The 288,358-nt window shown below is 45.5% G+C and overlaps 2 protein-coding genes across 2 annotated transcripts; both read right to left on the reverse strand.

Moving 5' to 3' along the window:
* Window positions 1-5,623: 5,623 nt before the first annotated feature.
* On the reverse strand, window positions 5,624-8,912 carry FEZF2 (FEZ family zinc finger 2). Its single transcript, XM_030956759.1, has 5 exons — window positions 8,272-8,912; window positions 7,076-7,917; window positions 6,849-6,983; window positions 6,625-6,757; window positions 5,624-6,198 (listed from the first exon to the last, which is right to left on the reverse strand). The coding sequence occupies exons 2-5, from the start codon at window positions 7,859-7,861 to the stop codon at window positions 5,942-5,944; spliced, it is 1,311 nt and encodes a 436-aa protein (XP_030812619.1). The 5' UTR covers window positions 7,862-7,917; window positions 8,272-8,912; the 3' UTR covers window positions 5,624-5,941.
* A 10,923-nt stretch (window positions 8,913-19,835) lies between these two features.
* Window positions 19,836-222,857, reverse strand: CADPS (calcium dependent secretion activator). The gene is given in 31 exon segments (XM_030956450.1): window positions 19,836-20,563; window positions 22,268-22,372; window positions 40,767-40,874; window positions 43,477-43,509; window positions 48,558-48,641; window positions 49,711-49,785; window positions 55,414-55,561; window positions 58,343-58,498; window positions 61,587-61,733; window positions 68,347-68,488; window positions 69,453-69,609; window positions 75,096-75,202; window positions 84,352-84,369; window positions 85,228-85,296; window positions 87,695-87,818; window positions 88,568-88,631; window positions 89,463-89,564; window positions 99,561-99,748; window positions 104,858-104,994; window positions 116,089-116,301; window positions 117,330-117,438; window positions 125,417-125,483; window positions 127,495-127,634; window positions 131,542-131,653; window positions 147,637-147,758; window positions 150,040-150,276; window positions 154,482-154,562; window positions 178,483-178,815; window positions 182,512-182,625; window positions 222,414-222,618; window positions 222,620-222,857. Coding segments are annotated over 31 exon segments (4,050 nt in total). The 5' UTR covers window positions 222,793-222,857; the 3' UTR covers window positions 19,836-20,383.
* Window positions 222,858-288,358: the final 65,501 nt, after the last annotated feature.

A 288,358-nucleotide genomic window follows, 5' to 3' on the forward strand; every position in this document is an offset into this window, starting at 1 on the left:
AGAAAACTGGAATTTGTGTTTAGAGGATGCTTAAACTACTGCAGCCGCTTTGCTCTGTTTCTCGGACATTTCTTTGTATTAAGTTTCCGGGTACACTTGTCTTTTTCCTCTATAATTAGCTTTCTTTTGCTGGATTCATTGATAGATACGATAATCCAGTGTTGGTAATATCTCAATTCATTAACATAATGAATCAGAAGGGAGAGGCTGATAATAAATCAGAAAGCTTCTATTTATGTGAAATATCTTGGCAACTGGCAGCAGTGAGAAGGCAGTAGAAGGAGTATCAGACGCTTAACGGGACCTCGGGAGCGATTGCAGGAGGTCTCAGGTGCTCTCTGCGGTTTAAGCGCCTGAGCCCTTCACAGGACAATCGTGTCCATTGCAGCGGCGCTGATGTGGAAAAATACCTGGCTCCCGTGGCCTGGGTCTCCCAGGTGGTTCAAAGCGCCATCCCCGTTGTGTTTGGGCTCCCGGCCGCCCCGCGGGCTGGGACAGGGATCCCATTGTCCCCCACCGCTGCCGTGGCCCCGTTTGTGGCATTGCCCGCGGGCTGGGGCGGCCCGCAAGGGGCCGGGGATGCTCCGAGAGCCTCGGCGAGGAGCTGGGAGAGAGAAGTGGGTCCAGCGAGGTCCCCACTCCTTGTCCCATCGGCTGAGACTACTTCTGTGCCCGGATCAGATATCTTTTAAAGTTTGTCATCAGCCTGCTTCTTCTGCCAACGCAGAAGACGGCAAAGATGCAAATATTTGTACAAGTCAAGTTTTGTGTTGTTTCGGGTTTATACACCCAGAATTCTGGGAGCGGACCTTTTCTGTGATCTGTGTCTGACAGCATTTTGTCCCCATTTGGGATAAAAGGGTGTTTCGGTGACTAAACAGGCTCTTACCAGAGTCACTTTAAAGCTGAGTTTAAGATCACTGGTGACTCGAAGCACCCGCACTGAACGGCTGCTTGTGCTCCTGGGGAGCACGCCCGAGGCTCCCTGAGGGCTGAGCCACATGGCCCAGCTGCAGCTTCAGCACCTTATGAGGAGAAGCAGCCAGTGAAACAGAGAGCACAGAAGTCTAAATGTACCCTTTTCCTTTTTCTTTTTTTTTTTTTTTAATTTTTAATTGAGGGCACGTGTTGCCCGTAATTCAATCAATTAAGCAATTGCAGTAAATCAATGAGATAAATACAAATAACACGAGGCTACGGCTTTGAGCTAGGTAGGGTTAGCAATAAGAGTAGGCTGAGGGTGGGGTTAAAAGCTGGGGCAGCGTCACTTGGAGAATCAGGGTGTGTGGTGGAAACCAGCTAGTAAGGGAATTTCCCCCTCTCCCTTACGTGTCTTCTCTGAGGTGCTCTGGTGACGATGTTGGTCAGCATAGCACCGTACCTGTGACAGGGCTGCTGAGAAGGTGGGGAGGTGGGAGGGTGACTGCCCCTTTAGGGCAAAGCTGGCCGTGATGTGGGGTCTAAGTGCAGGAATCTTCAGGAGAGGACGGCCGTGGGGTGGCTGGCCGGCCATGGGGTGACAGCGGTAGTCGCTCCAGGATGGCAGTCCAAGGGATGGGTGCCCTTCCCTGCTGGTGGCCCCCTGTGCCTGCACAGCCCCAGAAGGGACACCTGCCCCATCTGCATGAGGTTCTCAACGGGTCTAAGGTAGCCGGGCAGGGAGCCTGTCGCCCTCGCTGTGGCCGCTGTCGGTCCTGGCTGGAGGGAACGCCTCCGCTGGGACCGCCGTGCCGGCTTTTCCCTCGGGTGCCCCTGGAGCCTCAGTCTCTCCACAGAACTCAGCTGTGCATGGTGATGCAGCCGCGGCTGTCTGAGGGCACCCAGGGTATAAATTTGAAGGGGTTAGAGGGGACCTGAGGAGAGAGGTGTGAGGAGGTGTTGGGGGAGTGGGCAGGAGCCCCGCCGTGAGGGCTGGGGAAGGAGCACAAGGGCTGGCAGCAACATCCTAAAGAACAGAAGTGCCCTGATCGCGACCCTAGGAGGGTGAGGCCCATGAAACCCGTCCCTGGAGGGGACCCTCGTGAATGGCACGCAGGGGTGGGCTGGCACCGTCTAGGCCCAGCAGGCTTACTTAAAAATCATGCAAATACTTCCGTAAAACGGCTTAAAGCGGCAGAAGGACAAGTCCTACGGGCACCTGGGCTTCCTGGGGGACGCGGCGGTTTGGGAAAGGCATGTGTCAATTTAGCCCTGGTGTTGACTTAAGCGAAAGTGCTAAGCCATTCCTAAACCTAAGTCAATACAGACTTAAGCCAAAATTGTTATTAACGAGCTCTAATCTGATTTAAGAGCCTCCGAGCGAGCCGTGTCTACACGACGCGCGTTGCCTTGCGCTGCGCTCCGCGGTGCCCGGTCCGGGGGGGCCGCAGCGGGAGGGGTCGGGCTAATGCAGCCCCGGGGAGGAAGGAGGAAGGCGGGTTTTGGGGAGAGCCGGGCCGCCGTGATTTGGGCTGGCCGGTGATCTCCCTCCGCGGGATAACTTCTTAAAACTGTACCCAGCTCGGCTGCTCTGGGGCGGTTCGGGTCTGTGCGAGCGCCTCCGGGCCGGGGCTGCCGGGCCCCCTCTGCCGTGCCCGCCCGGGGTAGTGCCGAGCGCCAGCAGCTCCGCTCGCTCCGAGAGGGACATACCAGTGCATTTCTTCCCCCGTCCCAATGGGGCAGTTGAGCCCTCCACTCCACCCCTCACTGGGGGCCTTTCTTTTCTTCCTCACCAGCTTTGAGCAGCGCTGTTTCAGATTGGCCTTTTTATGTTTGATATAAAGAATAGTTGTTGGCCAATTCCATCTTTTCATCGCTGCTCTCCAGGCCCGGGTCCAAGCGGCTTGTCAGATGCTCATTAACTCCCCCTTTGGCTCTTTCCAGTGTGTCTCCTAAGCTCATTGTGCCAAGAACTAGCGCTTCTTTCTCTTTACATGGCTCCCTTTCTCTGCTCCATCAGGGAGACAAATTACTTTCCAAAAGGGATCGCCAGGGATGGTTTAATGAGAATTTCTCCAGCGCTGGCCGTGGAAATCAATGTAGTTAACATTCGGTGCACTTAATTGGACTTTTCTCTTCTGCCTCCTTCAAAAAAACTCTGAAGCTATCCTGTTAATCTCTCATTTGTAATCAATTGTGTTGACTAAACAAAAGTCTAGGTCGTCCTTTCTTCCTGTCCCAGACAATCCTTTGTTGCCTCTAAATGCCTCATTCTTGAGTGCTCCTGGTCGTGTAGATGGGTCCGATTTTTGACAGTTCATTATTGCGCTTTTGTCCATTTAATCTCCCTCGCTGTGTTTTGCATGTGCATGCCTTAATGAGCTCCGTTGGCAATTAACATGTTTCTAGCAGCAAACTGGTTGCTCAGACGTTTGGAGAGCGGAGTGCAGGGAAAAGGGCAACGCAGCTGCCTGTAGGTTGGTCGCTTCCCGGTGCCCGGCGCGGTGCCGGGACGCACCTGGGAGCCGCCCGGTGCCGGGGAAGCGCTGGGCCGGGCCGGGCGGGCCGAGGGGGAAGCACGGAGGCGCTGGCACGTCGCCCTCTGCTCAGAGGCACCTCTAACCCTCCCCCCGAGGCACCGGCACCGCTCAATCTGTTGTGTGCGCGGCTGCGGCGCCGGGAAAAGGGTTTTTGTGCGGGTTTTGTGTTATTGAGGCTTGCTGGCAAGAGTGCCGAAGTGTGAGCAGTCGTGGACAGCAGAAACATCTTGTGAGGGAGAAGATAATTGGAGTCTCTGGCGTGTGTGTGTCTGACAGAGCCGCCCCTCCCCCGCGATCTGCGGCTTGTGTGTGCCGGGATCCGGGCGAGAGCCGGGGGGGTCCGGGGCCGGCCGGTGGCGGGAGCGGTGCCGCTGCCCCTTCCCGGAGCGTCCGAGATCGGGGGAAGCCGGAGCGACAGCGGGTCCGGGGAGGGCTGCCCGCCGCCCCCCAGGATGGGCCAGGTGACCGAGCCCACCGGCGGCGGCCGACACGGCGCTTCGGGCTGCCCCCGAGATGCCCTCAGCCGTGACGGGGATGCCGCCCTCCCCCCAGACGGCTCTGTCAACAACGCCGCTTTTTATAAAAATGCGATAAGAACGCGCTTCCTTAATTCCCTCCCTGAGAGTGGGTTTCGCGCAGCTCTCGCCCATCAGGAGAGCTGAGGAAGCAGCCTGCGCGCTGTCTGTGGGGCCCGCAGCCGCGCCTGGCTCCCGCTTTCGGCTCCCGGCTGGCAGCCCAGACCTCTTCCCGGCGCCCGAGGTGCCGAGAGAGCGGCGCTTCCCCCGGACCTGGCAGCGGGACCGGCTCCACAGGCGCCCTCGGGATGCACACGCCCCGCTGCCGTCCTCCGGGCCCTCGTCCTGCCGTGGCCGCCCTCGGCACAGTGTCCTCAGGGACAGAGAGGTCCCTCCCGCTGTCCCCGGCCCGTGGGTTGTCCCGCCCCGTCTGTCGCGGCGGCGGGAGAGCCAGGCTCGGCTCCCGCCTGCCGGGGCTTGAGCCGCAGCCCCTTCACTTGCGGGACCGCTTCCCCCTGACAGGGCTTCCGGAGAGGAGACTTAGCGGTGACGGGGTTTGCATTTTTTTTCCTTTTTAAATTTTTCCTTTTAACCTAAAACTCTCCCATTTTTTTTAACAAATTCAGTTATGATCTTTCCCAGGATCATTGGACATCCTTTTTCGCTCCTCAAACCGTCAAAACGCTATTTCAGACACCAGAAAATGCAAACCCCGAGAAACTCTAAAATTGTCCCGTCTCTACAGCGGGAGCGCGGGGCCCGGAGCCCTGGCCCCAACCCCCAGCCCTCTCCTTGGAGAACATCGCAGCCTAATAATGAATCCAGAAACCCGGAGCGAGGGGTTGACTCCCGTTCCTGCGCTCGGCGGCGAGCTGTGCTCGTCCTCGCCTCCCTCTATTTAACCACTCAATTAAGCGGAGAAAGGTGAGCTCCCCATTACGCCGTCCCCAGGCATTTCGGTGCCTCTCTCGTTCCCCTCTTCATTGGCAAGCCCGGCCCGAGCAGCACGCACACGCCCGGCCTCCTCAATCTCCTTTCTCCGCTAGAATAATATTGTTCCTAACGACGTGGCCGGAATAGACACTTGCGTATTAAAAGTGAGGGAGGGGGGGAGATGAGAAGGGAATATTTAGTGTAATCCAAGTGCTTGATTATCCATATTCTGATCACAAAGAGTTTCTGAGGCCTGCTGGGAGTGATTAGATTAATGTAATGCGGTTTGAAGGGTCTGTGTTTTCTCTCTTAATTTGGGTCATTACTCGGAAAGCAAGCGTGAGATCATTTTATCTGCATGCAAGGAAAGATAGTCATTCAGGAGCGGTTTAAACACGCCGTAATGAACCGACCCCGAAAAGCGGCGCTGGGAAACTCCGAGCCGCCCTTCGCGCTGCCGGTCGGGGCCGCGCAGCCCCGCCGGGGGTCCTGCAAGGGCTCTGACCCCGTTCCGGGGGGCGGCAGCAGCCCTCTGAAGCCGCCCGGCTCCCTCCCGCCCTCCTTTTGCTCCTCTGGTGCCCGCGGCGCTCAGCGGGCCCTGGAGCGGCAGGGCCCGGCTCCCGCAAGCCGCGCTCGCACGGGGGCACAGCGCCGTGCAGCCCGCTCCCCGCTCGGGCCGGGGCCCAGGTGGGAAATGAGACACCTGCGAAGGGCCGGTTTATTGTCCCGTGATAGATATAGATATAGATATATTCCTCACTTATTCGAGCGTACATTTAAAATGGAGATTTACAGACACGTATAAAGAGCGCTGTCCTGGCGCCGGGCGGGGGGCAGCCAGCCCGGCCCGTCCTGGCCCGCTCCGGCGGCGCAACGCGCCGTTAAATAAGATTCCTCTTATATACAACTGCGGCTCGGGGTCGCTTGCTACCGGCGGCTGAGCTCGCTGGGAAAAGGACAGAGAAGCGAAGGCTGGTTTGGATAAATAGTGCTGGCCTGGTTGAGCAGGTCCGAGTGTGGCGGCGCGCCGGGCTCTTAGCTCTGCCCGCTGCGCCCAGGGTCCCGCGGCGGAGGAGCGCTGGAGACGCTGTCGTGCAACTTCCGGACGTGCTTCTTTAAATCAAAGTTTCTGCAAAATCCTTTCCCGCAAGTGACACACGTAAAGGGCTTCTTGTCATTGTGGGTGTGCATGTGGAAAGTCAAGTTATAGATCTGGTGGAAGGCTTTGTTGCAAATGGTGCACTTGTACTGCTTCTCTCCGCTGTGGGTCAGCTTGTGGTTCTTGTAGTTGCCTGCGAAAGAGGAAAAAGATGGAAAAGGGAGTTACCCGAGGGTGCCCAGGCCGCACGGTGCACAGGTAAGGGGGGCTTTAGGAACTGTCTCCACCCGCACCCCCGTCCCACTTGTCAAACTCGGTCCTCGTCAGCGCGGAGCAGCGCGCAACTGGCACGGCACAAATGAGAGGCAGGGTCAGCCCGGTGACCCGCGGCAAACGGAGGGCTCTGGATTAGGACCAAGGCCCGGCACCTTTCATTTAAAAAGCATTTAGGGGGAACCGTCAGCACTGCCTGGCGATGCGGCCCAGCTTAGAGGGAAAGTAATTGGGAGCGGCGGCGGATCTGCCCGCGCCCCTCGCTTTCCCCGGCCGGGCAGGGCTCGCCGCGTTTAATCCCCGCTAATGATGGGCGAGGGCCCCGTCGCGTCCCGGCTCAGCTCACCTTTCTGGTGGAAGCCCTTGCCGCAGAACTCGCAGACGAAGGGCTTGTAGCCGGCGTGGATGCGGATGTGGGTGTTGAGCGTGGAGCTCCTGTTGAACGCCTTTCCGCACTGGTTGCACTTGTGGGGTTTCTCCTGCACCGGGGTGCGAGAGGCCCGTCAGCGGGGGCTGCGCGGAGAGCAGGGGCGGCCGCCGCCTCCCGCAACCCGGCCGCCCCCCACCTACCTGGGTGTGGATGATTTTGTGCCGGCACAGGGTGCTGGCCTGGCGGAAGCCCTTTCCGCAGACCTTGCAGACGAAAGGCCGGGCCCCCGTGTGCACCGGCATGTGGCGGGTGAGGTTGTAGTGCGCGTTGAACACCTGCGGGGAAGCGCCGGGAAGGCGAGGTCAGGCACGGCCCCGCCGCCGCCGCCGCCCCCGGCTCCCCCACCCGATGCCGGCGCCCCCCTTACCTTGCCGCAGACCTCGCAGGTAAAGTTTTTGGGCTTGCCTTCCGCCGCCCCGCCGCCGCCGCCCCCCATCTTGGCGTGGCCCTTGGGGGGGCCGCCGCGCTCCGCCGCCGCCGCCTCCTTCATCACCTGGTCCAGGTGTCCCGGCAGCCGCTCCTTGTGGGCGAAGGGAGGCGGCGGCGGCAGCTTCTCGGCCGCCAGCCCCGCCAGCTTGGCGTTCTCCAGCAGGAAAAGCTTCTGGTGGGCCGAGAGCCCCCCCGGCGACGGGGCGCCCAGCAGGCCGGCCGGGAAGAGCTGTCCGTGCAGGAGGTCGGCCGGGTGGTACGCGGCGTCCAGGTAGTTGAAGTAGTAGAGGGAGCGGGGGGCAGCCGGAACGGCCCCTGCCTGGTGGATGACCTGCGGCTTGATGAGCCGGCCGCTGGGCTGGCCCAGGGCGAGCTCTGCCTTGCAGCACACGCCGCAGTTGGCTTTGCAGAGCCCCGCACCGCCCCGCAGGCTGCTCTTCCACAGCTCCGAGTAGTTGAGAGTCTTGGAGGGCAGCTCGTAGCCCAGAGGCGGGATGGGGATCACGCAGGGCAGGGGCGAGCACAGGCTCAGCGGCTTCTTGCCTGGCTCCGGCCCCGGCCCGCCGTGCCGCTCCTCGAAGGCCGGCTTGGGCTCCGACGTCTTTGCCATGATCCGCTCGATGGAGAAGGCCAGGGTCTTGGAGGGGTTAGCGGTGGCGGCTCTGCCGTCGTGCCGGGGGCAGGAGGAAGGCATGACCGTCTCCAGCGACCCCGGGCTCGCCATGTCTCTCCGCCGTGCGGGAACTTGGTGTGAGCAGCGACTCGCTCCCGCGCTCGGCTCTGCATTCCAGAAAAGCCAGGAGACAAATCAATTTAATAAGCACCTTGTTCTCCCCCCACCCCACCCCCCACCGGCACCCCCTCCCTATTTACATTCAAATGAACATATTCAAGAACAATGGCACGTAGGGTACCAGATTACTGCTCATTAAGCGGAACACGCTAAAGTAACATGCAAGCTAGACCTTGTTAGTATTAAAAGAAAAAAAAAAAAAAAAGGGAAAGAAAAAGAAAAACCTTCCCCAGCCCAATGCCACCCAGCCGAGCCCCAGCGATGGCCACGGTCCGGGAAATGCGGGAGCAGGGGCGGGGGGCGCGGCGAGGGGCGGCGGGGCTCGCCTTGGGACCACTTACCTTTGCCCAGCTCCGGCGAGACTCATCCAAGCAGCGCAGCGTGGCCACAGTCACATTTTGATAGCAAACATCTTCCTGAGCGTCAGATCACGGTCTCGAACATTTAAAGCTGACATCATATGAAGTCACTTTGAGCAGAATGACATGGGGATGCCACCATGGATCTTCCCCAAGCCGAGGCGCCGGGCTGGAGCGCGGTGGGTTGGGGCAGAGAGAGGAAGACGAGCCCCCCCTCTCCACGCACAATTTCCTTCCAGTTTAAGACGCACAAATCGCTCGTGTGCGAGCTGGGTTTTTCCTCTCTCTCTCCCTTCTTAAAAAGCAACTTGCAAAGCAGAGGAATCGTTTTGCATGTGGCAAATTAGAAGGCAAGTGCGATTCACAAGTTGGGTGGAAAAGAGTGCTCCAGTTCTTGCTGGGGTTAGAAGAGCCACTCCGAATGAGCGTGAGGGTTTTTTTTTCTTCTTCTTCCTTTTTTTTTTTTTTTTTAAGAAGGGGGAGAATGATTTTTTTTTCTAAAGCAACTACCACGCAACCATGCTCGAGTTATTTTGGCAACCCATCTGCAATCAGCTCCGTTGCAACCGAGCTGGAAGATAATTAATAAATTGTCACTTATCTGCGAGCCTCTCCAGCATGTATAAATTAATAGCCAACCCATTAATTAGGACAGTGTATTAATGTTAATTAAACTAAGTTTAATTCCAGCCCTCTCCCCTCTCAGGGTAACTGGTGATTAGCCTTAAATAAATGCGGAGGGAGTCGTGTCCTGGACTCGAATTCGCTGCTGAGAAAAAAATTTAAAAAAAATAATAATGAAAAAGACCCGTGCTCAGCAAAGGGAAGTTCTGCAAGTTGTCACCCCCTAAAGGTGTCCGCTGCCCCGGCGGGCACCCGGCGACTCTCCCTTGCCCTTGTAGCCCTTATCCGCCCCCCAACTCCCCCCAGCACTTTCTTCTTCCCCCTTTCCCCCCCGCCCCCCCAAATAAGCGACGCTACATTATAGCGCCTGGATGCCAGGGTTTCTTTCCTTCCTCTCTCTAATTAAAACACCGTGATGCGGGAGGGGAGGATTTGCAGAACCCTCGGATGCGAGGACGCGGTAATTGAGAGAGTCCCGCGTACACCTGTTTGGGGGGGCCCGGCTGCAGGGCAGCACCCCCCGGGCTCTGATTAGCCGCCCCGTCCCTCGCCGGGGCTATTCAGCCGAACCAATTTTACCCCGGCGATTCAGGGCGCTCAGTTCTCTTTCACTTGTAGCCACTATAGCGCTGCGTGGAACCTGGTTTTGTGTGTTTCTAAAATAAAGGGGAGGATTATCCGGGGGAGAGGGGGGAGCGAAGGGTTTAGATTGAGCCTGGCCAGAGGTAAAGCAAGCAATGAAAAGGCCCCTATATATATATTTTTCCCCCTCCCTCGCGCGTCTAAGAAAGTTTAGAGGAATTCGGGGGTTTTGTGCGGCGCTGACAAAGCCGCGCCTCCTCTCCCCGCCGGGACAGCTCGCCGGCGGCTGTTTGCAGACAGGCTTTTTCACCTGCGAACCACAACACGCTCCAGAAACAAACTTTAAAAGCGGCGGCCGTCCCGGGCTGCCTGCGGGCGGAGGGGAGCGCCCAGCCCCGGGGGTTCACCCCGCCTGGAGCATCCATCAGCTGCTGGCGCCCGCCCAGCGCTGCCCGCCCGGATCTGCCGGGTCAGCGTGCAAGGGAGCGACGGAACCGTCCCTCTCCCGGGGGAGAGGCTGGGACGGGACGGCGGGGAACCGTGCCCGGTGTCTGGGGTGCGGGAGAGCCCGGCTGAGCCCCGGGGAGGCACGCTGCACCCGAGCCGCAGTGCCCGCCCAGCCCGCGCCTCCTCCGGGCAGCGGGAGCGGGCAGGCGGCGGCTGCGCTGGGCTGGGCTCCGCTCACTGCCGGGGCTCGCCGGCTTTAGCGAAGTATTTAATTAGCCTCCACAAACTTCTTTTCCTCGCCTGCAGATTATACTGAGTGGAGGGTTGGGAACTATTTTACACCTTGCCACTCACATGTTAATTAATCTCTATCTAACCCTAATTGCAGTTTATTCAAGCACCGCTCAAACAGCTCACCCACACAATAAACACTGGGGCTGCTTTTATCCATATTACTCCCCGCTCACACGTTGAGTAATTAACTCCAGTACCAACTAATAGTGCAAACAAATATTTTCTGTAAACGAGATGATTTCGGGCAGGATAAAAGAAGGGCTGCGGAGCCGGGACCGGGAGCTCGCTGCCAGTTTCCCCGAGCCGCCCTCGTCCTTGCTGGGGTGTTTGCTGAACCGGGTCTCTCCCTCTTTCCCTCCTTCCCTGGCCAAGGGGACAGCTGGCTGCTCGATGCTGCGCACCCACCGCCCTGCTCGGGGCAGCGGGTCCCGCAGGCCTCGGGGCTCCTGGGGGCGAGGAGAGCCAGGGGGGCCCTCGCCGAGCCCCGGGGCCGCCTCCTTCCCGCATCCCGAGGCCGGGCACCGGCTCGGGCCGCGCCGCTGCCTCCCGGCCAGCTCCAAACCGGGTGCCGCACGCCTCACGCATCAGGGCGTTGAGATCCCAGCTAAGACCCGGGCATCAGAGCTCAGTATTTTAATTGAAATCGCAGGTTTAGGCACAGCTGGAGGCCGTCTCTATCGATTCGACTTCTGCTGTTCCGGCGAGCATATTACAACTGACTGACTTTGAGACAGCTGCCCTGGCCCCGCCGCCTGCCCAGCCCCGAGCCCGAGCCCCGGTGCTCCCGGAGAGCCGGGCGGGAGGGCTGGGGGTGGCTCTGGGGGGCCCAGCGGCCCAGCCCGGCTTCGGGGGGCAGCAGCCTCTGCACGTCGGGCGCGCAGCGGGCTCCGGGCTCGGCCCCGCGTTCCGCCTATCCCGTGGAGGCAGCTCTCCCGTGGGGTTTTAATCCTTCACCCCCGACATTTGGAGGGAGAAATGGTTTGCGGATTTTTCCCAAGAAGGCGCACGCCGCAAAGACGTTCCCATTGCGGACGCGATCGCTCCTGCCGTTATTTTTACGCCGCTGCCTCCCCAGAAAAACGAGTGCGGTGCCCGGGCGGGCCGGGCCGGGCCCGTGCGGGACACGCCGGGTCACCCGGGGCTCCTCCAGCGCCCGCTGCCCTCGGGGGTCCCGTCCGCGCCCGGCAGCCCCAGCCCCAAACCCTCCCCGGCCGCTGACATCGAAAACCGGCGGGGGTTCCCCTTTCGCTCCTCCACAGCCAGCCCCGCTCGGTGAGGGGCTCCCGGGGACTGTCCCGGGTGGGTCCCGGGCGGGCGGGAGTGCAGGGCCCCGCAGGCTCGGCCCGGCTCTCGCGTCCGTCGGGCCGCCTCCGCCCAGACAGTCGGCGCTGGGCATTTCTGGTCCACTGGAAAATAACTTAGGATCCTCCTAGTTATTTAACTTGGCAGCTGCTTAAACTCCGCAGTGGAAGCTGCCGAAAGTTATTAGCATTATGCTTCAATCTCCCCGAAATGGTGGCTTTGATTTCCATGCTGCTTTGCTTTTTATAGGTATTTTTCTAAATACTTTTTTGCCCAGTTCTTTTCCCTATTATTTTTTACTAGCAGGTGATGGACTGCCGGGTGAGCCACCGGCCCAGGCAATTGGGATGGGGCCGTCTTTGTGAGCCAGGGTGGGGGAGAAGCTTTTTCTGTGGCTTTGCAGCTTTGTGCAAGGGTGCGCCGGAGGGGCCCACGGTTGGGCTGGGAGAAGGGCTGGGCTGCGGTGCTGCCCGGCCCTGGCCCCACCGCGCTGGATTTGGGTCTGTCTCCGTGCAAGGCAGCGATTGCGACCTCGAAGGGTCAGCCCAGGGATGCTCCCAAAGTGTTTGGCCGCAAGTCAGTTTGCAGTGGTCAGAGACTGGACAAAATAATGAGCAACGAACAGACAAGTCAGGATAGCAAGATTTGGGGCAGAGGTGAAGTGAGGGTTGTTACCCATGTGAATCTTTCAGGTTATTCCTTTGAAACTGCGATATTTGGTCCAAGGGAGCAGCACCCCTGTGGCTCTGTGTGCCTCAGTCCCCATGGCAGTCCATCCTATTCTGCAGAACCCACAGCAGTGGGGGGTGACCCTGCTTCCCAACAGACACTGCCACACCGGGGCAGGAATGGTGCCTGGCAAGGCCACCTTGGATGGAGCAATGGCTTTGAGACCCTCCCAAGGTATTTTTTCATTCCTTTTATTGAGTTATGTATGTTACTGCCTAACTATAGGCAGATAATTTTATTTTATAATTTTAGATTTTTTTTTTTATTGGGGAGCTAAGTTTTTGGAGCACTGTAGAGGTTCCAGAGGAAATGTGGTTAGTGGGATGTTGGAAGCAAACTGGCTCAGAGTCCTTGCATGGCTGTACTGGTCTATATTGTCAGTGATGGCAGGAGTAACATCGACATTTTCAACCTGAATCCAATTTTAAAAGCTGGTATCTGACCTGCTTCTAAAACCGTTTGCAATCGAGTCCCACTGCAAAGCAACCGGCAGGGCACCGTGGCAGGAGCTGCACAGAGTGCCTCGATGGCAATCAAATGGGCTTATGTAATTCTAAAAATGGCAACTCCTTACTTGCCACATCTCTTTCTGTCTGTGCGGAGAGTCCTGCAGAGCTGCCAAACAGAAGCAATTGAATGAACTCTTTTCCCGGCTCATTCCTCCTTCCGCAGCTCGGAGAAAGTGAGCCAGAGCCTATTCTAGTTTGCCTGTCAACAGGAATGGTAACTAACGGCTCGATCCCAGCCAGGCTTTATGCCCCAAAAACGCTGCCTGCCTGCCTGTGAGGAGCAGAGAGAGACATCCTGAGGGAAATCGAGTTCCTGGTGTGAGACTGGTCTAGCCCGGGAGGCAGGTGAGGAGTCCTTGGAATCCACACCATGTCCAAAGCCAACCTGTCCAGTAATGCAAGGAGGAAATTGTTGAAAGGGTGAGCTGCTCTTCTCCATCTTCATTGTCAGAAATAGTCATCCTTCGCATTGCAGTAATGGAGCAATGCTGCCTTTCATTTCTGAACACTGAAACTGAAACATGTTCCTTCCTAATGTTTTGAAATGTTGTACTTTTTTTTTTTTTTGACGGAGTGGGAGCTTTTAAGTTTTTCTGGGTTTGTAGGGGTTTTTTCCCCTTATTTTCTATTTAGGAGAAAAGGTGGGAGGAAGTAGAGAAGGAGAATATAATGGGGGGATGGCCTTGTTCTCACTTTCCTACTGAAAACGTTTCAGGAAAAGGAACAAAAAACAGTGAAAATGGGTAGAAGCCCACTTCAGTTTCATGTTCCTATTCCTTCCCTTTTTTTTTGCTTGAAAGAAGGAAGGCCAAAAAAGTAAGTGGGACAAACTCCACGTGTTTTGAATTATTCTCCCCTTAATGAGATAGAAAAACATCTCATTTTCAAAATTACTTCCTTTTTCAATGAAGAAAATCAAACAGAGAAAGAATCCCTCCAAAACCAATCTTTCCACTGTCATTTTGCCACTCACTTCTCACTCAGTGCTGTCCAGTCTTTCTGGTTATGCCATGCTAGGTCGTTTGAGATTCGTATTTGCCATTTTTGGAAGTGTTGTCACACATGTTCTTACCTGCTGTGCAGCTGGACTCCATGGGCTGCGTGGTGTGGAGCTGGCAGGGGGTGGCAGCACCTTGTCCCCTTCCCCTGGGGTGTGTGGGACAGGCTGGACTGCAGCATCCCTGTCCCTCATGGTGGCTAAGGCAGAGAGAGCCTGGCAAGGCTCCCAGATTGACAAGTGAAAGTGTTGCTGTTCTGCTTGGGCACAAGAAATGGGTTGATTCATGAAGACATGATCTAGAAAAGTCACTAAAAATCCCCCCAACAATGAGAGTCCAGACTAAAAACCCAGACCTCGTTACTGGAGGAAAAAACTTCAGTGCACAACCTAAGTATTTCCTGGATGTTCAAGAACACCCACAAATTATGTAAAAATAGATGAGAATTTATTTATTTGATTTAATTATGAGCCTAGATTGTGATTTTTGGGGTGGGGCTGGAGATAGTGATATTGAAAAATGGTTGTGCAAAAAGCCAGGGCAAGTCATCAGCCCTGGGCACAGAGGAGCTGCTTCAGCTCTTTCTCACAAAACACAGAACACTGCAGAACCCACCAGGAGCTCTCAGACTTCTTGCGTGTGGAGGGCCTCACCAGGGTAGCTGTTTCTCCATGGGGAGCTCTAGGTCTTTGGTCCCACAGTCTGTGGATGAGGCTGGTGTTCCATGGCCAGTTTGTGCTGGAGGGACTGGCTCATCAATTCCTGCTTATACACCAAGCACATGATTGAGGGTAGATCTGTCACGGTGAGCATTAGCTGCCCCTCGTGGTGCATCCTTCCCATCCCCATTGGTTGACTCCCAGAGCTGCTGAACCTGGCTATGGGAGATGTTCCTGTCCCTGCTGTGAGGATCTGGATGGGCTTGGAGGCTGCCACATCTCTGCCTCTGATGCAAAACCAAACCCTCAATCTTCACCTGTTTAGCTGGATAGAAAAACACCTTTCCTGTCACCAGAGTTCATCACCACCACGTTCACCACCAGTCTTTGAGCTATTTATCTCCTCCTACCTCCCTTCCAGTGCGTGCTTCTTCTCTCCAGCTGACAGCCTGGGACAGCCCCGACATCAGCTGCTCGTGGAGCTCTCTGTGCAGAAAGCCAGTCCTAAACAGTGTGGCCTTTGCTCCCCCCAGCTGTCATATCCTCCAGGATCTGCAACAAGTCCTGATTTTACAGACCCCATCTTGACAGTCCCCAATCTGATCTGACCACCTGGTTTGTTTTTGAATCGAGCACTTGAGTCATAACATTTCTGTTTATTTCAACAACTGTATTCCTTGCATAGGAAATGAGCCAAGATGGTCTAAGGCGGGGATAGTGAAGCATGTCATGGCTGTAATTACTTTTGGTCTCCCAATATAAAATTTTACAGTATAATCAAAACCTTATTTTCGTAGCACTGGACTCTGTTATTGACTTAATCTTCTTAAGTGCTCCTATTATTCCAGTGATTTCATCGTTGTATGTTGATTTTAATCTTTTGATCTCCATATTAGCTACTGCCTGCAACTAATTTGTTGCTCAGTGTTTTTCTTTGTTTTGACCTGTGAGGCATTTTCCTCATGGCACACAACTCTGCTGGCAGATTGCATATAATCTCTGCACTTTTTTTCTCCCATATTTTGCATAGTTACAACAAATGTGGATTTATGACTTGAAATGGAATATGTATCTTTCAGAAAGGCTGAGGAAAATCTCACTTCAGGTTTAGCCTGAAAGCCTAAACTTGTTTGATTAAAGGAAATATCATGGGATACAGCTCACCAGGGAGAGGTGTCACACAGGCTTTTTTTAGTCCAGCAAGTTCATGATGGGTGAAAACTGCAGTAATTTTATTACATGCAGTCAGGATCAAAGAGTTCTGAAAGCAGTGCTAGACCTAAGATGAAGAGGGCTGGGTTTTGTGAATGGCTCAAAGGACTCTCCCGGCCAAGCTTGGTTTGATACAACAGTGGCTTTGTTGAATCCTGGCAACATGGAACAGGTTCTTGAACAAATACTGGTGATGGAAGTGCAGAGTTCTCAACTCCACAGCCAAAGTGCAGAGGTGGACATAGAACTCCGCTGCATTTGGCCATTAAACAGCAGCTTTTCCCTTTGGTATTGATGGTTTAACCTGTGCTGATTTATTGTGTGCTTTGTTTGCATTAGCTTTTTCTTCTAAAGCTTAGAGAAATAATTTTTGCCTTAGGTTTGCTGTGACTTTTTAAAAAAGAACACAGCCTGAATGTTGGCAAAATCATCTTTGCTTTGTTGCGTGCCTGTTTATGCTTCTGAACACAAATTGTCTTCTAATATTTTTGACGTTTTGGTCACTAGAAAGGCAGAAAAGCAATTTCTAAGATGCCTATGGGCCAGAAGACATGCATTACAGCAGAGGGGAAAGAATCTGTTAGTTGGTGAAATATAAAACAAATTGGATGAACAGCTGCTGACACTTGTCAGTCAAATAGTTGATAGCATTTTCAGTCTCCATGCCACATGCTTTAAGTAAGTCTGTCAAAAAAGGATATTTTCGCTGGACTTCCCTGTAAATATGAGAGAAGTTTTGGCCTGATCTATCATTTAAAATTTTGCTGGCAGAAGAATGAAATTTTCCTCTTTCCCCAAAACTGATTGACATAACTGCACAGGCAGATTCTTCACCTAGGTGCAGTTGCACCGGCACCAAGTCCTTTGACTGCTGGAGCTTGTTCCATCACAGCAACGGGTTGAAGTGAACCAGCAGCAGATCTTTGCCACTTTTGCCAGTCCTCTCATCTATCCATATCTTATAGGTGCTGCTCTAGGTGTAGCTTTGCTCTGCAGGAGCTGAGCCCTGTCCAGACTGTAGTCTGCGGCCAGGTGGGATTCAAACCCAGGCAGGATTTGAACCTAGATTGATATTTTTCAGGCAAAACCAACCATCCAACCATTTTGAATTTGACATTTCTTCAGGGCTGACCCAAGGTGGCTCTTCCCACCCCTGGTACCACAGTGCAGCACAAATTTAGGGGAGGGTTGGGCTGCCAGCACAGCCTGGCCACGTGCAGGGTTAAAGGCAGTGGGGATCAGGGGGCAGTGCACTCCTTGCTCAGCCACAGGCTGCAGGCTGTGGAGTGGGAGGTTCAATTCTGCTTTGCAGCAATGCTGTAAGATCTTCTGCCTGCTTACACTAAAGTACATAACCTTGAAGCTCATCTTTTGGGTCCAAATGCCTTAAAAATAGTGAGTTGGCTAATGCTTCCCTGTTCTGTGGTCAAGCCTCAGGGCTGTGGAATTTCTGGGGTGCTTTTTTGGGGTTTGAGGTCACAAAAAGCTGTCACAGGCCATAGGGTCACTGCTCATGACAGAGGCACTCAGTCGAGGGTGTCCAATCACTGCTGTTTTGGGGAGGTACCGATGTGTGTTAGCAATGCACAGCCAGGGAGCATCTCCTCAAGGCTGCACCCACACTCTCTCATTCAAAAAACTGAGCAGGGCTCACTATTTTGAAAGGTGGCAGGTGGAAGTGGGCTGTGTTTTTACCCAATAAATATTTTGTGTTTAAAAAAAAAAAAGGGAGACATTTCCAGAGCAGAATCAAGCTGTTTCTCCAGCTCTGCTCTGCCTGACTGCCAGCAGAGCTATAAATTTCCATGTCCTGCAGTGCTCTTTGCTACCAGCCTGGTGACCACCCCAGCAAGGCTTTCGTAGGGCTTCCTCTTGGAGCTGTTGTCCTTCACACAGAGCAGCTGAGGGAGAGGATAAAGAGGGCATGAACACACGTGTGCAGCAGTGTGTGCGTGGGTCTCAAGTGGGTCTCAACCCCCCAGAAAGAGAGGACCAGGTGGTGCTTGCAGTTTGTTCCTTGCTTTATATCTTGTGAGACTTGCTTTATCAGGGAAGGCCTGGGAGGGCTTCAGGGTGGGATTGAAGGCTCCAAGCATAATGAGGTCAAGGAATTGATATTTTTTGTGTGCATGCCAGTGACAGACCTGCAGAGCCATCTGAACAGGTTTTGATAGACTGAGTATGACTTAAACACTCAGTTACTACCCCAGCTCCTCTGAGGACTCAGGGCCAAGTAGCTGCACCTATAAAGGTGGGTAAGAAGAGGGAAAAACTTCCTGTGTCTGTGGTCAGAAAGCCATATTTCTGCCTAAGTCCTCAGAAGTAGCTTTTTCTGGCAATGCTTCCCTCTACCAGCAGCACAGAGCAAGACAAGTATCAAGTCTGCTGGGCTAAACTCAGGGCTCAAAATTAGTCTATTCTGGTGCATCAGATGGCTTCTCAACATGTAAATGCTGCTAAATGTGCACATCCACCACCCACTCCTGAAGTGAAGCCCCTGCTAATGCCCCTGTTCCAAGGGGGTGGGGTTCCCAGGACACCTGGGAAAGGTGGATGCTGAATGTGTGGGGTGTGGCCATCCAGGTGGGGCTGCACAGCACCTCCACAGCAGATGCTGAACTGACACAGAGGGAAGGGATCCAAAAATCCAGCACTGCAGGTGAACATGCTCCAGGTTCCATAACTATCCCAGCCCAGTCCAGGACTCAACACCCCTTCACAGGCAGTTCCAGAGGTCCCAATCTCCTCCCATATGTCCAGGGTGGGTCTCATGTCTTCTGGACTCTGGAAGATGGTTTAGTTTAATTGTTCATTATGTCAGGAAGGCTCATCCAGGAAGGACATCTTTCCATTTGGCCATCTTTTATTTGTGAGGGATTTGTCCTGGTTCCCCAGGATGGCCACAGGTTGTGTTTGGGGGTAAAGCTCACCAGTTCTTCTGCTGCTCTCTCAAATGACTGAGACCTGGGCTAGCGGGAACCAGTTCTGGTGTGAATCAGCTGATGGGAGGGAGGGACTGCAAAACCTCTCAGAAAACTGAGTCTAACAGAGAATCACAAAATGGATTGGGTTGGAAAGGACCTTACAGTTGATCTACTTCCAAACCCCTGTTATGGGCAGGGACACCTTCCACTAGACCAGGCTGCTCAGAGCTCCTGACCTTGCACATCTTCAGAGATGGGGTATCCATGACCTCCCTGGGCAGCCAGTTCAAGTGTGCTCCCATTAAACAGGTTTTCCATCAAACCACACTTTTATTTAATTTCAACTCAAGGTTTGTCACTGCCCTGGTGCACTAAGACTACTTTGGGAGAAGTTAAAATACAAACTGAGGCCTTTTGAAGGGGGGCAAGTGTTGGGTAAGGCTGATGACCACATAATAACAGGGGCTGAACCAGAGCAGACATCAATTAGATGTCGAGGGACAAATCACAGGACACAGAGTGCAGATAATGGTGGAGACAGCTGTGGTGGTCATAGCAGAAATGCCCTTGTACCTGGGGAACAGACAGCGTGCTCCCAATCCTGACCTTGGGGAGCAAATCAGGAAACCATCTTCTTAATTAATAAACTAAAGAACACCCATGAGAAAAGAAAATGCCTTTATTCTGTGAGGTTGGGGCTCTTACATCTCAGCTTAGTTTGGTTTTTTTTTTTCTAAGGCAGACATAAAAAGACTCCATAATTTATTATTAGGACATCTGAATAGTTATTTATTGAGAAGCCACAGTTCTCACACTTTTACAACTGTCGGCTTGTATAAGGCAAAAAAAGCAAGATGGATCACTATTTTACACAGAAAGTAAAAGCTCTGGAGAAGGAACTGATGGACATGCAGTTACTGGTCAAAATGCAATGTACATGACATATATAAAAACCATTGTGAAACAGAGGAATTGTAAATTATGGTTACAATCTACCGAAATAAATATTCAATATATTATTATAAACACATTTGTAGAGTCTAAGATTGTAATTAAAGTTGTCTTTGTACATACACGGTTATTTGAAATTTAAACAAAAATGTAACATTTAGAGGAGCAAACGTCAACATAAAACAACTGCTTTGGACTTGTAATGTGGCATGATATATCCATAATGATAGGATTAATCTGGTGTGGCAATTAGAATGACTAATCCTCTGGGATGTAGTCTCTATGGAGTTAACTGCATATTGAAGGGAAGAGCCTGGTACTTTAACAAGGATGCAGAATGATTCAAACGGCTGTCTGGGTTTGTTTGTTTTCTGGTTTTTAAATGAACAGAGAGAGAACAAAAAAATCATTTGTAATTGCCTGGTTTTTCTTTTAAAAACAAAGCTGTTTTTTTTTTTTAATTTTAAGCAGTTGGCATCCACAGAAGAGAAAGAAATGAAAGGACTCGAGTCACTCATCTTCACAACAATTTACCATCAATGTATATACAGTACATTAATGAAGCATTGTTTAAACTTTAATAACAGGGACACACCTAGGATGTTTTCTATGTAGTTTTTCCATTAACAGTATTAAACAATGGTGCTCCATATTGCTTATGAACATATAGATATGAAATTAGGAAACTGATGAATCAAAGAGAGGTGCTAATCTTATTACCACACAGCTAACATGGCATTTGTATTGGTAAACTTCTCATGGGCATTTAGAGCTGACATAAAAATTCCTAATGTGGCTAACTGAGTTACAGACGAGGTACATGCACGGATACCAGGCGACCCCCAGCTGCTGCTCCAGCTCCCCTAGTCATCCTCCTCATCCTCCTCATCGCTGTCCTTCATGGTGATGCCCTGGAGCCCCCCGCCCTCGCTGACCGACGCCGTGGCCTCCTCCACTGTCAGCCGGTTCCGGATGGTCTCGTAGGTTTTGCTGTTCAAGGTGGAGTCCAGCACGCCTTGCAATCGGAAATCTCGGTATGTTTTCTAAAGCACAGACACAGGGAGAGGTCAGGGCCAACACCAGCTCCCCTGCAGGAGTCATCCTGTGCCCCAGTGCTGGGGGTTTGGGGCCTCTAATGGGAGAGGCTGGGATACCAGGGAAACCCCAGCCCTGGGGACATTTTGCATCGCCTGGGAAGCGCAGAGGCCACAGGAGCATCTCTGCTGGCCACTGCACCCTCCCTTTAGGGTGCCTTGGGCAACAAATTACAGCTCTGTGACTCCAGCCCTGCCTTTGTGGGCTGGGCAGCTTCAAACCAGCACCGTTTTGCGTAGGGGGGGCTGGTGTCTAAAAAGACATCGAAGCAATGTAAGGGTTCTGCTCCAACGGACTTCCCTGGCTCCTGGATGTGTTCATCCTGCCTCTAATGTCAGTTATTTCTCTTCAGGCAGCAGGATGCTTATCCCCTGTACCCACAGACATGATTACACGTTCCTGGAATGCTCCATATTAAACAATCCTACCTACAGTACAGGGATTAAATAAACTAAGTCCAGGATACTGGACGAAATTATTGAGGTATAAATATAAGCATGGGGCACATGTTTCTTAAATCTCCCTTTCTTCACCTCAACCTAGTATTGTATTTCCATGGTTCCCATACCTCCCTTGTTATTACAATTAATATCTCTTATTTGAATTTATGCTTGAAACCTTCTCAACTCTGTGAGATAAAACTCTGGTCTTGTTGTTAATTTAATTCTGCTCTGTGCTCTGCATAGAAACTATTTACTGTTCTGCTATTTCAGAAAGTCCTTGGGTTTGTTATAGCTGCTTCTGAATGTAATATTGGTATAAATAAAGCATAAGGAAAAAAAGCTTTCCTCAGCTAGCTGACAAGTAGGAATAATCTGTCTGTGCCTGTTGTTTTCAGTTATGAAAAGCACATTTAATACATTTCAGTTTTAATTTATTCATGCCTTCAATGTGTTCACTGCACACAAGACCATAAACATTATAAAATACTAGACCAAAAAGCATTAGATAGAACCTAAAATGATCAAAAATATATTTACCCCCTTCTGTGATCTTATTATTTCATGTAAACCACTGTGATTTCACACTGAAATAATTATCATTAGTCCAAGGCACACACACACACAGATATACACATACACGTGCACTTAAAGAAAAAAAAATGCTACTTTCAGGGTATGTTATCTCACCTTTGTGATCTCTTAGAGTTGATTATATACATCCATTGTAAAAGAAACAACTTCAATTAACTATGAGAACAATCTCATTTGCATTCTGACAATAATCACGAGCCATAGCTGGGCTTAAATGTTTCTAGCAAAACAGCGTTAAAAACTTTTGGGTTGATTTAACCCATTTTAACACCAGAGCTCACAGGTGTGATCAGTGAATTTGTGATCAGTGAATTTGTCCACAAAAAGGCCAATTTTGGTGCACTTACTGTACAGATAAGGTCAAATAACAAGAGAGTTTGGTTTTTAATGCAAGAAATTTGTTCTTATTTGCACACTTGTATTTTACATCTCTCTGCATTTAAAGTTCCTGTTTATCCAGTGCTACCTGCCATAGACACAGCTATCTTAATTCTTTAAAAGAACTTTAATGAATCCTTAATTTTTCTGCCAGTGACAGAGCACGTGCCACACATATGCAGGAGCACACAAAGGCTCCTCCTGACAGGGAGGGGCACTGGGAACACCCTGTGTGCTTACCTTGACTATCCTGATGAGGGTTTTCAGCTGGTAGATGTGGAGCTGCAGGTCCATGCGGTCTGTCAGCCAAGTGCACACAACACTCATGGAGCTGGTGTACCATTGCTGCAAGAGAGACACGGCTTCTCCAGCACCCACACGGGGCTCTGTGCGATGCCCTGAGTGACACCTGTGCCCCCAGCATCCCCTCACTGCCACCTCTGACCCTCACACCCACCTGCCAGCCTGCTCATGGGGGGCCACAGACTGAGAGGGGAGACTGGCATTTGCTCTTACACAGAATTTCCCTGCATGGGCTTTTAAATTTTAATAACAATAATAACAAAATAAACTTATTAGGAGGGTAAAGGCCACCAGTAGTGCCTTGCAATCTGATTTTGCCATTGATGGCACCTGCCAGCAGTGACGTGTGTTTGGCTCGAGCCATATTTTTAACCTGTTTCCCCCACAGTGAGAACACAGTCCTGCCTTTTAGGATGTTGGTCCCACACTCAGGTTACTTACCATCTTCAAATTCAATCATAAATAGCCACAGGATGAGTCTGGGACCCTGAGGGTGAGCAGAGGGGAGGCTCATGCAGGGTAAGGTTTGGCTGGGGGGAAGGATGCTGGTGTGAGCACCTACAGGTGGGTGCCTGCCCAGGCTGTGTGGGAAGTGCTTTGGTTTCACCCTCACAGTTATGAAAGATGGAAAAGCAGCAAAGGAATCAGCTTGTTTCAAGCTGCTGAACTCACAGGGCCCCTCCAGGGGCTGAAATTGTGCTGTTGTCTGTGCAAAAGGCTCGCAGCAGTGTGGCAGCAGCCTGCAGTGCAGGACGGCTCTGGTGAGCTGTGGATCAGAGCCCTGCTCATGCAGGGCTGATGTGGCACGCCTGATGCCCACAGATGAGCAGCGAGCCCTTGAGAGGAGGAAAAGCAGGGCCTGGGGGGTGGGTGGGGAGCCACAAAACCTCCCCAAGGTGCTCAGCACAAAGGGTGGTTACAAAGCAGGCAAAAACCCATCACACCTCTGTATGCACAGCTGTACCCTTCTCATCACATCTCTTACATGCAGAGATCAAACCCCATATTGCAGACCAGCTGCAATTAATCTAGAACCAGTTAAAATACTAAAGAAACTCCACCAGACCAGTTTATGAAGATCCTGACAGAGCACCATCCATAGTCTGGGATGCCGTTGCCTCCCAACAAGCCTGAAACTTTGCACCAGTCCAAGTCAGGTCTTGGTGCCCCCCTCAGTGCCCCCTTGGGCTGGGGGGTCTCTGACACAGAACATGCCCTGTCCTGCTGCTGGTGCAGCAGCGGAATGGAGACAACTAAAAATTCTGTAATTGCAAAACTTGCCAGTGATTTGCTTCCCTCCTTCCTTTGACACTGGCACCCACAAGGTGGCATGAGGCTCACCGAAGCAAACAAATGAGTCTAAGCTAAACCAGCCCTGCATCTCAAAAATGTGATCAATACACATCTCTGAGCTGAGTGGCTCAGAGTATACCCAGGAGCTGCACGGGGAAGAGTTCTCCCCCCAGCTCCAATGATCTCCTCTACTTTAATTTCTACACCAACTCTTTAAAACATGTAGGAAATAAGGAGATGAAAGAGTCATCCAAGAAATGGCATGTGGTGACCTCATGCTCAATGCTTACGCCTTGTGTAACTTGTGGCAGAGATTCTGCTGACCCTTCCTCTCCAGGACAGAAAGCTGGCAAGAGCTTGGTTGAGACTAATTGAGACTGGCAAGCAGGAGCTCTCAGCTGTCACCTGAGGTGCTGGCATCAGACTGGGGTTGAACAGTGAGTGAAGTGACCTGGGCAGCTGGTGTGGACCTGATGAGCGTAGGAGACATGAAGGTCTGGTGGGGTTTCATACCTTCCAATGCCTCAGACTAGTTTGAGAAGTCAGAGTGTCCCTGGATACCCCCTGAGGATCCCAGGTATATGGAGCCAGGGCAGCCAACAGCCAGCTGGTGGTTGGGTGGCACAGAGCAACTGCTGCCACTGGGGGATCTGCCTGGGCTCCCATGAAATGCTGCAGACCCACGCGGGCAAAACAGAGAAATTGTTAATGTTCATAAAGCTGCTTTTCTGCAATCAGTGCTTAACTGAGTCATGCTCTTGGGTGACATTAGCTGTGACCCAGGGCTGTGCTGGCACATGGATGCCCAGGTCAGCCAAACACCTCCTTCCCCTTCTGCCACCTCTTCAAATGGGAGCCCCCAGAGGTAAGGGCACAACCATGTGTTACACACACGCCCCCTCCCTTCCCCTGCCGCCTCCCAGCTTCCACAGAACGATCTGCTGGGTGTTTGTGTCAACTCCACATGAGATGAGAAGTCCCTGGCAGGGGCAGGTCCTGCCATTTCTGTCTGTCCCACGCCACACACGCCCACAGGGCTATGTGATCCCAAATAGAAATTATAACCTCTGCCCGGAGGGTATTGGCAAGGTGACTTTGCTGCTGTGAGACCTTACGAGTAAGCCAAATGAAATGCTTTTCTGTGTTTCTGGAGGGCACTTCAAACACTCTGGGTTCTGGGGAGATGCAAACTCCTTGGAAGCAAATGTGAATTGCAGCCCTCTCCTCTCGAGCAGTGGCTGACAAGGGCTCAGCCAGGCGCAGCGCTCGGCTGCATGAAAGGAGCTCTCTTTCTCAAAGCCAACTCACTCCCAAGACTTTCTGCTTTATGAGAAAAAGACAAAGTCTAATTCATTGATCTTGATACACAAAACCGTCACGTCACTTCATAGAGCACACACCAACTGCTGAATTTCAGCCCTGCATATTCATAAAAATAAGTTAGCCCATAAATTAAATGTTCCCTTTAGCTCTCGCTGGTGTTGATGTGCTATAAGACGCATAAGCCCTCTGATTCATGACTAACCTACCAAAGAAGATAGCATTTGCATATGACTATATTATTAAAAAAAACAACAAAAAAGCCAAATGCTCCTAAACAGAAACGTATTCACCTCAGACAAAAGAGCACAGAGTGGTCCTGTGGGGACACTGGCCACCTTGCTTTCCCCAAGGGGGTCTGCCATGCCCTCATGGGCAGTGGGCTTCATGCTGGGCACACAGGGTCCCCTCTGGGATCCAGCTCCAGCCTTGTGGCTTGTCCCCAAAGACAAGGTGCAGAGGCCACAGCCCAAATACTGAACTTTGGGCTCTGACAAGGGGTTTGCAACACATTTCAGGCACATTTCATGGGCACACCAAAGTAAATATCATAAATATATTTTCTGCAAAAAACTCCTCATGCCTGGTTGTAAAGAATGAATAGACCCCCCTGATGGCCTAGGCCTGTGGAGAAAAGCCCACATGTAACTCACTGTAATACACACACATTACTGCTGCTGCTGGCATCCCTGTCCCTCACTCAGGGGACAAGTTACACTCAGTCTGGGGGCACAGGGTGAGGACAGGCTGTGGAGCCTGCATCCTCATGGATGCATGGTGGGTACCACTCCTCCAGCAGGATGTCAGCAGGAAGGGACACAGGGCTCTGGCAGAGGCAAACCACAGCCCCATGGCTGCACACCATGAGCCAGCCCCATCAGAGGAGATGCAGACACTATCAGAGCCCAGTCACTGCAAGCAGGTACTGTATTTGTACGGACAGGAATTCAATCCCTCTTTCAGGTTTGTTTTCCTTTTCTCCTGTCTTTCACAGCAACCCTCATTGCTGGGTGGATGAGGTGGGCCATGAGCCAGCTGGGATGCACCAGGATGGGCATTACAGGAGCTGGAGCATTACAAAAGCTGTATTTCTATGGCTGCCCATCCAGCACCCCAACCAGCCTGAGCAATAAGCTTACTTGTTCCCCAGCCCTCTGCCTTCTTTTTTTTTTTTTGAATGCAAAAACATGATCAATAAGTTCCTGAAATAGCAAGTTTGTCTCTGAATACATAAATTGTAGAAATTGGTATGAATAAATCTGCAAGTAGCACACTGAATGTGGCACATTTTATCAAAACCCAGCCCTGTGCTGGGCTCCTGTGCTTTCTGGGAGGTGGTGTCATTACACACACCCAGGAACATCTGCAAAGCCCCGTTCTCTTTGGTGTGAGCTGAATGGAAGCATGACCTCCTGTTCCTTGCCATGAACCTTGAGTTCACACTCATATTTTACATGTTACAGGAAGCCACAGCTCTCCCCAGGAGTGCTGCAAACAGAATCTCGTAAGCCAGATGCAACACTGCTTCTTAAGGCACCTGAAGGAGCTGTATTCTTCATTCAAAAGCTTACATACTAGTAGCTTAAGGTCACTTCAGCTTTTGTAAAGAGTGGGACAAAACCAGGAATGCTTATAGGGCTGGGTTGTCAGCAGGGTAGCAGAGGGATTACAAGGAACCTGTGACTCTGCCTCTTTCTGCCTTTACTGGTAGTTTTTTTGTGTGTGAACAAGTGCCATACAACAGATTGAGGCTGGTATAAAGGCCTGGGACTGTGCAAGAGCACCCTGCTGAGCCTCAGCTGTGCTTGCAATTAGCAATAGGCATAAAATGATTATTGTTGTGGTGGCTGATGGCAATCTGAAGTGACAAGTTTTATGGGGGAAGTTGTAGTAGGGATGTTCAGCAAGTTTCTGCAAACCATTAATCGAAGGCTGCAGCACAGTTTAGTCAAAGCTATTTTATGTCATTCCAAAGGTCTCACAAGGATGCTGAAAGAATATTTTTCTGCTCTCAGTGCCTTGGAACGGAGTTTTTCTAGGTCAGGGATTCTTTACTGCCCTATTTAGTGTCAAAAATACCCATTTGCCTCAAATTAGCAGAAAGCTTGTAGTTAAGGGCTAGAGATTAGGCATACAAAATTACTCAGCAGGTGACTGCTGGGTGGATTTGGGGTTGAGAAGTCTTTAAAACTGACTACAAGACATTATATACTTCTGACAAAAGAACATAGTAATCCTACCTGCTTGCTTTAACCACTGTTGTTTGTCTATTATTATGTGCTTTAATGCTCATAAGAGCAAAACTACTGGTGATACTACTCAATTACCATAGTAACTCTCCCCTATGACCTCTCATTTCAGTACTCGCTTTCCAACCAGAACCAATCCAAGCAGGGCAAATCTATTTAAAACTGTGACACACACTGCACAAAGAGGCTCTGAATGCTGGCTGGCTCCCTCTCTTTGTCCAGGACATGGGCTTGTTTTGAAATGCTGAAAGGCAGCTTTGAAATGAACCCTTGAATTCAAGGTGTTTCAAAGATGAGGAACTGGATGCTGGGCGGACGCCACCACACATCCCCGAGCTGGCCAGCACAAAGTGAAGGGACCACAGAAGTGGGAAGGGAAAGAGGAAAAGGCTGGTTGTGAGTTTTACTTCCTAAAGGAAAACTGAACCTGCTCTCAGGCAACAGCTCAAAGTGGTTTGATCAGCCAGGAAAAAAAAAAAAAAGATAAAATTACCAACTCTTTGTTTCTGGCATTTGCATCCCTGTCCAATGGGCCAGAAGCTCAGCTGGGGGAGGGCAGAGTGGGGCTGTGATGATTTGTGCTGACAGTAGGGGACAGCTGACAGAGCCGTGTCCATCCCAGCCCTGGGTGGCCCTGAGATCAAACTGGGTATTTGGTGTTGTCACATGCATTCATGGCAGCCACCTCCCCTGAGCAGGTGCCATCTCCACAGGGAAGGGAGGGATGCAGCCCCAGCAGTGCAGGGACACACTGCCTGGGGACCAGCCCTGTGCACACAGCTGCCAGTGCTGGAGGAGGACTTGTGTGTTCCTGCTCTCAGGAACCTGTTCTCCAAGTTCCTGGGAGCAGGAACTCTTCAGGAGCAGCCTGCCAGCCCCAGGCACCGTGTCCCTTCCTGCACTCTCAGTGTGCCCAGCAGCACAGCCAGGTCTGTACACCAGAACTGCCTGCAGCCCTGCAACCCAAAGCCCTGATCTCCCTATGGCAGTCATGAAAGGATCATTCTTGTCCATTCAGTCTTCTGTGGCCACCAAAGTGCTCCTCTCCACCTTCCCTCAATGTTTCTTTTGCTGTTGGTTCCAGGCAGTCATTGCTGCTCCAAAAACTTGGTAAAGATGGCAAACCCAAAGCACAGGGCCTCACAGCCAACACAGTTCCTACTCTTGTCTATCAGAAATAAAGAGAAATTCCCAGCATGAACACACAGAGCAGTTTATGCAATCCCTTTCCCAATGGCCAGCTCTGCTGGGATGCTGGGTGTGGATGAGGACAGTGACTCTTGCCCTGCTCCCAAGCACTGCTAGCAAGGTCTTGGCCAGACTGGCAGAGCTGAGTCCAGCTGTTTTTCAGGCTGTTCTGGAAATCTGAGTTTTGTGTTGCTACAGATGTGCTGTGCCCCAGGCTGGGAGAGTGGGGATAGAGCAGGGACAGGGCCTTGGTGACACAAATGTGTCTGAAAAGCTTGAGTTAAGATATGAGGAGTAGGATGAAAAGCCACAGGCACTCAAGCACAAACACCATTCGGGTCCCCAGTGTCAGTGAGGAGACTGAGATGGACCTTCTGCCACACAATGAAGAAGGAAGAGGCACACCTCTCCCCTACAAGCATACATTTTCTGGAGGGTAAACAGAGACCTGTCCATGCAGCAAAACCCATCCCATCCTCTCATCAGCTTTCCTTGCCTCTACTCAACAAAATCCATACTGTGCTCTGTGTATTATTCCACAGAGCCCTGCAGAAGGGCTCCCCTGCCCTGCCCTTCGCTGGGGACCAGAGAACCACCCAAAGGCAGCTCAGCATTTGGAGCTGTAAAATCTCCTCCAGCACAGAGGGCCAAAGCTGCAGTGGGCTCAGGGCTGAGCCCCCAGGCACAGAGCATCTGGCTCGGCCATGTCCTGGCCGCAGCCATGGGTGGCACCAATAATGACCCAGAGGCTCTTTCGATTTACACCTGCCAAGGATTTGGACCATTCCCCCAAGTTGGGCAGGGCACAGGGCTCAGGGCACTGAGAACAACGTTGCCCAGGTTTTCCACAAGCACAGAAATTGGTGTGACACTGCCCACGTTACAGAAATAAGTTTAGCGGCTGTGGCTCTCGGAGCACACAGCTAACCATAAAATAAGCAATGAGTTAATATTGCAGGCATTGATCAGCTAGTCTTACAATTAATGCTTCCAATAAAAAAAAAGCTCCCCTTTTATTCAACAGAATAAGAAATTAAACACTTGAGGGCTCATTCTAAAGAATGAATGAAATTGAATAAGCTACCTAGCACTTGAGATTCCCAGCGAGTGCTTGAATAGAGCAAACCTCCTGAGTTGAATGGATTGCCTTTTGGGACCAATTTGTCTCTTTTCACTCTTTATTCCTCCTTTTTTGCTGACAGATGTACAAAGGCGGAACTGCGCTGTGCAGCTTAGCTACATGCACCCACAGCAGCTGTCACTTTTGTCGAGCAAGTTAATCAAGCAAATGCCACCATATCCCACTTTCTATAAGGAACAACATGTTATAGACAGTAGTCTTGGGAGACGAGGAGGGAGGGAGAGAGACTTTATTTTAACTTTGAGTAGCTGGTATTTTTTTTTCCCCTCTGTGTGTAAAAAAAAAAAAAAAAAAAAAGAAAAGAAACAGCCAAACCTGGTAGCACAAGCTGACACTTTTGTTTTCCCGTGGAACAAATATTTAATATGATTTTAACTCTAATTTGTACTAGAAGGAGAGCTGTCTGGTTTTAATTAAATTTAAGGGACTTAGGGGAACACAGTTAAAAAAAGAAATAGAAGCTTTTTGTTTGCATTAACGCTTGTTGATAATAATATATTGATTGTCAATTGCTAAGCCCGAAAGATTAGTGTAGTAAATAGAATTATCTGAATGCCACAAGTGAAGTGCTAGCTTCCCGTCCCTGCTTTTCCCTTTGTGAGGCACTCTGAATCACTGGTTGTTATTTATACATTTTCTTTGATAAAACCAACTTGTGTGGCTGATTTTTTTTTTAAACCCTGCCTCATTAAGTGTATAATAGCATTTACGTGTGGGGCTTTCTGCTTTTTAGCCTTTCAAGCTTAAGCTTATATTCCTCTCTCACAACCATGTTTCAAAACTTGGGATGTTCACAAACAATTGGATACACACCAATATTGTATATATCAGATGCTCTCTTGCTATTGCCAAAGACTAGAAAATAACAGAACATAATCCACAAAGAGTAAATAAATAGTTATCGTCCTGCTACGCTGCTGCATGCCAGATAATAACGCTGTCCGGTCATTAGGCAGCTTTTCTGTGGCACATAATTCTTTAAGTTAGGTATGAAAAGCCAACATCTAAAGTGGGTCTGTTGGTGCAGCTCCACAGAGCAGAGCGCTGGGAGGGCTTCAGGCAGCCCTCAGGTTGCTGGTAGAAAGGTGATTCACCCTAAATTCAGACCCTTTGGAAAGTATCTTTTGGAAAATAAATCTAAGCTCTGGTGACAGTTTGCAGCATGCTAATTTAACTTCTCTGCAGGGTCTTTGCCTTGGTATGTTCAGGAACTGTCAGTGTTCGGGATTCGTGACCTCTTTGCCAAACTGGGCACCCCACGTCAGCACCTCACCCCTGTGCTGTGCTCAGCAGGGCTCTGGGTGAGTGGTCCTCACAGCAGGCAACATGACCCTCATCTTCAGAACCGAGCCTCTCTATACAACTCCACATTAAATTCTAGAGATCTGGCAAAGTGCTAGCAATTTGATAAAAATCCCCTGAAACCTTGGGGTCTTTTTTTTTTTAAATAAAATTTTGACCTTGTTCTACCAAAGCCTTGTGAATAAGTCTCAGTCTCCCAGGTGACACTCACAGCTACTACTGAAGTAGAAGTACTTTTTTTCCCTGGTATTTTATGTACCACTATAATGCTATCACTGCGAGTACACACAGCGTGTTCTTCAACATCCACCCCAGAGCTGTGAATTCTGGATGCCTTTTACTCTATTTTATATTCCTTAACTACGAAATTTCATTCTTGTTGACAACGTACCAATACGAGGAAGTTACAAAGTCAAAGGGTCTTGATATGAAAATAATTTGTATTATTATTTAATAAAGTCACAGTCCCTAACGTTGCCTAATAGGGTTAAGCTGCTAGCCAGAGCAACTCATCATCTGTCTAGGATGCAAATGGCATCACCGAATTACATTATTTCTTTTCCCCCCCTTTCCCAAAAATAAACCACAAAACAACTTTGAATCGCGTAAGAGCTCTGCCTTCCAGCAGGGAAGAGCGTTGGGAGCGAGCGCGGCGCGGAGCCGGGCGCGGGGAAGTGCCGCACGCTCTTTGCAGTACATATGGCACCTGAGAGCACCCACTGCTCGGGGAGCTCGGCTCCAGGGCGTGCTCAGGCTGCCGCCTCACCCTTAACTGGCTGGAGCTTGGACCCGGTGGGGCTCGGCAGGTCGGTGCCACAGGTGTTAATGGGAGGGAGGCTGGGGCTGAGTTAGTGGCCGTGCTGGTGGGATCGCACAAATTCCCTGCTCTCCAGAGGGGCACAGCCTGACCTGCAAGGTCCTTGCTGCAGATTTCTCCCTGCTCTTAGCCCAAAATTTTATTTCTTTTCAAAGGGGACAGGGAGGGTCAATATCTTTTGTGTTGGTGAGGCCAAGATCCCCAACAAACACATGTGCCCAAGAAGCTCACCCCTAACAGCCCCTGCTCTCGGTGCTGCACGAACCAGTAACACCTACACGTCCTGTCAGCTGTGACTCCACACGCCACAGAGGGTGCAGGTTTGTCTGTGCTGACCCTCAGTGGCTCTGCAGGCAATCCGTGCACTCTCAGCACACAGGCAAAGGCTTCCCCTGGTAGGCAGTGACACAGCCAGAAAGGGATCTGCAACACTGCTGCTCCTGCGGGGGGGAGGAACAACTCTGATGCCTTGTACTCAACCAGGTGGCCCACCGCTGTATGTCAGGGTGGTCAGCTCTGCTAGCCAGACACCAAAGTCTCTGCTTAGCAAAGAGCCATACACTCACATCCCCAGCAGGAGTGATGGGTGAATGTGTCAATGATTCCTCTTCTGCCCTGGGGACAATCTCATGGAAAAAGCAACTGCACTGCTGGCTCCCCTCTTCCTACAGCCAGGGATGTCCCGGTCCCAATCTGCTGGGGTTTGCTGAGCAAACACCAATGCCAGCCCATGCATAGATCACCTCTGAACCCATCCCAGCCATGTGCTGCTGCTGCTCTGAGGAGGGCAGAGCTGCCAGGCCGTGTGCTGGTCAGGGATGGATGGAGGGCAGCAGGCAGAGAAAGCTGCAGGGGAGACCCCTGTGCAAAAAACTACTGCTCCATGGCAGGGGGTGCAGGAGTTGGTGCTCATGGTGATCTGGGAAGGAAGCAGGCTGCCACCCCAAACTTCTCTCCCACCCACAATGTCCTCAAACCAGGGACATCCCAAACCTGCCAGGTTTGCAGGCTGAGTGCCTCGTTTCCCCTCTGAGACTGGACAGTCCTAATCCTGTTTATACACTGAATTACACCTCCGGAAAACGCCCCTTTTAGGTAACAGGTGAAGCCTGCCCTGGCTACATGAAGCCCTGAACTGGAAGACCATGCCTTTCCAGGCTGTGCTGGCACGGAGCATCCCATATCCCTGCACACAGAGCGGGGGCCTGGGCACACCACCAGGTGGGCTCTGGGTGCTGAGCTCTCTCTCCTTCACTGCAGATACAGCTCTGCAAAGTGCACAGCATTCACTAGGAACTGCCAAATTAAATCCCCAAAAACCTGCTGCTTTGCAGGAATTTGCAGACTTCTCTTTTCTTAAATGAAAGAGCTTCTGCATAAAAACCTATAAAGGCACACAAACAAAAAACCACTCCTGTATGGATGCTTGTTCTCAAATACATTTTTAACTTATAAAATATTCTCTGCTTATTTCCATTTTTCAAAAAAGAAATGAAGTTGACATGTTAAAATCTGAGTTTCTATATAAAGCAGCCTAGTAAAACACAATATCCACACAACTGCTATTTTTCTGTCCTGATTCCAGAGCCCTGTTAGTGTGAGGCAGTGATGACAAAACTGGCTGCACAGTTGCTCAGTAAGATGCACAGCAATGCATGCTATAGAATACTTTCATTACACTTGTTACCAGTTTAAATTGGAAGCTGTCATGAAGTAGGGCTTGATAAACTTTATCTGCTTCTTTTATAGCCTGAAAATTCCAAAAAAGTAGCTAGAGGCTGCCTGTACATCTGGGCCCTGATTGCTGCAGCTCCCCTGGTCTCTCCCCTTCCCGGGGTTAAACACCGGCTGCAGCGCACTCCCTGCCCGAGTCCCACCAGGCATTTTTGAATGCTGATATCATACATCCAGGGCCAGGCTTAAGGGAGCACCGGGGAAGGAAAGAGCCGCAGATCAAGAGAAACAAAATGACCTGGGACGGCTAATCTGGCACGCACCGCTGGCTGGCGCGGGCTGAGCAGCAATTGTGTGCGGCTGGGATGCAGGGGGAGAAAAGGAAAAGACGGATTGAAGGCGCTGCTGGAAATCAGACAATTCGTCATTGTCCGCGCAGGGGCTGTGCCCTGCACCGAGAGCTCCTTCGGGCAAAGGCTCTTTGCAGAGCCCGCAGGGAGCGAGCAAAGCGCGGCCCCGCGGGATGGGGTCAGCCCCGCGCACCTGCGGGCACCGGCACGTCCCGGCCCTTCCCACGCCCCTCGCACCCCTGCGGGGACCCAGCCACCTCCAGCTATCCTCCCCGATGGCCCACAGGACTGCAGCTCCAGTACAGCCTCTTAAACTTAGCTGGAAGGCAGAGAGCACCGTGTAACTCGTCCGCAGTTATAAACGCGCAGAGAGCTCCCGGCCAGAGGCTGCTCAGGAAAAGGCTCTCTCTGGATGGAGAATTCCATGCTCCTGCTCCCCCAAAGCCTTGGCTACTCGCATCTACCAGGATATAAATGATCTTTCACTCAGTGCCAGCCCCAAAACACAAATCTCTGACGCTCAAAAGCACGGTGCAGATGATGTTAGCAAGCCTATGCTGACCTTAACGTAACGGAGCAATCAGTCTGCCTTCTTAGAATGATTAATGGAAAATCTCCTCTGGAAAAGAAATCAAATTAACTGTCTTCAACCAAATGTCTACTGGAACACGAAAAGCTGTTCTGATAAAGACATTTAGGAGGGGAAAAAACCCCTTTCAAGCATGTAAAATCCAGTGACAGATCTAGGATTTATTTTATTAAGACTCACCCTAAAATAAATTAAATGGAGCCTACTTAAATGAGCACTTCAGGAAAGAAGCCTTGCTGAGGGGGAGCCCGGAGGCCATGTGCCCAGTGCATGCCTGGGCTGTGTGAAGCTAACAGAGGGGAATACCAGAGGACAAGGGCTGCCTCTCAGGAGTGGCGTCAGTGCTAAGCTCCTCTCCCCACTCCCCTGCGACTCCAAGAGGGCACATGGGGAGGAAAAGAGGCTGCAGAAGGACAGTACACTCTATGCCCCCTCTGGACAAAGAGAATTTGTCCCCTAGAAGATATACAGACAACTGCCACCACAATTTTATGCTTTTTCCCAGCAGAAGTCCTGCAGTGAGATCAACTCCAGGTCCAGGTCTGAGCTTAGCCAAGCCAGAAAAGGGCAGCAAAAGCTGCATGGCTTTGGCTCCTCCAAAGATGCACAGAGAGGGAGAAGGAAGCTGTGCTCCCTTGAGATCGGTGTGCCTAATTGTCTTTGTTTCACAACTCCCTCTGGAAGGGGAGAGAGGGAGAAAAAAAAAGCAAAAAACAACGCAGAAGAAATAGCTCCATGGAGGCCATATCAGGATGGGAGTGGGAGAGAGTTAGTGCCCTAATGAGCAGTCTAGCTGCGTGGGAGGGAAACAGGTTGTTGTCTGTCTAAGAGAAAGTGGTGAGTGTGGCTACAAGCAGCTCCGAGATGGGAGCCCAGCGCGCAGCCTGATATCCGCTCTTCCCCTGATCCTGCAACCCGGCTCCTGTGAGTAATTCTAACTCACAGTGAGTAGCTCCACTGACTCACAACCAGGCTTTTGAGATTGGACAGGGGAAGAAGAGGGGAGGATGGGAAGGGCTCTGTTTTGGCATTTGATTGTGCCATGCAAGGCTTACGGTCTAGCAAGAAATGCCATGATCCTGCAAGCATGCCTTGAAGGAGCTGCCAAAATTCAAGTGAGTAACCCTGCTAAGGGCAAAAGCTTTGATTTTAAGGATAAGCTAATTCCTCAGTGTCTGCAGAGGACTTGCTGAATTAACTGATCTAGCTGTGTTTTGAATTTTTTCAATATATTTCAGGTGTGCTATCAGGCTCTAATGTGTAGATACTGAAACATATGCTGAGCTGCCTGTGGATCCTCCAGTGACAAATGCTTACTCAGGCTCCTGGAAGTGTGAATAAGGATTTTGCTGAAGTCTTGAGACTCACACAGTGTCCTGCATCCTTTTTATCTCTGATATTTAGAAGTCAGATACTAGCAAGGGCAGCCTGCTTTGGAAACATGAGGACTGTCCTGCACCATGTCCTCAGCACTCCTGCTGGATTCCTGGCATGAGGCAAGAAACCCAAAATCCATCAAAATCCACCAGATGCAACATCTGCCTTGGGATATCACTGGGGCATCCTAAAAGGCAAACTCAGCTGAGCCTGAGGGACAGGACAGGATGCTGGAGCCTCAGCCAGGGGCTTTTGCCTCCCCAAAGATGGTGGGAAGGACATACTGACTCCTCTAGCTGATGAGAGGACCTGGAGTGAATGTTCCCCTGCACTGAGGACAGCCAAGGGCAGAGCAAACCTTGGTCTCACCACTGCCCTCCCTGCTACACCTGCCAGACCCTGCTAATCCCACCCTGCCACCAAGACTAGGAGCCGTTTCTGCCTTGCAGAGAAGAACAGGCTCATCTCGTTTCCGGAGCGCGTTCTCCGTCTGCTGTCCCCACTGTGACACAGAGCGAGGGAGCTGAAGGCTCACAGTGCCAGGGAAGTGGTAACACTGCCTCCTGCAAACAGCACCCCGGCTGCTGCCACCTCAGTGGGCAGTATCACTGCGTGATTAAGTTCTTACCAGACTTTTTGGTAAAGGCAACCTTCCTGATCTGATAACTGCCAAGGACAAGCCAAATACGCAGGGTCAATCCGTGCACGTTTAATCTCCAGAAGGCAGATTAAGTGTATAATTGACCCATATAATCCATGTATCATCTCCAGTGAAATGTTTTTTATGTCCGGTTTAGGCAGACATGAGGCCCATAAGACAGCGATCAGAGACACAGAATTACCATTGCAGTGGATTTCATCAAAGTTAGAGATGGCTTTTTAATCACTGATCTCAGAGACTGCTAGATTTAAGCAGATGAACTAGCACTAAGCACATCTGTTTTAATCCTTATCTTCTACTCAGGCTGGTGTCTTCAAGAAGTACAAGGAGGAAAAAAATAGATTAATTTTTTTTTTAGGTCCTCTCAATCTTAGGAGCTTCTCTTGGTGTTTTGATCCCTCATATCAAAAGCATGTTTTTGTTTTTTTGGGTAAGATATTGAATTAATCATCAGAGAGAAAAATGCCATCTGCGCTATTCAGGGACTGCATCGGGATGCTGGAATTCACAGGATCTCGGGGAGCTCACCCAATGCTCAGTAGCCTTTTGTGTATGTGCTACTCACTGTGGCTGGGGAGGAAATAGTCACCCTATGTTTTACATTAATGTTTACCAATTTATGTGGAAGAAAGGTTGGCATTCACACTATCTACTAGTCAATCATAGACTTTCTGGATCACATATGTTGTGACGGGTTGAAACCTATACTGTGAGTATCCAAGGGTGTTTGTAAAGATATACACACATGCATGGATCTAGAAATAACTTCTGTCAAAGGGCACAACCCTCACAAGTAAAACTCCCACTGCCTTCAGACAAAATGACAGATGTATAAACTCTGATCCTATGAAATTCTGAGTGACCTAAGACAAAGAGGACCTGAGTTTTGCAGGATTGGTCTGAAGACTCAAGATCACTCTGAAGATATTTTCCCATGTTTAAGATACACCCACCTGCTTCTGCCTCATTGTTCCTATAAAAAGTTCCATTCTGTATGTCAACTCTGTTCCCCTCTCTGGGCAAAAAGTGATAAAATTTCACTTCCTGTCAGGCACCACACAGAGTTTGTGATCCTTCTGCATAGTGTGCAAAGTACCATAGGCTTCAAATCCCAAAGCACCCAGCCAGGTACAGGAGTGCAGGGAGAGGATGCTATGATGCTATTCTGAAACTCCTCTGTTACCAGTGCTCTCTACCAATGGGCCTTATTACAGTGTTTTAGCTTTAAATGTTATCAAATTAGTGAACCAGGCCAAGTAAATAAGTCATGTTACTCTGCAGTAAACAGCACTGCCAAAAAGCTAGTTAGGTTTTGATTACCAGCAGAACTCCACGATCAATCTGTTCATTCAATGATCCCAAGAATACAGATTTTTAAAATTAAGATGACTCTATTTCAGGGAGGGGGGAAAACCCATCCTGACTAATTTGCAGAATTAAGAGGATTAACTCAGAGACCACACAGAAATATAACAATAATCTGCCACAAACACCAGTATCTCCCAAAGAGCAGAGCCCTGTTCTGCAGGCATGAGCAAGCCAGGCAATGCAGGGGAACAGAGATGGTTTCTGAGCTAAGAAATCATGGCAAATACCAAGAAAAGACATATTAACCCAGCATCCCTGGGGACATGGCCTAACACACCCTGCAGTCTCTGTTCCAGGGAGGAAACAAATGGGGAATGAATTGGAACACAGGGCAAGATTGCAGAGAAGTGTGGGAATTCGGGGTATCCCAGGACTTCAAACCCCACAAAACGTGCAATAGACAACTTTGCACTGTGCACCTCTGCTCCTGCAGTGTGGGCTACATCCCCCTGTGCAGAAAGGGGATGTAGCCCACACTGTGAGTGTCTTTACTGGGATCCCATTGGGTGCACAGGACTTGCCTGCAGGCAAGTTCAAGCTGTTTGCTGCCACTGCTGCCCCTATTGTCATACAACAGCCTAAACCAGACTGAGATTTGGCCTGGGCAAGCCAGCACCACTGCACTAAACCAACTGAGGACCTGGCTATGAAAGTGTTAATCATTTCATTGCCTGGACAAACTGCAGCTAAGAGGATTGTTCCTCTGTCATACTGGGGGAAGAAGGAACAAAATAAGGTCCAACTCTAACTCAGTATCATAGATACCATTTTTGATTATTCCTCTTCTCTTTCTTATTAAAGAGGTAGTTAGTACATAAAATGTCCTTGGAAAATAAGACCAAAGGAGCTTAAAGACCCCATGACCATGCTGCTTTTCTGGGTTAGGTGAGAGGGGCAAAAGGCTGCAGGGCTCTTTCTGAGCTCAATAATAGAGTTACTCATTTGCTCCTGCCTTTACACAAACATGGGTGAACACAGCACCAACTTCAATGGGGTCTGGTGAGTCCCTTGTAAACCCTGTGCTGGTACTGATCCACCAGGAGCACCTGAGCCATGATGGGAGCTGAACACAGGAGCCAGCTCCTTCAGCTGCAACCTGACAAAGAAAATACATGACTGCTCAAAACATAATTCCAAGTTTTGGGTGACAAGGGCTTGGCACAATCCATTCCCTCCTGGCAAAGCAACCGCCCCACAGCTCGCCCTGCTCACGGGCACACACTCACACACATGAGACACATGCAAACATGCCAGTAGCATCAGATCCCAACTCTGTCCCACTGGGATGGGAACAGGAATGGGAACAGCTCCCACATGCTGCCATTCCCACCTGCAGCCAGTGTAAGTCAAAACAGGCAGAGCAATGTAAAAACCCCATCTTTGATTATTTAATTCCACATGGATCAGGGAGACTTGAGGAAGGCAGGGAGGGAAAGAAGGGTTTTGCATTTTTTGCTTTCCACCAAGGTAGCTGCTCTTTTGCTTTTTAGTTCATGTCAACTGTTAATTTGTTTAAAATATGGCTTGGTAAAACCAAGTATGAGTGGATCAAACTGAAATCAATATTTGTGTTAATTACAGCCTTTTGAAAATTGGAAATAATGGCCCAAATCGGTACAAACACACCAACTGTGAATCATAGGGAAAGGATGAGGGAAAAGGCAGTGTGGGCATTGAAAAGAACAGTCCAGATGAGCTCTGGAAATTTAACTGCTCGTGGAATAAATTTCAACACAAACGAGCAATGCACTTGCAGGCCCGCTGCAGATGGAAGCGACAGTCTTTTGTTTCATGTTTTGTTTTTTCTCCCCATGCCTGCTTGATGGGTGATTTGCTGTCTGGTGCTCACGCTGCAAACTCTCCCCAGAGCCGAGCCCGGAGGAGGCACTGCTGTGCTCTGTGCATGAATGAGGCATTCTCAGTGGATATGGGTCATGCTAGTAGATGTACACAGTAAGATTATTTGACTCTTAATTCATGCCACTTGATATAATGTGATAAAACATTTGACATGAGAGATAAGTTCCATTTTAATCTGGTAAGTTATGGGGAAAAGAGAGAGTGGGAATTGTAAAGGAAGAAGAGGTTTCTGAGGGACAGGTAATGTGCAGAAAGAGAAGTATCGGGTGAAGGAAGAGGTTGGCTGGGGAAAAAGCAGATTTCCCTGAACACTGAGGAAGCAAAAGAGTGAGTAAAGAAAGCACAGAAGGCTGTTAGAGTTCCAGAGCCAGGAGACTGAGACAAGGCACTGCTGAGGGATGGAAGGAAGGAAAGTAGGGAAAGAAGCTGCTTCAAACAGAAATTGAGATACGGACAAATATCCTAGAGAGACTGAAACATAATGCTGCAGTCTGGCCACCAACAGAAAACCTTTTCTATAGAACAGCTACAAGGACAGAAAGGTTGTAACAAAACAAGAGCAATGGAAACAGAGATACTTTTGACATGCATCCAAATCTAAAAACTCAGGCATCACAGGTCACTGTTCTCTCACAGTCCAACAAACTGATTTTGTCCAACTGAAAATTAGCTTTGAACATCTGGGTTAGTTCCTACCAGCCATCTTCATCAAGGAGACCATGTCTCAAATTTACCTTTGGTGGCAAACACCACAACATGGTCCTCCTTTATACCAAAGCCCATTCATAATCAGCTCTGTTTTGATTAGCTTTTAAAATTAAAGTTTAGTATGTTAAATTTGCTGTCAGATTTGGAGTGCTTGTCAATGAAACAATGCAAAACATACAGAAGAACTGGCCCTTAGCAAACACCTCTGCCAAAATACTGGCTCAAATTTGAACAGGAGAACAATGACTGAGATGTTCTGATACAGAGAAATTTACACAAGCTTAAACATATTAAAGAGCTCTCTTAGAAGATACTGGGTTTTTAAAATCCACACACAGACTAAGACACAATAGACTAGAGTAGAGATTTAAAGCAGGCAGAGAGCAGATACGAGCCTTAGTCAGAAAGAAGGGGAAGATTTATTTTTTAAAGCTATAACCAATAAATTTTCTCAAAATGTGACTTATCCTCCTGTCTTATTTTGTCACATTTTGGGTCTCTCCTGCTTGGTGTCCAAGGAGGAGAGGGCATTTACTTACATCAAATAACCTTTCTATATACATCTCCTCATTGACCTTATCACGCAGGACATCCTGAGAGTGGCGGACAAATGTCACATAGGCATCAGCAACATCCATTCCTGGCTTCTGCATGGAGGAGAGAAGAAGAGAGAGAGAGAAAAACATGAATAGTGACACAGGGGGCAGCTTCTCTGTGCAGCCTCATCACTGCTTTTCCTTCTCTTCCACCTCCTGCTGTCCTCCTGCAGTTTGCCCTTTCCTTACCTGATGAACACTTACCTGATGTCACATTTCTACAGCTCTCTGCAGAATTTAACTGATTTTTAAAGAGTAACCTACAAGCATGCAAGATTTTGGGGATAACAGCATTCCTTTAAATCAAACAGGAACTGAAGCAGCTGGATGTAAAATACTTAAAAAAAACCAAACTTGTTTGAGTTCACATTGCTTGTTATATTGGATTCAAACTTACCTCAAATGAAACCCATTAAAACATGGTAACATGAATCATTACAAGAGCTGCCACAAAACCTTAAATTTGTGTGGCACATTGTAAGTTTGTTAATAACTAGTGTCATTAGTTTCCATTACTGTGATTTACCTCAGATCACAGAGTATCATTTCTCTGCAAGATGCGATTGTCAGCCGCTGTAAATTGAAGTTAGTTAACACATCCATGTAATTTCCAGGGTGAAAATGAGGACAGTTTGGAAAGCAGTAGGAAGGGAGTTTTTTAATACAAAGCAAACAATTATCAAGCAAAGGGCCAGTGCTTGGCCCTTGGGAAGGCAGTGACATTTCTTAACACCTACTGCAACAATGACAAGGTATTAATTTGAAAAACAATGAGGACAACACAAACGTGGCAGTAGTCAAGTGTTACACTTTCAAGCAATTTTCAGTCTGCTGATCGTGCCCCTTCCAAGGCAGGATTAGATGGATTGGTTTGTACCAAGACAATTGCAACAGAATTACAGAATTGGATTTAACTAACATCTGTGGAATTAAATTTAAGTGGTGGGTTTCTGTTCAACACCAGGATTTCTCCTCTGTCCTCCAGCTGAACAGGTTTTTCTTTCTCCTTCCCCTGGAAAGGCAGTGGCTCACAGACCATGGGGTGGCCTCTGCACAGGTTTGGGAGCTGCGTGGGGCTGGTGGTTCAGTTCATTAAAGATGTTGAGGCTGTCAAGGAAGCCAGTGTAATGTGGTTTCATTTCCAGGGGCAGGTGGGGAAACAACTGAAAACTAACCCAGGTGAATGATTTCTGCTCTGATTCACACAAAGAACTGGAGCATCTGTCTGGCTTTGAGGAGAGGAGCTGACCCTCCTGCAGACCTCCCAAGGGTGTCCAAGGTACAAATCTTTTGGAAAAGCTTGAAAGGGTTACACAGCATTTTACTAAGACCACTTCCCTGGAGATGCTTTACTTTTGGAACATAGAGGCCTCAGAGAAGGCCATGCTTCGCCCTAGAAGTTACTTAAAATAACTGTTCAGTGTCCAAATTTCTGATGACTAAATATTTAAGATGCACTGAAACAACTAGGACATTTCATCTGAAGGATCTCCACATTTTCAGGGCAAGAAATAAATTCTGAGTTTTTCTTCCCAAGGCTCTCAAAATCTTGCTTTTATTACTCCAAGGGAACAGGATGCCAAGATCTGCACTGGGGTATTTTAAACCAAGCAACACCTCTTAGTATTCAAGAGTTTGTCTTTTCCATGCTCGGCTCAAGATGTGATAATTTTGTAGGCAACATTTAGGTTGGGCCAAAGGGCTGAAAAAAACCAAATGCAGATGATGTGGTCCAAGATGTCTGATAAATTTATCAGATTGTCACATGAGAACATGCAGAACAATACAGCTGCATCAAATATACACACATTATACATACACATCATCAGACTGAACTGAGTTACTCTTGATTTCCACTGCCCTCTAACTGGGTGCAGGAACTGGTGTGGTACATTAAGATCTATTTTTCTGCATTTACAGTTGCTCAGGATCTTTCTGCCTGTAAATGTTACAGTAACCCCTTATTCCAGCCAACATTCATATATTACACTTCAACTTAATTTAAATGTAAATTTCTGGCAAGTTAAGTGCTCTGTCTAAGAACATTAAGGGCTCTTTTCCTTATGAATCAAGGTCTAATTAGAGGAGACGATGTACAGTTTCCTTACACCAATTACAGAAAAATGGAAAAAATTATTTTCATTAACAATTTCCCAAACACATGTTGGTAGCTCATCACCATTTCCCCAAAGTAATAAAAAAGTCATTTTCCAAAAGAGTAAAATAAACCAACAATTAGAAGAACAAAAATAAAATAGATTAGCTAATGTGTTAGATGTGTGTTGGCTCAGTTCTAACATGTCTGGACTTTTTGTTTGGAAATTATACTGTATTTGTACAAGTCCAAATGAAGAATCAACAGAATGCACTGCTCCCATTTTTTTTTTCAAATGTGATTCAAGCCAATTGCATAAATATGGTACCTTTTTGACACCATCTGCAAATTGTTGCCTAAACAGCCTCTTAGGTCTCCATAAGAGGGTAACTGCTCATTATTAACATAATGGAGATATCCTTTCCAGTTCAAATGTTAGAAGTATGAAGGCCCATGGCTCAATCTTGGCTGTTAATGCATAATGTGGATTGCTACACATGCCATAAACCAAAGCACGATGCAAATTACTATGACAGAAGTTGTTTAAATTGTGCTTACGGGTACATCCACGTATTTGGAAGCAGCCTTCACCTGTAAAAGGAACAAGAAGAGAGTTAACACCACCAGTACCTTTTCAGGTCTGTTTTTTTTCTTTAAACTCTCTAAGACCATCTCCAGACAAGACTTGGGACAACATGATGCTGAGTAGGTTGAAAAGGGTGATGAAACTCACTTTCCTGTCTCAAACGGTGGTATTTTTGTTGTTGTTTTTTTTTTTTTTTGGAGAGGTAACTTTACTGTTGCTAAAGCTCTAATAGCAGCAGATGATAGTGTGGGAGTTGTGCTTCTACTTCAGCGAGCGGGGGAAGACGGGGTTTGTAAGAAGACATCGTTATTTTCTTCGGAGGCCTCGCTCTCCACCTGATGCCACGTGTCTCCCAAGGCACTGCATGTCTCTCCTGCTGGGAGCTGCATCCCAGGAGCAATGCCAGCTTCCCTGGAGTGGGGCCATGATGGCATGGTGAGGCTGGCAGGGGCCTGCACCAACCTAGGCAGAAGAAAGGACCCTAATTTTGCTCCTTTCCCATCGTCCTGCCCACGGTGTGCTTCCCTCCTGGGACATTGTCAAGACCAGGCTGGATGAGGCTTTGAGTAACTTGGATGGTGTCCTTGCCTGTGGCAGAAGGGTTGGAACAACACGATTTTTAAGGTCCCTTCCAACCCATCCTGTGATACTATGCTGGCCTGAAGGTTTTCTGAGAAGTTTTGCACATGAATGCCTGTGGCTGGGCTGGTTGGAAAGTTGTGTTCACGTTTTCAAACTCATCCCTGTTGCCTTCACCTGCAGCCTCTCCTGCACTCACTTCTTCCTCCCCCACATCAGTGAATTCAAACCAAAAATTATTATTTTCCCTCTTGTTGCTGGCCCTGATGCTGGCAAGAACTTGCAGACCTTGTTGGGGCAGTGTGATCACACCATCCCATGCAGAAGTGTCTTGAAGCTTTTCTGCTTCCCAGACTGAACAGCTACCTCATTTCTCCCTGATTTTCCTCCCTTTTTAGAAGATACTGTTGGAGGGAAGGTATCAGAGATGGACACTGCACCCTGTGGTGTCATGACAAGCTGGTGTGATCTGCAAGACCCCACACTGACTTTGTCTGTGATTTTCCATGCAGCAGGGCGCACGTTGCCCGGCACGGGAGGCGGGGTGGCCCCTGACGTCAGGGCCAACTCTTCCAACTGAGCAGTGCCCAGCTGGCCACAGAGACCTTTTTCCCACTGTAGCATAAGGCACAGTGTCTAGAAAGAGGATGGCTGGGATTTTCCACAACGCTTCTGCTTTTAATTAGGGTAAGCGTTGCCGGCCATCTTTGTTTGGGTGTAAAAGCTCACCTGCTTTTAAATATTTCTAAAGCTACCATTAAAACAGCCTAAATATAACACGCACACAGTTGCATCTTGGGATGAATAAATTATGTGTCCCGAATGAGAGAATGAATGTATGTGTGAGACAGAATGTGAGAGTGGGTGGAAGCACTCATATGGTGTGTGTGGGGGGTGCATAATTAAGCACAATGAGGCGATACAAAAGACCAGACTGGTGGTAATTGCCGAGGTGAACGCGGCGAGCATTGGCAGCGCCCAGGCTGCCGAGCCGGGGGGCAAGAACAGAGGGAAGGGCAGGAGGAGGGCACCGAGCGCCTGCTGCTGCAGTGTGACCCCAGGTCTGCCTGCCAGAGAGGCTGCAGGGGGACGGGGCACGTCCCAGCACATGACTTTATGAAGGAGACAGCAAAATCAGCACCAGAGCAAACACCTGTGTTGTCTCCAGGTATTCCTGTTTCCAGCTGGCTAGCTGGACACCTTGCCTTGTCTCTGCATTTATCCTCACAACTTTCTGGGGAGGTGGTGAAGTGCTATCCCTTGCTCTGTGGAATGGGAGCGGAGGAGCCTCAGCCTCCGTGTGTGAAGGCAGCTGGAGCCCATCCAGTGGATGCAGCTCCAGGAAAGCAGGCAGTCATGGCACACCCATGCAGGCAGGGTGCCCATGTGAGCACCAAACCAGCAATTTTTCTGAGCAGAAAAGCCCAACAACCAGGAGGAAAGGCTGGAAAATGATGTGGCTCAACAGCCTGCAGATCTCAAGCTGGGGTCCTTCCTCAGGGCTACACCTGTACCTTCAAATATCACATAGAGCATAAAGGCAGGCAGCAGCAAACCTGCCAGCTGAGTGTGGATTTAGCACTCTTGGGTCCAGCTTAGCGCCACTTTCAAACTACCTTCTCCAAAGCCAAGAGGCGACAAGAATAACTCAGCTTCCTGCGATCTCCTCCCTCCACCCACAAAAAAACTGAGCTGCTTCTCCTGCCCACTCTCCTTTAATCAGAATAATTACTTGTTTTTCTTTAAAGTCAGATTTGGCTACATTTAGTGAAATTTCCAAACTGCCGGATGTTGTGTGATTTTTGCTAGGCTGCCGTTTTTCACAAAGTATGTGACTTTGCCATGAAACATCTCAGTTTACCATACAAATTTTGCGCAGAACAAAAATAAGATCTTTTACTTCTGTCTCCCTTGGGTTGCATGGAATCTTTGGTTATAATTACCACAGGTGTAATGTTCTGCCTACAGAGGCCATCCAGATTACAGGGAATTTTAGCAGCTGGCATTCCTGTGAGTCAGTGGATCTGCACATGCAGACACCCAGCCAGGGCCTGGGCTGCTGCCGCCAAGATGCACTCAAATGTAGCAACAAACAGAAAAAAAAATAAGTCTGGCCAAATTTAGAAGGGTGTTTTCCTCTCAAAGTGCTCTGCAAGGAGAAGTGGCTAGTGAGAATTTATTAGGACAACAGATGCATTAATTTTATCTTGAATTTCGAGGCAAGAATTGGAAATGAGGATATCCTACTAGGTGATAAAACTGTCTGTCACAAGACCCCCGAGTACATGTCACTTGCAGAGCGCCTGGAAAACACGCGATGAAAGAAGTTGGTGGAAGGGGGTGGGAGACTAATGCTTTCTGGAGCTCAGTGGCTTGGACCATCACACTTTGTTGTATTTGTTCAGACAGGGAAAACGTGGGAGGTGGTGCAAGCATGCTGTAACAAGAGAGAGATTCTGTATTTATCACTGCAAAGACTAAACACAGCAAGTCACATTACTACTGCAGGGAGAGGAGACTTGCTAAGCCCAGTGCCAAAGGGGTCAGGGCTGCTCCTCAGCCTCCTCTCCCAGTGGCTCCCAGCAAATATGGGGGCCAAAGCGAGAGACATCCCTTTGTCAGGAAGGAGCAATCCTGCTCTTCTGTCGTGTACCCAGCCCACTTGCTGTGGGCGAGGGACCAACACTTTCCTGGAGATATGCACACACCACGCACAGCAGCTATTTGGATACACATCCCTTCCTGACTGAAAACTCATGAAATCCAGGCTTTGGGACCATGTTCAAGGGCTGTGGGGCTGTTGGAGCGGGACAGCCTGTTTTGCTGCTGCTGGGGCAGTTAACTGTCAGTAAGTGTCCGAGGAGCAGCAGAGAGGATGCCCGAACCCTCTGCACCCACGTGCTGGTCCTGACAGGTGCCCAGAGCCCAGGTGCAGCCAGGGCTTTGCTCAGCAATCAAAGGGAGCAGCACTCGGCAGTGTAAACAGTGGGATGTGGTGGGAGCAGTGCAGCACCAACGAGGAACAGCTTGGATTCACGGGGAAGGAAGGGCTGCACACTACACCGTCTACACGGGCTGATGCTGGTACTTCCGATGCCTGGAAAGCTGCCGCCTCCACATCCTCTGCTGCTGGCACACAAGCATTTCCTAACCCTCCACAGCACTGGAATGAGGGAAGGTATCCAGGTATCCATACCCTGCATCCCCTCGAGCACGGGTGAGCACAGCCCTGGGGCTGTAACCTCGCAGGGTTTATCCAGGGAGAAGAGCTGCACTGCAGGGCAGTGAATGGAACACCCTCCCTTCCTCTCTTCTCTGAAGAACAAAGTGCCTCCAGCACACCTGAAAAGGCAGAATGCTTAGTTTGAACCCCACGGAGGTTCAGATAAGCTGCCAGACTGTGTATACAAAGCTGCCAAGAGCAGTTTCTTGCCTCTGCTGTTAAGCCTTCCTAAATCCATCTCCATTTCCAGATGGATCCTACAAACTGCCTCAAACTCAGCAAAAGGGCCCAAGAGTAGCAAACAGCAGACATTTGCAAGGAACTAAGACAACTCCAAAATGAGATTTTGGAAAGCCTTCCCAGTTTGCAGAGCAGTGCCTTCTGCCTCTTGCCCGGTCTCTGTGAACAAGTCAGTGCAGGAGAGGCTGCACAGGAAGGCAACAGGACCAGGGTGTGAAATGTGAACACAACTTTCCAAGCAGCCCAGCCACAGGCATTCATGTGCACAAGTGCCTGTGAGCTGAGAGAAGTGAAGTCGTCCTTGCACAGAGACACTCCTGTAAACTTTCTGGCACATGCATTTTCAGAAGACCTTTGGAAATCAGCTGCCATGTGTTCATCCTAAGAAGCTGTCACAACACTTTTCTGGAATACAGCTCTGATTGTTAAACCATTGCTGGATACTGAGGCCAGTTTTGCACAGATATTGGTCTAGTCCTATACCTTGCTAGGAAATATGTGGTGAGCTGTGAATTGGTTCCTCAGTGTTATGGAGAAATGTGGCATTAGAGGCACCTTGTGCTTCATGACCTCATGGCATTTCCCCTACCTTGTTCTCTTTTAGAAACATGTAGTCACTCCCTAGATCTCCCTTATTTTGCTGTTTACTATTTAATGGTCACTGTTATGGCCAGAAGACTGAGAGGAACACACCTGCCATGTGAAGAGACAATGAAGCTAATTGCATGTACAGTGCAATGCTTTTTTTCATCTTCATATGTATCCTCAACAGAATAAACTTCACCAAGCTGAAGGATGGATGGAGATGGCTTTTCTCAGTGCATCCTGGATGTTTATGTACTATATATCTGCATACAGGTTTTTTGTCTATTCATGTGGGAGTTACAGTGATCAAACATCACAGAATGGAAGAATTATTAGGTAGCTGATCTAGTCCTGGGAGAGCAGGAGGCTACAACGCAGAAAAAAAAGAAAAAAAGGAAAGATAAAGGAAATATAGTCTGTACTTACAGTAAATGACAGGAATGAAGAAAACAAAGTCCCTTCATCATATCTAGACAGTTTGGCCAAGACTCCTTCCAAAATGGTGACAAACTACAAAGACAAAAAATACTGCAATTATTTCTAATAGTTGGACAAGTGTGTAAAAATCTGCATCACCTTCAAAGAAACCAGTGCACCTCTCAGCATTGCCAAAGGAATGGACCACCTCCCCCTGAGCACAGTGGGCAGGGAGTGGGGACAAAGGAGTGCTTCCTTTTGGGTGCTGTGGTGGACCTCTTGCTGACTGGGAATCACCCCTCAGTGTCCTGGGTGGTGCAGGGACAGGAGGTGGGGGCAGTGTGTGGGGAATCCAGCAGAGCCTCTCTGGCTGGGGAAGGCTGTGGTTCCTGCTCCCAGTATGCAGTGGCAAGCACGCAGCTAGCTGGGTATTCTTGCAGAAGAATTGAACTGGCATATGTTGGCGGATTATGTTTAAAGGTCTCCACTGTATAATAGGGATGACTTGTTCTCAGAAAGTTTGAAACTAGAGGAAAACACACCCCACCATCTTTCTCCTTACATACCAATTCCCCTCCGTGTTAGCACAGCACACCAGACCTACACAACCACCCAAGGGGAATGCTGGCAGCTAAGCTACAGAAGCTGACTCCGATGAAAAACAATTTCCAAACAATTAAACCTGACATTTTGGAATGTATTTCCCACTACTGTCATCTCTAAATTAATTTCTTAGAAGAGCATATGGTGATCTTGCACAAGATGAGCTATTTTGTCCACACAACCTCATGCGTAGGAGTGGTGACCACCTCTGCATGCCACCCCAATGGCTCTGCAGCAGCATTTTGCAGTGCCACCCCCTGACTGCAGCTACCCCAGTGCTGTGGGGTGATGCTGACCATGGGCTGTTACCCCATTAACCTAACACCCATTCCTTAAAGCCACTTCTGGCCCAGTATGGCAATGCTGCTAGCAGAGTACTACGTCTCATGCAGCTCCTTATCAACAAAGAGTCACCATGAAAGGACTGGGAGATGTATGATCCTGCCTGTGAGAAACAAGAAGCCAATTCAACAACCTAATGTGTCACATTTTAATGGAAATGCACATATTAAAGGTGCAACGTTAACAGTGAATCACTTCACCTGAAGCCGAGGGTTACCTTTGCCACTAGGAGTGTTATCATTTCTTTGACGGTTTCCTCAATTAGTTCATCTATTTTTGAATGGTACTGGTGCTAAAGAAAAATAAAAGGAGAGGGGGAGGAAAATATCAGCATTGATCACAGCCAACAGCTCTACACTTGTCAGTCTCTTCCCTTGGTAACCACAATAAATAGTATTAAACCAAAGAATTATGCAGCTTATTATTACCCTGGGCCCCACTGCAGTGGCCAGTGACTACTTACACTTGTAGGAGAGACCTTGAGTTCTGAAGAATCCTGCATCAGTTTTGAAGCATGGGCAAACTCTGCCCTGTTCTGTGTGCCCACAGCTCTGGGAGCCATGTGTGGATGTCAGAGGGGAGGCTCTACCATCCCTGTGAGAACCAGCACCCTGTGCTCCTAGAGATTCTGAAGTCCCTTGCTCCACTTCTGGAGCATTGTGGGCATTATCCTGTCCTGGCACATGGATTGAAGCAGACAGTGGGATGCACCTGCTGCTGGAGGGGAACAGACAGCCCCTTCCAAGGGCACCACAAACCACCCAGCCCTTGGCATGGGAATGGGGAGGATGTGCTGCTCCAGGAGAACTTGCAGTGTCTCAACCACTGGGAATGGGGCAGCACCTCTCCCACCTACTGCAGCACAGCAGCTGAACCTGTGTTACCCTGGCTTCAGCAGGCATATGGCTCAAGTTAAGTACTCGTTCCAATACTTTGCTGTTTTGTACAGTGAGATAGATTTAAAAACCTCCCAACAAACCACGACGTGCCTTTTTGTCCCATGCAAAAGGCAGCAGGCAGTGCAGCCCTGAGCCCCAGGCAGTGGCAGATCCCACGGCAGTGGCTCAGCACTGGCTGACCAAGGCCTGTGCCTGCAGCACCAGCGTTTCTGAGTCTTCAACCCAATTTCTGCACACGCCAAACCTTGCTTAGCTTGGGAGCTCTGATGCAATCAGCTGCAATATGGCTAGAATAGGTACTAAAATACAGTCTTCTACTAATTTAGAAAAGACCTGTTTCCAATACAAGATTTAATTAGTGAAAACATACAGTATATTCTTATTTTCAATGGACTGAGAAAATACTGATTATGACTGCTTTCCAACACAAAACATTTGATTTTTCAGTCAAACATTTCAAGCACTGGTGCTAGTCACTATATTCATTACCACTTGGCATTAATATTGTTTTAAAATGTTAACATCAAATCACATTGAAAGAGACAAATCTGCTTTAAATACTAATCAGACTTTGGGAAGGAAGACTGTGAGGGCTTTAAAAATGCTAGCTGCTGGTCTCAGTGTCTGATCAGCACTCTGAACTGCTCTACAATTCGGGAATTTTTTTCTATGGCAGTAACATTAATATAGGAACTTGGGAAAAAGAAAATAAAAGTAGGACACACTTACCCACTCTTTTGCAAACTTTTCAGATGATTGGGGACAGAAATAAAGAGGAAAGTGCAAAAGACAGGAAAAAGAACATATGAAGATAAACAATAAATAAACCAAAATCTTTTAAAAAAAGAGACGTATGAGAACAGCAGCATCATGCACAGAAACAATAAGCAATGGAAAATGAAATGGGGTCAAAACCTCCTTTCGCTGAAATGCCAGAGATCGCTACCTGTAGGATTTGGTGGCAGTAAAACAGTGGGAAGGGACCGGATTGTAGCTGACACCTGGCACTCTCTTATGGTTTTATTTGGCTCCGGAGAAGAAGGGAACCGGCTGTCCACAGGCAGGGTTCAGCCTCGGGGCAGCCACACAGCCCTCACTGGGGCAGCAGGGCCAGGGCAGGGGACATGGCACAGCACCAGCCCAAGGCCTGGCTGGGGGCACTCAGAGCCTCACCTGGGCACGAGGACAAACCGGCACCGCCACGCCACAGGCTGCGATCTGCTGGGCCCACGCGGGGGAAACATACACGAACAAGCAGGTGATACTTGCATTGGCAGCTCCCATTCCATGTCCTGCTTTGCAGGTCAAGACATACACAAGTCCCTTATGGGATCATAGTTATGATTAATCTTTAATGCAGAGCTAGGTCTTATCAGCTCCCAGGATTGCCCTGGCCTTTCCCAGCACAGCTGGAATGAAGCTGTGGGGCGACAGGGACCTGTAACAGCTTGGTACAGGTAGAAGCTGCTGATGTGCTTGGCAGACACAGCCAGAACTTCCTAAGGGAAATGGAGAAGAGGTTGTGCATATATTGGGGTGTCTCTCCCATTATGTTTTCCTTCTGCAACTGCAGTTTCTGTGTGTGTAAAACTTTGCAAACAAGTATTCATCTAACTGCTTTCATCATGTAAGTCATGAGTTTGAATTCAATCATGACTAGCTATGTGCAAAGCAATTCACTGTGAAATGCACTGACTGATGCATGTTCAATAACAAGCTTGTTTCAAAAGCAAATAAGAGCCCCAATGGAATAAAACCACAGCTCTGAGAGCAGGACAGGAGCCTGTGCATGCACCGAGGTGGTGTAGCAGTACCCTGAGCGCTCATTCCCATCGCAGCCGCAATCCCCAGGGCAGTGAGCCCCAGTGCCCTGGCAGTGACCATGCAGGACAGGGCCTGCCCCAGGCAGCCACAGCCATGTGCACCCTGTGCCACCAGTGCCACAGCCCCAGCTCCACCCTGGGAAGGGGAGCCTTGGCCAGGACAGGTCAGAGACGGCGGCGGTTTGGAAAGCGAGCGCCTGGTGCTGCTACAGATGCCTGGCTCGCAAAACCAGCAATTCCAACAGCTCCTTCTACATTCCTCATGGAAACACTCAAGGTTAAAGATCACAGAGCTGGTTTGCTTTACCCAGCATAGCCCCCACTCTCGATCAAGTTCATCATAGCTTTCTATTAGCTCAATTATTACAATCCATAATCAGTGCACTACAATGATTCAACTTGACTTTATGTGATGAGTATCTTGCCTTGTCATGTAACAGATTGTGTGTATGTTGTATTTCTCTAAGGACCATCTGACCTTAGATATTAAATAGAAACATACTAGACCAACTGAGAAACATTTAATACATACATTTATCCCCTTAGATGTATTAAAAATTCAGAGGAAAAATAAATATTTAAGATGGTAAAGTATGTTTACCAAATGTTTTAACAGCTGCCTTTAGAGACAAGGAAATGGAATGAAATGATGGGTGTTTGTTTCACAGGGTAATGCTCGCAAAACGCATTCAATATCTGCTAAAGTGAGTGTGGCTGAAGGTAGTGTGGAAAGGAAGGCCTTTGGGGTGGGAGGGAACCCACAGAGCAAGGTCAGGTCTAGGCAAGGAAGGTGCTGAGAGAGTCTCTGCCCAAATAGAGATTGAACTGTCAGAAAAATGAGTGGTTTGTTTCTAACAAAAACGTCATCTCTGGTTAGGTCTGGGCCAAAGGCCTTGCCTGAGCTCTGTGGTGGGAAGTGTGAGCCCTTTTTGCTGCTGTTGAACTCTCTGCACAGGGACACAGGCTGGAGGAGCCATGTGCCAGCTGGGGCACTGTTGGATGGTCCCATCAGCGAGTTTCTGTCCCTTCCTGCCTGTCCATTCCTCCCCTTGCTGACCTGTGCAGCTGCTGCACACCAGAGATGGGGGGACAGAGGGACTCAGTGAGGCACAGACCCAGCTCCCCCTATTACTGAGAAGGACACAGGCTGGAAACCCAGGCTCCCATGGCTCTGCTGCGTATCCAACTGCCTCATCGCTTCCAGTGGGACTGGAAGAGGCATGGTGGCATTTTGTCCTCCTCTCCCAGGCTGTAATGACAGATCTACATGGGAACCTTTACCCCCCTCAGCCTGACCACCTTGGCACACAGGTTCAGACAGCTTCAAGAAGAGAAGATGGAGATAGTCAAAACACAGAGTGGCACAAGTGAATGGAGGGGGAGGTAGTAACACTACTTAAAAGAAAAAAATAAAAGAAAAAGGGAGGGTGTATAAAATACAGTCCTAAATGGTAACCTATGCATCAATAATTTATGTCTGCTTTACAGGTTCCATTAGTTTAGCTATCTGTTAAAAAACCTCATGTCCCAGCAACTGCTGCTTGCCACAGGGATTCAGCTGTCTCAGAGCTGCTGCACCAAACACCTGCTGGAAGTGGCCCAGGCAGATTTGCAGTTGATCCTGTCTGCAGCCCAGGAGCAGCCACAGAGCCACCTCCTCCCCTGCCTCCTGCAGTCTGAGTCAGGCTGAACCTGCAGTGGGACTGATGCTCAGAATTTGGAGGAAACTGTGGCAATCAGGGAGCATCACAAGTCAGCATGGAAAGATGCAGTGAGTGCCTGGTCACACAATGCCTGGGCACAGTGCTGATGTGATCAGTCTTGGGCCATCTGAATACTTCACCTGGCAGTTTAATGAATGCAATGAGCCTCCTCTGTCTTCATGATCTCCAAAATCTCCCTGTCTCCAGGGACTGTGCCAGTATAAGGGTTTGATCCTGGTTTGCAGTGAGGAACATCACAAACATGAACCTTTGCAGCTGACGGGGTAGATGCTGCAGCAGCTGCAGGCTGAGGGACTTGGGGAGACACACGGGTATGAATATGGAACAGAAAATGGTAGAGAAGTTCATGTCCAGACCTGGACAACAAAAGCCCACTCAAGATCTGCTCCAGCTGATCTGGAGGACAAGGGAACACCTGATGATGGGCAGTATGAAATCTCTTACAAGGTACATGTCACAAATAAAATGTCAGAACTGAAATATGTATAAAATATGTAGAAAAATAAAAAGAATAGCTGAATCTGATCCAAACACCACTGACATCAGGGCAGAGAGCCCTGTTACATCTAGTGGCCTTTGGAGCAAGTTCTTTCAGAGGAACAAATTGAAGTGAACAACTGATAAAAACACAGGAACAACTAGCAATGATTCACTGCAAAATCTGACCATGGAAAGCTGTAGTGAAAAGGCTTATCTAGGAAATGCTGACAAGCAGTGGACTAGGTGAGCCAAACAGTATTTGTGAATTTATTCTAAACTGCTATATGAATATTCAATTTGGCTTGAAGTCACTGGAGCAAAATGAGCATTCTGATGCATTTAATTCATTCCAATTTGCTATGTCTTTCTAATTCATAGGTCAATTCACAGAAACTTCAACCTGCAACTATGGCTTCAGAAGAAAATAAAAGTCAGCAATTAATTAAAACAGGTTTGTTATTTGGGAACTTGAGTCATTATGAACCTGGAAATCCAGAATGATCAAATGTGCTGATTACAGCCAGTACTCGAGGATTGCAAAGCAGCCGGAATTTCAATCTACTTTTGGAAGTTCTTTATTTTTGTAGTTTTGGGGTTTTTTTTCCCCTTACATGCATCACAGCAACAACTTGGCAGTTCTGTTTTCCTTATGTTTGTCTACAGAAAATAGCCATACACAGAAAGTGTGTTGCTGACACCTGGCTCCAAGGTGCAGTTAATGACTCAATTTGTATGGTCATCATGCAACAACCAAGCTTGAGAGATACCGTATGCATACCACAGTCCTTGCAAAAAGCCACTCCTAAGTGACAGGGATTCCGAATGTTTCTATTCATTAGATTTGAGAGCAACCCCCTGTACATTCATCTGCACACTCTCTATGGAAGGCTAAATCCACAAACGATACAACGTCTCTGAAACGAGCACAACAGGAGACAGGAAATTTCATGACATTGCCTTTAAAAGCTGTGAAAGGAAGAACCTGCATTTTTACCTCTTGGCCCATTTCCATACTGCAAAGCTTTGTAGACTGAGCTTTGGCATCCACCATGACATTAAACATGGTGCATATTGATTGAGGGACTCGGAAATCTGTTGATCGGCTGGTTTTCTGCAGTTTTACTTCAAATGCAATCCTTGTTCTGTGAAGGAAAGCAGAAGAAGATGTTTTAGTTGCTTTAAACATACTAAGACAATAATAATAATAATTTGAAACAATACTGGGAGGAGTTTGAGAGCCAGAAGGCTGAATGCTGCTGGGAGTACCACAGTGCAATTGTTACAAATGTGTTTTTTCTAAAAATGATTTTCCTGTTTAAAAAGAAACCCCCTTTCCAGAATACACATTATTTATAAAGTGTTCAACAGTTTCAGGGAAACTGTGACTCTCTTATGCTTGATAAACAGTGTGATGATGTTACAAACAGCAGTGTCAATGCACACTTTTAATTTGGTTGCATTAGCTGATTGATAACCACACCCTGCTGCACTAAAGGAAGCTTCTATTGCTCCCTGACAGCAACTACAAATAACAGAAACTCCTTCATTGCTTGACTGAAAGGACACTGCCAGATCATTGCATTTATAGTGATATGATAGTATTTGCTCACTGGAAGTTAATTGTCTTGTAAGTTCACAGAAGTGGTTTCCCTGCACCACACACACTCACCAGATTATATCTGCAAAGCATGCAGAGGCACAGGCATGTGCGTATGAACATACCTGCATCACACACCTCCCTGTTCTCCTGAGGTTTCACTGAGATCAAATCTGACATCCCTGGCAGTAACAAACCATGATACACCAAAACTTTTGTTAGGCCAAAACCTACAAAATCTGATCCTGTGTCCTATTTTAAATACCAAGGCATTTGTGAGTCTAACATGGGAATGCTTTCCAGTGTGGCGGGCATTGCCTTGCCTTTTTTCAGAGCCACTCTTCATATTCCAGAGGTACTTCACTAATCTAACCTAACACAGAACAATTATCACATTACACAGAATCTGCCAATAAATTATCATAGGAGCTTCAATTTAGAAATAACAAATAATATCAGCTGCAGCTCAGGAATAATTCTGAACTTAAATGATCCCCCAAGGGTTATGCAAATGAAAACTCATTTACGAATGTGAAGCTCCCATTCTGGGGATCAGATCTGAGCTGGTATGTAGGTTCTTCTGCCTGGATTTATTAGTGAACAGGCCTTCCTTGCAAGGAAAGGCTGCTTTCCTGACAGCCCTGAAATACAACCCAGTGTGGAAGGCAGGGTGGCTCCTCCATGGATTCAACAGTTCAGAGACAGACGCGAAGAAAAATGTTGTGTCAAACTGAAATTGCTAAAGAAACCTTAGCCAGGCCCTGTTTGCAGGTGATATAAATAGGGAAGGCAGCATATTGGTTTACATCAGCAATGGCATTTGAACTGATTTAATTACCAGTGCCAGATTTAGCCTGGACTCGGGGACTAGAATGTTGATAATTACTGAAAGGACCCAAGGAGACTGGGATTTTCCATCTCCTCATGGAAAGGAGCATGTTCCTACTTACTTATGCTCACAACCATTATATATAGTTGTACCAATACAAGCTGGGCCAGGTTTTTACAGAGGGGCAACACATTTGCAGAAAGGTTGAGGCAAATCAGAGAAAAAAACCACCTGGCTTCCAGGCACACAAGCTCTTCTTTAGATGTACCTGGAAATTTGCTTATTTTTCCCAGTTATCTCAGCTGAGCTAACTTGTTCTGATTTTTACAGATCATTGCAGTTATAACTGTGCTGTAGGGACAGCAAAGGGGCCTTAATTCCAAGTAAAAAAAAGAAAAAAGAGAAAATAAGTTTTGCTAGTGGTGCTAGAGCAGAGCAGAGAGCAGAGCTCCATCACTGGGTTTTCTCCTGAAACACAGTCTGACAACTGAAAGACAACTAAAGCTCAGTGTTTGTGCCAGACACAGGACCAAAGATGGGCTGTTGCAATAAATTGCTCTATGTCAAAGATATTAAATGCAATACATCTCATTGCACTTAAAATGCACTAGGGTTTATTCCAGAATGGTGAGAGAACAAGCCTCGAGCTATCTGCCTCCCTGCCTGCATCTCAGGGATTGAATGTGCCTTCCCCTGTGCTGATACTGCACATCCAGGCTAGTGAGGATTGTACTGAAAATAAATGCCACGCTCACACTTGCAGAGTGGCCAGGGAAGTGTGGTACAGGACAGCCACATCACACACTGCAGTTAATATCAGCATGTACTGGCTATATTTGGCATCCATTTTTTCTCTGATTAATCTCTTTGTCTACGAATTTTTGCACAAAGAAATACCAAGTTCATTTTTTCTTCTTGCCTCGTTATCTCTGATGCAAATGGACATAAATTGCAGTGAAAAAGTTGGAAATTTAACTTCAATATTTTGCTTTCAAAATGACAGCTGCCAGCATGTCTAAAAGTTGCTTAAAGATATCTCTGTTTTGGAAGATCTGCAGGTAACTATGCTATAATGTGGCTGATGATACAACAGCTTTTCCCAATCAACGGCAGACGTGAAACCTGTGTGCCAAGCAACACACTATCCCACTTTTTAAGTAATTTTTTCTTGGTTTTGTTCATGTATCTGTGCTTTTTAGGCGAGTGCTGGGATCTTTCTTATGGCTATGCCTTCAGCAGTCAGCATCATCACACCAACCTGCATTTACAAAGATCTGACCTCATGTGCGGCACTGAAAATAAGTAATTACCTACAAAGCACAGAAAAATGGGTGATTTATTGCCTTACTGTGAATAAGCACTCGGTCTCAACAGACAAGTGCCTGCTTGGGAGAGTCCACAATTCACAGCAATGGGGTGAATTCCAGTTTAAGGTGGAATAACTTTGCATCCTGTGAGCTCTTGAGAACCATGCCAGGCTCCTTCATGGGCACCCACCTTTTGACACAGGACTCGATCATGTCACTCGCCATCAGCTTCAAGCGCTGCTCCAGGTGCTTCCCAAACTCCTCCTCAGGCCAGTGCAAATCCCGAATGAAGGTCTGTAGGGCATCAAGTTTCCAGAACATATCTTCTGAGGTGCCTGATCCATTGCTGGCAGGGCAAAATGAGAACAAAAGTCAGAAGTGGCATCAGGGTCTTGGCAACCTGATGTGGAGACCATTCCTGCAACAAGTGTAAGGCAGACAGCAGTTTCATACACAGGACAACGCTGGCCATCTCCACCATCAGGATTTTGAGTTTTACCATACAGTTGCCTAATCTATCTTGCTGTCATCACCCACAAAACTTTCCAGACCAGATGAGTAAGACAACATCATGAGTTACACACATTAACGGGAAGAACGTGTGTATGGTAAAAATCAGCCTTAGTTAATAACCACATTAACGTATGTGATTATTAATAATTAAGGCCAGAAATTGCGGGAGAAAATCCTTGATCAATAATAACTGCCATACTAGGCTGTATGCAGTTATTAAGATTTAGGGTTTCATGCAATTCTCCCCCCTCCAAATTATATCTTGAGTTTGCCTTGTCCCCCCAGTGTGGCCCCGTTTCCAGGTAAGGGACAGTGCTAACAAGTGGTGAGCGAGGACACACTTTATCTCTTGAACAGCTGAAAAGAAATTGGGGTAAGTCAATTGAGCTAAGGGTACATCTCATATCTCATATCCAGGAGTTTCGGCAGGATTTACTGCTGCACCTTTTTCTTTGCAAAGGCAATTACAGGACAACAAATTTACATTTTTAAAAATTTATTTTGCAACAACTTTGGTCTGCCACAAAATTCTCAATTTCTTTCCCAAGCATATATTCTTGTACCCACACCCCTGCCCAGATGGAAGTCTTTAGTCCTGCAGTGTGTAGCTACACCAGCTCTTTTCACAGTATAATTATATCTCAAACCTCCACTTACAGAATAAAAATACAGGACTGGATTGCACTCTGTTTGTGCACAGAAATTTATGCATCTATAACCCTTTTCTCTCCTTCTCTTCTTCTCCCTCACTTTTTTTTTTCCAGAACAATTACCAAGGGAGCTTCAAGAGTTTCAACCCCCTCCTCGCATACCACTAATGCTAACACAGTAATTTATAAGATATTTAACACACCATGCATTACCACTTGTGCTGACATCATCTATAGAAACAGATGAGGGAGGGTGTTTCTATTGTGACAGATGCCAGCTGCATTGAGTTAATGCTAGAGGAGCTGGGAACTAATGCAAACAGGGCTACTCCCAGGTGAGAACTGTAGTCCCAACATGCCAGAGGAGTCCTGAGGGAGCCTGGGCTAGCAGAGTCAACAAGATAAAGAATGAATAGTCTTGGTTGTAGGAGAAACGTATCTGACACTAAGCAACAGGTAACATGTCCTTGATGGAGGGGAAGGGTGAGTAAAAGGGAACCAGGGAGATGAAAAGATAAAGAATCAGGCATTTGCTTTTGCCAGGGGACCAATCTGGACAACAGTCTCACATATTAATCTACTAAGAGTTTTTAGTTCAAACCTGTGCTTGGGTGTAAGCAAGCTTTAACAGTCTAAACCCAGTTTTGGAACTGCATGGATTTACATTTCAAGTGATTTAATGTGTACAAATACAATAATTGGTATTTACTACAGCAATATTATGACATCCATTTGGTTTCAAAATTTTTGAAGAATTATTCTCAGTCTTTTTCTCACTTTTGATTAGGGCTCCATCCAAGTAAACAATATAGTATATTCATTTCCAAAATGCACTGTTGGGATTTTGCTTGTGAGCACCACAATTACTCTAATCATGCCGGCAGTTTGCAATATACCATTGATGCTCAAGCATTTTCAGAGGGGTGATCCAATTTTCTGTCATTACATGATTCTTATCTTTTCAAGGGCAATACCACAAAGCATGCACAGAGCAAGATTAAAACTTTGAAGTACTCTTTACAGACAACTGCCTAAGCTAGCCTTTAAAATAACTATCTTAGCATGAATATGAGTTGTATGGCTTTGAAACATAAACAACCATGCTAATATTTTAAAAGGTTTTAAATCTATTTAAAAAAGATCTCACATCAGTGTTTTCTTTACTTTCATTCATTACCAGTGCTCTGCAATCCTGCCTGTGCCAGACTAATGGCAGAGGCGTTCTGGTGGACTCCAGGTGTAGATGTAATTGAGGGTGTTTCAGCAAAAGTGAACAGGATATTCTTGGGTGAGTTCTTCAGTTTTATCTATTAAGTGAGAGGATAGAGGAAAAGCACCACAGTGCTGTCTGAGACCAGCCTATGCCAACCCTAAATAACTCTCTAGGATTTTAGAAGGTGAATGGACAAATAGCAGTTCCCATGATAGGATATCCTGGGAGATGAGTACCTCAAATGATGAGATTTGGGTTGAGCCCACTGGGAACCACCCTCCACACTGCTCAGTGAGAAATCTCCTGTAAGAGAACTTGCCTAATCCTGAGGAGTGCTGAGGATTTGTGTTATGTTCCCCCTGAGCTTCACACATGCACCCTGGGACACTCAGGCAGGAAGCACAGAGCTCAAGGCTCCTACAGAGAAACTGCTTTGACACCATTTTCCAAGCCATAATCTAAAACTCACATTGAAAATCTCTTTCTTTAGTTGGTCATGGCATTATTTGGGCAGTAATGAAGGCTATGGAGCTTTAATTGCTCTCTGGGGCATCCCCCAACATGAATAAAAACTGTTACAGGGTGCTCCTCTTAGACTGCTTCACCAAAGTCAAGACAAAAATTATCTGGGAATTGCAGAACTTGCATTAAATAAAATTCATTTTTAGATCTACATCTGGTCCACAGAAATTGGTTGACTGGCATTGAAATTGATTAATCTTCTCTTTTGGACAAAACTCTTTGCTGAGACACATAATGTCACATTGTGAGTTCTGTGGTTTGTATGTTATTCAGACCATACCCCATTGTTGACAGCTATTTTGTAAAGCAAGATACTTGCTCAAACTCTCAGTGGGAGTTGAGACAAATTTTCAAGGTTTATACAAAAAAACCCTCAAAATACACATGCCAGAAATTCACTAGTGTCTCATTCAGAAAACATCTAATTAACTATATCACTCTTTAAAGTTTTATGTAATGCACAGAAACAAACAATACATATCCATGCCAAGATTACTTTAAATTTAAATGAGATCTAATTTGAACTGAATACACACTCAGAATCATAAATAGCAGCCATCCATGACGGTGCAGAAAAGCTAGGCATTTGTGGGATGCCTAGTGGGATGTTAACTGGTAGATTTGGTACTTTAGGGAGATTCACATTTGGTAGATTCACATTGGGCAGATTACTTGTTAAACTCCTGTGGAAGAAACAGACAGAAAGAAAAAATACCATAACAGTGACAATGCCGATGTAGCAGAAGCACATGACACTCAGAAACAAATCTGCAAAGTTCACAGCATGAGGACAGTTAAAAAACTAAAGCAAAACATTTCAGAAAGAAGCATGAGTATGAAAGCTTAAATGTACTGTGTTTTCAGTCTGCTATAAAATTCAAATTCCTTAAAAAAAAAGCAAACCAGAATGAAAAGAAGAATTGCAAAGGGAAAAATTGACAGAGAATTTAAACATCTGTGAAAATAACTGCACCTTCAAGTCCTGATACCATTTCAAAGTGCAGAGAGCAGCTTTTCTTCCAAAAAAATCTCTCTTTTAAGGAAGAGTCTCAGTTCTTACACACACAGGCTCAATGGAAGTGCTAAACTACAAGAACTGCTAAGGGACTGGAATTTGAAATAATAAAGAGAGAGCCTGGAATTCCAGCCATAAGTTCTTCTTGCCACCAAGCTCAATGGAATTGCAATTTTGCTGCAAAACCTCTCTGTCTTAGACCCTCCACAAATAAAGATGGGCTAATCTGGAGTGATGAAACAGAGAACTACAAGGTTCTTCCTCTGTGAAGACTGCCATGATCCTCCCTTGCATTCCTGGGTGCAAAGCAAAGGATTGTCCAGCCCCACTATTTGTGCACTGTGCATAAACTGCACATTGTAAATGAATCCAGGACTGCTATGTGACTGTTTCATGGCTGGAAGTGGGCTATGAGGTGATTAAGACATTCAAAGGTTAATATGAAGCATGTGTACTTGGGCATCATGACTTCAATCAGAATTTTCAGACGTGCAACTGTTATGCAAATAGAGATCTTTAAAAAGTGGACAGCTGTGTTGATTTAATGCAAGATTCTCTCCTGGAACAAGGTGCATGCAACAGCATTGCATGCCCAAAGTTTGGAATGCACCCTGACATATTTCATTGTACTAGGTCTCTAGATGTTGTAATTGGTCTAATTCTGTTTTAATGAGTATCTCATCACAGTTATATTCTACATGCAAAATGAAAACATCAGGAGATCTGTGAATCAGCAAAACACAGAGCTCAATTACCCAACTCACATATTACCTGACTCTCAGAAGAGAGGCCAGTTTCAGAAAAATGCCTCATTTCTGCCCTCTCCCAGGAACACTGTGTGACCCCCTGATACACAAACCACAGGTGGTTTTACAGTCCCATGTGAGGAACAAAAGCAGATGCGTTTTCACCAGATTGTTACTTGGACTCAGTGAAAATGGAATTAGAAATTCAGGATTTCAGCTTCACTCTACCCTGCACTGCTGAAGCTGCTGAAAGCTTTTCTGTTGATGCACACAGGCACTGCTTCAGCATCCAAACCTGCCTGCTCTGAGACTGCATCAGGATATGGCACCTTTGGAAGTCTCTCCCATTTCCCTGGATATGAGTTACTTTACAGATACCATTATCTGGCTTCCTGTGAAACTATCAAATTATACACTATGTCTTTCAAGGCATATTAAAATCCTAGTAAGTTCGCTGAGACATATTTAGCACTTCATTTCTTACTGCAAGTTTTATATATCAACCCCCAAAGCAGTGGAATTGAGCTGCCTGAATAAATGTTTCCTAACGCATCAGACGATGTGAACCACATCCCTGCAAGAGCTCAGCTTGTCATTGCTGGTGAATGTTAGGGAACAGACTTCATTCTTTGTGAATAAAATCCCTTGTTGGGGAGGAAAAGCCCAAATCAAAGTTCTTTCTAGTGAAAAAACCTCACAACTATGCTTTGATTTCTAATTACTTCTATGATTCTTAGTAGATTTAACTTCCTGCTATCTGTGTGTTCTCTTTTTCAGGCAAAGAGGAGAATTCACTACTGTCACAAAGCTGTCCATTGTTTCCATTCATACTGTATCTGCTGCTAAGATGATATGACTATTGAATGAGACATAGACTACATAGTGATTGAGAGAGTGTTAAATCTTCAGAAATGGCAGTGCATGTGGTTAGATACTGATATGGAATAAATAAAGAAATAGCAAGAGGTGGACAACATATAAATGTATAAGGAAAAGCAACTTAAATAACTTAGCCAGATGGTAAATACATAAATCAGAGGACCTTTGGTTTTAATATTAAAATTCAAGAAGTGACAGTGTTATATTAATAAAAACACTGTATTAATAAAATATGACTTCTAGAGTAAACAGTATACTATATTCACACGGAAACATATTTCTTTTATACAACACATTATTTTGCTGATGCAAGAATATGTTGCAAGAATAAGTTAGTACTTTTAAAACAAAACAAAACAGCAAAATAATGGAGTATATTATGTTAACATACAGTAACTAATGTAAAAAAATATTCTCCTGAATTGACATGCACAGTTTTTCAGGTTCAACTGATCTAATTATCTGACTAACAGTTGCAGTGAGACCTCTAAAAAATTATTAATATTACCAACAAATGTTCCATGAAGCCTGCAATTGTTCAGACCATAAAACTACAGGTCCAAGATGAGAAACGGATTCTAGAAGCCAGCCATGCCTATTTAATATAGATGGCTAAATATAACCTCAGCCATCAGGCAGGGAATGTGGGCATTTGCATCAACAAGATGAGGGCTGTCTGATTTAAGACGACTCAGCTTCAGGACTGGATCCTGATATGTTTGATGAGAGGCACAAGCTCTGGAGCTGCACCGCTTGTTTTCCTGGTGTCTTCTGCTTCAGCCCTGTTTATGTGTGTGAGCTGTGGAAATGCCCTCACCTGGACTGTCTGCTGGGAAATTCTGAGTGCAAACAGACTGGCAATGTACCCCTGCACACCCTCCCAGTGCTCACACTGTACTGGATGGAACACGTCCAGTTGCACCGCTGCTGCTCCTGTAGAGCTGCCCTAGCAATGAAAGGAGGGCAGAAAAATCACAGTATTTTTACTGAGCTGTCTCCTGGGTTCAGAATAGAGCTGAATGTCGAGACCCTTGGCCACACCTAAATGCTCAGTTCCTACAGGATGCCTGAAATGATTTAGTGATGGAAGACACAAATGCTCGTCTCTTCCATCACTATAAACACTTGAAACCTCACTGTCGAGGCTGAGCAAATGCTCAAGAGCAAATCTTTTCACAAAAGCCTTGATGTGAAGCAAAGAGCTTGATAGTGAAGTAGGCAGTCAAATCTGTGCTCTTCCTGTGACTGACACCCAGAATAGTAACAAAAATACTCACTTTCACTACAGCGGTGCTTCTTTTAAAGGGAAACATTTTTCACTATCATTCTGTAGTTGTACAACCTTATAAAATGATTAGTATAATCATATTGTTCAAGTTCTGACATTTATATTAATGATACATTTATAAATAGTCTGCAAAGGGTTAGTGAGCAATTAATAGATGCTGAAGCCAGGACTACAGAGTGGTAGAGAGAGCCCTGGGTCAATGAGTAATGTCCTAGTCAAGCCATTGAAATTGGTTGTCATTGCATGAGCTTTAGCATTTGCTCAAAAAGATCTTTCAACACAGACACACACACACAGAGACACACACACATACGTGTCAGCTGGCTGCGAGATAAATCAGCACTCTCCGAGAAGCTAGCAGGAAAAAAACCCATTGCAAACCCTACTTTTCCAAGACCTCTCAACTCACCAGAGAACAGACCTACTCTGCATCCTGCATACTTGGATGACTGTGCGAAGGACAAGTGTTCCACATTTCTCTGCGTGGATTCACACAAGCGCACCAGCTGCTCTAGCTATAGGGCACGGACCCCCTGCAAATTCAGCAGCTCTGCAGAGGCAGATTACAGAGCCCTCATGAGCACATAACATCCATGCTTTCCCCCCACCATTTATTTCAATACTTAACAGTATCTCTCTCTCACTGTGATTTCTATACCTAACTCCTCAGAGCATAAGGTGCAGAGTATTCAGCAATGAAAATAGAAGAAATACATGCTTGCAAACTGCCATCTGGTCAGGTTATGGAGGGCTACATATTTCAGCCTTGACTGCAAACACAAGTACAGAGAAACCGTTTCAAAAGATTCTGTGTTGTGGAATAATTTCTTGGTTAAGAGGAGATAATGAGATTTCCTTCTCATAATGCACTGTAGAGATCCAGGACAACAACAAGCCTGGTGGAACGGCCAGCTTTGATGATCTATCTTTACTGGCCAACTTGAAGGTCTATCTCCAAAGTAGAGGGAAGCTGTGGAAGAATATTCTGCAGTGTTTCCAAAAAAGCTCTGCTGGAGAGGTGTCAATAGAAGGTCACAATTTGGTTTGGAATTGGCTGCTCCAAACTATTTGAGAATCCATGGCCACAAATGCAACTGTGCTACAGTATGGATATGTGGGGTGAGGAAAGAGTAGATACAGGAGGGCAAGTCAAACAGAATAAGTCTCTAACCTGAATTTTTCTGCAAGTTCCCTGTCGATCAGACAAAGAGGAGCAGGTGGTCTGCCCAGGAGGCAAAGATGAAGATGCCTTAACATTTAGTTCTGAACAGCACATGAAAAATGTCATAAGATCCTAGGAATGACACTCCTCTTTTCCTTTGCACTGTATGTGCCACCCTCTGGCACTCACTGGTGCCTCCCTTCACCGGGCCACATCATGTTGAGCCAGCTTTGCAACTCACACTTTTGTGTGCGAGACATAAGAACAAAATATCAACACGTGAAAAAAAACCCATGGTGCATCTTTTCAACCAGATGGACAGAAGCTTCTCGTGGAAAGCACCCACTTTCCTGCTGGAAGAAGTCTTTTATATACCCAAGTCTGTAAGAGAAAGAGTCCATCCTGGGCTTTTGCTGGGAGATGCAATGCTCAAAGCACACTGTAACTGGAACTCCAGAAGGGAATAACCATCACAAGAGAACTAAGAAAAGATCTTTTATAACTATCAGAGATAACTTGGAAATGATAGATGCTGGCATACCCAGGGACAAAGCATTTTGACAGGCAAGTAGCACATCCAAGTACTTATGGACATCTATAGTTAACTCCTTGAAGTCATTAAAAAGCAAAAAGATGACAGCTTCTGATAAAAGAAAAAAAAAAAGCAGAATTATTTGTTTATTGAGAGCTTGACCCAGGTGGACAGGTACACAGAGTTAACTGCCTCTGTTTCATAACAGACAAGGAAATACATATTTTTTACTAAAGCAGAGCTCTGAAACTGAAGTTAATGCTAACTTCGAAGTGCAATTCTGCTTGAAGGAGTGGCTGTAAAAATGGCATTCTCCTACTCGAAAGATCTATTTCTTGTATGTTTTCTGGGTCACATCTGCTTATTTGAAACAAGATTTTTTAGGATCTTTAATCCTGTTAGCCTGCAGACCAAAGACAGCAAATGGAAAGTGAGAGAGGCTCCTGAATGCCAGCCACTTAACCCCACTCAAAACAGAGGGGATGATCAGGTGTCAAGAAAAAGCCCAAGATTTGGCAGGCAGAATCCTTACGGATGCTGAGGATGCACAAGAAAGAAAGGAAAAAACCTGGGTACTCAGACTCCAGGTTGCATATGGGAGGCTGGCTGCTGAACAAAATCTCTTTTCCTTGTAAACGGAACATATTTGGTGTGAAAAGCCCTGAAAGACCACACGTTCTTTTATACAGCAACCTCTGAGAGTGCGGTGCTATTTCACTTTCCTTAGAGAATGACAAAAAAAGCAAGGAAAAGAGTCACTCCAGAGGTCACCTGGTCCCAGTTCCTGGTCTGAGACACTGCCAGACTCATGTCACTTGCAAAGGGTCCATCTTTCTCTTTTAGTATCTTTATTAGAAGGAAAAGTTAGCTATTTCTCTTTGTAGGATCTGACTTGGCTTTACAGAGCAAGCATGACAGGGTTCAGCAATGCTTCAAAACCTGTGAAATAACAACAGTAATCCAAAGCACATGTCACATTTTTATCATTCACCAGCTCTTGAGTTCAATTTGGGTTTTTCTCAGGCTCCCAATTTCTTGCTGGTAAACTCCTAGCTTTCCAAATGTAAGAAATCATTATGCTTTAGTCATCTTGCCCATGTTTCACTTTGGTTTCTGCACATCTAATCCTACAGGCAGAGGAGCTGGGACTGGCAGAGCTGCCCTGGACATGGGGACATGTGCAGCCACCAGCCATGGGGCTGATGCCAGAGGCACACACTGCAGTATCCCCCCCACAGGGTGGGTGGAAAAAATGAGTGTTGAGAATAAATACAGCAATGACTCACAGGGGTTATAGGGCTGGAACTGAACACAGTGAAGCGAGATTTTTTTGTTCTGAAAAGGAGCTATGTGAGTTCAAAAGCAGCATTGGAAAAGGCCTTTTAGAATGGGTTCCAAAAAGCCATGGCAGTTAAGAAGGTTTTCCCATTTTCATGCTTCCCTGTTCAAAGGCACACGGCTCAAACTGAGGCAGCGATGCATTTCAAAAAGCCAATACCATTTCCCTCATTAACCTGAAAATCCTGAAGAGATCAGGCCTCCTATTTATAGCATTAAACTAGAACATTTAAAGCATTTTCTGCATGTCCAGTCTAACGTTTGCTAATTCACCTCTATATGAATCTCCATCCATTTGCACCCAAATTCCAATTGTATAAAAGGAGGTTTCCTTACTTTACTGGCTCCCATGACTCCCGCTCAAAGCCCCTGTGAATTGACTGTGCAATTGAGGACTCCATCAGATCGACATATCTAACAACAAGTGGAGCAAACAGGTCTTGGAGGTGTTTGTGGAATTTTCCATTGCACAAATTATCTAGAATAGATAAATAAAAGTATAGTAAGACACTACTGTTACTGCAACCTCTGTAACAAACCACAGCGTGGCACTTTATCAAACAATGAATTTGTCAGTGAACAGGAAAACTTCAAGAACATAACAGGAACCAGAGTTCATGACACAGACAGCAGGAATGACTTCTTACTCCAAACAAATAAACAGACAATGAACCTTCTTTTCCATTAATGTAAAACTTACAAATACATTATCACTTCCTGTGAATAAAACCAGTGTAAGAAACACAGCATGGCAAACATTATGGCTTTAGCAGGTGGGAAAATAATTTCTTCTTTGGTTGCTCAGTACCATGATGCTGGAACTTGCTTTCTGAGGATGAGTCCCTGGCTTTTTTCACATAGTCTTAGAAAGCTAGCTGGGGTCCTGGTCTAGGACGTAGTTAAGGCAATGCCAATTTTGCCACCAGCTCCCCAGGGAGGGTTGGACTATCCAGGAAAGTGCCAAATTCAAAACATGGGTTTTGAAAGCATGGGCCCAAGTGCTTCGGAGAATTGTCTTATTTCACAAAGCACTATTCTTCTGAACTACTTTTGCTTCCGTTTACTTCAATATTTTCCTCCCTTCAATAAAATCTTAAAGCAAGGACTGGCTTACTCCATGCCAAATAAATGCAGTACACATATATAAAACAATACACACATTTAATGACAAATACAGAGTACCTAATTCCCTGCTTATCAGGCAGCCATTACCAAGAGACTTGAGAAGATGAAGCAAAATAAAATTCAGCTTCCCACCTTTGACTTCAGTGATTTAAGGGGCGTGCTTTTTTCTAGTGGCAATGCAATAAAAGCTGGTGCTAAAGGAGTTTGTAAATCTGTGAATCTCCACCCATCTCAGTTCTCTGTGCAGTAAGAAGAGGCTGAAAGCATTATCAGTAACCTGAGCTGGAAAGGGAATGATCAGAATGCAGAATACATACAGTCACTACGGAGGGAATCGTTAATGAGCTGGAAGAGCGGGAAGCTGTCCCAGGTGTCTGGGGGCTGCACCTCTAACGCTGCGTCCATATCCACCGCAAACAGCGACAGGAAGGTCTCCGCGTGCTCTACCATCAGGTCTGACCACCAAGCAAAGGCCTTCAGAGTTGGCGGAAAAAGATAATAAAGATGTGTATTAGTTCTAATAAAGTGCAGGGAAAAATGTTAGGCCACATATCTTAAACAAAAAAAAAAAGTGCATCTCATGGAAACTACCTTTATTGTAAAGAGAACAGTGCTTTGAGTGCTAGCCTGCCCGGGCAGTGCTAATCACAGAATTAGGCACTGCTGTTCTAACACAAAGCTTTCTTGTAGAGGGTCTCTTCAGAGCTCCACTGTAAAGGCATTCAGCTGTAACGTAGCAGAGAAGGTTTCATCTGTTCAATTTACAATAAATGACTTCATTAATGATGCTAATTATCAGGAAAAAAAATCAACTAATTCTTATTTCTAAAGTACAGAAATTTGGGAGTTTCTTCACTGTGCTTGTGGGTTTTCTGATGTGTTTTTCAACAGCTTAAATTCTACTTGGATTCAGTACTTGCATTTGTCTTGAAAAACTAGAAGCCTGAAACATTAAAATCTGACTTAAATCATTCACACCATGTTTTCAAGATATTTCAAACATCACCAGTAAAAGTTATTACAGCACTGTTCATTTTACATGGTTATCTAACACACTACCACCTTCATGATGCTACTGATTAGGAACCCATTACAAAGCTCTACTATCAACATGCCAAGGTAAAAAAAAAAAAAAAATCTATGGCAAGCCTATATTTTCAGAGAGGCAGGAAAAACATATGTCTAAACTTGAAAACCAAAAAATATCAGTGAGGTAACTCATTCTCATGCACATGGGTCCTTAAAAATTCGCTGTGCGGGCTCTCTGAGGTGACATTCACATCATACATGGCTCAGATGTGAATGCTGCAAATGCATGCATGCGTGTTCAGTAGTCGCTTCTGGCTGGGAACATGCAATATGAGAAGAGCTGTCCACAGGACCATGTGCTGTCATTTGGAAGTGATAGGAAATTACTCAGTGACTTAAAGGAGCTAAGGAACAGCTTTGCGGCACTTGGCAAGAAAAAGAAACCTCTAGCTTAGGCACAAGAGTGGAGATGAAACGGAAGACATTGGGAATGGAGGAATCAGTTTGAAGAGGAATTGCCAGTCAGGGAGGGGCATTTTTTGCATGTTTTTGCAGACATGAATAAGCAGAATGGGCTTTCACTCAGGGTTCAGTTCTGATTCACTGATGTGCACAGCACAACTCCAGCTACTGGTTCACCTGGTCATGGAGAGGGAACAGCACCTCCAAAACAGGTTAGTGCCATAGTTTTTCCTGTTTTGGCTCGACTTCTCAGCTGCCAGTGATAGTGGCAGGGGGTCTTTGGAACTATTTCCACTCCATCAATCCTTTAAAATATAAAGCAGACTGACACTGTCCTGCTATTATTCCATGAGTTGATACAAAATGGATGCAAAGGCATGGATAGATTGGACACTGCACTTGGCATTTTCTTCCCAGAGCACATCCAAGATGTAAACCAAAGAACCAAAATAATCACATGACCCTTAAACTAATCTTAGGATTGCGTCTGCCCTGTAATGGGAGTGAAGATGAAGGCACAGCTTCAGTGTCTGCCCATGCCTGAAGCAACAACACCAGCAAGTGAGTGTCCCAGTGGTCATGGCATGGGGACAAGGTGGCTACAGCAGGGTCCTTTGTCTGCAGACTGTCCTCAGCTTCAGGCCCATGGAGGAAGCTGCCCAGCTCTGCTGCAGCATCTCCTGCTTGGGGATGCTCAGGGCTGCAGTGGTAGTGGTGACAGTGGCCCTGGGTGTCTGCAGAGTCATCACTCTGGGAAAGCCAAACCAAGGTGAGGGAGCCTGTGTGGGGCTGAGGTGTGGGACAGTGCTCTTCAGCACTTCTCCACCTTTGGTGCTGGTGTCCAGCCAGGCACACGGCTGGATGGCAGTGAGTGCCATGCTGGGAAGCATCAAACCTCTGAGAGACCATGGAAGAACCAAAACCATCAAGAGGCAGGTGTGCTCCTGATGCCTGCTCCAACCTGCTCACAGAGGTAGGTGGAAAAGGAGCTTTGCTGAGCAGTGGGGCTGTGCAGGGTCCTCTCATCCCAGCAAGGCCTGGCTGTGGTTTTCAGGGAGGCTGTGGGGGCTGTCCTTGCTCTGATGTGGTTTCTCTGGCTGTGCCTCTGCCTGCCCAGAGCCTGCCATGCTGGCACCCACCCAACACTGCCCCGGGTCAGTGGGCATGGAACGACCACTATGATGGCAACTGGCATTTGGGGGGAAGGGAAAAGAGGGGAGGCCAAAGAATGTCTTCTGTAACAAATCCCAATATATAAACACTTCAGAGTCCTGCAATAAGAACCTGCTTTCATGAAAAAGGAAAAAAAGAGCTATTTTAAAAAAAGAAAAGCATATGATCAGTGGTGGAAAAAAAATTATGTCCAAATCAGTAACAGTTTTCCTTTTGCTTGAAAAGTCAAATTTTAACTCTGTAATTCTCAAACTTCTGTCAGGATTCTCAACCTCCTCCCTAATTTCTGTAAGTAGGATTGGTAACACCATACTTAGAAAACCTTTTTCAAGATGGTAACATTTCATTTATTTACCATCTACTTACCTGCTTAGCTTAAATAATAATGTAAAAGGGGAAAAGTGTGCTTTCTAGCCAAACACACCTATTATTGTATATTTTACACATGGATACACATGTATATATGTATGACCTCAAGGAGTTAAGATACATATATACATATACACATATGTATACATAGAGAGAGAAAACACAAATTTAAAAACGGGTGAATGGCATTGCCTCTGGCATTAGTCATCAGTCATCCAGAGGAAGGGAAAGGGAGCTAGGAGACATCTGATGGGAGAGATGATACAATGCCAGAGACCTCCTGCTCCCAGGTTACAGACATAGGCACACAGACTCTGCTATTTCTGCCTGTGCTGCATTGCTTCCTTCTCATGGGTAAGACAAACCCAACTGACTAGACATCATACTCTTCTTATAATGATTTTTGAACATGCTCTGAGTATTATTTTCTACATTCTCATTAGAGAGCCTGCCTGGATGTCCACATGGGGAAAAAAGGGGCATGTGTTAATTGCAAAAATTATTGTTTTTCAGTAAAGTAAGGCATTACTTCAGTAAGCAGTGCAACTTAATTTTCTACTGAATAACCAAAGTAGACCAAAGAGTCACACCTCACAGGTCAAGCCTTCTCCAGGTGAATGACAACATGTAAAAAAAGTCACCTGGAATCATACAGGGGGGAAAATAAAGTGTAATACCTCAGCAATGCTCATTGCACAGTGACAGTATAATGTGGCTACAACACACAATAAAAATCACTGATAAACCACTCAGCCTCTTCTCTCTCTTCCCTGGGTGCAATTCAAAGTGTGCAGAGAGCTGGCCAACTGCCTGTGCACTGCTGAAATGCCACAGCCACCCTCAGGACAGGGATTCAAAATGCACTGAGAGTGTGCTGGGCTTCTGGAGAGAGATGGATTTCATCCTTCCAAGTCCCCGTTCAGAACAAGGGACAGGGATGCCTCCTATCTGTCTTGGCATTAACCTTCTGTCTCTAATCAAAACCTTGTGGCACAAAAGATGCTGGAGAACAGTTCTGAGCCTTCCTCATCATGTGAGGATCTTGGCAGCATGGCTGGCTGAGTGTGACTGGTCCTGCAACTGCTTCCTCTTTTCAAAATAAGCTGTGTTTTAAAAAACAGCTCCTTCCCAGCTGGTTGTACATCCAGCCTGTGCTGGTGAGGAGTGGAATAACACAGTTTTTGCACAAGCATAGTGCCCTCAAGCAGCCCTTGCTTTAGTAAAAAGGAGGTTTATTTCACTCCTCACCTCATATATTCTCTCTCTACATATAAATACTGTATATCCAGTACAAGGCACATACAGACAAAACCAGAGGAAGACCACTACCATTCTAGGCACTCGTGTAGTACTTAGTCCATCTCCACCACAGTGTACTAGAGGTTGGGTGAATGCAAACGACAGGTAACAACAGGCTGAGGAGCGAGTCCAGGCAGGTAGGGTTGTGTTGGGATGTAACTGCAGCGCTTGTAAAATATACCCATTGCTGCATGCATGGACTGGACTGCTATGCCACATTTACCCTCCTGTGTCAGGCTACCAGCTCTGCAAGCAGCCGACCCAAAGTTGCTGTTACATTCCTCGGTCAAAGTTACGGAAGCGAGGGCAACCAGGGTAAAATCCCAGTAGGAAACATGGCACTGAGAGGGCATGCACGGAATATGACAGGAGTGACTCGTTTCATTCGGTTTAGTCACATACCTCTTTCCCCTGCCAGGATCATCCAAGATTGAATGAACAGTAGAAAAACAGGGAGGAAATTTAAATATGTAATCAGGCGTTAGTTGGGTTTTGTGGATTGCTGTGTATTATCAATAAGTAAAACTATACTGCATATTTAATACACACTGGAATGATTTTTAGGTGGTTGTGAAATTATCAAATGCTCTTAATGCAAAATATTGAGTATATCTATATATATATCAATGGGAAGGAAAAGAGAAAATAGTGAAAGAGTGCAACAATACCTACAGTCATAAACAATAACTGTTCACTCCGAATTTCAAAATTATTAACTTTTCAACACGCATTCAAGAACACCAGATTTACAGAGAACTCAGAGCTCAATCCTGCAAATACTTACATGGGTATGCAACATCACCTGCTCAGGGAGAAATGTCCTGACGTGCTGAGAGGAGGACTACAGCCAGCCATGCCAGCTGTCTGTGGGACCAAGTGTTTCCAGGATCAAGCCCCATGATTTTCTGGTGTATATCTGACTATGACATGGTTTCAGTGGTTTTAATACACAAATCTTTCTGTTAAGGTGCTTCAAAGAGTTAAGAGTGGTTCTATTAGGCCTTAGATAACCCAGACAATGAGTAACAGAGCATAGTTGAACCTAACCTCTGTGACTAGTAATTGAGGTATTACCAATAAACCAAGGCAGAAGAGGCCAACAGGAAACCAGGTGAGTTAATCTTGTACTGGAGAGGCCCAGGGGGACCCCTGGAAACAACCTGAATACTCAGAAAGGGGCAGAAAGGAGAATGGTTCTGTTTTGTTGCAGTTTTCCTTGTTCTCTCCGGACAGCAGGAGCAGCAGCTGCGGCAGGGACCCCGCTCATGCTGGCTGGAGGCACACAACACAGCTCATGACTTGGAAATACAACCTTTCTGGAAAGTGGACAGGCTTGCTCTTGCAGGTAGTTGGTGGTGAATATTTTGGCCAGATTGGCCCTGTCAGAAAGGCTGCAGATTGACATTGAGGAGAGCACAACTCAGTTAATTCATCCTTCAGCCCTCCCTCCCCTCTGAAAACACATTCCTACTGAAGTGTACCATGCCTTCATCGTACTCCAGTGTACTTTCAGCTTTTAAAAAGATAACCCAGCACCAGCTGGGAAGACATCACAGAAATATACAAAGCTCCCACCAGATCCTGTGGAAGACCTGGGGGGACACGACCTCGCCGGGGACGCTGCTCACCTCTGCATGGTGCTCTTCGTTTTGCTGTAGGACTTCAATTACCAACTCTGCCAGGCGTATTGTATCTTCTAACTTTTTAGCTGGTGTGACTAACCGGCCTACATTCTCTGTAGTACAAGAACTCAAGTTAAAAGGAAGGCAGGGTGAAAAGCTAGACGAACAGTGAGTTATTTTAGAGGTTAAAAAAAAAACCCCATAATATTCTGCAGCTTTAAAGATCTTTTCATGCATATGTTAAATGCTTATATAATTAGTACTGAGCAAACCAGAAAGCCACATTCGTTATTATACTATGAAAATACAGTGCTCCAGCTCCAAATTTCACAATACTGTCAGAGTTGGTTTGCTTTATGGTGGCACTTTATTAGCTCAAATAAGAACATCGCATTCCCTAAAGACAGCATCTGGCCACTAATGTATGAACAATATGTATCCTTCAATGTAGATGATGCTATTATAGGAATCATATCTATATAATTTAAAAATTCTTTAAAGAAGATCAATTCAAACAAATCTGTCTGCACTTGTAATAAATTGTCAGACTTGAGCAATTTAAATGTCACCTGCTTCTAAAAGCAAAACTCGCAGGTCTGTCTTGCTCCAGGATTTAACTCCACAAGGGTCAGGAGTTATGCATGCTGGAGGGAGTGAAAACTGGTAAATCCCACAGTCATGGGTAAGATTTATATGGGAAAATAGACACAACTTTAAAACAAAAATCCCGCAAAGCAAACCAAAGAGTTTAAATCCTGGAGCTTGGTGTTTACCTATTTTGAGTTCTTTTGCAGTGTTTTCTGAAAACTCTAAAACATAATTAAATTATATTCTTCCAGGTAATTTATATTATTAATAACTCATTAAAAATATGAGGTGCTAACAATATGGAACATTTAGAGCATTTCATTAGAAATAATGTAGAGGAAAAGAAAATAGCCACAATTTCCCTGAAGGACAGCTTCCACAGAGCTGACCACAGACATGTCTCTCTGGTTCACACCCAGGTCCCTGTCCCAGCTCTCCTGAGCTGCAAGGGCAAAGAGAGGCATTTCACTACACAGCCAGTCCATACCTCTGCATCCATAGGTATTTTGGCCTCTCCATGGTATCAAAGGGCAGTGCACTGCCCTGGGGTATGCAAACTCTCCCTGTGATGGTTGTTTGGAGCAGGAGTGGAGTGGGAGACCTGCCCCCTTGGGATCCATATGCCAACAGGCCAAGTACTCACAGATCATCTCGCTCTAGCCTTCCACACACCCTGTTTTTTCCTAGTGTTTTGGTCTGTTTACTGGTGGGGCAGAAGCCTGAGGTTGCACAAGGTGACCTGTTCTGCTTGACTGGGTCACCCAGGGAGAAATCCCTGCCTTGCTGAAGGCTCAGGGAGCTTACAGGACTTCATTCTCCCCCCCAAAGTCTTGCCAGCCCCTAGTTTTCCCTGAATACCTGTTTACACGTTACACAGTTCCCATGAAAAGGAAAGCCATATGTTTCAGGACAGTCCCAAATGTGGCTGGTTTTTGGAGGAGCTCAGCAAGCTGGAGTCTGGCCCTGTAGGGGGCTCAGCTTGGCTGAGGGATGGTAAAGCACCATGCAAATGAACTCTACAGTTTTGCTGATTCATAGCACAGATAAGGGCCTTGGGTGTTTCTTTTCCAGTTTTGCTGCTGTTTCTTGTATCACTGGAAACAAAAAATCAAAAAAAACCCCAAGGTTCCCTTTAATATAATTTACTGACAAATACTGAAATTGGAAAGCTCCTGGTTAACTTCTCAGTCTTTGTTCTACACTATCCAGCACCTCAATGGCTTCAAGAAGTAGAAACCACTTCCTTTTGCAAAAGGAGCCCAAAGACAGGTCCCTCAGTAAGATCTGGTTGTTTCTGCACCTCCAAAGCCAAGGGGAAGCTTTTCCATTGATCAGTGCAGCATCAGGCCCATTCTCATTTGCAACATTGATCTGCTCTCAAATATAACTAAAAGACAAAAGTGTTAATAAGAACAACTGCTCAAAGATGCTGTCTTTAAAGAAAATATTGATGCTTATATAACTTTGGCAGCCAGCAGATGTCAATCTTAATTTTTTTCCTTCTTATTTTAAATATTTCCCTGGTTAAGTTACTATACATCAGAATATTCTGCTAAGATAGCTGGAGCACTGACAGTTACATGAAACGTATACGATATACTTATCAAACATTTCATCCAACATCATGTAAAGCTCATACATATTTATAATTTCCATGCAAAATGTTATGCAACAACAATGTTATTTTGTGCTGACGTTGATATTTGAAAATGTTGCATATGTCAGACATTGCTAGACAAAAAAATGTGGACATTTTGAAGTAAATGCTACCTCTAAATCTCTAAAGCCTACCACGTCGCGCTAGGTGTTTTGTATGTATCAAGCTGCATATGAGGACTAGCCTTCTACTGCTACACGAGCGGCTGCTAGACTAGGAAACCACTGAATAAAAGAAAGGAAGACTATTACAGTACTTGGCGGCTGTTTGGCCATGCCTTTGAGCATATGATCTATCATGTTAGTCTGCGTTTGAGGAGATGATGGTGGCCCAGCCGGTGGCTTCGGCTTGGGCGGACGGGCTGGTGGTGCGTGACGGAGAGAGAGACGCCAAAAGTAAAGAGACAAATGATTTCATAAACAGTGACAAAAAAGATGGAAATTTCAAAAGGAACATAAGCAGAAATGATCAAATACAAATGGAGTAAGCTGCTGGGTTTTTGCTTATTGGTATTTGGGGTATTACACAGTAATGACACCATTTGACAACACATATTCTAGAAGTCAGCAGATTCGAACGTCCTACAGCACCGTGCAATCAGAAAGCTAAAAATTCAATGCAAGTATGAAACCACACTTAGTGCAGTCACACGAGGAGACTGAGATGGGTTAATTCAGTTAAAACTCTGGAATTCAGAAAAGGTGAACTAAAAAACACAACTTGAAGTCAGCTCCCCAATGCTTAGGCACGTTTAGCAATAGAATAATGAGCCATAGGAATTAATTGCTTTGCAAATATCAATTACACATTTTAGAATTAAACGTCACTGTTGGTTAAAGGGAGCTATAAAATATTCTTGTGCAATTTAAACATGTAAAAAAATCTGTCACTTAAAAATGTGTGGTTCCTGATCGTTTCCAGCTCATTTAATTATTTTCAACTTGGAATTCTAGTGGCTTTTATATTCTGGGTTGAATCATATATAAAAACTTGCCAGCTCTATCAAATATGTTACTTGCTATTCCAAATGTTAGAATACTGCAATCAGGACTTGACCCATCTGTCATATAGTTTACAATATCAGCATAGGAAAAATTCAAAGAAAATAGCCTTTCCTTTTACATACACCCAGAGAATAAATTATATGCTGTGAATATATTAACACAATAGTTTCTATTCCTTTTAATAACAGTTTTTAGCAGCATTGTGACTATTTTTAATCATGCCATTTGCAAGGAATCTGGCATATTTATCTGGACATTCTATTGCCAAAAGTCCTTGCCATTTTGCTTGCATTTTCCAGTGGGGGAAAAAAAATCAGTTGGCTTGTGCAAAGGAGATTTCTGATTGCTTTTATTTCTCACAGAACTACAACACTTATCAAAGTATAATAAAGAATATTCGAGTAAACCATTAAGGAGTGTGAGTTAGGTTGGTGCCCCTCTCCATACACAGGGATAGATACACATACATACATACATACACACATACATACATACACACATACATAAAACCACACACAATGCACACACGTGCACACACACACACACACACACACACACACACATACACACACATTTTTAGTCTTTTAAGCTGTGTAATGATTAATTCAGACTCAGATTCAAGCTACTGGCTTTCTTTCTTTTCCTTGTTTTCTTACAACAGGAAAAGCAAATCTATTCATTCATCTCTGGAGTAATCCTGATCTTTGTTCAACATTTACCAAGGGGTGACTTCGTCCCCAGAAACAAACCTCTCAGCCTCAACTGACAAAAATAACTGCTTTTTTGGGCATTGGCCTAATGACTTTCACTCTGCTTTAAAACATAAGCAAGTATTCAATTTGGCTACTCACTGATTGCTCCTGAGCTTGACATGCAAATGTAGGAAGAGTATTTTACTGCCCATTGCTATGGAGAGCAGTTTGTGCCAAGGTCTCTGGATGGGAGGGGATGGCGGGGAGAGGGAATTGCACATCTTCTCCCACCCATGTCTGACAACCACAGGGTGGGAACCCCTCGCCACCCAGGGGAGTCTGTTGGGTGGCAAAGTTGGGGGTGTCAAAGAGAGAGAGCTCTTCCTAAGAGTGCCAAAGCCAAGGTGAAAGGAATCTGAGTTTCACCCCATTGCACACGTCAGCACTGCAGCCCTCAAGCATCCTTAAATGTGGAGTCCAGCCCCTGCATCCCTAACAGCTACCCATCCAAAAATAGCTCCTAGGCTTCACAGACATCCAGACTCCAGAGTGTTGAACGGGCCTGATTAGCACAAGTGTTTTCTGTCCTAGGGAAAAGTCATTAATAGAGAAAGAGGAGGAGGAAAAGGCAAGAGATGCAGCAGCATCTTCACGAGTCGCTGGTGCAGCGCGTACAGAACAGCTTGGAGGAGGCTCCCGCTGTGCAGTTGTCAGCACAGTGCCCCAGGGTGGCTCTCACTTCTCTGGGGGGCCTGTGAGAGACCCCTCCAGCACCTTAGCCTGCTCCTGGCATCCCCCCACCACCCCCCACTCTTGGAAATAAGCTCCCACAAGGCACTGGAGCAGGCTAAGCAACAAACTCTTGATATAATTCTGATCTGGCCCAATCTGCACAAATATTCAGCTCTTTTCACACATTTTAGTTTTTCAGACCCAAATTCAAGGCTCTTGCATGACGGCTGCAGAACCACCTGGAGGTGAAGGAGGGGAAGAGTTCTCTCTGTTCCTGTGGGCACTGAACACCCATGAGCCCCAACTCATGCTTTTCTTTGTTGTCTCTTTATTGCAAGAAAATTTAAAATATTAAGATCTGGCTAAGGAAAGGTATTAGTTTCCTCTGTAAATTTAAATAGATATGGGGTTGTGAGAGCCATGCACTATGAGGCACTATAGCTCACACACTTCTCTAGGTCCAGGTCTCACAGGTGACATGTGAGGTCCCTTTCAGGGGTGGCTCAGCTCCCACTCAGAGCAAGGGAGATGTGTGAGGCTGGACAGGTTTGGTTTTAATGCACTTGCTCATGATCGGCTGCAGCGTGTGGCAGGTTTTGTTTCACTTCGGCTTTTCTTTTTTCCCTGTCCTTTTCCTCTCTGATTCCTCACTACAGCCAGTTTAGTATCAGAAATGCTCTTGTACTTGCTGCTCATGTGTGTCATTGCCAGATGAGTAAGATTTAAACACCTTCATCACTGAAATCAGAGCCAGGAGCAAATTCTTACTGCCTGACAAAGTGCTTTCCTGGACAAACTCTTCTAAAGGTTTTTATGCTTCTGCATGATACTGGCACGTAAAATACTTGCAGCAGCTCAATTACTTGAAAATTTGGGGTTTGTGCTAACAATGAGCTTCAGTCTGCAGTAACAGGTATCTTGATAAACCTGTGCAACATTTGGTATAGATATTGCACACAATTCATTGTGTGTGGCTCTTTACAGACTGGAAAATTTTCAAACTACATATTTCTACCTCAGTACTGTGATTTCTGCTACATGGGTTACTAAATCATCAGCAATATTAAGAATTACACTTGAAATAGGAGAAGAATATTATTGACTTTTCATATTTTTTAGAAGCATAGTGACTGATTCAATGATTTCCTCATAATAATTAAAAATATATGATCCTTGCCGAGGGCTTTAGCATCCAAGTGTTATGTGTGCATTCATTTGTGAGCCAATAATCAAAATGATACAAAAAGCTGCTGTTTTCAAGACAGCTATAAAGCATAAAGGACTTAGCCCAAGGACAAGGCAGGGCAGCCTTTTATTATACTCATGAAATTAATTTGCGTGTATCTGAAAGGGATTTCAGTGATGGTATTTTTTCTCTCAAAATAAGATGTTTTATTTTAAAGGAAAGAAAAAAAACATAGATTTTTTTTTTAATTTAGAAAGAGATGCCAATTCACCTCAAAACCTCAATATAATGAAGAGAGAATTGCTCTCCTGATTTTCTAATGATTATTGAGCCTAGGGAAGAATTTGTGCCTCTCTGAATTGTGTCTCATGCCCCAGGCAGCAAGTTGCTCCTGCAGTTGGTAGGAGACTCATAGAAAGAAAATGTCAGAAGGCAGATCTCTGAAATTTTGAAGCTCTTGCAATAACTTTGTACCGCTTTAGACACTGCCTTTGAAAAGTCAAGAGGAAATCTTGAAAGCTGCATAACGATTCTTTGTTAAACACAGCCCAATGCCACTTCAAGGAATGAAACAAAGCAGCATTTCAGCACAAATGGATACAGGTTATAGTCTTGTCTGAGTGAAAGTATAGGATTTATTAATCACTTCAGCCTCCACTCCTGCACACAAAGATTGATATTTTCATATATTTTACATCTTTATTTACTCAAACAATGCAATTTTATTTTCTTTTTAAGCTTTGTGATTTATCACAAATTCTGGAGTGATTGGCCAGCAGGGGTTGGGCTGACAGATCACACAGGACCTCTCCTTGCCTTGGACCTGGTCAATTGACAGGCAGCTCAGCTCCTCAGCTGAGTTCCAGCTACGTGCACAGAGCTTCCCAGGCTGAGATCCAGCAACAGGGAAGGCGAGTGACGTAAAGCGAGCATGGGGCTGTGACAAGGGCCAGTACGACTGCCTTGGAAAATGCCACTGCTCCTTAACAACCTGCTGTGCTGCTCCAGTCTGAAACCAAGCTCTCCTGCACCTGCTGCCTCAGTGCAGGATGCCTGCCACGCCTGCTGGGGCCAGTGTACCACCAAGATGCTCCATGGCTGCTGCCAGCTCTGGCTGGTGCAGCCCAAGCTGCCGTGCTCAGTCCCTCTCCTACAGGTGCACCCCAGCCTGACTCAGGCACCTGGGGGGTGTCTGCCTCTGTACAGGCACTGCAGCTGCCCCTCAGTGCCCCGTGGGCAGCACTGACCCCTGAACTGACCGGGCTCCAGCTTCACAGCCACCTGGCATCACCACTGGCTGTGTTTTCAAGTGAGGCTGAGCTTGCCCAGGAGCCCGCGCAGGGAGGACAGAGTGCCAACCATGCAGCACAGTGAGGTGTGGTGCCTTGGGCGACTCCTTCCCTGCGCAGGGCATGGAGCTGCTGCTGGACAAGCAAAAACCTGGTATTTTTGGACAGCTCAATTTGCCTTGGGGACAGAGCAATAGGACTTCAGTAGGTCCCTCTGTTCTGCAGCTACTTTCCATGAGATGTTCCACTGCTCTGCCACCCACACTCTGGCACTAAGCAGCGAGGTGAGATCTGTCTCCTTCACTGCTCATCTCTGTGCACCAACTCAGCACTACCATGAGAAACCTCTCCTTACAGACACCAAACCTAAACTGCAATATGAGAATTCTTCAGCCTGAACACTGAACTTCCCCCCTGCCAGTCTTAAACCAAACACAATCAATTGTCAAACTGACAACTCTACTTTGACTGGCAGCACCTCTGAAGCTGCCTGTAGCCAACTCCAGTGGTGCAAAGTGGCACTTGTGCTCATGGGATGCCTGTGCATAAGGGATGGAGAAGCTATTCTTTTCTAAAATAATTATGTATTTCTGACCTACATGAACAAACAGTTATTAAAAGGTTACAATTATTAATCTGAGTGTTTGTAGCTTTGTCTGATTAATAATTAAAGTAATTTATTTTAAATTCTTTTAGCACAGTTTCCTGTTTAATGTTCTGTTCCAATATTTTAATGCAAGGCAACAGACTACACATTTCTCAGGAGAAGGGAGAACTAAAGGGTAACACTTGTGTGTTTAAGAAGTTGTTTTCAGGGTATTATTTTTATTCTTGCTTCTGGAAAAATAAAAAAGTCAGGCCAAACCCCAGTCACTTTTGACTCCACTTAAGCTGAGGAACCAGTTTCAAGTGAGTCCTGCTGACCTTGCCTGAAATTTTTTTATTTAAAACCAAGGGAGATTTGTGGGCACAGAGCAGTGGAGTCACAACTCCCTGTGCCCTTTTATTTGCTCCAAGCATTGGGAAGAAACAGGTTATTTTTAAGCAAGCTGGGCCATAGGAATGTCATTCTGAACTTCTAAACTGCAGGCACATGACAGGTTCTTGCAGCAAGCACGATGCTCCATGCAGTTTTTGTGCTTAATGCACAACAGCCTGTGCTCATTCTAATTTTTACAGTTAATGGTAATAATTGCGACTGTTCTATTTACTTTTATTTATTTGCACCTTTCATAAATGTAAGAAAAAATTAGTCTCCATTTTCTGCTTGTGTTATTTACAATTCATTTTACTATGAGGCAATAGATTATTTGAGCTGAGGAGTCTGGGGAAGCCAGAAGCTGGCCCAACCTCTTGTACTGCTCTTCTAAAGCAATTTCCCTGTGCAAACAGAGCTGAAATCAACCAGATCCTTTCTTTTTTCCCCACAAAACAGAACAATCTACTCACAAAAAGAAATGAACAGTTCAAGTTTCAAGGACTTTGGAACTAGGACTCTGGGATACAACAGAAACGAGAAGAGGGGCTGCAGAGCTCCACCATCCCTTTTGCAGAGATGCGCACTTGAGCTGAGCCTTTGCCTTTTTACATGTCACCACAGGTTATAAACGAGAGACAAACATGACTTCTGTCCCACCAGATTGTTTGTTACACATTAACAAATAAATAGAAATAAAGAAATAAAGAAAAACCCAGTCCTCCCATCAGGGCAGAAAACAGAAGGTATGAAAATCAAAAATGAACATTAGTTTACTTATAAATGTGCTTGTTAGGTGTGGAAAATTAATGGCCAAATCAACAACATTTTTTCACCCAAAATGAGCTGCAGTTCTTTTGAAAAACAAGAAACATTCTCTTTACAAAGACTAGATTCTCCTCTACAACTGTCGCCTAAGAAGGCACTACATCTCTACAGGGTATTTTTAATCTACACTCTATTCTATGAAAGGAGGAAAAGGAGATTATGTAGACAGCACAAATTAACTCCTTAAGTATCAATGCATCTCCATTTTCAGCCTGAAGGAGTACATATCTTAAGGAGCTATGAAAATAGAAAACAAAATAAATATAACTCAACAGTCCTAACAATTTATAATGCATATACAATTGTTCACCTGCGTCCTTTTGATTCTCTATATGAAAGAGAGAAAGCGACAAGGAGAGAAAAGAGAGAAACAAGAACAGATATGCAGGATTAATGAGCAAGTGGACCGCACAGCCCCCCAGTTATGCGTGATATATGACATTTGAAAAAAGAAAAGTCGCCCCGTCTCGCCCCCCGCCCCCCCGAGCGTGGGGTTACCCAAGGAAGCTCCTTTCATGGAGAGAAAACGCTGCACAAATAGAAAACCAGAGAGGGAGAGCTCTGAGGACACAGAGGGGGTCTCCAAGTGACAGCAGGGTCGGGGTGTCCCCTCCAGAGCTCGGTGCAAAGGAGTGAGTAAAAAAATCGAGGAGGAGAGCAAGTAGAGTGCATCCTTTCGCTGAGAGCTAACAGACAGGAGACATTAAGATCTGATGTACAGAGAAAGGACAGCCTTACACCATCTTATACACAGGATTGGGTAAAGATTTTATACGCAGGCAAAGGGATGGCTTTTTCCAAGTGTCCTTTATCTGACCTCTAGCTCACTTCTCCACAATGTAGCTGCTACCTTTTGATTGTGTACCAGTGACAAGCACTTTACAAACTGGGGTTACACAGAAGCAAAGTAAAAATGCATTCAGGTCACGGACATAAAGAAGAACTGAAAAAACTTACAGACAGTCTGAGTTTGTCACAAACAGATGGGTTAATTGTCTAACCTGGTTTAGGCTGATAGAAAGTGACTGGACTTCTCACACTGGGTTTCACAGACAGAAGCAACAGACAAGCCAATGCTAAAAGACTTGAAGCAAGGAGAGTGAGTTGGTTTGGATCTGGACTTTCTTGAGGTAATGAGAACAGAGAAAGTGAGGACAGCATGGAGAGGAGGGTGGTAGGTACTCACGAATGGTTAAATCCATCACTTGAGAGGCCAAGCAGAAGACAGGATGCTCATACATTTCTCTCTTTTTCCCTATAAAAGAGGATTTGGGCATGCAAGAGGCTTAGGTCAGAGGTAAAGAGGTTACAGGCTATAGGTCAGAGGAAAACTTCATATCAGGTTAAAAGGAAAGCCACAGAGTATTTTGGGATACACACAGGATAAAAAGAAGAAAAAAAAGAAAGAAAAATAAAAAGGAGGGTTAAAATTTGAGATCTACTGGATTAACCATTCAGCATGCCCATGAGTCACAATAGAGGCTGTGACCATGACTCTAGAGGTTTGCTCTGAACTGTTTGCAAGAATATAATGATCAAAACATCATGAATAGAGGGAAATAGATTTTCATTGGTTTAAGGCTCCAAGATACTAAGGATTTCAGCCTTCAGTATCTAAGGCTTTCACAGGTATTTCTTCATAAGCATAGCCTTAAGCACTGCTGCCACTGATTTGGTTCTGCATTTCTGACAAAAGTGCCTTACACGTGGCTATTCAAATGTCATTCAAAAACAAGATTTCAAAGCCATGTCCAGTGGACAGGAATGTGTCTCACCAAGGTAAATTTGTCATTTGCTCTTCTAAGGAAGTATTTGAATATGCAGTGGACTATGCTCATGAGAGAAAACCTGATGCATGCAGCTGGCGGATGTTGGGTTGTTCAAATTAACAATCCCAGCATGCTTGGAAATTGGTGTTACAACCACTTTTGTAGAAATAGCATCAAAAAGTGGCTGTGGCCAATCACAGATAAAGGAGGAGAAAAGCAGAAGAGAGCAGATAGTGTGGAATGAACTATTTCTCTGAAAAGGCAGCTGGAAAAAAAAATAGGTTTGTTGCTTCAAAGTATTCCCAGACCTAAAAGTCACAGTGCAAAAAGAGAGGGCAGATAATTAACACAACCAAGAAGAATTGAGGCACAAAAGGAAAAATACACACTAACTGTTCTACTTTGGAAATGAATGCATTTTTACTTACAGATCATAAAGTTTGTTTTTGCATAGATTTATCTGAAAGAAGAGAGCAAATCTTACCAACGAGTTAGTGATATTTATACAGAGAACCTAAGGGAGCCAGCCCTGGGTAGAAGCATCCATCAACAGAAAAGCTGTTTTTGATTCTCAGTCCTTCTCCATCCTTGTCAAATATATTTAAACATTGCATTTTACAGAACACACCAATTAAAGTATCCTCTGAAGTTGAGTACTTCGATAAATTGCCTGATAATACAGTGCTTATGAAACCTTCGTTCCTTCTCTATTTTTGTCACTCATTACCAAGTCAAGAGTTGATAAACATCCTTTTAGTGCCCAATTCTTAAGTGTTTCTCACTGGATGCATAACAATGAATTCATTACCACTGGTACACAATTTGCATCATTAGACAGAAAAAAAATGGAAAAAGAGAGGACATGTCATGTACAGAACCTGGACAATTTGCCATATAATAACAACCCAATTTTTCATGTAAACAAGAACGAAGAACAAATCAGAGGGAGTTTTAGTTTGGGTTTTTTTTTTTCTCCTCTCAATATTGTCCTATAGGCATACAACAATAATCTTGGCTGTGGGAAAGCTTCACACCACACATGACAGAAACCCAGAGTCTAGAGCAGAGCAGAACATACCATTCATCTGGAACACACAGGTTTAAGTAACTGGGAACTTGGAAAAAGTTGGGTGGGAGTTTGAAGTCGGGAACAGCAGCCAACAAGGTACCAACATAAACTGATAACATATAAAGAATGACTGAATCATAGAGCTTCAGTAACACATATCCTCCAGCAAACTTTAAAATGTCTTTTTGATGGCTACATGTGTCTCTGGTCACTGGTTATTATTCTCCCATAACTTAAAAGGTCAAAAATATCAGCTTTGCCAGATTCAAAGTGAAAAGAAAGAAATCTGAGGCAAGTATGGGATCACTGATCAATGACTGCAATGCAAACTGCAAAGACAATGAAACACACCCAGAAAAAAAGACATTTTAAATTGGCTACAAACGATTAAACATAGATTAAACAGTTTTTCAGCTTTTTATTTTTCATTTGTCTCCCGAAGTGTCACAAGCAATTAGCTGCAGTATACCTTCAGCTGTAAAGATGACATCCCAAGTATTTTTCAATTTGTTTTTTAAAACCGTGACCCGAGTCTGAATACTACACCACTGGCCAAATGTACTAACGATCAAAGGAAAAAAGCTACAGTTCTTTTTAACTGTTTCCTCTCTCCTTTCCAGAAAAAGAAATGATTTGCATAGCTTCCATTCTTAACTGCTTCTGAAGCCAACACCACAGAAATTATTCTGAATCACAACAGCTTTACCGACAAGAGAGTAAATAGCAAATGAGCTTTTTTTAAAGAGCTCCCAGCCACCTAAGTTGCCACCTAGAAACATAAGAAAAATTGTAATTTCAGAAAGAAAGAGCCTTACCTTCAATTTTGGCATACTCTGATAGTCGAGTATAATTGACTAGAGCTGCTTGCTCCAAGCATTTACGGATGACTGTTTTTACCTCCTCTTGAGGGACCGGAGTAACTATGTCTTTCATCAGAACCTTGACACAAGAAAATCTGATTTGTTGTGGCACACAGAACTGCTTTTCTCCAAGCCCAGCACAAACACCCATTCCTATGCTAGTGCTGTGTGGTTCTCAGGGCATGTGTACAATCACAGGACTCACTACAAGGTCACCTTGGCCAGCCTAAGATGTGGGACTGTATTATTCCCCTTCTGTATTTACACCCTGAAGTCTGTGATGATTTTTTAGGGTATGACATTAAGATCTATCACAACTTGCCCAGTGCCAAGCAATGTTTTGCCCTTCCCAGGCTGTACTGACTGACTTGGGTTGGGGTCTGGACTTGGCCACACTGTAGGTTAGCGGAGGTGGGAAGGATGTTGGAGTGGGGATGGGGAGGAGGATCATGGTGAGCAGGTTTTATACATCCAGAGGGAACAAGTCTGCCTCAAGATGGGAATTTCACCAGGCAGCAGCCAGGCATTGCTGCCAAGGGTCTGTGATGTGGAAGGGTCTGTGATGTGGATCTTTGCCAGACAGACCCCTCACCCTTACCTGACAACACAGACACAGACACAGAACATTGCGCCTTTAGTGGTCAGGCTACACACCTGCCTCCCAGCTGAGGCAGGAGACACCAACCCCACCTAAACCCCACATTTCAGTGTAAGATATCATTATAATTACACGTCCTATGCAAAGCCAACAGCTCCTCAAGCTTTTTGAGACGGAAGGATACATGAGAACAGGTCATTTTAATTACTCTCTGCTGTTTCTGTGCTTACCCTTTCCAGCAGTGACAGAGTGGCTTTTAGCGCACCCTCTGGACGGCCAAATGGGAAGCAGTACCTAGAAAAAGCACATCATCTTAGCATTAGACCAAGTGCACATGAAAGCCTTTCCTGAGCCATAAAGATGCTTTCCTAAGTCTGTCCAAGCAATTCTCTAGTCTCTGCCTGGAATGAGCAGTCTTTCTATAGGGTAACTTTCTGAAAGGCTTTGTGGGTGTAGACTAAGGTAGCAAAAGAGAATATGGGTTAGTAATAAGCTGAGAGTTTTAGCAGTTTCTTAAATCTGGGTGTTACCTGGAGAGTTTTTAGATCTCCTTGGAGAGATAATACCATCTTCTTCTAAAAATGTGGGGAAAAAAAAAGACCCAGTGGAAAGGACATTTATTTCCAGCTGGAGACCTGGCAATGCACCAGGGTGTAGGTAATGCACATCACCCATCTGTGTGAATGTGCACAGCCTGCCTGACCTGCCCAGTGTGCTGGGGGCCATTCATCCTTTTTTTGGGAGGGGGATCTTTCCATACTGTGACATCCCTGCAGAAAGCCCTGCCTGTCAACACTAGGGAGAAGGTAAATGGGTTATAACTGAGCAGAGAGGAACAGAGAAATAAGAGGATAAGGATAAGGGATTTTTTGTTGTTATATTTTAGACAAAATCCACAGCTTTACCATGCCTATGGGAGCAAGATGGTTTGAAATATCCTTTAAAGGATATATATTTAAAATCACACGCCAGCTATAAACATGCTTCACTGCCCTGTGTAGGTCTGTGTCACTTATGCAAAATTCCTGTGTGCATTCAAAACCTGCCTTTTGGCTTTGCTGCTTATAGGAGGGAGCTGTGAGGAAATCATTCTTCTCGCATTCAGCCTGGGCTCTGTGCCTTTACCTGAAATGTGTGATCTGATTCTCCAGCAGCACCCGGAGCCGCTCCTTGATCTCTTCGAAACGCTCTTTCTCGTCCACAGTCACAGTTCCTATCCCGTCAGGCCTGCAGGAGAAATGCCACAATGACTCAGACTCCACCTCAGCACCGTGGGACCTCATCCCACAGCATACTGTCCTTTCCAAAAGGATGCTCAGCAACTGTGAGACCCAGGACAGAGGATGTGCCATGCCAAGAGAGGGGTTGCTGCAGCAGCACCACTGCCAAAGTATCAAAAATAAACAAATAAACAAGTATCTTCTCTCACAGTGATAATCTAGATGTGGACACCCCCCACCCCCTTATTTTCATTATTAAAGAAGTTGGGAAAAGCAGATTTCCCTCAAAATACAGGTATATGCGGGGAGTGCAATGCCAGCTCTCATGTCAGGATTGAGCCGGTTGCTGGCAAAATAAGGACTGAATTTCTCCAGAAAAATTCAGCTGCTAATTTAACACAATTCACAGTATAAAAGAATATCAATGACATAGATATAATCAGAATATAAAATTCTGCACTCTTTCCTAGCTGCTGAATCACCCCATTATAGAGGTTTCTTGAAGTGAACCATCATCAATATATTCTGCTGAAAAGTGTCTGAAGAGTGACATGCATTTTGCATTGGAAATGCAATGCCTCTTCATTAGTTTAATTTTAATTTATAAAAATGAACACATTATGCAATTTATCTCAATTTTTCTCAGACTACTTGATGCCCCTCTATTTGAGGAGTGCACAGGAGTGTGTTGTGAGACACCCAGGTCCTGCTGCCTTGGGGTATTTCTCACCTTTCACAGAGCACAGCGTGCAGACAATCCCGGCTGAGGCTCTTCCTGGGGGCTGGATAATGCCCTGATCCCTGTGCTCTTCTGTCCTGTTCCTCTGCTGGTGCCAACCCACCCAATCCCCTCCTTCTCCCCCACACCCACATGGCAAAACCTGCTGTGCAGAGCATCCCAGGCAGGAGGAGGGAGCGAGTCTGATCCACCCATCCACCAAAGGGATCGGCCAGGCACACGATCATTGGCTCTGCTTCCATCACTGCAGAGCAAAGTCTCAGGATTTGTGTGCTCCTGGGCAACTCTGCTGGCACAGGCAATCTTGAGGTAGTGTAAGACATCTTAAAATTGAACAAATGTTCTTACTTAAAGGCCTCCCCCAGTGTTCAGCTTAAGCTGCATAAATCCGCAGTACTAGACTGGTTTGGCTTTACAAAAGACTTGGCAAGGGATTACAAAGCTTCTAATGAACCTCCTGTCAGGGGTTAATTGGTTGGCTTTATTTTCCTCTTAAAAAATCAAAGGCCCTAAACTTAAAAAGAAAAAAAAATCTATAAAAAAATTAAAATCTATAAAATCTGTGCAATCACTTCTCCTCGACCCTCCATTTACTAAGCTCTTAATATCATAAATATGAACTCTGATATTCCAACACAGGTGAATAAACCATTAAAACATTTGGGAAGAGGAACTTGCAAACCGTAGATGATATTTACTGCAAAATTTTAAAGCTAAATATACATTAAATAAAACTTGCAGCATGGACACAGAAAAATACTTGAATACCAGGGCATGTATTTAAAGTTAAACAGCATTTAATCAGAATCTTTCTTTGATTATTTGCCAAATTCAGTTGTGTATTAAGGAAAAAAACAGGAAAAAAAGATTTAGGCTGAAACTTGGATAAAATGTCTCAGTTGGGGAACACATTTCATAAACAATTTTGGAAGTATGGATCTGGTCTCATTAGTAACTAATTAGTACCAGTTATTTTGAAAAAATGAGCAAGCCACAAAAAAACCCAAATTAGATATTGAACAAAAATTAATGTCTTAACATGCTTAATATAATTTATTCCAAAGTTCCATAAAATATTTAATATTCAGATAGAGATGTCCATGCCTTTTGTGATGCTGTGCACCTCACAGTGCCTGGTTTGCTCCCAGGCACAGAGAGATAATTCAAGGCAGACCACAATAAATGCCATATATTAAGGTGCAGGGTTGAAGCCCTCATTTGACTTTTGGCATTTGGTCCTTGCCCTGTACCCACAACAGCTCAGAGTGTCACTGGGTTAATTGCATCAGCACTGACAAACGAGGCAGTAAAAGCTGCCTGCCCTGGCAGTGATTTGCTGTGGGACTGGAAATGGTCTGAAAATTGTGTCACCCTTTGCTAGGTCAATAACCTCAACTGGTGAGATTTAATGGCAGGATCTGACAGCTCGGGCTGGGTCACAGCCCTCTCACATGAATCTCAGCTTCTCACTGTACTCAGAGCACTCACCACATCTCATGGTGGACACCCAGCACAGGCTGACCTGACAGCATCAGGTGTGTCCTGGCTGGGCAGTGGCAGCTCTGGAAGCATCACTGACCCACACAAAGACAAAGGGTGGGCTCTGGAGAGAAAACCACTGGCCAATGTGGCTTTCACCCAAGTCACAACATCTGAATGGATACCAACCAAACCCCTAAGTCACACACACACACACACAAACACACACACAAGGAAAGCTTAATCCTTTGGTCTTCCCCTTTCCTGTGAGCCAGGAGGACACAAACCCAGTGGCTCTGGCCAGCAGTGCCTCCATGCTGGGTGTAAGCACAAGCCACTCTCACGTCTCATGCAAACTTGAGACAATCTACAGGTCAGCTGTAGCCATTTTTGGAGCAGTGTGGATGTCTGGAAGGGCCTGCCAAGCGAGAGCCATCACCATGGCAAGGACTCCCTTTCTCACCCAGCTGTGGACTATATTGCATCTGACATGATGAGCATCTCTTGAATCTACCTTTCAGATTTTCGGCAAACCATTTTCTCACTGTCCTTCACAAAGTTGACATTTTCGGCAGCATGATAGGAAAGATGTCATGTCGGCTGCTTTTCAAGTTGTTGTCACAGTGGTTAGCACCAGTTCTGTCATCTTTGCTTTCCTCACAATCCCCCATCTTGAGCCATGTCACAAATAATAATACTTCCGATGTTTTTGTCAAATTTCAAATACTATAACCCAGTTGCACATCTTTGGATTTACTAGTTATGTTAATCTTTGTTGCTCATCTTCCCAGAAGCTGAAGCATTAGAAACTCATTAATTAGTGACAAATGCAGGATATAGATAGAACTGGAAAAACACTACCCAAAGCCTTCCACTTAATTTATTAGCTCGATAATTTTGAAACCTAATTAAATATTCAAGTCAAATATACTTTGAAAATATAATCTTTCTGAGGGAACATATTTATTTTCCCTTTTGCAAGAACACAAAGGGTATATAGCTTAGCATCACTGTAATTTAAGATTCACTTCTGTGCTCTAGACAATTTCGGTACATGGCTGATGGGGCTGAAAAAATCCCCAGGAGAAGCTCAAGCTGCACAGCTCATTCTGATGCTTATTAGCAATTTTGTTTTCAGCAAAGGTCTCCAGCTCAACTTTGATACTAGCTATTTGATCTAAATCTAATGTACAGAAGCAGCATCTCTCGAAGCTGCAGGAACTAATGTTCTCACACACAATCCACAACCACATCACTATTGCACTGAAGCAGTGATGAGAAGCGAGAGGAGGGCAAAAGGGTGGAACAGAAGTTTTGGATGTACATGGTATATACAAACGCATGAGGGACGAAATGGGTTTGGGTCTATGAATTCAGTTGGACAAACAACACTAATGTCTCCATCTGTGTGGAGACACAATTCCATCCAATTCTCTATAGCTCCTGCTCACGGGTACTTGAGGTGTATGGCAGAAGCTGTGGGCAGAGAGGGAAGCAGAAGGGCAAAAAAGGCAAGAAAAATAACTAACGAGATTTTTAATTATAAGTAAACAAGTTTCAGATCACTCCTTCTGCTGCAGATTCACTGTGTTGGCTCTAAACTAGTAAATTCCCACAGTAAATATTTCATATGAAAAGTTTTAAATGCCACTTTCCTAATCCCCCCATGTTTTTAAGTTTTAAACCACAAAAACAACAACATCAACAAAGCAGGTGGTGAAATTTAAAAAAAAGGGTTGCAATTTAAACAGCAAAAATGATAGTCCTTGTTTAGCTTAGATGGTTTGTGCAAATTCCGGGGTTAATTATAAATTATAATTAGGACCTGTGATCCTAAGGCCACTGCTTTATTCTACAAGTCCCGCCTCCCCCCATGCCCTTTTCTAATTATACCCGGTGCCCCCAGGGCTAGTTATGCTGCTAAAACAAATATATCAAAATGATTTTTTAACAAAGACTAATATATGAAGCAATAGCATGCATTTGTATGCAATTATAAATATACAGTATAGCTCCAGCGCGTTAATCTCTTTGACATAAGCCTCCATGAAATACCACGTCGGCTTCTAAATGAAAAGACATATCATCTTTTACACCTTTTATGTTTAACTTGTCTACACTTTTTTTTTTTTTTAAACTGGGGAAAATATTGCTTACACGTAGCAAACAGATCTTTGCACGCACTGTGAGCCCTGGCATGCAGAGCCAAGGGAAAAAAAACAATGTCAAAAACTGATGCAAATAATTTGATTTTTTAAGTAACAACTCAAATATAAAACACGTGCTGCCTTCAGCTCCCTTGCTGGTTGCCAGGTGCAGCACATATGAGCTATACAGTAAACATCGATGATTAGTGCCTTGGACGGCATGTGTCAGGAGAGGCTTTCGCAGCATCCTCGCGGGAGGAGTTGCCTGCACGGTCCCACCGGTTGCACGAGGATGGGCTCTGGGGATGTGGGCAGGATCACGGCTGCCTCTCACATCTCCCCCAGCAGACCAGACCTGAAAGAGCCCACCTGCCTACACCCCTAGGAAAAAAGTGTATTCAGCAAACACCGATTTTCCCCATCTCCCCTCTCTTCTGGGGACTCACACCGTGCGGGAAAGGTCGGTGAGAAGCCCTTTGTTCACCCCAGTGCTCCTGGGCAGTGCCCCAGCTGCCTGTGAGGTGCTGCTGAGCATGGGAACCCTTTAATCTCCCAACTCCTGCCTTCCCTTCACTCGGGCTCTCCTCCACGCCGCAGCGCTGAGCCAAGTCACAGCTCATCGATTCTCATGTGCCATCCGCACCCCTGACGCACTGCACCAGCACCGGATGGTTTCTGAGCCCTGCCATCCCACACCCATTGTGATGAATCGTGTCAGCCTCCTGCACTGAGCTAGTGACCTGCTGGTGGCTGCCAAGCCAGCCCTTCAGCACAGGCAGAGCATCCCATCCGACAGACAGCACAGGGAGCACCTGCTGTGTCACCACAGGCTGAGCACGGCGCTGGACGGGACACGGAGCTGGCGCCTCACGACAGGGCAGGGCATCACACCCTGCCAGCCTGAACCTCCTTACTGCAGCCAGGGCAGGGCATCTAATGAGAAACCCAACACAGCTCTAGGGGACCACACAAAGATACCATGATAAAGTGTAGTTACTGCTTAAGGGACAGAAATAATCCTGTGTTTCTTTTGTTTCAACTAGCTGTGTGGAAATCTTTATGTGAAACAGACCATATATTTAATACAATGGAGAAAATTGCAGGTATGTCATGCAGAGTTTTCAATTCCTGAAGGTTTATGACAATAGCCTATTCCTGCTGGGTTTACAGTTGTAAAAACAGTAATGAAAGCTAATGGTAACATTAGTTAACAAAATTGGGTTTTTTTGAAAACAAATTTGAGGCCGTAAAATACAGTTTACACAAGAAAAGGAAATAACTAATACAACAAATTAATTAACAGGGAGACTCGTAGCTGCTTGAACTCCAGGTAAATAGTCACTGAACAACTTGCAGAAGATTATGGTACTTGGTTGTCATTAGACTGGAGGGAATTCAGAGCAGCATCCTGATTTTGATAAACTCAGTCTGCTAATATTTAACATGCAAATGATCAATATTTAAGTCTGATTTTTAAAAGTTTAGGATTAACAAGCACAAAAAAAGTTTTTCATGTTGCCAACTTCAAAATTTAAAAATAATGTTATCCTATGCCTAAATAAAAAAAAAGCACAAGTGAAACCAAGGCCATTCCTGAAAGCCATTTCTTTGCAAGGGACAGAAGCCACTGCTCAAGATTTAAGCACTAACTTTAGACCTAGAATAGCTGAGCTTAACTTTCTGTTCCACAATACTTCTCCCATGCGCAGACAGGGAAGAAGTGAGGCTCCTCTAACACATCACTTCTCTGTGTGTCAAACAACACTGGCAGTACTGCCACAGCCCTCTGACATGAGGACAGTGAAAACAGGGAGAGAGAAGGCAGGGAAAGATCTTGGTGGCCATGTAAACCCTTTCACAATTTTATTCCAAATAAATGTTCTTTTCAAAACCATTCCTGCTCTTGCCTTTGCTAGTTCTCTGGAGGACTATTGGTAAAGAAAAGCAACAAAGTGGTGGTACCAAAAGCAAAGAGACATCAATAAACATACAACATGTGTTGTTGGATGTCTGGATAATTCTGTGCCTTTACTACCTGTCACCTGTGTAAATACATCAGAAATAATGTTTTTCCATAATGATATGTCTTTACAAAAGGCATCCTGTGATAACAAGTGGACAAAACTCCATTATCAACTAATGAGTGACCACAACAATTAAAAACCATTGAGTTCCTCAGCCTCAGTGAAGAGCAAATACCTGAGGACAGTAAATCATGTGGATATTGCTCTTGCTGGTCCCTGTTCTCCTCACACCCTGCACTTGCATAGTCAGGTATCTCAGGAGGTGAAACTTAAGGCAAGTAATTTACATTTAACTCCATTTCTACTTGCGAAAAAGCCAAAATTAAAAGAAAAATTATGTGGGCTGTCATGCAAAATGCAGTGATTTGGTACGGAGAGATCATGTCAGGGATCTCAATAAGATACATGAGCCCAAAGGAGAGGGGAGACCAAACTCTGACACATAAGGCAACAGGGCTCCAAACTGTCCACAGAATCCCATTTTGACCACTTCACCTGCTGCAGCCGCAGGGCCAGCCCCAAGCTGGAGCTGCATTTCCAGCAGCAGCCTTCCTGCTCCCGTGCTGGCTGCGCGCGGCAGCGCTGCCGAGGCGGGGGCCGGACGGGCGAGGAGGCATCATCCCCACACTGACACCTGTCATCCTGTCAGCCTTGACCTTCAGGCTGTCCTCAGCATCCACAGCCTGCCTGCACTTCCCGCTGACTGCGAGCGACTGTTGTCTCGCTGCCTGACCTTATGCAAACACGATACAAACAGACAGCCCACCTCAGCTCCATCACTGTCTGCTGCTAATACAGGAGATTGATAGCCACATGAAATTATCTCCCTGCTCGACCTTCATTACTGGGTGGCATATTCTGTCTGACAGCCAACTTCATCCTGGGGAAAGCTAAACTACCCATTCAGGGGTGTTTACTGTCTAAAAGTGAAGGAACTCTGCTTTATGAAGAAAATCAACACTTTTTCAGATTTGATGGAAAAAGAAGCCTTTGTTAAACATAAAAATGTCTTGTAACTCAGTCTTTCCCAGACCACTGTGCATCCCAACAACAATGCAATACGTGGCCACTCCAAGATGTTCTGTGGGGTGCTGTGCTGGGTCCTGGGGCAGGTCTGCCACCTTGACAACTTTTACATGGAAAGTTTCAGCTCTGCCATGAGCTGTAAGTTTCCTGGGGAGAGCAGGGCCAGTCATAAGGCAATGAGCAATGTATGGACACAGCAGGTGGGAGGGAGGGACAGAGCTAAAGCGAGCACGGCTTTACACACATCGCAACTGCCAGTAAGGACTGCATGGGTAAATACTGGCTTTCCATCTCTCTTTGCCAGCCAGCTCACAAATGCACGATGCATGTGGCCTCAACAGCTCTCTGAAAAGAAATCGTGACTCTTCCACTCAGATATTCAGATTGCTTAGAGGAGACACGGAGATAAGCAGTCGCGTTTTCCTTCGAGACCTCCTGTGGTCCCTTTCTGTGACCTTCTGGTAGCAAAAGCCAGACGCTGCACCCCGCAGACTCCATAGCAAACTGTTGGGTGTTAAGCAGAGCCTGCCCTTGGTGGGAACGCGCAATGCTGCAGCCTTGCAGCTCCCACACAGAGCCTCCCGCAATCCCCAGGCAACAGAGAGACAGCACAGACCAAGAAGGAACATGAACCTTCAGCTTTCGGATGTGAAGTCAACTGTCAGCTAAAGACAACTAAGTCACAGCAAGACACCTCATTCCTTTCTTGGAATCTTTTAAATGAGTGACTGGAATAGCCCATCCATGGCCAAATTGTCCCTCTGACAGCGCCCAACAGGTCCTCAAACAGTGCAGCAGCCGCACACAGCCCTGGACAGCTGAACAGCATGGGACTGGCTTGAAAGCACGACATTTTCCTGAGCCCAAAACTCTCCAGCCCCATGGAGAGGGAATGGGAGGTTGTCACCTTGGCTCATACCATCAGATACCTCCTGCCACCAACCCTGATGAAGAGAAAGCTTCAGCCCTGGCTGTGCTGGACCCTGTGCAGAGGTACACGGGGTAGCTGCGATGAGCATCCCACCTCCTCTCTGTTATGGGCCAGATGGGCTTTGAGCCAAGTCCTGTTCCCAAACCAACTGTCTGCTGAGTCCTGCCTAGGACAAAGAGCAGTGGGGCAGCCACTTTCACTGGCAGGTCCCATCCCCTAAACACCATGTGAGCCATCTTTTAAACACACATCTAAAAACCTAAGTCTCTGATCCCCTGTGGGACTTGGGTGCCCAAATGCTATCCAGCTCCCAGGAGAGAGTGTGACCTGAATGCTGGAGTCAGGTCTCCCTGAGCCATGGGGGTGCATCTGCCCAGTGTGCTCAGTGACTGAGGAGCCCTCTGCAACACACTCCTGTGCACTGCACACTTTCGCTTACCTTTTCGGCTCTGGATTCGGCTGGGTTTTGGGCTCCTTCTTTTTTTTGGACTCCTTTTTGGAATCCTTTTTTGTCTCCGTTTCAGCGGCAGAGGCTTTGCCCCCCTCACCGTCTGCACTTGGCTGTGACCCACCAAGTAATTCTGCCATGAGTTGGCTTGGGGGAATGATTGAAATGTGGGGGGCAAGGCCGGCAGCAAAAGTGAAAGAAATAAGAAGAAAGCATGAAAAACCTCAAAATAAAACAAAAGGAAATTAAGCTGAAAGGAAACAACTGAAATCATATAACAATTGGCAAAGAAAGAACGAATGAGCAACGGAAAGTCAGAACTAAAAAAGAAACTAAGGAAGTAAAACTTGGTTTCCATGACAAGATGTATGAAAGTAACTGCAAAAGCAAGCGACAGCCTTGCAATGTGAAACCTGGGCAATGCGTGTCATAATTCAGGGTGGTATTTACCAGAGGTATATGAAAACACCTAATTATTTTATAACATTCCTTTCTTCAGAAACATATGTAAGCTAAAATGTGGTATCTCAAAGTATACAATATAAATTAACAGAAAAAAGCAGAAAAAGAAGCTACAATAGATGCTACAGCTGTCAACAAAATAAACGGAGAGGGGGGAAAAACACAGCTCCAGTTCCTCCCATCAAAGGTTTGTCACATTTGAGAGAAAGAAACTGTCTTCTTCTGAAACTGAAATTGCTTTGTAACAGAGCAAGATGAAATTTCCAGTTATGTCTAAGCAATTTCTGAACTGATGTCACGTGGTCTTTAAATGAGCCATGGGTGCCCAAGGGCTTAAAGCCCTTCTGAGCACTGAAGTTTGATAATGCTTAAAATTTCACTGCTCCAACTTGTCAGATCCTCTCGCACAGCAATTAAATCAGCACAGTGTATCATTTACTTCCATTTATTCAACCCGTGACAGTCACAGGGATTGCAACTGTATCTTGTTCAGAACTGCATCTTAGCAAGTGCCTGGGCAAGTAAGTTAAAAACCTTCATTTCTGGATCCTTTATGTGCATTTTTACTGCTTACATTAAACAAGCAATGAAACAAACAAACAAACCGACTATGCCACTAGAAGTGCTGCTGCCAAACATCCACTGTGAAAACAAATTGGGGACTGTTGTGCATTATCCAAGGAAACCTGTATTTGACAAAGTCATCTCTTGTTGGCAGGGCACTGCTAGCCAAGAAGAATTCCTTACCTGTTGCCATGAACATGTGATGCACAAAAGGCAAAGCTGTAGTGAAGTAAGGTGGGGTCAATCATAGCTCCGTTTTCTGCGCGCTCTAGCAAATCTCTGAGGTAGCAGAGATGTCTGTGACAGCCTCTCACTCCATTACGTGCACAATACTCATCTAGCACAAAGACCTGGCCAGGACTAAACCAGCCCTGTTTAGAAATAAAGAGACTTGATTTTAAATATAAGTTATTAAATACAAAGGCTATCACACTTGGAGGTGTAGTGGTCAACTGTTCTAATAAAAAGAAATACAAACCTAAGGCTACATTAAGGAAAAAGGAGAGAGGTCACTCAAACAATACAGTCTGCACATCATCACTCAAACACAGCATATACTCAGTGCAATCATTAACAAAAACATATTATGCTACCATTAAAGGGAAGTGTCATTTAAAATGCTGAAAAGTTAGGCCAGTTCATGTCAGTGCCTAGCAAAAAAATACAAATGACGAAAAAGACACCTTTAAGAGATGACAAGGTTTGGTTATTTAAACCGTGTGAAACGGTAGTCTCATTCTGGGGATGGGATTGTACATTTGGCCGGGAGCAGGAAGATTGATCTGGGGGAAGAGGACAGAGGATTACACTGAAAAATGACTTCTCTTGCATCTGGCAGGTAGGAATGTCCTGCAGATGGAGAAAGGCAATTCTGCAGTATCAGGAAGGGACGTTTCCCATTGTCCTCATTGCGTGCTGCTGGCGACACGCTCTGACATCGCCCAGCTCCTTGGCACCGAAACAAGGGGAGCTCTGCTCAAGAGCCGGGCTCCTTTACACATCCAGGAAGCACAGACCATTTCTTTGTATCACCCTGAGGGGCTGATGACACAAGGCTTGTGGTGCAACGTCCAGACTCCCAAGGAGGATGCCCTCCCCTGCAAGGGGATGGCTCTGGTGAAGGTCCTGGGACAGCCGAAGTGGAGCGTGCCTCTGCCTTCAGGAGAGGGGCTAACGAGAACAAGAATAATCTCGTAGATTGCTTTTCAAACGCTGCAAAATCGTCAATATTTACATGGAAATTTGGGTGCTAAACAATTGCTAAGACGCAGCTCTGGAATGCATCAAGCTGCAAAATCTTTCATCGTTTAATTGAAAAGTTCCTGCAGCGGGCGGGAGAGTAGTTGAGGCAGAGCACTGCCCCTATAGGCAACTTCTTTGCCACCCCATCTGTTACCCCAAATGCTACATCTTAGAAACAACACTGCTGTGAAAGATTAAAATATATTTTCTACCACTCAGATGACACCAAATCTTTTCTAGATGCCAAAATAGCTGCTTTGAAAAGAGTTGAAGAAATATCAATTAAGAGCTCAAAGACATAGAGAAGGATTTGCTCATCCTTATTGGGCCAACTCCAAAACAGATTGAGAAAAGAATTAAAATAATGAGGGGAAAATGATAGATATAGGGAGTAGCTACAGCGCTGGGATCACTAGAAGTGCACATTTCAAAATGAAGACACAGAACAATGCAGATGGGACAGCCCTCTGGAAGGCTATTTTTTGGGAGGGGTGTATTTGCCTTCACCACTTTTGATGGTATTTTTGTCTGCTTTTTGGTTGGTGGTATTATGTTTGATTCTGGAGTTCTTTATGTTGCCTGTTTGTTTCATCCTTAGACTATCTCTTGTCTCTTGTCGGATCTTTGGTGATCAGGCACAGCAAAAATATGGAAATGCCACGATTGGTCTGTTTTTGGATATAGGGGTAAAAGTGCAGTTGAAATTGTTACATTCACCTAGTACAAAGAAAGAACTCATTTCTCCCTATGGGGTGAAATCTTGGCTCTACTGACAGTGATGGGAAGGCTGGCACTGATTTCACTGGAGTCAAGTATCAGAGTCTGAGGCAAAGGAAGCAGAGGCTGAACCCAGCGATCTGGAGCATGCCACATTGCTCCCCTCAACCGGGGTCTGTGATGTTCTCAGGAGAACAGAAGGGATGATGGTAAACACCCATAATCGCTGCCATGGTGCCATGAGGGGAAGCATGAGCAGAGATCAGAGGTTCAGTGATCAGCTCCAGACCTCATGAGAACACAGGCAGCAGATCCAGAGCCCCAGGAGGACCAGGACGTCTTCCCTTGCATGGCAGAGGTAGGAAATAAAACACTTGCTACTGAATGGGGATACAATGGAGCAAGTAAATGCTGCTCCCCACAGCCCTAGAAAACCCCCAAGGTTTGATGAAAAGCAGTATTCAAAACAGATCCCCAACATCTTCAGGCACATTCTGGCTCTTCATGAAGATTTGCCTGGCCCAACAAGCTGACACCCAGCCAGCCTGGCAAACGCAGCTGCCAGTGATGACACATGGGGTGTCTGTCCCCAGTGCAGATAGGTGCAGCTCAGTGTGGCCTTACAGATTAGCTCCAATGAGGAAACCTGGAGGGGACAATGGAGAAAGGGCACAGAGCACAAGGAGCTTCACTGACTGTGTTAAACAGGCTGAGCTGCTCTGATAAGGAGACATGTCCCAGGCACCAGCAGGGAATGCCAGGGGGGCTCTGGAGCTGGGAAAAACAACGGTTGGTCAGGTCTGGTGACACATAGGCCAGTTGTCTAAAGGCAAATGCAACTTTGGAGAAAACCAGAGTTTGGGAGGGAAATTACACATTTCAGTCGGTGAATTTTCCCATTTATCATAGGAAACTGAAGAGAATTTAATCTTGGTGGTCTGCTTCATGGATCTCTTAACCTGACTCCCTCACATCATCTCAGTTAGGCTGGGTACTCTGAAGACCTTCCTGTGGTACATGTTGTGCTGTATAATACAAGTTATACGAATGCTGACACATCATGGGCAATACAGCTCCAGCAGAGAGATGGCTGTGTGAGCTGGATGCTGGCAACGGGTAGGGAAGTCTTGGGAAGAGTTGGAGGGCAGTTTCAGAAACAACACACACGTCCAAGTGAAAAGAATGAAGACCCACGCATGTGTAGGGTCCATACTAAGCTGGAACAGATAAATACTCTTCTCAAAAGTCCAGGAAATCCTCTGAGTGTGACTGTATTATCAATTTGTGGATGATGGGTAAGACCCCTGTGCAAGCTCTGCAGAAAGTGTTCTTCCCCCTCCCCAGCACACAGCTCTCTGCCAGTAAACATCACTTCTGCCATGGCTGGGATGAGTCAGCCAGGCTGTTTGTTTTCCTAGGGATGCCTGGCTCAGCCCGCGACTGGGCTCACAATAGTGCTGTTTAACCTGGTTCCACAAAAAGGAAGCAATGCTGAGTTATCCTCTGTGCCAGGGTAAGTCTTCCCTGGCACCTCCACGTCCACATTTGAAAATGACAAGAGGTGTGATGAGGCAAAACTCTGTGGGACCTTGCACGGAATGTCCTGTAGGGAGTAAGAATTGCCCAGTGGCACACAGTGGACAGAGCAGGCTTACCACGGGCTCACAGCTCCTCCAGCCAACTCAGCACAGTGCCATCACCAACATTCCAAAGACACAGCAAGAATAGTGGGAGCTCTTTGCAGTTTTTGAGGGTACTCTGTTTTTACACCATAATCAGGACAAAAACATGGCAAAGTAAGTCAAGAAGCACGTGAAACCAAGCATAGGTGAACACAGGCCATTATTCTGTTCCTTACAACACTGCAATGGGTGATTTGAAAGAAGATGGTTAATTGGTGATGCTCCACTCTGAAGAGGATGAGTCTTGGTGCTGAGGGGAGCTCCACTGCTCTGGTAGCTTCTAGCAAGGGCCTAAACATCTCCATAACAAGCAGAAGTGCGGCTGGTGGGTTTCTTGAAGAAAAACATTGTTAATCATTTTCAGTGATGGCCTCTCACCTCTCCATGAGTTTAGTTCAACGGCCACAGCTTTCTCACCAGGCCCAAGACTGCACAGAGACAAACCAGCAGCAAGCCAACCTCTCAGACATGCATGGATGGGGATGGTCTTCCTAGGGTCAGCCATGCGTGGGGAGCAGAAGCTGCATGCCAAAGTCACTGCCTGCCAGAGCAAGGACCTTGATGGAACCAGTGAGGAACCTGCTGCAGGTCTGACAATGCTCCCACCAAGCCTACTTGTACCACTTGGGTATCTGCAGGTAAAGTGCAGCCTTCCCCCACCCCGTCCTTACCTCAGGGGATGTCCACAACTGTTCCTCCTAGCCCTGCCTCTCCTTAGAAAGGTGACAATTCATTACTGCTAGTGGCATTTACTGGACCTCAGTCCTTCAGAGGAGATTGGCTCTTGTGTGTGGTACAAGGAGCAGGGCAGGGAGAGGAGCACCATGGTGGTAGGGGACATGAAGGACAGGATTTGAGACTGACATCCTCTTTGCCAACTGCTCAGCTGTGTTCCCAGGCTGCTGCTTTTAACAGCAAGGCACTCAGGAGCTCCAGGGACTGCACAACTGACAAAGGCTCTTGGCACAGCATGATCTTTCTGCTGAAGGAACCCATCATGACACCCCAGTGTGCCACCCTGTGCAACAGTGGGAGGGCAGCAGGTCAGAATCTGTCCTATGCCATATTCAGGACATGTTCTCTGTTTCAGGACACTCTAGAAAGGATTAATCCTGTTGTTTTCTCAAAAACTAAGAGCCTCTTCATCCTCCTCACTGAAACTGCTAAAAAGTAACTGCTCATTGGTTATCTGTTATTTAAGCCCTTATAGTACATAAGAGCCCCCAAGCACTGCACCCCAACCAAAGGCTACAAGCTGTCCTGGAACATCTCAGTGCCACTGTCCTACAGTGGGCAAAGAGCTGCAACTGCTGCTCATGGGAGTACTCGGGATGGGCATGCAACTATGTGAGCATGGACAGACTGCAGCAGCACTGCAGTTATCCACACAGTCCCATCTGTTACCTGCTTGGGACCCCTGCTCATAAAGAGACACAAAGCTGGGCCACAGTTATTCCTGGTGGGACTCCATTGACATGGGAGGTGGTACCAGACAGTCATCTTTTCCCTGTTCTTTCATCCAGAAGGACTCTGGAAGGCAGTGCAGGAGGCTGCAAAACACTGCTCTCTGTACTTCACATTCCCACACTGGAGTTTCTCTTTGCAGGAAGAAACATTTTAAACATTGCAAACAGAAATGATAAAGACAGTGCGACTGGAGAAGAACAGCAGTCAGTTCACTGCAGGCAGCCTCTCAAAAGAAAACACCTCTGGGCCAAATTCAAACCTGGTGTAAACAGAAGTCAATCTTCCAGCAACAGGGGGATTAGCCCCCAGTCGCACTAGCTTTGACTTTGCTGCTTGATGTTTATATCACTAGAGACCAAAGAATATACTTGCCAGACAAGAATAGGAATCATTAAGTCTGTGGTCCAAAGTGAGGCGCTGAACCATCTCAAAGAGTGAAGCGTGGTCAAAGTTACAGGGATTGGAAGAGATAAATTCATCCATGCCATGCTTTTGAGCTCTATCTGCATCTGTTCATTTATACATATAGAGAAAGACACCATTTAGAGAGATATAAGACATTTTAGTTGACAAATATAACAGAAAAAAATATACAGTATGAAGCATGAAAGCCAAGTATCTCCTCTTCCCTCCATTGCCATTAAGTTTTCTCTTTGCAGGCTATACAGTACACTTCACCTCCCATTGTCAACTTGCATCAGTTATGGACTATATTATTGTATATAGGCAAAAGATTTTAGAATTAACATCTTGTCAACTGCTCATTATAGTGCATTTATTCTGTACTTAAAACCAGAACACAAACGTATGAATTCACTCTGCATCTTACAATGGGCTATGAGTTAACAGAATTTTGGCTCACATAAGTAAATTAGCTCCTATTTAGATAGTTGTGGTTAATTGTAATAGATTCTGCCATTCTAATGAAGTTACAGCTTTTCCCCTCTACATTTACTAGGTTTTCTAGGTATCACACCAGTTACGTTGTTCTTTCTCCAAATGCCAATGTTTGTCTTCCCCACGGCAATTTTTTTTTCCTAACAGCAACTTTAAATGCTACCTCACTGAAATAAAAAGATGCTCTTTTAAGCATTGCTAAGAAGTTAAATTGATATGTAGTTTGTTGTCACAGAGGCAGTAACCCGACAGTGCGTCGGAGCTGCCAGTCATCCCGATGGAGAGACTGAATTTCCTCTGCCTAGATTACAAGCTGCCATTTTTGGGTGAATTAACAGCCTCAACGTATTCACACTTCTCTGCTTTGGGTGACGTTTATGGGCACTAACTCCTAGGGGCTAATTAATTAATCTCAACATGGTTAACTAAACTACACCGAATTCAGCAGTTGAAATGAAGCCTCCAAGCCAGCCTGGGCGCGGCCAGCCAGGACCCCGCTGGGAGCAGGTTTTGTTCTAGCAGCCGCTGGGGAATTAAAGGACACCTTTCACTTGGTTTTGTCTGTGCTCAGCTTCCTACTGTATGGGTTCTTGCCAAATCCTTGACAAAGAAAATAGGATTTAAATCCTTCCCCTGTTTATAGCCTCCTAGGGGAACTGGGTGGCCTTGAAACAATGTGGCTGAAAGGACACAAAAATGCAGTTTTCCGCAGCAGGAGTATATGGTAACTGTATTTGTTTTAAAACAAAATCCCTCTTTACCAGAAAAAAAAACCCCAAAAATCCTTAATTAAAAAGAAAAAGTTTTAAATGAGAGTGAGAATGTTCTTTGATATATGTTTTTCTATTCAATATTTAGCCGTGAAGGATGGCATGTCTTTCCAAATACCTCATTTGTGTCAGTGCTCTCACATAGTAATGATCATTGGTAGCAATCTTTACATTTTCTGTATAGTCTGTCGTTATCTATATACAAACTGTATAAATAACATCACTCACTGGAAAGAAATCAGACAAATTGAAACATGTAACATTTCAATTAGCTGCTAGCAATACTTAATTCAGCTGTAGCTGGCAATTTTCCTCACTATAACCCCACTGAATAAACACTGATGTTTTTCCTACAGAGGATTAATTTTTGAGGCTCTGCTCCTCTGTATGTGCTGGGGTCCTGCTGACCCCTAACCCTGCCTCTCTTCCAGGACCCAAACCCCTCCCTCTCCCTGCTGTGCATTCAGCACCAGGACAGAAGCAGCTGCCGATGGTGCTGAGTGAGGCGGCAGCACAAGGGCGGGCTCAGGGGATGGGAACAACCTCCCTGGGGAGCACATCACCTCCATGGCACCTCTGCAGCCTCCCTGGGCATGGGATGTGAAGCCCACCCAGCCCTGTGGCCTGCAGCACAGACTGGCTCCTGTCTGTTTTGACAGCTTTCTGCCCCACTGTCTCTGTCCCTTTGGGCCAGCATGGATTTGATTGCATTCACTCCCAAAGAGTTCGGCTGTGCTGTTTTCATTCCATCCCCGGTGCCCGGAAAATGTTTGAGCAGCTATTATCAGACTATTTTTAATGGCTTGCTGCTCTGCCCGGCTCCTCGGAGTTGACTGCAAGCTGACAAATTGGCTGGAGGCCTTCATTTGCCAGTTTTGCTCAGAGATTTTATTACTTTTCAATTAGGAGCCCTGATACACTGTCAATCCTCCTGCTCAGCCAACGAGGCTCTGAGAGCCGAGTAAATCAGCTGGAAATTGGAAGAGTCCTCTAGCCCTTTAGCTGGTGAACCTTTTTGAGCATATGTGCTGGAAAGCATGTTTGAAATGAGTACTTTTTATTCCAGACTAATAAGCTTTTTCCCATATTACATTCTCTGAGCAAGGTGGGCACAGAGCAGACCTTCTGCTGGTGGGAACTGACTGAAGTGCCGCTGGCTTCCACAGAGCTGAGGGTCTGGCTGGGCTTTTTACAATCTCCCTGCCCAAGGCAGGGGCACAGACAGTTCCCTGACAAGCGTGAGAACAGACACAGTGATTAAATGTCCTTCACAACTGGCCATAATCAGGGGCAATTTTACTTTCATTAAACACTTTGAAGCCACATCTTCCGTTGGGTGCCTGCTCGAAAGCTCATTTGCCCCAAATCTCTCCTCATCAGAACCCCCACATGAAGAGAGAGACATCAGACATGGCACTGTGTGAGCTCAAGTGACCAGAAAAGCATTATGCACATGACTTCTGCTCAGTCAGTGATTTAAAATGTGGATTTCTGCCATGGGAAGGAGGATGAGCAGCTGCAGCTCTCCCTGCACAGCCCAGCACTGCAGCTCTTGCATGGCCAAACCATTTTGCACCAGCAGAGATGCAGGGCTGGGTGGGTGCACATCACCCACCCAGGGGACACAGCTGTCACAATGGGAACTGGAGATGTCTGTGGAGAATGGTAACACAAATGTGTATTTCTTTTAAATGGAATATCACCTCTGGGCCGGATGCGTCATTGGTCCAAAATTCTTAAAAATAAGGAGCAGGTTAAAGAAGTCAATCCTATACTAAACTCACCTTCCCTTAATTATTCTAAGCAAACATCCCACACACTTTGCAATTATTTTTGCATTTTGATTTTTCCAATGGGCTCACTTTTAAAAAAGAAATTCATTAATCAAATTACACCAAAACCATTAAACTTTGTAGGCAACACAAAAAGAAAAGAACAGATCTAAATATATTATTACTCTGCTTCAAACAAATATCTGCAATTTACAATAATGCCAACATCTGCATATGAAATAAGTTTTACATTTAATCCACCTTCTTTCAAAATGCCCTATACAATTTGAATGTGATTTTAAAGTACAAAACGAGAGTTGTGAATATTCACACCCAAACTGTACAGCCAGTTTTAAAGTACTTTAAATTAATTGTTTCAGTCAAATACAGCTGCTTTTTTGACCCTGCTCTGTTATTCTAGCTAAAAAGGAAGAAGAAACCAAAGAAAGAAAGTTATATGATGCTCCAGTAATTTGCAATCCCTTCCCAAGGTGCTGTGCCAAGCTCGCTGGTGTTTCTTTGTTCAGGGCCCCAGCTGAAATGCTGCTGCAGGCCCACAAAAGTTATCTTACATATTTAGAGAAGCTGCACACAACTGCAGCTGAAAGGTGTTCGATGGTGGTCTCAGGAGGGAGGCTGCCAGTGGAGGGACATGGCCAGCACAGGCTCCACAAACCTTTCTTCTGCAAAACTGCAGATTCTGGCCTTTTATATAACATTTGGTCCCCTGCATTACTGCCTTTTTTAATACTGCTGGGTTTATTTTGGCCATTTTTATCCAGTTTGCATTTTGTGCCGACTCCATTAACTGGACCCCTGTCATACACACCCTCCCTACATGTGTTTGAAATCAGAATCTTAAAAATCTGCCAGCTTCAGGAACATAAAGATTTCACAGTAACAAGAATCAAGGAAACCAAAGGACTGTCCCACTGTTTGGTTCTCTGAGGGCTGTTTTTCTCTTTATCTGTTATTTAAAAAGGAAGAGACAAACCAGTCAAATCTCTCTCTTTTTTTTTTTTTCTTAAATGTATTTCCCTGCTCTCTGCATTTCTTTTGCTCCAGCAATAATTTTGGCAGATTTTGCTTTGAGACCAGTGAAGTTAATAGCGGGGGACAAGCTCCATAAAAGAATTCTTGTTATAAAAGGCTTTAAGTAGCCATTTTATTGTAAGAATTTCTTACTCCAGATTTGTTTCTTTTAATTAACGAGTGACTTTGTTTTAGTACCAAAGGCAACTGAAAATCTAGTAGATTTTACAACACATTTCCCTGTTGCAAGAAAATAAAAATCCACCAAACAAACAAAAACCCAAACAACTGTAAATTAAAAGGTGACTTTGTATCTTACTCATCTGGAAAATGTGTGCTTGTCATATCTGCTTGACATTACAAGAATGAAGATGTGGTTTGGACAGTAACAAACAATGACACTAGTCAACCTCATCAGGAGACATGAAATAAAGGAATGACAATGATTGATGGCAGCTATTCATTTACAGATATTTCTAGAAAATTCTTTGCTGGCCTGGCTGAGCAAAGTGGGAGAACTTTTCCAGCCTGGCCAGCAATGCACCACGGCAGGTGGCTCATGGAGTGCCCACTGCAACCCACTGCCTACCCTGAGGGGCAACTCTTGCTCACAAACACATTTGGGCTGTGACTTGTTAAAGAAATACCCAAGGAAGTGCCTGAAAAACCCATTTTGTTTGCCTGTGTGGAGCAAGAGACTTCCCTAGCAAATACTGATGTTCTGGAGGGGGAAACCATGAATCCCTGTACCTGGATTAAAATGCCAGGTGGACTGTGAGTGAGCTGCTGGCAGTGCTGGATGGTGACTTCCCACATCCCCTCCTCGCTGTGCACTGTGGCATTGCTACCTCTGAGAAATGATGTGTGTGTTCTTAGGGCTCTGCAAACTTCCTCCCCAAACCTCCTCCCCAAACCTCCTCCCCAAACCTGCTCCCCAAACCTGCTCCCTGTGCGGAGCAGCAGCGGCTGCAGGAGCCTCAATTTGCCTCTCAGCTGCAGAGCCAAGAGTTCTTTCTTCTCCCCTTCATATTATTGCATGTTAGAAGACAGGTTTAAATATAATGGGCTGTTTATTCCTGTGGCTTATGGCTTTTTCCCTGCTGCAAACAAATTCTTTTCTGCTTCAGTTAGAATTTTAGTAAATTGTTATGAATGCTCCTGTAAATCACCAGACACACCAGGCACTGAATTGCAATCTAAGTTGTCTAAGGATTGGCAGTTAGATGAATAAGAATTTGTAGTATGCACTTACATAATTCCTTGTGTGGCAAGTTAAAAACACAGTTTTAGAACAGCTATTTATAATATAAAACATTGTTTCACAGCATCTTTATAACTACTTAAAAATATTTTGAATTGATGGCTGCAGAAACCTGTGAATTTGTATTTCATAAGTTAGAGTTCCAGGCTTCTTAAAGAATGTAGAAGAGATTTACAGACTAGTTTTAAATTCATGCAGGTTATGTGAGACTGATTTAACATTTTAATTCTGCATTCCTGCAATGAAGCATCTGCAAGTTGACAATACAGAAGACACAGCAGCGTTCTCATGATAACTTTAACTATCTAAAAAAGTAAAGCAATTAAAGCACAAAACTAATAATCTAATAAAATAGCGATGCATTGTAGGTGCAAATACATGTAATGTTGCCAAACCCAGGTTCATTCATTCGTTCATTCATTCACTCTTTCTTTCTTTCTTTCAAAGTGGCAAAAATCTGTATTGCATTGAAATTAAACTTTTGTGGGTTGGTTTTTTTTTTCCAGTAAAGTCTGATAAGAATTCTCTTTGAAAATCCAAACATTTAGAAAACAAAATAAAGAAAGAAAAAAGAAAGTGTCTGCTGAGAAGGAATTCTGCCTGCTACCCAGAGGGATATTTGTACACACACGCACATACTCACACGTAGGAAAAAAGAAGAAAAAAGAAATAAAAGGAGAAGGAAGGAAAAAAGGAGTCTTTTTGATGGCCAAGAGGGATGACACCGCCTGTTCCTTCTCATAATTGCATTCAGATACTCCGGATACATATTTGCCAGCTCTCATGACCCACTGATGCTATTCCCTCCTAAGGAAAGCAGGCACTCACCAGATATTACAGAAGATTTTAACATCAATAAAGGATTTGTACTGGGTGTGTTTAGGACTGAACAAACTAAGGAGAAGCTCTCTTACAGCACAGGTCTGGGCTTTTGTCATTTGCAAAGTAGGTATACCAGTGGGAAAAAGTAAAATAGCAATTCCCCTGGCTTATTTTTTTACTAGCACGGCTTTGATTGGTGACTGAGACCCATGCTAAAACAATAATTTATAGCAATTTGGGGAAACAGCAGCACCCCTCCATGAGAAATGCATTTAAGTCGGAGCAGGCCAGCATCTCCAAATGCAGGGTGACCCAGAGAGCTGCCACTGGCTGCTGAAATCATTCCCTGCCGAGTTAATGGGAGAGGAGCTAATCTAACCTTGATGATTCAGGGCTCTTTTCACAGGGCATGTGTGGAGGGGTTTCTGAGGGCCTCCTCTGGAGTCCTGCACCTTCTCTGGGTCTCTTGGGGTCTCCTCCCCTACCCTTTTATGCTTTGAGGTGTCCATGGTTAGCCCTGCGCTCTGGTGCGCTGCACCAAGCTAATCATCGGCACGGAGAGAAAGGATATTGTCAGAGTGCAAAATGATCTGTTTTCAGGCAGGAAGCAGTCAACTAGATGTAATTTCCATGAAACAAAAGAAGGTATTATTTACAGTTTTATTGTGATGTTAATTACTATTTACATCTTGGAATGAAAAATAGAAATGTTAATGATTGGCTTTACTAAGAGGATCACTTGATGCCAATGTGAAAGCCAGGGAGAGAAGGCAATTATGCAAACATCACATGCATCCCAATTTCAGTATGGAAACTTACATTTCAAATCTCAATTCAGGAAAATAACATGGAAAGTTTGTACTACAAAATCTAAACATGAGAAAGATTTAAGAGAAAAAAAAAAGCACATTGCATATGTCAGATAATCTAGTCTGATTATCTGAGCTGTGCTAGCTACAGGGAAGCACTTACCCTTGAGTCCAGCTAGAAGTTAGCAGGGTAAGAAGGAACAAACCAGAATAACATAAAGACTAGCAACAAGGCTCAGGAAAGCAGACAGGAGCCCTAACCTAGCAGCTAAATATTTGGGTTCAAGCAAAGAATGAAAAAGAAACTTAAAGAAAATCAAACCAACCAAAAAGAAAACCACTTATAGCTGAAAATTTCTCAAGCAGCTCAATAAACCTCGCTACTTATTATGGGGGAACAAATCATCACAAATTCTCAAAACATCCAACTCATTGTATATGGTGTGATTAACAGTTATTAAATATAAACAGACATTACAAACTAAATATAACCACAAATGATACGTAAAACAAGTACAGACCAATCTTTCATGTTAAAAAAAAGGGTTTCAAGAAAAAAAAAAGAATGTTGAGCACGTTTGGGAATTTTCTTTGATACATCACTAACACAGAACAAAGATTGGTGCTTTCAGACAAGTGACCACTTTTATGAAGCTTAAATATTGCCAAAAGGTGTAATATGTATTGGCAGCATTATTGACTATAATACTGTGAATGATTTCAACAGTAAACAAGAACAGTTTGGGGTTTTTTCTTTTATAATGCGAACACTGGAGAAAAGCACAGCTTTGTGTAAATGGAGTTTTTCTTTGAAATTGTAGCAAAACAAAAAAAGCAAAACTTTTCATTCTAACAGGTATTGTTCACCCACGTAAAAGGAACTGTAAGTCATACAAAAATTAATGAATAGCAGGATCTATTTTTTCAGTACTTAAATTGCAAATAAAATAAACTCCACCCTGGTTCGGAGCTGTCTGTTTACTTCTAAGCCAAGTGCTGCCATCGAACTGCGGATGAGAATTTGAGTGCTGCTCAAACTTTATATTTACTGAGTTAAAAGAGGCGGGAGCCAAATGGAATTTACTATTTCTCCCAAGTTTCCCAAACAGCAAGATATGTGCTTCCCAAGTTTCTGTGCAACAGACAGCTCCATGCCAGGCACGGAGGGCTGGATTTTCTGTGCGTGTGCATGCATGCGCATGAGCCGTCTCGGACTGCTACGACATGGAAGCTGTAACAACAGTTACTCGTCAAATGGCTTAACATTTACTTCTTTGCACATCCTCATTCACCATAGCCTCTAATAAGCACAAAGAAAATAAAAATATGACAGGTATAGAGATAAACGAACAAGAATAAAATGTCTCACAGAAGTCCTTACCTTTCCGCAGGCAAAGAAAAAAAAAAAAGCAAAACCCAAACCCCAAACCAAAACACCCAAGCCAAATACAAAACCAGTAACAAACTTAGACCCTTTTAAAAATGCAATACTTGGTATGTTCGGATTTCAAGACTGAAGGAGCTGAGATATGCATTTGTGCATTTAGGACTTCTCATATGTAGCATGCATGACTCATTGTTGCTTGGGATCATTTAACTGTTGTGCCCTATGACTTTTGCAACAAGCATTGCCATGTATACATGCTGAAATATGAAAAATGAGCAGCCTTTTCTGTTGAGACGAAGGTGTATTATGGCATGTTGCCTTCTTCCTCTTGTAGGATGTGCACAAAGACCTGTCAGAGGGATCTAGATCAAAAGGGGGAGGAGGAAGGAAAACCAAGGACAAAACACAGTAGTCCAGAAGATGCTCAAGTATTATGCCATCACACTGATGGACTGATGAGCCAACTAGTCTCTCTCTCCCAGGCTTTGGCACAACACATCCAAGAGAGTTTCCGAGTTCTTGCAGCAAAATGGGGAGACTAACGCTGTGCAACTTACAGAAAAATACATTGTGGATGGAAAGAGGGTGGTGGTGTTATAAAAAGCAAAATGATCCAGATTTGGAGCTGGCATTGGCATCAGAACAAGTGAGAGAAACTGAGGTCAGATGCTGACTCCCTCGAATGCCCTGGAGGGCCCAGGGGGTGAAATCTTGGCTGTTTTCACCAGAAGCAAGGATGAGGGAGCCCTGCCTCCTGGCAAGTGAGCGAGATGCAAAAACAAGGTCAAGCCTGTGGCATGTCTATAGCTCTGAGCACAGTCACACTGAGTCTGGAGGACCACAAGCAGCACAAGGCTCTGATGGACATGCTGGGCTGTGTAGGTGCAGAGCTGACTCCTGGGCCCAGTCAGTGACATCCCTGATCTGTGGCAAGGTTTAGGACAAGCCAGCTGCCCCTTCTCCACCCCAGGTACCCTAAGCAGAGAGGTTCAGCTCTCCTACAAACACAGGGCTTGGCTGTGCAAGCAAATCATACACCTAAGTGTCCACAGCCCTGGGCAATCCTTTTTCCTCCTCAAAATCCTGGCAGATTTTGCTACAGCTGCTATGATGTGTCTTAGAAAGCAATACCTCACCTGACCCTTCATATTGGTCTGGTGAACTGAAAACTCTGTAAATATCAGGAATTTACCCAGTGGAAAAATTCTCCAAGCTTGATGTCTGCAGGGATGGGAGAAGAGTGGAAGGAAAGGTGTTTCCTCAGTTTGATGTTCTCTGCTCTCATCCCACTCTGCAGGGATCATGCTGGGATGGACAGGAGTGCACCCCAGTGCACCAACCCCACAACTAAGAGCAGCCTTCAGCATCACTTGTTAGGAGAGGGAGACACAGGCAGAATCCCTCTGTTGCTATCCTTTGAAGGCTTTTAGCATGTGAAAAAGCAGCCATAGAAGGACCTGTGCCTGCTATTTCCAAGAACTCTCCAATTAAACATTCTGGGCAGAGGGACATAAATCCCTGGGAATGCTCTCAGGTCAGCACAACTCAGCCAGGCCTAGAGGCTTATCTCAGCCAGAAAATGTCCCACTTGCAAGAGGCCAATTCCCACCTCCCATTTTGGCTTTCTGAGAAGTGTCCTTCCTTGCCAACCCGAGTTGTTTACACCTTGCACTCCCAAAGTCAGTGACTGCAATGAAGAGGATGAGGATCATTGAAATGAAAACACTGACCATAGGTTACCACACTGCATCACACTGTTTCACTTGCAGCAGCAGCAATGCAAAGCAGAAGGGAGGCCAAAACACAGAGGCATGTGGAAGACACACAAAAAAAAAAAAAAAGCAAGCAGAGGTTTTCTGCTGTAGTACTGGTCATACAGCTGTATGTCTTGTATTGTTACTTTCTATAAATACTGACATGAAGAAGTTAAACAAATATAAAAGATGGTTAAATGCTATTGATAAGGAAAGCTCAGATTTTCTGAGCTCCTTACAATATACTCCATAACTGCTTTACAGAGACTATTTTAAAAAGTTGAAATCTATTTTAATCAGAAGGATTATTTAATATTTACGACTTTTCCTTATTTTGCTTATATTTAATGATAATAATTCTTAAATTTTGCTGAAACTAGCAAGAAATGCTGTATATTACATAATAAAGGGGCTGCAGATGATTGAGACCTTCAAGAAAAATGAGCGAAGAGGCATTTATGTGGTTTATAATCAAATTAGATTTGTAAGAGAAAAGAAATTGCTCTAAATTTCAGATGAAGCAAAGTGTGTGTAACTGCATAGGACATGCAGCATAGCTACAGCTTAAAAGATGATTGCTTTAAATTCACATCTAACTGGCCTGCAAAGCAACCTGTTAAAAATACCATATGTTTTCCTACAGTTGAATATTCAACAGGAGACCTCTTTTTGTGTGTGCATTTCATACTTGCAAGATTTGCACCTGTAGTTTTGAGCACATGATGCATTTGACAGACAGCTAATGGTGCTAATGAATTGCTCTGATCTGGGTGTGCAATTTATTGTGTGGGGGTAAAACACATGTCTGTGGAAGGCAAGGTGGGTCTCAGGCTCTCAGATCCCAGTCTCTCTCCTCCATCAAGTATTGCACTTTAAAATACCCATTGACAAGTTCCCCAAGGAATTTTGTTTCTTGAGTTTGGTTCTGTCAAACACACAGGTTAACTGCTTCTGGATCTACTGATGTAAAAAGAAGTTTTATAATAATGAAAAAACATTTTGTTTTGAAATCAGAAACGTGTGTGAATATTGATTTACATCAGTGCAGAAAATCTTTCCATCAAAGACTTTAGCTGTCTAGGAGAACTTCTTTACTTACAAAATTGAGAGATTGGAGCATCTATCTGGGGTACACTTCCTCCTTTAGCATTTAGCTTTTGCACTTGGGTAGGTGGCACAGGTTTGTGAGACTGGCCAGTGGCTCGGTACATGGCTTGGACCCACAGGATTCGGTCCTGCTCATCGTCACTTGCAAAAATCACCGTGTCTCCTTCCTTCACAGCGTTGAAAAATGTTCTGCCACCATCCAAACCTGGCAGGAAAGGAAGTGACAATGCAGTTTCACAGACTTTGAGGCCAGTCAGGAGATCTCTCCCTGTTTCCCACCCCACCACTGCTCGGGTGTCTCTTCACCCAGTCCCATGCTGCTCCCAGCTCAGTCCCCTCCCCTGCACCAAACTCACCTGCAACACAGGTCCCCAGGTAACCCAATTACTAAAACGTGCCCCAACACACTTGGATTAATTGCTTCTCTCACCTACAGCTCCATCTGTGCAAGTTCCATGTGGGCACCACTGGAGCCCAATTAAAAATGGGGTTTGAGTGGGAGGTTCCCCATTAGTCTGAAAGCATCAGTGCTCACACTGCAGAAAAAGGTCCTTGGGTGATATCCTTGTTTCTATCTTTGCCCTGATTTGGCACCCATCCTCCCATCTCCCTGATATGAGAATAAAGGGAATAAAGGCAATAAAGGGCTTGACAACAACCTACTGTATTTTTCTCATCTCTTCTGGGGACACCATTACCCAGGGCATGGTGAGGATCACCATGCTTAGCAAGTTGTCCCACTGAAATAAAAGAAAAATGATGCTTGTCCACTTGAATAAGGGTCTCAACCACCAACAAGTAGCTCCAGGTACCAGAGGTTTTCTGTCCCTGCCCCTTCCATGCACTGACATTCTTCCTAGTGAGAATGGGGCAGGCAAAAATGCTCCCACAACAAAGACAAGCATAGCTGCTAGCCTTTTATTTAGGGAATATAATCTGAAGGCACAGGTTAGAATTGTTACTCAATTTGAGCATTCAGCTCACAATAAAATTTCAATGGGACTTAAGTGTCTAATTCACTTAGGCTCCCCAGAAGAGATGAGTGTTTCCCTCCTCTGGTGCAACTCCTAGCTCAGTCCCTTAGATCTATTTATAGTAAAGTCATGCACAGCTAATGATCAATATAAACACAAACATATTTAGAATAGTGCTGATCAGAGTTCAGCTGCAGGCAGGGAGGGGAAGAGAGAGGAGTCCCGTTGGAGCGGTGAGCGCGGGAGCCGCCGCCCGTACCTGGCTGCGGGTCGGTGTAGTCCACAGTGTATCCGTCGAGCTGCAGCAGCTCTTGAGGTTCTGCTTTTTTCTCCCGGTAGCTGCACATAGCAAATGTATATTGACTAACCTGAAGAAAACCACAAACCTAAGATGGCACCGGGTGACCACCACAAGGCAATCCAAAGCGCTTACAGGGTGTTTGAAGGGATGGGGGATTGTGGGGTAATTTGGATGTTCATTACACATTAGAGACAGACTCAACTTCTTACCAGGCTTTTGCAAAGTCCTCTCTTAGCACACCCTCCTGCAGCACGCACCTAATTCTCTGCATCAGTACATACAGCGGTTTAATTTCCTCCAAAAGAGGAAGCTCCACGGCTTAAAACCCTCTATCATTCATCCCCAGACAAGTGCAAGAGTGACACCCTGTCACAAACAATGTGAGCTAAATTGCTAGGTGCCAGTCATATTAAAGCAATCTTAAGATGCCACTGATCTCGGCAGTTGTTGTCATCAGTGCTGTAAATGGCAGCTCTCACTCCTCTGAGGTACCATCTGCATGACACGATACATTCAATGTCAAGCTCTTGACGGAAGCCGGCTCAGCTGCGGGGCTCTGCCGGGCTCCGGGATCGCCTTTAGGAGCCCATCAGGCCGCATCAGGCCCCGCGCGTTCTCGGCGCGCTGCGATCTGCACGGTCGGCAAGGAGCTCATCCAGCCAGGGGAGGAGAGGATTCTCCGTGCCCCAGGCGAGGAACTCACAGGGAAATTTACTGTCAAATGATTTCAAATGACTTTGTTAAGGTTGTGTCACATCCTGGACGCCTGACGTAATTTTATTCGTCTGGACATTTTCTTGACCTCTGGAAGAAACTTTAAAACTCTGGTGGGTGGCAATGAATCGTGCTTGTCATTTTTTGGAAGTTGGGAGAGATCCTGAAAGATGGGAGCATGGATGGGCTGAGGGGTTTTGCCTTCAAACTCCAGCCAAATTTCTCAGCTACAAAGATACATGCAGCACTTATTTTAGTGGCATCTCTCACTAATAAAATGTAATTGATTGAAGTCGAGGGACCCGTCTATTGGCACAGCATCTCCCAGACACCACTCGGTTTACTGCTGCCCTCTATGGGCTTCTGCTCGCTGCCAGCCTGCTCCAGCAGCCCTGCCTGCGCCGAGCCTTTCTCCAGGAACAGCTCCAAAAGCCACCTAAGAATAAACTCTATCATTAACACATTTGTGGGAGTAAGACTAAAAGCGATGCTTTAAGCATCTTGCATCCTCCTTAAAACTACCAGCACTGACGGAAGATTGACAAGTAGCAGACCAATAGCAGGAGCACACCAGTGCATATTCCCTGTTCTGAACTTTGCATGCCTACCATCGTATGGGCAACACAGAAATTAAAAAGATTAACACGAAGGAATCTAAAAATAACCCAGTGCCCCTCAGCACAACATTCAGACTCCGGTGGCGTTCATTCAGTCGTAGTTGCAGTATGCTGCTGCCATCTCCTGGAGAAACTCCGGAATGCGCTTTATTTATGGGAAAATCCTAGAGATCTCGTCTGAGCAGTGAGAATTCGATTTCTCTGCATTAGACAGCCTGAACTTCAGGGACTGCATGATAAATGCAATTCCTGAAATGAGTCAGTGCTAACCTATGCTGACATTTATTAAGAACCTTAATACCACTAATGTTTTTTTTGCTTTTCCTGTATGGTCTATAGCAACAGGCAATTCATTCAATAGTTCAGCTCTGACCCTGAACATGAGGTCTGAATTTTGGGCTCTACTTCATATACAAGTAATTCCACTCCTCTTTGGACCCAGCAAATATTCTTCTGCCCTATCAATAAGACAACCATAGCAACACAGTGGCAACGTAGGGACAAAGGCATTTCAGAGCTCGTATTTTTCATGTTAAAGGTTATAAATGACAGGTGTAGACAGTAGGCTCTGGTGGAGCCATCCTGGGACAGAGGCAAAGCAAACTGATCTCTCCTGTTAGAATGCACAGGATTTCCTTGAAGGAACATTGTTGTTAGAAGAGACCTTCAAGAGAAAGCTGCAGATGGGTCTATAACAGGCAGTGAGCCAGGGCTCATCCAGGTTCATGTCCTACTTCCTCTCTACTCACACAGCTCAGAAGCCCAAGCTCAGGAATTGAGCTTGCTGGCAGGAGCAAGCCAAGGATCAGGCTGGAGAGAGGACAAAGCTAATGATGGCCTCTGGAAGAAATGCCAACTGTGCCATGCAGAATGCCTGCACCTAAACAACTCAAGCTACTGACTTGAAGGACTGGCAGACCAGCCTGTGTGCCCTATCCTGCTGCCTGGAGCATTTACTGCTTGGGGTCAGAGAGAATTTGGTGCCATGGCTACCAGTGCAATGTGGCTCCTTCCATTTACAAGCAGTGGTAAAGCCAAGCCCAAGAAAATGAGATTCTAGAAAGCTCAGTATGTCACAGTTGTGCTTTGCTGCAGAACAGTACTGTAGGGTCAAGAGAAGATTGCACTTGCCTTTCATCAGTCCTCCAAAATATTGTGCTTTACAGAGCCTGCTTTCTGTAAAGCTCAGAAGTGGCCAGACAAGTGAAACAGTTAATAGCAGAAATTAATCTTACAGCCTGCTGAGTTCACTCTGAACCATAGCTGAGTATGAGAGCGAGCGAGCAGATGGGATGGGCAAGATGAATGGTTTGAGTAATTGGAAAAAACACAGATACAGAGAGGAAACTGAAGGAAGACAGAGGAGAAATCTCTGCCCAGTGAGGGACAAATTCACAAAGCAGCTGGGATTTCATCCAGGGACTCGATGACAGCCAGGAAAGGAGCATCTAAGGAAGCTGAACTGAGAGAAAGTAAAAGAAGGGAACTAATCCAAGGCACCCCTGGTTGGTTCATTACAAAAAGGGGAAAACACTTTGAGAAATAATTTGAGACAAAAGAACATAAGAGGAAAAAAAGGTGAGGGAACAGACAAAGAAATTCAGGAAAGGGGAAGCAGACAGCAGGAGACAAATGCCAAAGTTCACTATTCCCAGGCTGCTAAATTAAATCTGACTTTCTTGGCACTTGACCATATTCTGTCACCAGCTATATAATCCAACTGATTAATAAATACAGCAGATATGCATTAACCAGTTCTGACTTTGTCCTGGTTTCTCCACCAGAGACTCCTGCTCTAGCGAGCACTGCTTTCCCCAGGATCCTGCTCAAACCTGTTAATTGTCATGCCTCACACTCTGAGCTCAGTCATTTGCTCCCCCTTTTTTACTGTTGACACAACACCACCCTACTTGGGTTAAATTCTTTAATGGACCTTTTCTAAATTAACAGCATGCATTTTGTCCCAAGGGAGAGAAACCGTGCGAAGATACTGCCAGCTGTAATACAGCTTTCCACTTTGATGGGAGACTCTTGTCCTCTGGTTGCAGCTGTATGTTGCCTCCCAAGCCCTTTCCTGACACAAATGAGCAGAGGAAATGATCTAGCTTTAAGAAAAAAAAGTGAAAACAGCAGTTTTCCCATCTCAGCATATCCATTCAGCTCTAAAAAACTGCACAAAACAGTTGTCCCAGCTTCTGTCTTCAGGCAGGAGATGTGTGTACTCTCCTGGGCAGGGCTGTGTGGTGGGAATTCATCCTGTGTGAGTATGGACAGGATGTGCAGGACCTACTGCAGCCCGGCATAACTAGCTGTGGCATCAGTTTACCCAGCAGCTTCCAGACATTTTGTATGTATCATTACACTCCAGATTTTACAAGAATCACCATCTATGCCTAATTCTCAGCAAGGGTCTAAGAGAAAACATTATTTAATATGATTATGGGGACCAGCTATGGGTCATTCATCTCAGCTTGAAGACCACGGTCTAGGACTGCTGGTGTACCACACTGCAATTCTGCTGAATTATTTTCAATTTTGGGGTGATATTCAGAGTTACTGAACTCTTACTTCATTTCATCTTATCCCAAGTCAGCTGAGTTTTGCTAAAAGCAAGGACTGTCACTATTAGTCTAAATTATACTGAGTTTAGGGAGTCTGTCACTAGAACAATAGATCCAGGCGTAGACACTGCAACTGGTTTTAATCTGCAGAGAGTTGATCTGGTTCCAACAACATTCTGCAAACACCATCAGACACAATCAGCTGAAAACTGCTTCAAGCTACTCAGCAGACATGTCATCCAGGTACCATGGAGTGTTACTTCCCATATGCTGCCAGAGCACTGAAATGGGGTTATGATAAGAGATGAACAGATTCAGTCTGAAATCTCAGTGTAATTAATTCACTTGCCCTTAAAAATCATTGTAAGAAATTTCCTATTGCAAAGCCAGCAAACCCACCATAACCAACCATGGTGTTATTGCCAGTACAGCACATCAGACCTTGCAAAGAATTAATACAAGCTCTGCCAGCTATCAAAAATCCCAGCTTTTGCATGAGGGTCTAATTGGCAAACTGGCTGAAATTTGTGTGCTGCGCTCAAGCAGCTGATACAGGAACTTAAGAAACACTTAACAACATCTGAAATGGATGTACATTTTCTTTCCTAACCAGTCACAGAGAACTTTGCCCTAAATAGCTTAATTGCTTTTGCTTACCACTGCCACTGGCATTACTGCTGCCTTTACGAAGCATTTTCCTCGCTTGTGATGCTGCGGACCATTTCCATCCAAGCTCAGGGCCATATTCTGCCATCATTTTCACACTGCATATCTCAGGATTTAAAATTAGGCAAGTAACGAGTCTCTGCCATGTAATTTACATCTAATCAGTATTCTGCTCTTCTGCTGCTCATCTCAAAGGGTGTCTATGAGAAGGGTGGGCAGTGTACAGAGAGGACTGCGATTCATTCGGAAGGGAAAACTAACCCCTCTTAATGCATGGATCGGTGCTGGAGGAGCACACACTCTTGCTCTGCCAGCCATGCCATGCCATAACCCTTCCCCAAGAGGCTCAGCCAAGTCCACCCAGCAAGGCAGGTGCTGGAGAGTTGAGGCTCAGGTCTAGAAATGACACAAAGGAACTGCTCGCAGCCACTACACCCAAACAAATCACTTCACTCCTGTATAACCCTTGCAGTTACACAGACACAGAAGGTGCGAGGGATTATTCCACCCAAATTACAAGGAAGTTATTGCTCCTTTCCCCTTCTCTCTAGGGCTTAACACAAGCCAAGTAGCAGTGGAAGCGCTCCCAGCAGAGCTGCTTTTTCTCCATACGCGCGCAAAGCCTCCGTTTTTGGCGGCAAGGCTTCACTGACACAAAAGAGACAAACTGCCATCAACACCTTCCTCCTTGGTGCCACCCATGCAGTTTGGCACTTTTGTGCCTTGTTTAAATAGTTATGAAGACTTTGAGTATTTATTACCACGAATTTCTTAACCACAGGTACCAGAAGACAGAGAGGTACCACTCAATGGCACTGAAAGAATCAAGGCTGTGTCCATCTGAAATGGGGAAAGAGGGACAGAGCACAAGACCATGAGGGGCAGGTTATTCTGCAAGCAACAGGAGATGCTCTGGCAATAGAAGATGCTAAAGGTAAGGGACAGAGACAAGGGATCAGAAAGGAAATGTTTAGTTACTCCTCCAAACAGCCTTGCCCTCCTGGCAGGGTCAGGGACTGACCAGACCACTATATGTCAAATGGGCTTTATGCTTTGGGCTCTATCTCTCAACTCTGGTGCAGGCAGGAGGCTGGTGTGGATGAAGCTCCTGAAAGAGGGGCTGCTCCTTGTCCACTCTCTGTAACAAGAGCCAGCTCACCTTCCTGAAGGGGTTATTTTCTGCCTGTGGTTTAGCAGAGTTCAGAGCATCCTGGACATCAACACCTTTACTGCCAATCCCTGTTCGTATCAGCACCCATCCTTTGCATTGCATGAAAAGCAAATGACAAACATACGGACAGCAAAGTATTTTTATTCCATCTTTATTGCCTGCTGACATGTTCAATATGCTCAAACTACATCTGAGGGACTGCATAGAGAGTGTTTCTTGTTTATATTTGATGTACGGCAGAACACTTTACATTGCACCAAATGTTGAGCAAACGGTAACATAACAGAGAAGCTGCAGTGGCAGCTGGAATTTCTGAGGTGGGCTACAGAGACTCTCTGGGGGCAAAAGTCTGCTCATCTTATTCAAATGAATTGCTTTTCTGGCCAAATCCTGCTCTGATATGCCAACTGACGAATACAGACCTAGTAACATGAGAAAACATGGAATAACTCTGAGAGCTTCAATTCCACAGCAAGCTGAAGAATATATAGCAGCTAAAAACCAGAGAAGCAACTGCAACCACACTGAATGGCCAGAAGGCTCTGAGAGACAAGTCCAAACCCTTGCACAGAAGAGTATCAATAGAATTATTTATGGGAGAAATGAGGTTGGGAAAAATGACTCTCTGCTTTGGAGCATCCCTCTTCGCAGAGAAAAAAACAACCGAGAACTTGGTCTAATAGGACTGAATTGTCTCTCAGGGAAAAGCAATACCAGTTGCACTACAGGTGACATGGACTGCCATAGCACTTCTAACTTTATTTCAGAACATAATAAAGGAAACATACAGAAAAAAGCAATCCTTCAATCTCTGCCAAAGAACAGGGTCAGTATAAAATGTTCCCAAAAAGGAAAAGCAGATAGAGGCATGCCCTGTGGCTGCTCCACACTACCTCCTCCCTCTCTGTGGCCATTTTGACCCCATGTGGAGTACCAAATGAACACTTAAACTCTTTCTGCTGATCATACTTGGTTATGGGACTAGGTACTCAATGAGTCTCTCCAAATAGCCTGCTACTTACATGGGTCCCACACATCCTAAATCTCCTCTACTCCCCAAGGATGGATTTCCCTATGTGCCCCATAGTTTCATGCTATGGAAGCCAGCCATGATGGCTAAAAGGGGATTGAATACAATTAAGCTTCCTACTGAGACAGCTGAACTTGGAGCAATAATTAACACAAAACAAAGGAACCAGCTTACACCAGGTGATTTAGGACCAGGGAAATCAGGTGTCTAAGATGGAAGAGGGACTGCTTGGACTCCTTACCAGCACAGAACAGCACACAAACAAGCATGCTCCAAATGTAGAGTCTGGTGCACCTGGTTTACACCAAGTCTGTTCTTATACTTTGCCCCTCTACAGCAGACCTGCCATCTGCTTCATCAGCAGCAGGGTTTTACCTTCTGACCTGATCAGTTTGGATCTCTGGTGTCACAAGATCTCAGTTGGATCCCATGTTATTCCATCAGAGCATCTCTGTGTTGCTTTCATAGAAAACCCTGAACAAAGGTTTTATTCCTCCCACTTGGAGACAACACACCAAGGGAATCCAGAGAGAAGGGAGAGAGAGATGGACCCAAGAGGACTCTGTGATTGCCTCAGGTTGGTGTGAAGATGGATCACTCACACGGGGGACACACACCTCTGTGGCCAATGCAGTGGTTTCACCTGCCCTTGGAAGGTGAGGGAAGATCTAACAAAGCACTGAGCAGAACCTTTCTAGGTTACAGAGGACATCTGCCTGTTTCCTTGAAATTCTTAACAGTGGTCAAATGTACAGGTCTAACGAAAGTGGGAGGACAAAAAGTGAAAACAAGAAAAAAGGGAAAAAGGAAGACACTGCAAAATGATGACTGCAAAATGATCAGTGAGAGCTGTAGACAATGAGAAGCAGTAATAAATGTGAAGGCAAGATAGATGTCAAGAATGATTTGATGCTGATTCTGACATAGCCAGTGATAAAACTTCTGTACATTCAAAATGGACTCCAAATTTAACCTGGAGGTTCAAAAGAGAGCCCAAGAACCTCCAACCAAGACAGACTGAGCTTCCTCCCCGCCCCATTAATTCCTCATTAAAATTGATTCTCCATTTTATCAAGCATTCAAGCGCATCTGAAAACTCAAGGCTAGAAGTCTGCAACAGGGATATCCTTGAGAACACCCATACATTTAGAAAAGAATCCATGATTAACAGACACCCTGCACAGAACCACAGCTCAGCATCAATCACATGGCACTGAAAATGGCCAGAGGACAGACTCAAGTACTTCATGTTGTGATTTAAGATCACTTCTAGTTACATCTGTTACCTGGACCAGGACAAAGAATCGTTTCTTCCATCTCTTCCAAACATTTTTACCAATGGCCCATAAATACCTAGGAGAAAAGAACAGGTGAATTCAGTACACGAGTGTTAATCTGTTCTCTTGCTTTTCAGTATATTTTGTTTACACTTAGAATGTTTACACTTAGAAACTGAAGTTAATGCACAAGAAGGAGCAATTACAAGACTCTCAAGCTCAGCAGCGTTCCTGAATGGGTTTATTTCTAGCCTGAACAGATTACCTGCAAAGAAAGTGACAAAAAATCTTACAGAGCCTTAATGTTACACAGTATTAATTCTCTTTTTCCTTTTGTCTTTCACAACTTGCTCAGGATTTGAACCTCTTTAGTGCCAGTGAATAGCTACAACATGGTTGGATGGGTGAAGAATGCATTGGCAACAGAAGAATTAAGGGAGAGAAACCCCAAATCTGCTTTAGCCTTCATAAAACCATTTTGCTGAGGGGAGCTGTCAAACAGAGGGACACTTCCTACATCAAACCCAGCACACAGAATCTCAATATCCACTGGACTGACTAAACCAGGACACTTCACTGAGCAGCTCTAAGATGAAATCCAAGAAATGGCTTGGCTACAGATAATTCAGGCAAACTGAATAATCTCTGAGGAGGAGTGAATTTACTGTTTTCTACAAAGGAAGAATTAACTTTAAAAATTAATGTCAAAATAAGCATTTAATCTCTGTGATGAATTGGCCACTGTGACACTATAACACAAACACTGGCAAAACTAGTGGCAGCACCAGGCTAATAATAAACATAAGGATATTATTCAGCATTAAGTTGTTTTATGTATCATTATAATTACTTTAGTTCTGGCTCAATAAATACAAAAAAGACTTCATTTTTGGTTATGCAAGGAGTTCCTTATGCCAGAAGGGATCTAGCATACGCTTGGTGAATGTTTAAATCACACAACTCCAAGTCATGCTGATGTGGGTTTTGAGTCTTTGGCTAGCCCAAGAAGAAGGTAATAAATGTCCTTTTGGCTATTGCTGCTAACATCAACAGAAAGATAATCTCAGTTCTGGTAGCAAGAGGTACAAACCTCAGAGTTCTACATGTAGATCAAATGTTAGTAGAAGAAACCCAGAAAACAGCCCTACTATCAGCTGAGATCAGGAAAACAAACAAGACAGGGGATCTGTCCTCTCTGGCTTTGGTGCCTGTGATCATGGTGAAAAAAATAAACTTCACACAAGACAACTGGCTCTGATCTCATAAGCACAGAAAACAGGAGGAGGAGGAATTAGAAAAGATAAGTGATGTAAATCACCTAATAATGGATGAAATTTAACAAAATGCCATGAAAATAAAAGTGAAACAAAGTCACTTCTATAGCACCAAAACCAGACTGGAGAGTTATTTCCAACATCAAGCTTCCTGGACAGTTTCAATTTTTTGTCACATCCTCAGCTCTGAAAAGCAATCAGAGCCTTGGCAATGGCCTTAGCTAGATCTTCCCAAGGATGATCTAATTTGTAATTATATGAAGGTAGAAGTGGTCAGGGATCCCTCTGGCCCCAGATCTTCTGACACTCCCTCCTGGAGGGGAAAGGTGTCCCTTTTAACCTTCCCAATTATTAGTCCTACTCAAGGCAACTGTGGAATTTATTTAATTGTGGTGTGCATCTCAGTATAAATAATGCTGGTCACACTGGGGTTCATTCCAAGTGGAAAGTGCACTGTGATTTTGGTTTTGAGAAATCAATACAGAGAGACACAGAATAACTTAAAAAATTATATTATTCTCAGTAAGAGAGCTGGACAGTTCATCTATCATTTCTCATAGGAAAAAACATAATTTCCAATGAGGAAAACTGTTTAAAATTTAAACTGTTTGGCTCATATGCATTAAAAAAGACTATGCTCAGAATATGGAAAGTGCACTACAAAGGACTGAAATAATGCCATTTTTATATGTATCTTTCTGCTTCACCTCCTGTGAACTTGAGAAAAAGAGTTTCTCTTTGAGAACCTTAAAAAGCAAAATTTCCTAATGCACATTCAAAACAAAATGACTTTGGATTGAGACAAATGTTTACCCAGAGTGCTTCATGTTTTGAGGCTTATCCATTCGCACAGCAAGCTTGATCTTCAGGTCTTGATCAGGGCAGTTCTTGGAAACAGTCATTTTGTGCCACTCTGACTGCTTTGGGCTATTAGGAGTAGGGTGGAGAACAACCTGTAAGAATTAAAACAAACAATGTTAAAGGGAAAAATTATTCATAAAATGGGGTTTAATGCAGAACATTAATAATGTGAAACAAAAATACATCAGATGACCTAGTTTTGTCCTAGAAGTCAATCTGGATATGCCTATTCACATCAATGAGGATGGCTTTTTATTGCTTTTTTAAAGTACAGCTTGTTATTTTGAGATTAGGTCATATATTCTTTGGGTCCTCAGTCAGCTCACGGGGCTGTGCAGACAGAGCTGCATGATCAGTTCCTGTCATTTCAGGATGGTACATCTGACTGAGCTATGATAGCAGATAAAATCTGCATCCCATGTCATGACATGAGTGGCTGCAGGACCCTGCTTCTATTTCATGCAGCAGGTAATGCTGGGAGGGTCTCTAGCTGCAGCACATCTGTGCAACACCAGTGACTGCAGATGAACACCGATGGCTCAAAGAAACTGAAAGCTCCAAGAGGTGAATAGTCTTTCCTGATCATAGCTGTGCTTTCCCATTCATTCATTACCTCTACAAAGCAGAGCAGCTCCCTGGAGAATAAGATACAGAGTATTCCCCTAGGACAACATCACATCCACCATCTTCTCCTGGTATTTCCATGTTTCCTCTGAGGCGGCCTAATCCCCCTCCTCCTACACCTGCTCCCCTTCTGATGCTTTCACTCTCAGAGGTGACTTTGCCTGGTACAAATTAATTCAAGTTTCCACTGTGCTGTAGTGAGATGAATCTTCTTTAAATTCATTAATCTTTATGCAAGCAAATTGTTTCACAATTCTTACAAACAGCAGCATTCATCCTCCTTAACTGGTGTGCTGCCATCACTCATTTCTTGCTCATGCTTAGTCTATGCTCCTGCCGAACTCCAGCCCAGACTATAATCTTGAATTCCTCTGCTCTTCAACTTTGCTGCTGATTCAGCAATCTAGGGGCTGTTTTCCACCAAAATATCATTGATGCTATTATCCTCTGATGAATTACTGCAAAATTTATTTTATTGCCTCCTCTAAAGCCTGAGGTAAACATCAGTAGATTCTCAACTTTACCCTTATCCATTAATGTTATTTATCTCTTCTTTTATTGAATTGCTTTCTCTGTCAGGAATCTGAAGCTGTTATTAGTCACACAGATAACTGAGCAACACCAGTCTGTACTGCATCACTCTTGGAAGAAAACACATTTAAGCAAATCCTGAAAATGAGAAATGAGTTCTCCACATGAGGCAGGGAATGTTAGAACCATGACAGACCCAAACTCTGAGCAGCATCCAAGGAACCCCAGTGCCAGGCAGGTCATGCAAGAACATCCACCTGTGCTAAGCTGCGTCTCTTAGTGAGGCAGCAGCCATTCTGTGTGCTTGGGATGCTCTCTGCTTTGATTGCTAACTCTTTTTTTCAACAAAAGACACAAACTTTTCTCAGTGGTGTTGCAATTCACAGCTCTTCCCCTCCTTGCCCTCGGTAGATGAAGCACTGGCATGGCTGAAATCCATGGGAGCCCTGCCACTGGCTTCAATAGGGTCAGGATGTATTCCCATGCCTTCAGCTGCCCATTCAGCAGTGCAGGGCTTGGGAGCATTTTCCAGTTCTCCCCTGGATAAAAGTGGTGAGCTGAGGAGTGGCGGTCGCTTGCCAGCTCAACACTCGCAATAGAAAGTGGGCTTTGTACCCGCCTGGCAGAGCACAAAGCCAGTGCTCAAAGGGCGGCTGAGCAGGGGTGTTTTGTGTATAAAACCTGCTTTCCTCCTCTCTCCATGCAGGCAGGTTCCTGCCCACTCCAACAGCTAAACCAGGGGCTTAACACACTCCCAGTTTCATTATAATTTAAACAAGAAATCTTGATGCAGCCTGAGCAGACACGCGTCATCCTTCGGCCGCTCCGGGTACACCGAGTGTCCCTTTGAAGTCTGGCCGACTGAAAGCACTGGTGGCCATGGGCCAGGGGGAATCACTGCCAGCTCCCCACACTTGCCACTGCTGGCCTGTGTACTTCAGCCTGCAAAAACTCAGGGCTGAGGGATGGTTTCCTGCTGGACTGGGAATTAAAGCACATTGGTAGGGCTGGCTCATCAGCCTTTCAGGGCAAGAGGGGTTGCTTTGGGTGCTGACATCTTTCTCAGAACAACATGCACAGCTAATTGCTTCCCAAGACCAGCAAAGTCAGCACTGCTCATGGCTGCCAGTGGAAACAAGACTCACAAAGCAAGAGGGGCTGCACTGAGTGTAACCACTCAGGGGAAAATCCCTGAATGGCAGCGCGGCTGGCTGGGTGAAAAGCTCTGCTCAGCATGCCACAGTGGATAAAGGCAGGGTGCCAGGCTGTTTGAAGTAGGAGGTTTTGAAAATAATCCTGAAAATATTATGATGCTGTGCAGCAAAACAATTGTAGGTTTTCAGCTGTAGTACTGCAGCCTAGAGGGGTCATCCTCTTTGTCAAAAAAAGAGGACAGGGAGAAAGGAAGGATCAAGGTGTGGATGAGAAAGTCTGAAGGGGCTGTGACTCCCTTTGAAGAGAAGACTGAGAGGGGAAAAGAGGGGGTAGCTTTGCTTTTCTCTCTCTCAAGTGCAAGAACAAAGGATACTTCATGAACAAGAAAACACAAATAATTAAAATGAACATGAATTACATGAGACAAAATTGCACACAGCATTCTCCACGATAAAGCTATAAATTTAAATCAACAGCTCACCAGGTCCTGGGAGAATGTTCTGCACTTTTATGAACAGGATTAACACAAAACCATGTTAATTAGGAAAAATGGTGAATGGACAGAGACTCTTCCTTGTCAAGGCACAAACAGCCGTGGAGTTAGCAAGAAACACCCCAACAGGTTAGACCATAAGTGGATATATAATTCCTTGGCTTGCAAGAGGATCAGTGGCTTCCCTGACCATGGATTTCTTGGCCATAGCCATACAGACAGGATGGAGAGCAAGGAGCACTGCAGGGCTGGGCAGACAGAGCCCAGGCTGCCCCTGGAGATCACCTGGGTCATGCTGAGCCATGACAAGAGGTGCCAAAGTCCTCTTACTCCAAACTGATTTTCATGGAGTCATCATCACACTGATCTCAGCCTGAGAAGCTGAGGAAGGCATGGCAAGGAGTTTGCTGCCACTTCTGCCTGGGGCCAACACAAATTAAACAGCTGCACAAGATCCATGGAGACAAGTGACGTGTCCCAAAACCATAGGAAAGTGCCATCCACAGATATTCTGGAGCTGTGGGCTGCAGTGATCAAGGGCCACAAGTGCCAGGGCACTGGTTTAGGGACCACAGATGAGGGGCAGAGATGGGAAAATTTTCTCTGTGGCAAATACCCCAGGAATCTGAGCTCTTTGCTGTTAACACCATTGATGGGAGCAATGAATCCTCATGTTTCACTCCCAGTCCAGCCCCACTGAAGCCACCAGCTCAGCCACCATCCACCCCCAGGGAAGCCAGGGCTCCAAGCCTTTTGCAGGGAGTACTGCAGTCAGTGCTTTCAAAAGCTCAAACTGTGCACCGGCTGCTCAGCAGATATGAGAGAAACTTAACAGTCCCTTGCCAAACTTAAATCCCCTCTTTTTGCTTCAGCATAATCCCCTTTTCTGCCTCAGGAATGTCCATTTCCGCAAGCAACCTTTAAGGCTTTCCGGACTGCCAATATTGCACACAAGATCCTCTGCCTTTGCTCAGAGCAGGCACAGCCAGCTGAAATGCTGCCATTAAAAACTCACAACAAAGACAGCATGCGAGATGCACTCCTTTCCAGCAGTGCAGAGCTTGCTTTCTTTCTCCCTCCTGAAGCTTGGCAAAAAAGCAGAGCATGTTGTGCTCCAAAGATATTTCTGTACAGGAGAGATTTCTCTAGAAAAGCAGGGCCAGAAGGAAACATTATTAAACTCAAAATCTCCTTACCCTCCCAAGCTCTTTGTCCTCCAGAGCCAGCACTCCTGTACTCTCTGTGAACAGCTTCACCTTCACTGCAGGAAGTGCATGGGTTGTTGTGAAGTCTCCTTGGGTGCCCCAGCTGTGAAAAGAAGGACAGAGAGGTGTTCAGCTCAGCTGGCAGGTCAGCAGCAACACTGCTCAGTCATGAAAGAGTTAACCTAAAAAGTGTCTGACACAAGCTGAAGTGGTTGGGTTGTGTGAGTGACAAGGGCATTAATTATCTTCTTTGGGAAATGTGGGACAGATGTTTGGAAAACCCATGATGATCCTTTGGGGAAATAGAGAGAGCATCTGGGAGCAGCACGAAACCAAGTTCGAGAGAATTTTCTTAGTTAGAAAGAACAATGTCTTCTGCAGTGCCAGTCTGCTTAGTCACAAGAGAAGTAGAGGATTGAAGACATCTGCACCCAGGATGTCTGTAATCACTCATGCCTGTGCTCCTTTCTTGGCTAATTAACCTCTCTTTTCCAGGCTGAGAGTGAGGTCTGCTTTTTCTGAAGAAACTGCAACTGAACCTGGGTCACTTTCCAAGTCTCAGCCCAACCCAAGTTTAAGTCCAAGCCATTATGTCTGCAGTAATCCTAGTTTGATAGGACTACAGAGCAGGACACCAGCTCCTTGTGGGTGGGATTGCAGTGGCCAGGAAGATGCCACCTCTGCAACTACACCATGAACCACTGTCTACTATTTGTACTCTCTGAGTCATTCCCTGGCTTGGAAAGGAGTGCTATGGAGGCTGAATTATCCACAGCCTCTAGAAATACATGTCTCTAGAGGACATCTACAAGTTTCTGCAATCACAAGTCACCCAAATGCAGAGAAAATATGAACTCATTCCACGTGGGACCCTGCCAAGAGCGTGCCATGAGCAACACCTCTGAGTGATGTGGTGGAACCCACACTGCAACCCAGAATGCTGCAAGTTAGACAAGAGATTACACCATAACTCACTAACCACTTCTACTTCCCCTCACTCTGTTAATGACACTTTCTCACTTTAGGCTGTCCTCAGACTAGATCCTCAGTTAAAGAAAGGCAGTTCCCTTGAAAACGCTCAGAAGACATGGTCCAGTGACTCGATGTTCCTCAAAGATGAACACCAAGCAGCAGGTTTAGCATTTGGAAAATAATCAGTAAAAATAATTCACTTCTCCTTGTGCTCTAGGAGTATGGGTTTATGCCTTGCTCCCCACTGAGCAAATCTTGTCCAACTGAGCTCAGCAGATGAGCATGTTCAGCGCAGAGCTGATTAACAAACTTGGGTTCTTCATCACCTTTGCTCTTAAGCTTCCTCTCCTCATGTCACTGTCTCACATGTTTCATCTTTTATGATGATGCATCAAACCTCCACCAGTGCCAGACAGCAGAGGTTTGGCTTAAATTATCTACAGCACTATAGGTTCAGTCAGGTCCTTTACATAATATCTTTTTCATGTGTGAGCCATCAGCTACCTAAAAAATATTTCAAGGGTAAGAAGCAAGAAACAACTTAATTTTCTAATCACAGATTCAGGTCACAGGTTATGTTTTCTCTCAAGAAACTGCGTTGTCACCAGGAGGGAAAGTAGGAAGATTATCTTGCTTTGGGTAAGAGGCAAAAGTAAGGAAATATCCAACCTTACACTGTGTATTTTGACAGCATCTGCTTTATAGAACTCGTATCTCTGTTTACTATTAAAAAGCTCTTATTTGCTGAAGCATTCCCAGACCATATGTTATCAACAAATGTTACTAACCAAATACAAACAGTAATTTTCATTAGGTTTCCTTCATGGGAACAACATTAACCACAAAGAGAATAAATGTTTCAAATGACAGCAAACATACATAGCAAACCCTTGAGAACACTGGTGCTTACATATTCATACCCCCAAAAGCCCTGAAAAGATCTGCGCCAACAAATGGAGACCATCAAAAGTTGAGTTTTGTGCTGGTTGGAGCCTGTGGTGATGTCATTAGTTGCCATAGTGATGCTCAGCATAAGGCCATAATTCAAGCCACTGAAACATCATTTGTATTCAATCTGAGTACCCAGTTTATCCGGGCTGTGTATTAAATTATTGTTCAGAAAATTATCTCTGGACAGTAGCTAGGTATTAGCATCTTCGGAGGGACTAACAGTGGAATGGTTTCATTTCCATATTTAATCATTAAGCAGGTTATCACTGCAGGAGTTCATTTGTTGGGAAAGCGCGTTGGGATCCATTGTGGACAAATGCCATGAAGTACCATGCTATTTTGTCCCCCTATCACAGAACCCATGCTGACACCTCAAAGCAATAAAACATCTGCAAATGCAGACAGACAAATGTCATTCTGGCCAAAAGGACACACACATATGGATGGATACATATGGATGTACAAACACCAAAAAAAGGTACTCAAGCAGAACAATCCTGGCAGTACTTCCTCAGTCAGGACAGTATTAACTATCTGAATCCTGCCTGTATACCTCAGCTCAGCAATTCTTATTGGCCAGTGCATCCCAAAGTCTGGAACTGATGAAGAAATTCTCTGTTGTGCACAGAGAATTTACTAGAATCATGACCCTATTTATGGCATCTGTGCTGTTCCAGTGGTCTCACCAGGATCTACTTTTGTCTCCAGGGTTTCTTATTTAGGATTCAAACTTAGGATAAGCAGCTAAACTCTTCTGGCTGCAAAGTGCCAAAGGTTGAGATGTGCCCCAGGTGCTAACTTGACAGATGCTGGCCCTTGTTTTACCTTTTACAAGCATAATAAGGAGATCATTGTAGACTTTGTGTCAACAGATTCACCTAGAGGTGCCATCACAGTTACTGACCAAACAGCCTGAAGTGCTAGGATTTTATCCTGAATGGAACAAAAAATGACACATATCCAGAGGGTGTGAGTGGTCAACAAGTAACAAAGGTCAGCTCTTGTCTCCCATTACCTCCACAGCCTCATGGAGCACTTGAAGGATGGGCTCACCTGTGTGATTTCAGGAGCATTTGGGAGCTGCCACAGACACTGCCCTCACTTGCACATGAGGGGCAGTGATGCCATTGCCAATGCAGGTGCCAGGCTGCTCAGACCTAGCTGCTCTCAGCTGTCTTGGATTGCTGATCTGAAAAACCTTCAGGGTGATGCTATTCAGCCCTTCCCAATTTATGGTCATAATCTGTAAGACCACTCTCCTCCCAGTGATGCTGTACCAAGCTCTTACACTTTCCTACCATAAGGTCACTGCAGAAACAACTGTCATCACCCCATGGAAGTGCAGTGCTTTACTGATCTTTGGCTGTAGGGCTGAGGGCTTCTAAAATGCAGATATAGCAATTATAAAGTTAATTACCACACAGCTAAAAAGACAAAAACTTTAAAACACTGTGGCATTGCTAAGTTAAAATTCATGATTGAAATAATATTTGGGACATGAAAAAGGCTTGAGCAAAATCCTGTAAAGATCCCTGTCCTGACTGCACTCATGTGTCACATGAAAGCAGGCAGGAGGGTCTCTGACTTCAGCTGCTTTTCTTCACAATATCCTGCATATGTGACCTACAATTTTCTCAGCTATCCTTGAGAGACACTGATTTAGTAATTTCTGTTCAACTCAAGTATGCAAGTTTGTCTAAAGGAAATTTTAGCACCTGTGACCTTCCTGTAAGTGAACATACACATTTAACACCCAGGATAATTTATTAAATTCTTTCATTGATATACTGTGCTCTCCAGCAAGTCTGCTTAGCCCCTGCCTAATTTAAAACAGTTACCCTTCTTCCATTAATGCTCTTGTAACTTGATGTAGCCAGAACCCTGATGCCTGTGATTTACATAAATAATGAACAAGTGCAACTGGGCTGATTGCTGGGCCATGAATCAGCCCTGCTAACCAGGCTAACAGGGGAGCAGCTGCAGAGCCATGTGCTTTCCACAGGGGGGACATTTAAACATCATCTATGACCACTTCTCATGGGCCTCAAAATTACCAGAGGGTATCTTTTATCCCTGCACAGAATAAACATAAAAAAATCAGAAAATGCACAGAATAAACATTAAAAAATCAGAAAATGAAAGTAAAAATGTGTACTAAAGGAGAGCTATGCTGTCCCCTCAGTGGGCTCACTCCAGGTGTGCATGATGTTCACTGACCACAGCAGTTTCCTGGGACAGATCCTCTCTGCCAGAGCTGCTACCCTTCTTCCTTGCTCCCATAAATTCACCACTTCAGTAAAAAAGTCATGCAGAATAATATTCCTATATGTTGGCCAGATTTGCAGGAGTTTACTGAGCCACCTGCTCAGTATAGTTTTCCCAAATTAACCAACTCAGCAGCAGTGCCTGCCCTCCCAAGACAGGAACAGGTCCTTGGGAAGGTAGGACATGGCAGGCAGCTGCTTCCATCCCTGCAGGGTCACCAAAACCAGCAGCAGCATCACCTACCCTCCTGCACAGCCAGCTGGCTGTGTGCAAGGGCACAGAGTCCAGCTGAAAGGTATTTAATATAAGTGACCATGTTTGGGACAACAGTTGGAAGGGCAGCTTAGCCTCCCTTGCTGTTCTCTACTGTCAGAATGGGATCTGGTGAGGATGCCACGACTGGCCAGTCTGGCTGCCTCCCTCCCTTGTGCAGTGCTGGTGGAGAGAGTTGTGCTTCGTGCATTTCTCTTCATTTACAACCTTCATCTCTCCTCTTCTGACATGTCTGTGTCCCTCCTGGTGTACTTGGTCTCCAAAGTGAGCTGGCTGGTGAAGGGGAGTTCATCAAGAGGGCAGCACAGACAGTCTGACAGACACTGCCTGGGCTTGGTGACTGCTTCACCTTGTGTGGTGTGATGCTTTTAATCCAGCCTTGGTTTCTCAGCTTACTGCAGTGCCCAGTCATGGTCCCTGCTGGATCTGGATCCTGCTTTGAGGATGGAGAGTTCAGATCTCTGGAGTGCATTGCTGGAGACTGAAATGCTACGTACAGTCTCAATTTATTTGTCCCAGAAATCCTGTCTAAAAAACGATGGTTTTATTACTTTAGCACGCTCCTCCCCTCCCAGAAGAGACCTTTAAATCTTGGGCCATAAATCATGTATGCCCATGCTTGAGCACTGGGAAAAACAGAGTTAAAGCAGAAGCACACCAGGCACTGAGCTAACCTACCTTCATGCAGCTGATGGAGTAGTGCACCTTTTCCTCTAATGTAATGCTAAGCTGTGTTTCTTTTCTACATATTCCTAGAGACACAAGCAAGGAGGAAAATAAACAGGTTTAAAGTATCTTTAACAGTTAACTACATATGAAGAAGCACACAGGATAGCTTTTTACTATATTCTCTAATGCTTTATCTATACCAGCCATTTAAAAACATGAACTAGAGGTTGATGACCACAATTGTCAGTGATCTACCTGAACTTCCCTTGCCCATACACAGAGGCAGTAGTTCATTAAAACTGAGCACATGACGGACTCACTCAGGTCAATAGCAAAACCTCATGCAGGGATGGCATTAATCCTACTGGGATGAAAATACCCATTTTTTAAAATTAAAAGAGTGCTTGAGAACTTCTATGAACACCATAAACTAGACAATGGCTGGAAGAGGCTGGAAGAGCTGACAGCTCCTTGTAGGGAGCAGTGCAGGTGAGGCACTGAACTGGCAGGGATGTGGCAGAACAGATGTGTCTGTGACATGTGGCAGAGGCAGGCGCTCACACCCGCACCAGCTGGGTCACAAATCCATAATAAACAGAAGCAGAGCATCCCAGAGCCTTTGAGAAAAATATGTATTCTCTGCAGCTCTTGTGGGTAATGGCAATGGATAATAGGTTTTTCATTGTGTTGTTGGGATTTGAAAAAGCCCAAAGGCACAGAAGAATTCTGGCTTTTTTTAGGCACTCCAAGAAAGCTCACAGGCTGGGTCACACACCTGGAGACCTGTGGGATGCACACACAACTCCACACACACAACTCTGTTTCAGCAGGAGAATGCCATGAACAACTGCCAGTCTGGGACAGCTACAAACCAGTTTGTGATTTCCTACAGTAGGACTGCAAGCCTCAGTTGAAAACCCACAAATTTAGGGGACTGTACTACTGTGTAAATGTGCTTCAGTCACCTGCTTTGGGCTCCTGCTAATGCAGTAAGGAGAGATCTAATTAAATCAGTAGAGTTAGGCCTTAATTTGCCTCATCCCAGTTTAGAGGCAGCAAGCAGATGAAGTGATGCTTGACATAGAGGGCCCCTGTCTTTCCACTGCTATAAAGGTGTGCTGGAGATGACTGCTGCAGATTCACAAAAAAGATTTGAAATTAAAAGCTCAAAGAACACATATAGATGCATATACATTGCTCATGCAAAAACATCCTGGGCTAGGAAATACCACTCAGGTGCTAAGAAAGGCACCTTTCCATTCTGCCTGCAGAAATGCATTGAGAAAGGTTTGCATCCATAATACATCTTGATATTCGGGGCTGCTGAGCCTCCTCTGGGATTCCTCCCACAGTAAAACTTTGATGTGTTTACTCACCTTCAAAACAGGATAACCAAAGACATCAAACACAGATTGACAACACAGCCTATTTTTGTTTACATTTGTTTCCTCCCCTCCCTTTCAGCTGCCAGAACAGCCTTTCAGTCCCATCCCCTCGGAACAAGCTGAGCTGAAGTGGGAGTGACAGCACAAACAGATTTGATTCCTCCCAGACTTTCCTGCACAGACTTTGCAGTGATTTAAAACACGCTTCCACTGATGCAGCTCCCGTGCAGGTGCTGACAAATCAGCATTCCTGCAGGCACTGGTGGCAGAGGTGGCTGTACCTGCCTTCCCTGCAGCCAGGGAACACTGAGAGAGGCCATGGTTCTGCATGCAGCACTGATGTTTGCTCTGATGTGATAACCCAAGGATGCTCTGAGTGAATCCATCGTTTCCCATGGCACCCTAATTCCTGCCAAGCATGGAACACTACCTCTGCTACAATAGAACACCACTGGTAAATACTTTGCTTAAAATAAGGGCATTTATTTTCCCCAAAACACCACTGCAGAAAGCACTATGCTGTTATTCAAAAGGTGAGCAGAGTCAGTGTGCCACTAAGGACTGGGCTCCTTCTACAGCAGCTAAGGAGGTGTTCCAGCCTCCAGCACTTCATGGCCTGTCCTTTTCTGTTTCCACAGCTCTGAGACACAATGTATGTGTCACACACGCAGGCAGCATCTTGCTTAACATCATGCAGACAGCAGTACCAGACCATCTCTCCCTCCAGGAGCTGCAACTCCCACATCCTCAAACTGGCTACGGCAGCCCTGCACCGCCGGCTGAGAGGGAAATATGTCTGGGAGAGATCACATCTGTGCCTGAGTGTGCAAGGCACAGAAGGATGAGGGTAAAGCTGACAGAGACTGCAGCAAAGCAAAGCCTGCAAAGGTCTGCTCTTGATCTGCCTGTGGCTCACACACAGTCCCCGTGGATCCCGTTCCAGTGCCAGCACGGGGCACTGCAGCCAAGAGGAGCTGCTGAGGCCGACAGCACAGCTTTAGGAACCCAAAAAGGGATGATCTTTGCTATGCAGAACATACAGCTTGATTTGTGTTTCCTGAGAATGACTGATACACTGGGGAAGTGTCATGAGGAAGGAAGAAGGGATGGGAGGTGGATGTAAAATCACATAATAGCTATTTATGGCCACGAGATGGCATTCCTGCCCCAGAGATGTCCCTCCACCATGCCTGCACCCAGCCCAGGACCACACACCCCTCCCAGACTGCTGCACCCCAGGCTGGACTCTGATGCAGAAATCCCTCAGTTGGTTTGGATGCGAAATTGTGACAGTGCTATTCACCACAATCTTTTGGGTATTAACAGGGAAAATTTCAGAAAAGAAAAAAAAAAAAGTTGCATGATTACTTTCCACTATTTAAATGAAGCCTGCTTTTCAAATGCCCTGTGCTCTTGTTCAATACTATCACAATTAGAGGAGAAAAACTCAGCAGGGGGAACTGGCAGTGAAACCCCAACACTATTTTGCTGGGAGGTCTGAACTGAAAGAAAATTTGCTTTTACAAGGGCCGGCTACTGTATGTACTCCATCAGTGCATCTGTTTTGGATACAGCATGAGCTTACAGCTTCATTCATCAAATGCCTGTGTGCATTTACTGTCTGTGGCTGTGACCACTTCTTGGATAGGGTGACTTCAATGCCACACACATGCTAATCAAAGTTTCCTTTGGCCAAAGACACTCCACTGACCCAGCCACAGAGCTGCTCACTTCACAGAATGACCAAATGTGATTCATCTCTTCCATCAGATCCTGTCATCCTGGAAGAAAATACAACTGCAGATGACTGCCATTGTTTAAGGCCTGGTCATGATTTTGGACTTAATAAAGCCTGCCAGATTTACAGAAACGTAGTACCTCACAAACACAGATAGTGGAGAAGGAGACAGAAATCCTCTGCCTGAAAATACAGGTTACTGGTTTGTGCCAACATAGTCTAGACCCTCCTTTATAAAACAGTAGAGAGCAGTGAAATGTTTTCTAAATGCAAACAGCAGAAAACAACTCAAGGTACTGAGAGAGACCAATCTGATTTTTATTTATGCCTCAACATATGTTATATTCTTATAGGGGCTTCCTGACTCCCCCTTTTACAGCGGAATGGGACAGGCACCCTTCCAAAATCAGCTAAAAGGAAGAACAAGAAGTGTGAGACCATATCTTGTTGTGCCATCACTCACATTTTTGCTGTCCTATACATTTCTAAGCCAGGATCCAGGACAGGAAACTCAAATCTAGCCAGACACCTGGGTTTGCCTTGCCCAACTTCTGACCACAAGTATCAAAGTTCGCACTAGCATCTCCTCGGTCAGTGGGGATGAGTGGACAATTCCAGCAGGTGATGCCCACCCAGCCATCTGCAAGCTCCTCTCTCCATGAGCAGCCTTCTCCACATAGTGACAGCAGTAGGTTGCTCCCTTTAAGGGGTTTTACACTTAGTTCTGTGGTTTGCTGGGAGATGCAGCACATTCACAAAGCCAGTACACTCTACCTTCAAGATTGGTCTTCTCATTTCACCATTCCAGAGCTTTGTCAGACAGGAGCAGGCACAGTACCAATTCTTTAAAGCATGTCCTCTATCTGCCTCTTTGCAGCAATAGCAGCACCCCTCATTAAATAATAATGTGCACTACTTGTACACAGCATTTAATAAATAAACCAACCACTGGGCCCTTTCACATGCCTCATCCCCTGCCAAATGATGTGCTGAACTTACACTAAGGCATGGCTTTTTTTTTTTTAAATTATGTGCTGAACTTACACTAAAGCATGGCACATTTATTTTTTTTAAGAACACCAACTATGAGCAATAAACACCATGACTGAACGTATCCCAGACCTTGCATTCTGCAGTCCTCCTCTTAATGAAGCACTGTTTCAGATCACGGAGTCTCAGTCTCATTTCAATGTCCTTTTGGTTTTTCCTATCCCCATTTAAGGCTGCAAGCACAGGAGTGATGAAGCAGACGGGTGTCGATGAAAATCGCCTTGGGCAGCATCACACCTTCTGGAATACTTAAATTTGAATGTATGTGCTATCACAGGAATACATAATTCCCAAGTGCATAGGAACACTCAAGAAATTAGACAGCTGGCGAGAAAAGCAAGACATTCATCTGTGAAAGAGAAGGTGCATGAGCTCAACCCTTACTAGACACCAGAGAATCCATGTGAAAGCAATGCTATGTGTGCTCTGAAAGCCAGGGAAAACACAGTCAGAGCTTGCACTTACTTGATACTGGAAGAAACCAAGTACAAGGGGTAAGTGTAAAGCAACATTATTCTTCAACACAGCTTCTAGTGTGGTACAGGAGAGCAGAGACTGAACATGACACCTTTGGGAACAGAGCCCCACCTGGGATCACCATCCACAGCCCCAGCAGAGTTTTCCAAGGGAGTCCAGGAGGCTCCTCCACAGCAGTGTGGCTGTCTGGGTGACACTCAGGAATCCCTACAGGATTTTGCCTTTATTCTGGAGAAAAACTCAGCTGCTTAACCTAAAGCAGAATTTTTGTCACACAGTGGCTGAGCTGGGTAAGAACCAATCCTGCAGAACAGCTATGAGGGAGCATCTGGAAAGGTTCTGAATTCCTAATTAAAAAGGGCAGTAAATCACTTGCACAAAGACCTCCCATAATAGATCACATACTTGCACTTGGGTAATAACTTTTTATTGCAGTTTTTGCTGTGCTTAATGACTTGTCCACAGCCTCCACTTTCAGAAATGGGAACATCACAGCATAAATCTCAGGAGCATTATGGAAATATTGTCACACAAAAGGGGATTTGAAGAGCAGGTGAAACCGAGCTAACAGTAGAACCCTTCAGGTGCAAAGTCATGCACAGTCTCATCAGAAAACTGTCTCCTAGGCATGCTAAATAGCTGCAAGTGAAGAAAACTTGTGTCAGGGATTTGGACTCCACTTTGTACCCTCCAGCTTTAGACACAGGGGCTAAGAACAGCTGCCCTGAAGCTCCTGTCCCTGTCATTTTCACCTCCTAGCCCAGCAGCATCATGGGCTCAGGGCATCTGCACCATGCTCATAGAGACCAAAGCTGGAGGCCTCTCCTGGAAGACATTTCCCCAACAGATGCCTTGGGGCAGACTGACCCTCTGCTCAGAGCCTCGCCCCAGGAACAAGGACTGCACCCCACAAACAATGGTGGCTGATGTTTGCTGTACCCAGTCACCTGCTTTAACACATTCCTAAGGCTCCCAGAGGTTTCCTAAGGAGAAAGAGCTGCAAACATCTGCACAGCTGTGAAATGAAGCAATGTGACTGGAAAAGCAATCCAATCAGCGTGGGTAATTAAGACAGCTTATATTTAATGCTGAAGCCAATTAGAAGAGTGAGGAGGAGAAAAAAAAAGCAAGAAAAAGCAGCTATTTCCTAAAATTTCCTTTTGCTTTGTTTTTTACCCAGCATCATGAATTTTGCTTACACAGGGCTTAGCTAAGCATGAAAACCTAAATATGAATGTCTACTAAAAAACTGTGTAGCCACACAGGACCTGTTCCTGAGCTTTGCCATGTCTGGAAGAGACCTACCAGGCCTGGCAACAACAGCTGTACTGAGGGATGCACACCAAGAATTAAACTCTACTCTCATTCACATCAACATAAACCCCTTCAGTATAGCAGAGTCAAATTAGTTATATGGAATATGGAATATTTGAAATTTATGCATCTCAGAAGGACTTCTCTCATTTTACCACAGGGAAGTGTTCACAGCATCTCCCAAGAAACTGCAGCAGCAAAACACTGACTGCAGCAGAACACTCCCATCACAGCCCTCTCTGTGCAAAGCCACTGGGCACCATTTCAAACTCCCTGGCCTGAGGCAGGGGATTCCTGAATGAAAAGACCAGATTTTCCCCTTCTGCAGACAGAGAAAGCATGCCTGCTTGCCAGCCTCCTTTCCCAGAGGGCTTCTCCCTTTGCTGCTCAGTGCCCATCTCCCAGAAGGAGAAGGTGACTAAACAGCACTGGAGAAGGATGATGTGCAGGTCCTGTCCCTCTTCATGGGCAGACAGAGAGCTCTCATGGATGTGGCACACTAATTTGAAACAAAAACTCTGGCTGAGTGCTAAGCTTGGAGGCTTGGTGCAGGGATCTGAACAAGGGCAGCCTGTCAGAGCAGAGAGAAGCAGCAGAGCTGTCAGAGCACCTTGAAACACATCAGGGAGCAGCATCAGAGCCAGCACAAAGATAAAACCAGACACCCCTGTCTCCTAGGGAGGTGGCTAAGGGAAAGGAGACGGGAGAGGTTTAGAAGTTTACCAAAGACATTACTTTATCAAGAGTGCATCTCTGGAGAAAGGGCACAAGGCTCAAGCCCTTGGTCATGACAAATGTAAGACGTGGCATGAAATCAGATGAGAGCCATTGAGTGTCCTTTCTCCAGCACTGCCCTACAGCACACACTGAAGAAAACTACATGGAAAAAAATCCCAAGCAATGCAAAGTGGACTTTCCTCCTTCAGAAAACAATAAGCTCCATCCTCACCTCTCATTCTCTGAGCTACTGCACCCTTGACCTAGGACTGAAGAGCCTGCTCTGCAAGGGGGATAGATAACCTCAAAATGAAAACACTTCCAGAGGAGCAGCCCACACCCCTGTCCCTTCCTGGCATGCCACATGCACAGACAGGTTGGCCAGATTCTTCCCCCACCAGTATTTACTGGTTTTACCCCAAATGGTTCAGCTCAGTTCAATGCAGGGACACACAATTTTCACTATTGTGATAGAGGAGAAAATGAGACTTATCTGGGTGCCAAAATAACTCCAGAATCTGTAGCATTTATCCACAAGGCACACAGATCCTTGCTGTTGTTTGGGTCTCTTTTCTTTTGTTCTGTTCACATCAGAGAAAGGTGATGTGAGTTGCTGACCATGAGCACTGGTCACTGTTTAAATGTATCCAGCAATTTTTCTGGAGACTTTGGGACAGGGGGGTTGTGGCTGGGTGTTTTGTGCTACTCCCAAACCCCTTGACAACCCTGTTCCCAGGCTGCACAAACAGCAGCACTACTGACACAGCGCCTGAAGAGCATTTTGGAGACATGCAGAGGACAGACCACAGGCCAGAACACAGGGAAGGGGGGAGAGGTATAAACCCCACAAACAAGAATACAAGAATACAGCTCCAGCACAAAAAGCTGTAAAATCCTTCTCACACTGGGATTTGAGATATCTTTTAGAGGCATCTGCATGTTAGGGCATAATACACAAAAGCTTTTTCTTACACAACTTATTAAAATCACCACTAATAAAACACTGCAAGCCTGATCTGGAATGAACCTTGCTATTTCAGGTCTGGCTTTCTCTAGAACTGCGCCATCCCCTGCATCTGTGCTGAGGCAGATAATCCTCACATGAAGGGATTGGGCTTAAAATGTCAGGAATCCATCATGAAGCCAGAGAAGAAATAGAAGGCCAACTCCTTGCACACAACTCATCTGATGGCTGGGTACTGAGGGCTGCTAACCCTGCTGCTGCGCCCTGCCTCTCTCAAGATCTACAAATGGGATTCAAGCTCCAAAGTCACCAAGATGCTTTCTTCTCAAAAACTTGCCTGTTTTGCACCAGAAAGGTGAAAGAAGAATCTCACACAGACCTAGACCAGAGCATTTGGAAATCCTTCCCTGGCTGGTGAACTGTCTTTTGTCGTTAGAGATGTGGAAACTAGGCTGGAACCCCTGGCATGGCCCTGAGCTGAAGAGCAGCCACCATCACCAGTGTGCTGTGATTGGGTGCTCTAGCTGAGGGCTGGCATTTCAAGGACACATGAGATCAAAGTGAACAACCCCATGAGTTAGGTGAAAAGATGTCCTACAAGGCTGAGTGGCCCCTAACACTCTCCACCCCAGGACAAGGGGCTGTCATAGAAAAGTGAAGTCTTCCAGTGAATCTTATTGTTCAAATGTAATTTTTCTCCCCTGATGCTCATGAAAAATTTAGCCTTCTGTAGCCTGTAGAGCCTCCAGACAATGGCAAAGCTGAATTTCATTCAGTTTCAAGGCTGGCAGTTTAAAAATGCTGCCTGATTCCAGACCTGCATCCACTGCATATTCTGAGCACAGGTGCTTAACCCACACTTTCTGAGCCTCTGAGACATAAAACTTCTGGGATGTACAGAGGTAACTTGCTTCAGTGTTTACAGTTTCATAGTGCTGAGGCTCACAATCCCCAAGTGTTCTTCACCCCCAGGCCACACAGCATCCCTGCCAAAGCACACAAATCCTGGGATGCTGGGCAGGGAGCAGTCCCTCATGCCTCCACTGAGCTGCTTCCTTTGTCTAGGGGTAGTTTGCTTATACAAAAAGCACAGAAGCAAGCACAGTGTGAATGACCTCAGTGAAACTGATGTCAGCATCTAAACTAACACCTCCAAAGGCTGTTTTGCACTGCCATAAATCCTTTGCTTCTAAGGCAGCACTGCTCAAAAATGCACCAAAACACTCTCTGAGCTGTTTCTATCACTGTCCTCATCACCAGAGCACCTGGGGGCCTTCAAGTCTTGTATTAAGCAAGATGACAAACATGTCACATCTGATTCATTCTCTCTTTCCTTCTCAAGAGAACTTAGGTGCAGTCAATTGCTTTCACAGAGCTTTGGTTTCCTGTATCTCTGCTGCTGTGCCTGGGGAGGGAGGCAAGGTGAAAGAAACACCTTTAATGCAGAGAGGAAAGGAGGACAAGCTTTTTGTGATGGCCTCTGGTTTCTGTGAAGAATATTCTAGAGCCTCAGCTGGGCTGGTCTTTGGTTCTGGAAAGAAAAGGTCTTAGGACCCTCTTGGAATTCAACTATCAAACCTACTCCCCTCCTAAGCCACTTCCATAAGTATTAGTCCAAGTGCAGGAGCAATCCAGAAGTCTTGAAGCCTGGCTCACACCTCTACAGGAAGCCAGTGCAGAGAGAGGATGAGTGTGATGGACTTGCATGACTTTCATCACACCACAGCACTCAGTGTTGGCTGCATCTTCTTGAGGGCTGATGGCTTCATGCCCAGACACTGTACTTTAATGATAATAAAAAGACCCACTCAATTAAAGAGTTCACTCCTCCAGGTGTGAACTCTTATTTTCAAATCAATTCTCATAGAAATAGTCCTGCATCTTGCAGTGAGAAGACCTGTGCATGGAAGGGCAGATCCTGTGTGCAAAGGTGGGATGAACAGACCAATCTAAACAAGGACATGCAACCCAGGAGAAGTGTGCTTTTTCAGTATGAATAGTAGCAATTTCCCCTAAATAGAGCCCAACTTTCTCCACTGAAGCAATAAGAATACCTAAAATAGTGACAATTGTAAGTTCTCATGGAAATTTTGCTCCAAGCTCAGCTCTCTTCCTTCCTTCTCTAAACCAGATTTCAAAGCATTTTGAAAAGTCAGCCAGGCTGCAGCACTTTCCCTGATTGGGAATATTGTTTTTGAACAGCTTACTGCAGATTCCTGCTGCTCTGGTGCAGCACAGGCCATGAGGCACCAGCAATTTCTGTGCCTCTGCGAGAGGACAGTGACAGAGGGAAGGCAGCCTGTCCTGGTCTCTGCCTGCACCCACTGCTCCTGAGCTGCTTGCAGTGCTTGTGCACTCCATGTCCTGCAGCCAGGTGGTTCTGGATTTCCTTCCACAAGCTTGGGAAGCTCCTGGCAAAACACCTCTGAGGACCGGCAAAGGGGAATGGGATAGGAGCACAATAGCACTGCTCCCTAGTACTGGAGGAGGCTTCACACCACCTCAGCAATTCTCCACTGTCAGGAACCACACTGAGAATTTAATTTAAGTGTGAAATCTCTGCAGTCATCCAGAGAAATACTGCCTCAAATCCAGAATGTTTCAAGTTAACTAATCCCGCAAATTGGAGAGGAAATAAGCCATTCATCATTTTCTCCTTCCAAACAACAAAGCCCAATCACTACTGCTAGGTGCTCAACAACATCCAGGTAAGACAAAAGAAAATATGGGGTCAAAAGTGAGGATTTGGGGACGAGGTCAAAGAGGACAGAACAAGACTCTGCCCTTGAATGGGACTGGGATAGAGAGGTCTCAGATAAAGCTTTAACTGAGTAATTTGAAACTTTTCCCAGATCCTCTCTTCCACCTCTGGCTGCCAGACTGTGTCCCTGCCAGCTGTTCTCTCTGTCGTAGGACTGCCAAAACCCTGACAGTGAGGACAGGATAATGTACCTATACCTGATGGCACCAGTTCAGATGGACACTCGGGCAAGTACTTATCTAAGCACATGCTTAACTCCATCCCTATTTAGTAAAGCACTTATGTGGAGGCACAAATTTATCTCTCTATGGCTACACGAGACATAAGCCTCTCATTAACACTTTATTCCCCTCAGGCAGGGCTTATGTGCCATTTTTAGCTGCAGGACAACACTCTGCACGTGTGGAAGGAAGGCCATGCTTCTCCTCTGCCTCTGAGTCCTCTCTGCCCTCAGCAGGCAGGAGGCAGAACTATCTGCAGTGACTCAGCAGTGCAGAGACGGGGCACAGCAGTGTGGTGGGGAGAGACCAAAGAGCAAAGCAAGGCTTACGTTGGCTTTGAGGCTTCAGCCTGGTCTGTCTGCAGCTTCTCCCCCCCTTCCACCTCCATGGTGCAGTACACGATGCGGTTGGGGGCCAGCGACTTCAGCCCCTGCACCTCCATGATGACAACCTGCAGGTAGAGGAGGAGAAATGTTAGAGGAGCAGCCTCCTTCAGACCCTGCTGGGGCTGCTGAGCCAGCCCATGGGGTCAGCCAGGTCCTCCATGTCCTGCTGGATGTTCTCAGGGGCAGCAGGCAGGGATGGTGGCACTGCCCAGGCTGAAGGGGGAACAGCTGTGGCAGCCAGCCAGGTCTGTATGGAGACCAGGATTCCCTCTGACTGCACACGGCCTCTCTGAAACCCTTGGGTGCCCAGGGCTGCACCAAACCTCAGGAGATGAGCTTCACAGATCTAGTCCTGCTCCATCTAGAAATGCCTTAATATGTGAAATCCAGGGGAAAAAACCACCAAACACACAACTACTCAGCTTCTGCCAAAAGCATATTTTCCATATTATTTCCATTATAATAAAATTAATATAAAATGCTTTGGGGTTGACATTTGAAGATCATCTGGTCCAATCCCCACACTGAGGCATGGATATCTTTCAGTAGATCAGGTTGCTCAGATGGTCACTTCATCCATCCAACCTGACCTCCAAAAATTCCAAGGATGAAACACCTATGTCCCAGTTGTTCCCTGTTCCTGCTACCCTCATCAAAAATATTTTCTTTCTTATACTCAATTTAGATCTACCCTCTTCCAGTTTAAAACTGCTGCCCCCTGTCCACTCTAAAGCTCTGGTTAAAAAAAAAAAAACAAACCAAAAAAACCCAAAAAAACTTGCTAATAGAAAATCTTCCTAATTAAGAAATCACCACCTAAGTTTCGTGCAGGTAATTAATTTTTTTCCCTTTTTTTAAAAGGTGATTAATCCCATTAACCACACACCTTAAACATTTCTACAAGAATCACTGTGGGAGTTTCTGTTCATGTTCTATTACAGTTATTTATGTAGTACATACACAGGGGTTTAAAATTCCTCTCCTCTGATCTGTCTGGAGCTGAGGATCCTGTCCCTGGCACACAGAGCTCCACAAAGCCTCTGATGAGTGCACATTTTTGGTAAAAGCTTTCTTGCAGCAGGAGCTTTGTGCACTGAGCAGTGCCCAGACCTGCCAGCTCCTGAAGTCAGTGCTTCACTGGGCTTTGGCTCCCCACCAGATGGGGTTCAGCTGGAGCAGAGCATTTGTGACACCCTGCTGTAAGGGTGGCCCTTCACACACAGCTGTACACACTGCACAGCTTCTGCAACAGGGGGCCACTGCTTTGTGACAGCTCCCTGCTCCTCCACACGGGAATGCTTGGAACTCTGCCTTATTTGATGCTGCTCTTGAAGGCACCACCTCTGGGTTCACAGCCCTGGTTTTAAATAAGACTGAACTGAATACTATAAAAATGGTTTCAGACACTTAATGAGCTAAATTCTGAGACTGGACAACCAAGGTTGTTAAGTTTTGCATTAGCATGATATGTATAACAAGAGACGCCCTAGGAAGAGAAATAAACAGGAAACTACACAAAAACAAAATTTTCTGATTTTTCTGCATCCTACATTTTTGACTCCATCCTGCTAGTTGTTTTGACAATGTAACATAAACCCACTCATTGACAGACAACAACAATTCTGTAGGGGTGAGCTGATGACTCCTTGAAGTAAATATGCCCACAAATAGACCACAAATGTGTTTGCACAAAACAACTGAGTTGGCTGAAAACAGCTACTGAGCAACACTGATCCAGGAGTGAGGCAGCAGCAGCACCCTGCCTTCCCCTGGGCTGCACAGACAAACTGCTCAACAGAGCACGGAGCAGAAAGTCAGCATGCAACAGAGAGCAAAGAGCAACCCAGCACAGCACAGGATATCCACACAAACTGCAAACCAATCTGTTAGGTGAACTCAAACCCCAGGGATTTTTCACAATTTTTCAAAGAGGAAGCAATTCTCACAGGGAAATGCAGCAACCCATCTAGCTGGCAATAGTTAAAGATGCTGACATTTGCAGTGTTACATTATTGTAATGGTTTTGGGGACAATACAGGCTCAGGGTTACTGGGCTACATTCAGTAACAAACTGCATGAAGAGATCAGTTAATGATGCAGATTTCTGAGCCATTTGATAGACATAATCAGAAAATGCCAGACAGTGCACCTCACACAGATTGCTCCAACACGGTGGTGAGACACCAGAAAGGACACAGTGTTTAATCACAGGCAAAGCTTCCAACAAACAGAGAGTGATTTCTACTCACCTCTCTCCACCTAACCTAAATTTGAACTGAGCAGAAGTTGGTTGCTGTGCTTTTTACTCCCATGAACTGTGCACACTGTTGTGTGCACATAGCTTACCTCCAGGGAGAACGACAGCACGACGTCTGACTTGGAAAGCTGGTTCTCATTTTCCTCTCCCATGTCAATTATTGAAGTGTTGTGGCTACGTTTCAGCTTCTGCAGCTTGAACTCAGAGCCTCCTTTAGACACAGGCATGCTCTCCAAGTTTGCCATCAGGAGATTGACAGATGACTTCAGCTCCTCAATGTACATGTTCTCCATTTCTTTGGACACAAACTTGGGAAACTTGCGCTCCTTGGATTTGGAAACAAACACAACAGAATGAATGTTTGTGACAATCAACAGCCACTTGTTGCAGTGGGAGAATCCACCAAGAGCATCTGCAGAGGTTTGTGAGCAGGGAGTTCCTACAAACCAGATGACAAATTACAGTTTCCCTCTGAGTAATGTAGAAACATTATTGCTAGTTTCTCACAGAATTACTACTTGGTACTTGTCCAACTTTCCTGTATCTTGCATGCACTTGCATTTCACTGACTCTTCTATCTGCAAATGGGCTTTTTCCTACGGATGGCATTTTCCTCAATTGCAAACACTCCAGGCCAGATCTCAACTGAACTTTGTGACCAACAGCAACTTACTAAGGATTCAGAGGATGCTGACAGTGACAAATTTGTTTTTCAGTCTCCCAGTTGTGCCAGCTCTTTTAAAAACACTTCTGAGCAGTTGCTTCATCAGGTTTCTAGCTGTGAAAGGAGCCCAAAGAGAGAAAACCAGCCATGTGTGGGCAGGAATGTTTGGTCCTAACTGGAAGAAGTAGTAAAACATCCTTTCCACTACTTGCCAAGGCCTAAGCCTCTCCCCAAGAAGACAACTTTTCACTGTAAGACTTTCCAGTGCTGCTTGCTGTCAACAGGAAATTTAAACTCTAAAACCAAGGGTGACAGTGAGAGGAAAAATATGATGTTCCCTAATTAATATTCTCAGCTTTGAACTGCTGCCTATCACCAGCCTGAGCCCCTGCATCTTCTGTCAACTCCTCCCATGGCCTGAATCTGCTCAGGATTCAAATGTCTGTCAGTGGGTTACAAGCACTGTGCAAGGTGTAAGACAGAGAGGCAGCATCTGCAGCCAGGGAACACAAGGCTGATGTGCAAACAATCTTGGTGGCAATTCACAACACTGTAAAAAGCCATTTGTAAAATGTATGCTAGAAAAGAAAATAAGGTCATGTTTCTTCTAGAAGACTGTCATCAGGCTGCTGAAAGAGTTCTCCTCTGCACTAGTTTTTGCATCAGTCCTTAAGATCACTACAAGCAGAGCTCACAGCAGCACTCACACCAAGCAGCTGAAGTACAGCCATCTGTTTCCAGCCTCAATCCTGGGAAGCAATTCCCTCATGTAAATTAGACCTACAGTAAAATAAACTACCTAATCAGCCTCCTGTATTTTCTGGGCATTATATAAGTTGCAAGTCACGCCTAGGAAAAAAAAAACCAAACATCTGTTCCATAGATTTTGAGAACTACTGCTGCAGCAATGATGTTCAGACATTATTGCTTTTTTACCCTGCTGTCATCCATCTCTCCAGGGACTGCAATTTTGGCACTGCCCTCACAAACCTCTTCAGCAGTGCAGCAAGGACTGAGACATTTCACTGTGTGCCACCAGCAACTTCTCGTATTAGGACTAAAAATGTAGTTTGAAGTGATGCATAACAGTTTAACTGGGACTATTTAACTGATGTTGGAAATGCAGAGATGCAGATGTGGTCTCAAGTCACCCACCAGACTGCAGATAAAGCTGGGAGAAGTCTGGAGTAAGAAACTATCAAGAGATGCAGACAACAGCAAGAAAGGGCATTAGTCACCTCCCCATGTACTGGGAGCAGAGAGAGGATCAGGAACAGGGAGAGGCACAAGCATGGAGACAGGCAGAGATAGGATACTGAGAAATGACCTGTCCAGCAGGCTGGAGCACAGTGGGTCCAGCCCCAGACAGACACATCACTCCCGTGTCACCACCAGGTCTCATTTAGTTGCTCCTACACGTGCTCCTCCTTGTCCTTGAGGCCAGGTGACTGGGAGGGGGAAAAGGCACCACAGGACAGCAGAGCATTTGCCACTGCAGAGAAAAATATACGTCTGCCTTGGCATCACTAAGCTCTCAGCTGTAATGCTGCTCTATTTAGCTGCTGGAAAAGTACAACACACAGACTGAAAAGCCTGTCCAGATTCAGCTTTAAAACATCTGCTTGCCACAGAGTGTGATCCTCAAGCTGCCTGGCTCCAAGGCTGGGCTGATGCGCTTTGATGGAGTCGGGCTCAGTGGGGGACCTTGCCTAGCACTGCCCTAGTGCTGCACTGAGCTGCACTCTCCTGGGCACAGGGGAAGGCAAAAACACCCAGAGCTGCGTCCTGGCAGGCAGGAAGGCTGGCACAACAGTGTCTCGTTCAAGGTCACACAACAGCTCAGATGAAGCCTTGCAGAGCCACTGGTCCCATAAGACTCCACAGCCTTTGCTGCCTCTGAAGTGCAAATGTCCTAGTGTGAATTTCTTAATTTAACAACAAGGTATTAATTTGCCTCAAGCATGGAATCTCCAAGACAGACACCTCAGTGCTGGTTTCACAAGCACTGTAAGCTTCCCTGTGCAGCAAATCTGTATTAAAAGCTGCAAATTGGAGATAAAAATGGAAATGCTATCCTTTCACTGAGCTGAATGGTGAACTTGCCCTCTGTTACAGGGAAAGCAGCCTTGCCCAGAAAGGAGGCTACAGAAGAAGATTCAAAAGGTCATTTAGATGCCTCCAAAATATGGTATTCATGGAGGTGAAAGAACAAGGTTTCTCACAGGCAGATGCTGGCGGGACCTGACATTCTGAAGAGAAAGTGTGCTGCAGTACCATGATGGAGATTAAATATCCCTAGCTGCCAACTGAAACCCAGGTAAGTCCCTTTTACTCTAAACCACTCTCCAAGTTGCACTGCTGTATTTTGAAAATTGAATTCTGCACAGAAATATGTCAGGTTATGTTGCGGAATTTCCCCCTGACTCTCTCTTGGATGGCCAGCAGTGTCATGGTTTGTTTTCAGCATCCTTGGAGGAAGAATGGAAATGGAAATTCTCATTTGCAAAAAATAATTCATGATGCTGCAGCTTCTGCTGGCTGCTACTGAATCATGCATATTGTTGTTCTACATACCATAAAGAGAAAATGAAATCACAAAACCAGGCAATCTTTTTCTCAGGGCCTGGCTACCTATCTCAGAACCAGAGCAGCTGTGCTCAGTGCAGAGGCTTACATTTCACTGCAAATAAATACTGTAGGTCTTCTTGACAAGAATGAAATGGCAAAAGGCCAAATGCTGAACAAAAGAGCTCCAGTGAGTTTGCTGTTTTGCTGCACCATTGATTGGCCATGTGGTCCTTGGCCATCTCACTAATTTTATCAGTGAAGAGGGGAAAACCAGAGCCTATGTCCCCAAAGACAAAACAGCAGACAATGTTTAACAGAGGTGTTAGTGAGGAGGAGCTGTGCAGGCTCCATCAGCACCATTGTTAACGCCTGACTATAAATCAATATGCTATGCTTTTCACATCCAGGCATATCAGCGTGGTGGCAAACAGCTCTGATATTACCTATCTTATAAAAAATCCTAATTTGGGCCCAGCTCAGTGCTGGGAGGACTGCTGCTGAAAGGCAGGCCCCTAGACTGAGCTTGTCTCTGTGATTACCTTGTAGTAATGGTTTCTTGATTATCAAGAACAACCAGATAGATCATTCCAAATTACTTCAGCCCCATTAGGGCTTTATCAGTGACTCAGAGCATCTGATTAGAGGCAAGGATAAAACTAGGCCATGCTGATGTCAACAGGATCCTCTCCATCATCTATGGCCCATTGGAGGCCAATGTGTGGGGGTGTGATTTGCTCCTTGGGAGAATGGCTCCTTACAGAAGGGTCTCCAGGGAGATCAGCTGAGTGCTTGGTTATCAAAGCTGTCTGGAGGTCTTGTGCCTACTGCTCCAAACAGCAGCAATGTCTGCAGTGGGCAGTGATGGCCTGGCTGCTCTCATGCACAGTGTGAACTTCTTTGGGACAATACATCTCTAGGACCTTTACTGAGGCAGCATTTAGCTACAGGCAGGAAATTGTGAGCCAGGCAAAAACCACAAATCCCATCAGGATGATTCCTGGCTCCTTTTTTACATACGATTATTCACCTTATTGTCTAGCATAGAAATGTGACACCTCTGAGGATTCACGAGGGATTTTTCAGGAACCTAAACTCTCCCAGCTCATCAGGACATTCTAAGAAATGCACATCAGAACAGCTTCATCTTGTTTGTTTGCGGCTAATAATCTGATCACTCTTAACTGGTATTTATTGTGAGAAGAAACTTGTAAGAGAATGACAGGACCTGGGGGCTGCATCAAACTCCTTGTATACTCCTAAATGAAGAGGTTATTAATTACAGCAGACTTTTGTTTTTACCTTGGCAATTTGTTCTGCCATTTGGAGACGTCCATCTAACTCGCGTCTGATCTGTGCTGCTTGCTCATCAGGGTTGTCCAGCTGTAGAAAAACAAAAGGCAAATCAAGGTGAAAAATTAACCAATGCAACACCTTTAGAAGCAGTTTAGTTCTTCAGGCTGGCTGCCTGTGCTACATTGCTAATAGACAGAGAGAGTGGTGAGGGGCCACATTCTGCAATAGAAGCCCCCACAAAGGACAAACACAAAGTTCACCAATCCAAGACAGTTTCTGATGCCTGCCCTGCTGCCTCCTGGGGCTGAGCATCCTCACCCTGGGGTGGTCTGGTGCAGTGTAGTCTGGAAAGTTACAGCTACAGTGATGACAAAAGTTCTGATTCTCAGCCTGATGAATGATGAGCTCATCTGTTGGTGATCACTGGATCAGATGAAACACCATGTTGCCCCTGACCCATCACTCTCCATGGCATCTCCTCGTCTGTCATACACGCTGCTTCACCACTGATTTTCCAGAGAGCCAACAATGACTATGGCTAAGATTGATGGAAAGTATATTTTTGATTAGCTTTTGAAAGCCTTTGTTATGGATTTAATTCAGGAAAACTACAAAGTGTCCTGACTGTGATCCAAATCCATTGGAGTTTCAAGAGCTTCATTCACACCAGCTGCACAACATAACCTGCTGGTGTGGTTCATCTTTGTATTCCTGATCCCAGCACCAGCACAGAGCCATGGATTACCAGCACCTTTCAGGATCAGCTGCCCCTGTTAGTTTCTCCATGAACAAATGTACCACACAACTATCCTGCACCTCTGGAAGCACCTCTTGGAGCTGCTTCATTAAGGGTAGGAAATGTACAGATCCAGATTTTCATTTCTTTGCAATTCTGAAAGAGGGAGCATTATTTGAATTCTATCTGAGCTACAGTAATTGAGGTTAATCACACACTACCCAAAATAACTCAGGAGCTAAATTTAGAAATTGAGGATGCTGCTGTGGAGGAGGGTTGATTTTGCAGTATGATAAGGAGCCAACAAAGTGCCTCACGCTTTCTGCACTATCCTGATTGTGCAGATGTTTTCCACCGATGCTACAGGTGTCCAGGAAAGATCTGACTGCAGAAGATTATTTTTCTTAGGAGCCAACAAGCAGCCTAGGCAGCCTCTGTGGCTGTGGTTGAGTGGGTAAGGTATTGCTTTCCAGGGCTCTGCTTCCCAAGACTAAGCAGCGATGCCAAGCCAAGTAACCTGCTACTTAAGAGAAACAAAAAATCTTTCCAGGCTGTAATTTCAATGATTCTGCATGATAGCTCCATGACAAAAACTGATCTTTGGGAAAGCAATCCTAGTTTGTAGTAACCAAAATAACATTTTCTTCTTGTTGTCTACAGAATGGTACTAATGAGACAGTCCCTGCCTGTCCTCCTGGCACCTTCCAGCAGCTCTCTTGTGACTAAGAGCAGCAGCCCAATAGCTCAGCCACTGTCTCCTGCTATGCCTGGGAAGAACTCCTGCGCCTGGGAAAGGCTCCTGGTGCCATCAGAGCAAGCAGAGTACATTTTACACAGCCATAACACTATATAGAGCCATTAAGAGAGTAATGCTGGTACCCATAAAATATACTTTGCCTGTGAAATAAGGAAAGGTGCAAATGTGAGGCATACCATCTAAGCAAGACCAAGTAAGGCAACACAGACCTTAATATCATTAAAACTCAATTTCTTAACTAGAGAATCAGCTATTTATTATCTGCCACATGCATGCCCACTTTATATTCAAGTACTTGACAGTCAAATACATAAATGATTTAAGAAGTCAAAGAGAAAATGAATTAGTTTCGTTCTGCATTATGACTATGTTATGTGTGTGCTGCGAATAAAGCAAAGATATAAATCATAAGGTTGCCCCAGTCAATTAAATGCGAAAAGTATTATAGATTTCAGTATATACATGATTTGTCATATGCACTGGGCTTTTCTTCAGCAGCATGCCACAAATACATGATTTACATAATTCGTAATTCTCAACTGATCATTACCCAACTGCCTGCTGGTAAATTAGATGTTTTCATACGTCTACCCACAACCACATTAGTTCTCTCTGCCTGCCCTGCAGAATTACCTACATTGGTGTAATAGTTGCTAAAGCAAAAGAATAAAAATTAAAAACTATGTGTAGATCAAGGTTTTAAGTGGAACCCAAAACTGACCAGCACTGCAGCCAGCCTATCCCTGCAGGCATTGCAGGGCAGGTGTCTACTTGAACCCTTTCTAAGCCTGGCTTAATTTCTCCTAAAATAATTAGTGCAGCCAAATGCATATGCTGTGCATGGTTATAGGTGCCAAATGCCTCAAAGCGAAAGTTTCAGGACACTCATCCTTTAACATGCCAGGAGCTCTGTAGCTCAGCAAATGGTTGATTAAGTATTTCAAAGCAAACATGCTCATGGTGAAGGCTGAACAAGATCACAATATGGGTGACAATTTTGCAGCTTTGATGTAGGGCTTTAGGAGAGATCTTTGTCTCATAAAAGGTGGTTTCATTTTGTGATGCACAGTGTGAGAAAACACTGAAAAATTCATAAGCCACATCAATTAATAATGAATCTGTCAGTCCAGGAATACTCACAACATGTGGCAACAACATCATGGAGTGCTCCAACTGAAAGAAACATGGCCTCCAAAGTGACTCATGGCAGGGATGCCCTTGGTTTCTTACCAAAAAGCTGCTGTTTTAGGAGGTTAAGTGCAATGAGGCAGGACACAGTGGCACCATGTGCACACATATGCTCCATGTCAATGTCACAGACTGCTCTGCAGCCCCCCAAAATGTGACAAACCTCCTCCCCTGGGGAGGAGATTACCTTATTTTGCTCATGTGTAGGTAAAATAGGCTACACTGCAGGGATTCAGTCATTTCCATAATTCAGTAAGGGCTGCACAGTTGCTGTTTGCTGTGGAGAGGTGCTGGCTCCTGCTATCCCAGCAAACTCCTAGGTTATCTAATGAATGCCTTCTGCATGAGAGCACTCAGGAGGTCCTGGGAGGGTGATTTAAAACAATAGAAAGGACTTGGATAATTCAGTAAGGGCTGATGATTCTCTCCTAAAGAGAAATCTTATTTCATGCTTCACAAACTTTAGGGCTGCACTAGATTCCTTGGTGAAAGCATTCCCTGGGATGTAGAGCAGCCTCTTCCTGCCTCAGTGTGAATCTCAGAGTGCTGCAATACATCTCTGTGCCTCAGCAGCCACCAGGGCTGTGCAGGCTCTCATCCATTACATCTGCCTGTGGATGCTGGGACCACGCCTGCTCCACCAGGAGAGGGCAAGAGGTCCACCATGGTCTGAGTGTTGTCTTAGACAGCTGTTTATGCCATGAACTGAGATGATTTTCCACCAAAGCATGGTGCTCACTGCTCATCTGAGAGTGCTGATGGATCATCCAGCACGAGCTGGTGCCATGGCAAGGGCAGGCAGGTGCCAGGCATGGATCCTGTGCAGGAAAAGATGATATCTCTCCATGCCCTCTCAGTTCCCAACCTGCCTACCACCACAGCTCTCCACAGCTTTGCAAGGCTGCTCCGTGGGGTTGAGGAAAGCTGAGACAAGCAAACTCAGCATGCATCTTTCCAGCAGGTTGTGCAAAGATACCTCCAGATTTATGTGCAATGATAAATCAAGGTAAATGAGAAGCCAGATTCAGCAAAACAGGAAGGGAAAGAAAAAAGTGCTGCCTGCCTTTGCAAATGTTTTGCAAGCTGTTAAGAAAAGGGATGGCAGAGCACATCCACTCAAAGCAACGCCCTTTCCATCTGTGGCCAGAGAACTTTTGAACCCTGCAAATCCCTCTGCAAGATCATCCGTGCAAGGTGTACGCCACTGAAAGGGATTGAAAACTAAAGCTGTCCAGAGGCTCTGACCTCTGAGCATGCCTTAATGCCATCTTCTTATGGCATTGCATAAGCATGCTTGGGGGCGTGTGGGCAGCACACTGAGCTATGGCACCATGACAGAAACTGGAGCACTGGCTGGCCAATGCTGCCTGAGGTACATTTAACTTGCCTGTGTTTCCTTACTATATGCTGAATTTACATCAGTTAATGCAAAGAGAATCACCTGAATTCCCTAAATACGGTAATACACTACAATTGAGTTCCAAATTAAGTTTTACAGCTAGAATCAGCTGTAATTAATTCATCCCAATCCATCATGGAAGAAGGATCTACATATCCTCAAATCCTCATCTTTGATTAAAAGCTTAATGGTAGACACATTCATCACTTAATTCAAAACGGGCTTTGGCTTTTGGAGCTAAAGCAACTTGCATGAGGACCTAGTCCAGCAAAGCTGCAGTACCCTGACACTCAGCAGGATTAAATGTGACAGAATAAGATGTGGGAACATCTCCAATGGTGTCTACGCAATAATTGTTTTTCTGCAGAAAGCTCTGAGCAAAAAACTGGCAAAGCAGAAACTGGCCATGAAACAGCAACGTTTCGGTTCTATTATATGCTAAATCAGCAGAAAAAAGGGAAAGGGAATGTAAAGAGAAGTTTATGGCTCCCACTTTTCAAGGACCAGGACAGCAAAGATGGCAGTCCTGCTCATTACAGTTCATTTTTGTATTTGTGAAGCTTAGATTTATCACAGCCAGAGATCTAAAGAGACCAACCTCCTGAACAGGCTGACGTCTTTCACACTGCTTTGATGCAGCAAACTTTCCCATGAGGTCAGGGACAAAGCAGTCAGGAGAATTAAACCTCTAGGCAGCAAATTTCCAGCACATAAAGAGGTTGCTACACGTTCTCAGTGGATGGCATCCTATGGTGGAGGTGGGAGCTGAGGCTGCTGGTCCCACCTGTGAGTAGGATCACACTTCTCCAGAAGTCTCTGTACAGGTCACACCATCAGACCCCCTTCCTACAGCAACAGAGAACTGCAAGGGAACTGCCTTCCACTGCAGATGCAGCTATTTTAGTCCCTCTGACTTGCACCTAATATGCTGCTCACTAATTGGCATCAGCTTACCAAAATCCAGAGCAGAAACATCACATCTCTAAGTCCTTTTGATCAATACATAACAACAACAACTATAAATGATTAATAAGCAATCAGTATTGCTATGCTAAATTACTATATTGTGCTAATTAAAAGGTCAATTCCTCGCTTTTCTTAGAGCAGTGCCCAAACATCTGGGCTCTGAATCATTCAAAGGTTTCAGAGAAGTGTACCTCAGAGAGAATCTCCTGGTTTTGAACAAAAGCAGTATCAATCCTTAGCCATATCAATCCTATCTAATCTATCACTGCATTTCAGAAAAGCCACCTCTTTTTTAAATAATAGCATTCAACAACATAAACAAAATCTGAAAAAAGAAATATGGATTAGCTTCACTAATTGGGAATATCCACCCCTCTCTTACTGCCTGATCGCCCCAACAGGACCTATTCTGTCCCTGAAGAGCCAGTGAAAAAAAATGGATGTCTGGCATCTCTGAGAAGGGCCATGTGGAGCTGAGAGCTGTCATGTGGGATCTAACCTCACATAATACCCTTGTGAGGTGCTCTGGCACCTGCATTAAGGATCAAGGATGTGAGAAGAATTGAAGGAGACACAGAAAAGCAGCAAGAGGCATAACTATGAAGAAATAAACACAGGGAGCAAAAATGTGATGTTTTTAAAAGCACTGAGTCTGTAAGTTGAGAGGAGGAGGAATGCAGCACAAGGTACCAGGTGTGGGGAGAGCTTAGCAGGTGGGGCAAGCCCTCCCATGGGGTGCACCATCCTCATCCCCTTACTGGTGGAGACAGGCAGCCCAGCAAACCATCTACACAACAGAGAAAATGCTGTTATTTGTCCATATTAAATGTATGATAAATCATTTCTGTGTACAGACAGTATAAGAAATTACAGAATAATACGTTTCAGCCTGGCAGCAGCAGCTCCTGCCGCATGGCTGGACAGCCCAGCTCGCTCTGCTCCGAGCATGGCACTGCTGCTCCCAGGCCTGCACTGGCTTTACTCTGATCAGCTCAAGCCATGGCCCTGCATGCAGCTCTGCCTGGGTAGAGAAGGATGGGCAAACAGAGATGAGCCTTTGGGGTCCTGGGGTTTGAAGACCCTAAAAATTCCTCCTAGTCTTAGAACCATTGCCTTCCAGATCTCATATTGGTGTTCAGAGCAGGCTCTGGGACCACAGCAATAATATACACATGTGGTGTCATGAGCCTACAGTCTTCATCATGTTACCACACTGCAGACAACAAACATTTCCTTTTCTCCCTGTCAGGGAGCCAAATGAATCCTAAATGGCTTTCCTGACCATAACATACAGACAGCACTAGCAACAGACCTCAATTTCTGACACATCAGCTGTGAAGGCAAGAAGCTGCAGATAAGAGAGCGTTGAGGCTTTGAGGACACTGCCAGACCCAGTGCACAGCACAAAGAACAATTAATTTTTTCCAGACCATGTATTGCATGTAATAGAAAATATTAACTCACATTCCAAATATTTATGAAAAGTTCAGACATAATTAAACAATTTGCAATTGAAAATTAACAATCTAAAAATTCAGCCATGTAGACAGAGAGCATTAAATATAACTGCAGTTAATGTGAGCTGATTTAAGTACAGCTAATACAGCAGCAACAGAAAAAGGCAGTCAATCACATCCCCTGTCATTAACAGCCTTCTCCATGTGAAATATTATTACCTGAAGCTTTCAAGCTGCTCTGCTGTCCCAGTGTGTGCAGGAGAGTTGTTTGCCTACAACCTGCTCCAGCTGGAGCAGAGGGATGAGGTGTCCATCTGTCCACCTCCCCCAGGGGTCTGCCTGTCCGCCCTAGTCCCCCAGCCAAGGCTGTCCCTGCCCCTCCCACACCTGAGCCCTGAGCCCCATAAGAATGCAGCAGCCAGGCTGCTGGGGAGCATTTTGGAGCAATGCCTGCCTCCCTGTGCTCCCAGGGGCTGTGTGTGATCCCAGTACCCTGGGGATGGGGGGAAGAGGACAGGAAACAAAGCAGTGTTGTCCTGATGGTTGTGCACTGTGTTCATGACAGCACCAACACCATCTTTCCCCTAGTCCCACCCTGGGCTTCACCCACTGCCTCTCAATTATCTTTCCCTACAGCTCAGTAGGGATAGAGCCTCCAGACAGAGTTTTTCCATCCCCAGTGGGTGGAGAGTTCTTTTTCACACTGCTTCACTAATTATTCTTTGTATTTAAAGCCAAGTAAAACACTAATTGCCCAACACATCCATCCCAATCCAGGCTGGACTACCTCAGCCCTTGGCACGTGCCAGGACACAACACAGCTGGAGAAGAGGGAGCAGCACCCACCACCCTTGAACCCTGTGGGCAGCCTGAAGGAGGGGGCTAGGACGCCAGCAAGGATGGCACAGTCTCCTGCAGCAGACTTCCATGAACAAAAGATCATGGATTTAAGGACGAGACATGTGCTGGGTGGTGGGTCAGGCCCCAGTGTAGCTGCACTGTGACTCTTCCAGACAGCTCCTCTGCCAGAAACACTGTCATCTCCTGCTTTCTGAGGAAATGTGGCTTATTTCAAACTACATTCAGCAAGGCATGACCTCTTTCCTTTGAAATTGCTAGCAGGGCATGAGGCTTTTGCTTAGAGAGTTATAGAAAATATACTGGACACTCAAGAGTATGGCATTACAGTCTCTGCTATTGTTGAAGTCCCTCACTGCTTTCTGTGTGGCAGCATTCTGAGAAAATAAGGTGATAGCCTGCTCTCTGATCCCATTTCATCTGAGTCTACCCTCAATCTTCCCCTTAAGCTTTCACCAAGGACAATGCCCTTTATATGCAGAAAAGACATGGAAGAGAGTAGTGCAATATATACAGCTGGAATCCAGATGTGAGACAGAGCACAGCCATGACTGCAGGTCTGCAGCACCAGTACCTGCTCATGTCAGCCAGCTGCTGCAGTTCTTTTTAGAAATTAGGAAAAACATCAATGAAGAGATTAAAGAGAAAAGCCACTCCTAAAGCATTCTCATGGAAATGGGCCTCTTTTTTTTTTGCATTCTGCTCTGTAAGCTGGTAAAAATTGCACTCTTGCTTCAAATGAAGGTATCACCAGATGTTACCAGCAATAAACCCACGGGGATAAACACATATGGAACCTAGAGCTGAAACCTTTCCCCTCTCTTTCTTATAATTAATCAAGGATCTATGGAAATCAAGGGCAGCAGAGGCACAGGGCACTAGAAGAAAATGATGCATGTGTGCAACCCATGGGGTCAGACTGCTGTCCCTGCTGCACACCCTCTGCATCCCCCTCTCTTTTCAGAGAAATTATAGGGAAAAACAGGGGAAAGCAGCTCTGACAGGACTGATGGCCCAAATGCTGAGAAAACTGTTAACACAGGTGGAAGGAAACAAGGGAGCTCTTGCTGGGAACCAGCAAAGCTGGGAAATGCTCTGGTACCTGCCTGCGCTGCTTTGCAGGGGCAAAGGAATCAACTGAGGTTTATGCTGTGACCTTGCATGAGAGCTGAGGGAATAACAAAATCACTTGGCTCACAGGCTGAGCAAAATCCGCAACAGATTCCACCCTGTCAAAAAGCATTCATCTTCAGACAGGTTTCCTCCCTACATTTTTATGCAACCTTAAAAACTTATACTGCCTGTTTCTAAAATGCTCAGATCCATCTTAAATCCCTTCTCCCACTCATTTTTAGTGGAATTTTGAGTGGAGGGTAAAACACTGCAGAAACAATTCAAGCAGTTCCTTAAAAACCTGAAAAAAATGCTTCATTCAGCCCAAATGCCTACATTATAAACCATGTGCAGGCTCACTCCACAGAGTGCATTTGCTGGAAATTAAGAGATGTAAGACTGCTTCTTCCATATTCCACTGGGAGAAAAAGCAGCAATCCTGTCCCATTTCTTCCAGAGCATTTTCACACCCAGCCAAACACCCCCAGCTGTGCCAGATGTGCTTTCCATCACAGGTAAAATGAATGGAGGGGGTGAAAAAGCAGCTGGCTCTGCAAGATGCTGGCTCATGTGAGCAGGAGCCCAGCTGAGAGAATGAGTCCCCAAGAGTGGGGAGGAGAAAATGGGCAAAGCAGAAAATCCCATCCCAGCCCCAGTACCACGCAGAGTTATTCTGGTTTATGCTGCTGGCAGCCTTCTTAACTGCACAATGACACACGCTAAAAATATTTGCCGTTTGGACTAGATTTCATGTTTAAAAATGTATAACAAATAATTACTTGTACAAGCACAAACCTTATAGCTTCTGCTTCTGAGCAGATGGGAATTTGTAACAAACTTCATCTGGCAAAGCAGTGTCCCCTCATCTGCCATCACCTCATCCTCACTGCCATGCAGCACCAAGTGCTCCATGCATGCCAGCCCTGCTTCCTAACGTGGGCAGCTCCACAGCAAAGGCTTTTGGCTGCAGGTGCCCAGGGAACAGCTCCAATCTGCCTGGCTGCAAGACTCTTTTTCAGAGCCCACCACAACTTCCATTGCAGAGTAAAATGAAATAAGCAGCCTAGACAAAGTTCAGTTAAATAACTGATTTTATATTCAGCAATAACACTCATGGTGTCCAAAACCTGCCCAGTCATGGGATGGATTCCCAGCCTAAAATTAACCACTTGCCCTTTCCTGTGCAATCTCTAGTAAAAATTCAGCATACAATTGTTATGTTAAGGCCTGAGCTTCCATTTAAACATAAGCATATCTGATAGGAAAAGATCCAGCGTATCCTTCAGGTGAGAGAAAGACTGTCAGGACCTTTGCCCAGCTCTCCCAACCCTGACTATCAGTGGCAGCCAAGAGTGACTGCTTTGATCCTAGTTTTACTGCTCCTGTACATGGGCAGTTAAACATTGCTCCAATACACCTGCAAACAAATTACTTGGACTATTTCCCCAGGCGAGTCAAACTTTTAGCTCTTCCTTATCCCTTCACATAACTCTCAAGACCTTTCCAACACATTTTTATAGTACAGATTCCAGATTGGGATATAGGAGAGGTTTTTTGCTGCCCTATAGAAAGACAAGAGTTTCTCACAATGTTTCCTGGAGTACCTTCACACATGCCTAAGGCTTGGCACCATGGCTGGACACCTCAGCACACCCACTGAGGCTGTGGCTGCATCCTGTTCTCCTTGCCCACCAATGTCCTGAGAATCCTTAGCTGATGCCCACAAGGCATCAATCAGACACAAGCTTTGAAAACCTTTCACAACTCTGTCACCACTTTCTCAGGTACCTTGTTACCTTACTGCAAAATCTGACTCTTGTTTTAACACTATTTATGACAGCTTGCACTTCCTCATTGCTTGTTTTACCTTTAAGTCCTCTCCAGGGCCTCTTTTGAAGCAGAAAAAAAAAAAAAAAAAAAAAAAAAAAAAAAAAAAAAAAGGGGGAGTATGGATGAAAAAAAGGAGCTGATTTTCCTCTAGATTTTGGTAGAGGTTCTCTTGAAGGTTATGAGTTTGCATCCTGAGAAAAGCAAGGGCATCACAGTGGTTTTAAACTGCTAGGAAGGTGGGACTGGCCCCATATCCAGTTCAGCTGTGTCCACACACCCTCCCCAGGGTTTTCCAGAGCATCCCAGAGCAGCTGGAAAAGCTCTCCACACAGGTCACTGCCGTCAGACCACAGTGATGAGTTTTGCTTCATCTTAAGGCAGGAATCATTGCAGCCTGCAGCAGACAGCCAATGACACTTTCAAAAGGAAATGCTCCTGTTCCAAGCTGAACTCTGCTTTGCTTGGTGAATTTTTCTGAGACCATCCCTTGCTGTTACTTGCTCTCAGCTGCTTTTCCCTTCTCCAGGGCTCACACTGGCATGGGCCAATTCATGTCCAGCAGAGTTTAGAGTTACATCCAATTTCATGCTATCAGTGAGCATTTACTACTTTTTCAGCAGAATTTTATTTGACCCATTTTTCTTTTCCTCTACTCCCCAGCACCGTTCTCAGCAGCCTCTGCACAGGGAGAGTTTTGTTATTAAAGATTCTTATGAACTCTTTGTCTTTGAACAGGAGAGATTTACTTTTGGCTGATAACTTGCATTGAGTAAATTCAGGCAACAGTGGAAAGAGATATTTTCTTCAGCTGTGGCATGCTGGTATGGCAGGATGCCTTAGGGACACAGATGTGCCTCCTGTCCTGCCCTTGCACACTGCACTGCCCTCCCCTCCATCATCCCCTGCTCTACTGCTACTCCAACTGCAAACGAGACCCAAATATAAGATAGAGATACCCGGGGAATTCTGGTTCACATGGTGCTTCACATGGTGCTGGTAACCACTGATCTGGTCAAACAAAATGTATTTTGATTGTCATCAACCAGAAAACCATTCTTATTTTGAAACATATCAGGTTTTCTCTAGATCACTAATCACAAAGCCCACATCAGGCTTATACTCTGATGTTACAATGCCAGCATTTCTACTCATATATTTAGGATAGAAAAGATTTTTTTATTCCATTGATGATGATTTTTTTTAATCCATACAACAGATGAAACTGCAACTGGCATTATGATAGGAAAGTGAAATGATCCAAATTATCTCATTGAACATATATTTGACTATTTTAATTGACAGAAATAAAACTTCTACTGCCTGCCAGACATCCTCAGCTGCTTTGCAGTTGCCATACATAAAGCCAGAACAAAATGGCCCATCAATGACCCTGAATAATTGCCTTTGTTGACTGTTAATAAAGGGATCAGGAGTTACACAGCTGGGCAGAGGGCTGCACGTGAAAGGAGCAGAGTCACCTCCCAGCACTGAGCAGGCAGGGCTGGGGGAGCAGCAGGGCTGCAGCTGGTACCCCTGGGGAGAACAGCAGCTCATCAATGAGCCAAAGCAGCAGCAAAACCCATGTCCAGTTTTCTCCTCCTGCTTTGCCAGGACCATGCTGTCAGCAGGGACTTCCCAGAGGAAAGCTGTGGTACTGCCCCAAGAAACCTGTGTTCCTCATCTCAAATACTGCAGATGTTCATGGGAAACAGACCTTTTTCCAAATACTGCTGCTGCTGCTGCACACCCATGAGGGGCCACTGTAACATGAAGGACCCCTGATATAAGCCAGTATTTAAGAGTGAATTGCTCTTCTATTAATCTAACTGGCATTATCCCCTCTAACTCCATTCCCCTCAAGCAGACCCAAACCATGCTTCTCTTGTCTGACCTGACCATCACTCTCCCACACAAAGTTATTTTGGAATCATTTTGACAGTGGCAGCCACAGCTCCTTCAGCTAATTTACACTCAACTGATACCTAACCATCTGAGCACAACTGTTCCCAGCCAAAATCCACTGCTAAAAAAAGGGCAAATAAAGAGAAAATCTATAAGCAGAAAGGTCAATGGAGAGCAGAGTTAGAAGGTCAATGAAAATGACTACTTGATATTTTACATTTTTCATAGAAACACAGAATAATAGAATGGTTTGGCTTGAAAGGGAACATACAGACCATCTTTTTCCAGCCCTTTCTGCCATGGGCAGGGACACCCTCCACCAGACCAGATTGCCCTGAGCCCCATTCAACCTGGCCTTGAAAGCTTCAGGCAGGAATCTGAAGTTTTCCCCTGAGCAAAACTCTGGGCAACTTGTGCCAGTGTGTCACCACCCTCACATTAAAAAATTTCTTCCTAATATCTAATCTAATGCTCTTCTCTTTTACTTTAAAATTGCCCCCTCTTGTCTTATCACTATCTGCTTGACAGTAAGAATTTGGATATGCATGGGAAGGGAATAAGAGTTCAAGCTATGAGGGGATGGTGAGTACCATGATAAGAAACTGCAGCTGACATTACACCCTGCATCAGAAATAAAGAGCACTGGGTTTTAATGGGATTTTAAAATACAAAATAAAATGCTACACTTGGCAAATGGCATTCTCATCAGACCTAACAGGCATCATGGGGCTTAATAAAATTATTGTGTCAATAATTTCTCCATGGACAACATCTCTGTTTTGCAGCTATTTTGTCAGCCCTGGTCTCAGTTCCGCACACGGGTGCACGAGACTCCTGGCACTGGCAGCCCAACACATGCCTGCAGCTCATTCCACCAATGTTGCACAACATCAGCTCTCCAACAAACTGGCAGAAATATCAGCATGATAAATGACTGGTGTTGAGAAGAAATATGAGACCATTTAATTACTCCGCTATTAGAATTTTATAATTTAAAACACCCACAAGGCTCTCTCCCCGTCAAGTTTGGACTTAACTAGGTCACGAAATACGATAGTTATATTTAGCAAAACTCTCCACAGAAGACAACAACTCGTGGTCCTCAGCCTGGGAAAAAGAGAACTCATCACTGATGCTCCTTCTGCTAAGGAGTAAAGCCTTACACTCCCTCCAGCATCCCACTGCAATTTGTGTTATCTTCCAAGATCTCCCACCTTTGTTAGTGACTTAATATTTTGATTTCTGGGCCCTACATTTTACAGTTTTATGTTGATACCTGGAGCCAAATACCATCAATGTAGACCAGTTTCCCTTCCTGTGGACCAAGGATGACTGGAGATGTGCAGTTTTGGTGCTGCTGCCAGTAGAGCTGCACACACAGACAAGATGCAGAAATGAGCTGCACCCGTGGGAATGAGCAGGAGCTTAACCAAAACTAAACTTGGGCAAAGTCAGGGCGCCTGACCTGTGGCCAATGTCTGTCACTGTGCCTGCTCCCTCCCCAGCACCTTTTGAACTGCAAACATCATTCCCCATGCAGCAAATTCAGAAGAGGACAGAAAAATTATGCATTTGTTGTTTGGTCTCATTTATTGTGGGAAATGCCTGTAATTTTAGCTGTCTCCTCCTGTGCACATCTGAGGAATGCTTAAGGCTCGAGCCTGAACACACAAGCAGGCAAGCCTGGTTCCACCAAAGCCCACAGGGTGCTGGAACCTGGCTGTGGTTGGGGCAAATAGGGTTCAGACTCCAACCTCCACCCCACACTGTGCTCTCCTGGGCCACCAGCAGTCAGAGCTCATGGAAACCCCACTCACTTCCCTGTCACAGCTATCAATGCTTCTACAAAGACTTCATGACAAATAATATTGTGCTATCACCTCCCCATGTTCTTACTGTTCTCTGTCAGAGACAAAAAAGCTGGATCAAAGGCTGGCTACAACACTTGAAAAACACATGCACAGATCACTGCTGTTAGGAAACATCACTACTTGTCTGCATTATACAACAAAATCTGTGCTGTGGAGGCCAACGCAGTTTTTACATGATAAAGGCTACTATAGGCCTTTTAAATACATGAGAAATTGTATTTGAATTTGTGTTGCATCCAATTCCCTATTGAACTTGCACTCTAATTTCTCACAAACATGAGTAGAATCAGATGTTCCAGAAAAAATGTAGTGTATTGAATATGAAAACTCAGCACTGAAATTGAGGTAAGGAGCAGGTTATGTAAGTTAGGAATATTGAGGCTGAGCCTTTGAAATGCATGAAATCTACTTTGTTGATCATTTCCCAATTTATAGTCAGCTCAGTGGGAACAAATATGTGCCTACTTTGATATCCTTTTGAAGAAAATTCTTGGCATCTCATTTCTGCTAAGAAATATACCTATTCTCTTTTTAATTTGGTACTTTTTAGATGAAAACTGGAAGATTAACCCAGCTGTATTTTATATTCATGAAGTACTTTCTATGGCCTGATCCATTTGACTCCCAAAGTTTCTTCTGAATTAAAATTACACTATCACATCCTAAGCTGTGACATGAAGTATTTTTCCTATTGCATGGAACACTGGTGGCCTGAACAATGAAATGTAAGGAGTGAAGGAAAGGACTGGTGAATAATTTTTTTTTCTTTTTTTTTAAATAACTCCCTTTTCTGGAAATCTGAACACAATATGGACTGCAAAGAAGCAGCCTTGAGGAAACCACATCTTACAGAAATAAGATTAGAGAAAACCTAGTAAAACATTAATGTAGAACTTTCAAAATATTCCCTTAGTGGATGATGTATGTCAGAAGAATGATCTCTCTATATAACATAATAAAAAGAAAACCAAAAGAATAGTGTGTAACCTTAGGCTAGCACAGCTCAGTGGGAACCAGCCCAGGCTCTCTGACAAGACATTGCTGAAATGAAGCCCCTGGAGCTCTGGCACAAGCCAGCATGACCACGTATAACCCCCACCATGTGCAAGCATGACTCTATCTTTCCATTTTGCTCCTGAGATAGGCATTAAAAGTTCCCCAGGAAGGTAATCACTGATAAAATACATGAGCAAGGATTGAAGTGCTGCAAAGCATTGAGATTTTCATGTGGAATTCAAATTAGATTTAAAGACCTATGTGCAAAATTAAATTCTAGCGGCTCCATTGTATTTCCAGTTAAAAGGAAGAGGAAGAGAAAGAGAGGCATTAACATAGTGCAGGGTCATGCACCAGTTATGTCTTATTAAGTATTCCAGCCTTCCTTAAGATAAGCATCGCATATGGGTTCTTTTGCAGCTAGCAGTTCCTTGCTTAAAGAGAGAGAGGTCTGGATAACACCCCTTCTGTCTCCCAAGGCCTCCTGGGCTGATTGACAGGAACATGTACTGCAGGGAACAAATGCTGCTCAGAGAAAAAAGAAGACTACGTTCTCCAAAAGGGGCCAGTGGGGGCATTTCTTTGTCATGTCTTCTGCTCATCATCTCTGGTTGAGGGAAAGACAAACAGGAGGAGTGACATTTCCCTTTCCTAACAAGACACAGTCCACAATGTTTCTCCACGTTGAGAAACTGGTTTTTATGTACAGTGGCTTGCACTGAATTCAAAGTTAGGGAAGCAAGAGATTGCTCAAAATAAAGACAGCATTTTGAGAGCCAAGTCCCACCTCTGAAAACCTTGGAAAAAGACCCATGGAAGCGAAGTCAGAAATTGCACTCTGGCCCATCTCAGTTGCATTTTATGTTGGTTTTTTTGTTTTTTTTTTTTTTTTGTCATTGTTTTTATGGGAGAGATTAGCAAAATTTAATTTTTATGCAGCACATTTAGCTAACATTCCCTCCCCCTTGCAACGGACACCATTTGGCTTGGCTTGTCCTCAGGCAGACCCCCCCAGGTGTTTTGAGGCTGGATACCCTGCACAGTGGCAATGTACTCCATGGGATCATTGGGTTTTTCAGTGTAAAGTGTTTTGTTCTAAATCAGCAACTTCTTGCCCACTTTTTTGCTCCCCTATTTTTCAGTCTCCCCTCTGCCAAAACCAATACAATAACACCTCTGGAGTCTTTACTTTGTGCCACCCCAAATCTCCTCTCCACTGAAATGGTTTCAAGCTGTAATTCCCCAATGTTGTCACACTTAGTGATGCTCAAGGACTCCCCCATTTCTCAAGCTTTAGCAAAACCTTCCCCACCACTTCAGCATCTCCCTGCAGAGCTGTGCCAGGAAGGGTCCATCCTCCCAACCCTCCCTGTGCTCAGAGGCGGAAGCAGGCAGGCACTTGCAGAAGCAGCAGACACCAGAACAGCTCTCCCAGTTGGTATCTCAGGATCCAAGTGCTTCCCTTCCCAGAGACCTCTGCTGCAAATGGCAGCAGATCAACACATCAGCTAGTTCAATCCTTCATACTTTCACCAGTCTCTCCTACCTAGAGCCAGGAATTCACAACTCAACTTCCTCTTTTCAGAATGCAAGGTTATGGTAGGGAAACAAAATTGTATTAATAAATATTGATTTGAAATGATGCTTCTGATCTGGGGGAAAAAAACCCAAACATCTGGCTAAGCAGCAGAAAAGTCATGCCAACAACTATATTTTCAATGAAAGAAAACAAACAGCAGTCCAACAGTATAAAACAGCATAAAAGGGCTAAGGTAGGTTAGAAAAGTCAAGTCATTGATATGATGTTTTATAAGGTAACCATGGTTATTTTTTATGCATTCCCTTGCAGCATGAATGCAGATGATGAAAAGTATTTATGGGCCAATTGAAACAAAAATAAATGAAAGAGATATCTTGATGGCAATTTAAGCCTTAAACTGCAAAAATTAATCAGTCCACACAGACAACAAAGAGCGTTCAGCTGATGCTGCAGCACAAAAACACCTTGTTAATTAGATGAGGGTAAAAAGGGGTTTTATCATTTCACAAAGGATGAACATCTTGAAAATCACCCTGATTTTAGCCCTAATGTACCTGCAGGGATCCATGATGCCCAAGTAGGAGTTGTCCACATGGCCTCTGGATAAAGTACAACTTTTTCTAATTCAATGTGTACAAGCTGGTGGAAAGGCAGAGGAAGGGGGTCCTGGCATGCTGCAGCCCTTTGTGCAGCCAGGGAGGGGTCACTCCTGGGCTGTATGCATGATTCTGCTCCACTGCTGCTTCTTAAGAATATTTGGCATGATCTTCCATGAGACCAACAAGCTCTCTTGGTGGCTCTCACCTTGCTGGCAGGTGGTGTCACCCCTTACAGTGAGGCAGGGGAGCAGATTGAAGTGGGGACAGGAAACGGTGAGGGTGCCCAGTTTTGACAAATCACAGAATATGAAAGAAGGCTTCAGCTCAGAGGAGTCCTCACGGACTCCTGCAGCACATAATGAATTAAACCCATCTCCAGAACTCCTAGGAAGAGGGGCTCCCAGCAGCCAAGATACTTGCAAGGAAGCAGAGAGCTGAAATAAGAGGCTGCTTCTCCATTCCAGAACCTGTCTGGATGCTGAAACCATTTTCTGTCCCCTAAATAATACACCATGACAAGCCACTGCTTGTTTTGGTGGAACAAGTGACACTTGTCTGGGCTGTGGAGAGGCAGCTCCACCCCTAAACCCAGAGGGAAGGCTGGCAGGAGATAGGGTGGGAAGGATTCATTGCAGAAGAGTTCTTCAGGCTAATAAACATCTCTGGTTACTGTTAGAAGGAAACAACTGATTTCTCTGCAAGTCCTCACTATTGTTGCATGACATTATAATTTCTCTGCCAGATATATGCTCTTTGGATGCACTTTGGCCTGGTTTCTGTAAAGGGACTGAAAACCAGAAATCCATAGAAGGGCCAGAACTGGAAGTTCCTAGTACACGAAAACACATCTCCAACTGGCAGCTAACAGGGTTAAAACACCCTCTGATTAAATGAAAGCATCTTTAATTAGTTTAATTGACCATGCCTCAGCCAAGACCATCTGCTCAGCAGCATTTGCCTGCTCTTTGCAGGAGCGATTGATCAGCCATAGCTGGAGAATACAGCATTAGGCTACATCAGATTTATTTTGTTTAATAGAAGAGCTAATTTGCTTTAAATTTAATTACAGGGCCAAGATTGCTCTCTAAGTCCATAACAGCACATAACATAAGCTGATCCTACAGCTAATGGGTGCACACGTAGGTCCCCACGTGTCTGTGCAAATCAGACCCTGGATGATGACAGCTGGGGTCCCACCCTGGCAGAGAGTGATCTCTGCATTGTCCTCCCCAAAAGGCAGCAGCAGTGTGGCACACTGCTGGGCTGGCAGGGCCGCCCTGCTCACTGCCCTGTCATGTCCCTCCAGCTGGCTGAGGTCTCACTGGATGCTGGAGCTAACAGATGTCCCATCTCAACCACCCCTCTTGCTCCAAATTCAGATATCAAATGATACACCCCACGTAGGGTCACTGCTCCTGCACCAACAGGGACAATCATGGCACCTCTCTGCAGCTCCTGGGTAACCTCCATCAGCAAACCCCTCCCAAAGGATGTACCTGGCAACTGAGGGTCCAGCAGAGCCAGGCACCACCCTCACCCCCGACATTGCACTGTCCCTCTCCATTCCAAAATCATTCTTCAACACATTGCAGGCTGAGCTGATGGAGAGGGCAGCTGCCCCTCCTCCCCAAAGGACCACGTGTGTATCTCCATTGTGCTGTTAGGACAGGGAAGATTTCATTCACTTCCCAGCACCTTTCCAGTTTCCCACTGGGAGCTAAACCACAGCAGGCTCTGGGAGCTGCTCGGGCCTGACAGGAAGCTGCAGCTGCTGCAGGAGTAATTACAACCCTGCAGAAGGCTCCAGGCTGCCATTTCTGTTTCCATGGAAATAAATACAGAATTACTGAAAACAGACCATGATGCTTTATGGGGTTTGAGGCTTTTTATCATCTCTAAACCACTTTAACCTATTTTTATTAGTCGTAGTTTTGTTTTAAGTGGAGGGGAGAAGGCAGGGTGGGGATGATGCTTACAGATTGAAAATAGGTGGAGCTATCAAAGGAGTTTTAAATAGAGAAAGAGGGGGAAAAAAGCCACAGGGTAAGGCTGATGCCCTGGGGATTTTCAAGGGGGAGAGCAGTGCTGGCCAAAGCTGCTGGCTGTCCATGGCACATGCATCCAGCTTTGGAGAGAGGAGCCCATGGAGGCTCATTGGTTCTCACCATCCTCAGGACAGGCTGTTTTGTAGGGGGCTCTGGGGTCCAAGCAAACCTCCCACCCTTTCAAAGGCTACAGCCAGAGTTATTGCTTAAAAGGTCAGAATTGCAGATACATATTTCATAGACATTGAGCTTCAAGATGAAGCTAGAATAAAAAGGATTTGCTTTGTGTTCTTTAAACAGGGAGCAAGAAGGGAGGGATCTGATCCTAAACCCCTGAGGCCCTGAACTGAAGGGACAGAGTTGTGCACAGACAGGTAACTCCACACTGTGCACAACAAACCTGGACTCAATGCTCATTGCAAGGCATGGCTGGGAATTCCTCATCACAACAAACCAGATGAAATACTTGGTCTGGGGAGGATACACACAAATCAGACATTTATTCTGAGGTGACCTTAGCCTTCATCTCACTGTCTGAGCTGTCACAGTGCCTCACATGAGTTTCTTCCCCTACTTGGGCTGCAGTTTCCAAGTACCTCTACAGCTTCTCTGCAAACAGAACGGATTTAGGAAGTATTTTTTCAGGAGATGTCTCCAACTTTGAGCTAAGTCAGCAAAGTCAGCTCATGCCACGTGTTTGGCACACACTGGGTACAGGATGGCCGTGTGACCGTGTGCCAGGCACATGATTGACACATGCTGGGCATGTGATGGGCACGTCAGGGGCTCAACACACCAGAGCAAGTGAAGAAACCAAGTTGGGTAGAACCACATGAACTGCAGAGATGAGAGAGGGGCAGAAGGCAAGATACCACCTCAGCAAATCATTTCTAATACTGACTTGAGCTAAAATCAAACACTTGAGTTAGTTTATTTTGGCAGGGGAACTTTCTGCTATGTGAGAAATGTCAGCCTTTGGACATAGTGTCCTAATTCAGCTGCGAAAATAAATGTCAAAACAGTGAATTCTAGTTTTAAGCCAGCTCCATTTGAGAAAATTTGGGTTGAAATGTTTCCTAGTTAAAATCACAGGGCCCCAAAACTTATGAAACCACTCCAATTGCACTGATGAGATGTCTTTATGCCTTTACATGAAATAGCCAGACAGCAATGACACCTGGTGTGCTGCAGCCCACCCACACATGCACACTTCTCTGATGTTTTGCCTTCTACATGGATGGACAGAAATAGATGCTAAAAAACCACGACCTTGTATTAGCATCACTCAGCAGGTCAGATACACCTATATTTAGTTATTTGCTTTCAAACCTTACATCTAAGGGAATTATGCTTAGGACAGGTTATTCTGCCACAGTATATGGGACACTTCAGGCCTGGGAAAGAAGAGAAAGTCTAACTGTGAATCCTGAGAGCTCAGGCAGTTCTGCAGGGAGAGCCCACTCTTCCTCTGAAGCAGGAGGATGGACTTGCACAGCTCATCACAGACAGATCTGAACATCTGCTCCTGCTGCAGGATTAACTGAACAGCACTGTACCAGCTCCGGCTCTTCTCACTGTAGCTAAAAATGACTTCCAAACACAGCTTGAGACAGAAAAGTAAATCACTGCCCTACGGCTGGGAAAGAACAAGACAGGGAGAACACCACAGCCTGATTTCAGAGATGCTCTGAATTCAGCCATCATGAAGGTCAGCATGAAATAGAGTACCCTAGGAAATGCCAACTGCAGCAAGAACCCAAGTCTGGAATTGCCCAACACATACAGAAAACAGCTCCTCTAGTACTCCTCCACAGCCACAGGTTAATTGCAAAGCAGAAGAGCTAAATTTAAGTTTTGCCAACAGGTTCTGGACCAGAAAGACCAGACTGAAACACATTTCTCCCTCCACCACACCTCTCACACAGCAGAGGAGCTCGCTGCTGGAGCCAGAGATGCTCAATTCCCATGCTGACTCCAGTGGAGCAGAAACACCGAGCCACGTGGCATGTGTTATGCAAAGAGTGCAAGACTCGTGTATTATTTAAAATGTTCTAGTCAGAGTTTGTGCTTAACAACACTGTAATCTTCACAACTATGCTGCTACAACACCACTTCCCATCTTTGTTTCCTAAAAGCCTTTCCAACCGCATTAATACCTTGCTATCAATAACTGCTATCTCAGATCCTGCTAAATCAATGCTATCACATTAAGAATACACTTATCTCATGCTCCCTGGGGCTACTGTATTAAAAAATCTCTTTAGAAATCATCCTCCTCCTGCGCAAACAAAGTATTATCTCAGAAGTGAATGGAAATGCAGTCCCAGTGATGCAATCATTATGCAATTAGTGTGATGTAACAGGAGGCTGCATAGAGAAAAGCATCTACTTTCAGACCACAGAAGTACCAGCAGTGTTTGGGGCTCTCACCACCATTCCTGCTCATGTTTACAGAGGACAACTAGGCAAAGCCACCCTTTGCCACCCCTTGCCTCCTTGCACAGCCTCTGGGCAATTTCACCCTGCACACCAAGGCAAGGGAGAGCACAGACCAGCCAGCCCCTCCACAGAAGACAGTGGGCTTTGCTTTTCTAATCACAGGTGACTGACTGATAAAGTGCATGAACAGCAGCACAGTGCTGCCACACTGGAGAGGGTGATGGCATTCAGACAGCCTGCCAGGGAAGTAGCTGCTTTTTTCAATTCCTCCCAAGCATGGCAGACAAGCACAGGTCAAAAAAAAGAGTAGCTTATACCATACCAAATTACCACTGAGAAGCTCGTAACTACCCCCAACAGACTGGCAGCAAGCAGTGGATGAGTCCCTGCAGAAAGAGTAATGGTCAACAGCAATTTCTGTGCTTCATGGCAAGACAGAAGTACAAAGAATCTGCTGCTGGCCAGAGAGCTCCAAAGACCCTGCTGGTATAGCCTGGATGACATGACCACAGGTAGCATCAAAAAAGGGTTCCCAGAGCAGAGCCTGTGGTTTCCCTGGCTGCTCTGCAGAAGGAGCAGCAGTGACCTGATCCCCAAGGGGCAGGATCCCACCCCACAGCACCAGGGCACTTTAACCACTGCATCCCAGGAAAACACCCAGCTGCTCAATGACTGCTGACCCTGCAGCTTTCTGATAAATGCATTGCACAAAGGGCTTTCCCTTCTGCATAGCTAATCCTCACTATCCAGGTATTAAAAACAGAGTAGCTTCCATGCTAATTCTAGCTTTCATCAGAAATTATGTCTTCCTGTAAAAGCTTAAATTACAGGTTTACTGCCTCCAAGTATTAGAAAAGACCCAGAATTAAATCCTCCAGGATTATAACCTGGACTCATGCAGGAAAAAGACTGCTTGATGCAACAGGGCAATTTGCAGGGAGCAGCCTCTGGGTTCATGGTGTCAGCCAGAAAGATTCTAACGAGCAGAGATCACAAAGCAGGGCAGCTGTGATCAAACACTGTTTTCTGCCTCAGTGGGAAGCACAAACCAGGAGGGAAGGATCACACACACGCTCACGCAAGGCCACCCTGGTCCTTAGCAAAGCACAGGTCAGACAGACACAGGGCTGGAGTTGGTTTGACTTAAAAAATAAACCAAAACACAGCAGAACTGACTCAGTTCTTGACACATCACTGAAAACATTACGGTTTTGATTTTAAAGAATTCTTCCAACAGAGGATGGAGGCACAAAATCTGTGTAAACAAAATTTATGAGGGCCACTGCAGTTTTTGCTGTGAAGACATACTACTCAGGGACATTTATTATCCTCTCCCCACTCTGTCATTAAGGTTTGAGATGAAGAACAACAAATGCAAGATAACTAAGGCTCTTTACAGGGGTAAAAACAGATCAAACATAATTCTCTGTGTCTTAAAAAAAATTGGAAATGTCTAGACAGAAGACAGACAGAATTGGTCTCAAATGTATTCATTTCAATAAGAAGCTGAAGCCTTGTATTACAGGGAAAAGACTGTGGTCTGCTCCTCCTCCAAAAACTTTCCACACCTTACTCTCTCAGTGACTCTGGCATCCTTTATCCCACTGTGATATTTATATCCAGTAGCAGGGGACTGTAATCTGGGTCACCAGCAGTCTGGATAGCCACTGACAGCCCTCAGCAAGAGCTCTGGAAACACAAGCAGCACTGCAGAGTCCTGGCTATTCAACTCTGGAGAACCAGCCCTTCTGGGGTAGAAAGAGAGGAATGGGAAAGGTTTTCAAGCGCAAGCAGGGCTACCCTGAGGTCATGGGGCTTTGGGATGCTTTTTCCTTCCACCACAGGCAGGCAGGGATCACAGAGCTCCCTCTACTTAGGGAGAACCTGTATAACCTCACTGGGCAAGTCTGCGTAAGCCACCCACCCCAGGGACTCCTGGAATCTGACTGCTGATCTCACAGGCTGTAAGAACCTCTGTCATTCACACTGGTGATGTGACACAGGATGGGCAAACAAGCCACAGGCAAACAGCCCACTTAACCACCTCACAGACCTGCTCACCAGATACAGAGCTGAGGAATAAAATTTTCCCATCTCAGCACTCCTATGAAATCAAGCAAGAAGATGAGCAAGAGAAGGAGGCCCACCTGGATAGCCAGAACAACACTGGCAGTGCAGAAGTCCCACCATAAACCAACCCTCACTTTCCTGGTAGAAGTTCTCTCCAAAAGAATCTGATCAGACACAAAGTTTCCAGTTCATAATAGCATGGCAAGCCTTCCCCAAAAACCCTCTTCCATTCCCACGTTACCTGACACGCATTGTAGAGAAGCTGATGCTCAAACTTCTTGATCCCCAAAATGTTCTGGAACATCTCATAGAGCTGCTCCTTGCTGAGGATGAGCTCCGAGGCAGCACTCGCTGTCATCCTGGCCTGTTGCTTGCGGGGATCCTCCTCCCCACGGTAAATAGCATCAAACTTTGCCATCCAGGAGCTCAGGACTGTCTCCTTGCTGAGGCCATCGATCTCTGGCAGGCTGCGCACTCTCTTCTCGATGTGCTTCTTGAAGACCTCCCGGGAGTCGTTTGCCGAGCAGCCCCCGCTCTGCACCATCCTGGCAACGCGGTCGCTCTTCAGGAACACCTGCAAAGAAAAGGGGGGTTTCAAATGGTTGCAGTTGAAAAAAATCCTCCTTAAGTACCACAAAAGGTGGTTTCGCTGCTGGGGAGCTGCTTATTGACCGCCAGGACATTCTCCAACTCTTCACTCTACTGCCACATGTTGCCAGAGGTTTCAGCTGAACTTTGGTTAGTGTAATGAAATCAGGTGAAGTTTCTGCTTTACCTCCACTACAATCAAACATTTTGATGCAATTAGGACTTGATGTGAAGTTATGGCCACACCTCACCAGATACATAAATCCCCTTTGGGAAAGCAGGATTTTATTTTGTTCCATCTGATGTTTTAATAAGGAAGTTTTTGCACAACATTCACCTAACCAAGTTCTGCCCTGTTAGAGGGAGCAGAGTCATCTTACTGAAGCCAACAGCACTGCACTAGATTTATTCTGGTAGCCAGGCCCCTGGGAAACCTCTGCAAGGACCAGGTTTACACCCTAACTCTTCTACACCAGAGGAGATCCTTGCTGTCTGCCCTGCTGACACAGGAATGGGAAATGCAAGATGGCCCAGCATGGCTTGAACCTTTGCAGAGATGCAGGGCACTGACAGCAGGAGAAAGGGAGGGAGAGGACGTTTCATAAAGATGTTCTTCCCACTGCAAGAGCAGCAAAAGGGTCAAAACATGACAGACTCCACAGACCACAGATGTCCTGAGAGCAACACAGAGCTGAAGGGTTAGAGAGTCAGAGGGATTTTGTGTTGGCTCTCCTCTCCCAAGCCCTGAACACAGAAGAGCAAACAATATCCAGTAAGAAAACTGCTGTTTTATTAATAATGCTGAGAGCTGATGAATACAGCAGTTTGGGAAGAAGCTGTGCCCTCACAGGGGTGTATCTGTCAGCTCTCAATAATTAAAGAGCTTCAGGATGACCTAAGGACGTGATAGATTTATTTTTTATATACCATTCAGCAATACCATACTCCATGTTCCCAGATGCTTGATGGTACAGGCATCTCTTGGCAGTAGTAGTGGGTTTTGTCCAAGGACCAGACCAAAAATCATGCTGAGGAAGAGCTGAGCCATTTCCTTCCAATACCACCATGGGAGCTCTCACTCCCTGCAGACAAGACAGGCAGAATGCCACCAACAACCTCTTCAGTCCATGCTGAAACAACAGCAGTATGTGCTTCACTTCCTTGTGGAGATTAAATATGAGTGATAATGCCCCAGGTGTGTGCAGGTGCTTTCAAGTAATGTGTTATGTCCTGTTTTCTGTAGAAAACACCAGGTGAATTGCCTGGCTGTAGGACAGCTTAGTAGGGTTTCCAGGAGCCAAGTATTGCCTAGAACAAAATCCTAGCATGGGCGCACACAGCAAATCTTGCAGAAGGAAACTGACACCTCCAGGAGCTGGGTCAGGCATCTCCTGCCACACCCACAGATGAGCCCACTGTGCCACTGTGTCTGTGTCTGCCCACAGCAGAGTGGAAATGGGGCTAATGAAGCACTTCTATCATATGCGCTGAAGTGATTGCTGCAAAATGTGCTGGTGACAGACAAAGCTTTACTCATTAGAAGTCAAAGGAGCTGAGAAAAGCTTCCCTGCAGTGTGTTGGAGTATGCTGGGCCTGTCTGTGCACACGGGTCTGCAGCATTCCTGCAGGCACAGCACTGCTTTGCAGAGCAGCAGCAGATCACTCAATTCTTTAATTTGATAGCAGCCTGTGAACTAGCCTGAGACTGACAACCACATGCTTACCCTGACAGCCAGAATTAACAGCAAAATGTGGCCATGCAAACACATTCAGGGCAACAGCAAATGCATTTCTGACCTACAATGTCACCCTTATCTTTTTTTCTCTGCAAAAAACCAGTCATCCCCAGGTAATGAACTTATCTTGCACCATTAATAAGTGGACCTTTTAGAAACATCAGCCATGTCCTGCACAGAGATTACCAGTTTCAGCTGTGTGTTTTCCAAGCCATCTTGCAGATTTATAAATCAGTCGACGTTGATTTCTAGATAGCACTCAGCAGAAGGACAGTTAATTGAATAAAACTGAGATTTGCAGAAGCTGAGATAAGCAGAGTGATTTGCACGATGGATTAACCAAGGGGAGCACATCTCTCTGCAGAGTAGAAGGGAGAACACTCTCAGCAGGGAACACTGCTCAGGCCCTGAGGGACAGAGGCTTTCTGTGGCAAGGCTTTTCCTTGTGCCGCTGCAGCTGGTGCCCAGGAAGAGCCACAGAGGCAAGGTTCAGCTGCACAGAAGGTGAAAGCACACAACCATCAATTAAAGGAGACCAACAGCTAAAAAGAATAAAAATGAAGTTGTGCTAAAGGACACAGAGTGATGCATTACACTTTATGTGGCCTGTTTTAAGCAGAACAGAGCCAGTGGAGGGTCCACTTGAGAACATGGGCTTGTGTACATCTACTGCTAATCTACTGCTCTTTTTCAGTTTGATAACTTGGGGCATTTATACAGCACAGGGCTTCTGGAGCTGACAACACTCAGCCAGACCAGCAGTAAAACAGGGGTGTATTTTGCCTGGTTTTAAACAGTTTCCTTTTCCTGCCCAATAATCTTATCTGAATAGATTATACTGCTCTTGCATCCTAAAACATGGCTCACTCCATCTTGAAAACTTTCTTTGAGAGCACATGTTCAGCGAAGCTGTGATGATCCCTTGGCAATTTCTTTTCTGATAAAAGATGTAAATGACTCTTGGCTTCCTTCCTGTACAGAGAATGATGTAGCAGGAACTACTAGACTGGTTCAACAGAGTTAATCCAGAGATAATTTGTGCTTTCCTTACACAGAAGCAGCTGCTGTCATATCCTATAGAGTTACAATTCTCTTCAGTTTTAGTATCTGATTTTCATCCCCTCTTAGACTGCACTTCTAGAGAAAAATTTTATGTAGGCAATTCAAAATCTTCACCTTCTATGACAGAACAGCTCTAGGGAGAAAGAGAAGTGGATTGCAGAAAGGCTAGCAAAAAAATAAACAACACTCCTGATAGAAATGACAAGCATTGATTTCCTTCAAAACCAGAAACTCTTTCCTTCTAAGCAGGGATATAAAAGGCAGCATTATGGGCTGCATACAAAGAGGTGCAAAAAGACAGATATGCATAATTATTCTTTTGCACAATTATGAACAATGTTTCATGTTCTCTGGTATCATCTAGTTTTGTAGATGCACATCCTCCTCACTCCTCCTTTGCTTTGCAGCACTTGTCAGGCCAAAGAGAAAAGACAAGACTCAGGCTGAAAATCCCAAAGTCAGTTGGACACAATGCAAAAGCTTCTGCAAGAACTGAATGTGCTGCCCAGATTTCTCTTGGTATTTTTCCACATGCAGCACATGACATTGATTTTACTGGTTTTGCCATCTTCACTGTTTTAGAACACGCTGCTCAAAAGTATAATGAAATTATTTTTCAGCTCAAAGGAAGGGCAGTCTCCCCATAATCAAGCTATAAGCAAACACCATGGCATGGGGGTTGCTATGGTTGTTCCATGGTTTACATTCAAACCCTGAACCTCCCAAACATTGTGATGTACCAGCCATCAGACAGAAGCCACTTTGCATCTGCCTTTGCTTCATACTGTGTGATAATGGACAAATCATTAGTTCAGAATTCAACCCCATCTGTGAATAGGGACGAGGGCAGGGATTCATAAGAGCATTGCATTGCCTCTCCTTACCTCATAGTAGCTCTGGACAGCATTTATAAATGCTTCATCTGCCACAATCTGGGTTTCTCCATTGAGAAAGGCCTGGAAACGATCTTTGATTGTCTGGAGCTGCTGCTTACTTATCTGTAAAACATGCCAAAAGAAGAAAATTTGTCAAAAAAGGTTTATGTACGAGGGGAAAAACTCAGTAATTGATCTGCAGTACCTTATTGGAGTGGTTATAACATGCATTAAGGCATCACAAGCACCTGAATTCAGCCTAAGCATCATTTCTAAACAAGTCTGCCACCACAAAATGCCCATAAGACTTTTACTACTTCAGGTATACTCAATTCAAAAGCAAGCTGCTGTGTGAGTGCTTGCAAGAATCTGTTTTGGTGCAACCCCTTCCCACTCAGCCTCCTCTCCCCTTTAGAAGCTGAGATTTCATACCAAATGGAAAGCCTTGCAAGCTAGCTGTTGGGTTTTGTTTGGTTTTTGTTTTTCTCCTTGCTCATTTTGTTCATTTCTTTTGGTTTTTCATATACAAAACATCAGTCAAAACCAGTGGTGAAAGAATTTAATGTTGAAATCCTATGAGAGCAAACCTGTTCTCCTTTTCCTAGCAAGGACTTTCTCTGCTGTCTCTTTGCTGCTCAAAACACTTCCTGTCCAGCACACAGCTGGTGTAACTTACAGGACAATTCTAATTCTGTCACAGTGACATCTATAGAAAGTTTACAAGGTTTATTCCAGCCTTGTAAGATAACATGCCATTATTTTTCCAATTTATCTGTCAGTAAAAAACCAGACATAGCTAAAAACCCACCTCTTCAGCTTACAATGCAGACAAAGTCACAGCAGGCACATAAGTAATATATCAGCAATGCCAGCCTAACATCTTAAGATGTAGACAGCACTCATGCTGAAAAACTGCAGGGATTGAAATGTAGCTGGGGCTGGTTTACCATGGGGTTACCTCACATTCAAGGATAAGAATTAATTTTGACAGAAGGAAGCAAACAATAAGTGTATATTGCAACTTCAAACTTAAAGGGAAAGGAGAGCAATAAGAATTAGAACAGGTGACCATAAAGTGTAGAGAAGTGTCTTTTTTCCTCATTTGTATGCCAGTGGAATGGAAGAGAATGATAAAATTAATGGTTCTAAGTCTCTAAATGGCTTTGAATAAAGTATAAAAAACTGCAGAGATTCTAACAACTAGAGCATAATGACACCTGGTAAACACCACTAGTGATAAAAAGCAGGAGAGGGACCACTTGGAAAATGCAGGGATAAATATCACTGGAGCTACAGTCATGATGTGCTGTGTGGGGTGTTTGGGGACTGCAGTAGTGAACATCATGAACACTGGTAATTAATGCCTCAACACCACGCTGAGGGGGGTTTGTGAGCAATAGCAGTTTGATGTGATAATCTGGGATTATCCTACTGCTAATGGAGACGTTTTCATCAAAGTGACAAAGCGAGACTTGCTGTGCTCTGCTTTAGAAAACATGGAACAGCTTTCACCACTTTGAGGGTGCTGCAAAGGTGGGTCACTCCCACCTCCAAAACACCAGCCTAGACTTCACAGGGTCTGACACATGCAACAAAGCTCAGCATCACAGGGCTGCAGCAAGGACCATCCCTTAACCTGACCCACCTCAGCTTCAAGCCATGAGCCCAGAGGAAAAGCACTGCCAAAAGCTTATAGCTTTTAGGATGCCAGACTCTTAGGATCAAAAGTTAGATCCTATCTGCCATGTCAGGCACCTAAACCCCTTTGGGGTGTTTGCCAACAGTACCCTAGACATCAGGAGTCCTTGGGCAACACGCACAACGTCAGATGTAAAACAGGCTCCACACCTATCTGAGCTGATGGAATTGAAAACTGGGTCAATGGTAAGAGGAGCCAGAGACAATGCAGTGATTGAGGATACCTGTGGGAAGGTGCTAGGTCTGTTTTTATTAATCATTTAATTATCTCAAAGAAGTGAAAGGTAAGATGTTAATTAAATGTATTGACAGTTTTGTATCAGCAAGCATTGTGAATGTCAGGAAGAAATTACAGGGCAACAGATGCTATAAAAAAAACAAGGAAAGAAACAGAAAAGCTACAGGTACCCTTGAAATCAGGATGCTGAGGCACACAGAAAGACATACTAAGAGCACAGATACTCTAAGCCAAGAGGTTTTTCATTTGGGATTTTAACAACATGCGTGGCATATTTATTACATTTCTGTGTTCAGGTTATTTCTTAGGACAACCTCCAAAAGTCCTTGCTTGTTCAATTCCTATAATGCCATCTAGCAGCAGTATTCTATCCTCCTTCCTCAGTACTGAATGGGCTACCTTCAGAAGGAATGATGCTCCTTGAAATTCCTAGAAATTCCCAATACGCAGCTCACACGCAAGCTCCTGGGGGCTGTGGAAATGAATCATCAGATTTGTCTCTATGAGAGTGTCAGTTGCCTCCTCCTCAGCCAAGCTGTATGCCAGCATTTTCCCCATCCAGGGAAAAGGAGATCCTGTCTGATCACACCTGGCTGCAGCACAGTCCAGTCCTCAGCTAACAGGACCTTCAGTCTGACACCCCCACCAGAGCAGGAGACAGCACTGGGTATTGATCCCTGGCTGTGCCACTGTTAGGGATGTTATCAAGGAGGCAGTCAATCTGACACAATTTAACTGTTTTCATATTAAACTTAGCTTCTGCAGCACAGCAGCAAACACCTGGTGCAGAAAGCCATACCACAAGGAAGGGAGCAGAGGGAACCAGACCTGGAGGTCAACCAAATGTGCCCAACACGATTCACCTCCTATTTTATGCCTCTCTCCTTCCCCATCAGGCCCCACAGGCATTGCTGCCAAATCCCAGAAGCACTTCTGGGGCAGCTGGGAGGCTGCACCTCCCAGCAAAGGCTGGAGCAAGGCAGAGGGGCAGTCTCAGCACCAGAATCACTCTCCAGAGCCTTGAGGCAGTGCCAAGTGATGCCACTAACTCAGCCACAGACTTAAAAGAGCACGTGCCCTGAATACTCAACTGGAAGCTTAAGTGCTTTAAAGGCAGGGTGTTATTTTATCTCCTGTAATTAGAGGCACCATTGATAAGCTAGAAATCCACATAAAGCAAGCCAACAGCTTCTGCAGATCCAGTAAGGCCACTCAGTTACCTTCCATAGGGTGCTCACAAATAGCAGAGAACAGCAGAATTATTTCCACTTGGAAGGACATCAGTACAACATCACAGCCTTCACACCAGCTGTGGCAGGAGGTGAGACCCTGTTAGGCTGCAAGCCCAGCAGGGGTGTGGATGTTGGGGGCACAGCCTCGCTGCCTCCCGTGCAAACAAATCCAAGTGCCATCACACAGGAGGGCTGGGAGTAAACAGAACTGGTGGATTGAAGAGGTTTATTCTGTTTACCTTCCCTCACTTTTCCAAACCTCCATGATGTCCCCTACAACTGCTTCCCACACATGAGCCATTAAAAAACAAATAGTCATTTCTGCATTCCAGAGGGATCACAGAACACAGCACTCTGGGCCCAAGAGAACTCTCCCAAGTTAATACTGTGATGTGCTTATGCACAGTGTTTCCCAGACCTTTACCTGTCTGGGAGAATTTAAGTTGCCAGATATACACAGGCATATTAAAAACTGTAATCAACTGAGGAGTGAACTCCTGGCACAGGTACCAGGCATGGCACCCATGGAGCTTTTGGGCTGGCATCCCTTGTGGATTGCATGGCTTTTTAAAAGAAGTTTGGCAGATGTCTTTCCCATAACAGATTACATTATGGGAAGAGCTCATCAGTGACTTGACATGGGACCCACATGATTTCTACCTTCTTGGTTTAATTTGTTAAGAAAAACCACATGCCCAGCACAATTTAGAGACCTGACCAAAGACCCACCTGCCACAAGCAAATCACAGAGGCAACCAAATGAATTTGCTTGATGCAAATCCCGGCAAACAGGACATCAGCATCTTTGGGACAAACATTCACCAGCAGCTTTCTTGCTCTGTTATTTTTGCACATACTCAGTCTGACTCAGAGCCAAGTGCAAACGTGAATGCAGGGAGCCATGGCACCTTCTCCAAAGTGTTCCAGCCAGTGAACAGCTGGCACCATCTCTGCACATCATCTCCAGCCTCCACCTACACTGGGGAAGCACAAGCACTGCAAAGAGGAGCTGTTTGCCAGAGAAAACTTCCCTGAACAAAGTTATACACAGCAATGTGCCCCACTAAGCCATCTTCTCTCCAGAATGCTTTGCTGAGTCTGAGCATGCAGGAACAAGTACAACACCAAAACGGGCTCAGGGACACTGTAGCATCTCCAGCCTTGCAAATTTCCACAGCCTGACTGCATGAAAATTATCTGGTTTGGGAGGGAGCCCTGCTTTGAACAGGGAAATTGGGCCAGGGACTTCTAGAACTCTCCTGCAACCTACATTATGCTACAGCTACCCATAACCAACAGAAGATTTGGAAGGAAGGGCCATCCTAGACTGCAGATTGCTGAATCTGTCAGTAAGTAGCAAGCTGCAGCATAACATGTTCACACCTGTACAGATACTCAAACCTGCTAATAAAGCCCTGTCCATCAATGTGAAGCTGTTGAAATCAATCAGATTTGGGCTCTGTGGAAGGATGTTTCCAAGTGAAAGGCAGTGTGGTTGAGAAGTGACCTCCTTCACTGCCACATGTGAACACCTCTGATCAAGGACTGAACGTTTCAGTGCACTGATGCCTCACAGAGCCCTTGCACACTGCACATCCCACTGAGGGGTCTTTCCTGCAGGCAGGACATGAGGGGGCATCACAGCACTGCACACTGGTCTCTAATGGCTCAGCCCATCAGCATCACCCCTGTCCCAGAGGAATCATTTCAGCTGAGGACTGCAGGTAATTCCCAGAGGTAGAAATGCAGGTAATTCCCAGGGCACAGACTGCAGGTAATTCCCAGAGGTAGAAATGCAGGTAATTCCCAGGGGAAGAACCTCTGCCTTTTGTCCAGAAAGTCCAGCAGCAGAAAAACATGAGCAGCACTGAGCTTTTCCTTCTTAGGGCACCTGCTGCTCAGGGACCACTGCAGGGAGGAAAGGAGGAATATGTAACTGCTCACTGTGCTGTTGCTCTGGGTTTGGTTTTGTAACATGCAATAAATATTTCATTACTCCTCAGCACCAGGTGATTTAGGAAAAATCTAAACCAACCAAATGAGCAACTCTCGTCATTGCTGCTTTCACAGCCAGAAAACCAGTTACAACACCAACAGTGTGGGAGGGAAGGTGTGGGGAGGAGGCCAGAGCAGCCAAGCACTGGTCTCAAGAGAGAGACCAGAGGGCCAGCAATGGGCATGAGACTAGAAAGAAAAAAACAGGTTATTTTGCACCAGGAAAATGTATCAGGTTGTCCCTCTGCTGATGGTGATTTCCCTGCTACAAGAGAGGGCCACAGGTGGGGTGACTCACAGCCCCTGCATTTGGGGTTTTAATTGCAAACTCTCCTGAGCAGATGTGGCTGCTCTGCGAACAGCTGAACACTGCTGGCTTTTCACTGCTCACATACACAACCAGTTTTAATTTGCAGTCTCAGGAAACTGTTCCCAGCCATCTAACAGGACCTTTTCTGGTTGTTTCAGAGAAATTTAGTACTTTTTACCAGAAAGAGCTTCTTGTGCTTTGGTTCCTGATAGCCACCATGCATGCTTCCAGGGATACCCCTACAGTCTGACCATATGCAGATCATTGTGCACACACCCACTGTTTTCCTGCTGCCTGTACAATTCCCTCCTTGTGGCTGCTTGATTTGTTGCCTTTCCCCTGGTCCATGCTTTACAGGCCCTGATGAATCCACATTGGCCACCCACTCTCCAGCCACATTCATCCTTTGTGAGTGGCAAATGAGAAAAAGGCATGGTCCTGGCAAACCACCCCAGTGTCACCTACTCCTCTCTCAGAAGAGGTGTCCAGCTGATTTGTTGCAGAGAAAATGACTGCACCACGACCATGGCTGGGTTTGCACACGTGGGCAGTGGAGAGCACACACAACTCCTGCCTGCAGCAGCTCATGCCCTGTCTGATCAGCCCTCCTGTGTGTTAGGGATGGGTCAGAGCAATGGGGATCCTCTGGGAGAAACACTCCTACATGCCCACCTGCCCTGTGCTCAGAGATCAGCTGGGTTTGAGCACAAACAATGCAAACAGCTCCTGGGTCCTTACACACCAGCACAGCACCGATTTGGAGGTCAGAGACTGAACCAGCCTCTCACTCAAGCAGCCCAAGAACACAAGAACAGTATTTCCTGACCTAAGGGCAAATATCTGCTTCAGCAATGTGACCAAAGGGGACAGAAAACCCACTAGAGCAGCCTGCAGAGGAAGAAAGCCCCTTCCTCTGCCCAGCCACAGAGCTACCAGCCAGCCATGCCTCCCCACAGCACCAGCTCCAATCCCTGCCAGGACCTCTCACTACCTCCGTTATTACGAGCAAACTCCAGCAGCCTTGCAGCACAAGCAGTGAGTGTTAAATGATTTTGGCACTTGCTGGAACATTTCTCCTGTAAAGAGGCTCAAGAATTGCTGCCTAAGTATGGGAAAGCAGAACATCAATCCCCTTGGTTAAGCCAGCTGCAGACACAGAGGCTCTAGATCAAGCAGTGCAGATCTCCTCTTTCCACTGTCCCAGACTACATCCAGCAGCAGATTTATTGGAGAGACAAAGCACAGGCTCGGAGTTGCTCTCTGAAATACATGGATGTGTTTTTTTATCCTCTCAAACCCTGAGTATATTTCTTTTCTATGATTCACTCTGCCAGCCAGACACACTTTGACATACATGAAAGACTTAAAATGCTATTATAGCTGCTCCTACTTTCTGTGGTGCACAATGCTAAAAAAGGAAAACAAACCCAGGATTTGGGACTGGGCCATGCCATGATGACTTTCCCCTTGTGCTTTCCAAGCTACACCTTCCTTTTTCAACCTGCCACCACAGAGCAAGCCTAGATGCAGGTACATCAAAAGATACCTTGCCACAGCCTGCCTCACTTGCTATCTTTGTTTGTACCAGAGGTACATTCAACATTCACATACCACCCTTGCATCTGTCCCCCCTTGCATGTCTCCCCTGCAAAGGGTCTCCTTTTCCATTAACATCACAGAATCACAGAATTGTTTGGGTTGGAAGGGACCTCAAAGATCATTCAGTTCCACCCCCTCTGTCATGGGCAGGCACCCCTCCCACTAGACCAGGTGGCTCAGCTGTGATTCCAATCAGGAAATTCTGCTCCTGCCTGCAAGTTTCTTTTTCCTGTGTGTCTCCTTCTGGCTGCTCCCTCCTCTGCAGCTGATGTGCTGGCAAGTAACCCCAAGATGGAGCCACCTGACAAGAGCACAGAAAACTTGGAACTTTTTCCACCTTTTGATCTTATTTTACCTAAGCAAGCCATTAGCACAGTGAGTTTGTGACAGATCCAACAGAGTAAGCTAGCCCTGCTGGGTATCTTTCTGAATATGATCAAACAGATACAGGCCCCTATTTTTTTACTGCTAATAAAAATATGACTTTGATCTTAGAAGAATAGAGAAGCCAGCACAAAACAGAAGCAAGAAATAGCAATGATGAAATACTAGGCCAGTGACTGAGGATGGGCTGAGGGGTGATTTCTGCTCTGAGGAACTTCCCTGGTGACTTCTGCTGTGCCGGGAACCTTGCCTGGTGAGCTCTGCTGGGTAAAACACATCATCGTGATGTGGCAGCTTTCAGCAGAAAGCCCAGCGTCATGCTGCCTGTGGTAAAAGTGCAGCTGCTCTGTTAATAAAACAGAAAAAACAAACCCATAAAAATACTAGCAGAATTACAGCTAGGAAATAAATCCAGGAGACAGATAGAATGGAGGCTGTGTAGAATGAGCAGAGGGACAAGCAAGCTCCCCAGCACTGGATGCCCCTTTGGGTGCTCAAAAATCTTTTTACTCCCAGGCTGGATTCTGCAGCTGGATTATCTCCCCCTCCTCCTCTCTCTGGCTCAAATATCTTTCTAATTCCCTCCCAGCCCCAGTCCCTGTCTGATTAACTTCACCTCCTGAGGGCCACTAACAGAACCACTTACACAGCTTGCTCCAGCAAACCCTGCTAGCAAGGGCCTGGCCAGAGGGGCACTCTGAGACATGTTTGCTCTGACTGCTGTAGGAACTCTCTGTAAGTGCAACAGACATGGCTTGGCCTTGCCCTTTCACTCCACTAGTGCAGTACATGTCCTACATACAGTGCATTGCTGCTCTGAGACCTCAAAAAATGATCAACCCAGGAGAAAGGATTGAGGGAAGATCTTCCTTCTCCTCTGGAGCATCACAGGCAGTCTTGGAAAGTAAAACTGTCACTCCTTTTTTTCTGTTGGATGGAAAACAACACATGGTCTATGGAAGCCTGTGAGTGTTAATGCGACACAGCTTCTGAGACATTACCTCCCATCCTTTCATGCCTCAAGACCTTGGTGTGCTGCAGTGCAGGAGGGAGGTGGGAAGCTGGAGAACGTCACAGGTCCTTCTCCATGAGACACCCATGTCCAGACCCTTGGAAAAGTCAGGCACAGGCTGGGCTATGATCCTACTAGAATTTATATTTATTTCAGAATATTCTGAGGACAAGTTCCAGAACTTCAATGTTCAGAGCCTGATGGAAAGGAAGTAAAAAAGACAATTTGGGGTATGGATATTACACATCTATTTCCCAATGGCTGCAAAGCCCTAAGCCTCCTGCTCTCTCACCACCACAGGTATGCAAAATCTCTCATTCAATCATCTGCAATAAATAGCTGATACTTATTTATTTGATAATTTAAAGTAAAAAATCTCTTACAAGTGCTACAAGGGAGCATTCAAAAATAATTCCCTGGTGCCCAAAAGAAAGAATTGTAGAGAAGTGGTGGTTATACACTGCTAATCAATGTGTCCAGTGCCCCTTCGACCAGGAACACTCTGCCAGACCCTCCTGAGGAGTAACTAAGAGCACAGGACCTATTTTCACCGCCTGGGCCAGTGTTATTTGGACAGTTCAGCACTCTGAAATCAGAAACTCTTATTGCTACTGACACTACCCAAGTGTCTCCATTCTTGGCCTAGGGGCTAGGAATGGCCCAGCATATTGTGGGTTTGGAGATCCCAGGCACAATTGAAGGACAGTTACACATCCATAAACTAACTGATCCACAAAGAGGGGTGAGGGATGAGGGATGAGGTGGGAACAAAAGATGGTCTGTGCTGGGGGTTCTGGGATTCAGGCAAGTCCTTCCTGTCCAACAAGCCCATTTGTCTGTTCCTTCTGTGCTGCATTTCCCATTTGTTTCTCTCCAGAAGTGGCTACATGCATGAAAAGACTGAGAGCCTCTCACAGACTAGGATGGTGCATAACCAAGAAGAAAAGCAAGCTACTTTTAGAGACACTTTGAAATCACTATTTGTACTATTTCCATCTCTGTGTTCTTATTCCAGGCAGACCTTACAGACTGCAGAAGCCAATCATCTTTCCTGGTTGATGTATACAGCTGTTCATGCTGAATTAAAAATATTAAACAATCAGAGCTAAAGATCTCCTACTGACACTTCAGATGTCCAAACAAGAAACCCAGGCTTCTTTCTATTCTTTTTTAAGGTAAAAAAAAAGCACATCTACCATCACTGGTGTTATTTTTGCATCATTTTCATCATTAAACTCTGCCTCTCCTGCGTGTCACAAGCTATTTTAAAAACAGTTCTTACTGAGCTGAAGTGGCAGACAAATGAATGGAGAATCAAGGACTCCTGGTGTGTCCCAGCCTCTGTGAAAATGCTGGTTTCAGCCTGGCAGAGTTAGCAGGGGAGGGAATGTCTTTGATGGGAATGAACAAGATGGCAAGAAATGAAGAGGAGCTCCCAGGCAGACAAGGCTGAAATGGTGAGCCCTGCTGTGGGCACCCCATATGCCCACGCTGCCCCTGCCAAGAGCTGAGGAAACCACCAGCCCCCAAACTAGAGGGCTTCTATCTGAATCAACATGAAACTGGGCTGCTGGAGCAGAAGAGGAAGCAGATGCAGGTCTGAGCAATATTTCTTTTCCAAAGAAAGAACATTTTCAAAGCAGCCCACTAAGAGACGTGACCTACTACACACCATGGCTCCGGCTAAGTACAGCCTGTCGTGTTTGAAATCTTCCCTTATTCTGTGCATCTGCCATGAGTTCCAAGAAACAAACAAAAAGAAAGAAAACACTCCAGATTTTAAGAAAATCTGTGTAAGAGCCAAATACATCTCTGATCCAGCAGAAGATGTCTCCTTCAGACAGCACTTGAAAAAGGTTCAATCAATCAGTCAAGCCAGAACAGAATTTGTTTCTAGATAGAAAAACAAGAGAAAAGGTGTGAAACTGTAGTGCACGTCCTCCTCCACCTCACATTTCCTGCTAAAGTGAGTAATATCAGATTTTACAAGGGCATGTTGTTTGGAGCTGGAGGAGAAAGTTTAGTAAAAGGTAGTTTGTTCTGAGGCAACAAACTACTGCATGAAAACAGCATTTTAACTTTCCATGTCCACCACCAGGCAGAGACATGGGAATATACCTTCACAGGACGGCTGGGATGTACCTGGAATAGCTGAGAATGTCTGTCTGCTCCTTCAAAGACATCTGAGAAATTAATCTGCAATAACATCATTCCACTGGGGTGATTTACTATTACTTAAATAAAGGCACTGTTAAAATTATCCAGTTAGTTTCCCACAGTTCTAGTCTTTGGACCCAGTTTCTGTCAGAAGGCTGAAAACTAAGGGGCAAATCTTGCAAATTTTCTGTGGCATCACAGAGATGGGATGGAAGCCCCATGGGGACATAGCCCCAAGGGTGGCTTCGTGCAAGCAAGTGCTCAGATTTCCAGGCTTGGAGCACATTCACTTGACAGGGAAAGCTGGAGGAAGCAGTGACCTTTTCTCAGCTTTAGGCTGTAAGCATAAATGAAACCCAGCTAGGGCAGTCATGGCACACACAGCGCCTGTGTGCAGTGTGGGTAGGGCCCACACTGGCATCTGCAAAGGGACAATTAGCTGCTTGCATGTAATTAGGCATGAAGGTTTTCAAGATAAGGGAAAGGCCATTTGCTGGCTGACAGGCTCTGGAGTGTGCAGTGATCAGTCCAAGCCTTGCAACCCAGGGAGATGTCCTGGGGAAGCAGTGGAAGGACAGGGGTGAGCACCTGAGCTGAGCACAGCTCAGCAGTGCAAACCCCACCGGTGGAAAGAAAGAAGCAACACCACAGCCATGACTGAATCATCCCTGGGGACCTGGCTGAGGCAAGAGGGACATCCTGGCTCCCTGAGCAAGCAGCCCTCTGCCCTTGGTGCCTCTGGCCAGCATGCTGGCTGTCTTTTGCCTTTTACCTCCTGCCAAGTTTAATTAGAGCTAAAGAACCCCAAAGCTGCCTGCTGGGACTCAGCACCAACCACCCAGCCCCAGCAGCACCCAGCTGCACAAATCTTTCCTGTTGCCTCCAGGGCACGGGGAGCAAATGCAGCCAGATCTGGTCAGATCCAAAAACCTTCCCATCACCCTGGGACACAGCACTGGTAAACTGGATATAAAAAACAAAACAAACAAAAAACCCCCAACCAAACAAAAACAAACAAACAAAAAAACTCAACCAAAACAAAAAACCCCCAAATCACCTAAAAAAATCATTTTTTTGGTGCCCTTGATGACCTGTGGGGCTTTTTTTAGCCAAAGGTTAGAGATAGTAGTTTGAAACATCCAGCTTTCCTAACAAACCCAAAAGAGTAAATTTGGTACCACTGCTGTAATGCCTTAGTACATTAACTCTCTAAAGTCTGGCAATTTTCAACAAAGCAGTTTCACATGGCCCTACATAAAAATCCTCTCCAAAAACACATGCCTACACATTAAAAACTCTCTCATTTAAGCCAGGAAGGCTGTTTTAAGGATTCCTGTGAAGTAGGAATTGAAGTAGTGTATTGCAGGCTGTCTCCAAAAGAAGAAAGATTCATTTTTCTGCTCTGGGCTTGAGGCAGAATAATTTTAAAGGCTTTGAGTGAATGATGAGCTCTATGCACTTCTGCTGGGAGGGTCAGAGCCCCCTGCTATCCTCTTCCCATCAGATGAGCTGTCGCTGCTCCTCATTTGCTGTGGATTGTGCAGAAGAATTGCAAGCTGATGCTACAAGAACAGTGACCTGCAGCAGAAGGGGATGTAACAGATGGAGTAAATATTCTCTTCAACACACCCCCAGAATATGTTGTCCAAGCTCAAAATCCAGATTTCCTATGTGTCTTACACTACCTTACAGTGGCTAAAAGATCCAGGAGGAGGGAGGAGAGCAGGCTGTGCACAAAGGGAGCAGAACACAGTCCCAAAGAGCAGGAGGAAGAATTGCCTGTTGCTACGTCAGGTAATGAGTTTGTCTACACATTAAGAGTTCAAGTTGAACCCCCCTCTAAAAAAAAAGCATCAAAGCTACTGCAGAACTGAAGCATATAATTTCAGAGGAGTGCTTGTAGGAGCAGAAAAACATGTGGACGTACAGAAAGAGGAAAAGACAAAATAAAATTATTCTTCATAAAAGACAGCTGTGCTAGCATTTGCCTACAGCATTCTCTATCCTGGAGCTTCCCTTCTGCTTCTAGGAGCCCTGTAAGAGATCACTGAAACCATAACAGCCAAAACCATAAAAAAAAAAAAAGGAAAATAAGCTCCCCAAATGAGCACAATGCATTGAATCAATACTCTCATGTTCCTCCTCCCAATAAGTGAGGAGTGAGCTATGTCCTGGAAACACAGGTCTGTGCAGGTGGCAGATCCCAGAGCTTGGCAGCTGGGCACAGTACTCCATGTTGCTCTGATCCCATAAAACAGATCTCACAGTATGCTGTACATGCACAGACAATCCCAGCAGCAACTCCACCTCACCTCAGCCCACAGCATGGATTGCCTTTTTTTTTTTTAACTCAAACATTCCTATTAGAAGCCTCAGCCTACGCTGAAGAATTAGAGATAACTGGTACCCACAGAAATTGGAAGGAAAAACACCAATCTTAAATATTGCTTAAAGAAAAGCTGTAGAAATCAGGATGTGGGAATGCAGTCGCTTACCTGAAAATGTCCCAAAATATTTGAATGAAAGGAGCTTGGAGTTTTACTCCTGGTGCTGATTGCTGGGCCAGCACCAGCGCAGCCAGTGATAGCTTGTCCTCTGGCATGACATACACTGCAGAGGGGGCTCACACAGCCTGCTCCAGAACAGGAAGCACAGGCAGCCCTGATTGACAATTGTCTCTGAGACAAATGCTTTCCCAGCCCTCTGGAGCATCAGCAGCCAGCTTCCCTGGCAGTTGGGTGAGGGAGTAGGCACGCTGGAAGATGGGCAGGGAGCCCATGGGGTGTGCAGGTCGAGGCAGGTGATGCCAGGTACCAGCTGCACTGGCTCGTGCAGCTCCTCTGGCCTCAAAACCTCATGAAGAAGAGGAGACCAGGCTGAACTGTGACCAAGCAGGTTTTGTCCAGAAAGCTGGTCCAGGCTGGGGTGTGCACAAAGGGGAAATGCCAAAAGCAGCACAAACAAGCCTGTTCCCTTTCATTCCACACTGGCAGGGCTTTCTCCAGCAATGCCAATGACACTTTGCCATCCAGCCCCTCCTTGTCTGAAGTTTCCAAACTTCAGAGTTTTACACACAATGGTTTCTTGAGTGGGCAAGTATCCTGCCCACACTGACAATAGAAGGACAAACTGGTGGGAAACTTTGTTCCACCTCCAACTCCTTTCCAGCCAGGTTTCAGCACTTGGCTTGACCCACGCAGCAGAGAAAGCTGCCAGGCTCCAGCTGAAACCCTGGCTGTGAGCTCAGAAAGTCAGACATTATACCTGTTGTAGCAAACAAAATCAGCACTAAGATCTTCTTCACCAGGAAATACTGGAAAAAAAATGCCAGGGAAGCTGCCAACAGAAGTCACTTGAGAACTTCAGCACCCCTGCCCATCAGCTCCAGGCCTGGAGAAGATTCTTTTGCCTTCACTGACTAAAAGCCCAAGTGTTAATCAGGAGCAAAGTTCCCCAAACCTGAATGCAGACCTGCTGGGCACAAGTCACTCCTTCTGGTTGATGACTGTCTTTGCAATTTCACTTTTCTCTCTGATGCTATATCCCAGGATACACTAAAACTCCCCTTAAATTTAGGTGGCAAATAGAAATGTTTATTTCCTTTAATCTTTTGAACTGTGACTACCTCTTTACAAACCATGTACTATTTTTGAGCTTTGTGATTAATTCCTTAGACTTTTTTACAGAAATGTGCTTTAAACATGCAAAGCAAATCCCAGTTCTTACTGGTACAATGGAGAAGCAAAGAAACTGAAGATAACATCAGGGAAAAAAAAACAACAAAGAAAGACAGAAGCCTTTGCCACATTGCAGGCTAACAGTGAGAACATGATAGAATAAAGATGCTTATCTTGAGAAACCCAGAGCCTGCACAACATGAGTCAGTAAGAGCAAGGCACCCCTCGGCCTGTTTGGGAGACCAAGGAGATTTCTGAATGGGGCTGGTAGCTGAGCCCTCTGCTAAGCTGTGCACAAATCCTCTTGCCTACAGCCTGACATTTGGGTGGGTGACAGAGGCTGCATTTCCTGCTCAGGGGCTGCTGCTGAAGAGGAAGCAACATACCCTGTAGCTATGGAGGGCCACAGGGAAAGCCTCTGAAGCACTGTGTCAAAGGCTGGAATTCAAAAAAAGACTTTTCTTCCCTTATTCTTGGTGCCTGAGAACCAACATTTACCCGCACCACACTCCTCAGCTTTACAGGCTCTTCCCAAGAAAGAAATAACAGAACATTAAGCTGGCACAGTACTTACGAAGTGACAGCAAGACCCCTTGCAGTAAAATCTCTGTGTGATGCAGAAGGAATTACCCCCACAATTTCACTCCTGCCAGACAGCAGAGCACAGCACAGGGGGTGCTGTGCTGCTGATGCCAAGAGTGTGATTTCCATTAGTGTTAATAGGAACTACTGACAGAAGCAGCCAAGATGCCAAAAAGCCTCCAGTCCTGATGAGTGCCTTTGATGAGTACAGAACTGCATTAAGAACTGCAGCTGTACCAGGCAAATGTTCACGGCTGTGAGCATGAGAAAAGAGCCAGGGCTCAGGCTGCAAAGAAGGGCTGGATCTCAGCTGGGATGGGGCAGTGGAGCAGCACAAATGGCCAGTGAAGTGCCAGCAGTGGCACAAGCCCAGCCTCACTCCAGTGTCCACGTGGCTGTGGGTCACAGTCCTCAGCAGAAAGCTGGAGGGAACCAGGTGGCCACTGCAGCATTTCTTGCAGCTACTCATGAACAGCTACTGCCAACAACCACCAAGCTCCTTGGGATGGGGCACAGAAAAGTATTTCTATCCCCAGTGGAAACATAAGATAGTTCACAAGAAAGTATAGGTTTGGAAAAACCAGTGCTTGGGATCAGAAGATGACATAACAAAAATCAAAAAGGTGGGCCATGAGAAAACTGCATGTATGGAAATACAGTGGCTTAAAATTTAAAGATGTTGTATTGGTCCCTGTTAGGGTCCAGCAGTTCAGACCAAGAGAAAAAGCCATCATTAAAACCATCACTTCAAGTTATTGAAGATTTTTTGGATAAGCAAAGGCCTAGAGAAAATTCATCCCCAAGATCTGAAAATAGATTTTTATTAGAGAAAAAGCCAGATACAAATCACAATCCCCTGAGAACAGATAAACTGGATGTCAAGGTTATTGCAGGTGCTGACCTGGTGGTGGCCATCTCCCCAGTGTGCCACATGAGGCGAGTCACTGGCACAGCCTTGGCACCCACAATTTGCAGCAAAACCATCAGGTCTCACAGCAGATCCCCTGCCAGTTCTAAGTGCCTACCCACCACCTCCACCACTCATTTCTCATCAGCTCTCCACAGACAGCAACAGATCATTTCATCCTGTTACTTATGCCATAGAAATTTAGATTCGAGGAAAAATAGGCATAACAACATTACATCATTTAAGCAACCAACTTAGCTGACTACATCAAAATTCTGCAAGAGCAACAGACCTTTAATTAAACTAACTAGCCCTGGGCCAAAGAAAGACTTCTTTCCTGCTGATTCATTTGATAGGAGGTGATGGTGCTACAATCACTGTCACAACTCAAAGCACTTCTGAATACTTGCCCACAGCTCACTCAAATCCCTTTGGCTGCAAATGCCTCTGCAGAAGCCTGGGCTACCCAGGCACTGCCTTGTCCTATTCACACCCAGGTCAGCTCCAGGGCCTGTTTTTGTGCTGATAACCTGAGTCTCGTGGCCTCCCTGTGCCATTTGGTACAAAATGAAAACAACAGAAAATCCTACCAGGCCTAGCCCCAAGGTACTCATAACTCGAATAATTTCAGATGGTAAGCCAGGAGCAGTCCCCTTCACAGGGCTGTGCCAAGGACACACGTCTGTGTCCCTTGGGCAGGGACTGATGCTGAGCTCTGGAAGGGGAGCCCAAGCTTGTGCCAAGAAGGTCTGGACAAGCTGGGCACAGAGGAGAGAGACAGCAACTCTTCCCACCATACCCTGTGCACTTGCTGCCCTCAGATTTGCCAAATGCCTCAGGAAAATCCAGATTCTTCACAGGAGCACACTGCTGCAGGGAAGAGACACAGCTCTGTACAACCCAAAATGATTCTCCATCATGTGGCACTGCTCCAGCCCACACAAGCCTTCATCTTCTACTACACACCGAAGTGAACTGCATTTTTTATGCTTTTTTCTTTTCTTCTGGAAAGAAGCTAATTAGAGTGGAAAAGATCTCTACGATTTTCACATATACAACTCCTGTATTTCAGACTTTAATTTGTGTTATGCAACTAACACACACGGTACTTGAAATTATATAGCACGCAACCTAATCAAACACCACTAACAGCACCAGGTAGTTAAATCATGCTGTGATAAACAAGGAAAATGATTTTGTGTAAGCATGGCAAATTCTCCCTTGCACCTTGGTCAAAGGTACCACCAATTATCAGATTGGTAAAATGCATCTGTTATTTAGGGTAATGGCTTAACTTTACATGCAAAGTGCATGGCTGGGGGTGCACTAAGTACTCAGAGCAGGGAAAGGGCACCTTGGTGGCACTGATCACCCAGGGAACCCCTGAGAAGGGGAGCAGGAGCAAGGCAGCAAATGTGAGCCTAGGGCAGAGCTGTAAGAAAGAAAGAGCTCCCTCAGGAAGGCTTTGAGGACAAGACTCCTCAAAGTACGGAAAAATCTGCTGAAAAAAATACCCTCATTCTCACTCACATTTACGACAATAAATTAAAAGTATGTGTTACAGCAAGGGAGCCAGGCTGATACTGGAGAAAAAGCCCTGTCCCAGTAAGGATGCAGATGCACAGGAGGAGCTGACCCAGGAATTCATGTCCCCACATCCCCAGTGGAACCAGCTGGACAAGTGCCACCAGGAACAACCTGGGCATGCTCAATCCAGCTTTAAGAGAGGAAGATGTTCAGATAGCCTGGGTCCTTCCAGCCCTATTTTTACAGGACTTCTCCCCTTCCCTCCAGCTGCCCTGCCATACCTCACAGGAGGCATCCTGCAGCCAGTGCTGCTCTGCAGCAGCCCCCGCAAGAGGCACAGGCTATATTTATTCTGGTACATTGCAGTGGGAAGCTTTAATCTGTGTAATCGCCTCAGAGAAGATTTCATTCAGTGAGGGGAAAGCAATTACTGTTTCATTTGCAACCAGTTGCCTTCTCAGGGTCTTAATCTATCAGAGCTGGAGGGTCCTGTCAGCCCCTGCACCTGCCTGGGCAGTTTTTGTGAGACAGGTTTATGCTTCTGATAAAAGCACCTGCCGATACTCAAGGTTTCCAGCCCCTGTTTGAAGCAATTTTTCTCCTCCCAGATGCTACTGCTTTTATCTGACAGAATACACCCTGCATGAAGAAAACAACTGGATATAATCCTAGATTAAAGGGATTGTAATGCAGAATTAAATACAAGCACAACCCTTCATGGGGTTTGCTGTCGTCATCCACCAAGCACAGAGCTGGGCTGTTTGGGAGGTGGTCAGATGGTGGTGGCATTTCAGATAAGTCTCTGCAGCTCCTGACTTCTCCAGACAGGCATTTACATCTCCCCACAGAGGTGGGAGGGAAAAAACCCCACCTAAAATAAAAAAAAATCCCAAACTAACTCAGCAATAAAACAAACAAATCTTGGTGTTTCCATATGATGCTGCATTAAAATCCCTTTAATATTTCACTTCAAAAACTGGCAACTAAAATCCAAATTCTCAGCAGGACTCTGCACATGGTGGAGCTGATACACCTCAGTGCTAGAAAGGTTTGTGGTCCCACAATAACCATGCCAGGAACCAGAGGAAGGTAACTGAGGCTCAAATCAGACAAGAAAAAGTCCCAAGGAAAGAACATTCACTGTCTACTGCAGCAAGGACTGCAATAGCAGAGCAATGCAAAGGCCCCCCAGGAAATCTTTACGACTTTATCTTAAGTCAGGAAAGACACCATATACTTAAATGCACAGCTGCATGTTAAAAAAAAAAAAAAGGCACCCCAATCTTTTGCTTTTTCCAGCCTGGCAGCCAAAGCAGTTTGACATGATAAAGAGACTTGAGAGTTGTGAAAACTACATATTAAAAGGAGAAAATTTCTAACTGTCTTTCTCTTGTAAATTGTGGCAGCCAAAAAATCCAACCCTAAAATAAAGACGTGCCTGAAGGTAGCAATTTTACAATCAGCAACAGAATGATTTATATCACTGCTGTCATCTTTGTTGGGGAAAAGGAAGCCAGGTATTGTGATCATTAGCTTTTTGATACAGATGATATTTTTAAATGAGGAAAAACACATGCATTTTAATCAGGAATTGAAGGAAATTGCCCCAAAATACTAACAGAAGAATCTGCAGCTCACGCCAAGATTTGCAAACACAGGAGATGAATATTAAGGTGACAAACATCACCAGCGACATCCCAAGCTGCTGCATATCCCTGGGTATATGTGTGGGAGCCCACTCACCCTGGAACATGGGATCCCACACCCTCCCACAATAGACATCCCCATGCCACAGGCCCCAGACAGGCACAGCCTGGAAACTGGTCCCATTCCCAGTGCAGCCTGTGGTTTCCAGGTACTGCTCTCACACAGCAAGGAGCCACCACTCCCACCCAGAGTGCAGCTGGGGCTCCCCAGTCCCACTGATGGCAGGCACAAAGCAGCAGCACTGGGTACCACTGAGAGACAGCAGCACCAGGCTCTTCTCTTAAATAAACAACTTAGAGCCAAGATGTTACTGCCTCTTTTCCCCAGAAAAGTTCCAGAAGCAAAGCCTGGCCTACCTGGTACTCCATCTCTAAGCTCCTGCCTATGCCTTGGCAGACACACATGAACTCACATGTGTAAAAGAGAGGAGGCTGCTGCTGTCAAAGGATTAAAAATCAACTCAACTTGACCTTTATGGCAACAATGTGGCTTCTCATGCTTCCATTCCCCAGTGTAACCATAATCACATTTGTTGCTGAGAAGCAGGAAACTGTTTTCAGAGACCAGTTAACACGCCGGCTTCCACAAGCCTGGGCGATGTGACAGCAAGGGCAGCAGCACAGGCTTTCTTAAGCCCAGTGGAGCAGGTTTGAAATTGGGCTGCATTTTAAAACCACAGAACAGAATGTCCCGCAGATGACATCAGCAGCACATCAAACTTCACTGAATGTTTGTGGAGAAGAACAGCAGAGAAAGCACTGAGAGTGCTCAGCTGAGACGGAAAGTCCTTGTACAGGAACTCCAGGCCAAACAACAAATCTCTGGTCACAAACACCCTCAGAGCTCAATACTGATGAGGAAGAAGACAGGGATTAAGTCTAAAAGGCTAATTTTTGCCTCCTGTCCCCCTCTATTTTAATAGAATACAGGAAAGATTCAGCCTGTATTGGAGTAAGTTTTGTTTATAAATCCCACACAATATGCAAAAAACCTCTCCTCTAAAGAAAAAGCTGTGTCACCTCCCAGTTCACAGCTTGCACTGACAGCCATGTAATCTCAGCCTGGGTACAGCAGTTTCAGACCTTCAACAAGGATTCCTCAGCCTGACAAGGATGCACTGAGCATGTCCAGCAGTCCAGCACTGTGCCATGCCTGTGGGAGTAGCTAGCAGTCATTCTGCACTATTCAGCTCATGGATCAGCAGTCCTGCCTCTCAGTCTGAGTATTTCTGGCCCTGTGGGTCTGCAATTCCTTCGTGCTGCCTGCCCTCCCATGTTTGCCATTGAAAAGCGCTGATAGCACCAGAAGTTGCACTGTTTTCTGAAAGCGACTCTAATTAAGTATAAAAGCAAGTCTAATTAAGTATGGTCTGCTCTGTGAATCCCCTGGGAAGACAGAGGAATACCATCAACCCTTGCATCCAGCCATCCTCCTTTTGCTTGGTGTAACCAGCTGACAGCAGATGAAGCCCTGATCTGAGCTCCAGGACATGCAACACAGAGGCACGTGCTGGGCAGAAGGTGCTGTGTAGTGAAGGGCTAAAAAACTGCTCATCCTCCACACCCCACTGAGAACAGGACTCTGCCATCCACCCTTCTGCCAACAAATCCTCTCTATCTCTGTTAAAATCACACCAGCACCCTCAGGCACACCCATATCGCATTTTTGAGCCTTCTGCAGCAAGCTGTAGGTACAGAAAGCAGTCAGGATCAGCTCTGGAGCATCCCAGTGGCAGGGCCTTTCCCACAGCCAGGCAGAGAGCTCTTCCCTGCTCTCCTGTTTCATCTCTGCATGACAGAGAGCACAGATCACAGGTGCCCACCCGGGAATTCATCCTGCCCTGTGCAATGCTGCTAATGATTAAAAGCTAACAACAAAACCTCCAGTGAGGCAAAGAGAATCAGAGCACAGCCCCAAAACATCAGTCACTACAAACACACCTGAAGCTCAATACATGTGGGGCACATTTAAATTTACTTTTCTTTAATTGTGAATGAATGTGGGTTTATTTGGTGTTTACTACAGGGCAATAATAAAAACACACTCAAAATTATAAATTTGAGCGTGCAAAGAGCCATCACCAGTGGTTGCCCACCTTGACCACCTGGTTAGTGCAAGTACATGGAGATGCAACTGAATGCCAAAAGCTGACAATTTTCATGTCTGAAAGGGGGAATTTTCCTTATGTTCTATCCTTACACACTATGGTATGCACTCTCAGTAGATGACCACCTAAAACCCCTGCTTAAGTTACTTATTCTTTTGCACCTATTTACTAAACCAAAGGTTGAAAAAAAAAAAAAAAAAAAACCCCACCCAGGAAGGGAACAATGTAATGAAGCACTGCCTGAATTCATCAGGACAATTGATAATCACAGCTCTGATCTTGGGTTGCAGTTGATCAGTTATAAATACTCAGCACCAAAGGTACCAGGGAAAGGAAAGAGCTTTTTTGGAAAGGCACAGGAACAGACCCCAAAAGCAGAGTGCTCATGCCTCTCCAACACATAGCCCTAAGTGCCCACTGAAAATGGGAGATACTTTCCTGCTCACAGTGGACAGAAGGGAGAATGATATCATTAAAGCCCACATTGCATCTCAAAGTCCTTGGAGGAAAGGGGAAGAGGTACTTCATATTTCTATAAAACAATTAGTATTGACAGAATGGACTATAATACAGCACTCAGAGCAGAGCAGTAATTAACTACCCAGCAGCTTGCTTACTGGATGCAGATAGGAAGCACTGAGGCAGCAATTAGAGAGCAGAGAGGCAAGGCAGGCGCATGGCTTTGCTCTAACGAGGTATTGACCTCCAAGCTGTCTGCTCAGGTGTCCTTAGAGACATCCCATACCCCACACCCAGCATGCCTGGCACAGTCACTGGCATCTCCCTGGGCACAGTGAAGAAAGAGCTGGCAGCCAGCACGGATTTGGGAGCACCTTCTCTGCACAGGTTCTGCTCAGCCTCTTCCCCTTGCCTCAGTTCCTCTGTGCCTTACAGAGTGTGGCTATAAGCCAAGCAGAGAGCTCTGGCCACAGACAGCATCAGGGATGGAAAAGTACCACCAACAGGGGATGGTGCCTGGGAACTGATCTGCAGGATGCCACATACCATCAAATGCTTCTGCACTGAAGCTCAAGGCAACTGGTTTCAGCACCTTTCTAATTTGCAAATCTCTGAATAATCCTGAAAATTGAAGCCTCAGGGAGAGCTGGAGCTGCTTGCACACTATTTCAGCCTCGCAAGGCTTAGCTTTAAACATCTTTGGGGAGAAAATATTTGCAGTCCAGTTTGAGGTCCAGAAAAAAGTGCCCAAACCTTCAGTGTTTTTCCCCCCAAACCCAAGAGGTGCCATGGATCTGTTTCTAAACAGCTACTCTTGGGTAGCCCTTGCTCTTCCTTATTCCCATCTACTGGAGGAAGTGTCCTTGCACAGTCCAAAGGCCCTCCTTGTCTCTTTGCAGGGAGGTGAAGCAGAAGCAAATGGTGTTTCTGCTTCAAGAGGAGCACCTTCCTCCCACCTCTCCTCGGCTCTCCTCTTCCCTTTCTTCCCTCTTTTGCCACAGGAGTTTTCCAGCACTGGCTGGTGATGCTCCTCAGCAGGGCAGCCACAAACACACAGAAAACAGGTCCATGTAAAGCCAATGCATTTACACCCATGCACATGCTTCAAGTTGGGCTGACATAAATGATGGAGTACAAGAAATAAAGCTCTTTCCTGCTGTGGCATTTTAAAACAATTCAGCAGGCTTTTCACACCAGGAAGAGCCAGGGCTGTGTGTGCAGCGAGGAGTGAACGTGCTGCAGCTCTGTGCGGGGCTCCAGAGGCAGAAAATTACTCGGCAGTGATGCAAGCAACTGCTTCATTCCTAATATCCCTGAAACAAGGACAGAAACTGGACCAGCAAGGGTTTCACAAGGACACCATTCTCTCCTGGGTGTGGGTGCCAAGGCTCTGTAAGGATGAAGGGCATAAAGGACCCAGAAGACATCAGGCATCCCTGGGCCAGAGTGAGTACCAGAATCACTAAGTCATTCTTGCTGGCCAGACCAAACTCTCACAATGCAGTAAAGGGCAATTTAAGAAATGGATCTGAATTTGGAGGCAACACTAATTTCTGGATACCTGAGACTCTGAATAAGCTTGCTAAGGAAAGCAAGGCCCGCCACAGGGTCTGCTGCAAGTGGTTTAAGACATGATACCTGCTGGGAGATGACAGTTTAGCATCCAGACTTTCCAGAAACCAAAGCTACAGAGACCTTCAAGTCAAAGGCATAATTCCCACCCAGGTGATGCCAAACTTCACCCAGTATTCAAGAGCAGCAGCTATTCCCCTGCTACCTTCTCCTGAGAGCAAATCAAAGAGGGCAGCTGGAAAAATCTCATGCTTGCCAAGTACAATATTAAGGTTTTGGACACAGGAATTTAAGGCAGAATCCTGACAAACCTTTTGTCACACTTCTTACATGGGACACAGTACTTGGACCAGTCTGCTGTCACTGTATGCACGACTTTATTCATTTTAGCACCAGCAGCACTCACTCCTAGGCTTTCTGGTGGCAGGGACCAGCACCCTGTGCACCAGGAGGATACCAGGGAAGGAATAATGCATTTTCTAAAGAATATCACTGAGTCAAATAATCTCATCAGCTCTGGGGAATCTCAGCTTCTGAAGTCGCAGCAGCTGAGGACAGACAGTGTCACAAAGCTGCTGCTACATGAACGACAGAGCCTTGTAAAAGCAGAGCATTTTTTATTTCGTCTCTTTCCTAAATGCCATTGTCAATCCCAACACACAAGAATGAGAAAGCTTTGTTTTCACTGGAATGTTCCACCAGCAACCACTGGTTTCCTGCAGCATAAACAAAATAAACCAGATCTTGTCCCCAATGAAAACAGTCATTTTTTGGTACCGACGAGTCACTTCTTTCCCTCACCTCAACATCCCAGCTCATATAGGTAATTTATATCTAAATTACTTCAAAAGTGGTGCCTGTTTTCACAGCACAATTAATGCAGCAGCAGGTAACAGCCAACACACAACTCCTGCCAAAACAAATGTGCTGGTTTCATCTTGGGACCTTTTCCTCTGCTGATAGAACTGAATATTGCTCCACTAGCATCAACAGGGCAAAATAAATCACAGATTAAAAACTGACAGCAACAAACCAAAACACTGTGGTCCTGCTGCAATAGTTGATAAATCCTATTTAGGTATCAAATAAGCTCTAAAGGAGAGGGTAAAGGAAGCCAGCAGGGTATGGAATAAAATTTGGCAGCTGTAATTCTGCTGCCAGAAAGGCAGTGGGGCAGGACCATGTCTGGATGGCATCGATTGCAGCAGCAGCAGCTTCAAGGCACTCAGGGCATCCTGTACTACTACAGAGAGCAAGCAGCTCTCCCTCACTCTCACCTTGTGCAGACGATTTTAGGAAAGGAAGAAATTGGGAATTACTGTGCCACAACTCTGAAATACTTTCCCTATGTAGGCAAGAAACTGCTCCCATCACAAAAAGTATCATTTCAGCGTGCATGTGCATGAATGCACAAGGTAAGAACTAAAAATAGAGGTACCCTATTTCCATGCATCAAGTCAGCAGGTACAGTAACAGCATAAACAGTGATTCAGCAGTAGCCTGCATGATGCAGGAGGTTGTTTCTTTGCCTCTGCCTCCTTGTTTGTAGCCCTTCCCACCTCTGTTGAGTTACCAAGGCCCAGCAACTCCCAAGAGCAATGCCCAGACCTGCCTTGCAAAAAGAGCCCCAAGCCCCACAGGCCCAGGGAGATCTGCCAGCCATGGGGACTCACTGGCTGCTTGGCTCCCTTGGGAAGGGGTGATGTGAGGTGGCTGCAAATGCTTTTCACACAAGGTCCAGCTCTGAAGAACACTCTTGAGAGTTTTTCTGTCTACAGAAGTTTGTCTAGTGCAGAGTCTGCCTCCTAACATATTTTTTTAATAAGATAGACGTATAATTTGCATTTTTGCTATGTTTTCATTAAGCTTCTTTGTCATAGCTACAAAGTGTGATCATTCAAACTGCATACAAAGAGGTGCACAATGTACAATTACAGCGTATGGCTAAAATTTTTGGTGCAAAATAGTACTGTGATTCCATAAACACCTCTGAAAAATTGCACAAGATGACACCAAGGACATTTTTTGAATCCTGAGATTTGTTACATAAACAGCTATGACCTTGTACCCATGGTTTCAACAGGGACAAGCTGGTTTTTTTGCTGATTCTTACCCCCAATTTTTTCATTAATGTTTGCTTGAAAAGTCAGAAGCAGATACAAGAAAAAAAGAAGAGTAGGAATTTCATTTACATTTCATAAAACCATGGCTAATCTCTTCAAGCAGAAATTAAAAAATACTTCAGTCTTCCCACTGCCCAGGCTCTGTCATTCCCCCTTTCAAACACAGCAAAGTCTCCCAAGCATCCAGGTGAGCAAATCCCTCCTATAGCCCCTGAAATCCTGGGACTAAATATATCTTTGAAGGGCTTCCTTGCACAGCTGTAACTTACCCCCACACCATTCCTAGACAGCGTAACTAACCAAGAACAATTAAAGTGCTCAAGGATTTCAACTTAATCTCAGAATGTATTAAAGTCCTTTCTGCTCTCACCTTGACATACTCTGAAGTCTGGATGATTTGCATTTTGATGTCTAATTGAAATGAGGATTGCTGCCTGACAGGACTTAATCTTCTCAAAAGCATGGTTGTTCTTCTCTCCCCAAAGCAAATATTTATCACAAGTTTCACCTTGAATATAGGTCAGAGCATTGCAAAGCAAGTAATCAGAGCTGTTAAAAAAAAACCAAAAAACCAACAAACTACCACAAAGATTCTGTCTAGGTAAAAAAAAACAAATTCAAAAGGCACATCCATTCCCCTGAGTCACAGCAAGGAAAGATTATTACCATTAGCATGAAGGTTATACAGCAAATGAAACAACTGGCAAAAGAAAAAAGATAAATCACTTATAAGTGTCATATTTCATCATTAAATTTTAACAGGAAAACTACTGTGGTTTGCTCAGTCTGAATATATATGCAATGTAAAGAGATCCTCTGACATTGGGCATAACACCAAAGATAAATGGAGATGATTTGCCACACTACTGGAGCAGCTGTAACTCCCTCCCAAAGCTGCAGCAACCAAACAGCAAGGCAGCTGCTTCTGGCTGGCCACTGGCTCTCAGAGGAAAGAATCAGAGGTCTTACTCTGCTCCTGAATGTGTGGGCTTTAACAGAGGGCAGCTGAGCTGCTACACGAGTTAAAATGCCCATGTCCTGCTAGTCACAGTTGGTTGTCCCTGAAGCCCAAGCCCTCACCAGAGCACGAACATCTGAAGGCCGCGTTGTGCACCGAGAGTGCCCCAAGCAAGGGCAGCCAGAGCACATCCATATGCATCCCCAGAGAGCCCATCTGGAGCAGAGCCTCGCTCCATGGACTCCCAGCAATGCAAAACTAGGCTCAGGACTCCAGACTGCCTCCCTTTCATACAGCAGTTGGCTTTTGAGAGCAGTAAGGATGAAGATTTCCCTGTCCTGCTTCTGCATTACACTGCAATTCTCCCTCCTGAAGGAGGGCAGCATCCGTGACAAGCTCAGGAAATGTCAGAGGAGCAGGCTGCAGGTGAGCCAGGCACTGCCCTGCCTATGGAAACAGCAGGCAGCCTGCTGTCCACCTGCCCAAACACAAACAGCAGGAAAGGGTGCATGGCTGCTCTGCACGGAGCTGTTACAATCTATATGAAGCCCCATGTGCGTAAATGAAACATCGGCTCCTTCTATCATCAAATGTGTACAACTTGTAAGCATGAATTATGCAAGACTATTAACTGTCTTATTTTAAGAGGGAGCAGCTGTAAAAGCTGCTTGGAGGACACAGCAAGTCACGGAAGGGGCAGCCCCTGGTGTTGCTCAGTGTCTGAGTGTGTCTGAGCTACTGCACAGCCACTCTCACTGGGTCCAGCCCCAGTGCTCCCCAGACCTGCATCCTGCACTAAGCAATTCCGTCAGCATCTCACAAGCTCTGTCTTCTAGGAGTAATATTTTCATCACCTTATTGATAACAGCTTGAGAAAGATCTGGATAATTGTGTGAGTCTGTGAAGAAGTGAGCAGAGAGCTGAGCCTGTAACCTGGCTCAAAGTCAAGCACCCAGTCAGTGCCCAAACTGCCAAGCTCTGCCTTTGCTTTCACCTCTCACAAGGAACCTGAAACAGCAAACTCCCGCTGAGGCCAAGGAGCTCCAGGCTGTTCCAGTTCAGTAACTCTCTTGTTGGCTAATGAACCCTCACACTCAGCCAGAGCCCACAGATGAGGATGCCAGCCTAGAGTGACGCTGCACAGCCCATGTCACAAGTGCCACCATGTCAGGGGCTGGGACCAGCTGCAGGCAGGGACACTGAATGCTGGCTGGCAGCATGGAGCACTCACCCATCCTCAGCCCCAACCCACAGAGCACTGCAGGCTACTGAGCTCAGCCCTCCCTGAGCCGACATGCTAAAGCTGCTGATAGCAAGCTCTGGCCATAAATTACCTATAGGGTGAGAAGGCTCTTGATACAATTTTACATAAAGCATTAATTCCTCTGGTCAATACGAATGCTGGTAGGACAGAGTGGCAGGGCTGTACACAGCAAATAAGCCTGTTGGAACATAAGAAGTGCTGAAAGGGGAGGCACAGATGGGTATTAAGACCAGTTTCATTCATTGTATATATCACGGACTTGGAAGAACAAACATCAAACACCGTGATTACATTTACTGATGATTCAGATTTGTGTGGGCTCCTCAATACACAAGAGGAGGGCAATAAAGTCCTGGACAACTGTGAGCAAGCAAGAACCTCGGGGGATAATTAAATTAATCTGAGCCATGGAAATGCCACACAACAAGGCTAAAACATAAAGCAAACAACATTATAAAGGACTTTGCGCTCAAGAAACTATACAAGACAAACACGCTACTGCTTGTTCCCAGTGACCCACCAGGGTGCCAGGTGCTGCACAAGCCCATCAGGTGAAAACTGGTACAGGATGCACACAAAGCTCTAAAAAAGCAATCTCAGTAATACCAGTTGTATGTGCCCCCAGCCCAAGAGACTGTGGCTTTAGAGAAGGGTCTTGTCACAAAGGGGACCACTGGTGGCACAGCAGCTCTGGTGCCATCCTCACAAAAGAAATCCATGCAGGGGACTCCAGGCCAGAGCACCTGCCTCTCACCTGGCTTACCAACTCCCAGTCCCTATTACCAGCTGCTCCCCAGACTCTTGACCATTGCTCCCCATTTGGAAATCAGGTATTTGCCCCTAACTGCCTGGGCAGCATCACCACGCTGAACGGACCTGTTTGATGCAGGACAGCTGCCTCAGAGATACTGAGGCACCTTCCCTGAGGCACCCTGCCCAGCAAAGGGATCATTGGCAGGGTGTCACAGCAGGCACAGAGCCCCTTCCAGGAGACAGGTCCCAAGAGCACGTCAGACCGAGACTGGGGAACACAAAGCATCTGGAGCAGCAACACAAGCAAGGACATGGGAGAAGTCAGAAGTGGCAGAGCTGTCCAAGGCCTGAAGGCATGAAGATGCTAAATTTGATGAGGTTGAGGAAGGGAGCCAAAGGAGGAATAAATAGAGCTAATGAGAACACAAGGCATGAGCATTCAAAAACCTTTAACACACTACAAACAGCAATAAAAAGGCAATTAGAATTCCGAGATGCATGGAGGGTAATTGCATGCACTATAAATAGGTAGTGGGAAGACTGTCCTGCTCAGCAGGATCTGATTCACTTTTGGGGTGACTTCTGTGCAGAAAGGAATATTTTGGCATGCAACAGAAGCTGAGAAAAGGGAGTTTACAGAGAGATGAAATTACAGGAAGAATTTCTATCACTGACATCCTGCTGCATGAAATATGCACCAAGCAGGAGCTTTGCCACAGAGGCTTCAGAGGTCATAGTTTGAGGAACTCCAAATAAAAGTTCAGCAGCAGGGATGCAATGCAGCCTTCGAAGGAAACATCCATTTTATATCAGCCAGCACAGGAGTCCAGGCACTTCAGTGGCTTTCACTATTGATGGAGAAATCTAACAATGCCCATGGAGACCCCATCCTGCTCAGTTCACAACCTTTGCACAAGCACTTGCACTTGTAACAGCACTTAAAAACAAGCAAAATCAGAAGTTCTAAAGTGTAATTCCAGTGTCAAATTCACTTCCTCCATCCTCCATCCTGCCACTGGCATGTTGCTTCTGTTCCCTACCTGTGCCTCAGGCACGCTCCACCACTCTGCTCTCATAACCCCCTCCCAGGCTGGTGTAACCCCTGAGGGGATGCCCATGGCTCAGCCATGCAGGCTCGCACAGCTGGTACAAGCAGCCAGCTCACAGTTTAAAAAACAGGCTCTCTGATGCCATTTCTGCCCAGCCTTCCCTCCCTACACCAGTCAGGCTGGAACAAATGCACCAACTGCTGCTCTCCCTGATAGGTATGTGGTACAGGCTGTGCAGGAATGTGTCATGAGAGATTTTGGGAAAGAAGTAGTCCTTGGAGTAGATAAAACCCATGAGAGTCTTCACAGAATTACAACCAACATCTTTTAGAGTAGGAGGTACCACTTAAGTCCAGGAGCCCATAAACAAGTAGAAATCATACCCGCAGAGCCTTGACTAACATAATCCACCACTGCATGATCAACTCAAGGCTTTTGAGGACACCAGCTCTCTCTTGAGACAGCTAGAGGCTAGAAGAGTATTATTCCCCATCATCTCTGCATAGCCCTGGGCATATCTGATGCAGAGCAAATGGGAGATGGAAAAGGAAAACACAGCCACACCAGGACTGCCAGCAATCCCTCCTCTCTGCCCCAGCTCCTTCATAGGTACCCTTCCAGAGGAGGAAAGTCTGGAGACTAAAGCAACCAAACACCTGATAAAGGGAGGGGGCAAAGCTGAAACTTCCCAACTCCAAAGTCCCTTAGCCAGGCCTCGTGCCCTTCCCAGCTCCCCATTCTTTCCCAATGCAGAGCATCGGCATAGATTCATGTTTGGGAGCTGCCCTCACAAATGACTGAGCACACCCAAAGTCTCTGCAGTCCTAACTCCAGCTAGCTCTTTGCTATGCACCAAAAACCAACCCCATGCAGCTCAGAACATCCCCACATAACAGCAGCAGATGGCTTCTGCCCGGAGGTCTCACTGGCAGAGCGTGGTCTGCAGAGCCAGGGTGGGAGGCACAGAGCTGGTTTTTGCAGCATGCACAGGTCCTGCAGCCTGGCCCGTGGCTGAAGAAGTGCTGGCTGTGGCCTTCCTTCCCCCTTGCAGTGTCACCATGCAGGTAGCAAGGCAGCTGGCTCCTGCTGCGTCACCCCATTAGCTTCCTCCTGAGGCAGAGACGAGTCTGTCATCATCTCTGGCTGCAAGGAGAATGGGAGCAGTCTGCTGGGAAGGAAGGAAGCTGGTGACAATAAAAGCAAACTCATCACATGCAACATGCAAAGCATTTGTATCCTCTTGATGAATTAGGAAAAGGTGTTTGGCATCTTAGAATAAAATTGCCTTTTGCTTGATGTTCTGCTTATGTGATACCCACATCACTTTCCAGCTGCCTAAATTCTCTGCTGCTGAGGTGTGAGAGGAGCTGATCCCCTGCAACAGCACATCAGGCAAAGTGAAACCACCTCCTTGCAAAAACTAGAGCCCCTACAAAAACTGCTGCAAAAACTACAGCAGCGGTCCAACAGAACTTCTGCATGGCAGCAACTAATTGTTCCCAAATAATCCCATATTTTCTGTGCCTGAAACATAACACCTAAATGCTCCTTCCTTCCCAGCCCACACCCATCAGACAGGGATAGGGACACCTGAGGGGAGCACTGAGTGGAATACAGGTTGCATCTGGCTGCTGTTCGTGGAGCAGCTTCTCCCTTCAACAGCCACTTGTACCAGCCACACATCAAGGCTGGCCAGAGCAAGCCCAGAAATTTCCTTCCAAAGTGTCTCTACAGTATTTAGGTTCACTTGGCCAACTGGCTGGACAGGGCTCCCCCAAATCACTCCTTGGGATAAGAGTTCATTTCCAAGCAAAGCGTCAACTGGAAATCTGATGGGTGAGTGCCTTCTTGCAGAGCCAACATCAGGGAGATGTATTTATGAGTACTGGTTTATTTTCCCTCTAACAGCCAAGTCCCTTTATCTCATCAGGATGCCACCAGCCAGGCACCTTGTTCTCTCCAGTGCCAACCAGAGTCTGTATGTTGGCTGTGACACTCCAGGCTCTGAAATGACCCTCATGCACACACCCATGTCCCTACTAACAAAGGTAAATCACTGTCCCTCTCTGAGGGGCTCTGAGGAAAGCATGGGGCTGCTCCCCTGCGATGTGGAGGTGGGGAAAAACTTGTGGGTTGTGGTCATATGTTGGTGTGCTCAAAGCAGTAAAACCCTTCAGCAGGATTGAAGCCTTCTGCACCTCAGGGCAATGCCAACTTAGCATCATGTGCCTTGGTAACTTAAATTCCCCAGGAAAGGGAGAATGGCATCCCAGAGGAGTCAGGTAGCCCCATAAACCTCATGGATTGAAAGCACACATGGCATCTAACAGACATCAGTGGCTGCTACAAACTTACAGAATCTGCAAACTCTCACTGCCACCCTCTCCAGCTCAATAGGTTCTCAGGATCAAATGCAAATGCTAAAAATCAAATTCAAATGCTGGAGCAGACACTGCTCTTTACAAGGCAACCTGTGAGACTGTTTCAAGAGGACAATTATTAACAAATAGCTTCTTCTATCAGTGGCTTCTCAAGGTGTGTGCCTGGAAAACAGCCTTTCCTCCCTATTACTGTCCTCCGTGTGCCAGACAGGTAATTGGGAGCCAAACCACCCAGTTTTATCCCTGCTCCAAGAGACTGAACTGAGCCTGTGCACACTGCAGTGCTGCTGCTGCTCTGGATACGAGGCCTCTTTCTCCTGCAGAAGTGCCTCAGGCAACAACAGCACCCTAAATAAATACTTCTTTTCCATTGCCAAAAACTTTATTGAATTTTTTCCCCCAAAATTCTTCACATGGCTGAAGACATACAGTGAGTGATAGACTTGCAGGGACAGGGTCACTGCTCCATGCTTGTACAGGATCAGATCCAGTTCATAAAAGCTAAATCTAAATCAAGTGTGGATCTAAATCCCACCCCAAAAAGGGAGCAGAAGGTGGTCTGCAGAGTCTTCAAATCTAGCTTTGTCTACAGACAAAGTTAGATTTGAAGACTCTACATTTTAGAAAGTCTGAAAGCCCTGCCTTTGTGTGAATGTCACCCTAATTTAGCACACAAGATCACAAAAGGGTAGTGCTGGACCATCAGCCCTGTTTGTCAGGGTATTACACAAATGCACTGTGGCATCAGCCCAAAGTCCTACCAAAGTCAGTGAGGTTCCTTCAAGATGTGCACATTGTATTGCCAATCCCCAAAGATAAACACCACAGCACCGTCACTAAAAAACATGACTAAATCTAGATTTCATTAAGTTTCTTCATCAAATATTAACATTTAGGTATGGGGAGACAGCCATGAGGGTCACTATATACCTGACACTACTAAAGGTCCAAGCTCCTAACCTTACTGTGAAGTAGACAGACAGGTTTTGAACTATGACAACTACAAACACAGCATGACTTAGCCCAAGATGAATAAATATTTGCATGACACTTTGACTCAGGTGTTTAAATTCTAGAAAATGTCTGACTTTATCAGCCTGAATCACAGACAAACAATACCAAATATTATCACTAAAAGCACCTTTTCAAACACCAGTTTCAAAAGGTTAACATCAAACACTCAGCAACTGCACTTTATGTCCTGTCTTAAAAATGAAGCCCACACAATTTAGAGGAAAACCTGGTTGAAGCAACCCAAATATCCTGTACCCACAAATAACTTCTTCCTAAGCAAGTGCCAGGCTAGGATGCTCTGTGTATTTCTGTCAGTACCTCCAAGGTAATGACACAGGGGATCTCCCCTCACCCATCCTCATGAAGAGGCAGCTGGACCCTTCTGCTGCACCTTGGAGCATCCCCTCCAAGAAGGGTGGCCCACTTCTGACCCACTGGGAGCTGGTGGTGCCACTTGCATAAGGAGCATCCAAGGCGAGGAGACAATTCTGATTGTCCTGCCATGTCTGCACCACACTCTAAAAGAGCTGGGCAGGGAAGTGGCACCTTCCCTTGGATCTTACCCTGTTCTGTTTCCAGGAAGGGAAGACCTTTGAGGGGCCACCCATCAAACCCCACCCACCCTCTTGGGTGACAAAAATGGAGAAGAGCTGCTCATCACCAGGGAAAGTCCCTTTGTCTGCTGTTTTAAGGGAACTCTACTGTTTTAATTAGTCTTAATGCTCCAAGACACACTAAAATATCTGATTTCTAGAGATCATTTTGGGGGTGAAACCGTGGCACTGCTGAAGCCACTAGCTGGATTCACATCAATACTCTCCAAGCAACAGCTTTATTGATCATACTGTATTGATTGGACTTAACATACTGATCAAGTTTACATCATGAAACAGAAAGAGGATGTTTACCTTGTACCACTCTGGACTACAGCACTGGCAGTAGCTCTGGGGTTTGTATATATACACTGCTAGTAGCAGAGCTGTGATGGCTGGGCTGCTACTGTTAAATAAACTAAAAACAAATTAAATATTTCTCCAGCTAACAAAAAATTGCATAGGGAAATGACTTGCCGACCACTTTCCACATAGGTAAATGGAGAAGTGACTCACCATTCAGCAGAAAAATTACAAGTTGTGCAAGAGGCAAAGCGCTTCAGGGAGAGTGTCTAGACTATGCAAAGCAAGGCCATAAATTACACCTTTTGAAACAATGGGCTGTAGCAGGGCTTGGAGCTGCATGATCAGATAAGTCTTCTCCACTCTTAGTTAGTAGCATCTCTGGCCCAAGAGGTGCCACCCACAATAACTGAAATGTCAGGCTATGGATCAGGAACTGCAAAGTTTTACAACAGCCAAAGACCAAGCTCACAGCCTATTTAATTACCCACTTCACAATCCAATAAACTGCAAGTATATAAATAGCCAAAGTATGACAAATATTTAATATCTCCTAAAATTAAATTAAGATAAGACACTGGCAAAATAAATTATAAGTGTTTTAACTGAAAACAACTGCTTTCTGCAGATTCCAGACAACTTGAGCACAGTAATCACATTCTGCACTCCACGCTGCTAAGCAGCACAGCATCTCAGATATGCCAGACCTTCCTTGCCATGGTGATGCTCTGCAAGCAGGCTCACCTTCACTTCAGGGTTGGCAAAGAGCTGGGCACAGCCCCAGCCAGGAGCCAGCCACACACACAGCCCTCATTTGATGGTGGCAGTGGCCTGTGCCTACATTGAGCCATCTAAGTGGTGAAGCCAGCCCCCAACTACTCCTCCAGGTTTGTATAGGCATAGCACTTATAATATTCCTGCAAGCTTTGCTGCAACTACAGAGCTGTGCATGAGGTACAGCTCGTGCTTCAGAGCTGCCTGAACCTTGCAGCTACTTCTTAAACAGCACTAGACAGCAACTGAGGGACAGACAGAAGACAAGCAGAGCATTATCTTTACCTCTCCTGCCCTGCAGAGCTGAGAAAACCAAAAATCTCCAAGGGTTTCTTGGGACCAGCAGAGCAGAATCTGACCACAAAAACAAATTCCTCCAGAAGAAAACTGCTAAAACAAGTCCCAACACCACCTGAGTTCAGTCCATCCCAGAAGAACAGTGTGCTGGTGCTTTTATGAGAGAACTTGTGTAAGTATGGCATGAGAGTAACAATCCAATCCACGATAAGGAAGATGGGGTTATTTGGAAAGCTGCACTAGCCTTCCTGTGTCCTAACTGTTGCAGCATCAGCTGAAATGGCAAGAATTCAGTATTTTAAGATGCATTGTAACCAACTGAACAGTTTCTGACCCCTCACACCTGCTCTGCATTAAGCACTGTGCTTAAATCAATCACCATTCAGCAAAGCAAAAGCTTAAGCGCTTTGCTGAATTTGACTGAGAATTTTGCTAATGCACCTGACGTCATCCCACAGGCTTACACAGGGACCCAAATCATGAGCCTCTTCTCCCAGGAGTAGCCCTGGTAATCTGCAACAAATCTGGAACTTTTTTCATCCTGCATTTATTCCAGTGGGAACTGATTTACTCTCCTGCCTGCCTACTCCCTTGTTCTGCAGGAAGGAAAACAGGCAGTGGCAACCACGGCTGCAACAATGTCTGACCTAATGTGCTCTCCACATTTCATCTCCTAAAAAGTTATTCCTGCTGCCCCTTTCCCAACAAGTGTTTTCAGTTTATGCTATTTTGAATGAGCAAACACCAATTCCAGGGCTGTGCTGTGTCTTTTGACTGCCATGCTGCAGAGATATTTAGCAAGAGGTACAACCCATATCCAAGGATGCTTGGTTTGCATCACTACAGACACACACCTTGTCCAACATCCCTCGGCTGCTGGCTGAGCTGTCTTCCCAAAGGCTTCAGACAGCTGGGATCAAGTGGGAAGAGGCACCAAGCATGGTTGGTCGTCTCCACTCTACTTCCAACAAACCAGCATGATCTAGAGAAAAGACCACACACATCCTGGGCAGGCAATTACCAAGCTCAGTGCCATCTGCAGTAATAAAACACGTTGTTCTGAGAGCCATGGAGCTGGCAAAGCCACTTTCCTCCTGAGCTGCATCATGAGGCCAGAGCCTTCCATATCCAGCAATATTGTAAGCTCTGATGGGAGTTTTTCCTCCTCATTCAGTTGGTCTCATGCTCAGATTCCCCAGTGTCTAGTAATGGCTGCCCACACACGGCACCTTCCTCCCATTTGGGGTGGAAATAAAAATGAAATCTCCCTATTTTCACCAAGCCTTACAGGGATGAGTATCTTGCAGACCATTGCCTGCATCTCTAATGTGCCTGGAATTCAGTGGTGGCTTAAAAAAGAAACCTAAGTGGGAAGCAAAGACAACACAGGCAGGTATCTAATAAGCCTTTTTTCTTTTCCTTAGGAAATAGTGCTAGCGAGATGTAAATAGAAGAACTTACAGGTAGACATCACAGACGTGTAGTTACTCAAGTGGAGCCTTGCCCCACAAACATCAAAATAAACCCAAGCAGAGGTGTAGACCTGAAAACACTCATCTAAAAAACAGTTTTTCCTCTGTTGCTGAAATATCTGGGGTGTCATGATCAGAAAAATACCAGTTCTGAGTGGCACCTGCTTAAATTAATCTGGAAATCTGAAACACAGAGTTTACTGCTGGTGTAAACAAGCAGAGCTGTCATGCCCACACGCAGTAAGTACCCAGCTACACCATCCATTCACACGTTTCTGCTGCTCTCTTTGCTCTCATATACATTCTAATTTATCAAACAGCAGGTAATTACCTTTGTGGTGCAACAGCAGCACCTTAACTACCGAGTTCCCTTTATTCCAGGGTGGTTCATGGGTGCTGCAGAACACCAGGCTGCATTTTCCAGCTCTGGAGCACTACACATGTGTGTGTGTGGCTGCACAACTGGTGCCCGCTGTGCCAGTGTGTTCCCAGCCCCAGGGCACCAGCCAGCTCTGACACAGCATTGCAGGAAAAAGGAGGGAGGATTACACACCCCAGGGGAGGTACACAGGGATCCACAGCCCAGGCAAGAACTTCAGTGCTATGGCCACAACACAACAAAATCAACTCTTTCTTATCTGAGAAAATGGCAAAGAAGGTGACGCTATTAGAAGCTGCCTGGGCTCTGGGAGCCTGGCAGGGGCTGGCTGCAACACAGTCCATCTCAGCTGTGGTGGGGATGGGCTGGCTGTTATGAGTGTTTCCAGACAGAAAACCACTCTGCAGGGCAACAGCTTCACTGCCTCACCTGCAAAGCCATGGTCCCTGCCTGGGCTGTGCTCGGGGTCACAGCATTGCCCAATCCACAGGGGAGAGCTGTGAGCCAGGTGAAGCCAAACCTCATCCTTCTCCTTCCAGCACTGGGCAGAACCTGCTGAGTAGGGCTGGGGACAGGTCCTCAGCACTCACTGCTGCACAGTTTTGCCCAGACACCTCTGTGGTGGCACCTCCCTGACATGGGTGTGAAGCCAGGTCCCCTCACCAGGGCAGGGCCCCAGTGGGGCTCCCAGACACCCTGTCCATGGGCAGTGACTGCAGAGGGCAGATGGGCACGGTCAGGCCTGGCATTTCCAGGGCCCTGCATGTGCAGGGGATCAAGCAGCAGCCCCTGCAGCCTCTCTGTCCAGCACCACTGGGAAAGAAGAGAGTGTGGTTCTGCACACCAGCCAGGAGACTGCAAATAATAATACTTGGGGATCTTCTGCTCCTATTTCTTCAAGGATGAAACAATTCCCTGGCAAACTGCAGACTGTGAGGGTGGAGAGGCAAATGGGAAAGGGAGCAGTTTATCCCTCCTCTGCCAATGAGCAAACTGACCCAACAGTCCCCATTAGAGCAGGACCAAAATCCAGTTTTCTCTCACCTTTCCCCTAAGAAGCAAAATGCATTTGTTCCACTCTGGTGAGTCTTGAGCACCTGACACTTTCACCATTACTGAAGACCCAACCAGTACACTGCAACTGAAGCTCAGTGCTCAAGAGGGATCAAGTCCCTCACCTTCACCCTCTGGTCTCCCTCTAGACAGGGAAGGAAGGGCCTTTCCCAGAGGGATGTGTTAGGAAAACAAAGCAGAGGAGCACATGAAGTTCATCAACAAACTCTGGTAGTCCTTTAATTGACTTCAACAGGAGTCATGGCAAAGAAAAAAGGGCAAGGATCTACTCCCAGCATGACAACTGAATATAGGGATATAGAGAAAACAAAAAACCAGAATTAATTCACCTTTTAAAGGGTAAATTCAATTTACATGTGTCATCATGGTAAATTTAGCTTTCCCAATTCCATTTCACTGCTAAGTTTGAGGGGAGAGGGTCAGCCCCCAAGACACACCTATTTTAGCTATGTTAATAAGCCAGAAATGTTTCCCTATGTTCTTCATTTCACAGAGAATGGATTATTTCCTCCCAAGATCCTGTGTAACTTCCACATGGCCTTGAATATTGCTGCCATTTTGTAATTTTTCTCATTACTCCTCATTTCTTTGTTTCACCTGCACTTTATTCCCCACCTTTTCCTCTCCCTTCTCCTGTCCTTTCACAGTGCACTATTTTGATTTCAGGGACTATAAACTGTCCTTCCCAGCCACTCTTCTCTGAACTGCTAGGATGCTGCACACTCCTTTGGATAAACTACTTGTCAATTTCGGTTCACTTTTATGTGAGAAACAATTGCAGGACTGACTTGGTTTTATTTCAGTGAAACTAACAATATAAGTTTCATCTTCAGTTCACTTTTACGTGAGAAACAGTTGCAGGACTTACTTGTTTGTATTTCAGCGAACCTAACTAACAATAATGTAAGTTCTTTCTCTAACACAAAGAAGTTGCACGGGGAAACAAAAGCCAAAACGACTTTGGAAATTCACAATCTGTTGAAAAGCATTGTAGGCAAAAAGAACAGATAAAAGAAACTCCAAACCTGGCTATAATTTCAGCTATGTACTTTGCTCAGCAAACAAAAGCAGATCACTCAAGCTTCTAGCAACAGATTGTCCTATATTGCCTTTAAACTACATGATACAGTACAGATACACTTTCCTACCTCCGTATGTTGCAATGACTAATAATAGTCCTGTGGTGTAGCAGAACTGAATGTCGTTTGCATCAATACATCCAGGAGTCTGCCTGAATTGTAAAGGTCATTTGTGAACACAGAACAGGATCAAGGCTAAAACTGCAGTCTAAGAAACTCAACCGAAAATGGTGACAAAAAATCAGCCAGCTGTTTCAGAGAGCTACATTACATCACAGACTGAACTCTGGCTGCCACAGGGAAAAAGTTGGCTACATTTGACTGAAAGATGCCTGTGTCCAGATCCAGAACAAACTTAATTTCTGCCCTGGCCCATGAGCTTGTGCCTCAGAGGAGAAACAAGCTCCAAGACAGCTCCTGGAGATGGGGAGCTGGGGTGATGCACTCCTGCCCAGCCTCTGCCTGGAGCAGCACACGGCCCTGCTGTGGTGACACACTGGGGGAGGACGAGTCAGGACTGTGGCAGAGACTCCACCGCAAACCTCTGCTGATGCATTCCACCGGGAAGGCGGTCTTGGGGAGCTCGCCAAACATAAACACTTGCAAGAAGTTGAAATGAGACTCAGCAACTCCCCAAGTCAATGCCAGCACTCCCAGTTAAGCAAACTTTGCAGTAAGCATGGAGTTGTGGAGTCCCTTTGCAGGAGGCAACAGCACGTGCCTGGCGTTTTCCAGCAATATACCCCATTTCTCTCCTTTCAACAACCTTTAGATAGCCAACATCCCAAACTTCCCGAATCCCGACGTTGCGTAACTAGAAGCAACCATGTATGTCACCGGCTCTGTGTGGGAGAGCATGTCGGGGAGCAGCACGGGGGGTGATGGGGGGTCAGGGGGCTGTCCCGAGCCCCGAGCCAGGGCTGCTGCCAGCAAAGCACACCGCGTGGGCCCAAGGTGCCCTGAGCCGGGAGTGCCCTTGGGGTGCCCGGGGAGCTGCAGGCCCGGGAGCGGCAGGAGAGGCGAGGAGCGGGCAGGGATGCGGACAGAGGGGCATCTAGAGAGCGGGCACAGGGGTAAGTCAACAGCGGGTGGGTAAGAAGGGGGCAGGAGGGCGGGTGGATGGCAGGGGCAGGCAGGGAGCAGCCAAAGGTGGGTGGGTGATGGAGAGGAGAGGCAGAGCCTAGCCGGCAGGGCAGAGCCGGGCAGGGCAGGGCAGGGCAGCGCACGGCCGGTACCTTCTGCTGCCGGCGGGCCATGTCGGTGGGCTGCTTGGCGTTGAAGGGGTAGGCGATGCAGCGCATGACGAAGACGTAGAGCTGCAGCTTCTTCTTCCTCTCCTCCTCCTCCCGCTGCAGCCGCTCCAGCTCATCCTTCTCCTTCTCGCTGGCCACCGAGGGGCTGGGGCTGGCGGGCCGCGCCGCGCTGCTGCCGCGCCCGCCGGGCTGCAGCCCCCGGCGCGCTCCCGCCGCCGGCGGCACCGCCGCCGCCGCCGCCCGGGCCCTCGCCGGGGCGGCTGGGCGAGAGCCGCGCCGCAGCGGGCGCCAGCGGCTCCTTGCCGCTCTCCTCCTCCACCAGCTCCTCCGACTCCTCCTCGCTGGACGACGGGTCCAACATCGCGGCGGCGACGGCTGGGCTCGGCCGGGCGAGCTGTGGAGCGCGCTGGGCTGCGCTCCGCTCGGCGCCGCCGTGCCCGTGCCCGGCTCCGGCTCCGCGCGCGCCGCCGCGCCCGCGCGCGCCCCCGCCCAACCCCGCCCCCGCCCCGTGCGCGCGGGCGCTGGCCGCGGTGCTGCACGCGCGGGGCGAGGGGAGCGAGCGGCGAGCGGGCCTCGCGCATGCCCGGTGCGCGCCTCGCCGCCGCCATGGCCGCGGGGGTCCCAGCGGTGCGGGGTGCTGAGCGTGTGCTGTGGTGTCTCCACAGCCCCACACAGGCACCGCGGTGTCCTCAATGTCCCCACAACCCCACACGGGCACCGCGGTGTCCTCAATGTCCTCACAACCCCACACAGGCACCGCGGTGTCCTCAATGTCCCCACAGCCCCACACAGGCACCGTGGTGTCCTCAATGTCCCCAGAGCACCACACAGGCACCGCGGTGTCCTCAATGTCCCCACAGCCCCACACAGGCACCGTGGTGTCCTCAATGTCCCCAGAGCCCCACACAGGCACCGCGGTGTCCCCACAGAACCCACTGTCTCTCCAAACCTCCACAACCACACACAGACCCTGCTGTGTCCTCAATGTCCCCAAGGACACCAATGTCCCTGCTGTGCCCCTGGTGTCCCCACAGCCCCACACTGTGTCCTCACAGCAGTCTGAGCCACACGAATTCCCGCAGACCTGAGGCTCACAGCATTTGTTTTCCACCGAGCAGTTCTTCTTGCACCTCAGTGCAGCTAAAAGTCTTAATTGAAAAGTGATATTGCTGGTAAAGGTTTCATCCAAGTCACTAATTATTACATGTGTAATGATATCGTGGTGTTCTGCTTTGAAGATTACCTGGGGCAAGCTGAGAACTTCAGGAGGCTCTCTAAGGGATGAGTCAGTGAAGACATCGTGTATGCAATGGTTTAGTTTTTGGTGATTTTCAGATCTGATTGAGACTTCATTTACATGTATTTGTGCATTTGTGGTCGGTGGGTGTTTTCAAGGTTTTGTTTTTCTGCTCAATTAGCAGTGCTTCTTTTCTAAATGTCAAAATACCTGTCACCTGTTAATTCATGTTAATAAATATTTAGGGAGAATAGATAAACATTGGCTCATGGTGATGGGGCTGTGAGAATAGCTTGCGGGAGAGGAGGTAGGCACTGCTTCTCACGATGTGTTCCAGTGTTTTCACAACAGCTGGGCTTTCTGAGCTTCTTACCTACTTCTAATTAAAAGCTCAGAGTAGCAGATGAGTCTGGAAAAACTTCTGGGTCCTACATTTCCAAAAGCCATGAAAAGTGGCTGAAAAATTGGTGTAGAGAGTGAAAAATGGCTTTCCCCATTTCTATCATCATTATCTGCTAGAGCTGTGGCATTCTGCACATCACCTTGCCATGGTGTGTGTCCTGCCAGCAATGTGGGAAGACCCGGGGATGACAAACTCTCTGTGGGGAAGAGCAAAATTGTAAAGTTTCTGCAAACAAAGTTTTCCATGTGCTTCCCATTGAAAGGAGCTGGTCCAAGCTGAACTTAGGAGAAGACTTTTCAGCCCCTCTCAGCCTTTCTCAGTCTTATTTCATTTCATGCCTCCCTATTTATTTTTTCCCAGACAAACAACTAGAAGTAGCATGATATCATTGTTGTAATGCAAATAACCCTGTTCACCCAAGGTGTGGTTGTGCTGCTATGGGACAGTCATACAGCACCTGCCAGAGCCATTTGGCCTCTAACATTGCTAATGCAAGGACAACTACCACAAAGGTGATGGGATGTCTCAAAAGTCTCTTCCTCAGAAAAGTTCTCTTATTTTTTCAGTTGTCTTTTAGTTTGGCACTTCTTTCTTTTGATTGCTGCCGTTTTCATAGTATCCATCAGAAAAAAAATCCTTGTCCTGAGTGCAGTTGTGCCAATGCAGAAAAAAATTGAATCAATTGCATCAGTGCATATTATTATATTATCTATAGGTGATCACACAACAGAGGAGAAAGCAGAAATCTTTGGGATTTTCAATAAAGAAATGTCATTTATTGTATAGGAGAATAGAAAAAAAGTATCTGTGATATGAGGCTGCAGGTGCTCTCTCTCATAGCTGAGGTGGCAGATGTTCAGAAGCTGCAGCTCTCTGTCTTCCCTCTCCTGGACAAAACAGCAACAAAGCTGTGTCAGATGATGATCAGAGGAAAATTGGACCATTTTTTATGAAAGGTTTTCTGTGGTGATTGCTCTGATTGTTGCAGTAACTCTGCAGAGGTGGATTCACTAGAGGAAAGCAGCTGGGGATGACAGAAATAACTTTTGCTGGTAGGAACATCACAGACATTGAGTATCTGACTATAAAGACAAATTGACTTTTCTGACAGATTGTCAGAAAAGATTCCTTAAATTAATTGATGTAAGATAGATACATACAACCACCAAAAAACATGCATGTTCTTTTTTAAGAGCCTTCAGAAATATATTTGTCCTTTAGTGGGTGAGATTTGGCTCACTAGAGAACTTTGAACTTGGTTATGTTTTGAAAGGCCTGACTGAACATCATGGTATGGCTCATTTGCAAGTTTTGCTGGTCCAGAGAAGCATGGACATATCACAGTCAGTGTGATCAACCCTTTATTTCCTTAATTCACACATCCACATTTTCACAGTGACTGTATTTGAACGTACAGTTACAACATTCATGCTTTTTACTGGGTAAAGAGTCAGGTCAAAAATTCTCAGGCCTCTTGCTTTGTCTTTCCAAATGCCATATTTGTCCAGAGACATGTATGCAGCTTTCTTTAAAACATCTCTCACTTGCAGTTGTTTGCATGTTATTGCAAGGCAGTGTCTGGAAGGAATTGTGCAGGAAGGGAAGCAGTAGAGTGATCATGAAAATTATGTGTGGCTAACTTCCAGTGGTATTATTTCACAGTGGGTGCTTGTGTAATTACCCATCATGAGTGGGTAAATGTAGATAAATAGGAGCATTAGCTAAGTAATTTTTGATGTTATGTTGGTTTTTATTGCTATTTTCTCAGGATGCTTAAAACAAAGGCTCTTTGGGTTAAAAGGATGGCAAATGTTGGATGGCTAAGTTCGTTTTCAAGATGAAACACAGCTGCAAAACCCATGGTCCTTTCTAACTTATCACTTTGGAACAGGCTCCAGGAGGTTTTAAAAATCTGCCACTACATATTTGTTCCCAGCATCATGAGTTAATTGCATCTGCTAAAACACTTTCCAGAATAATTACTAAATGAGATCCAAAGTACCTGCATTACCAGCTCTCTTGCAAGTTGCGGTAAGGGGCAATACTCAGCGTGTGGGAATACTCCACCTCCGTGCCTGTGCCTGTTTGCACTACAAACAAGAAGCAGCAAATACACACACACCAATCCCTGCTGAGGGCTAAATGCTTCCCACCTCTCATGGCTGGAGCCACTGCAGCTGAGTAAAGGAGATTCCAGGTGACCTCAGGTATCGAAAACAGACTTGGATGAAGAATAGTAAAAGTAGTTTGTGAAATGTTTCAAATTTCTTTCCATTTTGTGCAGTGTCAGAGGGAAGAACCTGCTGATATTAGAAAAAATCGCTACTGCAGTGATTGTATCTCTCTCCAGTTTTTTCCATTAGACAGAGGAAATCAGTATAGATAATGATTTGTGGAAATTACTGCAAAGAAAAGCAGAGCTGAAGCAGAGGCCTTGGCTTTGGGAAGAGGCTTCCTGTGTATGTAGCACTGGGTGCAGTGACACTGCCTGTGCAAGCAAGCAGGCAGGACCCAAGGCTTGGGAGAAACCCTCAGAAGGAGTGAACTCTGCTTAAAGCAGCCATTTGGGAGAGTTTAACAGAATATCTCCCTTAGGGAGACTTGCATGAAAACCAAACAAACCCACACTCTTTTTATTAATCCTGGTTAAAGGCCTAAACCAGAATATTTTTGAAAGCTGGAAGCAATTAGTGCCTTTGTAAAATCTATGTGCACTGATGGCAGGGAGTTGCAGGGACTGTCTAGAAGAGGAAAGAGAGAGTAAGACCCATCTCTTGTTCTGTTTAGCTTCCTCTGAGGTCCCCTGTGGCCATGGAATATGATAGAATCCTTAGGGCTGAAAGGACCAACCATTAACTCAACACTTCCATGTTCACCACTGAATGATGTCCCCAAGGGCCACACACCTTTTGAACACTTCCAGGGATAGTGATTCCACCTCTTCCTTGGGCCGTCTATTCAAATGCCTGACTGTGCTTGCAGTGAAGAAATTTTTCCTTAATACCCACTCTAAACCTCCCCTGCCAGAACATGAGGTCATTTGCAAATCACTGGCACTGAACATGAGATTTGGAAGCAAAGTGAGAGTGCAGACTCTGGTGCTGGGGCACTCTCTGCTTCTCCTTGCCAGTCACCAACTGCACCCACTAGCTCCTATCCCTATTCCAACTCAGATGGTGCTGTTTTAATGAGCCTGAGATTATTTGCCTTATAGATGCAGTATGCTGGGTATAGATCAGAAAATACCTCTGGAGGGGTGTACAGAGACTCCAGCTAGGGTTCACCTTCACTTTGAGACTGACTGCAGATTTTTGACAGGGCTGCCCAGTGCCAGCCCCCCAGCAATCACGGGGTGCCAGCTGGCTGCTACTCTTGGTGTTTATAGGAGTCCAGCATCAGAGATCATTTGTTCTTCTGGATGTCATCTACTGCAAATTTGGCCCTTTGGCACCATGCCATCAAAACATGAAAAAAGTTTTTGCTTGGCTGTACCTCTTGCTTTAGAAAAGAAATTTTGCAATACAATTCTGAGTTCTGTACAGTATCAGGTGAAAATGAAAGGGAAAAAAGAGGAAAAATAGGTGGCAAAGACTACTTAAAAATATCTTACAGCTCATAAAGATGAGAAATTTCAGCAGCAACCGAAAAAGGAAGCAGAGGAGCTGCTGAGGGCCAGACTGTCTTAGGCTGTGCAACAGGTAGTGCCAAGTAAATGATACCTTTTCCTGAGGACTTGCTGTCACATCCTTGGGCACATGCTGTGAGGGACTAGACAGTTTGCACCTTGCAACAGGGCACTTTAAAGAACTGGATAATGGGAGCGTGTGAGTGGGCAGGTTCGACCAGCACGTCCTTTGATTCAGGCATGAATAGAGTCTGGCTACAGGGTGCCACTGGAAAACACTGCCTCTTGGTAATAACACTCATTTACAGAGTGGAAATAGAAATCCTGGTGTGTCCTGGGCTCTGTTAGTTTCACTGTTTCCTAAAATAGCAGAGGAAGCAATCCTTGTTTCTTGGTAACAGTGTTATATAGATTTCTCAGTCTCCCAAACAGAGTGGCTTAAACTGTTGCTCTTTTCACCTGTTCATGCACACTCAGCTAATATTTACTTTGGGATCCTGGCTGCACCAGGGCTGTGGCAGGAGCGAAGCAGGGGCCAACCAGAGCTGCCGGCCTTACTTAATTCTTGACATCAGGGAAGTGTGGGATGGGGAGGGAGGCACCGTGAGACACTCAGCCGCTGCAGATGCAGATGGTGCAAGAGCTGAGGTGCTTCAGTTCAGCATTCCTCTTATCAGTGCTCAGCCTGCTCCTTGCCCTGCATACAGGGCATTTACAGCAAGTTTCCTTTCTTCAGCAAACTGTCTCCTGAAAGGGAGAATTCCAGCCAGCTGAGGGTCAGTCCTTCACAGTGGGAACGGTTGTCTGTGCCCTGTGCAGTGGTAGCTGCCCACTGGGGACTGGCAGGGCATTGAAGAGATGGAGTTACCCTCTCTACCTGCACTGCTGGAAAACTGCAGTTTGTAATAAGATAACCTCTTAATCTATTTCTGGATAGTGTATTTGAAGGTGCTTTGGAAAGGCTTTTCAATCCCTTGAAAAAGTCTCTGGAGCCATCATTCTCCCTCCTTTGCAGGTGCCAGGTTCTGCTCTCCAGACCTGACTAGCATCTACAGGAAAATGAGACTTCCCATAGCATCCAGGTTCTGGAGTCAGAAATAGCCCTGTGTGCTGAGGTAGGAGTGCTTGTTCCACCCTGTAACTGGATTTAGATACGCCGCAGTTGCAGCTGTGTGGGGGGTGCTGTTGGCTGCGTTTGAAGCAGCCCTGGCCTCCACAGGCAATGTTGCTGCCTCTCAAGCCTCTGCCTCCTGCAGTCCTTCTTTGGGAAGGAGACAGCAGCACATTGGCTTTGGTGCTCCCTGTGCCTGGAGGCTGTTGCTCATAATGATCCACGTGATGGGTTTCTTCCAGGCACCTATCACTGCTCAGGGGCACTGCAAGAGCAAATACTGCAGGGAGAGAAGGGGGATGTACTGTAAGAGGCATGGCAGGGCAGGGAGAGAGGGGGAAAGGTTGATGGCCTTCTTTGATAGCACAAAGCAGGAGATGGGGAAATTTAATAGTGATAGGAAGCATACTACCTGCTCCGTGCCCCCTGTTCTCTGCTCTCCTCCACGGGCCTGGGCAAATCCTGCTTGCCATGGAGGATGCACTTGGTGCTGATACTGGTTTTGGTCTTTTTTAGCCTCCTTCTAGGGTTTATCATACCAGGTGTGAAAATAAACAACAACAAATTAGCCTGACCCAGCAGGCCCTGAAAGAGACCAGACTCTCTCCATGTCTGCAGCTACTCAGCAAAATCCACAAGTGAGCTGTTTATCTCCACTTTCTGGCCAGACTGGCAGCATCACATCCGTGTCAGGTTCAGCACTGAAATCCTTTTCCAAACCCTATTGAGAGGATTGTAGCAATATTTTGCTGCCCAATCAGAACTGGCTCCCAGCTTTCAAGGCGTCTGTAATTAAAAATGACTGAGTCTTATTGCAGATAGGAGGACCATGGGCAATTTATCAAATGCACCCTATTCTGCTCACCCAGAGCCTGGAAATAATTGCAGCTGATCTATTCCAGCATGCACAGGACTCCTACAAAACCTGGGCTGGATTGCTGCTGCCAGTCAATGCCTGATTGTCATCCCTGGGGTCACTGCAACTCAAGGGGCATCTGTTTAGTTATTTTTAAGTTTTTCAACCAGTCTTCATATTTCAGGAGAACCTGAACCTTTCATACCCAGGGAAAGGAGCAATTGATTTGTAGCAATTATACTCTAGCTGTGTGATTACATCACTGAATATACAGTACTCCTCTTGCTAAGCAAATAATTCTGAATTTCTATTAGGCTTTTAAGTATCTTTGTTCTGGAAGATCTGATTTTACTGGTCTTCAACACATCACTAATAACTTACAGCTAGTGTTTTTTTCCTGGTAATTATGAACACTTGAATTTCCTTTCACATGAGCCCCTTTGATTGACAGAAGTGACTAGATGGGCTTCCTCTGGGGCCATGAATCTCTCTTTTTATTAAACATCCCAATCATGACAAATACCTCAGAGTCAGCATTTTAAAATAAATGTATTATCAGTACTGCAAAATCTACGTGAATTAATATGTAATATCAGTAAGTAGGGCGCTTGAGCAGTATTTTGGGCACAGAATAAATATTTAATGATTTCTGTTCCAAATTTAGTGTGAAAGTGATTTAAATGCACAGCATGCTCCCTGCTTACATATCAACAATTTGGCACAAATACCAGCTGGCTGTTCCTTGCTTCCTGGGGACACTGCTCGGGTGTGGCCAAGTGTCCTCACCAGTGGCACAGCTGTGGCTCACAATGCTTAGAAATTCCTCTGCTATTGATTCAGCAAGGGACTGGCTCAGACTTGGTAAGCTGACTTGAAGCTGTTCATAAGGACTTTGCTGGTGCCATCGGGACAGGATGAAATAACATCCAGCCCACTGTGTGTCCCATCTGGAAGCTTGGCCAGGACTGGCAGGAGCAAATGAGTTCACAGAGGTAGAGACTGAGGGATTTACTCAAAATGAAAACTCACAGACCTAGAAAGGGGCTGTTTCTCCCATGATTCTTTTTGAAATGATGGTGATCATCTTGACACTCAAAGACCCATTGGGAAGAGAAGCTTTGTGTCCCCTCCTGAGCTGTTCAGGAATTGCTCGGTTTGGTTGACTTTTCTCCGAGACATTTCTCCAGCCACTCCAAAGGATCATTTTTAATTACTCACCAGGACAATGCCACTCTAAGGTTCCCTGAGAAATTCTTGATGGGTTCCCCTGGGAAAGTTTTAGGCTCCCACCTCAGAGAGGTTGAACGCTGCTTTTAACCTATTCATCACCAATTCTGGGGAAGAAAAAAAAAAGACTTTATCTGGATGTAATAAATAAAAATAAAGAAACACAATTTCATGCCTCCTGCTTGGAATCCCCTGCTATTGCAATGTCTCTGCTACAGCTGTTATAGATGAGTTAGAAGCACAGCACCAGAGCACTACAATGTAAACCTGAAGAGCCCTGTGCTTTTGGATTCATTGTGGGGGCTGCTGCACTCAGGAGACCTGGGGTGACTTTGGAAAGAAGTGCAATGCTTGCCTTTTTCCTCTTCTTCTGCTGTAAGCAGCCAGCTTGGATGAGGGGCTGACTCAGGGGGCTGACTGATGCCCCAGGCACAGCTCTGCTGCCAACCTCACCCTTCCCACTCTGGGTTCTGCCTTCTCAGGCAAGGCAACCCACAAAGCTCTGTCTTATAAAATCCCTCTTTGCAACCACCTGCCGTGACTGGGGATATTTTCACCCAGTCTCATGGAGAAATGCAGCCCAAATACAGCCCTGGTAAACTTACAGATGACAGAGCTCCCAAAGTTTGCACAGAAAAAGTGATTTTCCTCAGCAGTGAAAGGTCTGCGGCTGTGCTCACACTGCACATTTTACAAGCTGGTAAAGCAACTGCTGGTTGAATTTGTCCCTTAAAAGCATATTAATGCCTCTTCACACCATGAATACCTCCTCTAATAGTTTAATTCTACTTTGATTCTCTAATTTACTGATGGTAAAGGTGCTGAGCTGCACAGATTTCAGCCTTCTAAGTAATTTGACATCTCTGTACATGATACCACACAGCAGCAGCAACAGAAGAGGAAGGTTTGATGTAGGTTTTAAAAGCATTTGTTTGGATCCCTTCCAAGCATCTGTGCAGCATTTGCATTTCCCATTACTCCCCAAGTATTTTTGTGGCTAGCAGCATCTTAGATGCAAAATTTTCTCCTTCTCTAAGAAATTTGATCCTAGAGTGATATCAAGCACTGTATATGTACATACACACAAACAAATTAATATCTCTAAATTTAAATTGTGGTTAAGTGGATAATAATGACAGTAAAACTGCTACAGAACTGCCTTAGTGCCTATTGCTAAAAAATATTACATTCTTTGTAATGATCCTAGGACACTATTACTTTTAAATAAATTATAAAAATGGTCAGATCACTTATTAAAAATATTTCTCCTGTATCATGGTTTCTGTGATTCACAGGAACATCTTACTGCCTTGGTCTTGAGCAGTACTCTGAAACATGCACCACAATTTATGTGTACCATGGTGGCACTTGCAATGTGCTGGCTGCATTGTGTGTACCTGCACACTGCTGTATGTACACTGAGGTGTATCTGCCTGGTGCTGCATGTTCTCAGTGTCATACACCCCCTGTGTTGTACGTGTGCTGTGCTGGCCATGCCCTGTGCTGCCCCTGCCATGTCTGCTGCACACGTGGCAGCCTCTGCTTGGTGCCCAGGCAGCATGTGGGGGGACAGCACACCTCTGTGAATACTTGTGGAATTACTGCTAGCAGAAACACCATGTGAAAACCACGGGCAACAGCTCATGCTGAGGAGGACCAGCCATAGGACAGTTAGAACCACTGCTGAGGGCAGGATGGAGTTCTACAATGATTACGTGGAGATGGAAATAACTATGAAGGCAAATAACTCTTGTGGTGTTTGCACTAGAAAGAGACAATGAAAGAGAAAATTCACTCCCTGGACTCATCCAAATTTCCAAACACATCTTCAGATGGGAAGACAGCCAAAATATTCCCACCAGGGAGGCAAGCAGTGGCAGAGGGGAGAAGAAAAGCAACACTACTCACTAGGTTTCAAACAGCTGGAAAAAGGCTAATATCAGTTAAACCCTGTAGCTTGAAGCACAGTGGGAGGTAAAGAACTCTTCACTGGGGATAACTATAACTGCAAAACCTGCCTGCTGGCTCCCCAGTCATCACAGGCACCAGCAGTTTTATCAGCCAGACAAGCTGCTCCTGAGCAGGCTTCGTGCTGTGCCTTTTCCTTGGAGGATCCCACTGCCATTCCATGTGGTTGTGTCAGTGCACAAAGGTGTCTGAGGCCACAGACAGTAAGGAAAACCCCAGAGCCTGCTCTACCATTATGCAGAAGCTTGAACATGCTCCTGTGTGGTCAGAAATCCAGGGGCAGGGACAACTCCCTGCAGAGGGAGGAAGATGTCCAACCTGCTCTGCCCTGCACTGACACTACCCAAGCTGAAATCAAAGGACACAATCAAGTGGTTTTTCACCCACAAGTGATGAGAATGGATTTTTGAGGCTTGCTGCAGCCTCCAAAACTGAATCTCACCCAGTAATTCCTGATTGAACATGCCTGCATTCAGCAGTGCCTTAATTCAGGAGTTCCAGTCCTTTTGAAAAACCCTGCAGAGTGGAGGAAGCTGGTGTACCTACACAGCTTGCTCAATATTGTCTTTATTAAACATTTTGTGCTGTCTTTTTGGCCTTTGGCTCCCATTTCATTGTGCCATTTTCTGCTAGGCGACACCATCATATACTTCCCTGAATTAACTTGTGCAGAGTCTGGTCAAGCCCCTTAAGAGGTAATAAATTATACTGAAGTACCAAAAATGCCAAGTTCAGAGTTGTTAATCAAATTCTTGCCTGACTTCCTTGCACTGCTTTATGAAAAGCTCTACAGCAGTGCCAAGACACCTTTCTTTTCTATAATATTTTCTACCTATTAAATAACATGTTTCTCAGTCTAAAAATATCCAAACCAATAAAGGTGTCATGTTTATTTCTTGCCTTCTTATTGTCCTTCATCTGTTAAAAGTGTCACAGTTGTAGATGAGAAAGAGAGAAATCTCTCAGAGGGCCACTTTCCTTAATGTTTGCTGCCCTTTTGCCCCCTGAAATACAAAGTGGAGGACTAGGTAAATGCTGCTGCAGCTGATGAAGCCCTCTGAGGGCATATGTCACAGCATCCATAATTGGTTTTTTCTCTTACTACCTAATTTCCCATGATAATTCATGGCTGAGGAGCTGCTGCTCCTGGTCCCATCAGCAGAGCATTGTGTCTGCACTAGGGAGGGCAGGGAGTAGCAGGCTTCCCAGGAAACCCATCTCAAAACCACTGCCACATGGAGGGTGTTTTTTGAGGGAAGGTGTTTTTAAATGTTCTCTGCTTGCCTGTAAAACCCCCACATGCAGCAGGCTCAGATGCACAGGACTGGACACAGGGCAATGTTTAAAACAGCAGCGTGGCACTTGGCTGGTCATGAAAACAGCTGAGAGCACAAACATTTCTGAGACCCACAAAAAAAGCACAGTTGCTGCTGCCTGTGATTTACAGGCCCCACAGGGACTTTGGCAAGTCTCTTTGAACAGACATATTCATCCCATCTCTAAAAGTAAGCAAGGGACCCAGTCAGTAATCAAGGTATGAGCCAATCTCTGAAAATGCAAATACAATGTATATTCTTCAAAGATCTGCCATTACTCTTCATCTTTTGCCTTTAAGAATAAATCCAAGCCTTCTCTATTTTAACAAAATATTGCTAGATTGCAGCCCTTTAGATATTTCATTAGTGCTCTTGGTGCCAAAAAGCTTTGGGTAATTAGGAAAAAATGGTACTAAAAAGGGCATAAGATACAAGTTTAATAATGCCACACAGATAATGAATCTTCCTTTAATGATAAAGGGCATTTGTCCAATGTTTTCCAAGCATTTTGAAATCTAATTTAATCTGACAAGGCTGAATACGAGTAAATAAAACATGAAATTTACTGAGTGGTTGCCAGTCATACAAACACTCCTCTGCTTGTAGCATTGTGTCTTGGTCATTTCACTGGCTTCAGCAGATACTTGAGTATTTTGATGGGTTGCACAGACTCAGTGTCCCACTGCCTGTGTGATGGTGGGGCAGAAGAGGACAGGACTGCTGAAACATTGACCTTTCCTTTCCCTTTAATTTCCACCTTGTTCTATAGCACTCTGATATTTGAAGTTGCACAATTGAATGTGTGGTGTGTTGTTAACATACTGCACTGCAAACTTTAAAGTCTGGAGGTTTGGGGATTTGCAGGCAGTATGGGCGGCAAGGCTATAGGCTGAATAAAGGAGAGCAGAAGATCCTCAAGCTCTGCTGCTCCCAGGTCTCCAGCCCATGTGACCACTGTGGTAAAGCTGCAGTGACACACATCATGGAACACAGGGAAGTGCTGGAGGAAGCATCAGACAGGAGTTTGCAAAAAGAGGAGTGAAAGGGCTGATGGGCCATGGCATTCTTGTGAGATCTGCTCGAGCACCCTTCAAGCCATCTATCACTGAAAGTGCAGGTTCCTTACAAACAAGAACCATCTTTTGCAGAGATGGCAGCACAATGGGCTTTTTCAGGCTATGGTCAATCCCCTTTTATGGCAGGTACCTTCAATGTGTCTGATAGTTCCTGTCTTAGCAGTCTGGATTTGTCTCCTCAGCCCTGAAGGGAGCCCCCACGACAATTGGAGATGTCTATAGTAATGTCTCCAATGTCAGGGGAGTAATGCAACCAAAGAACTGAATTTCATTTGCTTCTGTGTTGTTCTAAGATAATTTATCCTAACATTTCTCCCAAGTATAAGGCATGTCCTGTATTGCATCCATAGCTTGAGGTACCTAGGGAGAAATATCAAAGGAAGAAACTTTATCAAACTGCAAGGTAAGATCCATTTATGTCTGACTCCACCAGTGAATCTTTAAATTTTTGGACTGCAGCTATGCTGACATTTATTTCCACAAGACTTCTCCAATAAAACAGAGTATCTGATATTAATGTGATTGACCTACTGGCCTTGCTGAAACTGCAGGGAAGTAAGTGTGCATTTAATCAATTTTGCTGTGCATGTAGAGGTCATCATTGTGAGTGGTATCCTGGAGATGCTGTTCAGTTACTTGCTCTCTGTAGAAAAGGAGATTTTGGATCCTGGTATCATCTAAAGAATGCAAATGTCCAACAAATGCCTTCCTATAAAAGCCTGTTGGGAAGAACCTTGATGATGCAGATGCACAGAGTGCCATGTGCTTTGGAATTTTGGTTTTTTCCTCCTCCCTGGATACTGTGAAAAGCCTGTCATAATGGGTCACTGCAGAGAGCGTGCCCAAAACTGCTGAGTGCAAACTATGGGCTGCCATATGAAAGTTTTTGGAGTTAAAAGAGAAAAATCAGAATTCCTGAGAAGGTCAGTGGTTGGGAAATGCATGGACTGGTGTACAAGATAAGGAAGATGGTAGAAAGGCTTTGCTCTAGGAGATTTTAAAAAAAATTCAATTAAACTTAACCCAGATTCTGCTTTTGAGGGTTTTTTTCCTTAAATGAGTGACTTTCTATAATAATTTTTATGTGAGTAGTCGGAGTTGACACTTGTGATTTAGTTGCATTGTATCTGATAGCAACCTGATCTGATGGCCAACTGTGTAAATTGAGCCCACCATGAAGATCCTATGTTTGTTTAAGTGGCACTATTTTCTGTGTTATTTGAACTGTAAATTCCTAGCACAGGGGCTACTTTTCTATTTTGTATTTATACAAAGCTGCACATAAGAGTATTACCAGAAAATAATTACAACCTGGTGACATAAATAAGTGGAGAACTAATGATTTGGCTCCCATGTGGAACAAGCAGTTATCCAAGTGGGTAGTCATATGCTGGAGGACTAAAATTTCTCAGGAATACAACATGCAATTCTCCATTCATTCACAACCCAGTGTGATTTTTTTTTAATTCAGACTGTACAGTGTGAAGAAAACTGATAATGAATTTTTTTTTTCATTTTGCTTGAATAGTTTGAAACTATTCAAGAAAAATGCAAAGGAAGGTATCTTCATCAGAGAGGAAGGTGCTGCCTTCATGGCTTGCTGGCCTTTGTCTTCTGCTGAAGTCCCCATAAGAGTGTGGGAGCAACTCACATGCTATCCAGATTAGCTGAATTTTGCACTGGGAGCTCTTTGTTTGAGAAAGTCACCAAAAAAAAAAAAAATAGAGTGCCTGTATTTGAGAAGGTGATTAAAAAGAGAGTTTTCTCAAGTCTGGCACTGTGTGATTAGTACAAGTCTCCAGAGCCTGGCTGAGAAGTGAGAGAGGTGCTGTCCCAGAGAGGAGATGTTCAGGACCATGGATACCAGCCCTTCCACACTCAGTCCCAGACCTGCAGCCCAGGTGATCTGGCAAAGGCAGCAGCCCCAGGATAGCCATCCAACACACTCTGCATCCTGCCAGCTTTCCTCATTCATGTCACCCATTTCTTGGTTGAGTCACCATGGAGGTGAACACCTCCTGAAGGAAAACAACATGCCATCATCACTTGCATCAAGAGCTTCCTGTCAACCTTTTTCCCTCTTTTAAAATTCTGCCACTGTGATTATCACATGGCTCTGACTGCAGAAGCTGGGCCAGACTCATACCCTTGAAGAGGCCACAGGATGGCCTTTGATTATCTATGTTTGTTACCTAAATGCAGAAACAGAATAAAAAAAAATGTGCTGCCTATCCAGCAGAAAACGCTCATCAACTGATAAATTAACGCCGTGTGCAAAAGCAAAAATCAGAAATCCCTCTGCTGATTATCCCAGCAATGAGAAACTTTTTGCAGTTTTGGGACACCCTCCTTTGAGGAATAAGCTGCTGCTCACATGAGTGCACTTATTCTCCCAGCCCAGCAAATATGTGCAGCTCAGGGTACACCTCTGATGGAAGTGGAAGTGAGAAAATGCCTAGGCAGGACTGCCTGAACTCAGGTATTTCTGTGCACCTGTCAGCATCCTAAATCTCTAGAGTTTATTTCAGCTAATGCAAAAACAAGTGGGATCCAACTAGATACTATTTGCTCTCAGAAGGGAGAAATTAACTGAAGAACAGAGATGTTCCTCCAGGGGCCCAAGAACAACAGTTGATCATTATTCATGGTACGTAGGGAAAAATTCTCAGTCACACATCCATTTGGTACTTTAAAAAAGTCAGATTCCCAGTGCAAAACAATGATGCACCAGGGCAAATTTTGAAAAACAACAGAAGACATGTAAATACATTTGGAGGCTGTTGAAGCCAAAGCCTTGGAGAGCTCCGGTCCCTCTGCTGGTGAAGGATACCTGAGATGGGTACAGAAATGGAACATCTCAGAGAAATAATGAAAAGAGTAATGTTTGCATCCAAATGGAAAACAAACAGAAAAAGGGAAAGTTGCAATTACTGTAATTTGGATATTAGAAACTGGAAAAATTAGATAAGCAAATGAAAATAATACAAGAAACAGGCTACAGTTAGCGAGAAAAGAACAGTAAGGAAGTCTTTAAAATGTATTAGGGATGAAGATAAACAAAATGATGTCTTTGGACTATTACCATATTGAAATTATAGAAATGACAACAATTATGCAGAAAGGCAAATGTTTTTAATAAACAAATATTCCTTTTCTGAATCTAGGAGAAAAACAACCACAAATGATGCATTCCCACTAGATGATGGTACAACAATTTGCATAACAGCAGAAGTCCAGGGGATAGCAAGCAGCAGTTACAATTGCTCAGCCTCTCCAAATCAGAAGTGTAAATAATTTGCAAAGAAGTGTTTTGAGGAGAACTTACAGGTTTTTTCCTGGCCTGCTAATGCTGGTTTTGCAGGGATCATGGAGTACTGGCAAAATTACAATAGGAGAAGAAAATATGCTATTAAAGGGAAAGTTGGATGATTTGGATGCCTGCTGGGTTCTGATCCTGTGGAGATAATGGATCCCAGACAACGACAAACAACTGCAGAAATTAAAAAATAGGAAGGGATAATATCATTAATGCCCATCAACAGGAATAGATCTTCTAAAACTGTCTAGATTTTTTTTAATATAATGAGATTACAATTTTGCTTAATAAAGGGAATAGGGTTGATTTAAGCCTCTGTAAAATGTTTGACTTGGTATTCCACCATGTGATGTTCAAGAAGCCAGTTCAGTACAAAACCAACAGAGCACACAAAGTGAATTAAATATGAGCTAAACAATTACCTCTCCAAGTTCAGTTGCTGTGGGCATGTATCAAGTGGAATCTCCACAGAAATCACTGTTTGGTATCAAGGCAGGCAGTTTTACTGGTACCTGGAAAAAACCAAGCAAAACCCTGGTAGATCTGGCTGGCCACTGACCTGTGATGGGGCAAGAATGAGCAGTGGAAAGGAGAGGTCTGTGGTGCAGGGGCAAGTGCTCTGCTTAGGCAAACATGACAAAAACACACACATTTTCTTTTAGTTATAGGTAAAGTTAGTGCTAAAAGGGATTGGGGCACTTGTGCTTGGCCAGAGTGAGGATGTGGTGGAGCTGTGCCCATAAGATCAGTTTCTGAGAGGGAGAGCTGGGTCTGAGGAGGGGCAATTAGGTATAAAGTGGCTAAAGGACTAATACAGGGGAGCCTGAGGCAATTGTTTCTGAAACCCTGTGCAGTGGGAGGCTGCTGGCTGCTGCAGCATGCTCCTAAGTGCTGAAGTGGATCCACTGACAGTGAAAATGTTTTCATCAGGCTTTGCACTGGAAAACAGCATCTTTTATTAGAGTGATGGCACAGCTTGAGACTGCAGCCACGACTATCAGAGAGGATTCTATCTATTGAACCAAGACCTCTATTTTATTCCAACACAATCCAATGGTTTTCTTTTTTAAAAGTTATTTCAGTATAGCAAAACCAGTGTCTCATCTCTTGGAAAGGGCTTAGTTTAATGTAGACAGATTCTTTTGTCTTTCTCCTTCCACTGTGTTTCATAGAGTAGTTTTGTCTCTCCCATGATCAACTGCTGAAGCACCTCGTCGTGCATCACTTAATATCTGGAGCTGCCAGGCACTTGGACAGCAGACGGTGGCTGCTGCTCATCTGTAATTTTAATTAATTGCTGTTAATCACCCTGGCAGCTCGAGCCACCACACGGGTGTGGCCCCGCTCGCTCCCGGCCACGAGGAGTAAAAGCTCTGGGGCTGCACCCAGGACCTGCGGTGCTGTCCGAACCTGTCCTGCTGGGAAAAGTCTCCCTTCTTCCCGACCCCTTCCCGGGAGCCCCTGCACCCAAACTCCCTCCCTGCTGCAGGCAGGGCACACACAGGTGTGGTGACACGAGTGCCACTGTGGGTGCCCGGTGCCCGCAGCTCCATCTCTCTCGGCCCCAAGGAGGGCAGCGGGTCCCCAGGAGTGGGCAGCTCAAGCCCTGCCCACCGCCCCAAACATATTTCAGGGGCTTTGTGCCATCCTGCACCGCTGGCAGCGCCTTTTCCCAGCGTTCTGCCCACGCCGCATCCCGGGGAGGATGTGCAGGGAGCAGGTGGAGGCAGAGCGCACCGCGGGGCTGTCCCCGCTGTCCCCGCCGTGCCGAGCCCCGCGGCCGCTGCCTGGCCCCGGTAGCGGGGCTGGAGGAGGAGCGAGGAGGCCGCTCTGGGGCCGGGGAGAGCGGGGCGCTCCGAAGGAGGATGAGCGCGGCCGCCGCGGTGCCGAGCGAGCAGCGCCGAGCGGGGAGAGCGGCCCGTGGGACGGGCCCCGAGGGCATCGCGGGGGGCACTGCGGGACCGCGGGGCCGCTGTGACCCACCGGGGGAGCCCAGCAGCATCACGGCCCCGCTCCCGCTCGGCTGAACCCCAAAAGCTCAGCTCGCTGCCCGCAGCACCCCGCAGGAGCCACGGGAGCCTGCACGGCGTCTGAGAGGGACGGTGCGTCGGGTGAGGTCGGACCCCTGGGTGCCACCAGCATGGCCTGTCCTCACCACGCACCACGGCAGGATGGTGGCCCAGGGCCGCTTTTCCTGTGACCTGCCGTCTGGAGAGATGCGCTCGCTGATCTGCCCCCGTGCTCCCTGCAGGCTGGAGCCCCCGTGATGAGGATCATCCGGACCCCCAGCCTCCCCCAGCTGCCCCCCGGTGCTCCTGCCACGCTGCCCGACCGCAGGGCACCCTGTCCCGATGAACATCACCTCGGTGGCTCCCTGTCACCCGCCGGGACCTGCAACCAGCACCACGCTCGGGTACCGTGAGCCCGGTGTCCCCACGCCACCCTCTCCTTCACCCGCCCCAGCAGCCCCCGTGAGTGCCAGCGGCCCCTGCTGAGTTGGATGCGGTGCTGGGACGGGGACACGGCTCGGCAGGATGGCGGCAGCGCGCTGGTACCACCGCGACATCAGCCAGGCGGTGGCCGAGGAGCTGCTGGCCAAGGCTGGGCGGGACGGCTCCTTCCTGGTGCAGGACAGCGAGTCGGTGAAGGGGGCATATGCCCTGTGCCTCCTGTGAGTCCCTGCCCCGCATCTGCCTGTGCCGTCTGTGCCTCTGTCCCTTGCCTGTCTCCCTCTGTGCCTCTCCCTGCTCCAGGCACCGCCAAAACCTCATGGAAGAGCTGCAGGGATGTGGGTGGGGTGGGCGGGGTGGCAGCTCCCTGGCACTGGGGATTTGGGTGATCCCCAGGTCAGGGCAGTGGAGCCGTGTCCTTGGGAGCAGCGTGAGGCTTGAGCCCACAGCCGTGCCCAGCACCATGGCTGCTGAATGGGTAACCCCAAATCCGGGGCACACTGAGCTGTTCTGGGCTGCCTGCTGGCCTGTGAGTATCTCCCATGGTGGGGATTTGGGGCTACAGCCCCCAAGATGGGGTCTCTTGCCATCCTCACACCTGGAACCAGGTGTGCAGCCCCTGAGAGCACTGCTGCCTGCACCCTTGCTGCTCTGCACCCATCCTGCCCTGCACCCTGCCTGCCCTGAAACCTTCCTGCTGCTGTCACATGTCTGTGCGGGCAGGTTTGGCAGGATGCACCCCCTTTCCTTCACTGCCCTGGCTCTTTGTGTGGGACAAAGTGCAAATTTGGGCTCTGGGGGTGCGGGGCACGAGCCAGAGTCCAGGCTGGTGGCAAGGGCAGGGATGGGCACTGGCCCCACAGGCAGCACGGCAAAGGCTCTGTGGGTAGCCCAGTGAGTGCTGGGGGAGTCACGGCTGTCCTGGGCTGTTTGGGAGCAGGGGACACTGCACATCCTCCCGCAGCCTCCGAGCTGGGGGTGATGGTTTATTTCTAGAAATGCTGGCTCAGCTCCTCTCCCTGCAGAGGGGACGGGGTGTTTGTCTCAGGAGTTTATCCCCCTGGTTCAGCCTGGATGGCTTTGTTTCAGCTCACATTCCAAAAGGATTGAAGAAAACAGCTCTAAGGCATTTCTAAAATAAAAAGATGTCAGCAAATTAACAGTGGTTTGAAGGCCCTTGTATTTCTGGGAGGATGAAACCTCTGTGTTCAACCCTCTGGGATCATCACTTGGGCTCCCTGTGTTTTTCAATCTCTCAAAGTAAAATTGACCCACCAAACTCATATTTGTCTCAATCCTAATCCCTGCATCATCCTTCAGGTGCATTTCCTCACAATGGAATTGGAGTAGAAAATTCTTTAGGAAAAGCTTTGCAGTCCCTTCTTCCCCAAAGGCCCAAACTGCTTTAATTAGGAATGCTCTTCAAGCACAAGGTTTGGATGCAGCCAGTGAGAGTCACATTTCAGAAGGAACATCAATGGTCTGACAAAGACACAGCACTTTCAAGCAGGCTGCTGGGACTGAGGAGGATATTTGAAACCTGTTGACGTGCAGTTCTAGCAGAAGTGCAAAATGAAATGTAATGTAGTAGAACTGGAAAATGAAATGCTGTTAGACAAGGCTGCTCCCCAAATTGGCTCTGCCTGGATCCAGCTGCCCTGCAGCACAGCCTTCTCCCCTTCTCCTCACTGCCCTCTGCTCAGCACCAACCCAAACCTGGGGCATTTAAACTCCTGTCAGACACAGAGCAGCTGCTGGGCAGCAAATGAACCTTCCCACAGTGGCTGCCCATGGCCCGGCCTGCAGGGCAGAGCTCAGGGAGGAGGTGGCAGCTTCCTCAGTGGCTTTTCCTGTCCCCTCTCTGCCATGCAGACACTGGCATGCATGGCACGGCTCTGGTTTGGCAGCCAGTCCCTTGGCAGGGCTGGGTGAGCACAGGGTGAGCACAGGGTGAGCTCTCTCCTCCTCGCTGTGACACCTGGGCTGGCAGGGATGACACGGTGACCTGGCCAGCCGATGCTGCCTGTGCCATCACCTGGCACGTGTTTGATGAAAATCCTTTCGCTGGGATTTTTCTCCTGAGAAGCCTCAGAAAAGAAATGTAACCAATAACGATCTGCTGGCTGTGGAGTGTGCTCTGGAGATGGTTTAGCAACAGGGGCATCTTGGATTGGTCTCCTGTGGATTGTTTCTACTTGATGACCAATCATGGTCCAGCTGTACGAGGCTGTGAGCAGTCATGGGTTTTTATGATTCATTGCTTTCCAGCTTTCTGATGTCTCCTTGCTCTTTCTTTAGTATAGTTCTAATGTCGCATTTCCTTTTAATAGAATAGATATCATAAAATAATAAATCAGCCTTCTGAAAGGTGGAGCCGAGATTCTCATCTCTTCCCTCGTCCTGGGGACCCTCAAACAGCACCACAATCACTGGCTTGAGCTGGTCTGGGCAGTACCAAATAAAATAAAATAAAAATTTTTAAAAATAGAAAAATTTAAAATAAAAATGAAATTTAAAAATAACTTAAAAATTAAAAAATAAAATTAATTTAAAAAAAACCAAAGTAAAACCGTTAAAGTGACGTAAAGTGAAGTGCTGTAAAGTGCCGTAAAGTGGCGTCAAGTGTCGTAAAGTGTCACAAAGCGAAACTGTTGCAAAGTGCCATAAAGCAGAAGTATCATAAAAGGTGCCATAAAGCACGGCTGTCATAAAAGAGACTTTCGGGATACAGCGGGATTGAGGGTCTCTAATAGTGTCTCTCGCCGGGATATTGCTGCCGTGGAGCTGGTCCCAGCTTCCAGGGCGCTGCTTTAGCTCTCCGCTGCAAGGGGGATGCCCGCAGCAGTTGCCCCCGTTAGCTCTGCTCCTGCCGCGAGTCTAGATCGGGACGCGAGCCCACCTCCCCGTCGGAGCGCAGGGCCCCAGTACCCGCAGCCGTGCTCAGCCCTGCCGCCCCGCTCCCCGCCCTCTGGGTGCCGACAGCCGCCCCCGCGGCCCCAGCCACCGCCGCGGACCTCGCGGCCCCTCGCAGCGCTGCCGCCATCTCCGCCTTTGCCGTCCCGTTGGTGCCGGCTGTCCCGGCTACCGCGGTTCCCGGCCCTGGTTTCGCCATCCTCGCGGCCCCGCCCTCAATTCCGCCTCTCCGAGCCCGCCCAGCAGCGTCACCGCGGCCCCGCCGCTTCCCCTCCCCCGCTACCCGCGGGTCCGGCCGCACCTCCGGCCCCTCAAGTTCCCCTCGCTCCCGCCGACACAGCGCCGGCGATGGCCGATTCCGTCCGCGTGCGTCGCTGCCTCGCGCCGCGCCGCCGCTCGCCGCCCGCGCCGCCGCGCACGCGACTGCCACGTGACCGGCACGTGACCGGCACGCGCACTGCCACGCCGCGCCGGGCACGCGACCGGCACGCGCCAGGCACGCGCCAGGCACGCGACCGCACGCGACCGGCACGCCCGCACGCGACTGCCACACGCGACCGGCATGCGACGGCACGCGCCGAGCACGCGACCGCACGCGACCGCACGCCGCCCGCACGCGCGCCGGACGCGACCGCACGCGACCGCACGCGACTGCACGCTGACCGGCACGCGACCGACGCGACTGCCACGCGACCGGCACGCGACCGGCTCTCTCTGCGCCTGCGCAGAACCTGGCGCATGCGCACAGCGGGCAGCTCCCGGCAATTGGCGCCGAGCGTAGCGGCGGTTTGCTGTGCAATACCGGCACAGCCGCTTTCGGCTCTCCCTGGAGCCCCTGAGGTGCTGGTGCGTGCGCCAGAGGTGCATGGGATCTGTTTGGAAAGCAAACAGCTTATCCCTGTGCCCTGGAAAAAAAATTAAATCCTGAGGGAAAAAGAGTCCTGAAATCCTGAAACTGACTTTTTCTTCAACTGGTGTTGATGTCTTCAAGCTGAGTTTTCTGTCTCCAGGATGAATTTTCTGCCCTTTTTGGACGGAACTGGTGACGTCAGATAACGTCTACAATAACACTTTGTGTTTCCAGCGTTGCCTAAGGCCGTATTACCCAAATCAATATGCATTAGGCGGGTGGACAATATAGATTAGATAGGCGTGTTCATGTAAATTTTGTCATATAATAGATGTAACATTTTACCCCTTGGGCTGCTCGGTTTCTGGGAACTTCCACCTTGCACTCAGTGTGAAATAAACAATGTTTCCTTTAGAAATGAAAGAGTTTCTGTGTTTAGAGAGCTGCTAAAATCGGCAGCAGGGTCCATAGCACAGAGGTGATTTGCACCTCTCTGCTTCAGGTAGCCAGGATTTTGTTTAAAGATTTTATTAGAAGTTTTGACTGATTTCCAGGCTCACCCCGAATCCTACATGTCTCGTGCTTTTTGCGTGTGGGTTCAGTGTTTTGTAGTGATCCAAACGAGTTCAGGTCCTGCAGAGGTGCTCTGTGAAAAGGACTGGGTTCTGCATGTGCTTCCAGACATTTGTAATATTAAGGAAAAACTTGCTACAAGGAAGAGAATATATAGGGATGACAAACAATTACTCTCACAGAATATAAACGAGGCATTTATTCCTATGGGTGTCTCTGGATCTGCATTGAAGGCACTTGAGACAGCATTTAATGCTTGGACTCAAATGTTTATTATTTCTTATCAGTAAAACAGTCTCATAACCATGAGTTTGGCCAGCTTTGCATTAGCAAGGCACAAAATGTATCTCTTGTTACAAGGTCTTTTAAGAATAAACTATCCAATTAAGAACTGACACCTGGATTATTTTCCCTTTTAACCCAATAACTGATCCCAAAGAGCTGCAATGGGGACTTTTCTGTCCAATTACAAAATGCCACCCAAACCCATGAAAAGAAGGAAGAAGAAGTGAAGAAGAACAACCTGCCTCCACCCTGAAACCTCCATCTTGCTTCATATTTTTTTCTACATTCTAAAATCCCAAACTCCAAGTTTTCCACCCTGTGATATTTCACACTTCTAACCAGCTACACACCCGTAATCCCAGCACTATCAATCAATTTTGGAGGCCTTCTACACATCCTCAGATCAAATGCAGTGCTCTCTTGTGGGTCTGTGCCTTTCAGCACAGAAAGTTTTAAATTCTCAGCATCCAGGATTCCATGAATTCCCATGCAGAGAAGTGGACCAGCTGTTTCACTAGGAAAGGTCAGGTTTCTATGTGTGCCTAAATGATTCTTCATTTAGCTTCCACACAGTAATGATGGATTTTAGATTATTAGCCACTGATGATGGCTAAAGTGTTTTAGGCTACATTTCCCTCTGAGCAGCTCTCATGCTGGTGCCAGCACAGAGCCAGGCAGTGAGGGGACAAGACCCATGCAGACGTGACACCCTCACTGTCTTGGAGTATACACATGGTGATCAGCAAAAGCAGGTCTAAGCTGGTGCACCTGCCAGGGGGAGGATGGAAAGGGCAATAAGAGCCATTATTAATCACTTGTGGGCTGATTGATTATGTGGCACTGTTAAGGAAGTAGCAACGAAAAACTGCAAGGACCCAGCTCATATTCCTCACTGAGGAATTGCTGTGCTCACTGTGTAACAAGGCACTGGTGGTCACAGGGAGCAAGGACTGTGTCCCCATGGACTCTGCACCCCAGAACCAGCTGGGACTGCTGCTGATCCTTCCAAAGAAAAACCCTGGCTAAATGGCATTTTGGTAGGTCCATGCCATCCCGTGCAGGGTTTCCCAGAGAGTCCTCTGATGGCACAACCCTTCCTGGTCACAGCCACGGGGACGCTGCAGGACACACAGGCTCAAAGTCATGTATTCGTGTAATTTGGGCTGTGCCGAAGGCAACCAAGGATTCTGAACTCCCAAAGTGAAAATCTCCCCAGAGATGAAAAATGGTCTTTAGAATTTTAATTCCCCAACCTCAACTGACCATAACAGAGAGATCAGAGCCTAAAAGTAGAGACTTCCTAAGCAGGAGACTTACCTATGACAGAAAGAGTTGCGGAAGTGCCATGGTTGTTTCTACTGAAGATGAAAGTGTCGCATTTCTCAGTCACATGGGAGGCCACAAACTTGTGATGGAAACAGTTACTTTAGAAAGAAGGAAAGCCTAAATACTTATTACTGTTTCTTGTAGGTAATGATCAGATACTTTATTTATATTTTTTTAAGCTGTTGAATCATTTATTTTTTGTGACTGTATTATCTTTTTCATTTAAAAAATGCTGGGAAAACAAATTATTTAACAGAGATCTCCAAAAGCTTTCCAGCACAGCTATTATTTCACATCATATTTCTGAGGAAAAGTCTGTTTAAAGTTTCTATTTATTCAGACAGCTTCATCTGAGCATGTGAAGCATTTCTTAGTTCCCTCTGTCAGTTGCCACCACTGACATCAAAGGCTTTACCAGGGGGCCAAACCTGTTGTGCTGCTTTATTACATATTAGTCATCCCCAACTCTCCTCCAGCAGCTGAGGATCACAGCGATTTGCCCTCGGTGGAGGCAGCGCTGTGCTGCTCCTCCCACGCCTTGCCAAAAGGCTATTTCCTTTTGACAAGATATTAGCTGAAAGCAGCTTGTCTGCAGGCTCCTCCTGAGCACCACCCTGGCTGTGCTAAGGGAGCAGGAGTTCGTGGGGGAGCACACAACTCCTCAGGGACAGGGGAGAGAACTGGGGTCTTCATGGTCACAGCAGCCCAGGAGCCTGATGTGCACAGGGGGGATGGAGCTCCCACACAGGGGGTGTCTGGTACATTTGTAATAAGAAATATTTACAGCTCCCAGGCAGAGCAGCAGCCAGCTCAGTGCACTGGCCAATCTCTTGAGGTGCTCATCTCAAACTAACTTCTGCTTTAGATGCCTGCATCTAAGATTTAGTGTGGATAGCAGAGTGTGAAGACACACATTTTCTGGCAATCCTTGTGCATTATTAAGTTTTCTCAAAGTTGATCCTTTTTTATTTTAACAATTTGGATGGAGGCTTGTTGTTCGAATGATGTGGTTTTTTCCTAGTGGGCTGAAGAATTTATGTCTCCACTGTGTTTGTTGCACTGTGAGAGAAAATATGAACACACACAAAAAAAAATAGACAAAATGGATTTTGAACCCACATTTTTGGAGTGATTCAAAGTAATTGCAGCACTACAAATTTTCAAGAGTGCTTTGGGTCTCTGGGCTTGCAGAGTTCAGAGCAATTTAAAATTAATTGAGTACTTAAAGTTTTTAAGAGCACTTCAATTTGCAAGTGATCAGAGTTCAGGGATGCAGAGAAAAAATAAATTAAAATAACTGGAAGTGTTTTTCAGAGCATTTATCGTAACTCTGGCATAAATGGCACCATGTTCAAGGGCTGCCAGCACTTTCATTGTGTCCTGTGTGCCTTGGAGCTTTATCTCTGTGACAACCATCTCTTCAGCAAAATCAACTGGCTGATCATGGCCTCTTAAGAGAAAATTTATATTTCTAAACAGCAAAAAACCTGCATACTCTTTGGGCAAAATTTCTTTGTCAAAAGCTTCTTTCAACATGTTTGAAAGGACTTAGACCTAGGTGAAAAGTTAGGGAAATCCACAAGGCTGAATTGAGAGCTGCCAGCACATGTGCTGCTGGGTGGATGTGGTGTGCACCAGCCCTTGTGGGTGCCCACATGCTCACAAGAATCTTCTGGCACCATTACACCTCTAGGCTAAACTTCCAGTTCTCTGGTCTCCCCTGAATGCCCTGCTGCAGGAGAACAGCAGGAATGGCATTCCTTCCTCTGCACAGGGGTGTCTATAGTCACATCTAAAGGCATATACAGACACAGGGCTGGACAAAAAAATGGTTTTGAACACATTAGTTTACCTCAGAGAAGGGAAATGGTCAGATCTTACAAAACCAAAATGAAATAATGTAACACTCTGAGATTTCTTTGAAAAATGTGCTCATGAAGGTATCTTTTCATGCCAGGATGAAGGCAGTTACACTGCTATGAAAGCACTCATACAAATTAACATCTAATGCAGATTCTCAATGGACTATCAGGGCATTTCCTTGCGTATCTATTGAAACTTCTGAGTAAGAAATTACTTCTCAGTTGTTCCATTCATCTGCAATAAATCTCATGACTGTAGAGGGAAAGATGCTATCCTGAAATTACAGCTTCCCCATCAATGTGCTTGAACATGTTATCCAGGGATTGTCATTTTTCATCTGAAGGCAGACATCAGAGTTCCTTTTTCAAAGCGTTATTTGAAGTAGTAGATGATGTGGAGAAAAGAGCTGACAGCAGAAAGGAAAATAACATTTGCACGTCTTGCAGAGCAATTTGAGAGCAGGCAGATGCCAGAGGAAGAGCTGTTCCAAAGTGTGGGAGAATGGTGGGGAGGTTCTATCTGCCAGAGGGGTGTTACCTGTACTTGAACCATTTTTACTTCTCTCTAAAGTTCAAAGCTTTTGCTCTTTGTTTTCTTTCAGCATGCACACAACAAATCCCGTCAAAAAGAACTGATAAGATAATTTATTTCAGAAATAACTCAGACCACAGAAAATGCCCATGAACCTCAGTACAATGAGTCCTGCCCACGACTGTGGTTTCTGAACATTACAAAGAAAAAGGAGGAGGATGTGAGGAGGAGGATTTTCCTGCTAAGATAGGAATTGTGGATGCAGAAGGGATCAGCTGAAAGAAGCAAAGGGTTCAGCAAACCTACAAAATCTTGGAAATGAGGAGGGGGAAAGGTGAAAAGAGAAGAGAAGTCAACTGATCCCACTCCCTCCTAATCTGCTCTTGATTGTCTCAAGCTATTTAAAATTAATCACTCATCGAAAAAAGCCTGTGCAATATCAGGTAGCAGAAATATGTGCCCTGTAAATTTGCAGTCTTCATTGGTGGATGCTGTGTGCATGCTGCCAAGAATATTTTTGCCTTCTGAATGGGGATATTCAGGCCTGTTTATTTCCTGAGGCATTTGGGAAATAGCCTAAAATTCAGTAGTGGTGCTTTTAGATAGCTATGGGTAGCTGTGATCTAACTTACTTAACCTGTGCCCTGAGTTATGAAAACATTGGAGCCAAAATACTACACTTAACATTGTAAGATACAAAAGGTGTTTGGAATATGATTTATAACTCTACATACCTGATTTTCAAGGCATTTTTAGTTAGGATTTTTGTTGTTAAAAAAAAGCCTGAGGTGCAAATAGGCAATTTAAGGGATTTTGTAAATTGCCTGCAGATTGGGAAGTCATGAGCAAGAAAGGACAGCGCAAATGCCTGTTTAGTGCATTGCTTGTTATTACAATTAATAAGTGCCTTCAGCTTTACAGAACTCTTTGGAAAGCCTCTATAGGATAGACAATGCAATTATGTCTGGAAAAGGCAATCTCATCTCTGCAGAATAATTTACGAGGACATTAAATCAATAGGCAAATCATAATTAATTAAGAAGCTTAATATGTTGATTTTTTAATGTCTAATTATACCTCTATTTATATCAGTTACAGGTAAGACTCAGAGAAGGGGAGGTAAAATTGTTTTTAAAGAGTTTTCCCTGTTTAAAAAAACCCAAACATATAACATTTCCCAGAGGACTGTGAGCTGAGCTTGAGTTACAAAAGAGATAAAAGAGATGATGAGATGGTGAAGGAAGAGCTGAATAAGTAAAAATTTAATCATATTGTATAATAAAATATTTTTATCATTGAGATACCTGAATGTAAACTTAGCTTCCCTATTGAAATAAAGCACTTAGTGCTCTGCTTCTCCAAACACAAACATGAAACAATTTGACTTTGTGGATTTAAAGCAGTTCTTGCACGATAGACTTGGGCTTTCTGCTCATCAGGAATGTGCAAAAAGCCATGCTGATCATCCAGAAATACTGCCATCATCTTCTATCACAAGCTGGACTATGGCAATGAACATTCTTCTTAAAAAAAAATTAAAAGTGGTTTCCAATCTCCAGTGAATGTGGCTTTTCGATGTTTTCCCAGCCTTGCTAGGGTGGAGTGAGATAGCAGTGATGCATCACAGAATTGACCAGGAACAGCAAAAAGGCTGCAGACATCATCTTCCCTGTCTCTTGCATCCTCCCAGGCTGCCACTGGGCAGGTGCCCGATGCCCAGCACAGAACAGCCATTCTCATGGTGCCTGAACACGTTCAGCATCTTGCTGAGGCAGTGACCAGAAAACCATGCTCCCCCTGTCTGAGGGGTCAGGTCTTGGCAGGTGATGAACCATCCATGAGGTACAGGGAGTGCTGAGCCCAGCTGGGAATTCAGACCCCTTCCCCAGCTGGAATTCAGACCCCTTCCCCCAGCTGGGAATTCAGACCCCTTCCCCCAGCTGGGAATTCCGAACCCTTCCCCCAGCTCCTCACGAAGCCAAACCTCTCTGCACAGCTGAGTCTGGGCAAAGCCCGTGTTCCTCACCCCGTGTGGCCCCTGTTGGCAGGGTGGCACCACGGGAGGGGTGCCCTGAGTTCCCAGCACGTGCTGGAGCTCAGCAGGGCAGGACTGGCCCCTGCTCCCCAGTGAACACCCAAGACAAACCCGTCCCTGCTGTGTCACTGAACTGACGTGGTGTGTGCACAGGGATCCTGGTAACCAACCTGCTTTATAGGACAAGCACAAACCATGGCAGTAATTTATTTAACTCCTGTCAAACAACAATCTTCCCACTGGGTGTAATTTCCTGAGTGTAGTCTGGTTTGATTTCAGTTTTACTTCATGACACAGACATTCATCAGGCCAGCTTGGCATTATAAAGCACCACAAAGCATGGAATACTAACTTTCCATTTTCAGGGTTGGAAAAAAATGTTACAAATTGAATGAAGAGGTGTTAAGGTTTTTATGAAGGCAAGATTTTATATGTGTTTAGAAGAACAAATTTAAGAATGGAAAAAGTAAGAAGTGCAGGGAGAAAGGAGGTAAAATGTAAAGAATTAAATAAAAAACTCTTTAAAAATTATGATTTGCAGAAGAGAATATTTGAACTACCTCCTAACCTGCTTCATTTCCCCATCATGGACTGTGTCACAGCTTTAGTCCCCAGTGTAGGCTAATTTGCCAGGCTATCCATGGCAAGGGAAAAGGAATGCAGACTCACTTGCTACATCCCAGCTGTTGGTGGTATTCCTGTAGGGTTTAGGTCATGAATCTCTTCTGATTTGCAGACCCTGCTAGATTTAGCTGTTGCTGCTGGTTTGAAGCTGTCTGACCTGCTTCTTCCCTGCAGGTCTCCCCCTCTGGATCTGCAGCCCTGTACATTGATTTATATCACCCCGGGTTTAAATCTGTAGAGTTTCTCTGAATATTATTAATTCTCCACTTTCCCAAGGACAGAATTGTTCACTATAAATCAGAGGTCTTCTTCATAAATTCTCTTTGTCATCTGTGGTAAGCATGGATTGAGGTTCATTTTCACAGCCCCAATGTGATGCCTGTTATTGCTCATATTTTCTGTGTACTTGGTGTGGTAAAAATAATACTGATTCAAATAGTTCCCAGAAAACCATAAACCACAGAGAACCTTTACATATTCAGCTAAAATCTTTGCCTGCAGGGGCCATACTGGTTCTCCTGACCCCTGTTTGAGGGTGATGCACAGCTACACCAATAATGCTAAGGATAAAAAGGGGAAATGTGAATAGTTTTACCACCACTACCACCTAGATATTTTTCAGAGAATTAGTAGGTCTTCATCTATTAAACTGTGTATGTTTTATTAGTTCTAGTAGAAATATATTAGGCTGAAAAAGATCTCACAGGCATTATTCTTTTTTTTAATGCCCAGGCTGCTGTTGCAATGAGGGCTCCAGAGCCAGGCAGGCCAGAAACCACCATGCTTCATCTGCTTAGGAAATTAAATGATGGATGCAGGGTGAATTCCAATGAGGACTCCCACAGTAGGTCTGGAGACCTTAGGAGAAGATTAACTATTGCTCAGACTCATTTTAAACCCTTCTTCAGCCAGCAAGACATTGAAAAGTTTTGCATTAATGAAGGATGGACTCTGATAGTGGTAACCAGTAATATCTATTCAGATACTGAGGTCTATTTATTGTGTATGGTTTGTTGTGAAAATTTCATTTTCATATGGAGGCAGATAAGTCCATGACCACTGAGCTCTGGGAGGGAATATCAGCTCCACAGACATAAGGGGGCACAGACTGAAGACCTCTTGGAGAAGGAAAGGCTGACCAAAATGGAAGGATGAGAAAAGTTGGGATGTTCTGGAAAAGGCAGTTTTTCTCTCTGAAAAAGGTGAAGGTATAGCAATAATGTCAGTTATCTCTATAAATAATGCATTAGCTGAAATGAAGGCCTGGGCAGAATTTTTTTTCCCACTGTTTTAACAGTTTTTCCTCAGTTGATGACTCCTAAATGGTATCTGCAAGTCAATCAAAAACTGTATTTTTCATTGCTGGCAATGTGGCCAAAGCACTCAGTAGCTTCCTTTCCTCACTTCTGGGAGCTGTCCTTCATGCATATGAATTCTCTGTTTGAAGAGAGTTGGTTAAAATAAAAGGACTTAATTATCAAGCAGAACAAAGGAACAAAGATGTTTAATTAAATAAACCCAGAAACCTCGAGGAAAGTGAGAAATCTATAAAACAAGTGAAGGCAGCCAGGTTTGTCAGCAGTGGTGCAAGGGTTTGAAAGTCCCTAATGATAGCAAAGGTACAAAGGGAGGAGGAGAATAACATTTTTGCTCAGCCAAGCCTGCAAGCAACAGAATTATTGAGCTAGAAAGGCAACCTGTCCTCTTGTCCTGCTTCACAGGGCCACTGCAGAAGGCAACATTCAGCAACCTCTGCCTGTATTTTGCAATGAGCAGACAGTTAATGAAGATCTCCTGTAAGGAAGATACTAATGTTGGATGAAAGCTGTCTTGCTGAGCATGTTGCTCATCCTGTAGCTCGAAGCTAAATCCTGTAGCTGAAAGCACAGCCAGGCAGCAAATGTCTGCTATTGATGGTTATTTAAGCCATCAATAGGCTGCAACATAGGTAACTATTAACTGTGATGTTAAAACAAGCTTTTGAGCTGTTAAGCTCTAATGTAAAATTAATTGATTAATCATTCTTAAACGGTGGGTTCTTTATAATCTATAAATTCACCTTTACTATTAAATGAAATGACAACTTGTGTTTGTCATGGCATCCACACCACACTGTGTACAAAAGTGCAGCTTGCCCTGCCCAGCCATCCCATGATCACCCTCCTGCTCTGCCTGGCTTGATCACTCACAAAGGAAAAAAGAGATTTGCACCTTTCCAATCCTGCCACACTGAGTAATGTAAAGTCTGTAGCTCCACCCTCCAGCCAGGAGCAGACATCTCACTGTCCTCAGGGGTGCTTTTTCCCATTTACTGAAGATACATCACAGAATTCAACATATTGTCCAAAAGCAATTCCACTAATTATTCACATAGAGTGAAAACCAAAGGCTTCTAAAAATGTTTACTTCCCCTTTATAGCTGGCAAATTGGTTACAGGTTCAGCTCCATTGAAATCACCAGCAAAGGACAGTCAAATTACTTTTACAGCATGAAATGCAGAAAACAAGAACTCCCTGTTAATTTAGTTGGGTCCTTACAAGTGCTTCAGAGATTTTGTTAGCAGTGGTGCTAACGTTATCATCTTGTGCTACTTAAAACCCAACACATTTCTCACTATGTTTTCAAACATAACACTTGATTTTATTTTTAAATACTGATGTGGCCTGTGAAAATTTCTTGGAAATCTCCTTTGGAAAGGGCAATACTGAGTAATTCTGGTTTTATCTTTTAAGACCTTTCAAGCACTGTGTGTGTTTTTCTCTCCTGGGAGAAGGATTTATCTTGCTTTAGAGAAAAAGCAGGTTCTATTAAGAAAAGTGATTAGCAAATGCTTATATAACTTGCCAAAATATAAAATTAGGCTCTATTTTCAAGCTGCTGACCTACTAGATTTCTTTGTGTCATGTGGAGTTCTAACACAATAGTAACTGTGAAAGTACTGCTAAAATTAGAGCTGCAAAACTTGACTGCTTTATTTTTCACTTTCCTGTGTAACACAACAAAACCAGAGGATCTGGCAATGCCACCGGCGTGGGGGAAAGCTGGAGTGGGATGGATCAGGCAGGAGCAGGAGGGGCTTGGCTTCTCCCAGAGCACTGAAACCTGGCTCTGTTACCACAAGGAGCTGTTTTTACTGGACTGTCTGGGTGGAGGATAAAACCACTTCAATTTTCAGCAGAGCTGAGCATCTGCTACTTTTAACTTCTAAAAGCACTGAGAGCATGTTGATGCACAAGGTACTATTTTGGAGACTTTATTCAGCCAAAAGCTAACCACACCCAGTATCTGCATAATTCTGGGAGGCAGGATAATTCCCTTTGGGATTACCTCAATTTCACATCAGGTGCTCATACCTGCAGGGCCCTGAACCACCAAAATCTTTAGGTTGCAGACAAACAGCCCAGAAAACCTAAACCTGGGTCTCTGGGCAGCTCTCCAGACCCTGAGTCACCTCCATGAAAACAATTTTCCCTGGGATTTGCAGGAGGCTAAATTAACTGCAATTCAAACAGTTTGTGAATAATTCACTGCCCTGTTACCTATGTGACTAGTCAAATAAATTTAATATTCCAGTCATAGAAATCAAATTAAATAAACCCAATCCATGTATTGCAATCTCATTTGGAACATGCTGTTATTTTAATATGTCTTGTAACCTCACACACTGACCAAAAATAATATACCTATTCTAATCTCCTTAAGGAAGAAAAGGTGCTGGAACAAAATGTTTTCCACTCTGAAACTAACTGACAGATCTATTTATTCTTCCATGTATTGATGATGGAGAAAATACAAATAGAGTACAAATGGCACACTTTACTGATCATAGGCCATGGATACCCAGTGTGGCTGAGCCTGCAATGGGCTGGAAGTGGCAGCCCAGGACCAGGAGTGTGATACTCTTTGGAAGGGGCAATGATGTTACCAAAGCCCAGCCATGTGCTCATCAGCCCTGTCCTTATCTTGCTGCCAGAAAAATGCTCAAAGAAATTCCTGTTGCAAGCAGCTGTGTCACCTCACAGTGATCCTCTGCAGGGTCAGGGTCACTCTCAGGGTGTGCAGCCAGGGCTAGGGTCTCATAATTGCATGTGCTGGTCATTTGTTCCTCGTGGTCAACATCTGTGCAAAGTGGGATGCTTTTGTCTCTTGGACAGAGAATCCATCATCCCTTCTGGTGCCTGTCTTGGCTGCCACAAACTGACCTTAGGACAGGGACTTTCTCAGCCCTCAAGGACCCTCAAAGAGACAGCAAAGTGTGGGCAGCGTTTGAACAACATCAAGCTCACAGTCATTTCATGCTAGACCTTGCCTAGTTCAACCCCAGAAGCTAATATACTGAAATTCATCATACACAAAATAAGCACAGCAATATCAATAACCACTAGAAAACACAGCAGTAATGATAAATATTAATCTAGAGAAGTGCCTAATAGATGATAAAGTTGCAGAGAAAGCCGGTTACCTAATGCACAACTAATGACTGCTTGCAGTAACAAAATTACAAGTAAATACTAAACTATTAGAGCCTGATCTGTGCTGTCTCTAGAACAGGGAACCTTTGCAGTTGTTCTCCTTGGGGAGCGTGGGGCCACCAAGGCAACAGCCTGATCTGCCTCAGCCATGGGTCTGTCCCAAACCCTGCCTGCTGTGGCAGGATCAGCATCTGTTACCTGTACCCAAGTTCTGACATTTTGCCATAGAAGATAATTTCAGAAACTCATGGCAATAGGCAGCTTCTGACCCATTTTTTGGTGTATGTAACACAAAATTTTATTTAACTGAATACATGTTCAGGGTAGTAGAAAATTCAGCTTTGCTTCATATCTAGAACAGAGCACCCCTTGAACTCATCAGATGCTAAAGACAGTGAAATAACAACAGCCTGATTCATAGCTACCAGTTTGTAAATATTTACATTGTAAATAAATAGCTGAAATAGGCTGTTTATCCCAGGAAAAAAAACAATGCTTCATAAGTAAAATCAAATGTGTGTTATGCATTACAATTCTCACATTTCCCATTCTATCAGCATCAGTTTGCATTTCTAAATTCCAGTCTGGTGAGAGCACTTAGGAATCTTGTTGCATTTATGGGTTGCTTGGGATTGCTTTACTGATGCAATGTTAAAACAAAAACAAAAACCCTCCCCCGTAAGGGCTACTCAGGCACTGATATATTTGAATGTACTTTGGCAGATTTTTCTAAAACAATCTGCTTGCAAATAAATGAACAGTTTTAAACCTACATAATGAACTCTTTGTGCTTTAACAGCTTTACATTACTTAAAGCCTTTCACCCAGCTCAGGTCTGCAAGTTCTTTCAAAGCATTTTCTTTTGGATGCAATGGTATCTGAAGAGGGATATAAAGGTTAAAATGCAAAATAATAAACTGCTGAGCAGCTGGAAACTGTACAGAATGAAGGTGCCCAAGCTAAAACAATTCCTCTTTTGATTTATCAACCATTCCACTTTTTCCATAGAAATAATTGTAAGTAAACTGTGCTGGTGTCAAGACAAGGCATTAGCACGGCAGGACAAATAAACCAGCTACTGAACTTTGGATGTGGCTGCAGATCCTTCATGGCCCCAGAGCACAGCACTGCAGGCCAGCCAAGCCCCTCTCCTCTCCACAGATAAAGGAGACCTTAATGCAAAACCTGGGCATAGTCATGGTGTTCTCCCCAGAGCCCTTCAGTGCCAGCAGTCCTTCAGGGCAATGTGGGCAATATTGCCTCACCACAGCTCCCGAGATAAAACAGGAATGGAGGACTTAAAACCCCCCATACAGACACAAAGGGCTTCCCACAGGGCTGGACTGAACAAATAGGGATTAAATGGATGCATTAGCCAATATCTTGCTGAATGGCTTGGGCTCTTTGCTCAGTTTCTTCTGGATAAATATTTTGGTTTAACACTGCTATTACTTAAATGCCAATACATAAAGAGACTTCACTGAGCCATGAATGTCTCAGGTTTAAAGTCAAATGGCACTGTTCTCTCTCTTAACTCATACAGCTTTTGTTTTAAGACCAGAATTATAGAGATATTTAATCCTAGCCCTTCCTTACCTTACCTAATCACACAGCTTTTGTTATAGGGATGGTGCAATCACTGGGGGATGCATTGTAAACCTGTACTTTGTGAAATAATGGTGAAATGGTAACTGAATGCAAGATTCTTCTCTTGCTAACAAGTGATGCTCAAGTAGTTCTCTTTTGATAAAAAGGCAAAAAACGCCTAAACCCAAACAAAAGGCATGGGAGGAAATATTATAGCTGTGTTTCCATCCCAAGGCTGTAGAAGTCATTGATTAAACTTCTGGGAAGTCTCATTAATACATCAGCTTTCCCTGAGCTCCCCAGTGACATGCATGATCAAATGCATTTTCTAGGTTTTTGAGGACTGGAAGGATAGCCCTTTAGAGCTGATGATGCAGAGTTAAGGGGACACCACTGAATTGTTGCCAGGGAGCTTCAGATAATGTTTCACAATCATGTTTAGCTGATTTTCTGATTCCTGGAGTTCTTGGACTGGGTCCTAGAAGTTGTGCAGTCTCTGGAGAGCCCCTGGCTGACAAGTCTCCTGCCACACCAATGCCTTATCTCCCCCAGATTTGGTCCTGCTGAGACAGCCAGTGCCAGCCTGCCGCTGCCATTGGCTCACACAGACCTCCTCAGCCCTCTGGAAATGGAAAGTGAACCACCTCAGATAAAGCCTGTGTGTAGGGAGGGCTGGTGTGCTATATTGCAGGGATCCTGGCTGACCTGATCCTGCTCAGAGCCTCAGCCTGTCCACCCAGCACCACGTGCTGCTGACAGACCAAGCAAGGTCAAAGTGGGTCTTTCCTGGAGCTAAATAAAGCACCAAGCTCCACGTAAAAACCAAACTCTTTGTGTAACACCTCTCCATCCTGGCTGAGGGAGCCAAGTGAATGACTCAGGTCTGTCAAGAGACAGTGGAACTCATCCTTCTCTGCTTTTTATCATCCTCATCCTGAAATTAATAGCAAAGCTCTGAAGAGGCTTTTCTGCCTGTGGGTCAGGTCAGCCATGCTGTGCCATGATGTGTGCCAGGACTGCAGAATTTGAAGATAATTCTAGCCAGTTTTCTCACAAATTCTTCTAGGAACATATATGTCACTCAGAGGCACATTTCATACACTTATTTTTCCTTTCTCTAACTGGATCAAGCAAGCACCAAGTTAGAGGCTGAAATACTTGAAGAAGGGTTATCTCCTGTCTGTAGTATTTTTTAAAATCCCAAGCCTTTAAGGTTGCCCTGGTATCCCCCAGCCTTGTGGAAATCAAGTTCTCATCCATTTTTGTCATGTGCTCTGTGTCCCCCGGTCCTGAGAGCAAAGTGAAGCAGAAGCATTTTGTAATGGACTGAGGGATGGATGACTGCAGGACGTCAGAGCACAGGCATCATCTGTGTGTCACCTTTGTACCTGGTGACTTCAGAGCTTTTCTCTTTGCCTGTCAGCTGTAGTCTCCTTGCCCTGATCTCTAGGAAATGTATGCAGCAATAAGATTGGGAATTAAATTATGCAGGGGAATAAATTGGAGGGCATGACTAAAGATCTCCTGCACACTGGCAGCTTCAGAGGCTCAAGGAATTTTTTATGTTTGAGAAACTGAATGGAATTGAAAGTGGTTTTGGGCATGCAAATTCATGGTGACACCACTGATTATGATATCAGGAAATAAGAAGCTGAAAGAATATATTTGCTGATATTATAGTTACTTGAAATATAATAATTGTCAGTCATTCTTATCTGCACTGTGAATGCCACCAGCAAAGGGATCTGAATATGACCAGAATTATAGTGCCATGTGTGGTCATTTAAACCTGGAATTTTTGTTGTGCATACAGAGAATGCCCTACCACATAATAAAGATGGACTTTTTTTGAGTTTATTTATTTTTATGGAAATATTCCCTAAGAGTATGATCTGCCTGTTATACTCGCAGGCTAACAGGATCAGAAATCATTATCTAAGGTGAGAAATAACTTAGTGACATGCAGAACTGAGCTTGTAATGACATATTTTCCTTAAAAGTTACTTGTAACTTCATGTCAAATACTTATTAAACAGCAGAAATACTTGCTTACATTGCACAGTGGCATGGAAGAGTTAATAATGGGAAAATATTTTTAAGCTGGATTTATTTTTGCCCAAATGTTCTCATTAGGAAACCTATTTCTGACATCCATCAACCACAGAGGCTCACTTACAGTCTGGTTAAAAGCCAATTCACTACATTGATGAGAAGACTCCCTAATTTCAGGGAAGTTTTGGCCTGATTTTCATTTTATTGGCTTATGTAGCAAGGTATTCTAATGTTTCTTTTGCTTTTGTATTACACTTTAGGGGTTTTTTTTCATCCTGGATTTTATATTGTACCATATATAATACCTGAATTTCCAAGTACCTTGGGATACATATGTCAGAATGACTGGTGTTTCCTCAGTATTTCTGGTTTGGTTGGGACATGAGAATAGGTTTCCTTGCACAGTGGCATAATTAGAGCTCTCTTGTATGAGAAAACACGGATCAAACCCTACAAATGTTTTGATAGGGGATTTGACCAAAATCAGTTTAGATTGATGACTGAGCAATTTATATGTGATCAAGCCTTGATGATTGGCACTGGGGTTTGGAATGGGATGCAGTGATGCTTCAATCTTCCAGGTGCTGTAGTTTTCAAATTTCTTCCTAATTACCCAAAACTTGTTAGAAAAGCCTCCCTAAAACAGCAGCAGGGATCATTTTCATTCAGCAGCTCAGAGACTTGTGCAGGGATTACTCTGAGGCCTACTATTAGGATGAAGCTGGGAAGGTTGTTTTTTTTTTTAGACATAGGCAGAAGCATTTCTTGAGTGTCATAAGCCCAGCTTCTCCTTTCATGTGACACATCTGGGTTACGGTGAGCTGCCCCGAGGCAGACGGCTGCTGCTGGTTGTGTAACATTACAGTCCAGCAGCCCTGCACAAGGGAGCCAAGGAAAGAAAATACAGAGGAAGAAAAAGAAATCACTTAGGAATTTAAAACAAATGATGCAGGGGATAGGGAGGATGGAAGAGTGTTTTTCATCCTGCAGCGGGTAGAGGAAATGTCACCCATTGCTGCTTTTCTCAGCTTAAATGTGTTTTTTTGGCGAGGCTGAGGCAGCCAAGCAGGGGATGATGTGGGTGAGTCCTTGGCCTGAGCCTCCCAGCCCTAAGGAAGGAACCACATGGTGCTGCTGGCGAGCTGGCAGGGCCAGCCTGGTGCCCACGGCATTGTGGGGGAAGCAAAAAGCAAATGCTGAATCTTCTGTCTGAAGTGTTCCACACTCACAGACCAGCAAGAGGAGGCAAATAACTGCTGCTGCCTTTGCCTTGCCACACTGGCACTGTGACACACTTGTGCCCTGGAAAAACATTCTGTTCTTTTCAGATTACATGAGCATTTACATTCGCTCCACATTGGCAATTCCCTGTTATCCAGACCTTTTCTCTCAGCCCAGAGTACCTCAGCACATCACTGTACAAAGGTGCTGTAGGAAACTGTTTTTTCACATATTTAAATTCATATAAAACAAAGTCACCAACTGATAGCTGTAATATGAGCTGTGCATTCAAACAGGTGTATCTGCATTTACATCTTTCTTCTGTCCACCTTCCCCCTGTGCTCTGCTTCATACTCACCCCAGGTGCCTTTGCAGGGGCGGAGGAAGACAAGGAGTAAATGAAGGAACCCTTTACCTCTATGGACAAGACAATGAAAAGCAATATGCATTTGCTGAGTGGTCCATGGGGTCACAAAATTCTGGATTTCAGCAGCAGTGAACTGGCACCTAGAGCTTTCCTCTCATGAGAGTAAGTCACAGCTGCAAGGATCATTATTCACTGCTCAGAAATGTCATCCCCTAATAATGCATTCACTGTCTGTGCTTAGATTCCTTTTAATGCTTTTGTCTTAGTAAAGAAAGAACATGAGTTAGTTTTCATTTTGGGTAGCCTCCTCTGGTAGCTTTATTAAAATGCAAACTGAAGAATGATGAAGTGGACAAATGCTAAATAGAAATAGAAATACCAACTAGCTTTGAATCACAACTTCTGAGAGAGAAAAAATTACACAGAAAGTTAATTCCGTAAGTTCTTAAAATTTGCAGAAAGTAGAAAATACTTATAACTTCCTTAACTTGACCATCAAATCTTTCACTGTGCTGTTGTTTAAAAACTCACGAGAAAGGAATAACAATTCAGTCTCAAAGACTGTGAAATGAAACTGCAGATGTTGATTAGCAATTCTCTGTAAGATCTCTCACAGCCTTCCTGCCTAGCCTTGAAACACCGTTGCTATTTTTAACCAATTCTTGAAGAATTAACACCAGAAGTCCTCTCCTGTCACTGTTAGGGATATCAAGGGAAGCACTATCATTAGATAAGCTCGTTATGGGGTTAGATAACCTGAAGGGCAGGTGATGAACAACGCCAGTGGAATGTGGCACGGGATGCTGGATTGCAGGGAAACGTCCTCAGCTCTGGTGGGCACTGCAGAGAAACCTCCCCAGCCCTCATGGAGGATGTGAGACTCTGCCTCATCTCTGCTGTGGTGCATGTGACACTATCAAAGTCTAGAGCCCCTTCACCTAGACAGGGCAGTTTTCATTCTGCCTCCCATTTTCCCCCACCAAAGGGGTTCTTCTCATCACTTGCTGCATATTCTTCCAGGTATCAGCAGTAAATATTCAACATTCCAAAAGAGACCACCACACATTGGTGGGATCACTCAGGGAACATGAAAACATTTACATGTCTGAGCTAGAAAATCAATTTCAATGCTGTCAGACATAATCTCTATGAAATTATTCATATTACTACTTTCCAGAGAGACAAAATGCCTTTGAGGCCTTCCTTGCTACTGAAAAATATTTTAGATAAGCTGTAAGTACATAGGAAGTTAATGGTAAACTATTTCCCTTTATTTTCACTGACATTACAAAGTAAGCAAAGTGTCACATATTTCAATGTGTGGTGACATTTTTTGGGTGGCTTCTCTCCAGAACAATGATTTATGCTTTGGAGGATGGGGGAGGCTTCTTTAGGTAAACAGAAGGGGGAAGATTTGGAGATGTGTTCTGGCTGGCTGGAGCCAAGACATGCTCATGGTTCTGTCACAGGACATTAAAAAATAAAATCACAAGCAAAAAAAGAAAAACCTGTGGGCCCTAAGGTAGCTGGATATAGATCTCACCTCTCCAGACATGTTTTTACCAGTGTGCATCATCTGAAGTGAATTTCCAATACAGCTCTGAGGCTGAAAATGCCATATTTTCAATGACTTATTTCAATGCAAATTGATCATCCAAATGCTTTTTGCACTGTAAAAATCACAGCCAAGACTAAAGTGCCTTTTAATGATGCTCTGGTTTACAACTCTGAGATAGTCAGCAGACTGAGCTTTGGAAAGAATATCCAGGATCCATGGAAAATTTTCTGGTGTGCCTGTGGAAATGCAAGACTGACAATTTGGGTATAAGATACTTTGCTCTATAATTCCTACTATTTTTTTGAGTCTTTGGCATCTGAAAGCACATGAGGATATCAGTTTTTGGTAGAAATTCCTTAAAATCAACATTCTCAAGCCTTTTTTGACCTCACCAATAGCAAGTGACTGAAGAAAATTACATAAGAATGGGAAAAACTCATTATTTTTAGCATCTTTTTAAATAGTGGTCTAAAAATAGTTTAGTCATAACCAGGAATGTGCACTTCTGTAAAACTCAAGAATTTGGCACAGGAATCAGCCATGTGATTAGCATCTGCTATGGTCCTTTGGGCTGAAATCTGGAATTTGTGCCCCATCTTACTCCATAAATCCAAACAGGAAGCACTTGACTAATTCTGCTGAGCACAGGAGTTTTAAAATATCTAGCTTTTTATTTTACCAAGTTGTTTGTTGGAGAAGACTAAGGAAAAGGATTATATGGGAATCCTCCCTGGCTGAGCATGGCCATTGCAGACAGGATCCCTTAGTGCAGTGTGTGTTATTCTCTGAAACATTAATCTTGAAGGTTTTTAGTCCTTTCTCCTTTTTTTCCCACCTTTGATCATTCCCATAAGCACTAGCCAGTGCTGACAGCAGGAATTTGTGTGAGCACAGCTCTGCCTCACTTTCTTACTGATGTATCCTTCAGTATTTCTTTTGGCTCTCCTAAGCTCCAGTTAATTCTGATCCTCCCCTCCTACTACTGGGAAATGATTTTGCCATGTTTTGCTTATGTCCTTTCATATTTTAATGAAAGGCAGGGAAGATAATGGCTGAAATTGTATCATGGCAGAAGGACTTGGTAGATGATGCTATTGTCTACAGATACACTGGGTCTCTATAAATACAGAAAGTCTACAATTATCATTAGAAGGTTTGTTAAAATTGAAAAAGCACTTCCCATTAATGACAATCTCTCACTTCCCCTATTACCCTTGGTGGAAACTGGCAAGTTGTTCCCTATTTTGGATATTGTTCCCTTACCTACATCCTGTTTTTCCTCCTTTCCTCTCATTCCCATTCCTGCCAAAGCCTGCAATGCCTTCACCATTGTGTTCCTCTTCTTGTTTCTCACAAAAAAAGATGTGGCTCATTAAGTGTAAACATTTTTATTTTACCCAGATGCATTGTTTCTGTACCATTTTATTTCCTGAACACGCCCCAGTGACTGTGGGCACAGAGTTAAATGTCTGGGAGCTCATGTATGCCAACCACAGCCTGGAGCCCCCCCTTCCTTCTGCTTGGAGTGGAGCAGGACAGTGGGGACCAGCTGCAGCAATCATCACCTCTTCTTCACAGCTGCAGCCTGCCAGATGTGGCCTTGGCATCAGCATCTGGATTTGCATCCAGGTGATTCTTCAGTAGGCTGCATCTGCTCAAAGATCACTGTTATATATGTATGTCTGTGTGTGTATTTACACACAATATGCATGCACACACACAGATATTTCCATGGATATATATTTATGCATTTATAATTTTATATAAATATTCATTACATAAATATAATTGCAAAACTTGGGACTAAATATCACAACCCGGCCATAAGCCTTGGTGAAACTAGTCAAACACTTTTGTTTAATAATTCAGGTTATTGAAAGCACTCAATTTCAGGATCAACCACTATTTAATTTCAATTGAATGAAGCTGAAGCTTGTAGGGTGAAGTTCAGGATTTTGTACTACACAGCAAACATCAGCACCAAAATATTTGGACATTTCCAGGCACTTTTTTCCTCTGTTTTGAGCTAAGGAATCCAGCAGAACTGGTCCACTCCCACAAATATTTTAATGTGTGAAGAGTTTTTTCCAGAGAATATATATGTTTATTCCAGATAGTACATGTAAAATTATGCATATTATAATTAAACCACATAATTCATGTTCAGATTTAACTTTAACCTGAAATTTGAAAAATTGAATACAAAAACTCAAAGATTTCTTCTGCAATTGCCAGTAGGACACCTACAAAGGAAAAGCTTTCTCACTGTTTTTTTTTTCAGCCCTGTTGTGAGCCAGGAGGGAAGAAATGAGTAAATATACACAGTTGTCTGAACACCATCGTGCTTACAGAAATGCCCAATTTTTTGGTGATACAGGGGATGACTCATTCCTGCCCTGCAGAGACCAGAAACCCAACGCAGGGAGCAGGAGTCCCTCTGCTGCTCTAAGCTCCTCTTTATCCATGGGATGAGAAATGTAAGCCCATGGGGAATGTTTTCCTTAAATCTCAGCCATCATTCAATATTGTGGTTTATCCACTTCTGAGGAACTGCCTGCTCTGTTCTGGGGCACTTGACTGAAGCATGACAGGACTCCCAAAACAGTGTAATTTAAAGTACAATTTTGGCCAGTCAGTGTCAGATTTCTTTCACAGAGATTACAAAAATGTCTTTTCTTTTCTTATTTTCTAAGGGCTAAGAGTAACTGGTCGTTACTGCCTCTCAGAAGCTGTTGTGTGTCAGGGTCCCCAGCACACGGGGAATAAAACAACAGAACACACCCTTGAATTTACATTGAATATACAGTTAAACATCTTCACATTAAAAACCTGTAGTCATGCAATGTGGGTGACACAAGAAATGTTTGGCATTCAGTCTGGACCCACAGACAATTGATAATGACATATTAAAAAATCTGCAGTTATGAACACATGGAATTTACCTGCAGATATCTTTGGGCCAGTAATCAGTCAGCTGTGGAAAATCTGCTCTGCTTACTGCTTTTTGCATCCCATATCTTAACATACAGATGCCTAGGAATCAAATTAAGAACAGAAATTTAGCTACCAGTTTTCAAAAATATTTCTCTAATCCTTTGTATGGAAAGGTCACTGTGCTGCTCATTGTATCATCAGTTCTGAGCTTCTGAGACAAGCAGAAACCCCACTTGCAGTCTTTCAGACACAGAGTATTCACGTTACTGGGTTGAATTTCAGGTTATCCTTTTATTTATTTTTCCCTTTCATCTGAATTGGGATATTAGTCATCAGGGTTATCCAAGCAATGCAGTGTATTCACAAGCTGCCATGTGTTCAGAGTGAGGTAGAAAAAACAAAATTCAGAGAAGTATTAGTAAAGCAATAGTTAGTGTCTACATACATGTAGATTTTTAGCCTAACATAAATAGTTGATGGGTATTATAAAGTTGTTGGATTTCTTTTCTTTGCAATATGCCATATTCTTGAGATAATATGATTAACCTAGAATTGTGCACAAATCCAGCTATGAAGCACATTCAGCATTGCAGAGGTGACTGTCACTTGGGCATTGTTAAGCATTTCATTTCTGCAGAAGCTTTGCTGCCCAAGGCCAGAAACATTACCTGACTTGGCAAAATCCATCTGTGTGCTTTCCTGCTAAATGATCTTTTCAATTCTGGTATTTCATCACAAATTTAAACACAAAATTCTGGAAACAATTTTGTTTAATAGTGTTCATGATAACTTGCTTGATGGTGGAAAGAGTGAAAGTCATTATGCACAGCAAGTACTCATTTCTGCAGTCAGTTTTACAGGAGCTTAGAATACAAGATGCAAACACTTTGCAAGTAAAGCTGAGAACTTACAGAATCTTTGTAAATACGTGTGGAATTGTCCAAAAGTGATCTGTCCTGGTCCTTCTCCCACTCCTTTACTTCTCCCAAAAGGAACCCCCCTTTTGTCTCAAGACCCCAAGTGTGTCCTGTCAGCTTGTAAACACTGAGGTTTGTGCCAGATGGATACAGGACTCTCAGAGCTTCCCACTCCTCTATTTTTGTGTAATTAGAAATAACAATTTATTTGTTGGTGCTCTGCCATTCCTTCCCTGTCACACCATCATGCACGGCACATCAGTTGTAGAGTTAGAGAGGAATAGTGCTTCTCATGAAACACAAATAATTTTATTGACTCTCTAGTTAATATCCCCCTAAAATCTTGGGCTTCTGTGCTCAGGTAGTATGATGTAGAGTTCAGTGGTTTGACTTCCTCAGAAAGGTTTACCTTGCTCATAGGTCCAGCCTGTTGGTCCAAGGCTTAAAATAGAGCTGTCAATACCACTTTTCTTGGAAGAATGTAATGCTGTTAAGCTGTTATTCTGTGTAAAAAGAACAGAACTTCCAAAGAAAACATTCTGCTTAATTTGGAAAAAAATAACACAGAAGCTATGGAGTCAACAAACAGGCTGCTCTCCCTTTGGCCTGGGTTCCTGCTGTGAGCCAGGCTAAGGGAATCAGAGGTGTCCTGACAAGCAATGGAACAACTGTTATCCACCCTTGCCCTCCTCAAGCAAAGATGATTTTCTCTGATTTTTTACATGCAAAGAGCATTACTTACTGAATGGATATTGAAGAGGTTTTCCTGCCCTTCAGCCTCTGAGGCTGGGTATCAATTCCCTAAGGAAGCAAGAACCTTGCCTGGATGTGAGTCTGCTTTCTTTAGGGACTGGGTCTGTTCTACCAGAGAGCAGATGAGCAGCAGGGCATGCATTGACCTCAGAGAGCTGCAGCAGGGAGAGCTGCAGTTGGTTTGTGGCAGTCTCCATGCACCCACTGCAGCCCCAGCTGCACCTACAGGTGCTATTGCCTCTGTCACCCAGATGTGTCCCAGCTCCTGCTCCTGAGTACACAGAGGCACAGAACTGGCACTGGCACCAGGCAGCGTTTCCCTGCAGCCCTCTGCTGGCAGCTCTGTCTTCCCATTAGTCTCAGTCTGTTACTCAAAAGGCTCAAGAAGGTCTTCTTGACATCAGCAGGCTGGAGTGGGAGCAGTTTGTGTGAAATGGGGATGTCAGTCCAAAAACCGTGTGTAGAGTGCACTGAGCAGTCACTGGAACGAGCAGCTCACTCTGGGGCTGCGTCAAAAAAAGGCATCCGGGTGCTTCACTGAGATAATGGCAAATTAAATTCCTTGGGCTGAGGCATAAAATCCAGGCACAGCTGCCCCACTCCCAGCTCGTGGCTTGGTTTATATTTTTATGAGCTGTCCAATGGTTATTAAACTTAATGCCCTTGCTATTCAGCACAGAATCGTTATGTCACAAAGAAAGAGTACTGGAAGAAGAATATACTCTGGTGTTGTGAAAAAGGGATGAACTTCCTGGGCTCTTTGCAGCACCATGAATGCTGCAGGTGGGATGAGCCCTTCCCTCACTGCCTGCCTGAGCTGGTGACTGTCATTCTGCAGGGGCATGGCTGGGTCAGGGCAGCCAAAATAGGGGAGTTGTTTGCAGAGAAAGCAATTGCCCCCTAGAACAAAATCCTGGAAGGGGGTACTGATGGAAGGCTTTGCAACTGGGCAAGCATTGAAGAAAATGATGGAAACCCACCACAGTTTGTTGAAAGCTTGCAGCAGCACAGAAGGAGAGGCAGGGCACTGTAATGAGCAAAACATCTGGAAACCTTGACCCAGGAGATAACAATGTTGACTTTGCTCATTGTTGATAGGCAATTTTTTCAAGAAGAATCGTGAAAGAGGAGATTGTGGTTGCTAAGTAAAATCTGCTCTTTCCAGAAAGTTCTATTTATCCAGGATTTATGCAGTTTTTAGCATTATTGCCTCATGTTTTGCACTTGGAATAGATTGTTCTTTCAAACATGCTGAATCTCACTCCAGCATCCCAGGCCACAACCTGCCACGTGGGAGGTATTTTAAACCCCTAAGCCTGGACAAATAGACTTGTCTTTGCTCACCCATATTCTGTGCATGACAGATTTTTGGATTTTTCTGAAAATGAAAAGGTCTCAGTGTAAATACCTTGTCTCAGGGAACCTCAGCATATGGTGGTCCCAGCACTGCACCACGTACCAGGCACCCTCTTGCCTACATCTGAATGAATAACTAACATTTGCTTTAAATTTTCTATGCTAATGGCAGCAGCAACAGTGAAGATTGTTTAAAGTTTCATATTTTGTAGCTGTCTAGAGGGTTTTTGGTGAATCATTGAAGTGAAAATCTTTGTGTAAGATCATTGCTAAGTTATGCACATCTTAGCTCTGCTCAGCAAGTCTCTGACATTTCTATGGAACAAACTCCATCATTAAGGTGATATGCAGCCTCACAGGCTCAATGAGCAACCCTACCCCCAAACCCAACCCTAGAAATTCGAAAATCTTCCATGTGATTATTTTTAAATGGGCTAATGCCTCATGTAGCACGCTTTCTCTTGCATGTTGCAGTTCTGTTGAACACTTCATCTGGCACTTCATATTGTTGTCTTCAGTTCGTCAGATTTTTTTTTCTTCTTTGCTTTTCTAGGAACTTGAGCCATTTCTGCCATTGAGGTTTCTGCATGGGTTCAGGAATGTGTTGCCTTTACACACAGTGATGGTAATCTTTTCATGTCAATTTGGAAATAGACTGTCTACATTTCAAATTCTGAATTTCCATTGCTTGAATGTTCCTGTGCAGATCTCCTCTGTAACGAATCGGCTTTGCCACCAATTTTGTGTCAGACTAGGTTGTTTATTTCAGTGCCTTGTTTTGCTCAGTCTTTCTGCCACAGCAATACCTGCAGTGCTCTCCATACATGGCCCTCCTCAGCTGTTACTCAGCCATCAGAGAATCACCAGCTGGGATTTTTCTTGGAGGAAATGTGGACCAATGCATTTGATTTTCACAAGGTCACTAGAACGTGACCACAATAACTGGGATGTCACCAAAATATCCATTTAGGACTTTGATCAAAAGGTGGGACAGTACCCCTTTGTATGCTAAAAGTTGCTGACTTTAAAGATATTTTGTAAGCTTCTGCAAATTTGTGAAAGTTGGGTACTTTTGGCAAGGAGGAAATATATCACTTTCTACATAGCATTAAATGCTCAATTTTAAAACCTTACAAATCATTTCAGTAAACACCCCCACAAACCCCTGAGCCAACAAGGGCTTTTGAAAAGCAGGCTCAGTACGGCTCTGGACACAGATATTGAAACTGTTGCTTAATATTGCTTTTCCCTGTGTTGTAAATAAGAGAGACAGATACCACAAGACAGAAAATCAATTGGACATAGAAGGATGAAAAGTTGAAACACTTTCACTGCAGATCGAGAAAAGCTGAAACGCATTTGGTCTTGTTGGTTGGTCCTGCAAAGTACTGAGCTTTATACCAGATAAACATTTTGTTAACCCACAACTGCTCATAACAACAGACACAGCACAGGGATCTTCTCTCCCACATATTCTTCACTACCACCCATCATCATTTAGAATAGAGAAGATTAAAATTTCCACTAGATTTCTTCATTTAATTGGTCTTATATTTTTGCTCACTTGATGAGAGCTAAAGCAATATATGAGTTTATCCAAAGATTCCCTGTCCATCAGAGGAGTGTGACATCCATCCAGATAAGGGACAGGGTGCTCCATGGGGATTGGGTATAAAACAGTTGCTTCTTGGTGATTAGCTGGTTTAATGCAGAGAATCAACCAGCATTTATTTAGAGGGTCAAAAGTCTCTTTGTGAGACTGCTGTGGCAGAGACAGTTCTCACCATTTGTTTTCCATTAAAATTCAATTTGTTGTCTGTCAATAAAATGTGCTTCTGTTCCCAAACTAACTGCTCCCAGAAGTTGTGTGAAACTACCTGTTCCACACATTAATTTGTGCCCACCTTGGGTGTCTGGGAAGCATATGGGAAAGGCAGAATATCAGGGCTCAGCCAGCAGGCAGCAAGGTCTGAGCTGAGGGGGTTCAGCTGCCTTCCTGGGAGAGATAGAAGGGGAGGAAGGTACTGAATGCACTGCTTTGGCTTTCTCTGACCTCATCCTACCTGATCTTTTAAACCAACCTGCTGATGGAATGAAAGTGGGCCTGCCAGATGGGCAACTGGAAGTTGTTTTTTAATATACTTCAGGGTATGAAATATACGGAAACTAAATTATGATAACTGCTAGTGGCTCAAATCTGCTTCTTCTGTGAGGGAAAAGGAGAAGGAAAAACATGGCAAGACCAAATTTCTGTTCAAACTTCCAGAACACTTAGGATAACTGTTTCCAGGGGGCAATGACCATGTAAGTGACAAGGGCTGTTTGAGGAAGTACCTGTGGGAAAGGCTCTGACAAGGGACAGTTGTCACAGGAGGACACAGATGGCACTTCTAATGTCTACAGTGATTTCTACATGGAAATGCATCGTCACTCAGACTGTAACCCAACCAAACATATGAGAAGCCAGAGTCTGCAAGCCTACAGATTGCAGGGCTTTTGAGGTTTCCCAGCTCTGCTCTTCATCATCTTGGAGATGCTTTTAACCATTTGTCTGTTGGTGGCCAATAAGGTTCCTTGACAGCAGCATCTCCTGGGCCTGAGGGCCAGCACAGAGAGCTGGCAGGGTCTTGTCCAGCAAATACCCTTTCCACACTCAATTGCTCATCGCTCCTGTGTTGCACACTTTCTGGGGAACACATTGTCACTAGTGCTGGTGAGATGTCCGTGTACAAATCCTCTAGATGAAAGGGACAGTTTGGGTAAGTAGAATGGTAATTTGTCTCTGCTGGGAATAGTAAAAGCAGCATTTGGCACCTGGGTGTTTGTCCTTGTTTTCTTTTCAAAGAACCCTGTCCTTCCAAGTGCCTCACCTTGTTTGTTTTTCCACCGTCTGAAAAATGGAGCTCCATGAAATTATGCATATCAGACACCCAAAACAGAGCTAATCTGCAGCAGGAGAGATGCCCTCCAAGCTTGGAGCAGGTATAACCAAGACTTGCTGAGTGGCTGCTGCATTCATCCAGGAAAGCTTCTGTCTGACAAATGTGTTTGACTTCTCTGAGCACTGGAGAGGTGTGGGATAGAGGACACCATCCATCATGGTTGCAGGGAAGCATGAGACGGTGTGCCAAAAAGGGAGTGTGATTTACAAAGTAGGTATAAGGAAACTATTGATATCAATTAAAAATCAGATTGGCAGTTTGAAGGAGAGGATAGGGATGAGACATAAAACAAAAGCAGAAGGCTGGACACAGCTGGAATTCTCTGAATAATGTTCAAAGTAACCCTAATCTAATCTCCCTGACTACTTCAGACATTGAAAAAAGAGAAAACAAATGTGTAGAAGCAGAGTAGGCCTGACTAAAATGAAATTACACACTGTTATTCAGCAAGGCAAGGGAACAGAAGGAAAAAGCCATCAGGAACCATACTCCACGAGCCATTTATAAAACATAATTTGGAGAACTCATCAGAGCAGCCTTCCACAGGACTCTGCAGCCACTCTGCATCAGCAGCAGAAGTGCCCTGTCCCCCTGGGAGCAGCCTGGCCAGCAAATATGGACAGAGCCAGTACAATGCTCTTGCAAAGTACAAATCTAGCACAGGCTTGCTGCAAGATGTGTAAGGAAACCTTCTAATAAAATGGCTTTACTGAAGTATCTGACTGTATCTGGCATGGACATTTTGGCTGGAGGGTGCCTGCATGCCCCTGCTGCATATTCCCTTGCACAGAGGCATTTTGCACAAAAACCTCTGCCATGAGCTGGTCCGCTCACAGAGCCCAGCACAGGAAGGGGAGATTTGGGCAAATGTAAAATGGTGGGGTTTAGTCAGATCCTTATAGCACTGTTTGGGGAGGAAGGATTTTTTTCCCTAACAGAGGGATTTAAACACATAATAGCCCTCATAATCATTGCATGATCTCTGCACCCTAGCACTGAGGTGAACACTCCACTGTCACTATCACAGAGAAGCTTTCCTGAGCTCCTGTCAGGGCCGGCAGCAGCGAAGCAGCACTGGATTTGTTTTGGCTGGAGACAGTTGGCCTTTTGGACCAGCATACCTTGCAAGTAATGATCACTTGGAAGAGGAAGGCAGAGCTGCACATTTCATAGGACCTGTGAGACATGCAGCTGGGGAGTTTTTCATGGCTGCAGCTCAGGAAACCTGGGTCAGCTCCACAGTGCTGCCTCCTGCATCTCCTTCCCCACCATCCTCTCTTCGGGCCAGAAGATCTCTAGAGATGAGCTCTTTCTGGGGTATTGTGCCACAATTTTGCAAATGGACTCCTGACCCTTGTGGCTGTGCAAGGCTACCAAGTGACACCCTCCCTGATGGTTTTGGTGGTCCCTCCTTGCCCCCTTGCAGGTGGCTGGCCAGGGGTAATGCTCCTCCCTGTATGCACCATGGGTGGGTGGCAAATGTTCACCTCTGCCAAGAGCACACATCCCAAAATGGCAGAGGAAAAGGCACAACAAGAAATTTCCTATTTTTGCTCCTAAAAGGCTGAGTGTGTGAAGCTTGAAATTTGTGCTTGTTTTCTGTTTCTTTCCAATGCCTGATTATGGCCAAGAATTTTGTATAGACACAGCAATTTAGTTGGATTGATGGCCCTTGTCTCCCTTGTGACAAATGCCATGTCTGCCAGACACTTGGCTCTAAACAGCTTTACAATCATTCTGGTTTTTTTTAAGTTTAAATGCCCACTAGAGAAAAAATTAGTTTGTGATTTAGACTGGCCTTGGCTGAGTTAGTTCATTCCTGAGCAAGTGTAAAACACAAAATGAATACACTACTGTGGGAGGCATGAGAGCTCCTCATAAAGAACTGCTAAAGGGTGGATTTAAATTCACATCAAGAAAAACAATTAGAGAAGCATTTGGGGCAGGAAGGTAATGTTAGAAAGCAGATATATCCAGCAAGTGTGTTGTGAGAGTCCAGGCTGTGTCACGAGGACAGCAAAAGACAGCGGGAGGTACAAGTGAGGCAGGGAGGATGAAAAAACCTTGATTTTCCTGCAGTCGCCAGGAGCAGTGTGGCAGTGTCTCTCTGAGGTGCTGCATCAGCATCAGTCTCTCATGAAGCTGCACAGTTTGAAGAGAAAACATTCTCCTTGGTGTAAGGACACCTTATATAAATCACCTGTGGAAGCAGGAGCTGTGTCTGACCAGCCAGACTTTTTGGAGGGAAAAGTTAACACTGGTTTTAGAGCATGCAGGATCAACTGGATGCTTAAAGGACCTTTCTGCATACATCAGAAATGTTAATTGCTGGTGCCTCACAGGAAATTGTATTTGAGATCCCTGATTTTATACTTTTGGGGGAGAAAAAGTGCGGGTTATCCACCAGAGCCCCATGGTATGAATGTTGACACAGAGGCTTCCCAGGTGGGGTCTCAAGTTAGGGGCAGAAGCCACCCACACACCATGGAACAGGACTGAGCTGCAGCTGATCCTTCCTCCTCCACCCCTGTGCCAGGCACAGACGCCTGACACCAATCTCTCATGTGGCTTTCACCCTCAGCCTGCTGCCCATGGTGCTGCCCATGGTGCTGCCCATGGTGCTGCCCTCTCCCTGCTGCCACGGGCAGGGCTGGGCAGTCTGTGCTGGAGCCATCCTGTCCCGTGGAGCATTTTCTGCACAGCCTTTGTTGAGCAGGAAGTTTGAACTGGTGCTCGTGTGGAGTGATGCCTTGTGGAAACCTGGCACATCCAGCCAGCTGTACCCCCAGCACAGGCTCATCTGCAGTGAATGATCTGGTTTCAGTCAAGCCCTTGATGAGCCAGAGCAAAGTCTTTTTATGCCTTACATAAAAACAAAACTAGATGGCTCCCCAGGGGGCAGAAAATATTTCTTACTAGGAAAAGCATTGCGACCTGTCAGTTTCCAATTCGCTTTATTTTTATGCATCTTTCAAAACTCCTAACTCTACATATTTGAAAATACTGTTCAAGAGTTAATCTCCTCTTAGGTGACACTTTAAATATCAACTCTGAGCCCAGAGTAAATATTCACGGGCAAGATATAAAACTCTGGAAACAGGATTTAATAATGGTAATGCTGACAAAGCCTCTTCTGCACCAATGGTGCCTCTTGTATACCCAACAAAGAGTCGGGCTTAAAAACAGATGGGGGAGAGCAGATTTATTATTACCTGGGTGCACTGCTGAAAGCTTCATAATTCAGAGACCTTCCTTTTGAGACTGATAAAAGTCTCGACCTTGAGACAGATTAATGATTCTAATTTCTCCACTTGTGTTATTTTATTAGACTCACTGTGGCAAAGTGGTATTGTAATGGGCCCTATGTACCTATTTCTCCATGTGCCACAAGCAGCATGTGTTCCATTATGCCTGCCAGAATAATTTGGTTAAAAATGCTAGAACTGAGTCTGTTATTCCTCTTAGTACAAGAGACATGGAAAATACCTGGCAGGAGCTGAGTGTGGAACAAATAGGAATTTACTTAGAATAGGAACTTACTTAGACTAAGAAAGTACCCTCAGGTCCACATTTTATGCATGTGCATGAAGAAAGGAAAAATTCATTGATTTGCTTCAGAAATACTTTATGTCTTGCTGGGGCACAGCATTTAAATTTCTGCTGAAGTCTATTCCCATAAAGTGCTTAAGCAGCTGCCTGTGTCCCACTGAAGATAATCTAAGATTTAGGAGTCAGAGCTGATGTTCTCAGAGCTTTGCTGTCCTGAGGCCTGATGCTGCTGCACTCTGGACACGGCTGGCCACGCAGGCCAAGGGTGCAGAAATGAAGAGCAGAGTGGTCATTACCTTGTGATCATTACATGATGGCTTGCTCTAGATAAAGCTCTGGGGGTATTTCTAAAGTGTTAAAAGCACACATACGAGGGGATTTATTTTCAAACCTTTCTCATGCTCTCAATCATGTGAGCAGTTCATCTGCAGAACCAGCAGAAATTTGCATGACCGAAACTAGCATGGGAACATTATCACAGTGATGGCTGTGAGAAAGCCAGCACCAACCCCTCTGAGGTTATCCAAATCTCTCATCCTTTTTTCCTCCTTTTCATCTGCAGTGGTCTGGAAGGGAATTTTCTCAGAAGTACTTGATCTCCAGGATGTTTTCTGCAGCTTGGTGCTGCATTCCAGGCAGTGCCACAGAGCAGTGGGTGGGAGAGGAGGGGATGTATGGGCTCCTCCTGCTTGGGGCTGTAACATTCTGTGGTGTGGTGTAAATGAGGGTAATAGCAAGGGAAACTCTAAAAATATTTGACATCATATTTGTGAGACTGTCTTCTTTGGGAAGGAGGCCCAAGCCTCTGTGACAACCTGACAACCAACGGTGTTTTGTACAAGGGAATGAGCCTGGCAGCATCAGGGAATTTGTTATTAATCCCCCACAAAAATAAAAACAAAAACCCCCCAAAAAACCCCAAAAACCAACCAGTAAAAAAATATGGAGTGCTAATTTGGAGGATCAAAGTCCCCTAATATTTTTACTTACAACATCCATAAATGAAAACTGTCTGCTCCTGTAGGGTTCAATTTTCCAGCTCAGACAGGATATGCAGGGCTCAGTTCTGCTCAGGGCACATCACAATGGTAATTCTCACCCCTATTTCCTTGTTTATCCCTAGGAAGAGGTGCCTTGGCAGAAGCATCACCTCTCAGGGTCTGACCTGCATGCTGATGGAAGTATAAAGATAACAAAGAAATAAAAGAAATAAAAATATAAAGAAATAAGCTGTTGCTTTAGGTTAGTTTCTAAGCCGAAAGGGTTCATCATCTAGAATGGACCTAAAACAGCAGCTTTGGGAAAAGTTCTTGCTTTTGCTTTCTCCCATGCAATCAGTGCAGTTATTAAAATTTACTGTGGTTGCTATTTCCAGAGAAGATTTGGGAGCTGAACTGAGGGTTCCTTTTTCCAAGTGCTTTTTAGTGTTGACAGTGCGGAAGAGTCATCTGTGACAATTTTGATTTTTCTGTCATTGCTGCTTCCTACATGGGATTTATTTTTGTAGGCAGGATCCTTCAGAATATTTCTTTTTATAAATTCCATTTTCATTTAGCAAAGTAGCTTCTGTGGGTTGTCCCCACTCAGATATTTTTACACCCTCCAGAAAGCTGAGCTTCTGTGCTGATTATGGGCATGAATCGCCATCTTCTGCATCTTGCAAAGGAATTATTTAAATCCATATTAGTATTGTGGATTTCAAAAGGAATTCTGCCATGGCCATTTCCAAAGTCAGTCTAGCTTTCGGGGGTTCAAAAATCAGGGAGTGACCTCTTGTCCTTCTCTGGGACCTTGAAATATTACATGAATCCCTTACAAGAATGCTTAGAAAAGAAACCTTTAGCATAGACTGGCTATTGGCTGTTTGCATGCCATTTTCCATGTTTGTCTTGCTTTTATTAACTATTATAAAATTCAATCTCTCAGGTGCAGCAGTACAGAGCATCCTTCAGGACACCTGGGCTTTCTGTAAATAGTCCTGCAAGCGCCTCTGCAGCACACTGTGACTGAAATAATCAATATGTATTCTAATAGACAGAAACAAAGTGTCTTTAAAGTGTAAACAGGGCTGTGTGAAATACAATAAAGTAAATTTAACTACTAAACTGTGTTAACTGTGGTGATTTTTCTGCACTTGGGAACGATAATTTATGTAATGATTGTCGGAGCTTTTGGATTTCCCACCATGGATCTTGAAGGTCATCAGCTGAGCTGGGATGTTAACCTTTCCAAAGGTAAAGATAATCTTTTCAATTAGATTGGACCTCATTATTAATTTCCAAGCCGTTCTCTCCTTCATTGCAGAGCTGGAGCCACATGGGATATTTCTGCAGAGTGGGTGCAGCCCCAGCACAGGACAGGACCTGCAGCTCCTGAGCAGCAGCCACCACTTATCCACATCCTCAGATCAGGGCTGGATTTCTCCACACAGATGTGGTAGAAGAAAGAGTTTGGGAATGTGGCTCCCTTCCTCTTGGCTTCATTTCCCAAAAAAGGTTAATAAATAATTCCAAAGTAGCTGGTTTCTGATTAGAAATGCTCTTTTAAGGGAGAGTGGCTTCAGATGGAGTTTTGAAATTTGAAGTGAATAAATTTGACTTACTCTTTTTTTTTTTGATTGTGTCAAAATGCTTTATTTCATAATAGTTCAGAGCTGTTTCACTGAGACCTTGGTATAGTAGAATATTAGCTGTAATAATAAGATAAATACTAAACTATAGCTTTCTTCATGTTATTGAAACAAAATGTAGTTCTGCATCACAACAACACGGTCCTGTACTAATGAAAAGAAGTGCTCCCATGTTCTCAAATAATATAAAACCAAAACAACTATGTTTACAGGAAAAATTAAGGTTGTTTTCCATCTGGGTATTTTTCCATTTAGAATGAAAACAAACCTCAGAATATTCTTCAGAGCTGAGAACCTGACCAGTGTCCCCTGAGATTCCCACGTTCACTGGCTCAGCTGCTGAAGCCTTGCTAAATGAAAACACAAAATATCTTACAAGAATCAGAGTCAGCCTTTACTCTTAAGGTGGCCTTTTGGGGCCTTTCCTCTGAATTGAATCTGGTCAGAGCTGTGTTAATTTATGATGCTCTTTATTGTGATAGACAACACAAGCAAATCGTAGGCTAGTAGAGAGAAACCTTATTGCAATAGGGAAGAAAAGATTTTGTCACCAGGATGGGCAGTATGGACAAACACCCCATTAATTTGGAAATAATAAACAGCAGCAGAGGTAGGGGGAGAAAATTTGCCTTACAAAATAAATAAATCAAGAAAATTAGACAAGACATTGACTCTGAAAAGGAAAAGGCAGAGCCACTCTCCCTACAAATAGTGATCCCACAGGTTTACAAATTGATGTCCTCACTGCTGCAAGTGCAATATGGCCTAAAGAGCTTGTTGATCTTTAAAAATATTTTAATTAGAGTAAATAATTGGTGAAATAATACTTCTGAAATTATCTCACTGATTTCTGTAAAGACCTGAAGGAATTAACTCTGTTGTACCAAAACCAGGGAGCCAGCAGCATCTAAGGTTTATCTCTTGGAAAACTGCCATGGTCTCACATAGTTTCATATTCACTTTTTAAACCATGCCCCAAGTTTCTGCCCACAGGGATCTTACCCTGTGATAGTGGAGGACATGTACAGTTTTGCAGAGGAACAGAGATGCACTAAATAACCCCTGCCAATAGCAGGATAGTTCATTACCAGCTCCTGATGCCTTTTTTAATCAAGCAGTGCAATACTGATGGCCTCTGCCCAAGCTCTTTCACTAATTGCCTGCCACTATGAACTCTGCAAATGTATGATAAACCCAAATTTCCACCAAAGATAAGGCTGGCATAAAGATCTATTTTGTGAGAACAGGCAAAAGACAGGAATCAGGAAATTGTGACAATTAAGGTGTAACAAAACATCTTCTTAGGAAGATGTTTTCATTGATTTCTCTGGATCTTGAAATGCGTAATTTACCATCTTTTGCTTTAACTCATATAAAGAAGCTGCCAAATGCTCACCTCCTTACCCACATTTTTAAGGCAGTCTGTAACACTTCCAGAGGAGCTGTGTTAAGGATTCAATGTTCTCTGCTCCTTTCCATCATGTTTACTATGCAGTTGCATTATTAGGTTCCTGCTATTTCTCATACTACAGTATGTGATATTAAAGTTCTCAGATCTTCAACACAAAAACCTAAGATATCCGCTGCACAAATGTTTAATTAATTTCAGCTTCTGAAATTTGTGTTGAAATTGGTATTTAAGAGGGATTAATAGTATAAATATGAACATAGCTGAAAGATGGTGAGATCTATTCTAACATTACAGAAAGCTTGGAACCTGATGGAAGACTTTTTCACAATTGCTTGCTGATTCTTATAAAAAATAAGCATTAAACAACCTACAGATGAAAAGGACAAGATATTTGAGCTGACATTTTTTTACCATCTGAGTTAACTGCTCTGTTCTTTAACTGTGCAGAAGATGACACTGCTTTCAATTACACACTTTATTCCCTGTTCCTGAGAGTTGTCACTAATACTAATTTGTCCTTGGAGATGTTCAGAGCTTAGACTGTGCTGCAAATTATGATGAACAAAGCTAAATCCTTTTTTTTTTTTTTAATTCATTTCTTTCTCTTTATGGCCAATTCCACTCAGAGGCTTTTTTGTACCTTCTCTCCAGTGCTTTCAACATTTTCAGCCTTACAAGGAGAGTGAGGGGAATTCTTCTCTTTCAGTAGCTGCACTCCATTGGGAGATTTCAAAGCTAAAACTGCTGGAGAGCTGGAGGATGATGCAGGCACCTGCAGAGAGGGTTGGTGTGAGGCTGGGGTTAGATGGTGCCTGCTGCCCATGAGGAGGAGTATGAACTTGGCAAAGTGTTTCCTTAGGGCAGCTCCTTGGGCTGGAAGAAGCTAATTTACTGCCTTTTCCCTGGAGAGATGGCACAGGAAGAAGCACACAGGATGAAACCAGCTGAGGGCCCCGAAAGTGCCAACTGGAGTGAACAGGCAGGGGCAAAGAGGGTGAGGGTGGTCACTGCAGAGATGTTTGCAGAGGGGGACCCGTCCTGAACTTGTGTCTGTCCTCAGAGACAGCCCCAGGCACATCCAGACTGCTGTGATGCTGTGGAGGTGTCTGCCACCCCTGAGCACTCAGCACTGCCCAAATGTCCCTGCTCATGTTGCCCCTTCCAGTGCTCAGACTCACGCAGAGCATCCATCCTTACAAATCTGCTGCGCTCTGGGCAATCTGCCCAGCTGCCCTGGGCTCTGGCTGCTTAACTGCATTAAGGGACAGTAATTTCCTGGTGAGACAGCCAGCCATCTCCCACATTTCTAAATTTCTGTTTAATTTCATTTTCTCTTTAAATTAATGCTTTTTCTCTATGCATGTCTAATAGCAATTTCTCTCCCAACAGAGGCTCTCTGGGTTTTCTGCCTCGAGCATCAGCTCTGCAGCTTTTGGTGGGACATCAGGTCCCTGGATGATGCTGCCAGAAGTTGCATGATGGGAATGTCCCTCCATCCCTCTTCTTGCTGCACCTGGAGAATCAGAGCATCAGGACCTTGACTTTCACTGTGCAAGATGAGGGAGGTTTTGACAGTGAGCAGGGGCACACTCCTTCCCAGAATGTCCATGTCGGCAAATCTGCTTTTCCCTTTTGTTTCCATAAGCCCTGTGTTTGGAGCAGAAAGCCCTCATGTCTCTCATGTAGAAGAAATTATAGGTCCCTTCCTGCAAGGGTGGGCAGGTTTCCTGTTCTAAAACCAAAACTGTCATACAAATCACAGAATTTTAAGATGGTTTGGGTTGGAAGAGATATGAAAGGCACCTAGTTCAAATCCCCTGCTATGGGTAGGCACACCTTCCACTAGATCAGGTTGCTCCAAACCCAATCCAATCTGGATTTCAGCACTCCCAGGGATGGGCCAGTCACAGGTTCTCTGGACACCCTGTTACAGTGCCTCACCAGGCTCACAGGAAAGACTTTTCCTAATGACCAGTCTAAATGTACTTTTTTCAGTTTAATGCATTTCCCTTTGTCCTGTCACTACTTCACTCTGGTAAAAAGTGCCTCATGCACCCCCTTGGTTACATTTCACAGGGGTTCCCAGGTGCCACCCAGGGTGGTGGCAGCAGAGATGGGTGCTCTCTCATTTGTGTAGAAGCTGTGGGTGAACCTTTCAAGGTGAGGGGCTGTCCCCTCACTCTTCCTTTTTAAGCAAACAACTGCAGCTTTTTCTGATCAGGGAGAACAGCCTAGCTTCACACATCTTGCCTTCACTGCATGACTCCTCAATTTCTCAGAAAACCTCAGTGTTAGCCCACCTTTGTAAACAGCCTCTGAGATGTTTGGCTACAACAAAAGGATCTGCATTAAGCCATATGGGGGGCTGTAATCTTCATTTTGCAGAAACCACTCAAGAACTAGAATGCAGAGCTAATAGGGCTTTCAAAGAGGGTCAGTTCATTGATATTACTGCAAGTCTCAGAGGTCAGCCTTCCAATGCACTCAAAACTCCATGGCCCAATTAAAATTGCTGGATCTCCTGCAGGTATTTTCCATTTTAATTTACCAGCAGAGCAAAATGAAGAAAAACTTAATGCACAAAACAGTGGGTTATGCAGTGCTGTGACATTTCCTCAGCTCTGTGAGATGTGAAATAAACTTCCCAGCAAACAATTTTAAGCATGGCTTTGTGTTTAGGACTAACAGGTTTATATGGAATGAGTCATGGTGCCATATTCTGTTTTTAAGCGCCGTGACGCACTCAGCACAAGCCTTTCTGAGGGTATGGCACAGGACCTGCCTGCAAAATGCAGCTCCTCACTGGGAGGGGGGTCACCTTGTGGCAGGCACAGCCTTGCCTCCCTCCAGGCACTGGGAATTTTTGGGGCTCTGCCATGCCAAGGGCCGGGGTGCATGAGGGGCAATGCCAGCTTCCACCACTGTGAATGCTGTAGTGATGATGTCTGCAAGCAAAGTATTAGGTTCCCTACTTCTGGGGTAATTTTTCAATTACTAGGAAATGCTATGGGGTGGAAGAGTCACTTTTGGAAGTGGGAGGGGGCCGGGTTCCAGAGGTCCTGGCAAGGTGCCCTCATGTGTCCCCTCCTTGTTTGTCCACTCATTTTATCTCTTGTTAAAGTCGATGGGGACAGAGACCAGCCAAATCATCTTGGGATCTTCAAGTGATTCAGCAAAAGTGGAGCCTGCAATAAAAAGCTTTTCTAACAAAAATAATGACAAGATGGGTCTGCAGACACTGCAGTACTGTGTTTGAACAAAGCACAACTCTGATTTTAATTCTGAAAAAAACATTCATCCTTCAAGTCCATGTGATTTATCACCTTAGTCTTTTCCATGCAAAGGTGTTTTCAAAAGTATTTCTTTTTAGCAAAAATGTATTAACTCACTGGCCAGGAGCTGACTTCTGCTTTCAGCCTGACAAGCCAAGAATGTTTCCATTTGGATAAAAGCTTGGAAAATGCCAAGAGATGGAGAAAACTTCCTGTCTTTCATCAATGGGAATCACTTTGTCCACTCATTTCCCTTCCTATAAGCATGGGGTGAGTCACACGGAGGTCCAACTCCCACAGTGGCTGGTGGCAAAGTGCCAGGGGGTGATTAGAAGAATTAAAACAGATGAAAATTGATCAAGCAAAAGGTAGGAAAATCCCAAATGCTTCTGCATTTCAGCTCCTGTGTTGTGCCAGCTTTCCTGAGAAGCACTCAGAGATGCAAAAAGGTTTTTTCATTAGTAAGGCCATCACAAAGGCATTGAAGAGCAAATGGATGAAAATAAGCGTGTGCTTCCCAGTGTAGCTGGGCCAGGCCCTGTTAATCCCCCATCATTGCTGGGGTAGTTGCAGTTCTGTGGTGCTCTTGCTGGGCCCTCTGCACTGGTGTTTTCCCCTCCACGCACAAGAGCAATGAATCACAAAGCTTATTATTCCTTATCTGAGTTTTGCCTCCAGGGAATTCAAATGAAATTCTGGCACGGAGGAAAGCTGGCTCACTGCTGGGGGAGGATGTCAATATCTGAACATCAATTTGGAAAGATAAGCTCCCCCAGATTTAAATCCCAAAAAAGCCTCTGATGGACTGAAGTGCAGGGAATGGTCCTTATGCCAGTAAAGACTGAGCAGGTGCCAGGCCTAAGAATCAACAAATTTTTGTTGCATCAGCTCCATTTTTAACAGAATTGTCTCAAAATACTGCAGTCAGCACCTACCTCAAACAACCACTGCGAAGATTACCTAAAGCTGAAGCAATGCCTTGAAGTCAAATCATATGTAGGAAGGCTACTTATAATTAAGGTGTTACTAATAAGGTTATTTTAAACTCAAACTAGGTTACTGAAGCATCTTCATAAAAAGCCCCTGCAAAACACAGTATTTAGAACAATGTTAGCTGAGAACAAAGGACTAACAGTCTGTAAGAAAAGCTGTAGACCGGGAATTAGGCAGTGCCTTTTAATGGGCACTGTGCAGCAGCTGCCACGACCCAGTGAGGTCTGTGCCAGAGCCAGCCTGAATGATGAGCCCAGTCCTGCAGCCTTCAGAGCCCTTCCTGTCTTATTTTCTCTCCCCGTCCCAATTTCCCTTGAAAAACTCACCACATCTGAGAAAATCCCCCTGCCCATGATAGATCTGATCTATCTTCTGCTTTTTGGCTTTTCCCCTAATTCTCTATGCATGAAGCCACCTAATACCTCATGGACAACCTGAGCTTACCTTGCAAGTAAACTATTCTAGACCAGGGCATCTGGAGATGAAGGCTGAATCTGGGTGAGCTGATGGAGGAGCACAAAAATGTGGCTGCAACGTGCAGACCTGGCTGATGGGGGGCTGGTTGGGTGCTTGATTGCAAACATCTGCCACAAAAGAGACCTGTGGCAATATTTGCCACCAGACTCTACTCTGGGAAGATCCATAATTAAATTCAAGTTAAAGTCCACAAGGTCCTGTGCAGTACTCTGTCATCTGTTTTAATCAGATTGCAGCAGATAACAAACCCCTTTGTCAGGGATGCAACCTGAGGGAAGAGCAGACTCATATCTGACAAAAAGACAAAGTGCAGGCTCATGCTAAGTGACTGATCCACAGCAGCCCCTTGGGCCATGGGGGCTACTGGCTTTTTTTCCTTTAAAAATGGTTATTGCTGCAGCAAAAGTTGATTTCTGGATCTTGGAAGGCTTCTTTAGCTAATTCATTTTGGCCTTCTAATATTCTAGTATCTGTCCATGGCTGTACTCACCTGTAAGTAAATTAGGCTGAAATATTATACTGCACCTGAATCAACTGACTCCTTTGCTGGCAGTAATATACTCATTTTTCTGTGGCACAGTGTAACAATCACTGTGTTTTTAAGTGCAGGTGAAGCAGCATTCTGGATCCCCTCGTGACCCAGTTTGTTTTATTTACTTCCCTTCACTCTCCCTAAAGTCATGTCTTAAATGAGAGCCCCAAAACTCTCATCAATTCTTCTTGTGAGCTTAATTTACAGTTATGCATCCATGTAGAAATCTAATACTATTTATTTCTGTAAATAATTATTTAAACCAATTTTTATTCCTATGTCCACGTACTGTCTGAAAAGTAAGATATTGTGAAAGATTGGGAGCTCTTTGGTCTATGATGGTATTAAAGAATAAAAGCTGGGCCAGATAATCCAAGAAGGGGCCCTGGGTTTTATGTTTCTATGAAAACAACTTACAAAACCCTTGTAAAACCAGAAATGAGGAGGACAGGTTTCTCTTCATCCATTCCTATTAGCCCGAAAAGTATGTTGAACATAAGTTTGTTTCTGTGCAATATAATTTTAAACCTAATTTTCATTTTAAGATGCAGTAATTAACAACAAAATCGCTACTGATTGGTGTGGCAGCAGCCTGGGCTAGGTATCATGAGGACAAGGAGAATGACAGGGAGCGCCATGAAAAATTTGCCCTAAATTACATGAAGCTGCTAAAAATTTAAAGCTTTAATTATTAGCTCATAACACCAAGTGAGAAAAGAAAATGCTGCCATAGTGACAAGGTGCAACACCAGCACTTCTGCACTTCTTAATCACATTTGTTAATTATGGTGACACATGCTGATGAGGGTCCAGCAGGCACAAAGGCACTCGCAGGCAAAAGCTGCTGGCAGGCAGAGGGGAGGGCCCAGAAGGGGCAGGGACAGGGACAGGGACAGGGACAGGGACAGGGACAGAGAAAAGGAAAGGGACAGGGACAGGAGCAGAGACAGGGACAGGGATGCTTTTCCTCGAGGCTGCTGCACAGGCAGAGCACAGAAGTCCCCCGCTTACAGTCAGCATGGGAGGGGCTGCTCTGGTCCCATCTGCCTGTTTTTGAGGTGACAGAGGTGTGTGCACAATACACAGGGAGACCCAGTTTTTGCCCAGTTCTTATTCAGGCTGCTCCATTCACCCACTGTTGTGTGTGGGCATCACAGGAGACAAAGCTCCAAAACAGGAACGCACCAAACTCTGCCCCACTGCCCATGGGGAGAGCCCTGCTGCCCTGAACACCCCAGGGACCTCATGGGGACACCTTTTGCAAGCACTTGAGATGATATTAGGAAGGATGCTGTGTATTAATATGTACCTGGAATCCTCACATTTGCATTTCACTCTCGTCCATGCACTCATGTGGACCTTTTCCCAATTAGCTTCACTTCTGCCTTGAGAGAACCAAGACAGCAGGAAATAGCCTGAATGTCAGGGAATTAAATATAACCTCTTCAGAGCACAGCTGAATTCTGACCACAGCTGAGGTGTCTAAATGATTTTTAAAGGAGATAAACAATATAATAATAGATAATAACAAATGTAAGCCTTCCTTAGCAGACTCCTGTCTTTCCAAACCAAGACACATAATTAAAAATGCACTTTACCTTCTTAGCCAGAGGGTATATAAGCTTGTATTTTGTTCTTTGCCAGTTAATGGACTGGGTTTCTGTAATTATCAACCCTCCTACCATTATGGTTGTTTGAATGTTTGGAGATACACACTGACCCCTTGGCCCCCAACTTGCCCCTTAATTTATCAAATAGTGGCAGCCAAGGCTCTGCCTATTGAATAAAGATGGAGTCACTAAAGGGAGCTGTGCAGATGCTGCTGTTTGCAACAGAAAAAATAAATATCTGCAGCTTTGATCTGAGCAGTTATCCCTGTGCACAGCACATTTGTTAGTTATATCTAATGGCATGATGCTGCAGACTGGTTTTAAGAAACTTTTAAACAAAGTTTGGGAGCTGAATGCTTGTAATTTTGTGATCTGTGCTTGGGGCTAGACAGCTCCTGGAAATATGTAACATATTCCTGAGATCTGCTGAAATATCCCCACGGAGCTGGCTCTGAGAGGGCTGAGCTCAGCTGCCCACACCCCTGAGAGCACCAGCAGCACCGAGGACTCTGCCCCAGGCAGCTGCTGCTCCCCTCTGGCCAGGAGCACCCACCCCTATCAAATTGATATATTGAATGTCCAGGTCAGACAGGTGTCATCTCTGGAGAAAAAAGCACAAAGATCGTTTATCTAAAATCTCTAATATTTGTAATATGAGCTGAGCTTAGGTTATACAAAATGAAATCTAAGAGTGAGTAATTTACAGTAGCATAGTGTCTAAATGCAAATATTTTAGAAAACATGAAGGGTTTTGTTGTATTGCATATTTCCCATGTTTTCTGGATATTTTGCTGATGTACATGTTTCTTGGGATGGAAATGACGGCCCTTTTGAAAACTGATGGGCCCTCTTCCTCAAATATATTTTAAAACTAAAGATCTCTCAAAAACCCTGCAATTTTTTAATTAGGTGCTAATTTTCAGCCACGTTAGTATCTTCTGCAATGTTGGCTTTTTCTTTCTCCTTATAGCCATACAAAGATTTTTACATTCTCCACCTAAAGAAAATGAGGTGAAGCATGTTTGGATGTGGGGCATTTGATTCTACTTTGGGTAGACCACGGAGTCATAGAATTGTTTGGGTTTGAAGGGGCTTTAGAGACAGCTATTCCCACTCCTCTGGCCTCAAGCAGCAGCAGGCACAGCCCTGACAAAAATGAAGGAGGATGAGCTTTACCTGCAGGGCAGAATTTGTGTCCTTATCCTCAGCACTGGCAAAAACCACCATCATAATGGGGAACTCCATTATTGTGAGAGCTCATAAGATAATTAACAGCAAAAATAAAACCAGTGAGCAAATTGATCCAAAGCAAAGAGACAGAGAGGGGAGCTGTCATCTGTCAATTAGGAAAACACCCTGTTATACGCAGGGTTGCTGTTTTCAAAGCCAGGCAGAAAGAGCCAGGAAACCATCACAGCAACATAAAGGTGGTCCAGATGCTAATGGCAATCTTAATAGCTGTGTGAGAACTTGAAATATGAGATGATGTTACTGTAACTAGGAAGTCTTGAAATACATAAAGTAAATGGAAAGAGATTTGTGGAAGTGGGGAGACTTCATAATTCAGCAGAAGAAGAATTTAATAGAAAGCCTGAATGGGTGGGTCACACCTTTAGAGTGAGGAGCTGTGCTTCGCAATTTTTACAAGTGGTTTGAAAATTGCAACAGGAGTAGTTATTGGAAAATAAAAGCATCTACTGATAAAATAG

This window comes from Camarhynchus parvulus, chromosome 12 (assembly GCF_901933205.1).
Source record: "Camarhynchus parvulus chromosome 12, STF_HiC, whole genome shotgun sequence".
NCBI classification, from domain to species: domain Eukaryota; kingdom Metazoa; phylum Chordata; class Aves; order Passeriformes; family Thraupidae; genus Camarhynchus; species Camarhynchus parvulus.

Coding starts and splice junctions, on each gene's coding strand:
- FEZF2 (XM_030956759.1), bottom strand. CDS start 7,861: ATGGCGAGCCCGGGGTCGCTGGAGACGGTCATGCCTTCCTCCTGCCCC. Junction 6,984..7,075: donor CCTGCGAGGTCTGCGGCAAG/GTAAGGGGGGCG, acceptor GCTTCCCCGCAG/GTGTTCAACGCGCACTACAA. Junction 6,758..6,848: donor ACAAAATCATCCACACCCAG/GTAGGTGGGGGG, acceptor ACCCCGGTGCAG/GAGAAACCCCACAAGTGCAA.